Raw genomic sequence first — 288,358 nt, forward strand, 5'->3', positions numbered from 1 at the left:
CTGAAGTAATCGGGGGTGTTACAACTCCCCCCCCTTATGTGCAACACCGTCCTCGGTGTTCTCCCAGTACTGAAGCAAAGTCGGATAAGCTTGTCGCATAAAGCCTTCATCTTCCCAAGTAGCTTCATCTGGGCCAAAGTGCTTCCATTGCACTTTAACTTGGATGATATCTCGCTTCCGGAGCATTATTTCTCTCCGTTCTAGAATACGCAGGGGTTTGACCAGGAATTCTCCGTCTGGTTCTACCTGCATTCATCATACAATTTTTTTAATCAATCATTTAACTGCAATGATTGGAGAAGTAAAAGAAAATAATAATAACAATAAGACAAAGAGAGGAAAAGGAAAGAATAAATACTATCATTTCTTCCTTTACATGTACATCTTGCCATTTAATGACATGCCTGGGGTCATATATATATATATATATATATATATATATATATATATATAGAACACATTATGAATTCGTAGGTGACCTGGCAGAGCGAGTTGATATGCTACAGGCCCAACTCTTTCCAAAATTTGAAAAGGTCCACAGTAACGGGGAGCTAACTTCATACATCCCCCCCATTTTAAAGAGCTTTTCCTAGGCTTTATTCTTACGTATACATGATCCCCCACTCCAAACTCCCTATAGGTTCTTTTTTTATCAGTGTAAGCTTTCTGCCTATCTTGGGAAACTTTTAAATTTTGGCGCACCTTCTTTACTGTTTGTTCCATTTCTATCAGCATGTCAAGTCCTAAAATTAATTTATCTTCGAGATTACTCCAATTTGTCAGAGTTCGGCATTTCTTCCCATACAGTACTTCGAAGGGACTCATTTTGAGGGATTCATGGTAGCTATTATTATAGGAAAATTCTACTAAGTGGAGGTATTCCTCCCATTTAGCAGGTTGTTGCATTGCATACATTCAAAGCATGTCTTCTAATACTTGGTTCACTCGGGACCATTGGAAAGAAATCGAAAACGCTCTGATGCGAATTCCTGAACACTGCAGCCAAACCCTAACTAGCCGCCGCCTCTGACTGGTTACCCTGCTACTGTCGCCGCTCCCCTGCTGGTCGATAGCAATGGACATGGCGGGAGGAGGGGAGAGCTCTGCTCCCCCTCCAAAACACTCTGCGAGTTCTGACAACACCCAGCACTCTCAGCCTTTGCAACCTTCTGACGCTGACCCAGACACAGGACAAGGCGAAAATCGGAAAGCTGAGGCAAGGATTCATACGGCCCCGACAGATGAAGATAAAGCTGACAAAGAGACCCATGTGAAAGCCAAGGCGACTCAACCCAAAGCATCCTCAGCCACTTGTATCCCAAAAGCTGCTGAACCCATCAAGGTGGACCTGCCCAGCCACCACATCAATGGTGAAATCCAGTACATGCAAGATCATGCACTCATAGGAAAATTTTTAGGCTTCTGGCCCACGGAAAAAGCCTTACAAGGCTGGATAGCCTCAAAGTGGAAGCCCAAAGGACAAATAACTCTGCAACTAGGACCAAAGGGCTTCTTTACAGCTATATTTCACTGTGTAGAGGACAGAGTAAGGATATTCGAAGGAGGGCCGTACTTCTTCAACTCTTCAGGCCTCTATCTCACCGAATGGAAGCCCAGATTCAATCCCGACAAGGAGGACTTCAGTTGGGCACCCGTCTGGATCAGGATGTACTCCCTCCCTGCAGAATACTGGAAAGAAGAAACACTGGCGGACATAGGCAACAAACTGGGCACCTTCATCCGAGTTGCAGCGGAGACAAAAACTCGCAAGTACACCTCATATGCTAGGATCTGCGTCCAGATGCATCTGACCAAAGCCCTCGCGGATACGGTAAAGCTCTATCACGATGATTATGAATGGACTCAACCTTTAGATTATGAACATATTCCCTTCCGCTGTCGTAAGTGTCATGAACACGGACACCTATTCCGTGACTGTCCGTTAAATTCCCAGTCCAAAGTAACTGCTATTGTCTCTGATATAGACTCTGAAGGATTCATCAAAATCCCCAACTGCCGCAGGCATGCCAAAAAGAGTCAGCCAGTTATTGACAACACTCTCAAAGCGGACCACCAGAACAAATTCTCTGTTCTTGCAACGCATGAAAAAAATGATCCTCCCAGTTATGAATCCCCTCACATACCCTCTGCGCCATCTTCCTCCCTCCCTTACACAGATCCCTTGCCGTCCTTCGACCCTGATCCAATGAAACCCACTCCCAGCCCTTCTTTAGAGAAAGGTAAATCCATATCAAGATTCAGTCCCCTCTCGTTCTCTAAAGAGAAAACCTCAGTGGATAATGAGCAGCAGGACGCCGATATGGAAACCGATACTACTCTGGCACTCAGGCTTCAGCAAGAAGAGGATGAGGAAGTTCTAGGTGAAACTACTGTTATGGAAGAAGATCAAGCGGATGTCACTATAGATGGATTAGATATCTTTACACTTGAGGCAGCATGCAAGCAAAAAGAATACAATTCCATCCAACCTTGGCAAATCGACAAGCTGGAAGGAGTCCTAGCCAAGGCGCAGCATAATAAAAGCCTGGGCATCCAGGGAGGCAGTCCATGGGATGGAAAAAAGTTACTCAAGGATATCAAGAAAAGGGGACGAAAGACAGACCTCCAGCGCACCATAGCAATAGGTGAAATACTTATGGAATCAGGGCGATTCCCTAAGTTGACAAAGTTTTACAAACCCAAATCACAGTTTACATGAAGTTAATATCATGGAATGTGAGAGGACTCAACAGTCCCTCAAAACACAGAATGATCAAACATTTTATTCAGCAAGAAAAGCCAACCATAGTTTTTTTGCAAGAAACCAAAAGCAACACTGATGCTATTGAACGAATCCGAGGCAAAGTTTGGGTAGGAAGCAAGGCCATCTCTGTTGATGCCTCAGGAGCCTCAGGTGGTTTAGCTATCCTATGGAACCCTCAGATCATCACATTATATGACTTCCACGCCACACTCCATCTCATTCAGGCCTCATTCCACCTCGTAGGCACCGGCATACACGGTCATCTCACAAATGTTTATTTTCCTCAATTAGTTCAGCAAAAAATAGAACTTCTGGAAGCGCTTGCTCTTCTCAATGAAAACAGACAATTCCCGCTATGGATCGGGGGCGGCGACTTCAATATAATAACATCCATGGCAGAGAAACAGGGAGGCCGAATTGGGCTCGACAGTGACAGTGAAAGCCTCAAAGATTTCATTCAAACCAATCACCTCATGGACATTCCTACCTCTAATGGAATCTTCACATGGACAAACAAACGACGAGGCATTCAACACATAGCCTCCCGCCTTGACAGATTCTTTCTTTCTGACAATGCAATCCATCTAGGAGGGGATTTCAATGCTTCCATCCTTCCCCATGGCGGGTCTGATCACTGGCCAATTTTGCTTCAATGGTCCAGACCGGGCAATCAATGCAACAGACCCTTCAGATTTGAAGCGTTCTGGCTCACAAATGCCACCTTCAGAAAGGTAGTCAGCGACGCCTGGGCAGCCTACATTCCGCCGCAGGGGGCCAAAATGTATCAATTCCAACAAAAACTAAAAAATCTGAAACATGTCCTCAAAGTCTGGAATCGCACAAGTTTTGGCAACATTCAGGAGAAGCGTTCCCAATTAGAGCAGCAAATGAGCAAACTCCAACAAAATCTCATTCTCCAAGGCAGAACAGAAGAACAAGCACAATAGGAACAGGAACTTTGGAACCAAATCGAAGAACGCAGGAAGCAAGAAGAAATACTCTGGCGGCAAAAGTCAAGAATCAACTGGCTCAAAGAAGGGGAGAAGAATACAAAATTCCTCCATAAGACCACCATTCAAAGGCGAATGTATAATAATATAGCGTTCATCAACAACCAACAAGGCGAAAGAATTGAAAAGCATGAGGACATGGAAAAGGAATTCACAGGGTCTTTCAAGGAAATCTTAACGGAGCCCATTGAGAACAAGGAAGCAGCAATACGGGCCATCACGCAGCACATTCCAAGCATCATAACTGAGGATCACAACAACAGATTACTCCAGCCCACGACTCTGCAAGAAGTTGAAGAAGCCATGGCTCAACTTAAGGATGGAAAAGCGCCTGGTCCCGATGGCTTCACGGCCAATTTTTTCCACGAATTCTGGGACCTCATCAAGATTGAAGTATGGAATCTGGTTGAAGAATCCAGAAGTATGCATTGGATCCTTCCGTCCCTCAATACCACCTTTCTAGCTCTGGTTCCCAAGGGTGATGAACCCAATAAGCCGGAAAACTTTAGACCTATCGCACTCTGCAATGTCATATACAAGCTAATCTCAAAGGTTATTGCAAACAGGCTCAAACCTCTCCTACCCCTGCTCATATCTCTGGAACAGACAGGATATGTGGAAGGTCGGAAAATTATGGATGGAATCATACTATCAAATGAGGTTATACACTCTCTAAAGATCATCAAGAAACCAGGTATGATTCTAAAACTCAACCTCTCCAAAGCTTTTGACAAGCTTAGTTGGAATTTCATTCAAAAAATGCTTCTAGCCTTTGGATTCAATGCAACATGGACCAGATGGATCATGAATCTTATTACCTCCCCTAGCTTTTCAGTTCTTCTGAATGGATCTCCCTCCTCTCCCTTTAGGCCCTCCCGTGGCATAAGACAAGGGGATCCTCTCTCTCCTTTTCTCTTTGTTTTAATGGCTGAGGGTCTCAGCAGACTACTCAAAGCAACTATAGCCTCCCACAAGCTCAAAGGTATTTCAATACATGGCCTCAATCCGCTGTCCCATCAACAATTCGTGGACGACACCATGTTATTCGGCCATCCATCCTCAAAAGAAGCCTCTATGTTCAAATCGCTCCTCTCCCTCTACTCAGATGCTTCTGGTACCTCCATCAATGCCTCCAAGTCTCAGCTATTCTTCTTCAATACCCCTCCCTCCACACAAAGGAATATAGCCAGAATCTTGGGATTCACCATTTCCCATCTGCCTTCTAAATATCTTGGAGCACCCCTCTCAGCTTCAGCTATTAAAAACGCTTCATGGAGATCCCTCCTTGACAGGCTGGAATCAAAACTCTCTTCGTGGACCTTTCGTGCTCTCAACATGGCAGGTAGATTGGTCTTGATCAAGTCTGTCCTTCAAGCTATGCCGCTGTACCTATTCTCCACCCTGGCAGCTCCAAAATGGGTCCTCAAAGCCATTCGCAACTTACAGCGCAACTTCCTCTGGGGTTCCACGGGCAGAAATCGAAAATGGGCCCTTGTGAATTGGAAAGATGTATGCAAACTCAAAACAGAGGGCGGACTGGGGCTGCGAGATCCACTGCAAAGTAACAACACTATGGGAGCCCGACTGTGGTGGAACTGGCTCTCCAAGCCTCATTCACCTTGGGCTCGCTTATGGCAAGCAAAGTATGCTATGGGAAGTCAATGGCACGATCTAATCAGAATCAACTCCAGCGCCCAAGGCTCTCCAATATGGAATGCAGCTAAGATACACAGCTGTTTCATACAGGAACATAGTTTTTGGGAAATACACTCTGGCACGTTAGCTAAGTTCTGGGAGGATTCGTGGCAGCAGCTTCCCAAGCTGGCAAATCTCTTCCAGATGCCACTCTGGCAATCGTATATGCAGCAAGAAAACCTGATTCAAGTGCAACAATTCTGGTAGCAAATGCAGCATCAAGACTACCAAACATGGAGACCCACAAACAGCTGGCAAAGGGACTGGGAAGGTGAAACATACTCAGACTTGGACCAGGAACTCTCACAACGCAGAATACGCTACTCCAACCAGCAGGACAAGCTCAGATGGGGTCACAAACACAAAGGCACATTCACCACTAAAGAAGCACATTAGCTACGCTACTCAAACAACCAAGAGAATCAAGACCAAATCTGGGCACGAGTCTGGCTTCCAAGGCTTTGGCCCAAAATTTCAACCTTCCTATGGTTGCTCAGTAAAAGGCGTATACTTACTTGGGATAATTTGATAAAAAGAGGATTCATTGGGCCCTCTCGATGCCAAACTGCAATCTTCACGCTGAGACAATCAGCCATCTAATGGAGTCCTGTCCACTAGCAAAGAAGCTCTGGGAAAGGGTAGAGTACTGCAATAAAAGAGCAGCACCAAGAAGCGAGGATGTAACAGACAATATTAGAAACTGGGGCAAGAACCCATTCCGAAGCCAACTCCTCAACACCTTATGGGATCTTATTCCAGGTTTTCTGTACTGGCTCCTCTGGAAAGAGCGTAACTCACGCATCTTCAACAGTACCTCCCGGACAATAGACGCTCTATGGCTTATCTACAAAAGAAATATCCAGGAAACCTTAGCCATAAGAACCTGGTTTGACACGGATATGCCAGAAGTGCAACAAGAAAGGGATATTTTTAAGGAATGGAATCTTGACCTTTCAACCTTTGCAAAGGTCATCACTCGTCCCCCTCGCAGCCCCACCTCCCCATCGTCATGGTCCCCACCAGCTCTTAACTCTTTCAAGCTCAACTTTGATGGAGCTGCAAAGGGTAATCCTGGTCCAGCTGGCTTCGGAGGAATCATAAGAAGTCATACAGGCGCACCCATGCACATCTATTATGGCTCTCTCGGCAAAGATACGAATAATGTAGCGGAAATGGAAGGACTTTGGCAAGGGATCTGTCTCGCAGAGCAACTTCAATTCTTTCCACTTGAGGTTGAAGGCGATTCGCTCATCCTAATCAATGCAGCCAAGAAAATCCAAGCAGGAACAACAGCGGACAAAGTAGCAACCAGCTGGAAACTTTTGAGCAGGTTGGAATCCTTGGAAGCAAAGCTTACAAATCCACATAGCCTCACCTTTCAGCATGTGCGAAGAACAGCAAATCAGGTAGCCGATAGATTGGCTAACCAGGGAGTCTCTCAGACATCAACATATTTTTCAGGTCCCCTGGACATAGTTGAAGATGAACAACTTAAAAAAGACTACATCACTTTGGTGCAAAAGGATCTTTCCTCCCCGGATGCGGGTGGTTGTTAGACATATAAGGCTCATGGCTTGTCCACAGGGCATGTGTCCGCCCGGACAAGCCACGTATACCAGGAGGACGCGCCTTAACAACTCCGGCATGCAGCATTTAAGGAGAACAGTTATGGTATTCTGCAGAGATGTCCCTTCGACATTCACTGCTCGCCTTGAGAAACGTATCATGGCGCTTCATAGCCGGGAGTTCTCAGACATTCTCCCGTATTTCTCGTCTGCTCCTGTTCTTGTCTTGAGGAAAGTGGCGGAGGCCCATTGTCTCGGCTCTCATTCAGGCTCTGAGAGCGACTGTGTTGGTCTAGAGGCCCTCGATTTGGGCAATTGGAGAGCTTACGGGCAGTTTGGTTGCGAACCTGGGAGATTGGCGGTGCTGCAAACCTGTCATCCGCATTCTGGTTGGGGGATTGGGCGTCCAGTTCAGAGGAACAATCTGTGTGTGCATACTCGCCACCCGCTCACATTCAGTATGCAGCATGAACGCCTAAAGGGAACAAGTCGGCGTGGCAGCTACAGTGGAAGAGCCCCTTCGCCCTCTTCCTCAATTGAAGAATCCTCTGAACGCAGAAGACCGAGGGGAAGGCCCCCGGGCAGAGGAAGAATGGCGGAACCTCCAGAAAGAATGGATTGTGGGCACACTGAGCACCCAATGGTAAGATACCGCCTTCCATGCACTTTGTCCAATTCCACTTTCTTCATAACTGTTTCAGTCGAGCATTGCAGCAATCCGTGGGATGAAGAGGAAGCTCCTCATGCCAACCCTCCGCGTATTCCTGGGCTTGTTCCAACAGTGGAAATGGAATTCCCTGCCATAGATATGCTGAGGCCTGTACATGACCCTGGAGCAGGCCCGAGTGAACCTGTATAGCGCTATGCAGGTAAGGCTATACTCCAGCCTCCCGGCTGCAAGATGGAGGATGGACCGCAGACTACGGAAGAAGACTAGCATGCCCAGCTCGCGCTCCAGGTTTCACTGCACGAATTTTTCTCTATGTCAGCTCCCTTCGCGATCATATATGTGTCTGCTCCTTGTCACTATGTATCTCTGTCCATCTCTGTTATGGTGTCGGTTATCTGTTATCTCTGTCATGATGTCAATGTCCTACATGTGTCTCTGTTGTTTCAGTCTCCTACTGCTACAGTCTTTGTACCGGTTACATGAGTGTCGCTCTGGTTTCCATTTTTTGTAACCCTGGAATGCTTACTCCCGAGTTTTCTGTCTGTCCCAGGACAAATTTTACAGGGCCTCGACCCTGTTGTAATACTGTTGATGTAATTTTTCTCTTGCTGTAATATAATAGTTCAGTCTTATGTAGAAAAAAAAAAAAATTACTTGGTTCACTCGTTCAGTTTTCCCATATGTTTGCAGGTGATAAGCAATGTTGAACTGAATCTAAGTTCCCAAACCTGTGAATAAAGCTTTCCAGAAAGCAGAGGTGAACTTAACATCTCTATCAGATATTACTACTTTGGATAACCCATGTAATTTAAAAAATTCCTTCATGAATATATCAGCAATTTCCACAGATTTATAAGTAGACTTAACAGGGATAAAATGAGTTGTTTTTCTTAATTTTTCCACTACTACCATAATGGAATCGTTTTTCCTTCTAGATATAGGTAGTCCAGTTATGAAATCCAATGCAATTGTGTCCCATTTCCATTCAGGAATACAGAGTGGGTGCAATAGACCAGTCGGGTGTTGGTGTTCTTCTTTAACCTGCTGACACTCTAAACATTTATCCAAATAGTCTACAATATCTTTTCGCATCCCAGGCCAAAAATAATACTTTTTGATTACTGAAAACAACTTTTGATAACCTGGATGTGCCATATATAGGCTTCTGTGAAATTTTTCCAGCAGGTATTGTTTTATAGCTTTTTGATTTGGCACAAAGATTCTCCCTCTAAAAGTCAACATCTGATCACAGTTTATACCATAGTCACTCTGCTTACCCAAATTTACTGTTTGCTTAGCTTGCTGCCAAAGAAAATCATATTCAGGATCCTTCATAGCTGCTTCTTTAATTTGACTTAAAATCTTACTTTCCACCTTACTGAATGAGATCTCATAGATGTGATGCACCTTCTGGCTTAAAGCATCCACCACACGGTTCTCCTTCCCCTTTAAGTGCTTAATATCAAAATCAAATTCGCTTAGGAAGGCTATCCATCTTGCCTACCGAGCATTTAAGTTTGGTTGTTTGAAGAAATAGGTCAAACTACTGTGATCTGTCATTAGAAGGAATTTCTTCCCCAATAGGTAGTGCCACCACATTTTCAAGGCATGGACCACAACTGTTAATTCTAGGTCGTAAGCTGAATATATTTGCTCATGATCTTTAAGCTTTCGAGATTCATAGGCTATCACTCTCCCATCCTGCATCAACACACCTCCAACCCCTTCTTGACAGGCATTTGTGCATACCGTGAATTCCTTCTCTGGGTCTGCTATTCCTAATACAGGGGTCGTGGTTAATAATTGTTTTAGCAGTTCAAAGTTGCGCTGACATTCCTCTATCCAGCAAAAGGCTTTTCCCTTTTTTTGTAGAGAAGTGATAGGATATGAAATTTTTGAAAACCCTTTTATAAATCGTCGGTAATAACCAGCCAAGCCCATGAAAGATCTGATATCGGTTACATTTTTGGGAACTATCCAATTCATGATGGTTCTGATCTTCTCCAGATCTACTGCTATACCCTCAGAGGATATAATGTGGCCTAAATACTGAATCTGATTTTTATAAAAATCACATTTACTGTATTTGGCGTACAATTGATTTTCCCTTAGGACTTGAAGTACTATTTGGAGGTGTTCTTGGTGTTCTTTCAAGTTTTTAGAGTAAATCAATATATCATCAATGAATATTAGAACAAATTTATCCAAATAAGGATGAAAAATGCCATTCATCAGACTCATAAAAGTTGTTGGTGCATTGGTGAGTCCGAAAGGCAATACAATGAATTCGTAATGCCCGTAACGCGTTCTAAATGTTGTCTTGCAGACATATTCTTATTTTACTCTGATCTGATGATAACTTGACTGTAGGTCTATTTTGGAGAAGATAGTGGCTCCCTTCACTTGGTCAAACAAATCATCTATTCTTGGCAGCGGGTACTTATTTTTTATAGTCAACTTATTAAGTTGTCTATAATCAATACACAGTCGTAGGGTGTCGTCCTTTTTCCTTACAAATAACACAGGCACCCCCCAGGGTGACACACTTGGGCGAATGTACCCTTTATCCAACAGTTCTTGCAATTGCATCTTGAGTTCAGTTAACTCAGGTATGCTCATTCGATAAGGATCTTTCGATACCAGAGCAGCTCCTGGTATCAATTCTATGGTAAATTCGATATCTCTTTTTGGTGGTAATCCTGGTATCTCCTCAGGAAAAATGTCTACAAATTCTTGAATAACAGGTATATCTCTCAAAGTGGTTGTTTTGTCTTTGGAATTGGTGTAACCAACTTGTACAGCATACACTTGACAACCTTTTCAAATACATTTACTTAACTGGTTGGTAGTAATAGGACGTAATTTAACAGTTTTTCAAATTCCCTGAATTTCTTGTCTAACCCCTCCCTATGAGAGGTAAAATATCAACTTATCCTTACAGTTAAAAATTGACCAATGTTTTTATAACCATTCCATTCCTACCAGTACATCATATGACCCTAAGGGTAATATATTTAAATTTTCCCTTAATGGCTTCCCAGCTATTTCTAACAAATCATTTTCTACTTTAACGGAAACCCTATGCTTAGCCTAGTGGCTAGCTGGACCAACCAAGGGGTTTTAAACTTGGCAGAGTTTAAGTGACATAATTCAACTATCTTAGGACTAATATAACTCAAACTTTCTCCTGGGTCAATTAGAATGGATACAGGATGATTAGCAATTTTACCTTCAAACTCCACCATAGAAGGCTGATACTCAGCTTGGTTATCCTCCAAGGCTGTGTTTATTCGAGGAATGCTTCGGGCCAAATCTCCAACTGTAGAAGCTTCCTGAACGTTTTCCACTTGTCCCGCTCTAGTATGGTGGGGGCAGTTTTTGTAATAATGGGGTTCCCCACAACCCCAGCATTGCAGCAATGGCCTCTGTTGTTGGTTGCCCTCAAGTTTGCTGGAGGCTTTTGTAGCTCGACTCTCAACCGGTTGTCTTGGTTTCACTTGATTTTTCCCCGGCATTCCATTCTGAGGTTTTCTAAACATATTTTTGGGATTTCCAGGTTTTGCATTTTTAGGATTGAATGCATTCTTCTATCCCTTTTTTTCCATCCAACCTTTGTTACCTTCTCCTTTTTGCTTCATTTGCTGATAGCAGATTCTAGCCTTTTGTATAGCTTCGTCCATGGTTTTTGGACTGTCAAACTCTATTCTCTCCTTCATAAAAGCTAGCAAACTGCTAACAAATCGCTGCACTTTAGCTTTTTCCTCATAAACTCATCCATAGTTTGTTGCACCAATCTAAGATCATGGAATTCTTTGGATTTTTCATCATAAAAACGTTTGGTAAGGTATTTCTCCTTAAAATAATTTTGAAACTGCTCCCATGTGACTTCTTGTTCATCCACCCCCCATACCATTTTGACTTCCTCCCACCACAAGGTAGCTTTTCCTTGCAGCTGGAAAATGGTGAGTTTGGCTTTTAGATTATCTTTGTATTCATAGATTTGAAAGTACTTGTTCATGTTAATTAGCCAGGCTTCAATAGTTTCTTCCTTTTCTTCGTCATACAGCGGGGGTTTGATCTTTTTAAATTCTCCCAATAATTCAGTCTTTTGTCTCTTATTACCTTTACCACCTGATACATTTTCTGACCCTTCTTCATTCTCTAACCGAAAATATTTTGCTCGTTGTTGGTGTTCTTCATTTCTATTCTCCTCCTCCCGACTAGGAGTTGGATTCCTTTGGTTCTATTTGTTAGAAAGACTCTTCAATATTCTTTCTTGTTTGAGTCTTAATCTTTCATTATCTTCCCTCAGATTTTCCATTTTAGCTCGAAGTTGTTTCACAGTTTCTAGTAGCATTGCATCTGTATTACTGCGGGTGCCTTCTCCTAACTACACCCATACCTCCGGATTAGTTCCCATATGTGATGTAAATTTTGTTCCAGTGGCCACTCTTCGTGATGGTGTAGATGACACTCCTCTGTGCATGCTCTTCTCACCTCTGTGAAACACAAATGTTTTGTTAACGGTATTTTCCTTAAGGCCACAGAGTTGAAACTTGGGCTCTTATACCACTTGTAACACATCTACCCACATTAACACAGTAAAAAAAAATATTATGAATATCATTTATTCAATTCAATGAGTCTTCAATTATTAAAAGGTACGTGAGCACCTAATCTTACCTCCTCGTCTCACTTAACGTTAATGATCTTTATAAATAGATCTTTCCTCGAAATTTGGTTACCACTTGATGGTTGCGTTCATAATTCCATTGGTTATAGTTTTATTAACCCATGGCTCTAACCCACACTATAATTTTGAATGGTTCTCGATCCCGAGATACCAACCTCCAGTTGTTCACGATCTCAACGGTCCGCATGGAAGTCCTGCCACCGTCGATCTGGGGAAGAGGTTCTCAACGGCTTGGATTTGTTTGCTCTGTATAAGTGTACCTACCCACTAAGTATTTGAGTTTTGTTCTCATTTGTTCCATTGCTTTTGTAGAAAGGCTAGCTCTTCTCACCCCTCCGTTGCAGTTCTTACTAGACCATTATTACGGTCATGCTCAGGTAAAATGGAGTATTTTAGCTATCATAGATTGCACAGGTCGAATTTGTTGCTGCAGACGATGATGGTCACCACTTATTCTCTTTATTATGCTCAGAGGCATCTCACATCGTCAACCAGATACATCTTCCGCCATTTGGATGGTTCTCCGAGTCTGGGCTTTGTTCCTACTATAGGTTCTTCCCCTCGAGAAGTTCTACCCAACGAAAGGACCCTCCATCGCAGGCAGCTGGTTCAGGTAAGTTCTTCCTAAAGTATTCTTAGCTTGGGTTAACATTTATTTATCTGTTATGAATATATATAAACATGTCTAAGAATAAATACCTTTGATGCAAGGGAGGATTCGGATTCCCATGTGGCTCTCCGAAGGAAAACCTTCAGGGTATCAACCTTCGTCTCTGCCCCACTACACAGGTTGGTCGAACCTCTTTTTAATTTCTGGGAAGTTTGGTAGTTTGCTGTCTAAAACCCTTAAGGGTTTACTCCTATCCATTCGGATATTTTTCCCTAGATAGGGTTGTTGTATAAACTATTGTTTTTTACTTAATTGTTGGATATGATGACCCTCAGGGTTGATGTTAGATATATATGTGTATCGGCACTGTATTGTTTTGTTACTCTATCTATTGCTTTTGGTTCTGGTCACTTAGAGACCGATGTTAAATTAATTTATGTATCTATGTATATATACCTGGGTGACGGTTGTTTACACTCCAGGGTTTGATAATGGTGGTCTTGCTTCCCAATTACTGTGTTTATGTTGCTCAACCCTTAATGGCTTGCCGAAGATGGATTTAAATGTTTTAATCATTGAATTTATAATTTTCCCCAAATTGGGTAGTAAATTAAAATGTAACCATGTGATATGGCTTCCTATCACCTAGGGATTTGCATACTGTCTACACTTCTTTTTAAAATCGTAGGCATTTGCTTTATTTTCTTCATGAGATCTGGAACAATTTGTTTCAATGTAATTTCCTTGTTTCTGTATTTTTAATAGTGAAGCAGCACATCCGTAATTCAGCGAGACGGCCCTATGGCTACCCTGTTTCCATTTTATAGACTGATTATTCAATGTATGACAGCGTTAATATTAATATTTCTCTCTTAAGGTTTGCTATGTCTGTTTTTAATTGATTCGTTCCATCGAGGATGCATTATCATGTTTTCTAACACAATATCACTACCCTGAGTAGCCAATGCTTACTGTTTATCGCTTTTGCTTAGCATTTTACCGTTACTAAAGTTCTGTTATATTTCCTTTTGTAAGAAATCATTATTACATTTATAATATACTGTTGTATAATGTCTGTGTTGGTACCAGTAACTCTTTATTCATTGGTATAAAGAATGTGTTTTCTAAAACCCATTAGTCTTGTTTAAAGCATTTCATAATTACAATGTTATGGAAAAAAACTGTCAGGGTTTAGTTTACTTGTTTCTAGTACTGGCCACGACTTCAAGGAAATAGATTCAATCTTGTCATATTAAATAAATTATCACAACAGAGAGATGATATTGCATAATCATTGATCTTCACATAAAAGGATTAACATTGTACAAATAGTAGAAAGATAGGTTCTATTTTATTATAAGGAGTTCTCATACACTATTCCCAGATAGTTATCTCCCTATACCATAACCTGGTAAATCTAAAAACTACTTAATCTCTTAACTCTTCAGAACTCTTTTTCAATGCTTTCTATAGTAGCGATTTTTCCTTTTCTCAGATTCCATTATTCTAAAATTATCAATTAACAAAATTGTAATATGTGCTTAGAATACTTATCTACATTTTATTGAAGAAAAATCTTGGGCTACGACCACACCTCCTTGCCAACGAGAATGGTTTGTTCACCGTTCTCCCCCCGAGCTCTCCCAACTCCCAAAACAGTGGTTACAGTCAAGAGCTTCCTTTCAAGATTAATCTAGGCACTCAGAGTCTTCCTAGACTCAGCCTGAATGTTCTTATAGAGTATGATATTTTCCACTGGTCTTTACCAGATCAAGAACTGAACTCTTGGGCAACACACAGCCTCAACCCAATTCTCCATTCTTAACTTTCTGTAAAGAAAAACACCAACCCCCTCCTCTTCCTTGGATCATTTCTTTAAAGAAAGTCCCTTGGAGTATGGGGTAACTGTTTCCTCCAACTGTTTCTTGGGAGTTAGGCACTCTTGTGGTCCCCCTCAGCTTTCCTCAGATAGCACATATTCTGGTAAATTCTTAATCACTTCTTTTAAATAAGAATTAAAAGTAATTTCTAACTCACTTAGGTTCTTAACTAACAAAATAACTAGTTAACCTTCATAAGAGGTATTTATTTAACAATTAAAATGTTTGTAAAAGAGAAATTAAAACTGAAGTAACTAGGGGTGTTACACTTATCTTTGGCAATGTGATGGTTGAATAACACCTACAGGTTTTGGTCTAACGACAATTGTGATTCCCAATAAGTGGTATCAAAGTGTATGTCACGAGTTCGATACACACCTAGCTCGCGTTGGGGGGATTGTTGGACATTGGATAAACCAACGCTCCCCATGTGTTTCGCAACATGGACTAAGCGCCTCTCATGGATCCTTATCTTCAGCGATGTGATAGTTAACTAACATCGGCACGTTCTGGTCTGCAATCGTGATACCCAACAATATAAATATTTTATAGAGATTCAATTTACTTAACATAAAATTATTCAAAACAAATATTTAAATTATGAATATTTATTTAAGTAAAATTGTTAAAACAAATTTTATTGATAATTGGTTTAATAAAAATAAAAGTTAAAGAACTCAATCATACAAATTAAATGGTTCATTAATATAAATAGAATTAGAACACCTATATAAACAAGAAAAAACGATGTATTAGAAAATATAAGATTTCAAATATTAAGGCTGAAAGTTTGTTGTTTATAAAATTCTTTTAATACTCCAAATAATCACAAATCCACATTTACAAAAATGGGGATAATCTATTAAATTTAATCACAATCTTTCTTGATAAAAGATATTATGTTTATAAAAATACCTATTGTACTCTTCCTTCCATATAAACATTTTAATTAACATGATTAAAAATTACATAAAAATAAATTACCCAAAAATTAAATAACAAAGAGAAAATAAATTATGTTTTTGGGATTAGATATATTAGATCAATATCTTAAACTATCATTAATCAATGCTTTACTGCCTTAGCTGTTTCAATTTCAATTTTTTCCATTAATATAGGAATTACATTAAAATAAATTGCCCAATTTTCTTAAAAACAAAATTAGTTTTTTAAAATGTTTAAGACTTAATAAAATAGATATTTAAACTATAAATTTTACTACCTACCTAGTTCAATTTCAATTACAATTTATAAAGTAATAAAATAGAACTAATATAACAGTGTTATGTTTCATGAGAATTAATATAAAAATAAAAAGTAAATAACTCAACCATGCAAATTAAATGGTTGATAATTATGATTTTATTATATTTTTAATTAAATAGTATATAATTTTAAATATATTTTAAGAAAAATATGTAATAACTAATATCTTATGAATATAATTTTAAATATATTTTAAGAAAAATATGTAATGACTAATATCTTATGAATAAGATGACAATGTATTGTATTTTTTATTTTTTATTATAAATAAATTGATTACAATTTCCCGTATTTTTAGTTAGTTAATTATTTATTTTATTATGATTTATTTTTATTATTTAATTTTTCAATTGAAATATACATAGTTTCAATTTTCATTAAAATTTTAATTTTTAATTATTTATGTCATTATGATTCATTTCTTTTTATTATTAAAATTAATTTCAACTTTCATTATGTTTAATTTGCATTATAGTTTTTTATTTATTAGGTAACTGGTTTCAATTTTCATTACAGTTTTACAACTTTTTATTATTTTAAAATTGATTTATTTTTTAATTATAACTGAGTTTTTAATCAAGATTTTACATTTTTTAGTTTCAATTTTTTTTTACTACTTTGTATCTTTTTAGTTGGTTATCTATTTCAATAAATTTACAATTTTTTTTATTATAACTGGTTTCAATTCTCATTTCAATTTTTGTATTATTCTAAGCTTGTTTTATTTTTTAATTATAACTGTCTTTTACATTACAGATTGGTTTCAAACTCTAAGTAGATCTCTCTATACCTCTATCTATCTTGAACTCTACCCTACCTATACTCGATCCTCTACCTCTCTCTACTTTAAACTTGACACAGCTTGATAGAAAGGGGCCCACCCCAGAAAAGCCTGGATATTGAGGGAGTGGTTCCTACATCGTTGGGAGAAAGGCAAGCCTGATAGAAAAGTTTGTTGGAGAACCATTATGTAGGATAGAAAGGGGCCCACCCCAAAAAATCTGTATGGAAAGATGCCTTGATATTTAGGTGACTCTAGTTAATATGTTTGTTTTTTGGATTAAATATAAATAATAGATTTTATAAGGTAATCCAAGTTTTTTTACACCATGGTATTTTTTTTTTTACTTTACATCTTTTAAGTTGAATATTTAAGGGTGTAACTTTATATTTTTTTTTATTTTTTTATTCTATTAATTTTCTTTAAAAAATATTTATTTAATTATTACATATTTTTTTATTCTATTAATCTTCTTTAAAAAAATTGTTTAATTAATTATTATATATTTTTTATTGAACTTTAAAAAACCCAAAACCACATATGGTTTAATAAACCATTATATATTATAAATTAGTTGACCTTGTTAATCTTGTTAATCTTCATATTGTTTAATTAATCATTATATATTATAAAATAGTCGACTTTGTTAATCTTGTTGATCTTTGGTTAAATGTAATTTATTCTTATTAGTTTAAATTTCATACAAATTTCTATGTTTAATTAAATAATTGAATTTTTTTTTAATTAAATCATTGTCTCCATATTTTTTAAGTTATCTATTGAATTTGAACCAATAAACTTCCCTCCAAAAAATAAAAAAATAAGTATTTTTAACTATCCATTGAATTTGAATCAATAAACTTTGAATTTAAACCAATAAACTTCCCACGAAAAATAAAAATATTATATAATTAATTGTTATCTATTTTTTATTTTCGTTAAATTGATTAAAATTTGTATTATAATTGATTTCAACTTTCATTACAATTTTAATTTTTTAATTAAATAATTGTATATTTGTACATTATTTTAATAAAATAAGTATGTATTTCCATAATTGCCAAGGTAAGAGCAAGACCAGGTGCATATATAGGTGCAGATTCAATTCCTCCAGTTATAGCGGAAGCACCCGCAAAAGCAAAGTGAATAGCGTAGAAGGTAGCAGAGTGAATTTGAATCAATAACAATTTCACCCCCAAAAAAACATATTATTTAGTTAATAATAATATTTTATTTACTTTACATTTGTTTTTCATTTTTTTCTATTAATCTTTTTAAAAAATTGTTTAATTAATTATTATATATTTTTTATTAACTTTTAAAAAAAGCCAAAATTGTTTAATTAATTATTATATATTTTCTATTAACCTTTAAAAAAATCACAACCACATATAATTTAATTAATCATTATATACTATAAATTAGTTGACGATGGTAATCTTCATTTAAATGTAATTTATTCTCCATGGTTTAAATTTCATTACAAATTTCCGTTTTCAATTAAATAATTATGTATTTTTACATTCTTTAATTATATATTTTTACATTCTTTTAATCTAATAAACTTTATATTTGAACCAATGAACTTATTTTCATTTAATTTATTTTAAATTAATTAAAATTTGTATTATATTGATTTCAACTTCCATTACAATTTTAATTTTTTGATTAAATGATTGTATATATTTACATTATTTTAATAAAATGAGTGTGTATTTCCATAATCTGTAAACTATCTATTGAATTTGAACCAATAACAACAACAAAAAAAAATTGTTATCTATTTTTAAATGTATAATGATATTTTATTTTATAAATTAAATTAAATCATAAAAGTGGTAAGTGTGGAGTTCACTAATACAATTAAAAATACATATTATTTAATTAATTATTATCTATTTTTTAATATCTAATGATATTTTATTAATTGTTATCTATTTTTTGATATATATAATGATATTTTATTTTATTTTATAAACTAAATGATAGAATGTGGTATGTTTGGAGTTTCTAAATACAATTAGAATACTTTATGAGTTTAGGTATAGCTTCTAACAACTATAATACTTATGCAGCTTATGTTCTCTTAAGCATACTTATGCAGCTTAGGCATAACCTCTAATACTTATGCACTTTAGGCATAACCTCTAACAACTATAATACTTATGCAACTTATATTCTCTTCCAAGGCATAAGGCATAATACTTATGCAACTTATGTTCTCTTCCAAGGCATAAGGCATAATACTTATGTAGCTTATGTTTTCTTCCTAGCTCAATTTTTAGCAATTAGATTTAAGGCCAAATAAAATTATAATAATCATGAAATGTAGGCATAGCCTCTGACAACTAAGCAAAAATAGATGCTCCCTTTCAAAGCATCATCCTAGGTGGACTATGCCATCTTTACATATAAACCAAAATAGATATTGTTAGACAGCTAATCCTCGGGGTTACAAATTGCGTTAGTTTGTATTATGGTGAGTGGTTAATAGAGTCCAAAAAGACCCAGAAATTGGATCAATAGTTTCTTATGTATTTATATGTACATTGTGTACATCATTCTTTGAGATCAATAATTAATATATGTTTGAGTTTGGTTTCCAATTTGTTGTGTGTCTTACAGTGGTATCAAAGCGGAGGTTTATTCGTTTTGTTGATTTTGTTGAGCTATTTGTTTTGTGGCCTTCGTGGGCGTTCCTCTTTTCACATACATTGAACTCCTTTGGAGTAGTCCTTCTATCATTGTGAGAAAGATAGATGACTGACAATGTATGTTTTATAGGAATCAATATCTTTGTGTGGAAGTAGGCAGAACTAGAAAGGTGGTGAAAATGAATACAAAAAGAGGCAGAGCCAAAATATTGAAAGTGAACAAAGAAAGGAGAGCCAAAAAAGTGAAAGCGAACAAAGAAAGAAACAAATAAACGTGAAAGTTAATAGGAGAAAAAGCTAGTGAGTATCAAGTGAATGGAAACTATATAGAAATTATGATTAAAGAAAATATTTCTCATTTCTTTTATTATATTTAAGAAAAAAATGGACCTTTTATTATATTTAAGAAAAAGAAAATGGTTAAAGAAAGGTGAAATGAGAAAGTAAAAGTAAAAGTGGCTAATTCTAAAATTAATTACCTTAGAGTTAAAAGTGGTAAAAATATTTCAAGACAAGTTTGTTTTGATTTGAAGTAAGTTTTAAAACTGAAGAGAAAAAGAAAAAGGGAAATAGTGAGATTTGAACCTAGTTCTCTATTGGATTATTTTTTAAGCCCACCATCAAATCACTAAGCCAATTTTTATTTAAAACAAAAGGAGAAAGAGATTTATATTTTCTTTTAGAGTACTTCACAAATTTGAAAATTTGAAAAAAGACTGTGAAGAATCTTTTGATTGCTTGGTAAATGAAAGAATTGACTATGCGAGTTCATGTCTAAGTCAAGTGAAGTTTAAATTATAAATAAAAATAGTATAAAATCAAGGAAAGAAAAGGCATTGTGGTTAGAAGAGCTCATTTGGTATCTTAAAGATCACAAGGTCACAAGTTCAAATCTTTGTGAAGACAATTTTGGAAGATATTTTTCTAGAAGTTGTCATAAGAAGAGGACATTTTGTCTACAACAATTTCACTTTTATTTGAGCATGTCATTATTTGTTATCTAATAATTTTTGTTGAAATTACTTTGTAAAACGAGTGCATTTTCAGTTGAACGCAACACCCATGGCTCAAATTAAAAATGTATTGAAAATCTTAAACAATCTCATTAGTTCTACAATGGATGGAAGTGTAAATTTCAACAAAGTCAATCTTGTTGATATTAGAGTTCATTTACATGATGCATTGGAGATAGTTGATTTTCTCCAAATCAACTCTCAAGTACAATGAGACGATCCTAATTCCAAACAGCAGTTGAAGAGTAATGAAGTCAATCAGGAGCAAGTTTGGATGCAGCCGAAAGTCATGTTCACACAAGTGTATGCAAAAGCCATTTACATACAGATGTACATCCTATCATTCCCAAAAAAATTATAAGACTGTGGGAAGAAATTAAACATAACAAACACAGAACTAGTTTGGGTTATAACAAAGATGTCATGGATATGTCTTTTCATCTTCCTTGTTTTTCTAAACCTATACAATTTCTAAGTGTTGTATATCTGGATGGTGTTGTTCCCGAACAAATTGATCGATGTCAACAGTGTAATAGAATTGGACAAGTGAAAGATTGGTGTTTTGATCTTCACCTGTGTGAGCATTGTGGAAAGTGTCATCACCATTCAAGCAAATGTTCCAAAAATAAGACTATTGCAACACAAAAACTAAATTTTGAATGGATTGCTTCTTGGGATTAGCCGAAAACAACCAAGTTTTACAGGTCATACAACAAGATATGTTCGAGAGTGTATCTTCTCACCTTGTATCTCACAAGGGGGGAATTGTTGATGGTCTACTACAAGTTCGAAAATTTGTTAATCGAGCCTGAGTCAAAGATCCACAAGTGAGCCTGAGCCACACCCAGTATCAGTTAGAGTCAAATTTGTAGCTAGAGAGACTTCAATTCAGTTTTTGTTGAATGATTTGTTTGTGAACCAAGACTTCCAAATTTGGAATTGTTCGAGGAACTACATTGATAGTTCCAAAGTTAATGGTCACCTTAAAACCACATTTTTTTGTTGTTCTGAGAACTGCTATGAAAGTTCCAAAGTTGGTGTTGGTTAAGACCTTGAGTTCTCCCACATTAGTTTGTGGTCATCCTTAAAACCCATTTTTAAGATGCATTTATTCTTTGATGAGACGCATTTATGCATTTTGAGCTCTCATACTTGGACTTGGTAGATCCCTTCAGATTAAGGGGGGGTGTTAGACAACTAATCCTAGGGTTAAAGATTGGGTTAGTTTCTCATTTTTGTTGTTCTGAGAACTGCTATGAAGGTTTCAAAGTTGGTGTTGGTTAAGACCTTGAATTCTCTCACATTAATTTGTGGTCATCCTTAAAAACCATTTCTGAGAGACATTTAGTTCTTAGCTGAGATGCATTTATGCATTTTGAGCTCTTATTCTTCGACTTTGGTAGATCCTTTCAAATTAAGGGGGGTGTTATGCATTTATGCATTTTGAGCTCTTATTCTTCGACTTTGGTAGATCCTTTCAAATTAAGGGGGGTGTTAAACAGCTAATCCTCAAGGTTAAAGATTTGAGTTAGTTTGCATTATGGTGAGTGGTTATTAGAGTCCAAGAAGACCCGAAAACTGAATCAACTGTTTCTTATGTATTTATATGTGTACATCATTCTTTGAGATCAATAATTAATATATGTTTGAGTTTGGTTTCCAATTTTTTTTGTATCATACAGATGCTATGTTTCAAAGCATCATCATAGCTTAATCTGTACCAATTAGATTCCTAATTATAATAAATCATTCTAAACTCCAAACCCTTTCTTTTAAACTCCACACTGCTCCATCTTTACATAATAATTTCGAGATCATTCCTTGGAAAACATGTTAGAAAGTCAATCTTTATTGCTCCCTCCTAGAACTTTGAGAGTAAACGAAACCCTAAAGAAAACAATACTACCTTAAGAATACAATGATAATCTTAATTATACGATTATTCGCATGCCTTAAACATTGCACTTCAGGGTACAAAGAATATGGAATTTGTTATAATAATCTCTCTACACAATGTGTATGATGCAAAATATTAATACTAGCATGCAGCTTATTCTCAAGTGCAAAGAGCTCTAGATGGTGCAACAAAAAGACACTCAAAACAATGAACAAAAAGATCGAGATACATCCAATCTAACCATTCTCGTGTATTCTCAAAACTATATTTCCTCTCAAAAAATTATGAATGTAACTCATCCATGTTTCCACAGATTTTTGGCTAATATAATCCATGTTTCAAAAAAGAGTTACTTCATTTTTCATTACAAGTTTACATAAATTATGATGAGTTGCATTTTTATTATAAATGGTTTATGCTCATTGATTACAATTTTATATCTTCTTAATTAATTGATTGCCCATTTAATTACAGCATTGTAACTCATCCATGTTTTAAAAAAATTACTTCATTTTTCATTACAAGTTTAAATAAATTATGATGAGTTGCATTTTTTATTATAAATGGTTTATGCTCGTTGATTACAATTTTATATCTTTTTAATTAATTGATTGCCTGTTTAATTACAACATTACATTTTTCTACATCTTTCTAACCCATGTGGGCTTTAGAAAAAGTGACATTATTTTATAAATAATAAAATCAACTTATATGTATATGCAATTTTACATCTTTTTAATTAGTTAGTTGTTTGGCTTTTATATATATATATATATATAAGCGAAACAGCTAACTAATTAAAAAGATGTTTAACTAAAGATGTTTATATATAGTTAAAGTATATTGCTCAACCAAAAAAATATTTTTATTAAATTTTCTATCCCATCATCAGTTTCAACTATGAAGAAGATATTTGTTCTGATGTTGAATTTTTTGAAAATAAATTGTTGAATTTTGATGCTCCAGTTGAACGTTAGACAATAAACACTGCCAAAAATATTTAATAAAAATATTTTTATTAAATTTTCTATCCCATCAGCAGTTTCAACTATGAAGAAGATATTTGCTCTGATGTTGAACTTTCTGAAAATAAATTGTTGAATTTTTTTAAAATAGATTGTGTAACTGGATGCTCCAGTTGAACGTTAGACAATAAACACTGCAAAAAAAAATCAAAATATTTATAGTTCATAAATTAAATTACTAAATTGTTAATTGAGTTAATAAAATTAAACCATTATAAAATTCAACTTCAAAAAATTTAATCACACTAAACAATTACAAAAGTTCTATTATTCTTTTCTTTCCTTTCCTTTCCTCTAATTGAATTAATAAAATTAATTCAACATCAAAAATAAAATAAAATAAATCACCAATCAAAATATTAAAAATATTATTCAAACAAAACAAAATAAATCACCAATCAAAATATTAAAAATATTATTCAAACAAAACAATTAAAAAAAAGTTATCTTTATTTCCTGTTTCTTTTAAATCTTTTCAAAATGATATCTTTCTTTCCTTTTTCTTTTATATCTTTTCAAAATGATAACATATTTTCTTTTGAAGATTGTATTTTCAAAATGATTAGTAGTCTTAAAACAAGATGTCAATATATTCAAAAAGTATATATACCATTTCTCTTTTGGGTGTTTCTTGATCCACTTCTCCAAAATGGTAAGTGGATTCTAGCAAAAGGTATTCTCTCCTTACCGAAATGATAACTGCAATCTAGAAAAAATGTATTGTGAAATATTAGTTAAAATGTTTTTATTTACGGCAGGGACTAATGTAAACCTTAAAAAAAATCGATTACTAATAAATGTATTCACCTTTCAGATTTTTCGTCGCCTTGGGATCTCTTGATCCACTTCCTTGCTCAAAATTACAAGTAGAGTCTTGAAATAAGGACAATGGCAATGCAGAGAAGGAAACAGAAAAAAGCGTAGGTACTTCAAAAGAAATTTTGACAGCGTAAATCCTTGCTCAGAATTACAAGTAGTCTTGAAATAAGGACAATGGCAATGCAGAGAAGGAAACAGAAAAAAGCGTAGGTACTTAAAAAAAAATTGGCAGCGTAAAATTAAATCTCCCGTTCAAAGATCCCTTTTAATAAACTCTTCACCTTTTCAATGTGTAAAAGAGATGTTTAGGATTAGGGTTTTATAATGTAAAACAAACCTTATAGGATTATGGTTCTGCATGGAGCATCTGTCCCTCCATTAAGCAAACACCCTCTCGTGGTTCCACTTGCCCTCCTGCCCGCCCAAGTTAATTCCCAGCACCTTGCAGGGTCAAATATAATCTCTGCTCTAAAGACAAAAGGACATCACTCTCTTTGGCACTGAAGGGGGATTAAGTTCCTTTCAAGACAGAGACCTGAAGCCTACCTGAAGCCTTCCCAAAGAGGTAAGAAATCCCTTCTTTCCATTGCTCAGATGTAAGGCACCTTTCAAGTTCAAACCAGGAAACAACGATCTCTTATCAACTTATCAACTCTTGGAGAAAATGTACCAGTGAAGACACCTCATGATCATTCTCTCCCTAATTTGTAGTGGACTAGCCAATCCCAAAAAAAATTGGTCATCTCATCAAAAGATTAATGGACAATCATAATCTGTAAATCATGCTTTCGCAAGAAACAAAGTTGGAAGGAGACATAGCCATAAAAACCCTCTCATCCTCTTTGGCAAGTTGGGAGCCTTTCGCCACTGACAAATAGTGATGTCAAGGATCTTATCAAGGAGCGGAAAAGGAACTGTGTCTCTGACAAAATCTTGGGCCATTCCAACTGGCCTTGGTACCTTCCCACTTTCTCGTGACCTAGAGACGGAGTTCCTTTACATCAATATATACGAGCCTTAAACAAACAACGGTTTTGGAGATCACTCTCCAAAATTCTCTTTTGCAGAACGGCCTCCTTGTTCTGGTAGGCGGTATATGAATTTCTCGTTGGAAGCATGTGAAATGTAGGGGCAGCCTCCTTGTTCTGGTAGGGGGAACATAAATTTCTTGTTGGAAGATGTGAAATCTAGGGGCAAGCAACGCACTTCGACCCTCTAGAAGAATTCGTCATTTCAAAACTGGAGGTAGCAGTGCTGCTAGTCATAAAACCAGTCAAACTCTCCCACCTAAGAGAACATGCGTACTAGCAAAGCAAGGGTGGTAAAGCATCTTGACAAATTCCTTTACTCGGAATCCCTTCTAGAAGAGAATTTATAGCTAAGGCAATGGGTTTCCTCGAGAGGGGACTCGGACCATAGTCCTATTACACTGGAAATTACTCCCCTCCTAGGGAGACCTCCGAAGTTCCTTCAAGCTCAACTCAGCCTTAGTCCTATTACACTGGAAATTACTCCCCTCCTAGGGAGACCTCCGAAGTCCCTTCAAGCTCAACTCAGCCTTTTACTGGAAGAGAACTTTTTTCAAGACTCGAGTCAAGAGTGATAGGGAATCTTTGATCCTTCCTCCTAGGAATCCCCTCTACAATTTCAATCAAACCTTAAAAGAGCAAAGTCAACTGCTATCTCTGGGTACAAAGAGAAAAGAAAAGCGATAACAAATTGCTAGAGAATTTGAAGACAAAGCTGAAATATTGTTATCAAGGTATGGGGCAAGGATTTTCATCTGAATAGTACAAGGAAGAAATAAAATCCCTGGAGGAAAATAGGAGGAAGATTTTTTTAGATGGGGAAAGGAAGTGAAGGACGACAAGTTGAGCCATTTGGCTCCAAGTGGAAGAGAAAACACAGTTCTTCCACGAATATGCAAACAAGAGGGAGTCTCTTCCACACAGTTCTTCCACCAAAATGCAATATATGCAGCATTAATCCTAACAGGGAGTCAATGAATACCATATGGGGCATTCATCCTAACAAGGAGTCAATAAACATTACATGGGGCATTAATAGAGTGGATGGGACTAGAGTTACTCATTTTTTAAGGTTGTTGAAGATTGATAGGATGAATGGAACTCGAGTTACCCTTTCTTAAGGTAGCTGAAGATGGGATACACCACTTTTGTATTGATGGTTGAGACTGCATTTGTGTTTATTTTCAGTATTTATATGGTTAAATAACTTTTTAAGAAATAAACAAGTAGGTCTCTCATAAAATGCAAAGTGTGTTTGAAGCCTTATATCAGAATTTTTAAGCATTCTCTGAAAGGTCATCGTGTATCACCTTGCACCTAAAACCCTAGAATATCTATTATAGGTGATCATTATATTATCAAGACCCCTCCCAATGGTGAAATTCTATAAAGAGCAGGGGACCTTAGCTATAGTGACAGTGGGCCATTGTCCCATTGTTAGCACTTAGTCTAGCTCTCCAAGGCCTACTAGGTTTAGTAGTAACAAAATTAACCTTTAACAGCCCCTACCTAAGGAGCAAACACCATTGCGAGATCAAGGTCCTGATTTTGAAAAGGAATCCTTGTTTGAAGTTGTCAGGCCAGGGTAACTCCAGAATGGGCAGAAGAAATTGATTGCATATTTCATTAGACAGATATTGTTTATATACATAAAATGGACGGATCAGTTCATCTTCTTGATGACTGTTCACGTTCCAGGTTACCCAACCGTTGAAGATTAGGTGTGAACATTCCCCCCCTTAATCTGAAGGGATGTTGGTGAATCCAAGCATCGTTCTGAATCTTTCAAGCTTTTCTCTTCCAAGCGCTTTGGTGAAGATGTCTGCAATTTGCTCATTTGTGGAACAATGACGGAGATGGATTGTTTTGGCCTCAACATGATGTCGGATCAGATGATATTTAGTATTGATGTGCTTAGTACGATCATGGAACTTTGGGTTCTTGGCCAACTTTATTGCAGAGGTGTTATCAATCATGAGTGGAGTTGATTGTACTTGTTTTACCTGCAAATCTTCAATAATTTTCCTGAGCCACACAATTTCTTTCGTTGCTTCAGCTGCTGCCACGTATTCTGCTTCTGTTGTGGAATCTGCTGGAACTGATTGTTTGCGTGATCTCCAGGAGACAGCTCCTGATCCAAGACTCATAGCATATCCTGAAGTAGATACCCCAGTTTCTTTGTCTCCATCGAAGTCTGAATCAGAGTATCCAATCAAGCTGAAGTCGTCCACCTGTGTATACTTGAGTTCCCTTCAAGTACCTTAGAACTCTTTTTGCAGCAGACCAGTGTCCCTCACAAGGCCTTTGCATAAACCTGGAGAGGATTCCAACAGCAAATGAAATGTCTAGTCTGGTAGTAGTGAGGTAGATGAGACTTCCTACAAGCTGTCTATACTTTGTTGCATCCTCAAATTCCTTTCCTTCAATAGATGTGAGCTTCAAGTTTTGTTCCATTGGAGTAGAAAGAGGATTGCACTCTGTCATGCCAAATCTGTTTAACAAATCTCCAATGTATTTCTTTTGAGAAAGAAATATGGATTTTGGATGTTGGGTTACTTCAATGCCAAGATAGTAATGAACATAGCCCAAATCAGTCATTTCAAAACTTTTTCCTAATTCTTTCTTTATGGATGCAATATAGCTTTCATTGTTCCCTGTCATTAAAAGATCATCTACATATACCACAAGATATACAACTGTTTTGCCAACTTTCTTGACAAATAAAGTTGCATCATCAAGATCAAAATGTTTGAAGTTGAGTTTCAGAAGATGCTCAGTTAGTTTTTCATACCAGGCTCGTGGTGCTTGTTTGAGGCCATACAAGGACTTCACAAGTTTGCATACTTTGTGTTCATGTCCTTTCACAGCAAATCCTTTAGGCTGGGACATAAAAACATTCTCTTTTAGATCTCCATTCAAGAATGCAGTTTTTACATCCATTTGATGGACTTTCCAACCATTCTGAGCAGCTAGTGCAAAGAGTGTCCGGATGGTGGCCCATTTTGTTGTGGGGGCAAAAGTTTCCTCATAATCGACCCCTTCCTTCTGTGCAAAACCTTTTGCCACAAGCCTAGCTTTGTGCTTGTCAAGTGAGCCATCAGCTTTGTACTTGTTCTTGTAGACCCACTTGCAGCCAATTGGTTTGGTTCCAAATGGAGGATCAACCAGCTTTCAAGTGCCATTCTTTATGAGGGCATCATACTCCTTCTGCATCGCTTCTTTCCATTCATCATAAGAAGCAGCTTCTTTGAAGGAAGTTGGTTCAAAATCTGTAGACAAGTTCAATTCACAATCAGAAGTAACATCCATATCAACAGGTGAATTAGAGTTATCTACATCACCTCCATCTTGTCGGTTTGTATTTCTGGTTCCTGTTTTTCCAATTTCATCAGGATGAACACTTTCAAGTGTCTTTGTCAGCCACTTTGGGGGACCTTTCTGAGATGGTCCAGGCTGCTCTAATGATTGAGTTGGGACTGAATCTAGATTGAGTCTCCCAATTCTATCAATTACATCACTTAAAGCATCATCCGTTGTTGGAGTTTCATGCAGGGGAGATTGTTCTTCAGAAGAATATTCCACATGTTGTTCTAGTATAGGAATCCCCCCTTCAAGATGTGGAATCTGATTATCAAATTCTTGAAATGATTTCGTTTTTGCGAATCTATCAAAGCGATCAAGTTGCCGCTCAACAACACTGTCAGATTCGCATGATTCAAGAAAAATGACATCTCTAGATACAACAAACTTTTTATTTACTTCATCATAGAGACGGTATGCTTTAGAGGTGTTTGAATACCCCAGGAAGATACACTTACGACTTCTAGCACCAAGTTTGTTTCTATGTACCTTTGGTATTAAAGCATAACAGGTGGAACCAAAAATCCTGAGATGTTTTACCGAAGGAACATGTCCATACCACAATTCATAAGGAGTCTTGTTTCTTATAGCACTAGATGGACATCTATTCTTTATATATGCAGCACATAGAACAGCATCAGCCCAAAACATTATCTGTACATTTTTGAAGAAAAGCATGGATCGTACCATATTCAAGATTGTTCTATTCATTCTTTCTGCTACACCATTCTGTTGGGGATTATAAGGTACAGTTGTTTGATGTTTGATCCCATGTTGGCGAAGATAGTTTTCAAATTCATTTGATGTATATTCTTTTCCATTATCAGTGCGAATAGACCCAATATGAGATTGTGCATCATTTTCAATCCACTTATGAAAATTCTTGAATGTTTGAAAAGCATCAGATTTGTTCTTCAATAAATAAACCCAACACATTCTGGTGTAATCATCAATAAATGTCATGATATATTTATTTCCATTTGCAGAAAGAACAGGCATTGGACCACATAAATCTGAATGAATGAGTTCAAGCTTCCTATGTGCTCTTGAATGTGAATCATGAAAACACTGTTTGCTATGCTTTCCTAGAATGCAAGCATCACATTGCTTATGTTTTCTAGGAATTGTAGGCCAACCAGCAACACCATTTTTCTTTAATAAGCGGAGACTGTCATAGTTTAAATGTCCAAATCTAGCATGCCATAATAAACTTGATGGAAGTGTACCTTCTTCATGATGAGAAATATATGAGAAATGTTGTGCATGAGCAGAGTTTCCTTGCAGTTTAAGAAGTCTTTCTTCTTCTATTCCCCTCATGACAAGTGAGTGGTCAGATGCCTTTCTTACCTCAAGCTTTCCATCAAACATATGAATGGAGTGACCTTGCTGGCGGATGTGGACCAAGGACAGCAAGTTTCTCTTGAGCTGTGGGAGATATAGAACATGATCCAGAAGAAAGTCTGAAAGACCAGGCAGTTTAAGCCTGATTGTGCCAAGCCCTGATGGCTTGATTTTTGACTGATCTGCAAAGTATACTGCTCCATCAACATTGTCAGTGAAATCTTCAAAAAAATCTTTCCTATGAGTCATATGACAGGTTGCTCCTGAATCAAGCAACCAATCATTTTTCGAAGAAGCAAGTGAAGCATTAAACAAATCTTCATTTACTCCAATGTTACATTGTGCCTCAATATAGTGAGCGGATTCAGGTGCTTTACCTTTGTCTATGTCATCAGTTTTAACTTTCTGCTGATTTCTTCTCTGCTCAATTTTGTCCCATGGTAGCTTGCATGTAGAAGCATCATGTGATCCATTTCGTTTGCAGCGAATGCAATGCAGATCTGCCTTTTCTGCTTGAGAATGTCTGCCCCCCCTGCCTCTGAAGTATCTTCCTCTTCCTCTTCATCCACCTCTTCCTCTTGTAGAATCTTGAGCAGGATGCTTTTCTTTATGAGCAAGGCAAACAGTCTCTTCAGAAGATTCAGGGACTGTCTTCTTTCCAAAGGCTTTCTCTCTTTCTGCAAACTTTTTCACAAGAGAGTCAAAGGTTATATCTTTAAGATTTCCATTTGCTTGTAATGACTCAAGATAATTGGAGTAGGTAGGATAGAGTGCTTTGAGAAAGGCAATAAGAGAGATATCCAGCTCAACCTTAGTGGATTTAATATCATGCATTATAGACTTTATTTCAGATGCAAGAGCAAGAGGATCATTATTTTTCAGTTCAAGAGTGAAGAGTTTAATCATGAGCTGAACAACTTCAAGTGCAGAATGTGAATCATAGAGTTCTTTCAGCTTTTGTAAAGCTTCAAAGGCAGTGGAATAGGATGAAATATGACGACTTACTTCTTCATTTACAGACGCTGCGATCAATGCATAGGCTTTGCTGTTCTTGTTTTCCCAAATGACAAGTTCTTTATCTGATGTAGGTTGCACAGGGTCTTTGTCTTCTTCTCCGACACACACTCCTTTCCACAACTCATTGTAGATGACGGTGTGTTTTACCATTCGAGACCATTCAGAATAGTTCTCCTTGCCAATGAGAACTATTCCTACCATAGAAATGATTGAATGCATTCTGTAAAAAAATACTTCTGCTAAAAAAACTTCTGCTGATAAGAAATTTCTGCTGATAAAAAAAAACTTTTACTGATGTACAGTGAAATTGTACTCAAAAAAGGGCAAATACTTTACTGTTTCTTCAAAGCCCTCCAAAGATCCTCACCATATTACATATGTATAGACTACGCATTCAAAACTCAAACGCTGGTTGATATATATATGCTGTTCAAAACGCTGGCTGGTTAATATATATATGTCAAGGTACTTTCACAAATAATGCTTTTAGCCGCTAGCACTTTTTTTGTTACATGGCAATCAACTCAAATTTTCACAACTCTGTATATTGACCAGACTTTTAAAAGAGGCAAAATATTATTCAGTCCAGCGCAACAAAATAACGATAAATTAAAATGGTGTATAAAATGTCAATGTCGCTTGTTCAAGTCTCACCCCAACCATTATTGTCTCGAGCATCCAAGAGTTGAAAGTTCATGAATGCTTTTCAGATTTACAGGAAAGCAACCACCTGGTAAGCGAGCTCCACAGCTAACGTAACCATGTGTCCACCAGCACATTTACCAGCGCATCCGTTGAAGATTAGGTGTGAACAGAAGTATTAAATTGCCCTTAACATTCAAGTTTGGTTCACTTAGATGCATTAATGATCTTGGTCCTTGATGACTAGTTGCTTTCACTAAAATCCAAGTTTTTTTTGTCAGGTGGTCCAGCAGCCAAGGTCTTGGGCACCTATTCCACAGGTACCCAAGCCCTCCAGAAAAATATATTGGCACAAACAAATGAAGTGTTGAGACTTTGGGGCCTCCTAGCGACATCATTGGATGACGCATCCCAGAGCACCTCTAGCACCCAAGAGGTTGGTTGATCTTGACCCACATTTGAGGATTCTTCAGGATTGACATAGTTGGACCCCGCACACCCCCAGGCTGGCCTTGACACAACTTGATGGGCAGCAATTGATTCAGAGCTCAGATGAGCATGGTCTCACCATGAGAGACTAGGGAGGCCTTGTTGCACCTAAGACGCCCTTAATGTTGGAACAGAGGAGGCCACTTTTTGCAATTGGAGACCCACGGAGAGTGTTAAGATGGGGTTCCCTGGGTTAGTTTTGGGGCAAAAGCCCAAGTTTTGATGTAAATAAATCCAAAGTCTTCGTGAATTGTGGACGCGGAGCGCGTAGCTAGTCAAGAGTCAAAAAGGCTTTTTACCGTCGTTTATGTAAACTTGAGTCGGTTTTTGCGATCTAACCATAGTCCACGGACCATGGGATTGTATAAATAGGTGTGTCTTAGAGAGTCTAAGGAGATCTATGGTTTTGTCTATGGGTACGACGAGAGGAGTCTAGAGAGTTAGCGCAGAGAAGTAAGTCTTAGAGGGGGAAAAGGCTCTGCAGCTGAGTGCGCAAAGGCCTAGAGTAGTGTCCGTAGCTGAGTGCGCGGGGAAGTGTTGAGTCTGTAAACCTATGCTGAAGATCAATAAAGAAGACTGTTGCTGAAATTCCTGTGTTTTATCTCTTTACTTCTGTTATTTATGATTGCAATATATGTTGTGATGGATGTTGTCTTTATGGAATAATGATGAATTGATGCGTGACTTTACTAGATCTGTCTTATTAACTGAACGCAATTAATATTAAGTAATCACGCGAAGATCATAGTATACTTTGTTATGTTTATCGAATAGTTAGGTAGATCTAAGTAGTTTCTTATCTAACAATAACTCATGATGCACGTAAGTAGATAATTCACTTTTTCAGGGTCCGCAAAAGCCGGTCGCAGACCTTTGCAGAGATCTAGGGGCCGTTTGAAGAGATTTTTCAGTCTCAAGCCTTAAGGGCTTATAGATCTGTGCGGAGGCAGATCTAGGGCATAGAAGGATATCACACTGATCTCTGAGTGCGGAAACTTGGTTCCAGCACCCCCCATACTGCTTCGAGTGAGACTTCAGTTCGCGCTACGCGGGTTGATGTTGAAAGGGCCAGTAGTGTAGGGTTTTGTTTGGCGCAACTAACTCTGAACCTGGGTCAGGACCCACTAAGCCAACAGAGAGCACTTTATGGTGCCCCAGTTGGATCTTGGGACTCCACAAGAGGCAATGAGGTGGATTTGAGGGCCAACCCTCAAATCATGGACTTGAAATGCTTCTACACCACCTTGGACACCTCATCACCCTTGGACATGACATTTGGAGCAGTTACATTGGATGAGGTCAACCCTAGAGAGCATACGGCTCACACTTGTGGGCAAATTAGGCTTATTTTGTAATTAGCTAATCTGTTGGCTTGTAACCCAAGTACATTTAACCAGTGTTATAAGGATCAAACCGAACTGGCCAGTTCAGACCAGTCCGACCGTTTTGAGGCAAAAATTGGTTCGATCTGGTGACTTTAACCATTTTTGTCTAGTTCGGTATGGTAAAATGACGTAGAACATAGCTAATGGGGCCCGTTTTACTTTTTTCTTTTAATGTTTGTTTTACTTGGGCACTAGCCCATAATAGGTGCCTAATATTCAAGCATATTGGCCTATTATTACTATGCATTTCATCCTTTTACTCGAACTTTTAACATTACCATGAAATGACTTAGGATGTTTGAGAGTGGTTTTGACCTCATTGGGTTTCATATGGAGAATGAGACTGTTAGATCTCACTCAAAATCCAGTAGACTTAACAGTTTTCCAAGATTTCAGGATTCGAGGATTGCAACGCTACATTAGATGTTGATTTTTCTGAATCTAACAAATCAAAAAGTCCTACTGCATTATCTAGTTTATTTCGCCTACTTGTTTATTCCTTGACAAGTTATTTAACCATATAAATATTGAAAATAAACACAAATGCAGTCTCAACCATTTACAGATCATCAACTAAAATAATAGATAAACACACAAGGGACACCGTTATTTTTGTACAATTGTCCCCAGAAAAACCCAACTTGGGAAAATGGTGCAACAGTTCTGAGGGTTTTATTATTAAGCAGCGTTTTTGAGTACAACTAGGGTGCCAAACTGGTTCACCCAACAGAGATATCTATCTGACAGTAATACCTCTCTTCAGAAGCAGATATTTAGCAAGTCTGCTCTACGAAAATCTCTCCAACACTTCTCTGAGGCTCTACGTCAGCCCTCCTGGCCTCTGCATCAAGCTGAAGCCCCCTGCGTTAGCCTTCTGCTGCTCCGTGTTGGATCTTTGGCCTTCTGCGTCACTCACACAGGCCTTGCTAGCCTCTGTGCAGTCACTCTGCCCCTCAGCGTGGCTCCTGTTGGCTCTGCGTAGCCTCCTCTGCCCCAGCACTAGTCCTTCGGCACTATCTTTGCCTCTCTGCTATGGACTCACTGTCCCTCAATACAACTCTAATCACTTGTTCAAATTTTCTCAACAAACCCCGCTCCAGAAAATCGAACTAACTGATCAATCTTGGTGTATCTCCAACTAACCCTTAAGCCTCCTCTTATACTTTTTTTGTTGAGTCTTCAACGGCCGAGATTAAATCTCTAATCAACGGCTAAGATTAGATTTGGCTTGATCCATGTCATGTAAAACATTCTCACCTAGTTTTATATTAGTACCCATTAATATTTAGACTTAGGAATTCCATTAAAAATATTAATTATTTTAATATATCTCTAACCGGGTGGAATTTCCCCAAACCATTTCTAGGTCTTGGAGATCTTATGTGCTTTAGCCTCTCCACCAAATTTCATGGCTAGAGCACATCCGATGCTACCCCAAATCAACACTCCCTCTTAGCGAGGAATGTGCTCTAGTAATGCTCCACCACTGAACATCACCCTGATCATCCAGCACTGATACCTGTGTTGATGCTTGGTCTGTTGCCCAACATCGTCTGCATTGTTGCCTCCTATATCGTTGCCCATGGCTCTACCACTGCCACTGCTACATCTGTAGTGCATCTCCCTCTGCATTCATGTTGTTGCTAGTCCTTCCTCCCAACACTACATCTGCACTGCAGTTCTCTCTCATCATGTTGCATCGTGCTACCCATAGCACTACCACTGCTAATTGTTGCACTACAACTCAGTTACTGAGAAGTAAGTAATTGATCTACCTAACTACTAACATCCTTGTCAGGGTAGAAGCCCCCCTGATGCTGAAGCTACCTCTGCTACTATCCTGTGCTCCCTTTGCTGCCTCTGCGCTGCTGCAACACCTTTGTGCCTCTCGCACTACTGCAACCACCTTTGTGCCTTTCTGCACTGCTGCAACCACCTTTGTGCCTCTCACACTGTTGCAACCCTCACTGCACTGCCAGAGACCACTACACTCTAGCACTGCCTTGTCGCTCCATCTGCATCTTGCTTCTACTGACATCCGTCATCCTGCTACTGTCTCTCGAGGCTCCCGTAGCCGGATATGATCCAAGAGTTTGGGTACCTCAAGGATCCTGCCCCTCATCTTCTATAGTCCTCCTGACTACAGCTCGATGTCACCCCACCTCTTCTCTAGAGGTGCATGAGCACTCATGGCACAGTCGTCATCTGTCTCGACTTCTTTCTCCGCCTTAGCCGGAGCTGCCTTGGAGTCAGAAGCCTCTCCCTTATTCTTCTTCTTGGGACATTGGGTTGCATAATGACCCAGCTCCCCACAATGGAAGCATTTCACCTTGGAGATGCCCTTCTTCTTCCTCTTCCCTTGTTGTCCCGTAGATGTCAAGGTTGCATCATCGTCCTCCTCTTTCTTGATTCAACCTCCTTTGTTGCTACTTCCTGCCTTGGTCAGTCGTCTGATCTCTTCTTAGCGAAGATCTATCCATATCTCTTCCCATCTTGGAAGATTAGCTCTGCCCAAAATGCTTTGGACAAATGTTTCCCAATCCTCGAAGACTGCATTCAAGGCGGTCCTCACCATGAACTCCTGATCCGACGTGGCCCCTATGGAAGTAAGTTGGTCTCGAATCTCCTGCAACCTGCTGAGATATAGATCTATCTGCTCCCCCTTCTGCATCTAAAATGACCGCAGTTGATTCTCCAGTAACATCTTCCTCTACATGGAAGTGCCCTGATACAATGTCATCAAGGTATCCCACATCTCCTTTTGTCGTGTTCTTCTCGGCAATATGTTGTACTACATGATCCTTGACCCCATCAAGGATTATGCACTTTGCCTTGGCCATTACATCCTCATACCTTTCATTATCAGTTGGGTCGACTGGAATAGCCACGATTCTCAAGGCGAATCCCTTGATGCGATGTTTATCCAGAACAGACATGATCCTGGTCTTCTAGATGACAAAGTTAGACGCCCCGTCTAACCTGTCCTGGTCCCTCAGTGCGTTCATTGCCATAGCTGCTCTTCTCGTGGACTCACTCTGAGTCTCAATTTCCCTACTGGAAATCCTCCTGGCAACTGTCGAACTGCTCCTCTCTGCAACTGCAAAACTACAATCTGGATTTCTTAGCTAGAAATCCCTCAAGGCAGCAGCTCCCTCTACCTTGGTTTTGTCCCATTAGGTATTGTTCTGCTTCAACAGCGATAGCACCCCACCAACTTCCAAATCCACAATCTGCCCACAGCTTCCTAGGCCCCAGTAGCTGAAGAAACTGAGTCTCTTAGCTCTATGCAAACCCAGCGAGGCTAAATCGCTCCTCTGGCCAACTACATCAAGCCTACCTGACTGAGTAAGATGACGTGGCTCTTTGTGAGCCTCTTTTGCCTTCCTCTGCCTCTGCGCTAGCCCTCTCTCTGGCTCGAAATGATGACGCAGGCCCTCTGCGTCACTCTGCTGCTTTCTGCTTAGGAACAGCTTTTGTCTCTCAGGACAACTGTTTCTGCTGCAAATTTTCTGATTTCAACTGGTGCCTTCAGTTCTCCTATGATCTGCAATGCTCTGATACCATGTTGATTTTTCTGAATCTAACACATCAGAAATTCCTACTGCATTATCTGGTTTATTTCACCTACTTGTTTATTCCTTAACAAGTTATTTAACCATATAAATACTAAAAATAAACACAAATGCAGTCTCAACCATCTACAGATCATCAACTGAAATAACAGACAAACACACAAGGGACACCGTTATTTTTGGACAATTGTCTCCGAAAAACCCAACTTGGGAAAACCGGTACAGCAATTCTGAGGGTTTTAATATTAAGCAGCTTTCTTGAGTACAACTAGGGTGCCAAACTGGTTCACCCAACAGAGATATCTATCTGACAGTAATACGTCTCTTCGGAAGTAGATATTCAGCAAGTCTACTCCACGAAAATCTTTCCAATGCTTCTCTGAGGCTCTGCGTCAGCCCTCCTGGACTTTGCATCACTCTAAAGCCCTCGGCGTCAGCCTTCTGTTGCTCTGTGCCGGCTCTTTGCCCTTTTGCGTCACTCACGCAGGCCCTGCTAGCCTCTGCGCAGTTTCTCTAGCCCTCTGCGTAGCTCCTGTTGGCTCTGCGTAGCCTCCTCTACCCCAGCGTTGGTCCTTCGACACTATCTCTACCTCTCTGTTATGCACTCACTGCCCCTCACTGCAACTCTAATCACTTGTTCGAATTTTCTCAGTAAACCCCGCTCCAGAAAATCAAACTAAATGATCAATCTTGGTGAGTCTCCAACTAACCCTCAAGCCTCCTCTTATACTTTTTATGTTGAGTCTTCAACGGCCAAGATTAAATCTCTAATCAACGGTTAAGATTAGATTTGGCTTGATCCATGTCATTTAGAACATTCTCACCTAGTTTTATCTTAATACCTGTTAATATTTTAATTTTCCTAAATTTAGACTTAGGAATTCCATTAAAATATTAATTATTTTAATATCTCTCTAACCGGATGGAATTTCCCCAAACCATTTATGGGTCTTGGAGATCTCAAGTACTTTAGCCTCTCCACCAATTTCCATGTCTCCACCAATTTTCATGGCTAGAGCACATTTGATGCTACCCCAAATCAACATTGGATTTTCTCATGTACGAGGGTATGGAACTAGTATTTAATCAAGAGCACCAAGCCCTTTATGTACCTTGATGTTAGTGGCATTGGTTGTTGAACTCCTCTATCATGAGCCTACTAAAAAAATACCCATCACTCAAACAAAATCTTGACTTGACAGACTAGGATTTTTCTATCTTATTTTAATGCTTAGAGGGTGACAAAATCTTGACTTGACAGAGTATGATTTTTCTATCTTATTTTAATGCTTAGAGGGTGATACTGATAACAAAGATCCCAATATAGAAAATATGTAGGTATTTGTTGTAGCATAAATGTGTTTTGGATGCTAGAGGCCATGTGGAGCTTGTTTGCTAATGTATTTTCAGTTTAGAGATGGATTGCACTCAATGTTATTTTGGTTATGTGCACCCTTGAATGCTATATAGATGAGAACTTTTGCTTATTTGTGTATAAATGGTTTGGATTCATATGGGTGCACATGAATATATATGTTTTTTTTCTTAAATTTGAATATTTATGCATTTTTGGTTGACCGATTTTTTGGTCCGATGTTTTTACCGTTTTCGTACGGTTCTGACCGGTTCCTAGTCCGGGGGATCGACCGGTTCAATCACCGGTCTGATTTTGATAACTATGCATTTAACAATCAAGCTTGTTTTTAGGGCTTTCTAGGCATAATTGGGAGACCCAATCCCCATATAAATAGGGCTCATTTCATTTCTCGCCATCACCCATTTGTGACTATTTCAGCGCTCTTGGAGAATTTCGACCTTCTTGACTTCTTGTGGAGATGTGATGGCCTTCTTGAATTCTTGTGGAGATGTGACCCTATGGTGTACTTTGTCATTTGGAGCTATGTCTTTGGTCTTGTAGATGTTACTTTGGAGCAGTAAAGAATTGTGCATGCATTCTGCCTTGTAAGTGTGCCTTGGATTTGATCAAAACAAAATCTTGTGTCTAATGTATGGAATGATTTATTATCCAGGGTTTATATTGTGCTAGTTATTGTTGAAAATCGATGTATGGAATATAGATGATATCATTGTATGCATTACTCATCCCAAGGACTAGGCACTGGCGTTGTCACTTTGTTGATCACATACAAAATTTACCATAAAACTCATTTTCTATCTCCTAATCTCATTTTCAGCCCCTAACTAGGGCTAGGGCACGCAATTAGCTAGTGTTGTGTGGAGGGATTCAACATTGAGAGGGTTGTTGGTTGCCTCAAAATCAGCCCCTTTTAATGGCTAATCCATCCATTTCAAAACAAAATTATTTTTCCCTAAGTTAATCTTGCCTTAAGAAACCCTAGTTTGCCCTAGGCTTCAACTTGGGGCTTGTTGAAGGCTTCTTGCTCCTTTGATTGTTTGGAAACCTTTTGTAGTTGATATTCATTGTTTAGAAACCTTTTGTGGGCCTCTTGATTCTAGGTTAATCCATTTGGCTTGCTATACCTCAAGCCCTAGATCATGTGCCTTAAATAGGCCTTATTAGAGGATGTGAATTGCCTTTTTCTTCTTGCCGAACCTTGTTCTTAGAAAGACTTTTCCTCTATAAGCCTTCCTTGCCTTCCTTGTCACCTTGAAATTGATATATCCTTAGGTGCCTTCCTTGTCACCTTGAAATTGATATATCCTTAGGTGACCTATCTAAAAGGAAGCCTCCCTAGCGGTGAAAAGAGGTCCTCTATAAGCCTTCCTTGTCAACTTGACCCTTGAACTTGATATATCCTTAGGTGACCTATCTAAAGGGAAGCCTCAATAGTGGTGAAAGTCCACAAAAGAGCTAGGTGAAAGTCCACAAAAGAGCTAGGTGAAAGTCCTCTATAAGCCTTCCTTGCCTTCCTTGTCACCTTGAAATTGATATATCCTTAGGTGCCTTTCTTGTCACCTTGAAATTGATATATCCTTAGGTGCCTTCCTTGTCACCTTGAAATTGATATATCCTTAGGTGACCTATCTAAAAGGAAGCCTCCCTAGTGGTGAAAAGAGGTCCTCTATAAGCCTTCCTTGTCAACTTGACCCTTGAACTTGATATATCCTTAGGTGACCTATCTAAAGGGAAGCCTCAATAGTGGTGAAAGTCCACAAAAGAGCTAGAGGTAGTGGTTGTGGTGGGCCACACCTCATTGTTGTCTCTTAGTCTAGCTTTTACCTTGTAAGTTCCCTTACAAGATCTACTAGACCTGCTAGATTTTGAGGCAAAAAGCAATATAATAGTTTGTTTGCTTCTTTAAAAAAAGGCAAAAAGACTCACATAATCGAAGTAAAATGGCTAAGTCTGACCTATCTAAAAGGAAGCCTCCCTAGTGGTGAAAAGAGGTCCTCTATAAGCCTTCCTTGTCAACTTGACCCTTGAACTTGATATATCCTTAGGTGACCTATCTAAAGGGAAGCCTCAATAGTGGTGAAAGTCCACAAAAGAGCTAGAGGTAGTGGTTGTGGTGGGCCACACCTCATTGTTGTCTCTTAGTCTAGCTTTTACCTTGTAAGTTCCCTTACAAGATCTACTAGACCTGCTAGATTTTGAGGCAAAAAGCAATATAATAGTTTGTTTGCTTCTTTAAAAAAAAGGCAAAAAGACTCACATAATCGAAGTAAAATGGCTAAGTCTGTCCATTGGGAATTTGTTTACTTCCTAAAAGAAAGGGAAAAAGACTCACATAATCGAAGTACAAAGTCTGTCCATCATTGGGAAGGTAGGACTAAGTCGCATGAGAAAATATTAATTTTTTTATTTTTTCGCAAACAGCCTGGTGAGCAACCACCGAACCTATCAGTTTAGAGCCATTGGCACGGTTTGTAATATAATGCATTCAAACTCACCTTTCGAGATCTCACTAGAAGGCCGTAAGTCCAAAGCCATGTGGAGAATAGCGGTAGTGTAGCACAACTCTTCGAGATCTCACTAGAAGGTCGTAAGTCCAAAGCCATGTGGAGAAGAGCGACAGTGTAACACAATTTTTATAAGACCCGCGAGTACCTGCAGACCTTGACGGGTTTTATAGCGAGTGACATACCTGCGGACCCTGACGGGTTTTATAGCGAGATGGGTCACTCGCATAGAACCCGTGGTTTCTACCAATACCCTCCAAAACTCGTATAAAACTCAGCTACCCGCATTGAACCCGTGGAGACTTGCATATGACCGGCATAAACCCGTAGAGACTTGCATATGACCGGCATAAGACCCATGCAGACCTTTAAAATTCAATTTATTTATTTTTGTAATTTATTTATTTTTGTCTGTTTTTTTGGAGATCACGTGGAGGGAAAGGGAAAATGGAGGGAAGAAAATGGAGGCTGAGCCTTATACGAGTCATTCCCGAGTCCGGGAAAATGGAGGCTGAGTCTTATACGAGTCATTCCCAAGTCTTATACGGGCCGCTGAGTCAATAGCTAGAGTCAATGGAAAATGGAGGCTAAGCCTTATACGAGTCATTCCCGAGTCCGGGAAAATGGAGGCTGAGTCTTATACGAGTCATTCCCAAGTCTTATACGGGCCGCTGAGTCAATAGCTAGAGTCATTCCCGAGTCCGGGAAAATGGGGGCTGAGTCTTATACGAGTCATTCCCAAGTCTTATACGGGCCGCTGAGTCAATATCTAGCCGAGTCGAGTCTTATATGAGTCTGAGTTGTGCAACATTGGAAGAGCCCATATCAATTTTGTAATAGGCAATATCAGTTGTATACTTAGAAAGTCGTAGTACACGTAAATTAAAACTTTCATACCAATAACTTTTCTCTGCTACTTAGAAAGTCGTAGTACACGTAAATTAAAACTTTCATACCAATAACTTTTCTCTGCTACTTTTTTTCCTGATTCAAAAGTTTTCCCCGGTTCCAACTCAACACCAACTCTAACTTTCTGACCTATACAAGTCACCTGCATCGAGTATGGTGACTTTGCTCTAAGCCAATCGTGACTCTTCACTTATACAAGTCACCTGCATCGAGTATGGTGACTTTGCTCTAAGCCAATCGTGACTCTTCACTCAGACAAACGCTCGTTGCTCAACAGGAAAGAGCCATATCAGCAGCCCAATCTGTAACCCTCACCTTACAGATTGGTTGGACAGATTTGGAGGAAATTGGCAGCCCTCACCTTACAGGTTGGTTGGGTTGGTTGGACAGATTTGGAGGAAATTGGAAGGATGCTCCATCCAGCACATTTTCAGATCACAAAATCAGCAAGCAGATATCTTTTCAGATCACAAAATCAGCAAGCAGATATCTTATCAAAGGAAGGTCTCCTTTTGGATCAAGGTATATGGTACATGAAGGTAAAATCTGGCGAGGAAATTTTCTCTATCCAGGACTTTTCCTTGCCAGGCTCTTAATTTCAAATCTCTTTGTTTTTAGTTGGTTGGTTGGACAGATTTGGAGGAAATTGGAAGGATGCTCCATCCAGCACATTTTCAGATCACAAAATCAGCAAGCAGATATCTTATCAAAGGAAGGTCTCCTTTTGGATCAAGGTATATGGTACATGAAGGTAAAATCTGGCGAGGAAATTTTCTCTATCCAGGACTTTTCCTTGCCAGGCTCTTAATTTCAAATCTCTTTGTTTTTAGTTTTGCATCTGCCTTTAGTATTTTGGTCTTTTCTTCCCTCCAGCTCTGATTATGGCTGGAGCAAATTTGGAATCTCTTCCCTCCAGCTCTGATTATGGCCGAAGCAAATTTGGAATCTCTTGAACAAGTTTCTGAATACTGTTCCTCTGTGGAGAGATAAACAGAGATCTTTATGGTCCTATTTTAGCAATGTATCTGGTTATCATGCTTTTTTGACAGCAACTTGTGTCAGCTCAATGGGCCGGCCAAATTTTGGAAATCCTAATTCGGCTAAAATAGCCCCTATGAAGATCTATCTAGATCTATCTGTCAAATGTATCTGTTCATTATATATATTATATAATACATCATGCTTTTGCTTTCTGAAAAAAAACTCAAAATGCATAAAGATTAATATCACAACCTCCATTTCCCCACATGCAAGTCAACACCAGCTCTAACTCTCTGACCTACTCAAGTCACCTGCATCGAGTATGGTAACTTTGCTAGAAGCCAACGCTGACAACTTAAAATGCATAAAGATCTATATCACAACCTCCAAAAAACAAGTTTTAAGATCAACAATCCGTTATTATGACCACCTTATTCTTTCTATTCTATCTCATCCAGACATGATTTTAGGTAGTAAGTTACTTCGCCTGCTCCGCGTATGTAGACTGGTTTAGCTGCCATTCCAATTTAGGTGAGGCCCTAGATCCAAAATTGAAGTCTCAGCTCTACTCGCCTTTTTATTACCTCTTCAAGTAATGAATTATATTGCAGATTATTTCTTACAGCCATTTAAATGCTTGATTTAAGGGGAAGTAACATATTCTAACAAAATAATATGCTTCAATTTGTATCCAATTGCTAAATTCTCAAACAAACAAAAATTAAGCCTCCTGTCAATGTATGTATTGTAAAAAAGGATTAATAAATTATGTAAAAAAAAAGATATTAATTAAGCCTCCTGTCAACGTATGTATTGTAAAAAAGGATTAATAAACTATGTATTGGAATAAAAAAAAGATATTACTGGGTACTTGAAGGAACCACATAAATCTTATAAAACCTCTGCCAACGTTACTCCCCATCAAAGCACAAACGAAATATCGTGTAATTAACTTGGCCCAGGGATGAATATAAAATCCACAAACAGGCTCTTCATCCATAAATTCAACACTTGTGCATTCCTTTTAAAGTTCCCGCTATACATCTCCAGTTAAGTGCATGGCTTCAAGGAAAGGAGATAACTGGGTGGAGGGAAACAGAAATGAAGAGGATTTGAATTAAAAAATCGAGAGGGATTTAAGAGAAGATTATTTTTATGTGCAAAGGAGTATTGGAAAATCCAAAAGCCACCTTAATTACATGCTAACAAGAATGAGAGAGATCTGCAGTTAATGAAAACAAGACTTTAATAGTTATTAACATTGCAGCCGATCTATGCAACTGCTGTTGCTTGTTCCTCTTCATGACCCCATTCACTAGGCCACCATTTTGGCCTTATGACCTTAACATTAACATTCTCCAAGCCTTTGACATTTAACTGAGAAGTATTTTTAAACGCTGCTTCTAATCTCAAGAGAGCAAGACCCCTAGATCCAAGAGCTGTTGTAGCTGTACCAACCTTTTTGCCTGAATTAACTTCAATTATCTCAGATTTAGGTGCAACTGCTTGATGAACCTCTGCGCAAGAAAGAGATCTTCCATTAACACTAATCCAAAAAAATGAATATGCAAAAATGTCATAAGAAATGAAAACCCAAAATACATGCATATATGCAAAAAGGTTACAAGAAATGAAAACACCAGAAAATATTTATAACCAAAACTAAACCCCAAAAAACAGGCATAAACATGCATATGCAAGAATGTCATAGAAATAAAATCACCAAAAAAAGGCACCAAAGTTTAAGGAAAAAAGCATATTGGGAAAACGGCCGTAAACAAAGCTCCTTCAGTAACTTTCTTTAACACGAGAACATAGACTTGTTCTGGCTCTTTCAGTGCAATCAGTTTACCTTCTCCACTATCATGTATGAAGTTGACTGGTAATAAACGCTTGCGAATTACACCGCGGTGGTGCGTTCGAGCCACAGATTCTTGGCCAACATAGCATCCCTTTTCAAAGCTGATAGCATTTAAGCCAGCTAAATTGTACTCGAGTGGAATTGCTTCACCTACACATAATAAAGCCAACGGCTGAAAAAATTAGTTAATGTCAATGCCATGAAAATATCAAATACTTGTATAGAAAATAGAAAAGGAATCTCGCCTAAATGATAATCATCAATTCAAAATAATGCGCCGGCATTGATCCATCATTGATCCATCTTTACCCTCGGATCTATTAAACACCAATAAATATAAAAAAATTGAGGTACAAACCTCAATGTTTATGCACCCTTATCATCTTTACCCAAACCTCAATGTTTATGCACCCTTGATCATCTTTACCCAAACCTCAATGTTTCTGCACCCTTGATCATCTTTACCCTCAGATCTATTAAACACTAATAAACAATTCAAAATAAAATGCCGGCATATGCACCCTTGATCATCTTTACCCAAACCTCAATGTTTATGCACCCTTGATCATCTTTACCCTCGGATCTATTAAACAGTAATAAACAATTCAAACTAAAGTGCCGGCATAGATCCATCTTTACCCTCAGATCTATTACACACGAATAGATATCCAAAATTTTGAGGCACAAACCTCAATGTTTATGCACCCTTGATTATCTTTACCCGCAGATCTTTTAAACACTAATAAACAATTCAAAATAAAGTGCCCGCATAGATGATAGATCCTTTACCCTCAGATCTATTAAATAGCAATAAATATAAATTGCCGGCATAGATCCATCTTTACCTTCAGATCTATTAAACACCAATAAGGCACAAACCTCAATGTTTATGCACCCTTGATTATCTTTACCCGCAGATCTTTTAAACACTAATAAACAATTCAAAATAAAGTGATTATCTTTACCCGCAGATCTTTTAAACACTAATAAACAATTCAAAATAAAGTGCCCGCATAGATGATAGATCCTTTACCCTCAGATCTATTAAATACCAATAAATATAAATTGCTTGCCCGCATAGATCCATCTTTACCCTCAGATCTATTAAACACCAATTAAACACCAATAAATATCCAAAATTTTTCCATCTTTACCCTCAGATCTATTAAACACCAATAAATATCCAAAATTTTGAGGTACAAACCTCAATGTTTATGCACCCTTGATCCATCTTTATTGTCAGATCTTTATTGTCAGATCTATTATACACTAAGAAACAATTCAAAATAAAGTGCTCGCATAGATCCATCTTTACCCTCAGATCTATTAAACACCAATAAATAGCAAAAACTTGAGTTACAAAACTCAATGTTTATGCACTCTTGGATATAATTTAATACACTGGCTCTGCGCTCTGCCTTCATAACGATAATAGTACTTTCACAGAGCCATCCTAACCTCATATCTATTACTCAATATGTCACGCCCCTACACCTGTGGTAGTCTTCCAACCGCTTGTAGCGAGGTGCGGCACCACCGAACGCTTTCTTTTTAACAATACTAACATTCGTGGACTACGCCTACTCCAACATTAACATACTTAGTTTGTGTTTCGCAACCAAGTAAAAGCATTATCCTTTATACTTTAATGAAGCCCATACTCATTCATTATCCATATGCAATTAACCGAGAACAACAATTGCAAACAAGTATAAAGGGAGGGGCAACTCCCGAAAAGTCTGCCCAACAATATATTATAACAGTTTCTTCAATAATACATCATCAAGTATACTTGGCAAAACTCCAAGTCTATACTTAGAATAATTACAACACAGGCTTAAACTGCCTTTACAACATCCATGCCAACCTTACACGATAGGAGGGTGCTCACCCGAGACACCTGGAACTCCCCCTTAAGTCTTGCACGATTCTGCACTTATACTGCACCTTGAACACACCTTGTCCACCCTACGACTGACTCACGGTAATCTGGAGCACACCTCACAAGTGGAGCGCATGAGATATGCGCACTCCTCTTTATTTCTGCGCACTTCCTTTACCCCTGTGTCCTTTGCGTAGAAGATGATGCGAAGTTCGTTGATTAAATGAGCCTTGCGTCCTCAAATATATACACAAGGTAATGGTAATAATTATGGGTGCGTACAGCCTTAAGGCCGACCCCCAAACTATGGTAACATGCCCATTGAACAACCCTTGCAAGTCGGCTTGCAAGTCCTTGTCACAACGCATATATATATCGGATCGTATTCCAAGTGTTGTCGCATATGTTTATCCTTCGTCGCATTACTCACGGTAATCTGGAGCACACCTCACAAGTGGAGCGCATGAGATATGTGCACTCCTCTTTATTTCTGTGCATTTCCTTTACCCCTGTGTCCTTTGCGTAGAAGATGATGCGAAGTTCGTTGATTAAATGAGCCTTGCGTCCTCAAATATATACACAAGGTAATGGTAATAATTATGGGTGCGTACAGCCTTAAGGCCGACCCCCAAACTATGGTAACATGCCCATTGAACAACCCTTGCAAGTCGGCTTGCAAGTCCTTGTCACAACGCATATATATATCGGATCGTATTCCAAGTGTTGTCGCATATGTTTATCCTTCGTCGCATTTTTTCGCACTTGTGGCGCCCACCCGTTGCACTTCCGCACGCCCGTCGCACCCGCGCGCCCGTTGCACCCGGCGCCCAACCACACCATGTTTGCGAAGGCCTTACATCCTCCTCCACCTGAAATCATTGTCGTCCTCGACAACATATCATCCCGGTAGCTCTCCACCAAGATCATCATCATCCAGGATGTCGACCCTTCTACACAAGGCAAACATCCTTGCAACATATGTAGAGACTCTTTCTCCACTATGTTTCGGCCTAGTGACCACTGCCACCAAGCTCACCATACCAAAGTATGTATCTCCATAATCCATGCTCAGGTCCATGGAAACTCCATCCATCTCATCTGCAACATGTTGTCCATGTGTGTGTCTCCTCCATATGAAGAGATCATCTCATCAACCCACTCTCGATGTGCCCCATTCAGGTCCATGAAGTCTCTTCATCATCTGCAATGTGCCATCCCTCAAGTCTGCCATAGAAACAAGTATGCACTTGTCTCACCTATCCATGTGTTGTCCATGATCCTTGATCGAATCAGCTCCCATGTGTAGGAAGTAGTTGAGTCTCGACTCAACTCATGCCCAAGTCAAGGCATCATCATCACCATCGTTGTAACTCCATCACTCCAAAGTGCCTCATCGATCCTCCACATCAAGTCACTCTTCCAAGCCATGCCCATATATGTACTTTGGAAATATGCATCCCATACTGCATCAAAGTCACCTGACCTCAGTTCCTCAATGCATCAAATCCTCTAAGTTCACCATGTATGAAGTCCCTAAAAGTCACAACAATCTCATGTCATCGTGAGCTCCATGAGTCATCTCCAACCAACATCTCCATGTAGTAGGAATGCTCCATAATCAGCTCACAAATCCATCCAAGTCCATGGTCTTGTTGCACAAGAGTGTACAACCTCTCCATCAACTCATAAGTAACAAGTCTCCATGTCACACTAGCAAATCCATCTGCACAACATCCTTGTCTTGGCACTCCTCATTGGATGTCCATGACACCTCTACAAGTGCTCCCACATAATGTCCCTGCATAAGACTGCCATGCTCCATGCCTCCAACCTGATGTCCATGACTATGTTGTCCATGTAGTCCAACCAAGTAGACTCATCACAACCATCAGCCATCCTCATCCAAGCTGCTACAATCTTCGGTTTAGTGAACTCGGTCACCCAACCATATCATCATCATCACGAGTCCCTTCCATCATAGCTCCTCCACCAAAGTGTCCACCAAGACTATCTCTTGGTCTCGGCCATGAGAAGTCCACCCAAGCATCACAAGTGTGTGCCCTCCAATCTGTCCATGAGTCATGTCGGGCACTTAGCCATGTGGCTAAAGCATGACCCAATCCTTCACAACGATCATCAAGTTCCACCCTTGTCAAGGGCCTTTGTACCTTCTACCATAAGGTCACAAGCAACCCCAACAAGTCCTGCAACAATCGACAATCCTTGCTTCTCCATACAAGGTTCCATCCTAGCCATCCATGGTAAGATCCTCCATAGCATAGGCAAACTGGCTTTGCCTCTCCCTGCATACGGTCCATCTACCAAATGCCCAAATGAAACACAAGTATCAATACTTACTTCATCATCATGAGGCTCCTCCATGTGAGTATCCTCATCCATCCATGTCCACAAACTGCACGATCCTGGTTCAACTTGATCAGCCTCAAGTTCATCCTCCATCGTAATCATGTCTGCAACATCTTCATCTACCACGGCTTCCTCTTCCTTGTTAGCACAATCTGCAACTTCATCTTGCTCTATTGTCCAACCAAGTTGAAGAAGTTCTTCCTCAGCTTCAGCCTTCCTCTTCAAGGCTAGGAGATGCCTCACTTCAAGAGCTAGGCAATCCCACTTCTTTTGGTTCAATTTCTGTCTTATCTTGAGCTCCTTGAGTTCTGCTTCAATCAAGTCTGCTTCCTCTGCAAGTCGAAGAGCTTCCTCTCTATTCTCATCAGAAATCCCTTCCTTAACCAAGGCACGAAGAGCATCCCTTGTTTCAAACAACCTTTTGCCACATTCTACAAATCCTTGTTTTACTCTTTCTGACTCTTCAAGTAGACTCCCTTCGAATTCTTCGAAGGATGCATAACCCAATTTCTGCAAGATAGACATCTTTACCAAGTCACCTGCAACCTGAACCAGCCCTTGTTCCACTTCGTGTGAAACGGTTTCCTTCACCTGCAAGTACCCTTGTTACTGTCACGAGCAACCTTTGCTCACCAGCTCCGACCGAGCTCTGATACCAACTGTCACGCCCCTACACTTGCGGTAGTCTTCCAACCGCTTGTAGCGAGGTGCGGCACCACCGAACGCTTTCTTTTTAACAATACTAACATTCGTGGACTACGCCTACTCCAACATTAACATACTTAGTTTGTGTTTCGCAACCAAGTAAAAGCATTATCCTTTATACTTTAATGAAGCCCATACTCATTCATTATCCATATGCAATTAACCGAGAACAACAATTGCAAACAAGTATAAAGGAAGGGGCAACTCCCGAAAAGTCTGCCCAACAATATATTATAACAGTTTCTTCAATAATACATCATCAAGTATACTTGGCAAAACTCCAAGTCTATACTTAGAATAATTACAACACAGGCTTAAACTACCTTTACAACATCCATGCCAACCTTACACGGTAGGAGGGTGCTCACCCGAGACACCTAGAACTCCCCCTTAAGTCTTGCACGATTCTGCACTTATATCGCACCTTGAACACACCTTGTCCACCCTACGACTGACTCACGGTAATCTGGAGCACACCTCACAAGTGGAGCGCATGAGATATGCGCACTCCTCTTTATTTCTGCGCACTTCCTTTACCCCTGCGTCCTTTGCGTAGAAGATGATGCGAAGTTCGTTGATTAAATGAGCCTTGCGTCCTCAAATATATACACAAGGTAATGGTAATAATTATGGGTGCGTACAGCCTTAAGGCCGACCCCCAAACTATGGTAACATGCCCAAAAACCCTTGCAAGTCGGCTTGCAAGTCCTTGTCACAACACATATATATATCGGATCGTATTCCAAGTGTTGTCGCATATGTTTATCCTTCGTCGCATTTTGTCGCACTTGTGGCGCCCGCCCGTCGCACTTCCGCAGGCCCGTCGCACCCGCGCGCCCGTCGCACCATGTTTGCGACGGCGGAAGTGCGACGGGTCTGCGACGTTTGTGCAACGGAAGCTGCGACATTATGTGACAATATATGCGACGTTAGGGGAAAACTCTTAAACGACTAAGTGTTGGAACGACACACATATATGCGATGTCAAATGTATGCAGCCGACTTATAAAATGGAGACACATGGGCATGTATTATGGGCGTATGTGCATATTTGTGGGGTCGGCCATGGGGCTGTACACCCCCTTAAACATACCTATGATGCATATAAGTAAAGAGCATGAGGCTCATTTGTAATCAACGAACATTCGCTCTCATACACCTTCGCAAGAGATAAGAGGAGTGCGCAGTTAGGGAAGAGAGATGCGCATATCTCATGCGCTCTACTCTTGGAGGATTGCACGCTTGGATTAAAGTCTTGAATTGAGTCGAAGGTTGGGCAAGTGTGCCCGGAGTGGATTTTTGTGTACGGTTTTGTGTAGGACTTGGCTAAGGGATCTTGGGTGGCTCGGGGGAGCACCTCCCTTCGTGCAAGGGTGCACAACATGTTGTAAAAGGCAGGTGGCCTATCTATTGTAATATTTGGTGAAGTGTGAGACTTGGTTCGGCCAAGACACGCTTGTATTGTAATCTGATATACTTAATAAAATTGTCGGGCAGACTCACATTACGGGGAGTTGCCCCTCCCCTTTATACTTGTTGCAATTGTTGTTCTCGGTTTAATTGCATATGGATAATGAATGAGTATGGGCTTCATTAAAGTATAAAGGATAATGTTTTTACTTGGTTGCGAAACACAAACTAAGTATGTTAATGTTGGAATAGGCGTAGTCCACGAATGTTAGTATTGTTAAAAAGAAAGCGTTTGTGGTGCCGCACCTCGCTACAAGCGGTTGGAAGACTACCGCAGGTGTAGGGGCGTGACAAATGGTATCAGAGCAAAGTTTGCTCGTGAAGGTTTAAAGCTGATACACAACTTGACAGTTGGTATCAGAGCTCGGTTGGAGCTGGTGTTAGAGCAGGGTTGCTCGTGACAAGGTACAAGTTTGGGTACACTTGGAAACTTGACAGTTGATTACAGTGGAAGCAGGTTTAGCAGGGGTAAAGCTCGGTGCTTGGACCAAGCTGAACGATAAGGCATGGCAAGTTTGGGAGAAGGTGGAAGGAAGCTCTTGCTTACCTTGGACAGGTTGAAAAGGTTGAAGGAAGAGAAGCCCCGTATCCGTGAAGAACTTGAAGCCTTGGAAAAGAATGTTGAAGGAGAGCTTCTTCGACTTGGTTGGACAATGGAGCAAGGTGAAGTTGCAGATTGTGCTAACAAGGAAGAGGAAGCCGTGATAGTTGAAGATGTTGCAGACATGACCATGATGGAGGATGAACTTGAGGATGATCAAGTTGGACCAGGATCGTGCAGTTTGCAGACATGGATGAATGAGGATACTCACATGGAGGAGCCTCATGTTGATGATGTAAGTACCGTTGATACTTGTGTTTCATTTGGGCATTTGGTAGATGGACCGTATGCAGGGAAGGGCAAAGCCAGTTTGCCTATGCTATGGAGGATCTTACCATGGATGACTATGATGGAACCTTGTATGGAGAAGCAAGGATTGTTGATTGTTGCAGGACTTGTTGGGGTTGTTTGTGACCTTATGGTAGAAGGTGCAAAGGCCCTTGACAAGGGAGGAACATGATGATCGTTGTGGATGATTGGGTCATGCTTTAGCCACATGGCTAAGTGCCCGGCATGACTCATGGACAGATTGAAGGGCACACTCCTGGGTGGACTTCTCATGGCCGAGACCAAGAGATAGTCTTGGTAGACACTTTGGTGGAGGAGCTATGATGGAAGGGACTCATGATATGACATGATGATATGGTTGGGTGACCGAGTTCACTAAACCGAAGATTGTAAACTTGGATGAGGATGACCGATTGTTGTGATGAGTCTACTTGGTTGGACTACATGGGCAACTTAGTCATGGACATCAGGTTGGAGGCATGGAGCATGGCAGTCTTATGCAGGGACATTGTGTGGGAGCACTTGTAGAGGTGTCATGGACATCCAATGAGGAGTGCCAAGGCAGGAATGTTGTGCAGATGGATTTGCTAGTGTGACATGGAGACTTATTACTTATGAGCCGATGGAGAGGTTGTACACTCTTGTGTAACAAGGCCATGGACTTGGATGGGTTTGTGAGCTGATTATGGAGCATTCCTACTACATGGAGATGTTGGTTGGAGATGACTCATGGAGCTCATGATGACATGAGATTGTTGTGACTTTTAGGGACTTCATACATGGTGGACTTAGAGGATTTGATGCATTGAGGAGCTGAGGTCAAGAGACTTTGATGCAGTATGGGATGCATACTTTCAAAGTACATGTATGGACATGGCTTGGAAGAGTGACTTGATGTGGAGGATCGTTATGAGGCACTTTGGGGTGATGGAGTTACAACGATGATGATGATGCTTTGGTGATACACTTGAGCATGGGTTGAGCCGAGACTCAACTACTTTTTACACATGGATAGATGAGACAAGTGCATACTTGTTTCTATGGAGACTTGGGGATGGCACATTGCAGGTGATGAAGAGGCTTCATGGACCTGAATGGGGCACATCGAGAGTGGGTTGATGAGATGATCTCTTCATATGGAGGAGACACACACATGGACAACATGTTGCAGATGAGATGGATGGAGTTTCCATGGACCTGAGCATGGATTATGGAGATACATACTTTGGTATGGTGAGCTTGGTGGCAGTGATCACTAGGCCGAGACATAGTGGAGAAAGAGTCTCTACATATGTTGCAAGGATGTTTACTTTGTGTAGAAAGGTCGACTTCGTGGATGGATGATGATCTTGGTGGAGAGCTACCGGGATGGTATGTTGTCGAGGACGACAACAATTTCAGGTGGAGGAGGATGTAAGGCCTCCGAGCTGCGGTGCGACGGGCACCAGGCGAGCTCGTGCACACGGGCGCGGGCAGGCGCGCGGGCGCGCTGAACGGCGGAAGTGCGACGGGTCTGCGATGTTTGTGCGACGGAAGCTGCGACATTATGTGACGATATATGCGACGTTAGGGGAAAACACTTAAACGACTAAGTGTTGGAACGACACATATATGCGATGTCAAATGTATGCAGCCGACTTATAAAATGGAGACACATGGGCATGTATTATGGGCGTATGTGCATATTTGTGGGGTCGGCCATGGGGCTGCACACCCCCTTAAACATACCTATGATGCATATAAGTAAAGAGCATGAGGCTTGTAATCAACGAACATTCGCTCTCATACACCTTCGTAAGAGATAAGAGGAGTGCGCAGTTAGGGAAGAGAGATGCGCATATCTCATGCGCTCTACTCTTGGAGGATTGCACGCTTGGATTAAAGTCTTGAATTGAGTCGAAGGTTGGGCAAGTGTGCCCAGAGTGGATTTTTGTGTACGGTTTTGTGTAGGACTTGGCTAAGGGATCTTGGGTGGCTCGGGTGAGCACCTCCCTTCGTGCAAGGGTGCACAACATGTTGTAAAAGGCAGGTGGCCTATCTATTGTAATATTTGGTGAAGTGTGAGACTTGGTTCGGCCAAGACACGCTTGTATTGTAATCTGATATACTTAATAAAATTGTCGGGCAGACTCACATTACGGGGAGTTGCCCCTCCCCTTTATACTTGTTGCAATTGTTGTTCTCGGTTTAATAGCATATGGATAATGAATGAGTATGGGCTTCATTAAAGTATAAAGGATAATGTTTTTACTTGGTTGCGAAACACAAACTAAGAATGTTAATGTTGGAATAGGCGTAGTCCACGAATGTTAGTATTGTTAAAAAGAAAGCGTTCGGTGGTGCCGCACCTCGCTACAAGCGGTTGGAAGACTACCGCAGGTTTAGGGGCATGACAGACCGAAAAAACTCGTTCAAACCCAAGAGTTTTTGTACCATGCACCGAGGCGGCTCAAAATACTAGGTCAAACCCCAAAGTTTTCCAAAGTTTTTCATCTATTGGATAGCATTGAATAACATTAAGGTCTGACTCCACCCTTTTCAATACCTCTCCGGGTATAATAGATTCTAAGATGGAACTATGTCATTTTGTTATAGTTATTTCAATATAATAATTAAAATAAATAGCAGTTTCCCATGTTATATAAAAAGTAAGTTTCTGTTTTCATTTAATTTTATTGGCATAGACACTCACAGAGAAGGATATGGATCCCTAGCCCACATTGAGACAAGTGTATCCAAAGTCAGTTTTAGGACATCTCATCCAAACTTCACCTCATCGAGGTAATTATTAAACCGCCACAATTCTTTATGGCTCTTAAGTATGGGGGTCGATCTTATTGCAGACATATAAAGCCAGCTTAGAGAGAGTCCAAACCCTGCTTCTCGGAGGCATCATCCACTGTAAGCAAACAGTTCCAAAGCCCATTATTCAAACAGAGTTTGATGTCCAAGCATTTCACCTTGAGGTCATTTTCTATTTGGTTTCTTTCTTTCATAGAGTCAAATCTCTCAAAAACTCTAACATCAAGAGAGAGAGGTACCCTTATCTTGTTCTGTGCTCCTCTCGCCTCAAATCCTCTCCCAAGAATGTGCTCGAGGTTGGTTCTCATAGGCATCTCGGCTTCTCTAGTGGTTGATTATCTCCCTAGAGCACCTTCCCCCATTCAAATATTTTATTCCCATCTCTTACCAACTCCACAGGGACTGAAGCAAGCCATCAAAGAGGATATCTATAGATTGTAGATTCAAGTCACTTGACCTCACCTCTGACAAGCCTGGGCTCAAAGATGTCCTTCTACCTGGAGCACTTTTTAAAAGATGGCACCATAGTCTAACCCCCTTACACAAGCAGACATTGAATGCACTCACTCAAGATCCCATTGGGGCAGTTTCGAGTTGGTTCTCATAGACTCGAGATAGAGACAAACCACCATATACCACAATCGAATAGGATCTGCGAAATGTGCCACCTACAAGAGCCAGATACAAAGACACCCTCATTTTTAAGTGCCCTTTTATACTATGAGTATCAGAGAACACCATCACTACCTATATCTAGATTCGAGAGGTTTCCTCTCCACCTCCTTTAGGTACCATGACCTAGTGATGCTTATCCCTCTTCATGAAGGAGGACTTTAGCCATAGATCTCAATTTCTGCACACCATGCCCTGCCTTGGGATGACTAGGACAATCACCTCATACTTTCAGGTGGATCTGTCATATCAAACCATAAGTGACGATCTGTCATATCAAACCATAAGTGACGAACAGAAGTTCAGGATGTGCCAAACGATAGAAGGGTGATATTTTGAGTATCTTCTTGGCCTCCCACTGTAGGGGATTGACTAGTACCTTTGAGCCCTGTTACCACACAATCTAGCAGAGCCCTAAGGAGGGAAACCTATGGGACAACTACTAGACAAAGTGACAGCACACTGTCACCGCAAGTCAAGGTTCCCCTGCTCTTCATGGACCAATGGGAGGAGTCCCGGTGGAGGGGAATCACTTAAAGTGGATAAATCAATGATTTTACACATAAAGTGATTCCACCAAGCCCATTCAAGGAGAAACACAACAATGGCTCAATGCTTCAACGAAGCTAACATGCTCTCGAAGAAAATCTTTGAGATGAAGAGACCAAGATTTAGGGTTTGAGATATGTGATGATAATAGGTATGCCTAAGATCAAGACTCTAGGAGATGAGGTATGAGGTATGACCTCTCAAAGAAGCTCAATGTCATGTTATAACACTTCCAACCAAAAGGATTTTCACTCCCTTTAAGAGACCTAAGAAAGACTTGCGCTAAACCTAGGGTTTTATAAATAATAGTGGGAAGAAATACTTCCCAAGCACTCTCAAGGTCAAGGCAAAGACAGGAAGGGGCTTTTTGAGATTAATTTCACTGAATACTATGCTCATACAACCCTCAAGGAAGTCCCAAAGTGAGAGAGAAAGACCTACATTTTCCCTTTTGGGGTAGCACCTAGGGCAAAATATTATATGGATGAAATTCGAGCGAATGCCCACCAAACTTGGCGCATAGGTAGCCTAGACCCTGAGCTTGATGTTTGGACCCTTGGATTCCCGAAAAAATCACCTCCCTAAAATTTCGTTGCAAGCCCTAGATTTCCGCCCTACATTTAGGGAACCAAAATTTAGGAGAAGAAAAAGCCCTAGATTTCCGCCCTACGGCTAGGGGACCGAAAAATTAGGAGGAGAAAATATGGAGAAAAAAGAGTTCGATCACCAAAATCCTTGGACTAGTGACTAGTCCTTTGGGCAATGGAGTCTTGAGATGCTTAAGATAAGATTAGATGTCTTCTAAGGAGGCTCGAAATCGATGCCCTAGGTACCAACTTCGAACATTTACCCTCTTCAAGATTTAATTGAGTTTCATGAAGAATCAAAGACATTCATTCACTAGGAACATTCATCACATGCCTTGCATTAGATAACATATGCAATACTCTACTAGAAAAGCTTTCCAAACTTAATTTCAACAATTTGGGCACAAATTCGCATATTGTATAACAACAATTCTATACATTAAACAATTTTGAAAGAAAAATTCCATCAACAAGAAGCACTTACAACAAGAAGCACTTACAAAGAGACATGCAATATATCCGTACATCATTCAAGAAGAACCTCCAAAGAAGAAAAGAGAATCATCTTCCACACATCAAAATGCATTAAGAGAGTCTCCAACAGCTCCAAAGAAAAGTGCGAGTTCTTTACAAGAGAACTAATCCAAGTGTGATGATGATGAGTTCTCACAAATGAGACTCTCTATTTATATGAATCTCTCCTAAATTGATTTAGCCTAACGAACCCCCAAAATTATTAATAGATGTTCTAAGAACTAGTCTTGGTCACAACCCAACCAAGTAGCTATCACAAGTTATGAAAAAGTCATCCATAAGTAAGCTAAATTGATGACCTCAAAATGAAGGACGAATGTTGGAGGGCCTCATTGAGTCCTCTAAGTGCCATGATGAGAGAGGGCTCCAATAAAGATGAATTAGGAGAGGGCCCCTAACTGTCCATGCAAGTCATCATGTGGTGCCCCATAGTGGGTTTGGGGCACAAATGTTGGTCTGATGGGTCTCCTGGTGAAAGATAACTAGTAGACTACTCCTAATGAGGGCTCCAATGATGGTGCCTACCCTCCCATGTATCAAGGGTAAGACAAACCTCCTCTAGGCCTTGGATCAGTTGCCCTGATCATGCTAAGCCAACTAGGTCATGTTGGTCCAAGTGCATCAACTCGTGAATAATTTGGGGTAATGAACAAACTGTTGAAGGTGTTGAGGGTGCCCATGGCATGAAATGATGCTCAAACACATGATGGAGTCCCATGGCTCTCAATGCATCCTCTACAAATGTCATTATGATCTCTGGTGGGCTTGTGCCCCAATTAAGTTGCCTAACTCATGATGAAACCATCTGCCAATTACATATAAGATCCAATGCGCTTCCTCGCCATGAGGTCCAATATTCATTAGTGCATCTAGGTGAATCAAGCTTGTTGGTCAAGGGCACAAATGAGACTCCATAATGGGCTTACCTGCCAAATTTGGGGGCTTTAAGCATGTAATAATGTTACCTCCCTAGGTAGGAGTGGCTAATAAACAACCATATTCGATTTTTCCAACCCCTAAAGAGAAGGACAAGTCCAAGGTACATCCTTAAAGTCATAGGGGTTATGTGAATAATGATGAGGTGGGTAGGGACACAGAAGTCTCAAGGCCAAATGCCATGGGTTCAACGATGGTAATGCTGAGGGATGTCCACATATTTAGGTGTATAAATGTAGGAGGGAGCAATCGTGGATACATGAGTTATCCCGACCTTCGTTTTTCCACCCTTCTTCATTTTTCTTTTGTCTTTTCTTGATTTTTCTTTGTATCACTGCTCGGGGCTCCAGAAGATGTGAGCATGTGGTGTATGATATAAGCAGGTTATTACCCCCTTAAGGTGGGGCCATTCATTACCCACCAAGGGTTGGGACGTGCATGGGTTCCTTAATGATGCAAGGGCACTCATGGGGCCCTAAGAACCAAAGTGATCACCATAATGAAGGGGTAGAGCTCATGTTTGGCTTTTTCCCATGTGCTAATATGATATCGTGGTCATCTTTTGCATTTTATAATATTATTTTCTTTTGTTTCTTGCTTGTGGCCATGAATGCTTTTAATATTTTTTTAGTTGCATCACATCCGAGGCAACATTTCCAGGCCCAACCCAAACATGTGGACAAGGAGAGGGTAGTACTAGAGCCTTGTGGACCCAAAGAGGGAAGATGATGAAATAGGGCTTGCAATGTTCGAAGGGGAGTGAAAAATGTGAAATAGGAAAACGAGACCGCACTACCAAAATCGAGGTTTCCCAAGTAGTGCCCTTCCTTCAGCTATAGGCGAATAGGGGAGATCCCACAAGACTAAGGTTGAGGATTAACCCCCATTTAAGGTGAGGGAACAAAACTACAGTCAAAACTCATCCTTCTTCCAAGTCACCCAATAATCCATGCCCAAAGTGCCCAAGGAAAACCAAGCATAAGCACCCAATTGGACAATGAAAAACATACATTTAGGATTGGAGTGCCCACCTTCAAACATATGCTTTCGGCAGATGGGCGAGGGGGCATATGATTGACTCATGGAGCGAAGATCAAAGACACTATAAGCTACACTGTGCCTGTCAAGGGTTGTTGGTTGTCGGTTGAAGAAAAATCTAGGAGAAAAATCCCCTTATGGAGTCACCCAAGTGGGTAGCAAGACCAATTAGGTAATGCCAAATCATACATTAGTCCACATGTCCTTATAGCACCAAAGCACCATCTCTAGACAGTTCTAGAAGAAGGCATCCACAACCCCTCCAATTACTTCCTCGTGCCATAAGAGCTGCCAGAGATCTATTTTCAAAGTTTCTTTCTTTTGACCTCAAATGCTAGGAGTGTGCCTCGCTCCTACATACCCCCAAGGATCATACAATGAGACCCACCACTAGTTTCAAGGGACTTTGACTAGCAACCAATACCTAATTCGCCTCCCTCACCATCAACCACCAAATTCAAGAGCCCTTGACATCTTTAACTACATTGCCAAATCTTCCTCACTCATTCTTTATTGGCAGGCCATTGATTATTTTGTATCATGTTATGGTCTTCTATATGCGTGTTGCGACAATACTATTATTTCTTTCTTTCTTTTCTTATGTTATTTTCAACATTTTCTAGGAGTTGCGCTTGCACTCCCACATTGGATTCATATTGAATGTACTCTTCTTCAGGTCCATTAACCTACTTTCGTATCTTACCTTATCAACCAAAAGTCCCAGTGACTTACTTTCATAATCATTTGTTGGACATTATTAAATTTATCTCAACTTATCTCACTTTGTTCAAATACTTTGTTACCCTTTATTATCTCTCAAAATAGTTTCATCACAGCCTCAATAGCTATTTATTTATTTATTATTGTTATTATTATTATTGATGAAAAGAATTAATATACAAGTTTTAAAAGCCACAAGATTCTTAAAAATGGAGATTCACCTTCACTTTATCATAGAGATTTTTAAACATGGAAAATCACCCGACTTTATCATAGAAATTCTTAATCTATAATAAGTTTTGTTACAACACCATGGACCAATACCATGGCTTATCAATACCACATTCCCAAAAAACAACTCATTCATATGACACTTGACATTTATTTTAATCAATGATAAAAGGCATAACTACTTTTGAAAATTAATTTCAGTCTTTGATTTGTGTATACTATTAAGAATATTCTAAAATATTTTATGGAGATTAAATCCCTACTGTTGACTACAACGTGTCAACGACCCATAGCAGTACACCCCCTTTTTTCGCAAAAGGGATAGCACTTGATTGATGTATCTGTGTCGTCCAGTTATCGTCATCAGCCTGACTTCCAAGATATTATGTAAACCCTTTCTGCATGTGTATAATGTAAATAATCTCAGCAGATCCGTGTCATGTATGTAACAACCTAAGTAAACCTACTTTTCTAGTGACAATCTCCATTCTGGGAGGTTTTTTGTTTTACCGATTTATTCTTGAATGGTCAGCGAAGTTTTCCTACAGTCTTACCCCAAAAAGCTGGAATGGACTTTGTCACTAGGATCTTAAGCGAGTCCTAGTGTTCTAGATCGAGTCTATGTAAAAGTAATTTGGGAATAATCCTGACTATTTGATTAGGTTATTTTATTACAAATTGTTTGGTCTGCTAGATTATATTTGTGTCGCAGAAAAAGGTGGTCCGTGAGGGTCTATTACAAATGGGTTTTCCCCTTTATGATGTAAAAAATATGAAAATCATGATGTAAAGTGGCTTAAGGGTTGGAAATATAATTTATCCCCTCGTAGGTTAATTAATTAAATTTTTTGGCAAAAAATTAATTAAAATCTTAAGCCAGAAATTTAATTAATTCTAAGTCCTAAGTAAATTTAAATTCTCCAAAGGCAAAATTCGACGGTCCTTAAAAATTAAATTTTAAAAGGTCCGGGGATTAAGGTAAATTAATTATTTCGCTAAATTTTAAACCTTTGATTCCTGGAGGTTAAGTCAAAGTCAAATTTTTGGGGAAATTAACTCAAAAAAATTATTTTTGAGTTATTTAAAATGAATTTAATTAAAAATTTCGAATTTCCCCAAATATTTAAATGTTTCGACAAATGAGATTAAAAGAAATATTAATATTCATCAATGGTCGAGATTGTTTTGACAAAGATCACCCGAACTAGCCGTTGGAGGATTTATCTTTAAATAGGAAGTCATTTGCCAGTTGATATATCTGATCTTTGAGTTGTGTGCTTTGCAAGAAGCTCTGGTGTAATCTTTTTTCTGGATATAAAAAAAGACTTTGGGGTTAATTTTTTATGGTGTTACTCTTCAAGGGAATGATATAAGATGTTTTTTATTTCATTCATAGCTTTTTCTAAAGCCATTAATAATAGCTTCTAAAGAATGATTTGAGTACGTGTATCTTGCTCAGTTGTTGGGGTTTGAATAATGATTTAAATTTTGAACATGATAGCATGTATCTCTATTTGTCTAAAAGTTTTAGTATTATTTTCTCGCTCTATTTTTAATGGTTGGATCGAGTTTTGCAGGGAAATCTTGAGTTAGATCCTCGGGCATTAGGGGAAGTTTTCAATTGGACCAACCAACTCTTTGTCCGTGTTTTCTGAAGAGCCCAGCGAAATTAATCTCGGGGTTATCATAAGATTTTTTGTTTTATTGATGCATGAGGGTTTCGAGTTAGTACATTTAAAATTTAAAAATCTTTTAATTTATATGCAACATAATGACAGATCTCACTGATTATAGCCTGCAGTTTGTAAATTTTGTAATTATTTTTCTAATGTGGGTTTTTCTGGGTTTTAGTTTTTATCATTGTATATATCGTTTGGGTGTTTTCTTGTTGTCGTGCGGCTATAGATCTGAGGAAGAAATTTGTGTAGAGTCCACATCTAGCCCATGCAGGGTAAGATTTGGATCTCTAGGGTTTATGAATATAATTTTCCAGGGATATTATTCAAATTTTTTGCAATCTAATGGTTTAAAATTTCTTTGATCTGGAAATTTTTAGAAAGGGTTTTGAGTTAGCACCTCTTTTAAAATTTAAAAATTTAATTTTTTGTGTGGAAAATTGATAGATCTTGTTATTGAGAGCCTTAGATTATCAGATCTAGGAACGGAGTTGGACTCATACTCCTCAGATCTGATAGATCTACCATTTTTGTGCATAGATCTATATTATTTTTGGTTTTATCAAATCTGGGAACGGAGTTGGACTCATACTCCTCAGATCTGATAGATCTACCATTTTTGTGCAGAGATCTATACATTTTTTGGTTTTCTGATTTGGGATTCTAGGGTTTTATTTATTTCTGTATATCTGGGTTCTGGGTTTTTTTTTTTCATTTTTACGACTTTGTGTTTTGATTTTTTATTGTCATTTTTTATTTCATTCTAAAAGTATTTAAAAAACATAAAAATCTAAAAAATTGAAAAAAAATTCAATTTTTTTGGTGACTTTGATTGCTAACGAAATAAATCGAAAGCAAAGCTTAAGCCCTCACATTTAATTTTTTTTTATGTGGCCTATGGCCCCTAAAAATTTAAATTTAATCAAGTACTTTTGATTTTTTTATTTGTTTGGTCACATTAAAAAATTTAATTGCCACATTAGACTTTGCTCCATAATCTTAGCGCATTAAACTTACTTAAGGGATAATTAAATTCTAATTTAAAGTTCCTTGGTGTCTTTTGTGTTTAGTGAAATTTTAAATTTTGTGATAGTGATTTCTCTATTGTCAAGTGCAATTAATGTTTTAAAATCATTGACTCTAGGAGAAAGATAAATTCTAGATCTGGGTTATTGAAGAAAATCATTTTTAATCTAGAATCATTGCTTAGCAGTTAATTTTCATAATTCTTCATGGGATTTAATTGATAGAATATATTGCAGTTTTGGGCGTTCACATTTAATCATCATGATCGTCACTTTCACCACATTTATAAATTGCTTTGGGTAACTTGTTTTTATCTAGTTTATGGTTAATTGAATATAAAGCACTCGTCTAAAACCATTTTTATCTTGTGGTTATGTCTTATTTTATTAGATATATCCATCTCAGTTAACCAGGACTCATTTACATTCGCCAAGTTGTCCATCTTTAAGTCTCCTAGAGCGTGTGTTTCACAGGCTATCCTCATTCATTCACCCCAGGGACTACCCCCCTTGACTTGTCTAGGAGAGAGTCTAAACGGAGTAAGGATTAGAATGACAGCCCTTATGATGAGCATTGTCACGATCACTAGACACTTTGTGCGACAACACCTACCATCCACCTATTAATTATAGATAATTATATTAAAATTCCAAAAGCTCTAATCCAAAATAGACATGCCTGTCTGCATAATTATAATTTTAAAAAGGAGGCTCTAATGTCCCAAAAAGACATTGGTATATCATAAGGCTTTTTCAAATGGTCCCTTCTCCATATCAAAGAGGCATATTTCATTCCCTAAATTTTTAATATGCTATGCTACTTATTAAGTGACAAACGGCACATTACAATTCATATTGTATAAATTCCACATTGTGATTTGTGAAAATTCCTACACTCTGAAGGAACCCCTGCTATAGCAAATCTGAATCTACTTCACCTACTTGATTTTTAGATTACAATCATCAAGTTATTCTTCTGAATACTGAAGCAAATTACTTCTGCAACCTACACTTAATTAATTATTTGATCTCTTGAAACAAAAAATAGAGCAAAGAACAAGATACATAGGACACACTTATTTTTGGACACAATAGTCCCCAAAAGAACCCAATGCAGGAAAACCAGTGCAGCAATTCTGAGGGTTTATTATTATGCAAGAGAAATATCTGAATACAAATCTAGGATGCTCATCTAGCAATCCTTTACAAAGAAAATACTAGCGGAAAATCTTGTTGAAGGAAATGTAACTAGGTTCAGTCTTCATAAATGTACTTTCGATATTTGTACTTATTCAAGAAAAGAAATATTATTTTTATAATATATGACAATGAGTTTCTTGTTCATTGAAATAGGTCTAGCACATGTTAAGTGCTATAGGTGAGTCAAATAGTCAAAAGGAAATGTTGAAGGCTTTAAGGGCATGTTACACCATGTATGATTATGTATTAAAGTCAAGAGAATACCTCCAAGCAAATTCAAGTCTCCTCCTATGCAAAGGCACCATCAAAGAAGCTCCTTCAAGCATGTTACACCACCATAGAAACCATCTGAAGTCAAGTCGGCCTACAAACAGTTAACATGTCGGCCTAAAAGGAGGGACAATCCTCTATAAATAGAGGTTGTCCACTCCATTACAATGCAATCAAGAGCTCTGAAATCCGAGGGAAGAAGAGGCTAAGAAAAAGGACGAAAAGGAGGTCTTCTAGGGCAGTGAAGGAAGAGAGAAAGAAGTCGAAGATTAAGGACTGTCTCTAGGGTGAACACACAGCCAAAATGGGAAGGGTATGCCTGCAGCCATAGCAGCAGAAACTCATTGTTGGCATATCTATCTAATTGGACTAGGAAACTAGACCTATAAGGTCTCCCAATCAAGCGAAGGAGACACTCTAGCGAAGGAAGAAAAGAGCTTACCATATAAAGGAAGTCACTACACATGCATAAATCTAGGGCTGTAGGACAGTCATATCAAGTTTCCACCTACACCTTGAAGAAAGAGCTCATTTGGCCAAGCAGAAGGAAGGGATCATCATAAGAAAAGGAACTTATCAAAAGTTGTCTCTTCTAGAGCAAGTGCAACAAGGTCTTTCAACAATTGAGAGAAGAACGAAGTGCTGGAAGGAGGAGGTCGAAGTGCCAGAAGGAGAAGTGTCGAGGAAACAAAGTGCCAAAAGGACTTGACTTGTGCTTGGAGGATATTCTTGTCAGGGGTTGGCATTGATCAGTAGGAAGCTTCAATAAGAGAAACATACTAAAGGGTTTTCCTCTTAGCTTCAATAAGAGAAACATACTAAAGGGTTTTCCTCTCAAGAGGAGAGAGGTTTTGGCCCTGGCAGAGAGCCAACATCTTGTGTTCTTGTTCTTATGTTTTGGTAGCAATTTGATGAAGTACACACACATGCATTAATAAGAAGAAGAAGAAGATTAAGCTAACCAGAAAAAGTAAAAAGACTCCACAAATTGTTATCAACTAACGAAGAATCACACTCCACTTATTTGCCCTAGATTCTTCAACAAATCTGAGTGAGTTTTACCTCACTTCACCGGGCAGAATTCTGACTGATCCACCGCAACACTGGCTAACCCCGGTTATCTCTGCACAGGCTCTACGTTAGCCTTGTGTCACCTTCTCTGCCCTCTGCGTCAACTCCCCGGTTGTTTCGACAATTCCCAGCAGTTTCGACAGTTCCCGACAGTTCCGGCAGTTACTATTGTTCTGATAGTTCTGGATTCTAGTGACAGACAACTTTTCTACGTCAGCTCTCCCGACTACTGCGCTGCCTCTCTGCAACCTCTCTCTGCCTCTCTATTCTGTATTTTCTGGAAAGTCCTCCTCCCGGATTCTCTCTGCCCCTCAACTGCAAGATCTCCCCAATCAATTTTCCTTCTGAGAACTTCTCACCTCAGAAAATCGATTTCCTCAATATCTTTGTGTGTATTTCCAAATGAAGCCCAAGCCTCCATTTTATACTTTTCCTGTTGAGTCTTCAATGGCTAAGATTAAGTCTCTAATCAATGGCTAAGATTGAAACATGACTTGATCCGCCTTCTAGATCATTCTCACCCATATTTTGATTAATACCGATTAATATTTTAATTTCCCTAGGTTTAGACTTAGAAACTCCATTAAAAATATTAATTATTTTAATAAAATACAATCAGGGTGGATATTCAGCAAACAGTTTCTGGGTTTTTTATAACTCATGTGCCTTAGCCTCTCAACCAATTTTCAAGGCTAGAGCACTTCCGATGCTACCAAAAACTAACAATCGCTCTTAGCGAGGAAAGTGCTCTAACAACAATGTCCACCTGCGCGCTGCTTTGTTTCTGAAACACCTCTTTTCTGCACTATTGTTGCCACCAACACTGTATTGTTGTTGCCACTGTACTACTGCCCATGACACTACCACTGCTGCATCTGTACTACAACTCTCTCAAACGCTGCATCTACTATGCTGCTAGCACTGCCACTACTAACACTGCATTCGTATTGCAACTCAGTTGTTGAAAGAAGCAACTGAAAAACATCCAAAATTAGCTGAACTTAAGCGTGTTCAACATAATACAATGAATGTTGGAATCTGACTGCTGCTGACCCTCTGAATCTTCTACGTTGTTGTTGACCTCTGCATTGTGCCATCTGCACTGATGTCAACCTTGCTCTGCACTAATCAGTTTCTGGTTCCAAGCCACTACATCTGTCCTCCAAACACTCCATTGCATCATCTGATACTAAGTCCATCTCACTACTGCTGAATCTTGGGCTCCCCTAGCAAGGAATTGATCCAAGAGGTAGACTCCTCAAGGATCCTGCCCAGATGTAGTCCTCCCAACTACAACTCAATATCGCCCCATCCCCCTCCTAGAGATACATGGGCACTCATGGCAAACTCATCCTCATCAATCTTTGCTGAAGCAGCGTTGGGATCATGTTTCTCATGCTTATCCTTTTCCTTCAAAGGACACTGGGATGCATAGTGGCCTAACTCACCACAACTGAAACATTTCACCTTCGAAATGTCCTTGTTTTTATTCGACTTTTGCTGTCCCTTCGATGCTTGAGTTGCATTCTCCTCCTCCTTCGTCTTTGTGCCACTCCCACTGCTGCCAATGAGGATGACCTTTACTAGGTCCCTCCTTCACTCCTCCTATTGAAGAGCCGCCCAGATCTCCTCCCATGAAGGTATTTCTCTGCCCAATATGCTTTGGACAAAAACTTGCCATTCATCTGAGATTCCATTCAGCGCTATCTTCACCATCTCGGTTGGCTGCGAAGTGGACCCCACTACAGCGAGTTGGTCTCTAGTGTCTTGAAAACGCTGAAGATAGAGGTTCACCCCTTCTCCTTTCTGCATCAAGGTCCGCTGCAACTTCTGCTCTAGGTACATCTTTTGTTGTTCGGAAGCGCCTTCATACAGAGAAGACAAGGCTTCCCACATCTCTCGGGATGTATCCTTGCAAGTGTGAGACCACATGATCTCGAACTCCATCGAGAATGAGCCTCTTTGTCTTCCCCTGCTTGGCCTTGTACTTCTTCTTTTGATTGTTGTCAACAAGAACAGCTACAACATTTTTGACGTAGGCCTCGAGAACATATTCCTCTAAAACAGCTAAGATTTTGGTCTTCCATATGACATAGTTGGAAGCACCTTCCAACCTATCCTGATCTCTGAGCCCATGCGATGCCATCTCACCCAACTGTCGAACTAACTCCTCTAGTCACTGCTCAGCAAGTGAGAAATTCGAACTTTCTGGCGAAAAGTTCTTTAAGAAGAAAATTCCCCTTCTATGTGCTTTCGTTCTTTTCCAGCGGATTCTTGCCTCGGCAGAAACTGTGCCCTTCAAGCACTGTGTTGAGGCTCTGCGTCACTCCCTCTACCTCTGCAAACTCATGAACTGGAAATCGTACCTCTTTGTCGTCTCACTCGGAGAGAGATTACCTCAGATCTGCTTCCCGGCAAGGATTGCGCAATCCCTTCAAGGGGATTCGAATTGCTACCAAGTGCAGCTTTCGGCCTCACTGCACAGCACTGGATCTGCTCTCCCTATTTCAAAATCAATGCTCTGATACCATGTGAAAATTCCTACACTCTGAAGGAACCCCTACAGTAGCAAATCTGAATCTACTTCACCTACTTGATTTTTAGATTACATTCATCAAGTTATTCTTCTAAATACTGAAGCAAATTACTTCTGCAACCAAAACTTAATTATTTGATCTCATGAAACAGAGAATAGAGCAAAAAACAATATATATAGGACACACTTATTTTTGGACACAATAGTCCCCAGAAAAACCCAATGCGGGAAAACCGGTGCAGCAGTTCTGAGGTTTTATTATTATGCAGGAGAAATATCTGAATACAAATCTAGGATGCTCATCTAACAATCCTTTACAGAGAAAACACTGGCGGAAAATCTGACTGAGTTTTAACTTTTACCTCACTTCACCCAACAGAATTTCAACTAATCCGGCACAAGATTGGCTAACCCTGGCTATTTTTGTGTTGGCTTTGCGTCATCCCTACCTCACCTTCTCTGCCCTCTGCATCAGCGCTCCCGGTTGTTCCAGTTGTTCCGGAAGTTCTGGATTCTGCGTGACAAGCAGCTTTTCTACGTCAGCTCTCCTGGCTACTGTGTTGCCTCTTTGCAAGCTCTCTCCGCCTCTTTGCTCTGTATTTTCTGGAAAGTCCTTCTCCTGGCTACTGCGTTGCCTCTCTACAAGCTCTCTCCGCCTCTCTATTCTGTATTTTCAGGAAAGTCCTCCTAGATTCTCTTTGCCCCTCAGCTGCAACATCTCCCCAATCGATTTTCCTCCTGAAAACTTCTCACCTCAGAAAATCGATTTCCTCAATCTCTCTATGCGTATTTCCAAATGAACCCCAAGCCTCCATTTTATACTTTTCCTGTTAAGTCCTCAATGGCCGAGATTAAGTCTCTAATCAACGGCTAAAGATTAAAACATGACTTGAAAACTTCTCACCTCAGAAAATCGATTTCCTCAATCTCTCTATGCGTATTTCCAAATGAACCCCAAGCCTCCATTTTATACTTTTCCTGTTAAGTCTTAAATGGCCGAGATTAGGTCTCTAATCAACGGCTAAAGATTAAAACATGACTTGACCCACCTTCTAGATCATTCTCACGAATGTTTTGATTAATACCCATTAATATTTTAAATTCCTTAAGTTTAGACTTAGGAACTCCATTAAAAAAATTAATTATTTTAATAAACTAGAATCCGAGTGGAAAGTCAACAAATGGTTGGTTTCTGGGTTCTTTAGAACTCATGTGGCTTAGCCTCTCCACCAATTTTCAAGGCTAGAGCACTTCCGATGCTACCAAAAACTAACATGATTTTCATCACATTTGAAGATTTTCTGTTGATTATTCCTTGCAGCTTTTGGATTTACCTCGTGGATATACACCTTCCTTGAGCTTTTTCACCCTACCATATGGAGTCTCTAGCTTGAGGGAGTCTCACTGCTCCTTAGTTAAATGATTGTGCTTGCTCCTTATTGGTCTTCTTCTCACATGTGCTCGCCTTGATGATCACGCATGGTTGCATATTTGATGGTTATGGAGCATGCCATCTCATTATGGTGTGGTATTTAGTGTACTTGATTATCTTGGATATGCTACATAATACATACTGTTATGGAGGATGAGTGTAGCCCCCCCAAGTGTTAGATGATGACGGTGTAGGAAATATATGTTTCATGATATTGCTGGAGACCCAAAGTGACTTTTGCATATTGATGTGGTATTATATGTGTCACTAAGAGTGGTTTTCTACATGGTTCTTTGGGTTCTCGTGTTGATGTAAGGTGTGCATGATGTAATCTCATTTACCATTAAGAGTGGTGTTCTACATGGTTCTTTGGGTTCTCGTGTTGATGTAAGGTGTGCATGATGTAATCTCATTTTGTTCTTTGGGTTCTCGTGTTGATGTAAGGTGTGCATGATGTAATCTCATTTACCATTAAGAGTGGTGTTCTACATGGTTCTTTGGGTTCTCGTGTTGATGTAAGGTGTGCATGATGTAATCTCATTTACCATCAATTGACTATACTTTGTTTGTTGAAAATGTAGCTAGTGTTGGTTTTTCATAATAGTGTTGGTTTTTCATAATGTAATATAATTATTTGTTTGTTGAAAATGTAACTAGGGTTGGTTTTTCATAATGTAATATAATTATTGATTTTATTCTTGGTGGCTTTTCATAATGTAATATAATTATTGATTTTATTCTTGGTTAAGCATGTTCTTCATGCTCAATAAGTCAAAAAGAGAAGGGATTTTGTAATTGAGCCATGTCATATTTGACATTTGAATGAAAAAGAAATACGATTTTTATTTTAGTCAAAAAGTGTCAGGCACAAGTCCAAGTCGGCCCTCTCTGTCAAGTCGGCCTGTGTGGCAGTGTTACACCCTCCTGGACAGGAGGGTAAAAGAAGCTACTCGACCTCTTTGGAGGAAAGAAGAACAACTTATAATAATTCGATCTCTGCACCTAAGAAGACAGAAAACAGGTCGAATTTGGAGGAGATAACAAAGTCAAAGAAGAAGAGAAGACCGAGCCTTTTTCTCCTCTCTTCCTATCACACATGCAAATTTCTGGGATTTTTCTGAGTTAGTCAGAGGACCAAAACTCAGCCTCTGCAGCAGAGCCAAAGATTTGACCAGTTTGCAAAAGATTTTACCAATTTGCAGAAGATTTGACCACCTTTGACTTCTGTTGACTTTGACCTGTTGACTTCTGTTGACTTTGACCTGTTGAAGAAGACTAAGAGGAGGGCTGACTTAGAATTTTTTACAGTTTTGTTCTTGGATTGGATATCTAATTTTGACTTGATTCTATAAGAGGATTGTTGGGTTTTCCCTTTGTGGGCAATTGAGGTATTGCCCTGGCTTGGAGAATTGCTTGACGAAGAAGGCATTCTAATTTAATAAGAAGGCAGAATAACATTCACAAGTAATTATCAAAAAGGAAAACCACGTATCATCTTCATTGCATTTGATTTTCCAACATGTTATCGGAGCTAAGGTAAATAAAGAAATATCAATATTTGGAGACATTCTTACAAGGCAGAAAGAAGAAGATCATCAATATTTGAAGACATCTTTGAAAGAACATTTTGGTAGCAGCTCCGTTTCCAAATTAGCACTCTTCCAAATCTATATGTCTAATCCAATGGCATTTATGTGCAAGGAAAGCAATAAGCTTGAGGCAGCATCTAACTTTAAAGCCTGGAAAAAGAGAATTGACTTAGTCCTTAAAGAAAATGATGTCATGAAATTCATTCAAGGAAAAGTTCCAGCACCAGATGAGGATAATGCTCAAGAGGTGGACAAACATGAAAAAGAAGAAATTAGGGCTCAAGGATTATCTTTGAGTCCATCAAAGACCATCTTATCACTTTTGTATCAGAATTATCTACAGCTAAAAAAGTTTATGATACCCTGGTGAAATTGTACTCCGTCAACACAACAGGTCACAAGATAGCCTTACGAACTCAACTATATCAATCAAAGATGACGAAAGAAGACACTATAGCTTCATATTTCATGAAGATATCAAAGATTAAAGATCAACTTCAAGAAGTTGGTGAGCAAATATCTGATTCAGAAATGATTACTGTTGTAATCAATGCTTTACCTAAAGAATGGGATGGTTTTGCAAGTAGTATCTATGCTAGAAAAGAAACACCATCATTTGAAGAATTATGGGCTCAATGTACACTAGAAGAAACCAGAATAAAGGCTAAAAACAATACTCAACCTGTCAATGAGGATTCTCAAGCCTATGCATCTAGATCCCAAGTATCTCTACTGTTGAAAAATCATGAGAATTATGACTGTTGCAACATGCACCAGGTTTGAAGTTTTAAGTTTACTTTTCTTAGGAAATAGACATCACTATCATGAAGGCCAGTATATGTGGATAAAAGTCTGTTTAGAAGAACATGTCTAGAAGCAAATTCCATTAGCAACACCATTAGAAAGGAGCCTAGCAGAAGTAGATATCAGTTGCATAATAAAGAGAAGTCGGTTGATGACAAAGACCATTTAGATCTTGACAAGAGATATAGGAGTAGGAGAATCTGAAATGAAGGAGGAGCAGACAATATGAATAGGCCAAGTTCACCATCCAACAAGAGCATCTTTCTCAAGCGGATACAGAACTAAAGGAGTCCTAGCATACCTCAGGCAGCCGAGTCAGTTAAGGAGCAAGAACAAGTGCATTTGTTTGTCCTTTTGTTCATGTTCTGTTACAGATTCAAGGAGGAGGACTGGCCGAGATTATGGAGGTGTTCTAAGGTGGATTCTCTGTGCATCTGATCTGAGTTTGACCACCAGAGAGGAGGATCTAAACTCACTGCCGAAGTCTGAAATATAGGGCCGAGGTTCTTCAGTTAGAAGAGCAGATCCGAAACCTGGTTTTGCTGGAACAGGAGGGGCCGAGGGGCCTGTTCAAGTGCAGACTAGGAGGCTGAGTTGGCGAGTCTTCTTGTCTTTTTGGGCAGGTGCTGGATAAGTGATAAGGATGAATTCTGAGCAGTATGTGCTAGATTTATGGGCTATTTCTCTGTGCTAAATAGATCGTAGGTCCTGTGCACTTTGGGAAGAAGGCCGAGCTCCTGTAGCTCTAATCTGGGAAGGTCACAAGGCCTAAAAGAGAGCTAGAACAGGGTCCGAGCAGTCACAAAGAGGCAGCGCAAGAGGGAAGTCTGCTAGGAGAGAAGGAGCGAAGTTCTTGGAGAAAATTAAGGCCGAGTTACAGTTGTCCTGTAGTGCCACAGTCAGCCCTAACCAGGGACCGAAAATTGCAGTCCTTGTAGCAGCACAGGTCCAGAAAATTCTAGGACAGAAGTGGCGTCCTTAAGGTATATATTTGCAAGGTAGTGTAGGGTTGTTCTACAGATATATATTTGCAAGGTAGTGTAGGGTTGTTCTACAGGTATATATTTGCAAGGTAGTGTAGGGTTGTTCTACAGGTGGTTTGAGCAGCAGTTGTTGGGCATAGAGTTGTTAGAAGATGTTTATAAAAACCTAAGTGCAGGACTTGTGAAGGAAAGCAAGGCTGCTAGGAGTGGTAGAAGTATTTGGATGCGCTGAGGATTGGTCTTTGAAGGAGTCAAAAGATCAGTTGAAGGAGTCAAAAGATCAGTCAAGAGGGTCGATGTTACAAACTCTAGTATAATGATGATTGAGGAGGCAACATACGTAAGCCTCAGATCATGTTACAAACTCTAGTATAATGAGGATTGAGGAGGCAACATACGTAAGCCTCAGATCAGTCAGTCGATGGACTGTACGAGGACAGATCCAGGAACAAAATTCTGGAGCAGCTAGTACGTTGACTAGAGGATGACTAGAAGACCTCATGTACAGTGATTCATTGAAGGTGTCAATGGGCTGTTAGGAAGCAGTGTATTGTGCCCTCGTTTAGTGGGTTGCAGTAAGGAAGCAGTGTATTGCGCCCTAGTTTAGTGGGTTGCAGTAGGACAAACTCGAAGCAGTGTATTTTGCCCTAGTTTAGTGGGTTGCAGTAGGACAAACTCAATGAAAAGAGGGTTGCTTGAGGAAGCCAGATATAAAGCTACAACAGATCTCCACGGTAAAACAGGTAGCTGATGTAAGGGAAGTATGAGTACTCTGACACAAGCTTACGCTTGTAGATATACACTCCCCGTTTAAGGAGTAAGTATGGACTTCTCTCAGATTGAGAGGGAGTAAGGTTGGACACATGGTTCTCCTTGTGTCCTGTACTATGATGGATTAGGATTAACACCCTATGTCAAGTACATGGACATGGATAAGTTGAATGGTGGATTGGATAAGCATCTTCGAAAGACATTCTTTAGTCATGTACTGTGACGGATTAGGATTGACATCCTAAGTCAAGTATATGGACTTGGATAAAGATGGTCCAATGGACAGACATTTCCTTGAGGGAAATGGTTCGGTTGAAGACATACTCCCGTAATCCTAGGTGGAGTATGTGCCTCGAAGAGGTGGTATGGTGTCCTATGGAATGTCTCCCAACATTGTGCTCTGATCTTGTGGAGAGATAGAGCATACCTAGTGTGAAAATTTGGAAGACCCAAATTTCTACTGCAACAACTGATTAAGTATCTTCTATTTGTTAAATTACTGAACAAATTATTTATTGCATCCTCCTGCAAATACCAAAACTAATAAACTGCAGCCTTCACCAAATTAAATTAAATGCGGAAACAAGAACCTAAGCAAGAAAGAAATACACAACACATGACATCATTATTTTTGGACAAATGCCCCCATAAAAACCCAATGCGGGAAAACCGATGCAGCAGCTGAGGGTTTGTAATATTAAGCAATAGTTTTCTAAATACAATCTTTGGATGCCTTGTTAGCTATCCAATACAGAGAATTTGACTGGCAGAAGATTAGTGAGAAATACCTCACACTATCACTGGTGATCCGACACTGATCCAGGCCCTGGATGGTCGGCTCCACGCTGGCTCTGTGCAGTAAAAATTAGCAGTAGCACGATGCAGAATGATGAGGAGTTTGCAGTGTAGATGCAGTGTTGGGAAGAAGGATCAGCAGCAGCACAGATGCAGAGGGAGTTGCAGTGCAAATGCAATGTTGGGAAGATGGACCAGCAGCGACACAGATGCAAAGGGAGCTGCAGTACAGATGTAGCAGCAGCAGTGATAGATCCATAGGCAGCAGTATAGGATGCAGCAGTGCGGAGGATGTTGGGCAGGGAGGCTTAGCATCAACACAAGTACCGATGTCGTATGATCAGAGTAATGCTCAGTGTGGAGTATTATTAGAGCACAGTCCTCGCTAAGAAGGAGTGTTGATTTGGGATAGTATCGAATGTTTTCTAGCCATGAAAATTAGTGGAGAGGCTAAAGCACATGAGATCTCCAAGACCCAGAAATGGTTTGGGCAGATTCTAACTGGTTTCGGAGATATTAAAATAATAAATATTTTTAATGGAGTTCCTAAGTCTAAACTTAGGAAAAATAAATTATTAATGGGTATTAATATGAAACTGGGTAGAAAGTTCCAAAAGTCATGGATCAAGCCAAATCTAATCTTAGTCGTTGATTAGAGATTTAATCTCGATTGTTGAAGGACCAACTGGAAAAGTATAAGAAGAGGCTTGAGGGTCAGTTGGAACACACACTAAGGGAGACCAGTCAGTTAAATTTCTGGAGCGGGGTTCGCTGAGAAATTCGAACTAGTGGTCTAGAGAGCAGCAGGAGACAGTGGGTACAGAACAGAGAGTCGAAACAGCACCAGAAGACCAACGCAGAGGTTGGAGAGGTAGAGGCAGAGCCTCTCAGGCAGACGCAGAACCATCAGACTGTGCAATCACTGGAAGGCCTACGTGGGTGACGCAGAGAGGTCCAGTGCTGACGCAGAGAGGCAGGAGCTGACGCAGAGGGTCTAGGAGCTGCGTAGAGGCCAGTAAGCCCGATGCTAAGACCGGGAGAAGTGATGGAGAATTTGTTCTCTGTTGGGTAAGCCAATTTGGCACCCAGTTGTACTAAAGAATTGCTGAATAATAAAATCCTCCTCTACTGCACCAGTTTTCCCGCATTGGGTTTTTCTAGGGACATTTGTCCAAAATATCTGTGTTGATTCTTGTGCATGTGTTTGTTTTCGTATTATGGTGTGATATCTGCAGCGGAATTTATTTTAATGTTTATTGAAGGGCTTTTGGTAAATAAATTATTGGGAAATAAGTAGGAAAAATAAATTTGTTGTTGCAGTGATAGAATTTTCACAAACTACACAATGAAATGCCATACCTTCGGGGTTGGAAGGCCCACCTTCAAACATACAATCATGATAGATGGGCGAGGGAGCATATGGCTGGCTTAGGTGGCGGGGATAATGGCCCATTGAGCTATCTGGTGGTTGCAAGGGGATGCTAGTTGCCACCTGAGGACCATCTAGGAGAAAAATTGTCTCCTATGCATACTACCCACAGGTGGTGGGTAACAGGTGGGATATCTCATTTTGACTTGATTCTATAAGAAGAGGATTGTTGGGTTTTCCCCTCTGTGGGGTATTGCCCTAGCTTGGAGCCTAAATTTGTGTCTCTTACTTCTTTGTGATCTTGGAAGACTACATATTTGTATAATTACTCGATGAAGAAGACATTCTAAATTAATAAGAAGCAGAATAACATTCACAAATAATTATCAAGAAGGAGAATCAAGTATCATCTTCATTGCATTTGATTTTCCAACAGTGTTGATGTAAGGTGCATTGGAACAAATATTAGTTACCAACCTAGACTCATCTTAACTCCGGATCTACCAAGCGCCAAGAGGGATCAAATCTCTTTTCACTCTAAAAGAGTTTGCACCTCAAAAGATTTGATCACTCTGAGCTCTTGGTAAATCTAGAATTCAAATGGATCTAGAGCAATTTAATTATTAATAATTGATAACTCTTGTAGATCTAGAATTAATATGGATCTAGAGCAATTTAATTATTAATAATTGATAATTATTATTATTATTTTTATTTTTATTTTTATTTGTACTTTATGTAATTTGGTAGATCTAGAATTCAGATGGATCTAGAGCAATTTAATTATTAATAATTGATAACTCTTAGATCTAGAATTAAGATGGATCTAGAGCAATTTAATTATTAATAATTGATAATTATAATTATTATTTTCATTTTTATTTGTACTTTATGTAATTTGACCCAGTGAAAATATTTAATTAATAATTATAATTATTAATTTTATTTTTATATTTTATTAATTAATTATTAATTTTATTTTTATATTTTATTTATATATTTAAATTGTATTTTATTTTCATTTTCATTGTTATGTAATTTGACCGAGTCAAAATGTTTACACAACCTTACAACATCTCTTCCATACTAGCGCAATTATTCATTGACTATCAAATTTCAAAGGGGATAAGGCAAAGAGTTTGCTATTGAATATCAAAGGGAATAAGGCATAGAGTTTACATCATAGAGATTGGGAATATGAGATAACTTATATCATAGTGAGTGGGAGTATGGGCAAAGGCTGATTTGTGGCATGCATAGCAGCACCTACTGCCTTACATCTTCATGCACTTTCCCTCTTTGATCTACACTTCCTTTACTCCATTTGCCCAATGTGTGATTAGGCACTTGCTTACTCCATTTGCCCAAGGTGTGATCAGGCACTTGATCTTGGGGTTTCCACCTCCATTTTAGGTCTCACACTATTCATTCTTACTCTACTTTTCACTAAATAACCTTGTGCCTCCACTCTATAGGCTTAGCAATCCTACCTTCTAGGGAAACCCTCCCTTGAGTTAGAGAGGAGCCAAACTAAAAGTGAAAAGAAGAGCTATTGTAGCGACAGTAGGTAGCCATCCTGAGCTGCAAAAGATTGGCCCCTTGATGCTCAGGACCTTACATCATTTGGGGGTGCAAGATTTTGTTGTAACAAAGCTCATCTATAAGAGATATTTCAGGTAATCAAATATACGCTTGGTATTTTATGCATGTAGGCCATCTACTATGAACCCAGATGAAATTATTGATATTGCTTTGAATATCAATGATCTAAACCGATATGAGAAAATAATACAAGGGCATACTATATATACCACATTATAACCTAAGAACACCTAGTAAAGAAAAGCCTTCCTAGTTTCAAAATGGTGGCAATATATGCTATACATGATGTGGACAAGTATCAGCTGCACATAGGCCTCTCAATTAGCTCTGGAACTAAAAGTATAAACCACTCCCTCTTCGTAGATGACACTCTTCTAATGGGAAGACCTTCTTGTATAGCGGCACGAAGATTCAAAAAAGTGTTTGACATGTTTATGGAAGTATCAGGCTGTTTACTCAATAACAAAAAGAGCAGAATATATGGATGGAATGCACCCTCCAGAGAATTTCACAAATCCTTGAGATCCCCCTCCAAGCATAGTGGAACACTTTCCTATATTTGGGATTGCTAGTGTCAAAAGAAAATCTGAGAGTAGAGCTGTGGATAAGCCATATAGAGAAAATAAAAAAAAATTACAAACTTGGGGAATGATCTAGCTTAATCTAGCGAGTAGAGTTACACTAATCAAGTCAATCGTGACAACTCTTCCCTTCTACCAATTTGCAACAATTCTAGCTCCGCCAAGTGTGCACAAGCAAATTGAATTAAAACAATACTTTAAAGAGAAGGCATAAATTCAACCTTTAGGAATTTCTGTTGAACCTTCCGGTACTCCTTCCTCTAACCTCCATAAAAGGTAATATTGCTCGTCAACTTCTTTATCAGCTTCTACTAGCGGTGCTGGAAAAACATTACATCAAAAAAATCAAATAAAACAATACATTAAAGAAATCAAAAGAAAGATTAAAATTTCAGAATCCAGGTGAGTAGTAGTATAATTTTCTGTAATACCTCTTTCCCATATCAACCAAAATTAACCAAAAGAAATCATATGAACCTTTACAAGACATTAAAAGCCCCATTACACCAGAATTTTTTGAGGAAATGCATCAAACAATGTTTTCGTCATTTTGGGATACATGGTCTAGAAAGATCCTTACGAACAGTATCTGACGGGAAAAGCCCCCTTAATCCCATAGATGCCAATCTTGGATCCCTGAACCACCGCCATCCTTGACCATTGCTTTGTGCAGCAGCACGGCCAGCAAAATCAGCACCTCCACCCCAACCAATGCTTTTGGCTCCAGGATCTTTATCTACATCAGAATCATCCACCAAGGAACGACCAAAACGTTGCCAGGCCGCCATGTCTTTTGAAACATCCTGGATTTCCACCTTTGCTCGCAGACGATATCTGTGAGAAGCACAAGAGTTGAATTTTGTTCAGTTATTCATTTGACACACCAACCAAAAATTTAAGCGCAAATGAATGTCATGAAAAAAGTATTGAACAAAAACGAATACATAAGAGATGAGTACAAGCTTGTCAACTCCATCCTACGTCTTATAAGTCATCACTTAAAAGTTGAGAGAGGGTCACCACCTGCATTTACAATGACATTTAAAGGAAAGACATGCTATGCTTGTTCTATCTTATGTTAATTCTTAGAGGGTGATATTAATGACAAAGATCCCTATACAGATACAGAGGTAATGACAAAGATACCTCTGGATATTAATGCTTAGAGGGTGATATTAATGACAAAGATCCTGATTTTCCAACAAGACTAAAAAATAGGAGATTTCTCGTGGTAGCAAGAGGCCCAAGCATAAGAAATAGATAATAGATTTACTTCTCTTTTCTAATTTCTAGTAGCTTTTATAACTATTGACTCTTTCATATTTATTATGATATTTTTTTAAACAATATATGACAATTTAAGTTTGAAGTTGGCAATTATAACTCATTAGTAATGAATTATGAATATGATGTTTCATGAAAGTTGAAAGTTGTTTCATTTCATTTCATTTTATAACATTTCATTTCATGTTAGATATTATTTGTTGCAATGGTTACACTTAGCTTACAAGTACAACTTTGGTGATCAATGATGATAAATCAATGTTCCACCAAGGTTCCGGGACGAGGGGACGAGGGAGTGAGGGGGCGCGGGAGCGGCCTATGCAAAAGCTCCCTACCATTTTTTAGGAAACGTGGGGGAGCGTCAGGGTCTTAAAAATTTATAAATATAAAATATAATTTATTAATTGAGTCCACTATGACAATTTGGTTTGAATTGAAAAGCTGCAAAGCATGATCATTGATATGAATATCATTTGACATTATCCAAATTTATAATATCATATAAAATAATAAATTTAAAATTCTAATTCAGCTTGGTCAAATTCTAATTTAGATTTTGGTCAGACAGAGGGAGAGCTTCAGCTTTATAAGGTAGCCACTGAATTCTGTGAAAAGGTAAATGAACAGATCAGGAACACTGCATTGGCAGTAGAAGGGGCAACTACAATGGGTTGTCCAGCTGTATTGAATCCAACAGCTAGAAAGTTTGTTATATTATATATAATATAGATAGTACACCATATGCTGAAAGAAGAGTCGTAGTTCTAGGAGAGATGAGATATCACATGAAAGAGTTTCTGACAGTTTACTATCAAATGACATTCACTGCAGGATGACCATCTGCGAACCAACTTGGGTGACCAACGATGGCATGGATAATTTGTCTACCTTATTAGAGTAATGCCATGCAGTTCAAACTTCAAACTACCAGTGTATTTCAGGGGTGAAAATAATTTTCAGACCTGAGAATTCAAGCTGAGCCACTGTGCTCTGTGTAAATTTTGTAACTGTATAAATTCATATATAAAGACAGTTCCTGAGATTTCTTGTTGCCCATAGTATTTTGTCATGCTTGCAGTAAACGCATGTTAGTCTATAGTCCACCCAATTATTTCCCACATGACATAGGTGCTGCTTCCATAGTTTGTATGTCAAATGTCATGCAAATTAAAAACACAAACTGAATGTCTCATATTCTTTGCCTGTCACTCCAGTTATCTCCCCACTGTAATCCAGCCATCACTTGAGGAAAAAATGAGAAGTTTTAAAAGGGAAAATTCATGTACGTGCTATATGGTCCAGCAAATTTCCATGATACAGACCCTCTAAAATAACGCTTGTTGAAACCAAAAGACAGCACAAGACGTTATCCCCATACAGAACATGAGTAGCTTTGTACCACTTTAGGTCTATTAAATCATAAACTATAAGCAAGGCCATTTTTTTGGGAGCGTGGGGAAACATCCCCTCAGGGAAGGGAAACGTTTCCCTAGCATGTCCCCCCAAGTTTCCTCCATTTTGGGAGCGTGGGGAAACGTCCCCTACTCGTCCCCAAGTCCCCGGAGCGCGGGGGAGCGAGGAAACTAGACCCCTTAGGGGGGGGGGGGTGTTATAGCTCCAAATCTCACTCTTATGGTTTGTGATGCTGCACTTATGGCCTAGGGCAACCCCTCCTTCCAGACCTGGTCCAAAAATTTAAAAAACAGTGTTTTATTCCCTGTACGCGACTTTGCCCTGTGTTAAACGCGTGTACACGCGGGTCTGTCATACCCAACCCGCGTGTATCTATTAAAACACTTAAAAAAATATAATTTCCTCTTTTTCGGGCGGTGATCGCGGGTTTACCTGCTGGATCACCTGTTAGTGCCCGTGGCCCAACTGTTCCCAACCAACTCCTAACTAAAAAACTACTTTGGAGAGGGTATAAAAAGACATCAAAGGGAAGGCCAAGGGGAGAGAGAAAGGAGAGCAAGATTATTATGCTGAGATTTTTCCCTTAGACCAGGTCTGAAGTCCTTGGTGCATCCTGCACTTCCCCCATTTTGCATAGGAAACCCTTGTTTCCATGTGTATTGGTGATCATTCATCCTTGACATCATCATTGAGTAAGACTTGGAAGGAGCTCTTGTTGAAGGCTGGAGGCTGGAACGAATCCGGGAGGAAGCTTGCTTGGAGCCTGCTGAAGGTGTTCAGGTGATATCTTTCCGATATATGTACTTTATTTGCCTTTATATATAAAGAAACACGTCTTTGTTCCCGAATAATCTTTCTTTATGCTTATGAGATTCTTGTGTTGAATTCTTATGAAAGTAGTTACTTAAAGATTATTTATAACTAACTTTATAGCATAAAGATGATTTATACATAAACTTCTATACATGTACTGTTGATTTCTTTGATTTGTTTGTCTTGCAGATCAGAGAAAGAAGAAGGGAACTCCAAGAAGGGTTTGCACCCTAACGGTCTTCTCAGACGTAGGACCTTAGGTATGTACCCTAAAACATTAGGATTTGCTTAAAAGTAAAAAAGATGGCTGTGTGTGAGTGTTTCTTTGTATAAGCAATTTTCAGTCTGGTAGAGTCTCAGCCCAAAGGACTCTAGGGGTACTTTCCCTTCAACCAGAATTGGCGACTCCGCTGGGGACAACACTCTTGTTGTTCCTAGTTTGGGTAGTCCTCAAGCCAATCAAGGCTCAGTCCCTCTGTTTGTTGGTTCTGACTGTTTGATATTTTCTTGAACTCCAAGCTTTTCCAGTTTTTCAGTTTGTGTTTTTTATTTTTCTTGAAACACTTCATATACGCACTTTTTCTGGATTACAGAGGCGTATATACGCAAGTTGCACTAAGTAAACCCGCGTATACGCAGGTTTCCTTAGTTACAGTCGCGTGTACACGCATTCTGCAAATAATTGCAGGCGCGTATATCACATAATTTTCAAGATTTATAATTTTTCTTTTGGCTGAATGTCTGTCTGGTGGTTTGGGTCAGTTTAAAGCAGTCAATTCCCAGTGACAGTTCTCTGTTTAACAGGGGGCATCTTGTTTCGAACTCTCTCTAGGAGTGCCAGTCTTGTTTTTCGTTGATTGCAAGCGTCATTGATTTTTGACACACAAGGTTTCTGTTTAAGAATCTTGATTGCTCTGTTTCGGCAGAGTGGGAAGATTGTCTTAAAATCTTTGTGTCCATTTTGTTTTCATGACATTTGTGTTTGCTTAACGAAATCATTTTTATGACCATTTGCTCCTTCGTTTCGGGAAAGTTGTTTGTTACCATTTCCTTGAAACTTGTCTTTTGATTTCTTGGACTTTCATTGCTGCTTTTGATTGTCAAAAGCGAATTCGAACACATTTTATTTTTGTTGAGTTCTCATCATTTCATTGGTGTCAATTCACAAAAGTGTTTGGTTGCTTGTTTATCAATCATTGGTGTCAGTATTTTTGAGAGTTTTTCCTTTGAAAAAGACTTTTTGGTTTGATTGAAAGAAAATCTTTTGAAAGTTTTTGAGTTTCGCTTTCTTAAACTTGCTTCTCATCTGATTTCCTTTTTTGCGAAGTGAAAGTGCTTTGTTTTTTATCTTAAAACTTGTTTTTATTGTTTGGACGAAATGATTAGTAACAAATCATCTTCTATCTAAGCATTTTAGTGGCAAGACAAAATTTGGTAAAGCAGCAACTTTCCTTCTTTGAATTTAGAGTAGTCTTTGAATTGTGCATCCACATTTAGTTCTTGCATTAGCATAGCTTTGCATCCTCTTTTAGGCATGCATAGTTTTGTTAGCTTTTGTGAGTGTGGAGTTTGAAAAGAAAGCAAAAAACTTTGTTTAATTTAAAGTACATCTGAACCTCATAGAAATTGGTCTTCATTGAAACGAAAAAGTGCATGTGCATGTAGTTAGGATAGTTTCTTTTTGCGTCCTAAAAACACCACAAGTTTCACTTCCGTTACCTTTGACTTAAAGAACAGCCTAATAAAATCAAGCGCTTAATTAAAATCCACTAGAACTTTTGTTTTAGTTATTACACCAACAAGTTTAGGATTTTAGGGCCTTGGATTAGGCGAGTGGAGAGTTAACTCTCCAAGGCCACACAAAACGTCAAACATAAAAGTCTGATTAAAGAGAGTAAATCCAACAGCGTTAGGAAGACCAGGAAAGCTCCGGATCTGGGAGTTAAGCACGAGGGTCTGTGAAGACAGGGAAGAGAGATACCCCCTCTCCTACTTGTCCGAACTTACCTCACGACTGTTCCGCCTGGCTTCTGCGACGAGTTGGTACCCATAGTTGCTCTTCCTAGGGAACTACACAGGTGGCTGCGGAGGGGAATCCCGTGGCACCTGAGGTCGACGTTGTATCACTCTCGACAGTACTTCTGGAGGGCACCCTTGCGAAGCTTGGGGGCTTGCACCGGCGCAGGCTGTTGTTAGGAGGTCAGCGTAACTTCCTCTGATACCTTCGCTGATAGGACTGGGCCGTCATTATCCCAGACTATCTTCGGAAGGCCCCTGACTCCGCTTTCTTGTATTTTGGTGTCCGGTCCTCAACACCCGGAGCGGAAATACTTGAAAGTTGTTTGACTGGCTGTTTCTTTAGGGACTTTATAGTGAGTGCTCTTTGCTCCTTGTATATAGTTGGCTTTAGGTATTTTTGTCTAGTCACGTTTGGACTTTGTGTTCTGAGTGACTGGCTTGCCACTCTACCGATCTTGAAAGGCTTTTGGTTGTTCTTTCAGAAGTTGTGGAGTTGCCTCCTCAAGGGCAAAGGTTTTGATTGCTTATCCATATTCTTTGAAGAGTTATTTCTATATTCCCGCAAGGGAAAGGGTCTTTGGATTACTTAGATATGGCTAATATTCCTGTGGAAACCAACCAAGGTACCCTTCCAAAAGGGGATCCTTGTGCTTTTCCTTTCTTTGGAAACGTTGGTACTCCCTTGATGGCCACTTTGAATATTCCTGGGTTGAATGTTGGACTACCCGTTTGGCTGTGGTCCACTCCGAATATTCCGAATGCTCTTGAAGCTTCTCAGTTGAATGCTTTATTTCAGGGGCATCTTATGGGTGCTAATTGTTCATCTTCTCTCAAAGAGAAATCTGGGATTCCTTCTTCCCCTCCTTCTTGTAACAAGAAATCTAAAAAGAGGAAAAAGAGGAAGTCAAAGAAGAAGAATAATTCTATCCTTTCATCTTCAACCTCTGCGAGTCATGTTGGAGATGAGTCTTCAGCCGCTGCTAGTCATGCTGGGGGCATGAGTCTAGTCAATGCGAGTCATACTAGCACTTCATCTTCAACCTCTGCGAGTCATGTTGGAGATGAGTCTTCAGCCGCTGCGAGTCATGCTGGGGGCATGAGTCTAGTCAATGCGAGTCATACTAGCACTTCATCTTCAACCTCTGCAAGTCATGTTGGAGATGAGTCTTCAGCCGCTGCGAGTCATGCTGGGGGCATGAGTCTAGTCAATGCGAGTCATACTAGCAAAGAGTCACCGACCTCTGCAAGTCATGTTCAGAACTCTCCGCAAACCACTGCTAGTCATGTTGGCGGAATGGAGGTTGATAAGAAACCTGGACGTAGAAGTTTTAAACCTAAGTTCCCTTGTAAGATATGCAAGGGAGACCATCTTACTCATTTATGCCCTGGTATTCCAGAGGTTCAAAGGATATGGTCCGAGTCTGAAAGTACTTCTACTCCTAGATCTGATATGGTTTCTCATCAATCCCATCAACCATCGGTTGAAAATGGGGTAAAGCCAGTGCAATCGCTGGCCGATTACACTCCTCTTTTGGGGGGTGAAGTGCCTAACAAAAGAGTCTGTTTGATCTCTAGTACAGAGTCTTCTAGTATAGGGGGCATTCCGGTTTCTTCGAATGTTCCCCCTCCAAGTTCTAAGAGTGTTTCCTTTGATTGGGATAGTCTTGTTGAGCCTCGTCTTCCTTCCGCTGTACCTTTTCAAATAAAGGTCAGAGTTAATTCCACAAATGTCTATCGATGTATGGTGGATGAAGGATCCTCTACAAGTATTATATCCTCTTTGACTTGGAAAGCTTTGGGTTCCCCAAAGTTGTTGACAGCTCAGAGTCAGTTGTTAGCCTATGATAGAAGGCCTGGTGAATCTATGGGTGTTCTTCCTCAATTGCCTATCACTTTAGGTGGGAAGACTGTCTTAATCGATATGATGGTGGTTGATAGCCCTTTAGACTTTAATATGCTACTTGGGCGTGATTATGTCTATGCTATGAATGCTGTGGTGTCTTCACTCTTTCGAGTAATGTGCTTTCCTCATAATGGGAATATTGTCACTGTTGATCAGCTTGCATCTGATAATCACCACCCTAATTCGACTTTACTGCAGAATGCCCCTTGGTTTGTTCCAAGTGTTCAAGTAGACTCTACCCCGCCACGGGTCAATTATGTGGCATTGAAGCCTCAATGTTCAATTGCTTCTAAGAAGGATCCTTTGACTTATTATTCTCCTTCTTGGGACTTGGTCCCGAGAGTTGACCGAGAGATTCTTCCTATAGGGACATGGGACCCTCTAATTCCCTCTTTTGATCCTTGTAGTTCTCATGATTTCTTAGAACTTGTTTTGCCTTCACAGGAGGAACTCTTTGAAGCCATGAGTTATGACTACCAAAGGAGCCCTTGGCCTGAGCCCTGCAAGGGGTTTGTTCAGCAGAACTATTATGCGTAAGCCGCAAGGCTGCGTGGTTCCCTGTACCATATTGTATATATGAGGTACGCATTTTCAAGTTTTGTATTCTATAACACAAAGATCTTATATGAAGTTTATATGTGGGATGTATTAACTTCGTGTCTAGTGTTCCTATTTATGTCTACAGAACTTGGAAGATTTCTCCTTTGGAAGTTTATGGTTGGTCCGTTCTGACAGGTATTGGTTCTCGAACTTGGCATATAGGTTAGGTTTTTTCCGCCTGCATTGTGCATTTATCAGTTTCCTTTTCCATTTTGGCCTTAGGATCGACCCCACCAAGTTATGATGCGGAACCTTCTCATTGCTTAGAAGTATCATGACTTGTGTGGTAGAGCCTACCTTATCATGGGTGCCCTAGTTAGTACCTGATTGTCACTTGGCACTCATGCTGATTTTTTGTCACTAGGCTCGGGAGTCCTCTGTAGTCCCGCCATGACTTGTGTGTTGAAGACTCATTCCTCTTTGCTTCCTCGCCTCGTTCTGGCCTTATACCCTAGAGGCTCCTATGTGTGTTGAGTTGTACTTCTACATTGCATGTTGACCATTTGCACCTTTTGGCCTATAGCCGGCTTCACTTGGACTCGTGTTTAAGCCCACTTTTGACCATGGCGTCTGCAAAAATCAACCTTGCATCCCCTTGACCTCTGCAGCTTGACATACCCAGATCCGTGGAAGGAACATACCTCTGAGTGTCACTGACCAGTTTTTCACCTCCCTGCATTGAGCATAGGAACGTTCCTTTCCCAGGAACTAGAGCATCTGTTTCACCGACACTCGTTCTTTCCACTGTACCATAGCATTCTTTTATTCTTTTTCCGGCTTATCAGAAAAAGACAAAAAAATTAAATATTCCAAAAAGAGCGGGAACAGGGACATTATTTCCATTTATAGTTGGCAGCTAGAGTCAGTCGTGTCGCCCTTGAACAAAGCACTCAAAACAAAGTCTCCTCCGCATGGGTGGGATCTAGTTGGACTTAGGTAAGCCATAACCTTGTTATCGAGTCAGTTCTCCCCCGATTGGTTATCTCTTCCAATCATATGGAGGGTTCGTTCGTGCCTCCTGCATGACGAACTTATACAGATTCATTATATGCTGCCACATAGTCACATTGAGTCGTGCTTTTGTTCAAGGGAAGTTAGCCTGAGTCGGCCTTTCTGCGGTGTCTCTTGACTCATTTTTCAGTCGGCCATCCCTGGTTGTCAGTGTCATGTCTATTATCACATCAGTTATATTGGTCCTTCACTCGTGCCGGTTTGAGAAGGTCCCCATTGACTTCTTGCTGGCGGGTCTTGTCCTTATCGACGACGACACATTGCTCTGAGGGCAGACCTAGAGACCGCACCCTGGCCCTATTTTTATTATTGATAGGTCACCTTGTGCTCAGCATCGATCAGTATCATGGGTCTTTGACTGAGTGGTTTCCCTTGTGTTCGACATCAGCATACATTATCACACATTGGGATTCGTGCAGTACCTTGGTTTCCATTTGACCCTATTGGTGGATACCTCGCCTCTGTGTCAGCTTTCATTATTGGTTGGTTCAGAGGGTTTCTGCCGTGCGCTAGCCACATCTTGTGTACGCCGGAAACGTACTTTCGGTTGGGTTACTACATCTTTTTCGTCCGATTCCTTCCACATTATTGGCCTACGGGTTACACTCGCGCTAGATTGATGGAGGATGCCTTAATGCCTTCCTTCTAGCGGATCTTTCCCTATCGACTACGACTCATTGCTCTGGGGCAAAGATCTAGAGTCCATTTGGCAGTACCTTGGGGTTTGCAGTCATTAGTGGCAGATTCCTCGCTATCGACAGTGGGAAACCATCATTGTCTCCTGATTGATAGATTCTTACAGGTGTTCGACTTCAGCTCATCTATTCACACTTGTTAGATTGTACTGGGTACCTTGACGCTCATTATCATTATCGGTGGGTAGTCTCGCGTTTGTTAACGGTATACATCAATGACCGGTAATCAAACGATTTCTCACATGGTCGACTTCAGATCATTTATTCCCATGGTGTAGAAATGTACCACGGCGGTCGGTGAAGACCTCAGGTTGTATCAGCATTCATTGGTTCACTTGACAGTTGCTCCTGTTGCTGCTAGTTGATACCATTCCACCTTATATGTTGCAGTCAGTCATGGCGACATTCTATATGCTGGCACCTGAGTTTGCAGTGTAGTACCATCCTATTCCATCATGTTCAGTTGGTACCTTATGGGATCAGTCTTTGATTTCAGTGATCCGTTGCATCTTTCAGCATCATTGACAGTTTTATATGTGATATTCAGACATGTACTTACTCATTATGATCAGATGATCCATTATGTATTTTTACAGTCATTTATACTTGTATACTTAGTGGATCCGCTTGTACTTGATATGCGGACATGCTTTACTTTTCCTGAGCATGGGTATGCCCGCCTCAGACAGTGTTTCTTTCTGATCTCCTTTCGGTGGCTTGGCAGGCTGAATTCCGGTGAAGTCCTCCTCGGTTTTTTGGCGGAGTTCCTTTCCTTGTACTTACTTAATGTATTTCGGCCATCATGTTCCCCTTCTGACCTCATACATTAGGGGGCATCTGTTATAGCTCCAAATCTCACTCTTATGGTTTGTGATGCTGCACTTATGGCCTAGGGCAACCCCTCCTTCCAGACCTGGTCCAAAAATTTAAAAAACAGTGTTTTATTCCCTGTACGCGACTTTGCCCTGTGTTAAACGCGTGTACACGCGGGTCTGTCATACCCAACCCGCGTGTATCTATTAAAACACTTAAAAAAATATAATTTCCTCTTTTTCGGGCGGTGATCGCGGGTTTACCTGCTGGATCACCTGTTAGTGCCCGTGGCCCAACTGTTCCCAACCAACTCCTAACTAAAAAACTACTTTGGAGAGGGTATAAAAAGACATCAAAGGGAAGGCCAAGGGGAGAGAGAAAGGAGAGCAAGATTATTATGCTGAGATTTTTCCCTTAGACCAGGTCTGAAGTCCTTGGTGCATCCTGCACTTCCCCCATTTTGCATAGGAAACCCTTGTTTCCATGTGTATTGGTGATCATTCATCCTTGACATCATCATTGAGTAAGACTTGGAAGGAGCTCTTGTTGAAGGCTGGAGGCTGGAACGAATCCGGGAGGAAGCTTGCTTGGAGCCTGCTGAAGGTGTTCAGGTGATATCTTTCCGATATATGTACTTTATTTGCCTTTATATATAAAGAAACACGTCTTTGTTCCCGAATAATCTTTCTTTATGCTTATGAGATTCTTGTGTTGAATTCTTATGAAAGTAGTTACTTAAAGATTATTTATAACTAACTTTATAGCATAAAGATGATTTATACATAAACTTCTATACATGTACTGTTGATTTCTTTGATTTGTTTGTCTTGCAGATCAGAGAAAGAAGAAGGGAACTCCAAGAAGGGTTTGCACCCTAACGGTCTTCTCAGACGTAGGACCTTAGGTATGTACCCTAAAACATTAGGATTTGCTTAAAAGTAAAAAAGATGGCTGTGTGTGAGTGTTTCTTTGTATAAGCAATTTTCAGTCTGGTAGAGTCTCAGCCCAAAGGACTCTAGGGGTACTTTCCCTTCAACCAGGGGGGGGGGGCGAGTCCCCGTGGAACACTGTGATAAATCTTATATATTGAATTTTGAAAGCTTGAAACTTTAAGATTGATGAATCATGAGACTCAATATGTTGTATGTTACTAACTTGTGGATGTGGTTGATGAAGATTATAACTTCTAGATGATTGTTGTTGTATGGTTCAATCTATGTTCTTTTATGTTTTTTATATCTAATTCATTATTCTACATGTTTTTGTTGACATATATGTATCAAAATATAAAAAATATATAAAAAACGCTCTGAGATTCGCTCCCAAACCAGGAGCTTCTGAGAATGTCGTTTTCACTCCCGCTCCCCGCTTTCGCTCCCGCTCCCAAGTAACACTAGTCCTCGACCAAAAATAGTAAATGAAACTGAGTTAGAGAAGGCAAATATAAAAATGGTTAATTAATAAAGTACCTCCAACCTTGTCTAGGCCTCACGCTAAGCGAAATACTAATGGAATAATATAGTGAAAAACACCCTGAGTTAGAGAAGGCAAATATAAAGGAGGTTAATTAATAAAGTACCTCCAACCTTGTCTAGGCCTCACGCTAAGAGAAATACTAATGGAATAATATAGTGAAAAACACCCCAAGTGATACAGCTATTAACAAATGGTAGGTCTAGTTCCAATCTCCACTTACCGTTAAAGTCACCCAATATCTTGTCCATTCAAAGTGTGTCATCTAAAGGCATGAAGGATTTTTTGTTCGGCCTTGGACATTAGCCTTGTATCTCATGCAGAAGTCGAGACAATAGAGGCAAATAAAGTTTCTCCTATCCTTTGAGGCCAAACTGTATTAGTGACACATCAGAACAAAATCTAACACTTGTTTCCAACATGAAAAGGCACTCGAATAATTATGCCTGGCATTTATTTCTCATCATAAAAATTATCTACATTTGATAAATAATTCACCTTACATCAAATATTGGCTCAAGATATAGAACAATCCTCAAGAACAAGTAGTAAAGGCAATCCTCTGCAACGCAGAAAAATAAAGGAACTAAATAATGCCAAATATTGACAGTGAGGTGTTTTAGGATTGCATGCATCCATTATCTGTGGTCGCCACCATTACCCCTAGTCCTAACAACTTAGTTATCCTCTTGTAGCGCTGAGACGTCATTCTTCCTTGCCAAAAGGACATCGAGTGCCTTTCAGTGGCAGGGATCCTCTTGGCCCAAGGGCAGGTTATTTGATCCAGCAAAGTTTGTCACCCATCTCTGCCTCTACCCACTGTGAGCATTGTTCCACTTAAGGAACTATGAAATTTTCTATTGAAGGTCTTCCACTGGGCAATGAAACTTTCACTTGATGAAATCCTTGTGTATATTATGACAATCAATATTCTTATGTCTGTGACAAACTCAAAAAGCATACACTTCTCTCGAGTGTTTCGTTGACCGTATTCTGCTTCAGTCCATCATTAGAACCGGAAAGTTTTGGAGCCACATGGTTGGCATTAGCCCAACACTTGAAAACTGACAAAAGCCTTTTTACTATTTCTATTTCAGTAAGAATTGCACTACACTTTCATTATCTCACATGGTCCCTCGCTTTGTCAGAACCCCTTAATGGTGTTGTCCCTGTCTGTTGAGATTTCTCAGTTGGACCAATTTCCCAACTGTGTTGTATGGGTAGAATTCCTCATCCTATTTATGCAATTTTTAAAGTTTTTAGATCACATCTTTGCACCGATTGAGGGATTTATTTGTCATGAACCTCATTAGTGTTGAGAAATCTAGGGCATAAGGATTAGGAGATTTCTTTTTAATGATAACTGCTTGTGAATGCTTTTTACTTCTTTAGATAAGATATTCTCTTTGCTTATAGATTATTATAGTGTTGTTTTTCATCAAACAGTTACCAAAGCATAAACAATAAAGAGGCGCAAGACACAGAATGTAGGCAATCAGCTAGGCCAAAACCTCTCCAATTTGAGAGGAAAACCCAAACGAATTCTTCTTCCTATAGAGACTTCAATCGATGAATACCAACACCATGACCAAGACCCTTGACACAACAACCTCTCCAAGACCAAGTCACAAGCCTTTTAACTCTTCCTTTCATGAGTCAACGATGGTCAAACTTCTTGCTTCTCCCTCCTTCTCGGCAATTCTTTGGATTTCGGGTTCCTGCAACCCTCAATGTCTTCAAAAACCCTAATTGCAGCACTTGTAATGGATGTTGCCCAATTTTTGTTTTCCCTTCGCTTGGATGGAGAGATTTCCTTCTCTAACTCGGCTTGATAAATGCTATGTCTTCTCCCTTGATTCGGCTTCTAGGATGACCTAGCTAGCCTCAGCGCTTCTCTGCAGCAGATGTACTCTATTTCCTTCACATGTGTGAGGTATATTAGCCCAAAACAGATAGGAAATCATTCGGATAAGATTATCTCTCTTCCTTGTTGATTGACTTCCTTTCTTGTGATCTTCGCACTTCTAATTCTCCTTTTCTTGCTTGATCGAATGGTGTCTTCAAAAGGAGGTCGAGCTGCCCTATATATAGTGTTTTGTCCATCAAAATAAGCCGACTTCAACTGGTGCCTAGGCCAACATGCTCTTCTGGAATCATCTTATTCCCTTTTGTAGACCGACTTCGAGGAGAGCTTGTGACATGGCCTTGGAGGGTTAATGACTCAAACAATTTCTCTTTTTACCATGTACAATATGCCCAAATGGGTCTTCAATCTTTCACATTGACTCATTAGACTTTATGACATGTTGACCAAACCTAAAGGCTCACAATGGGAGCCTTAGCTATAAAATAAAATTCCTCGATCATGAAACCCATGAATCAAACATTACAAAAATAATTTTATTTTCTTCTTTACATCAATTACATAAAATCATAATTACATGTCATTATGAAGACCAAACCTAGTTAGACTTTTCAACACTCCCTCTTAACTAGAGAGGTATCCATAATCCACACAAGGCACACAAGGTATTTGGACATTCTCAATCTAAAGAATTCTCATAAGAAGAGTCAGATTGGTAACGCATTTGTATAGCATCATATCATCCAACATTATCACATAGCAAGGCCTTGACTAACCGCTCATAAAATCATAATTACACGTCATTATGAAGACCGAACCTAGTTACACTTTTCAATGCTCCCTCTTAACTAGAGAGGTATTCATAATCCATACAAGGTACTTGGACATTCTCAATTTGAAGAATTCTCGTAAGAAGAGTTGGATTGGTAACCCATCTGTATAGCGTCATATCATCCAACATTGTCACATAGCAAGGCCTTGACTAACCGCTCTATCTCTCCACAAGATTAGAGCTCAATGCTGGCGAGACCAATGATGTATAGACACCCTTTTCATTGTCTCTCTTGGAATATACCTTACCTGAGTTCTCAGAGTGTGTTCCACCAGGAATATTCTTATCTTGGATTCCCAATCCTCAAAGAATATCGGCACTCTACGACTACTCTTATCTTAGATTCCCTAACTCATCCTCAAAGAGTATCAGATGTCAGATGTTTACCCAATCCTTCATTTTGCCTTCCCAAGTGAAAACAAGAATGATGTGTTTATCTCTTCCTCTCTCAACATAGGGAGGACATACCCATCCCTATAAAAGGAATGTACCCAAGCTCCCTCTTAACCACAAACTTGACCAAGCTCCTTCTTGACTAGGGACTTGCTTCTAGCAACTCTTCAAGTGGAAATCATGGGATAACCAGTTGCCTGTAGAACTCCTTCCTTTGATGTCACAAATTTCTTCTTTGTCATAGAGTCTACATCTTTCGGGACTTTTTAGTAGGGCATAGACCATCCATCACTTTCATCCATGAGTCAGTCATGTCATCATTCCTTTCATTGGAAAGTGATCCATTAGTCCATATTTGGTCTTCCTTCATGCCATGTTGCCTTCTTCATGCCATGCTTCCTTAAGGATCCTTCCTCCTGCTTCATAGTCAACCATGGTGGAAGACATCCACAGCTCTTCATAGTCAACCGTGGTGTCCACAGCTCTTCCTAGTGTAGCACGACTCTTATAAGACCCGCGAGTACCCACGGGTCTTGACAGGTTTTATAGCGAGACAGGTCACTCACATAGAACCGTGGTTTTTACCCCTACATGCCAAAACCCATACTTGGTTACCAGTATTGAACCCGTGAAGACTCGCATATGACCCGCATAGGACCCCTGGAGACACTCAAAGGCAATAGCAGAGCCCACACCTCACAACAATGAAAAAATAACCAAATAGAGCAGAACCTGATAGCAACAACCATGAAATGAATAATGATTCCAGTGAGAAGTAAGGAGGGAAAAACCTTATCCTATCTCTTCTTATTGGAGCAAGAGTGCCCTTCTTCAAAGTTTACACCATGAGGTTTTAAGAGTCATTCCAGCCATCAAATCCACCCATGAAAAAGAGAAAAAAGAGGCAAAATCTCAATTTGAACTTGTCGTTCTTCCAATCCTCCCAAAGATATTTGACTAACCCAAAGATATTCGACTAAGTGCTTGAAGGTGAATTCCCTAGCTTCCAACCATACCTTTAACAAATGAGAATGGTTTCCTTTTCTAGTGTTCACCTTCAACAACTAAACTCTCCCATAAGATCTTGTCTTTATAAGGCCCTAGAAGACTTGTCAGGCGGAGGGCTCCCTCACTATTTGTTTTTTTATTGGAACCACATGTCACTTCTCATCTTTCTATTTCATGAGAGCGGGTTTGACCATGTCAATAATGCCACATGGCATCTCATGCAAAGAACTTTCTTGCAGATATGTAGAAAATGCCTGAACAAAGTGTTATCACCCCAATGCCCGGAGAAACATGTTGATAAATAAGTAGAAGTGCATCAAATAATGTGTGCTAGGGATCGTGAAATATGCCTCCAAATATGTGAAACATGCCCTGAACAATGGGTCTTTACCCCACCGGTGAAATACAGCTTGAAAGAAGGCTCTAAGTGTACAAGTTATTGGGGGTATAGATTGACTAGATCGGGGATCAAAGCAATTGGGCATGGATCAATTTATATGCTTATATTTAAACAACAAGGTTTAATCTCTTTCATCTGCTGGACCAATGGGTGAAGTGAGATGTTATCGCTTACCTAGTGGCATATATTCGTTTGTGTTACCTCATTGTGTCACCAACCTCATCGTAGCACATATTTGTTCCCCTTCCCATGGTTGCAAATATTCGTTCAGTGCATTGTGTTATTTGTGTAGCACCTTGCCTCACGTCGTGATATCCAACTCTGCTCTAGCCACAAAGACGTCTATCCAAGCGAGCGCAAGCCCCGGCAATTATATCACCTCGATTCTGATCTTTACTATGATTATGCTTGTAATTATGCCTTTTATTATAGAGTGAGACTTAATTGAGTTACTACGTTTCCCACCCACTTATAGTCAATTAGTAGACTTATCATTTCCTCAATTTACTATCAACAAGCTACTCTGTACTAGAATGATACATAGTCAAGTTGTTTATAACAATGTCGTTGTCTGAGCGTAAGCGAGTCCATTAGTCGAGTTATAGGTGAGTGATTAAGAGTGCCTGTTGATTTCCTTTAGTTTAGTTAGGCGATTTTAGAAAAGATTATCAAAATGAATGGTTATTGCCTTCGGTGAAAACCAGTAGACATAGTGGTGTATTCACGTAAGTAATAGTATTTCATGTATACCACTCTTCGAGGGAAGTTAAAGGGAGAGAAGAAGGTATTGGGGAATAAGGCATCCTTAGAGAAGTATCTAGTCAGGTTGTTATAGTCCCATCCTTTTTATCAACTCTCATAGTCCCTTTATACCTGGGTAAGCAGTTCTATTAGTCCTTTTATTCCTGCGGTAATCCCAGTAACAACACTTACTCCGTAACCATTATGTGAGTCTTCTAGCAAAAGACTGACATTCCTTCTTACTCTGTCTTCGTGTAAAAACACGAGCAATGCCCTAACCAAGAAAACTTTGAATAAGGCTATGCCCATTGGAAAGCCCTATAACCGTTCGTCGGTAGACAACCAAGGTCATATCACCATTATATATGATCATGGTGGAAATCGATGAGAGGCGAAAAGCCGAACCTACCCTTACCAACCAGATAATAGGGTAAAAGCTAGTACGGGACATACCCTTAACTTACTAACTCTGATATGCCTATACCTATACTCACCCTATCTAGCTAGTGGGCTATAGGGGGAAAACACACACGAACTCTTCCTATTCGCTTCCCTCACCTCACCTACTACACTAGAGGGAGTAGAGCTAGTACGGGACATACCCTTCCCTTATGATCATCCCCATCCTAACCATACCAAGATGATCTCTCCCATCCTACCTTTACCAATAGAACGGAAGAGGATAGCACCGGTCACCATACCAAGATGATCGTCCCCATCGTACCCTTACCAGTATAATGGTTATCTTAATCTTATTTAAGGCAGGAAGGAGATGAACGAACTATATACTTTCCCATAAATGATTTGTTCCGTGAAATTCAAGGGGGGTGCTATACACACGGGTGCTCTATAAATAGAATAAGCGAAAGCACCCTTCCTTGCATTACTAGGAGGGGAAAGAAAATACAGATATTCAGAGAGACTCTACTAATAAACAACCTTAGTTCAGAGGTGCCCATCCTTCATCAAAAGATGATACCTCTCCTTCAGGGGATAAGCTTTTTTTACATGTTTACCTGGAAGGCCTAACCTTTTTATGTATGGGTTTATGTTTGGGTGCCTCCCTCCCCTTCCTATCGCTTTGAAATATGGTTAATAGGGAACATATAAGTAAGTCCAACAACTAATTGGTAAAGCGACCAGAACTTACTAATATGAGGAGCAGAGCCCTTATCGTTCATAGGTAAAAGATAGGGAAAGAAAAGGGAGGTCCAGAGCGACAGACTATAGCCCGCTCTTATTCTTTAGCTTTAGCAATGGGGTTGCAATTCTTTAGTAAGTAATTATCGATACCTCTTAATTGGCTTTCCGCTTGCGCTCAATTGGCTAAATTGAGTTAGTAATAGGAACCTCCCCTTCTTTCCTATCGCCCCCTTTCAAAAAGTCAAAAAGTCAATAGCTTTATAGCCCTAAGTAATTAATGAAAGTGGTATAGAGGAAGTAAGTTCTAGGTATTCAAGTGGGTAGCAGGCATCAACTGAAAGGAAGGTATATATATATAGCAATAGAGTGAGTTCTAATTCATCAATTGTATCTTGACGCTTGGTCAGAATAGTTTGGTACCAAACAAGCCAAGCATATTTCAGTAAGTGTGATTCCAGGGCTATGAATGTTGTTTGGAAGGCGGTGCAACAGCTATGAAGCTAGTGAAGGCTATTTGGGGCCTGAAAAGGTAAGTGATAAGGTTAAGCAGGTGGGTAAGTTGGTAAGAGTATAGGTAAAGGTTCTTCGGTAGGCTAGTTAATAGCAAGACCAACTAAGATAAATTAAGCAAGTGTAAGCCTATCTGGAAGGCGGTGCAACAACTCTATTGGAAGCCGGTGCAATGCTAATGGGGGGATTAAGTAAGTAGAGTAAGTGAGTTAGTTAAAGGTTGGTAAAGAAGGTTTGGAGGTAACAGTGGCGAGTAGGCATAAGGTAAGGTCTCAATAGTCATAGTGCCTACTCATTAAGATTCATCAAGCAAGTGTTTCAAAAGCCTGTGCAATGCTTTGTCGAACGCTCGGCTGATAAGGTAAGTGAATTGAGCCAGCCAGTATCTAAAGGTGAGTTAATACGTAAGACTAGTGGTGAGTTGGTAGCAGTGGGTCAGTCGCACGCTAAGTAAAGGGATTTTTGTCAGTTTTCTAAGTGCTTGCAAGTAGTCCGTCCAGTAACAAAGGTTGGAGGTGATGCAGTCTTGGATCGTTGGAACTAACCGCCTTATTGAATTGAGCTACTACTGCCAGAACCTTTAGCAGATATCCTGGGAACTTCAGCATAGATTGTTGAACTTCCGGATTCATTTTATACTGCCATACTTAATAAACCATTGTTGGATGGTCAATGAGCTAACTGTAGGACATTTGATATAGCGTTGTACCAACGTTCAAAAACACTTGATTCACTAATATTACTTGATACAGCACTTAGACCAGTTGTATTCACTTTATTAGCCTATTTCCCTTTACTTACGTGCATGCTACCAACCACGTGTTATACCATACTTTACTTACCGATTCACCTTGATCGAAGGAGTGTTGCCTGCCCTTACCTGCAAATAGCTACGAGGGAGTTAGAAGCTTAGGACAGTGCCGGGATAACCTTGAACTGGTAATCGTGACAGTGGGAAGGAAGGTTGCGTATAAAGATGGTCATTATGATAGTTCAAACGCTTGTCCAAGTGGTAAATGCAATACTGAAAGGTGGCCTCTCACTGGTAGGGGCCAGTAGAAGGATCCACCCGGGTTGACAACTCGCAATTTGATTTAGGCAAATTGATGTGCGAAAGCAGTTAAGGTTATTCCTTCTAATCAGGCAGGGGGGGGGCAAGATTCGGACCTGGGTGCCTGAATCGCTTCACATTAATAGGAATAGCTTTCAGACTACTACCACAAAAAACTAATCTTGAATTTCTCAAACGTGCGTGCATTTGAAAGCGCTTTTGATATTGACGAGAAGAGACCCGACCAGGTGCCTACTAAAGATGGGAATCTTGCTCCATTCCTCAACTGTTAATATTAGGTGGGCCTTTTTATACATATTTATTGATACCACCATTTAGATACTCCATCTCAGGTCAGGCTTGACAGACCTTTTTTATATTCTTTAAGTGCCATAAGGCCACTCGACCAAGGGGAGTGGAAGAAAACCTTTTTCTTATTACGTATATAATGAAGTTATGACACAGTTCTTATGAGCTTTCGTTTTCACCATCTACCTCTTTGCACAACCCAGCCGAGCAAGGAGAAGTGCTTCCTTAATAAACTAACTTCAACACTCTGTCCCTAATGCTGGATGGTCAATTCGCCAAAGACTTTTAGTAGCTTCCTTTGCTCCCCCGATTCTGGATAGCAAGACACTGGATTATCATTCCCCCATCCCCTTTGCATAGTTGACAGCTCTGTTGGTGTGGTGAAATCATCGGATCGGAACTCCCTATGGATGAATTACAGCCAGAAGACTTCATAAATTTTATGAGCAAGCTTGAATTGGGTGGGCACTTCAGTGGTATTGACTTTTGAAGCGCTTAGTTACTAGCATTGGATGGAAGTTGATCGCACAAGAACAACCGTGGGTAGGTAGGTGGGATCCTCAAAACTTCTTGAATTTAGTCACTACTCCCAGAACTTATGATATGATATTTTATGGGGGTTGGTAGACCTGTAGTATGAACTTTAGACGATCTACACTTGCCTTTACTTAATGTGCATACTATCAATCAACCTGGGTGAGCGTATTAACGAACCTTTAGAAAATAGAACCGATCCATTACCTAAACTTAGAACATTGCACGGGGGGCTTCGACGCAGCATTACCAGCGTGGAATTACACTTACTTAATCCATCTATTGGGTACCAGCTTCGGCACAGCATTACCAGCATGGAATTACACTTACTTAATCCATCTATTGGGTACCAATATGAATATTGTCCCGGTCGGAGAGAGGGATTAGAAACTACTCCATTCCTAGTAAGAGCCCTAATAGTATTGACTTTCAGGAACTCGTACTTCTCAGGTCAGGCGAGTTATGGAATTCATTACCTTCCTAAACTGCTTTAATGAATCGATTTACCTAAAGCCAAATGCGAATTATCAAACCCGACAGAGCAATATGCCTCTGAACCCTCGAAACACTAGGTTTTTATTTATCAAATCGCGGTTTAAGAAGGCTTTTTCATTGACCAGAACAACTCCAAAATGACCCGCAAAATTGTTCGAGGAATTTACTTTAACAAATAGGGTTTGACCTCTCCTTTTAGTCTGTGCTAATGCACCCTCACCCGCCTAAGCTTATAAGTTGAGGTGAATGCCGGGATAAAAACAAATTCTATGGCATTTTTTCGCACTTAGACACCACTTGAATCCTTAAAAGGGGTTGGGCACCGATAAAGGCATCGAGAAAGGAAGGTCATCCCTACCGTACCTATATTGGCTATGCTACTGGCAGTACTAGCTCTGCTATTGGTGGTTCAGGATCAACGGATGCTTAAGCTATTGATGGCACGAGATCTGTATATCCATACTAGCTGAATGGTAAGAAAATGAGTTAAACCTTTCCTTACTATAGTCCCATTCATAAAAAAACTCTGCCTTTAAGTAAGAGCACTTTACTCCGCTAACACATAAATCAAAATCTCTTTATACTGTTGTTGCAACTCTTATTTCTTGCCTGCTTATCTACATGAAAGCTTGTAAAAGTGGGAATTGAAATAGTGAAACATGGGCTACAAAGTGATCCATCCTACGAGAACCTGGCCTTGAAGTGGTAAATTCACTAGCGAAAGGGTGGAGCCTATCAAGTTATCCTATGTGAACGCCTAGCCTTCCTATAAGTGGAAAATGAAGTAATAGAAGGTGGCGTGGTCACTGAAATAAAGGTGGTGGCTCAAGAGATGGGAAATTATGGAAGCAAAGGTGGAATATAAAGAGGGTAGATTCTACTTTGTTAACCTAGCCTATCGCTATCAAAAGGGGTGGGGGAGCCACCCTATACGCTCCTCTATCTGCCCTTAGAAGAAGAAATCGTGGAAAGGTAAGCTATGTTAAGTGACTCGACATGGTAAGAAACCAAAAAAGGCAAAATTTAGTATGTCATTTATGAGACATATCTATGAAGGGAAATATACCAATCTCATAACCCAAGTCGTTGATCCATCCAATGAATCTAATTGTATCATACGAGGAACTAAAGTCTCTACTAGGGCTACTCACTCCTGCTTTTGAGAATCAGACCATTTCCAACTTGAAATTGCCATAATTCTAACAACACTCAAAGGGCAGTAGGGCAAGATGAGAATCGTATTTATATATGTCATTATGCCATCTTAGATTTGATTATTCACTATTCCCCAACTTCTTTCTCTTCTGATTTTTGTTCTCCTTAAGTCCGGGCCTAAACTCTGAAATGAAAAGTGAAATTGAAAAGTTTGTTACTTTGGTTACTCATAAATGTGCTTTATCGGGCCCAACCCTTGTATCTCTGTTCAGTTGTAATGATTATAACCCTATTCTTTGGAGTCTAATTGAAAACCTTAAGGCCTGAACTCTGAAAGTTACCATATATTGTCAACACACTCTCTATTATATTGATACGCCACCCTTGCTTCTTTCATTTCCCGCTTTGACAAAGCCAAGTTAATAGAGATAAATTGACTAGCTCAATCCTGAGAAATTTCCAGTTGGTAAGGCAGTGTGCTTGCCCTTCCTTCTCTTTGGGTTCTCAATTTCCCTTTCTGTTCTCGTCTAAGCTTTTAAGAAAGGCAATTTGAGAAGGCAAAAATGCTACTTTTCTTATATTGATGACCCCGAAGATCTTAAAGGTCATAAAGATTGGTTATCTGCCTTTAAACATGGTTGTAAAATGCGTTTTGAAAACCTATTCTTAGTAGGTGAGTTACACCTTCTCCTTTCTTCCTTAATGATTAGGTAAGTTTCCCTTACTTACCTTCCTTTCTTAATCAGTAGTTTAGTCTTACTTCTTCTCTTCTTTTCTACCTTCTTTTCTAAGCTTAATGAGTAGTTGAATCAATGAGGGTAGATAGATGAGTTCCCCTACTACCTTCTAGATAAGCTAAATGAGAAGGTCAAGCTTCTACCTTACCCTTCTTAATGAGTATGAGTACGGGTAGAGCTTCTCCTTTCTAATCCTGCCTATAACCTTTCTATTACAGTAATAAGTCTTAACATTTTTATGTGAGTGAGTCTTAGAGTCACCTATTACCCTTTCTTATATTCTTTCTAAGATTAGCTTCCTTAATGAGTCCATGTAAGGCTTATTCACTACCCTTAATAAGCCTTCCTTCTTATATAAGCTTCTTTATCTCAATTCTTTCTTAGATGATGAGTCCAGGTAGGTTCCCCTTTGGGGCTGAATAAATGAGGGATTCCAGGCTTCTACCTCCTTCTTCCATACCCTCTAAGCTGAATCATCTTCATTTTTTATCTGAAGAAATGAGTATGAGTACAGATAGGGGTCTCCCCCTAGCTTCCTTAGATAAGTAGTTTAGCTGCATAAGTGTACGGGTAAGGGTATTCCAAGCTTCTTATCTCCTCTTTATCTCCTCTTCATCTCCTCTTCTCAATTTTTTTCATGAGGGTAGATAAATGAGGGTATGACTTACTCACTACGAGACTAATAGGAGGAAGTTGTCACCTAATCCTCAACTAACTAATGGAAGTCACAATTATAAGCTAAGGGTCAACCCTCTTGGCTAATATATCATCTCGCAGGAGCATGCTATTAAAACAAGTTAGCCCATCCATCCGGTGCTTCTAAGAAAAGTTCTGAGCAATCCCTCCTTCCTAAGCGATTAATTAAGGAAATGTCTATAGGAGGCAGGTCTATCAAGGATTTGTTCTAATACTTAATTAGGGAATCGGTCTAATACTTCCTTAATGATTAGGGAGTATCAGGTACTTACCTTACCGATTAGGGAGTATCAAGAAGAACTGACCAACCGAGATATTCTATATGTTGCTCTCCCCTTCAAATTATATAAGTGGCTCTCCTCCAATCCAAGAGGGCTTCTCGGTGGGCTCGCTACACTCAACAAACATCCCCACCTCGAATGACTTAGCCTAGATGGATTGGGTAGGTAAAAGGAGGAGTAATCTCCATTATTATAGGGAGTCGCTCTAATACTTACCTAATCCGCCAAGGAGTCATTCTAGCACTTACCTTAGAAATCGAGTAAGAAAGACTAATTGCCCAAGATATTCTATATGATCTGCCATCAAGAAAGAGATGAAAGTCATTGTAACCTCCTAATTTTCATTTACACCTACCAATAGTAAATTAATATGGTCACTCAGTTAAGGGCAATTACGGTCAGTTAAGGGCAGTTGGGACAAGTTAGTTCCTCAATGATCCAATTGGGCTAGTTTCACAAGACAGTTGGAACTCTATACGAGTAAGCAATTCCTCATCAAGTAAGTAACTCCTCATCCACAAGTAAGCAACCAAAGCAGCAGGGCAATAGATAGATTGATTTAATTGCCGGCGTAGCACCACACAAAGCACCACACCCTCAGAGGTGTACTTTCAACTGGAAAAGGAAAGAATAGATGGATTAAAAAGAAAAGAGCAAGTGCACAAGGCAACAGTCTACAGAGGTCATTAGTTCAAACTCTTGTCAGACCTAGAAAGATTCCCTATGGATGTTCTAGTCATGATGGCTCTATCTTTTGGAGTTCTATTCAATGTATGAAGTTCTACTCGATGCAACTAGATATTTGTTGGCAGTGCATAATTATGCTCCTGTCAGTGCAGCATGATGAAGCGCTTGGTGCAGCTATAAGTTTGTTTGGTCCCAAGTAGTCATCCAAGAATCATACAGGAGTTATGCCAGGACTCAATGCTGCTAATGTGTTGTAGACTTCTTCTTCGAACTAGGTTTTTGACACTTCTTTGTAGATCTTGACCTTGCTTTGATGTCCTTCGAGATTTAATCATTGAGTGCTTGTGTGTCCCTTCATGAGATGCCCTTCCCTTGATTTGTCACCTTAGCTCTGTGATCCCATGTTGAGAAATCTAGGGCATAAGGATTAGAAGATTTCTCTTTAATGATAATTGCGTGTGAATGCTTTTTACTTCTAAAGGATCTTCTCTTTGTTTATAGATTATTATACTGTTGTTCTTCATCAAACAGTTACCAAAGCATAAACAATAAAGAGACAAGAGACACAAAATGTAGGCAATCAGCCTCCAACTTGAGAGGAAAACCCAAACGAATTCTTCTCCTTATAGAGACTTCGATTCACAAATACTAAGACCATGACCAAGACCCTTAACACAACAACCCCTCCAAGACCAAGTCATAAGCCTTTTAACTCTTCCTTTCATGAGTCAACAATGGTCAAACTTCTTGCTTCTCCCTCCTTCTTGGCTATGCTTTGGATTTTGTCTTCCTACAACCCTCAACCTCTTTAGGGCCTAGTTGCAGCACTTGTAATGGATGTTGCCCAATTTTTGTTTCTTGTTTTCCCTTCGCTTGGATGGAGAGACTTCCTTCTCTAACTCGGCTTGATAAATGCTTTGTCTTCTCCCTTGATTAAGCTTTTAGGATGACATAGCTAGCCTCCGCCCTTCTCTGTAGCAGATGTACTCTATTTCCTTCGCAAGTGTGAGGTATATTAGCCCAAAATAAATAAGAAATAATTCAGATAAGATTCTCCTTCTCTTGCTTATTGATTGGCTTCCTTTCTTGTGATATTTGCACTTCTAATTCTCCTTTTCTTGCTTGATCGAATGGTGTCTTCAAATGGAGGCAGAGTTGCCCCATATATAGTGTTTTGCCCATCAAAATAAGCTTGACTTCAACTTGTGCCTAGGCTGACATGCTCTTCTAGAATAATTTTATTCCCTTTTGTAGGCCAACTTCAAGGAGAGCTTGTGACATGGTCTTGGAGGGTTAATGATTCAAACAATTTCTCTTTTTATAATGTAAATGCCCAAATGGGTCTTTAATCTTTGACATTGACTCATTAGACTTTATGACATGATGACCAAACCTAAAGGCTCACAATGGAAGCCTTAATTATAAAATAAAACTCCTTGATCATGAAACCCATGAATCAAGCATTACAAAAATAATTTTATTTTCTTCTTTACATCAATTACATAAAATCATAATTACACATCATTATGAAGACCGAACCTAGTTACACTTTTCAACAATTAGCTCTTTAATCCCAGGCCCTAGAGGAGAGTCTACCCAACAATGAATTTGTCAAAAGAGCTTAAGGAATTTGTCTCCATTCAAATGGAGACAAAGTGATTAGACAACACTTGAGGTCTATCAAACCCGGACCCTAGAGAGTCTACCCAATAGTGAATTTGTCTAATATCTGAAGGAATTTGCCTCCATTAAAATAGAGACAAAGTGATTAAACCAGCCATGAGATCTATCAATCCTCGACGCTTAAGGTACAACAAAGGCCAAATCATATGATTCAAGATTTTTCCCCCTCAATGGTTAGTCTTGATATTTCAACTGCTTCAGTTAATTCTATACCTCAAACTTAATATGCTTCCTAGACTAATAATGAAGAAGGATGGGTACAAGTGGTCAGAAAGAAGTCTCAGAGCAACAAAGTGGTAACGGCCCAAAAGGCCTAGTCAACCAGGTTAGTCGTTTCAATTATGTCAACCCCAAATAAGCCCATGACATTGATGGCTAGGAAGGAGATCAGGCACCCTTCCCAAGCTTCTTCCTTAAGGGGCATTGGAAAGGAATTCTCTCTGCCCCCTTGTTGAACACTCAAGGAGCCTTGAGGGCAAGGAATATTTGAAGTGACCCAAGGTTTGTACCTTATATGGCTGGAGACAAGATTCGTGGCTCAAAAGCATGGTCTCATCAAACTTGTATGGGGCATTGACTGGGTTGGTTATGAAGGCGTTAAAGAGGATATGAACTACTTTACAAAGGATCTACAATGAAGGTAGTTTCATGGAATATAAGGGGGCTTACAAAGCATTGTACAAAATCTATGGTTCAAATGGAATATAATGGGGCTTACAAAGCATGGTACAAAATCTATGGTTCAAAGGACTAGTAATTTGATCCTCGGTCTAGATATTTTGTTTCCAAAATTTGGGGGGGTCACGTTTCATACCCATGCCTGTTTTGGAAACTTGTACCCGTTTCCCCATTTCGTGCAACTTAGGTTCTACCCCTACTTCCATAAACACTTCATCAAAAAGACAAAATAATAATTGTTCATCCTTCATCTGATCAAATGCATCTATAGATTTGAGAAACACGGTATCTTTTGGGCAAGCAATTAAGAATTCAAAATGGTGCAACAAGTACCATCAAACATAATTGTGCACCCTGTTTTGGTCCATGATTGCTTGAAATCTAAATCTACGAGGTACTTAGCTATTCTTTGGACCTCATTTTGTAAGAATGGCCCCGTGATATCATGAAAACTAGAGCCACTAAAGTCCAATCCACATGAAACTATTACATCAATCATAGGCTAATAATATGTAGAATTAGTGGCATTAAAAGGTATGTCTGCATCATATCACCATCTAGCTATGCATTCCCATGCAGTCTCTTTCTCTATCTTCTTCCATTTAGAATCAATGGTGAATTGAGCACCAAGGGTGGTGTACGGTATAAAGAAAGAGTCCATCCCTTTACATGTGCCCTCTTCAACTAAATGAACTAGGGGCCAGAAGCATGTTCATCACTAATTCTAATAGACACACTCGAGGATTCTTCAAAACTGGGCATATGTAGATTTGAGTCACTAAAAAGAGCATCATCCTTTTACCTTTTGTCGGTGACTCTTTTATCCTTCTTGGTCTTACCCTTCTCTGCTAGGTAAGCTTCAATCAGACCTAGCATCTGCTCTTTTAGCAGATAGAGACTCGCCAATGTGCGAAGTGTTGTTTAATTCTATGGATCACCCCCACCTAACTTTATTCCCACAACAGTTGCATACTTTTATCTCCTCCTCATCCAAATGGTAACGAAAGCATGCTAGATCATTCTTCCTTTTAGAGGCCATGGCATATTTTACAACAACAAATAAAAATATGCATACAAAGCCCTAGGATTAGAAAAATAGAAAAATAATACGCCTTTACATACCTTGAGAAGCCTTCCAACTGTTTAGAAGAAGAGCAACTCCAAACAGCGAAAAAAACCAGCTCCCTAATAGCCCTCGAGAATCTGAAAATGGCTCCTTCAATCACCTCCAAAAACAGCCCAATTCTTTGAAAAAAAAACTTGAAAGTTTGAAACAGTGCCAAATCCCCTACGAAACTTAGCCCTTCAACCAGCTCTCCAAATCTACCTTGACATACATTGAGAAGCCTTCCAACTGTTTAGAAGAAGAGCAACTCCAAAGGGCGAAAAAAAACCAGCTCCTAATAGCCCTCGAGAACCTGAAAATGGCCCCCTTCAATCACGTCCAAAAACAGACCAATTCTTTGAAAAAAAAAATGAAACAGTGCCATATCCCCTATGAAACTTAGCCCTTCTACCAGCTCTCCAAATCTACCCCAAAACTCCCTCAAAATAGCGGTGGGTCATACCAGGAAAAATAATTATATATAAAAAAAATAATAATATTTTTTTAAGGTGCAAAGTCGCATCATATGGCATTGTATGAAACCGGCCAATTCAGTGTCGAATCAGCTGGTTTCATACAAGAACTAGCCTAACCGGCATTTTCAAGTTATATGTTGTTTAATTCTATGGACCCTCCCCCCACCTAACTAGACAGTTCAACCAATTCCAATTGGATTTCCATAACATTGATCTAAATGCTAGGGTTGCCCTAAAGGACCTCAAATAAGCTACCCAAACAAAACAACTCCAAAAAAACTCAACGTTGCAATAAATTAGGGTTTTGAACCAGCAAATTGCAGCAAAACAATAGTTTATAATAGCAGCAAATATAGTCGTGAAAATAGTGACTAAACTATAAGAAGTAAAGGCTAAATTAGAGAGTAAACTAGGGACAAAATTACAACAAATTTAGCAATTAGTAAAGCAAATAGTTATTTAAAAAAAAACAACTTAACATCAGTCCTAGAAAATGGCTGAAAATGACTTGAAAAACTCCAAATTAGTTTATCTAATGCACTTTTAAACAATATCTAATTCTATAGCATGCATCAACAAATCATTAAATGAGAGGAAGAACAGGTCCATTTTGGAAGCAGCCAAAGCCATGATTCATGATTCAAAGCTTCCCATGTTTCTATGGGGGTGAAGCAACAAACATTGTTGTATATGTCCAAAATAGGAGTCCTCATCAAGCCTTGGGAGACAAGACTCCTAAAGAAGTCTTTACAGGTGTGAAACCGGAAGTTGGACACTTGAGAATATTTGGCTGCCTTGTCTACTTTCATGTACCGAAGGAGAAGAGATCAAAGCTAGAGGCTTCATGAAAGAAAGATACATTTGTTTGTTATTGTGAAAATTCAAAAGCTTATATAGGATATATGTGCCCGGTCATAGGAACATTGTGTTTGGTCGGGATGTGACCTTTGATGAAGATGTTGCCCTTAGGAAAGCTAGGGACTCTCTTGTTCCTGCCATCACTGAGGGAAGTGATGATACTATGGATGTTCATGCAGAGCCATCCATACCCGAGCATGACCTTGCAGATGAGACTATGGCACCCATGGATCTTTTGGGTCCTCTTCCTTGTGATCCTCCCAAAAGGAAGAAATATTTGTGGCTTTGTGATACTTTACTGGATACATAGAGATATTCTGCCCTAGAGGCACCTTCAGAGAAAGCAAGCAACCTCGCAGATATTGTGAAAATTCTATCGCTGAAACATCTGATTTATTTTGCCTACTTATTTCCAATAAGTTATTTATGAAATTCCTTCAATAAACATTAAAATAAATTATGTTGCGAATATCACAACATAATACAGAAACAAACAAATGCACAAGAATCAACACATCGACACAGGTATTTTGGACAACAGTGCCCGGAAAAACCCAATGTGGGAAAACCGGTGCAGCAAGGGAGGATTTTATTATTCAGCAATTCATAAGTACGACAAGGTGCCAAACAAGCTTACCCAACATAGAGAAAAATTCTCCAAGACTTCTCCCAGCCCCAACGTCAGCTTGGCTAACCTCTACGTAGCTCCCAAACGCTCTGCGTCAGCCCTGGGCCTCTCTACGTCACCCACACAGACCCTCTAGTGACTGCGCAATCTGTTGCTGGCGCTGCATCTGCCTCTCCTGCCTCTGCGCTAGTCTTCTAGTGTTGATCCCAACTCTCAGTTCCGTATTTGCTACCTCCTGGTGCTCTCCAGACCTTCTTAACCAACTCCACTCCAAAAATCGAACTGACTGATCTCCCTCAGTGTATCTTCCGACTGACCCTCAAGCCTCTTCTCATACTTTTCTCATTGGTCCATCAACGGCCGAAATTAAATCTCTAATCAACAGCTAAAATTAGATTTGGCTTGATCCATTACTTTTGGACCATTCTAACCCATTTTTATATTAATACTCATTAATATTTTATTTTTCCTAAGTTTAGACTTAGGAACTCCATTAAAAATATTAATTATTTTAATATCTCTCAAACCGTTTAGAATCTGCCCAAACCATTTTTGGGTCTTGGAGATCTCATGTGCTTTAGCCTTTCAACCAACTTTCATGGCTAAAGCACATTCGATGCTACCCCAAATCAACACTCCCTCTTAGCGAGGATTGTGCTCTAACAATACTCCTCACTGAGTATCACCCTGATCATCTAACATCGGTCCCTGTGTTGATGCTAAGCCTCCCTACCTAACATCCTCTGCACTGCTGCATCCTGTACTGCTGCCCATGGCTCTACTACTACCACTGTTGCATCTGTACGACAGTTCCCTCTGCATTCGTGCTTCTCCTGGTCCTTTCTCCCAACACTGTATATGCACTGCAACTCCCTCTGCATCTGTGTTGCTATCACCCCCATTTCTGCTACTGAAACGAGTTCTTTATCATCCCCATCTTTTCCCTGAAGTAATCAAACTTTGTCCTTCCAAGGGCCTTGGTGAGGATGTCTGCCACCTGTTCTCCTATAGGAGTGTAGCTCAACTGTACAGCTCCTCGTTGGACACAGTCTCTGACAAAGTGACACTGGATATCAATATGCTTTGACCGATCATACAACACTAGATTATCAAAGAGCTTGATGCAACTCTGATTATCGCTCATGATCTTGGTCGCCTCCATTTTTCTTCTGAATAGGTTCAGAAACAGTTTTCTAAGCCATATGGCCTCACACAAAGTTGTGCTCACTGCCATATATTCTGCCTCAGATGAGCTCAGAGCCACTGAGTTCTATTTCCGACTACACCAGGAAGTGATTCTTGATCCAATGTTGAAACAGTACCTAGAGGTGCTTTTCCAATCCATTGAACTTCCTTCCCAATCTACATCAGTAAATCCATTCAATCTGATATCCTTACCCCTAGTGTACAAGAGTCCATAATCCACTGTTCCTTGTAAATACCTGAGAACTTGTTTGGTTGTTGCCCAGTGCGCCCTCTTCGGTCCCACCATGAACTGACTAAGAGTGTTGACAACATAGCAAATGTCTGGCCTGGTATTGACCAAATACATCGAGGACCCTATGAGCTGCCTGTATAAGGTGGGATCAACATCCTTATCTTCTGATGCATCAATCTTCTTCCAGTGGGTGATCATTGGAGTAGCCATGGGTCTACAGTCCTCCATCCTAAATTTTTTCAGGATTTCTGTACCATACCTCCCTTTGCCCAAGGAAGATCTCTCCCTTCTGCTGCCAAACTTCCAACCCTAGGAAATAATGCATTCGTCCCAAATCCTTCATATCGAATTTTGTGGCTAGATTCTTCTTGCAGTCCCCAATGAGCCTGGATGATCCTGTCAGAAAGAGATCATCCACATACAATACTAAGATTAGCGGCTCATTCTCTACAACCAGATAGTAGAGATTTGGATCCGCGTCACTCTTGACAAATCCCATCTTCTGCAAGTAGCCATCGATTCAACCATTGTTGGCTTATAGGGGCCTGACCCAGGTTCAGAAGTGTTTAGCCAAACAAATCCCGAAACTACCAGCCCTTTCGACAACAATCCGCGGATTGCGAACTGAGGTCTCACCCGAGGTAGTATGGGAGGGTGTTGGAACCAGGTTTCCGCACCCTAGGGATGTCTTGATGAGGTTTGGAAAGCTCGCGAATCGATCCTACGCGCTGCGCTACTTCCGCGCAGCCGTCTATTCAGTGCAACTACCTTCGCGCAGCTTGGATGACAAATGTTCTTTACCCTTCCTGTGCTTGGTATTATTATAGATCTTGAATTAAATTAAGTAGGCCCAATAATTTCAGTTACCATTTAACATAAATAGACATGTGCGCAATCATAAACCGTAAACAGATGCATAAACCGGAATATAGAAATAGATACGCAATATTCCAAAACCAACTTATCTTTATTAATGCCTTTTCCCGTTACAATCCACTTCCTACCCTGCGCACATAGCTGCAAGGGTCCGCGCACACAACTGCGGACTCAACTAGGCCTCTGCGCACACCACTGCAGAGCCTCTTCTACTACTACAACCCTCGACTCCGAGTTACAGACTCAGAGCAAATATCGTCGTTAACAACCCATAACTTTTTAACATCAGAGAAGCTACCTTCTACACTTAGAGCCTCGCTCTATTTATACCTTCCCATGGTCCGCGGATCATGGGTAGGCCGACACATGACCCATTACAATTCGCGCTCTACGCACTTCGCGGAGCCTTTATAATACCAATACCCAAAATTGTGGGCTTTAAGCCCTAGAACCGTTACGCAGGGGATCTGTTGCCCAATAGGCCCCCAAAACAATCATCGTGACTCGTCCCGAGTGACTCGTCAGTGTGGCAAGATGCTCTGCCAAGGCTTCGCAGTCCACCATCCCTGTGAGTGACACACTACAATCTGTTGCTCCATCCTTGCATCCTGCAACGCTTCTTCAAGCTCCTGCTCCATTGCCCCTACTAATTCGCTTAACTGATGATGCTCATTCTGCTCTGCTAGGTTAACACAAAGCAACCCCTCATAGGATTTTAGCTCTAGCTGAGATCTCAAATGCGTGAACTTTTTGTGCAAGAGCAGCAATCTTGCGATCTCTGGTCCAGTATACTCAATGTCTGCTGAAGCTTGTGTTGCATTTTTGCAAGAGAGATGTTGTTGTCCGCGAGGTCCCAATCTTCAAGTTTTGTCGAGGGCACGCGGCCCAGGGACGCACTTTCCAATGGAATTCTATCTTTTATCCCAAGATTCACCATCTTGCCCTTATCTTTCATAGATCGCTTACCAGACCACAGGTTTCATGACGACATCCGGACCGGTCCTACTATCTGTCTGGGAATTTGCGGTACATCTCCCACCGCTGGCGTTGGGCTCGACACAACGGCCTTGGCTGTCAACATTATGTTGTCCCAAAGGTCCTGCGTCTATTTTGGCAATGTCGCAGCCACTGGCCTTATTCTCCAAGCATCGAAGTTGGACGGGTCCATATCTATCGGATAGCACAATAACTTAAGTCTCAAGATGCCATGGTTTGTTCGGTGGATGACCAGCTGTGATTTATAGGCTCACTGATATTCAAATTCAACCGTTCCCTCCTTTTCTGGCTCATTAATATGATACTAGCGGGAAATCGTTTCAATTCTGGTTCTGACTTCGTGTCTTAAATGCCCGTGGTCCACTCCTCGTTGTCTCAGATTGACCATCTTGTCATGAACAATGACCTCAACGGTCACTTTCCCGCCTGTCTACGCAGCAGCGCAACCCCTTATGCGCGACTGCGATTCCTGCGATAGACCCGCCCTACGCGGAACCCTATTTCCGCGCAGCTTTCCTGCAGCCTCGTTTATAGTCCCACGCCTTCTTTCAACTGCTTGGGGCGCTGAGACTGTGCTTCGGTCGGTTAGTCAAACAACCAGCCCACTTGTGTAGGGCTTCAGGCGGCTACCATTTACTCTTCCTGGGAAGGGCTCTCCATTAAGCTTTGTCAAGTTGGACCACGCCTCCGTCTGTGACTTCTTTGACCACATATGGTGCCAACCAATTCATTCAGAGTTTTCCAGGGAATTTTTCGAACTTGCTGTCATACAGCAATACTAAATCGTTTACTTTGAACGTGCGCAACTTGATATGGCGATCGTGCCAAGCTTTCTCGCATTGTTTCTGTACCTGCTGATGGAATCCCACCAAAAACTGTTCTTCCTCAAGTTTTTCCAGTTGCGCAAGCCTCTCTTCCAAGGCTTTGCGCTCTGCCATGTCTGTCATCGCTACTATCCACAAACTGGGTACAATGTATTCCATTGGCATGACGGCTTCCGTGCAGTAGACTAACCTGAAAGGTGTCTGACCCGTCAATTTCTTGCATGTGGTTTTGTATGCCCATAGCACGGCAGGGATGCGCAAATCCCAATCGACGTTACATATTTTGGTCAACGCAATCTACAGAATCTTGTTGAATGCTTCTACGGTCCCATTCGCTTGCGGATGGTACGGCGTACTTTGCTGATGATACACTTGGAATTCCTCAATGAGTGCGCTGATAGTTTCATTTAGGAAGTGTGTTTCGCGGTCACTCATTAGAATTTTCGGGCATCCAAACTGTGTCAACACGTTGTCAAATAAAAATTTCACAACTGTAGTGGCCGTGCAGTCCTTAACCGGCTGTGCTTCCGCCCATCGAGTCAAGTACTCTGTCACAGTGATGATATAGCGCGCACCCGTCTTCCCTTGAGGTGTGATGGGCCCCACAAAGTCTATCGCCCATTTTTCGAATGGCTGCAGCGTCATCTGTGGATTGAGTGGCATCTCATCCCTTCGCGATGGTTTCCCAGTCCGTTGACATACGTCACAGGCCCACCACCATAGTTTGGCGCGAAGAATCTTCTGTGTTGTCACCCGTCCCGCATAATGTCCTCCTACAGCCCCCCCCCATTGCTTCTGCGAGGATCTATCCTCGTTCAAATTCAGGTACATATCTTCGTAATATTTCGTCGTTCCCATTTTGTCGAGGTGCCCCGCAAAAACAGAAAAATCCGTCACGCGTACCACCAATTCTTTCTTCCGCTAGACTGAATATCCCTGTGGCGCGATCCCTGTGGTTAAGAAATGGACTATATCTTCGTAGTGGCCGTCCGCGACGCGCACTGCATAGAGCTGTGCATCAGGTAGTCCATCCGTTCTCAATTCGTGATAGGTGATCTGGGCCTGCATTTAAGCGTCCCAGCTTTACGATGACCTCGAAGTCATATTCTTGAAACAGTAACAACCATCTACATATGCGCCCCCCCAACACAGGCTTGTTCACCAAGTATTTCAACGCGGAATGATCGGTATACATCTTGAAGTGCCCACCAAGTAGATAGTGGCGGTATTTTTGGAGCGCGTATACCATCACCAATCCCTCGTGCTCAGTAGTAGAGTAGTTCTTTTCGGCTTTGGACAACCGTCGACTTGCAAACACGATCGGGTGATCAATGCCTTCCGCTCCTTCCTGCGTGAGTACAGCGCCCAGTGCGATACACGACGCATCAACATGTACATGAAATTCGATGTCCCATTTTGGGAAAACCAAAATGGGAGCGAATGCCATTTTTCCTTGAGGATCACTTTTCTTACAATCATCATTCCAACAATATGTAGCGTCCTTTTTCAACAACTATTCCATTGGTGCCGTGATTTGTGCATAGCTCTTAATAAACTTTCGATAGTAGCCAGTGTGCCCCAATGTGGTGCGGAGTTGTTTGACACTTCGTGGCGCTTCCAGATTGAGAATGACAGCAATCTTCGCAGGGTCCACCATCAAGCCTTGTCTACAGACCACATGGCCGAGCAAATTTCCAAAGCGAACGAGCAAGATGCACTTTTTAGTATTCAGCGCAATCTGGTGTCGTTGGCAAGTATCCAGCATCAACCGTAGGCTCGCAATATGTTTCTTAACTAGCCCAAATACAGTCCAATCATTGAAATAAACCTCCAAAAACTTGTGGATGAATTCCTTGAATGCGGCCACCACTACACGCGAAAATATCGCTAGCGCGTTCTTCAACCCAAAGGGCATAACAGTGTACTGAAAACAACCCCATTCGGTCGCGAAGGTTGTCTTGCTCCTATCTTCCGGCGCGATCTTGATCTGATGGTACCCTGAGAACCCATCTGTGAATGAGTAAGCTTCTTGTCCGCCAACGTTCTCCAAGACTTCATATGTAAACAGTGTCGGGAATGGATCGTGAACACAGGCGTCATTAAGATTTCTGAGGTCCACGCAAATTCGAATTTCGTCCTTCTGTTTTTTCTCTTACACTATCATAGGACTCACCTAGTCGGACTCTTCCACTGGTTCAATAATTCCTGCTGCAAGCATTTTGTCCAATTCTTCGCGGACCTTTTCCTTATACTTCGGATTCAAACGGTAAGGATGCTGCTTAACTGGCTTCGCGTCTGGTTTCAGAGTAATCTTCATCATCCCTAGGTCGCCAAGGATCCCTTTTAACTCCGTGATTTTGGTCGGGAACAAGTCTTGATATTTGCGAAGTAACTCGACGACCTTATCCACCGTGGCATCATCCCAATAGTCCCCAAGCATTGCGTACTTCGGCTCCACATCTGTACCAATGTTTACCTGTTTCGTTTTCAGTGGCGCAATGATGTCGGGGTCCTCGATTGACGGTCCTCGAACTTCGCGACTCCCTTCTGTTTCTAGAATATTAATATTTTAGGGGTCATCATCATCATCCTCCACTTGTACGTTGTAACATTCTAGGGCATGGCTTAACTGAGGTGACCATACTGGTTGAACTATTTCCCGTGGTTCCTGTGGTATTTTGAAAATGGCAGCTCTCACAGCTTGTAGCGCATCGTCAACAGTATCCACCCATGGGTCTTCAAATGAGAATGTTAACAAAAACCCCATTCGCCCATACCATGTCAGAGTTCTGTCTCGGTATACCAGTTTCTTGGAATGACATCCAGGGTATGATAAAATAAGTGTACCCATTCTCACTGGAGTTCTTCTCCATAGGCTTTGGTCCAGTTTGTGAGGTGCATGCACGAGTCATCACGTCCATCATATTTCCCGGTTATGCGTAGTTCCGGCTTCCCAAACCTTAGCCACATCATCCTCCTGCAGCCGCGCCAATTGTCAAAGCTTCCTTGATGTGTTCCCCACCATTGCGCAGGTGTCGCGCGCAGCGCCCACTTTAATGCATCGAACCTCTGGTGCTCTGGTACTGCACTCTCAAACTTGTTCAAGAATTCATCCACCGCTATCAATCCATCATATGTTGGTAGATCTCGAGCCTGGGCTATTACGCAACGCAATGATTTAGTCATCATATTACAATTTAGCGTCGTTACTTCACTCAACCGATTGTGCCAGCATTCATCTTCTTCGTCTGAATCCGAAGGGCAGGAAACTGCGCGCTCCCACGAGACCCTTCCACCTGCAGTCGGATTTAGCCAATCTTGGTTTCGCGTGGTTATCTTGTAGATACAATCTAGCTCCTCGTCGCCTCCATCATCGCACACAGGTTCAGTGTAGCACTCTCCTTCAGCTGGATCCAGCAGAACTACTACGCGTAGGGAATTTTTCTCGAATATCATCTTCCATTTTTTTAGGTTGATGACTCCATTCATATCCGTGGCCCAGTCTATTCCTAGCAACGCGGGGTAAGGGTTACTGTCATCTACAATCTCTATTACCTCGAAGTCCGTCTGCGTGCTCGCACCTTCGATATCCACTGTTACCCCTTGCAATCTCCCCATGGGCAAGATCTTTTGTTGGTTCACCATCCGTAATTGAATAGGAGACCATTGTAACACGGGCCTGCCCATGCGTTCCCAAGTCTACTTTGGTAACACATTCGCGTCCGAACCCAAGTCTAAGATTACCTGATCCATCTCATATTCACCAATTTGCACTGTCAACCGCATTTCCCTCCCGGTGCGCAAAGCATGCTTCCCCATCTTTCGAACTACGCGCGGTTCCCCTGACCCTGCGCACCTAGCGATCAGCTCTTGTAGTCCTTTGACTGCCTTATTGTCACGTAGCAGCTTCATGCATGTCTCTAAAAAGGTAGTTAGCATAGAAGGATCCAGTCCTGTCTCTGTGTGATCCTTACTACCTGAAGTAGAGGCCTCCACAAAGCTCTTCTTAGCTTCCATAAAAGTTTCCTTGGCGCATTCCAAGTCAAACTAAGGTTCCTTTGTAGGAGCCTTGCATACCCAGGTATCTTCCTTAGGTTGCTTCCCCTTATCTTCCTCTGTGGTCGTGCCACTTCTGAGCATCATGTTCACGTTAGGGTCTTCTTCGTGCAGTTTGGACCTCAACATTTGGATATTTTGCGTCGGAGTACGCTGTAGTACCCCTTTTTCACGCATTTGTAAAATCAGCGTCGAACAATCTACCATTTCATGATCAAACTGCTCACAATACAAACAAGATATTCTCGTTGGATTGGTACAATCACAAGCGTAGTGCCTAGGTCCTCCGCAATTGTAACAAATTAGCTGTCTGCGGCCCCTTCCAGGCCCCATTCCTCCTCGTCCTCGACCTCGCCCTTGAAAGCCACCGCGCTATTGCTGCGGCTGGATCAAAGCCTCGCGTTTCTGTCTGCATTCGATACGCTGGGGTCCTATCCATCATTAGCTCATAGCTCCGACATGTCCGCTCATCGTGGCCCACTGATCGACAAAAATTACAATACAATTGTTGCAGAGTCTGTGTGTACTTCTACAACAGGTGACAGTTGTCCGTCGTGTGCTTTCCTCCCACTTGACAAATAGCCCACCAGAGCGCAGGTGCCACACTTGGGCCCACCTGTGCCTCTGGTCTCAACGGCATTGGTCCCCTCCAGCCAAATAGTTCGCGCATACTAGACAGTGATCATTATCGTGGCCCTAGCCTTTACATTTTATGCACCACACTTCTTTGCGCGCTCCTGGCCGAGGCGCCCTATCCTGCTTCAAACTCTGCATCTCCAAGCATAGGTTTTGTAGTTGCGTGTGGATTTGTTGGACTCCCAACCTCAGATCTTGTATCGGTGTTTCATGCAACCTCATCGCCATTTCCAATGCTTCTGCCTGGGTTGAGAGCTTTTGTTGTGACAATGTCGTCCTCAGGTGTGGTGTCAAAGACGCCACAAACCACGCGCGGTGCTGCGCATCTGTCAGTGTCATATTAGCCTCGCGGATCGTACTTTTCAGCCTCTGATCTAGATCCCAGGGGGTTTCGCCTGGAAGCATCGTGATCTCCTTAAATTCGATGATCGACTGTGTCTCTGATTTCGGCCGGCTAAACTCTTTGTTCAACGCAATCTGGATTTCCGCTATTCCGGCGTTCAGGTGATCATTCGAGTGCTTGATATACCATGTCAGCGTGCGATCCTGCAGCGCACTTACCAACGTGGCTTTCTTAATGTTGTCATCCGTAACCCCGTGTGCTTCCCACATTGCTCTTACTACGAACCAAAACTGATCTGGATCTTCATTCCCTACTCCTCTAAATACAAGCAGCTTGATCGTGCTTGCCATGCTAAACTGTTGGTTCGGTGGAGGTGGTGTGGGTGAAGATGGAGGTGAAGGAGGTGACGCGAGTGGTGGCGTTAGCGGGGATGATAACTGCGGAATGCGTTGCCTTATCAAACTGACCGCACTCCTCGGAGAAACCCAAGTGCGCTCTTCCTCGTTCGCTCGCGGAGGTGAAATTAAAGGACTGTTTCCTAACCCTTCGATACCTTTGTAGACTTTTCCGCTCTACGTCGTTCCACTCATTAATGTATTCGCATCACCCGTTTTTCACATAACAGCATCTTAATCCAGGTATTCAAAGATTGATGTACTTACCTCGTGGTCCCTTGAGAAAACATCTTTCTGCTTCGTTGTAGCTTACAATCGTGTCTATCGCAAATTCAGTGATAAACCCTCCTATTATCCGATCAAGCCAATGGTCTACAGCCCACACGATCTTATCTTCAGATGCTTCTAGCCTGCGCACCAACTATGGAGTCGACACTATCGGTTGATCAAGCTTGTACCTCCCCTGGATGTCTGCTAAATTCGCAATCCAATCATACAGCTCTGAAGAGAAGGTCGCGAAGAAGATCTCGTGGATTTCCGCATATATGAAGCGATCCAACCACCTCTTCTCGGATATCTGCAGGGTTTTGTTTTCCTTACGAACTCGTGAAGCTTCTGATCCAACCAATCTTCAATTTCTTTCTTCGTAGGGTTCTAGTGTTCCGACATCAGGCATCCCTTAGGCAGATCCCAGTACCGGCAACGGAACCATTTGTTGGCTTATAGGGGCTTGACCCACGTTCAGAAGTGTTTTAGCCAAACAAATCCCGAAACTACCGGCCCTTTCTGCATCAGTCCGCGGAGCGCGGACTAAGGTCTCACCCGAGGCAGTATGGGAGGGTGCTAGAACCAGGGTTCCGCACCCTAAGGATGTCTTGGTGAGGTCTGGAAAGCTCGCGAACCGATCCTATGCGCTGCGCTACTTCCGCGCAGTCGTCTGTTCAGTGCAACTACCTTCACGCGGTTTGGATGACAGCACGAATGTTCTTTACCCTTTCTGTGCTTAGTATTATTATAGATCTTGAATTAAATTAAGTAGGCCCAATACTTTCAGTTACCATTTAACATAAACAGACATGCGCGCAATCATAAACTGGAATATAGAAACAGATACGCATTATTCCAAAACCAACTTATCTTTATTAATGCCTTTTCCCGTTATAATCCACTTCCTACCATGTGCACACAGCTGCAGGGGTCCGCGCACACAGCTGCGGACTCAACTAGGCCTCTACGCACACATCTGTAGAGCCTCTTCTACTACTACAACCCTCGACTCCGACTTACAAACTCTGAGCGAATATCGCCGTTAACAACCCATAACTTTTTAACATCAGAAAAGCTACCTTCTATGCTTAGAGCCTCGTTCTATTTATACCTTCCCATCGTCCGCAGACCATGGGTAGGTCGACACCTTCTAGATTAAATTACAATATTATAGAGCGGACTACCCTTAGACTTGACCCATTACAATTCGCACTCTGCGCACTTCATGGAGCCTTTATAATACCAATACCCAAAATTGTGGGCTTTAAGCTGCAAAATCGTTACAGGGGGGATCCGCTGCCCAACAACCATACCATGCTCTAGGTGCATGTTTCAACCCATACAAGACTTTCTTCAACCTGCATACATGAGACTTCTTCTCATGTGTCTCAAAGCCCTCTGATTGTTCAATGTATACCTCTTCTTCTATTATCTCGTTCAGAAAAACCGTTTTGACATCCATCTAATGAATCTCCCACCCCATCTGTGTTGCAAGAGATATCACGGTCCTAATAGATGTATACCTGGCTACCAGGGCGAAGGGCTCCTCGTAGTCAATTCCTTCCTTTTGAGCATACCCCTTAGCCACAAACTTGGCCTTATATTTCTCAAAACTGTCGTTTACAGCGTATTTGATCTTGTAGATCCATCTCAAACCTACCGCTGATCGATCTTGAGGCATTGCACTACCTCCCAGACATCGTTCACCATTATGGAGTTGTACTCCTCTACCATCGCAACTAGCCAAACCTGATGTTGTGCTGCCTCCTAGAAACTAGTAGGCTCCCCATCCTGAGCTACTAATGCCTAATATCTATCTGGCTGTTTTCGCTCTCTCTTATTGTTTCTTGGTGCACCGATGAAGTCCTCTGCATCTCGCAGAATTTGATGAAGTTCCCTGCTAATTCTTCCTCTGCGAGCAGGTGCTTCTGTTAGCCCCTCATCCTATAAATCTCCCTGATCCGTGGAAGAATTCTTTACTTCCATTGGTTGAAGAGGTTTAACCAACAGCTCCTCTTTTGACTGCTCCTCAGAAGGCATCTCACGAGAATTTCTGAAAGCTCTGTCCTCCGTGAACTTCACATCTCGTCGAACCACTACCTTCTTGCTCCCTAGAAGATAGATTTTGTATGCCTTAGCGTTCTCGCTATATCCCACTAGATATCCCGTTTCCGCAGTTTGATCCAGCTTTTTCCTCTTTTCCTCGGGTACGTTACAATATGCTAAACTCCCAAATATCCTGAAATGACTAACTTCAGGCATCTTCCATGTGAAAACTTTCTCTGGAGTAATCTTGCCCAACGTCCGATCAAGAATCATGTTCTGAACATAGACTGTTGTGTTGCATGCTTCTGCGCACAGGAATTTTGGCATATCCTAATCATACATCATGGACCTAGCTGCTTCTACAATAGTCCTGTTTTTCCTTTCTACTACTCCATTCTACTCCGGATTGTAAGGATTTGTCCACTCTCTTCTGATACCCTCCTTAGCGCAAAAATCAGTGAAGTCCTTATCGACATTCTCTCCACCATTATCTGAGCGCAAAACTTTTATTTTCTTCCCAGTCAGATTCTCCACCAGAACCTTGAACTCTTTGAATCGACAGAAAACCTCGTCCTTGATATTCAGAAAATAAATCCAAGTTTTCCTTGAGTGGTCATCAATGAAGGTAAGGAAGTACTCGGCACCACTAAGAGCTTTAGTCAACATAGGTCCGCAGGTATCTGAGTGTATCAACCCTAGTACACTCTTGGCCTTGTTTTTACTTCTAGGAAATGTTGCCTTGGCATACTTTCCCAGAGCACATCCTCTGCAAACATCATCCCGTTCCGTACTAAGATCTGGAACTCCTGTTACAGTGCTCCTGAGAATTCTCAAAGCCCCATGGTGCAAATGTCCCATTCCTCTGTGCCATAGTTCGTTCAAGTCCTTGTCTCCATGACTGCCTATTAGTTCCATTGGTGATTCTATTTGTAATCTATACAACCTGTTACTTTTGATCCCGACCTACACCTTCTTTTTCTAGCTTGGGTGTTTGACATATACTTTCTCCTTGATGAAGAAGACGGCATAGCCCTTGCCTTGAAGTTATGACACGGAAAGTAGGTTCATCCCCAACCCTGGTACATGCAACACATTGGTAGCACGGAACCATTCTCCCAATTCTGTTTGAAAAATTATGGTACCCCTCCCTATTAGAGTACACTTTGCCTTGTTCCCCGTGGTGATTTGAAAGTTCATCTTCTCTTCTCGATAATTTGAGAAACATTCCTTGATTCTCGTCATATGCCAAGAGGCCCCATTGTCTATATACCTTACCTCTGATGATGTAGAACTAGTCATACAAGCCACTTCTTCTTCCAGCCTGGAAGCCGGCATAGAGAAATTGAAATCACTTTCTCTTGTGCAATTTTCTGAAAATTTGTGTGAGTCTCCTAACGTGGATGCCTCCGCATCATGGTCTCGACCCATAACTAGTTTTCCCTTCGTGGATGCCTCCGCATCATGGTCTCGACCCATCACTGATTTTCCCTTCCTGTCTCTAATTACTTCCTCTGGTACCATGTGAAAATTTTATCACTACAACATCTGATTTATTTTGCCTACTTATTTTCAATAAGTTATTTATGAAATTCTTTCAATAAACATTAAAATAAATTATGTTGCAGATATCACACCATAATACAGAAACAAACACATGCACAAGAATCAACACATCAACACAGATATTTTGGACAACAGTATCACACCATAATATAGAAACAAACACATGCACAAGAATTAACACATCGATATAGATATTTGGACAACAGTTCCCGTAAAACCCCAATGTGGGAAAACCGATGCAACAAGGGAGGATTTTATTATTCAGCAATTCTTCAGTACAACAAGGTGCCAAACTGGCTTACCCAACAGAGAGAAAAATTCTCCAGCACTTCTCCTAGTCCCAGTGTCAGCCTGGCTGACCTCTACGTAACTCCCAGACACTCTGCGTCAGCGCCTACTTCTCTGCGTCAACCCTGGGCCTCTCTGCGTCACCCACGCAGGCCCTCTAGTGGCAGCGCAGTCTGTTGTTGGCTCTGCGTCTGCCTCTCCTGCCTCTGCGCTGGTCTTCTGGTTTTGATCCAGACTCTCAGTTCCGTACTTGTTGCCTCCTACTACTCTCCAGACCACTAGTTCAAATTTCTCAACTAACCCCGTTCCAGAAATCGAACTGAGTGGTCTCCCTCAGTGTATCTTCCAACTGACCCTCAAGCCTCTTCTTATACTTTTCTCGTTGGTCCATCAACAGCCGAAATTTAATCTCTAATCAACGCCTAAGATTAGATTTGGCTTGATCCATGACTTTTGGACCATTCTAACCCAGTTTTATATTAATACCCGTTAATATTTTATTTTTCCTAAGTTTAAACTTAGGAACTCCATTAAAAATATTAATTATTTTAATATCTCCCAAATCGGTTAGAATCTGCCCAAACCATTTCTGGATCTTGGAGATCTCATGTGCTTTAGCCTCTCCACCAATTTTCATCGCTAGAGCACATCATATGCTACACCAAATCAACAGATATCAGGGATATGTTGCTTTGATGAGTGATATGAACCTTGTAGCTATGAAGAAGCAATGAAGGAACAAATTTTGAGAGACGCCATAGCCGAAGAATATCGGTCTATCACGAGAAATGACGTATGGGGAGGTTGTTCTAAGACCTGAAAGGAAGACTGTTGTGACTTCCAAATGGATATACAAAATCAAACATGCAACTGATGGTAGCATTGAGAAGTTCAATGCGAGGTTCGTGGCTAGAGGATTCTCCTAGAAAAGGGAGAAGATTATGATGAGATATTTACATGATACACTACCATCTAGTCCATCATTGCTCTTGTTGCTAATCAGGATTAGAGTCTTCATTAGATGGATGTGAAGATAGCCTTTCTTCATGGCATTCTTAAGAAGAGGCGTACGTGGAACAATTGCAAGGCTTGGAGGAACATGACAGGGAAGCCCATGTTTGCAGATTGAAGAAAGCCCTCTATGGTTTTAAGCAAGCCCCCAGGGATTGGTATGCTCAGATCAATAGATACCTAATGAAGCTAGGATTCACCAAAAGCAGTGTTCATCTGAACCTCTACTTCAAGGTTGTCCAAGGTATGCCTTTGATTTTGGTTATATATATTGACGACTTATTTTTTACAAGAACGAAGCCTCTAATCATCCAGTGTAAGAGGGAGTTTGTCTCTGAATTTGAGATGAAAGATCTTGGGTTAATGCACTATTTCCTGGGCTTAGAGGTGTGGCAAAGACTTAGAGAGATTTTCCTTAGCCAAGGAAAATATGTTGTCAAACTCTTAGAGAGATTTGGGATGGTGGATTGCAAATCCATGGCCACACCGATGGAGGCAAACTTCAAGAAGTTATGTGGTGAAGTTGTAGGACCAGATCTAGCGGATCCTTCTATGTATCAGCAGTTGATTGGGGCTCTGATGTTTCTAGTCAACACAAGACCAGATATATGTTTTGCTATTAACACCTTGAGCCAGTTCATGGTGGAACCTTTGCATGCTCACTGGGTGGCCGCAAAACATGTGTTGAGATATCTACATGGGACGATCAACTATGGACTGAGATATACCTTCGGCGATGAGTTGAGACTGCATGGATATACAGATGCAAATTGGGCTAGGAGCGTTACTGACAGGAAGAGCACATCAAGGTGTTGTTTTAGCTTGGGATTTGCCATGATTTCCTGGATGAGCAAGAAGCAGAAATTTGTCGCTCTCAGTACAATCAAGGCAGAGTATATTGCAGCTAGTATGGCTAGTTGTGAGGCAATGTGGTTGTGGAAGCTCTTTGCAGAGTTGTTTGATCAGGTGTTTGATACGATCATGATATACTGTGACAATCAAAGTGGGATTAGACTTTTAAAAATCCAGTATTCCATGACAGGTCGAAGCACATCGAGATCAAGTACCACTATATCAAAGATATGGTACAAAGAGGAGCAATGAGGCTCCAACACATCTCAACTGATGAGCAAGTTGCAGATATTCTCACCAAGCCTTTGCCGAAAGCGAAGTTCTTATTCTTTGGGAAGTGGCTTGGAGTGCAGGATAATGTATCCCTATGCCAAAGGGAACACTATTGATTAAGATCACAAAGCATGCGCTCCCCCAATCTTTCGACTAGCCCTAGACTTGGTGAGGGGGCGGGTTGAGCAACAAGGCTCTTGGGTGTGACGGTACTCCTTAAAGCCATGGACTTCGCTGAGCACATGCCCCAGTTTGCATTCTACCCACAAGTCACCTTTGTGAATTTATTGACACAAGAGACATGGACTTGGTTAAGGGTGTGTAATCTTTACCAAGGTCATTTATGACTACTATGGACTTGGTTGTGGTAAATTGATCTCTCCTATTGTCATGTGGATCATTCTTCTTCTATGGATTGAGTCATCATTGTTCCACTGAGATGAGATGAGACGAGATGAGCTTCTCTTGTGTTGAGACATGTACATCCAAGATGAGACATCTATGGTGCAGCTAGAAATTCCTCCCTAGCTGAGGAGTGTTGAAAATTGGGCCACTGTCCAAATTTCATCATCAAAATCATTTACAAACCACGGAGAAAAGTCGCATTTGCACATTTGACTAAGTCAGCCTCAATGGGTACAAGTCGGCCCCACCAAAGGAATTGACCCTCCTAAACCTCATATAAATATCCAATCGTTGGATCTCATTTGGCATCACCTCAACCAAGCAATTCGATCTAAAATTGTAGGAGAAAAGTTCACATGTGCGAAGCAGCTAGGAGGCATTTTTCGTTCTGCGTTCACTTTCTATTTTGCGTTGTAGGCATTTTATGTTCTGCGTTGACTTTCTATTTCGCATTGTAGGCATTTTATGTTCTGTGTTGACATTCTATTTTGCGTTGTAAGCATTTTCTGTTCTACGTTGACTTTCTATTTTTCGTTTTTTTGACCTACATTGACTCTCTTTGACTTGGGCTATTTCTCTACTCCTTACCGAATTCTTGACTATCTTGGAAGGCCGAATTGAAGGAAAATTTGACAACACTTTTTTGAGCACTTTGATTGAGGTTGACCACAGGCTGGACTAGGGTTTGACTATAGAATTTGACCGAAAATTGCAAGAGAAATTCACCTTGTTTGACCAAATTCCGACTGAGGAAAGAACGTTGAATATTTTGTTGGTTTGACCGAACTTTTCTAGGCAGGTTTGGCTGTTGACATTGACCAAAACATTGCAAGTTGTTGACTATGGCTGACCAAACCTCCACAAGCCAAATTTCGACCCTCTGTCGAAGTCTAGTATCTTTGACCATATTTCACTATCTCTCTCTCATTGGATTGGTTTTGACTTGGTTGACTTGGGAAAGTCATGTTTGATAGTGGTTATTGGATATACAATTGGACTATGTATCTCATGTTGAACATTGATTAACTAATAGAAAAGGAAGAATTGATTTTGGGTTTTTCCCCCTTAAGGGGATGTTTCCCCTGACCATTGACCAAAATCTCTATGTCTCATTGTGCTTGACTATCTTCTATTGTGCATTTACCTTTTATTGTTCTATCTATAATTGCTTAAATCTCTGTCTCATTGTGCTTGACTATCTTCTATTGTGCATTTATTGTTTATTGTTCTATCTATAATTGATTATCTATCATTGGGTTGATTGAAATTGGAAGAAATCTTTTAAGTGATTATAACAGCATAAAACACCGTGAAAAAAATTAACAAAGGCACAAAAATCAAGGTCTAGGGGTTAGCCCCTAGACTTCCATGCAAATCATCCATGCAAATCATCCTGTGGACCCTAATTTTGGGTTTGGGGCACAAAAGTTGGTCTCATGGGTCTCCTAGTGGTGAAATAGCCTAGTTCTGCTCCAACGTTGAGGGATGTAAGGATGGTGCTAGTCCTCCCATATCTTGAAGGGTGAGACAAACCTCATATGGGCCTCGGACTAGCTATCAAACCATGTGATCATTGTTAAGCCAGTTGGGGCATGTTGGTCCAAGTGCATAATCTCATGAACAATGTGGGGCAAAGTGCAAACTTGTTGAGGCGTTGTAAGTGCCCATGGATATGAATGATGCTCTGCACGTGAGAGGAATCCCACTGCTCTCAACACTTCACCTGTAGGGTTTCATATGCTCCTCTAGTGGGCTTGGGTCCCAGTTAAGTTGCCCAGCCCATGATGAAAACCACCTACTAATTACACACAACATCCAGTGCTACATCTTCACCATTAGGTACAATAATCATTAGTGCATCGGACCAAGCTTGTTAATCAACGGCAAAATAACACTTCATACAAGGCTTCCCTTCCAAATTTGAGGTTTGATCACATAATAGTGTTACCTCCCTAGATAGGAACGGCTAATGGACGACCCTATTAGGTGTTCCCGAATCCCAACCCCTAAGGGGAAAGACAAGTCCTTGGTACATCCTTTAATCAATAGGTGTTATTGAATAATGATGGAATGGAGGAGAAAAGGGATCTTAGCGCCAAATGCCATGGTCAAAGGGGTAGCAATGATGAGAAATTTCACATTCTGGGTGTATAGATGTGAAGAGGGAACAATCGTGGATGCATGAGTTACCCCATCCTTTTTTCTTCCATCCCTCTTGTTGCCTTTTGTTTCTTGATTTTTCTTTGTATTATTGCCTGAAGCTCTAGAAAATGAGAGCATGCTTTGCATGATGTGTAGCAATGGTTACGCTAGTGGGGCATTTCAACGCCCACCAAGGGTTGGGACACGCAAGAGTTCCTTTCCATGATGTGATTGTTGGTTTTTGTGGCATCGGATAGGTGTTCTAATCTCGATTTGTGTCAAAGAGGCTACGAACACAAGACCTTCAAAAGGTTTCGCGAAATAAGCTTGTGAAATGCCTTAATTAAATTAATTAACCATCATTTAAATCCTTTCCTCAGTCTAACTTAGGAAACTTGGTTAATTAATAGTAATTAATTAAAAATAGGTGAAAAAGATCTAAAAACTCACACAAATTGAATTTGAGATGATTTTAATTATTGATGAGGATCTAATCATGGTGACCCAACAAGAGATTATAAGAGCAAGACAATGGAGATGGAGCTATCTAGCCACAAAGGTCGAGCAGGGAAAAAGAGTTCGAGCCAAAAGGAAAGAAAAAGTGAGAGGGAGCAGCAACAGTGATTTCCAGTGCAAGAGAGACAGCAAGAAGAGAAGGTGGAACCACATGATAGGTCGAACCACATAGGTGGAAGGTTCAACAAGTTGTGCCACTAATGCTTGGTACTTCTCTGGTTGTCTGCGTTCTCTCCAGTTCGTCCTAGGAGCTCTAATGAAATCCTCTGCATATCTCAATGATAGGTCGAACCACATGATAGGTCGAACCACATAGACATTCGATATCACTTCATCAGAGATTATGTGTAGTGTGGCGCAATTCAGCGATAGCATGTTCCCACAGAAGCGCAAATTGTAGATATACTCACGAAAGCTCCAGGGAGAGCTAAGTTCGTCTATTTTAGAGAACATATGGGTATAGTGGTGAACCCTTTTCAGTAGCAAGTGGACTTAGTGTTAGATGGTGCAATCAAATCTTGAAAGACAAATTGCAAATACTAGTTGCAATTAGTTATTGAGGGGCGCAGATCCAATCAAGGCGCAGTCAGTTACTCAGTAGACAATGCAGATACTAGTTGTGGTCAAAGACTCGAGAGACAATTGCAAAACTAGTATGGGGACACAGTGGATCCGTAGATCAGTTCTCAGTTGCAGTAATTGCAACAACAACAGCATGAGATCAGATGCAGTGCAGAACAAAGTTGGCAACAGCACAGGAGGCACAGTGCAGTGTCAGCAGCAACACAGGAGGCACAATGGTTCAGCTATAGGGTTAGTAGATAAATCAGAGTATGCACAATGGCTTGATGGACAATGACAGGTTGTTACAGGTGTCAAACATCAGTAGCCTGAGGGAAGATGTTATGGGAGAAGACAATAAAACACCTTCCTCACTAAGAGGGAGTGTTAGTTTTTGTAGCATTAGACAGGTGTTCTAGTCTCTATTTGTGTCAAAGCAGCTAAGAACACGAGATCTTCAAAACCTAGAAAAGGTTTTGCGGGATAAGCTTGTGAAACGCCTTAATTAAATTAATTAACCATCATTTAAATTTTTTCCTAAGTCTAACTTAGGAAAACTAGTAAATTAATAGTAATTAAATAAGGAAGGTCAGAAAGCTCTAGAAACTCACATAGATTGAGTTTGAGATGATCTTAGTCATTGATGAGGATCTAATCATGGGTCATTGGTGACCCAAAGAGAAATTATAAGAGTGGGACGATGGGCTTGGAGATAGGCACATCAAAGGAGAGAAAATTCCTTGGCAGATCGAGCTATCCAGCTACAAAGGTCGACCAGGGAAGAAGAGTTCGAGCCAAAAGGAAAGCAAAAGTGAGAGGGAGCAGCAGCAGTGATTTCCGGTGGCTTTCCAGTGTCTGAGAGTCAGCAGCAAGAGGGTCGCATTATTCCTCAATGAGGTTGCGCATGGCCTGCGCAGAAGGCTTCAGAGGGCAGTTCGACTTAGTTGGAGCGAAGGTCCATTCAAGTGCTAGATGCTAAAAGAGGTTCCAAGAGGCCAACCTAGTCATCTCCCGTGGCTGAGTTGGGCAAAACCAGCATAGAGACTGACGCAAGGGTTTCAAGTAACCAAGACATTCAGTGTTAGAGTTGAGATCAATGGTCGGGTGATACAAATTGTCTTACTAATATTTTGGCCAAATTATTTTGTTGGGGATTGCCAATTTGGGCATCCAGATATTGTACTCGGAGAATGTTGTTGCATATAATAAAATAAACCGTCATTTGTTGCACTGGTTTTCCCAGTTGAGTTTTTCCAAGAACTATTGTCCAAAAATATTGGTGTCATTTTTATTGTGTGCGCACATCTATTTTCTCAATTTCCAATTTATTTTCCACAATGTTTTTATTGTGAAGAAAATGCAATTTGATTATTTCGTTACTTGTTGTAACAAATAAACTACATAATTAATCAGTTATAAGAATAAATTTCAGTTGCTACATTTCAAGGAAATTTCACAGTGATAGGGCAACATTAGCCCCAGGAACCGAGTGATAACCATAATGATAAGGGGTAGAGCTCATGCTTGGTTTTCGTCCACATGTTAATGTTAACGTCCCGGCCATATTTTGCATTTTATAATTTTCTTTCTTTTGTTTCTCACTTGTCGCCATTATATCCTCTTTCTTTTTCTTTTAGCTGCATCAACCTCCCAAGGCAAAATTTCCAGACCCGACTCAGATATGCGAGGGGTGTGCTAAATCCTAGTGTACCCACAGTCAAGTGGACCTAGGGATGGGAGATGGAGTATATGGCTCGTAATGTACGAAGGGAAGTGATAAGTATGGAATGGGGAAAATGGGACCACGCTATCTCAATCAAGGTTTCCCAAGTAGTGCCCTTCCTAAAGCCATGGGCCATTAGGGGAGGTCCCACTAGACTAGGATTGAAGATTAACCCCCCATTTAAGGTGAGGGAACAAAACCACAGTCAAAACCCTTCCTTCTTCCAAGTCACCCCATAATCCATGCCAAATTCCCAAATGAAAAACAAGCATAAGCACCCGATTGCATAATGAATAAAGTACCTTTTGGGTCAAATTGCCCACCTTCCAACATGTGCTCTTAACAAATGGGCAAGGAAACATACAACTGATGCAAGTTGCAAAGATAAGAATGGCACATCATGCTAGCTACTTAGTCGCTATCAGGGGCTATTAGTTGTCTTCTGGAAGATATAAATAGGAGAAAAGTTTCTCCTAGGGGTCACCCACTTTGGGTGGGTAACAGCTATAATAGGGTTTAGAGCTCAAGCTATAATCGGCTTTTGATTATTTTACATCTCATGCCATTCTTTTACATTTTGATATTTGCCTCATGCTTTTTCTTTTCTTACAACTTCACCAACCTTGAGCATGTAATATCCCTTTTGGGAAAATTAACCTTAGGCCACAATTCTGATCTAGGGTTTTCAACGAATACAAGAAAGAATGGTATTTCATAACAATGTTACAACACATTAAGCTATGAAACAACAGTGCTCATAATTGGATACATAGTAATATAATGAAGAATTTAGGCAATCAACTAATTCCACAAACTAGGGTTGATTCAATAAGCAATTACAAACTTACAAGTCCCACGAGAACATTACAAGCTTAGCTTACTACACTGTAACTTACCCTCCCAAATTTAGAGTCCAACTCAACTATGCTATCACAAGTCACGCCAAAAGTCCTCGTGTTAATTTTCCATTGTTCTATGCTATTACAATCACTTAGCCCAATCTTTTCTTCAATTAGCAATCAAATTTAATCTTCCAATGATAAATAGCAATTGTAGATAGAACAATAAATGCAATGTACAATAGAAGACAATCAAGAGCAATAAAAAGAGACAAGATTTGGTCAAAGACTAGGGAAAAACCCCACAAGGGGGAAAACCCTTTCAAATTCTTCTTCTATTAGATTGTCATCAAATGTTCAGTAGAGAGATACAATGATTCAATTCATCAACAAAAGAGTCAAAGTCAATTCTTTGACTATCCAAGAGATCAACCAACCAATATCCAATAGATGAGCCTCAAAGTCAAATCTGTCAACAAGTCAAATTCTACAATTCTACCACAGTCAACAACAGTCAAAGATGCCCTAACCAATCCACAAGTCAATGGTCAAACTGTCTCAAGGGAGCTTGGTCAGCAACCAAAATAATCGACCTTCCTTACTGGTCAAACTTCAATCAAAACAATCCCAAACAACTGAGTCAAAGGAGAGAGAACTCTACAGTCAACTTTAGATTTCAAAGGTCAAAGTCAACAATCAGGTGTAATCAAAGTAGCCCAAAAAATCTCGGTTTCTCCACAGAAAAACCCAGCCTCCAAAGATCAAACTTTTGCAAGTCAAAGAGTCAAAATACAAAGTCAAACTTGGTCAATAGTTGCCCAACCAAAAGTCACCGCAAAAATTTCAAAATCAACCCTTGAACCTTCGCGTGTGAACTTGACTGCCTTGCTTCCGACCTATACAAACCAATCACAAGAGGAGAGAGAAGATGTGTGTTGATGTGATGTCCAAATGAGGTTGCCTTGACTTGTATTTATATGTGATTTTGGAGACCCAATTTGTCCTTTAGGTCGACCTATACTTTTGTGCACATGTGGGTTTTCACATTAAAAATATATTTTTCCTTGACCAAATTAAATTCTTCCAAAGGCAAAGAGGGTCTTCTCTAGATGAGGAAGGTTCTCCAAAGGAGGGAATTTGTCCCTGAGCTGCCAAATTAACACTCCCTCTCAGCTAGGGAGAAATTTCTGACTACATCATAAGTCCCATCTCAAATGTCTCATCATCATCAAGTCAAATGTCATCTTTGCTCATCTCTGCTTGTCTCTACTCATCTGTTGAACACTCTCGAATCTAAAAGAAGAAGAATTTGACATCATAGGGGAGCTCAAGCTACCACCCTCTATCCAATGACAATAGGCAAGATACAACTTACCAAGCAAGAATCAAAACCATCATGTTGTCTAATGACAACAGGCGAGATACAACTTGTTATGAGGTGAGGATCACATCCATCCTATCATCTTGTGACAATAGGTGAGATACAAATTCCCTGACAAGGATCACAACCATCATGTTGAGTAACAGGCGAGATATTGCTTGCCATAAAAAGAAAGGATCACATCCATCCCATCGTCTATCGATCTTCCCACATTGACCCTCAAGAGTCAAGTGGTAGAACACTTGCATCCCATCACTTGAGCAAGATACAACTCGCAAGGTTACTTGGGAGCGGGAGCGAAAATGGGGAGCAAGAGTGGGAGCGACATTTTCAAAAGTTGTCGGTTCGGGAGCAAATCGAGGAGCGAATTTTTATATGATATATAAACTTTTATATTTTGATGCATATATGTCAAAAAAAAGCATGTAGAATAATGAATTATATATAAAAAGCATAAAAGCATAGATTGAACCATATAACATCAATCATCTAGAAGTTATAATCTTCACCAACCACGTCCACAAGTTAGTAACATACAACATATTGAGTCTCATGATTCATCAATCTTAAAGTTTCAAGCTTTCAAAATTCAATATATAACATCTATCATCATTGATCACCAAAGTTGTACTTGTAAGCTAAGCGTAACCATTACAACAAAGAATATCTAACATGAAATGAAATGTTATAAAATGAAATGAAACAACTTTCACGGAGCATCATATTCATAATTCACTATTAATGAGTTATAATTGCCAACTTCAAACTTCAAACTTAAATTGTCATATATTGTTTACAAAAAATATCATAATAAATATGAAAGAGTCGACAGTTGTAAAAGCTACTAGAAACTAGAAAAGACAAGTAAATCTATTATCTATTGCTAATGCTTGGGCCTCTTGCTGCCACGAGACATGTCTAATTTTTTAGTCTTGTTAAAAAATCAAGATGTTTGTCATTAATATCACCCTCTAAGCATTAACATAAAATAGAAAAAACATAGCATGTCAAGTCAAGATTTTGTTTGAGTGATGGGTACATCTTTAGTAGGGTCATGATCGAGGAGTTCGACAACCAATGTCACTAACATCAAAGGTATATAGAGGGATTGGTGCTCTTGATTAAATACGAGTTCCATACCCTAATACATGACAAAATCCAATGGAAACATTGCAATCCCCCCAATCCTTGAATTCTGATAAGTCTGTTGGATTTTGAATGAGATCTAAAATTCTACTTTCTCCATATGAAATCCAATGAGGTCGGAAGCACTCTCAAACATCCCGAGTCATTTCATGGTAATGTTAAAAATTTAAGTAAAAGAATGAAGTGACATTCTCCTTAATCTTCACTTTCATTCTTTTACTTTAAGAATTTAACATTACCATAAATCGCATATCAATACTAGGGCCATAAGCTTGATCATTAGGTTGCCCCACCCAAAAATATTATTTCTTTGAAAAAAAATTGCATTTGGAATGTTACTGCAAAAAAATTGCAAAAAAGGCTAGGGAGCGAAAATTTCGCTCTCGAAATTCCCTCCTTGCAAAAGCGATTTCGGGAGCGGGTTCAGGTGGGGAATCGCTCCCCCGCAACCCTGACCACTTGCCATGAGAGGCAAGGATCACAACCATCTCAAGTCATCTCAACCCATTGGCCAGATGGGAAGGAACAATCCCAACAGGGCCAGCTTGTGGGTAGGATGCATACTGGGGTATACTCTATCTAGCCCAATCATGATACGGGGAGATACCCAACTTGTCATAAAACAAGGAACACACACACCCTATAGTGACAATAGGTGAGATACTACTTATCGCAAAAGGGTAAGGATCACAACCATCTTATTGTCTAGAGATCTCTCAACCCCAGGAGCTCTATGACTCAATTCCTCACCCCATGAGCTTAGACAAGAGGGAAGAGCATAGCTCAGTGTCCTCGATCAACCGATACCCTTACCCAGGAGAGTTACATCCAGCAGTCCAAGCTGCTCTCTGAAGACCAAGAACTTCTCTTTCAGCAAAGCCTTGGTGAGTATGTTTGTTATCTACTCGTCAGTCGATATATGATGGAGTCTCACGACTCCTCTCTGCACCATGTCTCGTATACAGTGATTCATGATCTCAATATGCCTGGACTTGTCATGAAATATGGGATACTCTACCAATCGGATCCCACTCTTGCTAGTTCAATATATCATTGTCGTATCCAAGACCTGCTCAAATAGCTCTCCAAAGAACTCCCTCAACCAAACTGCCTCGCATCTAGCCATGCCAGCAGCAATATAGGATGCCTCAGTTGTACTCAAAGTCATAGACTTTTGATTCCTGCTCATCCAAGATATCATGGCAAACCCCAAACTAAAGTAGCACCCTCAAGTGCTCTTCCTATCAGTAACATTTTTGGCTCAATCACCATCAATGTATCCATGTAGCCTCACATCTCCGGTAGTATATCTGAGACCTAGATTAATTATCCCATGCAAATATCTCAGCACGTGCTTGGCAGCAACCCAGTGTGCATGAAGAGGCTCTTTCACGAATTGGCTCAAAGTGTTAACTGCAAAACATATGTCTGGATGGGCGTTCACAAGGAACATCAAAGCCCCAATTACCTGTTGATATTCAAAAGGATTCGCCAAATCAGATCTTGTAGCATCTCCACATATTTTTTTTTTTAATTCATCTCCATTGGAGTAGCCAGGGACTTGCATTCTACCATTCCAAATATTTCCAATAATTTCACAACATATTTTCCTTGATAAAGAAAAATCTCTATAGGGTTTTGCCACACTTCTAATCCTAGGAAGTAATGCATCAAACCAATATCCTTCATTTCAAACTTAGAGGCCAGCTCCCTCTTACACTTGAGCATCAAAGGCTCACTACCAGGCTCTGGGGGCTTGCTTCAAACCATATAGTGTTTTCTTTAGCTTACAAACATGAGTCTTCTTGCCTTGAACTTCGAAGCCCTATGGTTGCTCAACATATACCTCTTCTTCTAGCACGCCATGAAGAAACACAGTCTTCACATCCATCTGGTGAAGTGTCCATCATAGTCTTCTCCCTCTTTCTAGGAGAAACCCCCAGCCACACACCTTGCCTTATATCTCTTAATACTCCCATCAGCTCCATGCTTGATCTTGTATAGCCACTTCAAGGTCACGATAGACTTTACTTTGGGTCTCGGAACAACATCCCACACATCATTCTTCATAATGCATTCATACTCTTCGGCCATAGCATCCTTCCAAACTTTCTCTTTCATTACTTCTATATTCATGGAGGTTCAGCTTGTAGGATGGAGCTCATAGCTACAACATATCCCTGGTATTGGCATGTCTTCTCGCTTTCTCTAAAGGTTCCTCTAGCAGCGACGTGTCTTTCAGCAACCTGTAAAATATCACCAAACCAAAGGCATCTCTTCCTAGTATGAGGATCCAAGGCATCCATTGGCTCCATGGGATCATCAATAATATCCTTGTCAGATTCTGATGGACCTTCTAGTAGGTCCATGTCATCGTCCTATGTCATCATCCTTCTTCTCAATAGGAGGAGGTGGAGGAAGGTCCCTTGCTTTTCCAAGGGTAGCATCTTCATCAAAAGTCACATCCCTCCTAAACTCGATAGCTTCTAGTAGGTCCATGTCATCATCCTTCTTCTCAATAGGAGGTGAAGGAAGGTCCCTTGCTTTTCCAAGGGTAGCATCTTCATCAAAAGTCACATCCCTACTAAACTCGATTTTCCTTTGACCAGATATATATATATATATATATATATATATATATATTCTAAAGGCTTTAGAATTTTCACAATATCCAACAAACGTACCTTTCTTTTCAGTGGCTTCCAACTTGTTCCTCTTATCCTTTGGCACATGAAAGTACATGGGGCAGCCAAATATCCTTAGATGTCCAACATCGGGCTTTACACCTGTAAACACTTCTTCAAGAGTCTTGTTACCCAGGGCTTGATGAGGAACCCTGTTTTGAACATAGACCATTGTATTTGTGGCTTCTCCCCAAAGGAACTTTGGCAGTTTTTGATCATGCAACATGGCTCAAGCAACATCCATGATAGACCTATTCTTTCTTTCCGCCAAACCATTCGGCTTGGATATAATAGTCTCTTTCTTGATTCCAGCCTCCTTGCAAAAGTCAACAAACTCATATCTAAGGTATATTCTCCACCATTGTTGGCCCTAAAAACTTTGATTCTATTTTTTTTTTGATTCTCTATCAACACCTTGAAGTCCTTGAACATGTCAAATGTTTCATCCTTATGTTTCAAATAGAATATCCATGTTTTCCTCGATAGGTCATCAATAAAGATTATATAATAAAGGTAGCCACCAAGGGGGTGCAAAGGCATGGGTCCACATAAGTCAAAGTGGATGAGTTGTAGAATATCATTAGTCTTGCTTTTGTTTTTGTTGGAGGGGAATGGCCCCCTTGTCTTGTTTCCATTGCCACATCCCGGGCATACTCCACCATGACCAACTTAAACATCAGGCATCCCATAAACCAACTTTCTTACTTTAGGCAAGGCTTCATAATGTAGATGTGTCAACCTTCGGTGTCATAGCTCACTTTAATGATTGATATTGTAGACCATAGCTTGCAATGGTCTTCCATTGACTCTACAGAGTCCTTTAATTCTAGATCCCAAGGCGAAAGCATCACTCATGCAAGATTCCATAGGCCAGGTGAGGATCTTTCCTCTTATGAATGTTATTCTCATCCCTTTGTCTTCCAAAGAAAATATAGATACTAGATTCTTCTTTAGTCCCGAAACATACATCACATCATGAAGAAGAATGGATTCCTTAGAGTCCAAATGAAATTTAATAGAACAAAAACCTTTGATAGGATGGGTAGAGTTGTCTCGAAGAATGACCCTTCAGATTGGTCTCCCTCTCAACCAAATTTGAGAGGACTTCCTTGTACCCAGAGAAACGTCTAGAAGCCCCACTATCTATCAACCAGCGATCACATGAATCTAGAGGAGAGGAACTAGAAAGGGAAAAAATTAAGTATATATTCAAATTGAGCAACAGCAACATTATTTTCATACCCAGAGTTCTTTGATCTCTTTTGAGGATAATGGCCTTCTTCATGATCATCAGGAGTATCTCTTCTTCTTCTATCATCTCTTCTTCTTTTATCATCTCCTCTTCTTCTATCATCTCTTCTTCTTTTATCATCTCCTCTTCTTCTATCATTGAACCTATTGTTGTTGAAGCCACGATTGTTGTCGGCGTTGGACCTTGGAGTATTCCTCTTTTCTAGACAATCTTTAGAATAATGACCATACCTACGATAATTATAGCATTCAGTCTTTGACATATCCCTGTCCCTTCTTGATCTTCTATTAGAGTCCCTAGATGCTGGAGTGGGTTTTCTTGAATTAGATGGTCCTCCTCTTCCTTTCCTTTTCTTGTCTCGAGCAACAAATGCAGAGGGATCTCCTCCTTCATGCTTTTGAATCCTCCCTTTGGAGATCTAACTAATGCAGAGGACTCTCCTCCTTCATGCTTTTGAATCCTCCCTTTGGAGATCTAACTAGATTCTTCTTGAGTACATTTGCCAACCAACTCATCAAATGTCGAAAATGTCATTATTGCTTGTAGTAGTAATAAAGGTTTCCCAAATATGAGGAAGACCTTGAAGAGTGACCAACACTAGCTCTCTATCAGAAATGGGCTCACCAACAGTTTGCAATTGATCCCTTAATTGGGATATCCTCATGACATAGGATTGAACAAATTCCCCTTTATTCATTTTCATATCCTTTAGTTGATTCTTCGAGGAAAGGATGTGATTCAAATTGTTGACCTCCCAACCAGCTTATCAAAGATATCCTTAAGACTTCTTCAATTTTCCAACATAAGTAAGCAAATGATCTTTCAAAGACTCAATAAGAATTTTCTTGGCTTTGAGCTCACCTTTCTTATACTTGGCCTTGGTAGCAACAGGGGCATTTTCCAAAGGCTCGGGTACCTTTTGCTTCCACATATTCCAAAACATCATTGTCATCCAGTATGACTTCCAACATGATCTTCCACGCAGTAAAGTTTGATGAGTCACCTAGATTCTCTATGTCTTTTAAGTAAGAGGTAGACATCATGACCAAGTCAAATAGCCTCCTTTAGCTTCTTCCAAAGATGATTTCTCTTGTCTCCTTTAAGTTTGTGTTCACCTCAGCTTTGATACCATGTTGATTTTCCATTGTTCTATGTTATTACAATCACTTAGCCCAATCTTTTCTTCTATTAGCAAGCAAATTTAATCTTCAAATGATAAATAGCAATTGTAGATAAAACAGTAAATGCAATGTACAATAGAAAACAATCAAGAGGAATAAGAGCAATAACAAGAGACACAAGATTTGGTCAAAGACCATGGAAAACCCCCAAAGGGGGCAAACCCTTTCAAATTCTTCTTCTATTAAATTGTCATCAAATGTTCAGCAGAAAGATACAATGATTCATGTTAAACGGACACACATAATGAACAAGATATGAAAGATAATCGTGAGATGCAATCTATTAACAAGATTTACATATAAATACATTTTTTTGGTTTTCACATTCCAAGTGGTCTCTTGGACACTAGTGACTGTTCAACTTCCACACCATAACCCTTAGCGGATTAGGTGTTCAACATCCCCCCCCTTTTAATCCGAAGGGGTATATATGAGTCCAAGAAGAGAGCTATAATAAAAATGCAAAGATGCATGGCAGCAACAAGCTAAATGTGCTCTTTCAAATGAAGGTAGAAGGTGGGAGAACTTGAGGTTTCAACCGGCGGTGGTTTAAGGATGACCACCAACACTGGAACGTTTAGCGCAGTTCCTGGAACTCTTCCAAATTTGGAAGGAAGTTGAAGTCTTTTGCTAGAGGAAGCGTTCACTTTGTTTTGAAAAGGGAGACCATTGGGGTTGAGGGTCTCAACCTGCATAAAAAGGGAAAACCTCAACCTGAAAAGGGGACGTCTCAACCTGCATAAAAAGGGAGAACCTCAATCTGACAAGGGAGCTCTCAACCTGCGGTGGTTTAAGAAAGGCCACCAACTGAAGACATGCTCATGGGCTTCTCTATATCTGGCTACAACTCTAAATCTGGATATGGTTGTCTCTCGTTGTAGGCTCAGGCAGCAGGTTCAGCTTGTGGCTTAGGCTCGCTTAATGTATCTTTGAAGCTTGTAGATGTCCATCAATTCCCCCTTGGCAGATACAAGGTGAGAAGATGAAGAGATTTCAACTGCAAGACATTTCAATACTAGAGAACAAATTATGTGATACGATCAAAATATCTTCTTGGTTGTTGAAGCCCATTGCTAAGAAGTGATCCATCCAAGGTGAATCTTCATTCTTGTAGGAGGCTTGTTTCTAAAGCATCTATTTGGATGATGAGTGTGTTGACCACAATGATCACACAGATGAAGATCAAAACATTTATCTTTCACATGGCCAAGTCGATTACAGTGTTGGCATTTAACAATTTGTGGTTGAGGAGGAGCAGAAACTGGCGGAGATGAGCCATCTTGAAGGAATCCAACACTTTGAAACTTGATGGGTTTGGAGTAGTCTGGAGTGTGAAATGAGACCTCCTTGTCATATCAAAGACTGGTTTTGTGCTTGTTGCTGACAAGCTCTTCCCAAGATCTAATGGGCTTGGGAAGTGCAGATTGAACATTTTCATCTTCATGCAAATTTACTCCTACATTGGGCACTGAATGTGAATCAACCTCAATTTTACTGATCTGATTTGTTTCTCGCTGCTGATGGGAGTCTGAACAAAGAATTGTTCTGAACAAAAACAAGTTCAAAATGATGACTACGTTGTTGTATCTCATCTTGCTATCACTGTGACTCGAGCTGCAAAAACTTGATTTTGCCTTGTGCATCTTGTAAACAAATTTGAATATTAGAAAGAGTACCATTGCTGATTTGTATTATGCTTTCAGCAATAGACATGATTAGAGTTCTTAACAAGTTTAATGAATTGTCAATTTTAGCCATTTAAAAACTTCAAAAAAAAGGTTGCAACTCCACCTTATGAGACAATACTAGTTAATCCACTCTTCTCTAAGCACAAATCGAGGGCAGAATTTGATGCAAGCAGATCTATTTACACCATGAAGTGAGATTATAACCCTTTGAAAAACGACTAGATGATCAACATTCGGTAACTTATAGATGTCAAGCTTGTGAATGATATTCTGGGCTTGAGAACGCCGCTAAAGGGACGCACTGTTTTCAAATTAAATTATCAGTCTCATTGCATTTTACACCATGAAGTGAGGTTATAACCCTTTGAACAACGACTAGATGATCAACATTCGGTAACTTATAAATGTCAAGCTTGTGAATGATATTCTGGGCTTGAGAACGCCACTAAAGGGATAGACTGTTTTCAAATTACATTATCGGTCTCATTGCATGACTGCTTGGCCTCGATGTTGGAATGACCTCTTTCCTTTCGCAAATTATTGGGAAAATAATTATTTTGAAATAAACTTTGATCGTACAATAATCAGAGGCTTTGACTCCCTTGTCGTCGAACAACATAGAGGGAGCTTGCAGTATCGATCCTTCATCACTTACTTTCACTACTTACACTCCTGCCTTCGTCCCTACCATGCTTGCCTACTTTCCTAGCTCGTTATTCCTTCTGAGGGAGCTGTCTGGTTGACTTGATCAATACGTATACGCGAATGAAATTGAGGGCAAATAATTTAGGTAGATGGCACAAAAGTTGTCATTTATGTCTACAAATGTGAATTCCAATTCGTAGACCTAAGAGTCGATCTCTATTATATCATATTCACAATACCACCATCAACATCGAGCAAAGGCAACGTTGAATCCACACTATCTTATCCATGGAGAGGAAAATTCATATCCAAAGTAGCTCGCAATAACCAATAAATCATCTGCAAAGACAAATAAATGGTTGCACACAAATGTTGAGCAAGCAAAGGTTGAAGCATAGCAAATAACTACATTTATTATCTTACCGCCATTGTAAAACAATTAGATGGGCCGTTAGCATGGGTAGCTTGACTAGAACCATAGGACTAGATGACAACGCTGACATGTGCAGAGAGTGTCATTAACGATAGAGCAACAAGGTTGAGGAATGACTGAGAATCTTTATATATAGTGTGGCACGATCAACAAATAAAGGATACGATGACTTTGACAAGAAATGGTACATGTTCAGCAATGAAGCATTATATATTATGTCCAAACCCAACTAGATACCAGACCGACATTCTCAGGTCTGTTAGAGGAGCGCCCAAGTCAAACAAACACATGGGCAGAACAGTCAAGTGTGTTAGGTCTACAATCTGACAAACAGATCGATGGGTTTGCACAATTGCAGAGAAATTCCCAAAAATAGGTGGACCACGAAACTAGTGGTGAGGGAAGGAGTATTTATGTGTCACAGGGGCAGCAATGAAATAGGCAACTACAACAGAACCAATAGGCAAGAAAGGCCACAACACATTTGGCTCAAATTGGAGCAGGGCCAGAATTCGCCCGCTCTGATACCATGTTAAACTGACACACAAATAATGAACAAGATATGAAAGATAATTGTGAGATACATTATATTAACAAGATTTACATATAAATACAATTTCTTATAACCCTTGGTTTTCACATTCCAAGTGGTCTCTTAGACTCTAGTGATTGTTCAACTTCCACACAATAACCCTTAGCGGATAAGGTGTCCAACAATGCAATTCATCAACCAATATCCAATATATGAGCCTCAGATTCAAATCTGGTCAACAAGTCAAAGTCTGCAATTTTGCCACAGTCAATTGCAGTCAAAGATGCCCTAACCAGTCCACAAGTCAACAATCACACTGCCTAAAGGGAGCTCAGTCAACAGTCAAAATACTTGGCCTTCTTTCCTGGTCAAACTTTAGCGAAAACAATCCCAAACAACTCAATCAAACGGGAGGGAATAACCTAGCGATCAACTTCAAATTTTATAGGTCAAAGTCAACGGTCAACAGTGGCCAAAGTAGCCCAGAAAATCTTGTTTCCTCCACGAAAAAACTTGGCCTCCAAATATCGAAATTTTGCAAGTCAAAGAGAGTCCAAATACCAAGTCAAACTTGGTCAATGGTTTCCCAACCAAAAGTCAACACAAAAATTTCAAAATCAGCCCCCGAACCTTCACACATGTGAACTCGAATGCCATGCTTTAGACCTGTATGAACCAATCACAAGAGCAAAGAGAAGACGTGTGTTGATGTGATGTCCAAATGAAGTTGCCTTGACTTGTATTTATATGTGACTTTGGAGACCCAATCTGTCCCTTAGGCCAACCTGTACTTTTGTGCACGTAGGTTTTCACATTAAAAATATATTTTTCCTTGACCAAGTTAAATTCTTCCAAGAGAAAATAGGGTCTTCTTTCGACGAGGAAGGTTGTCGAATGGAGGGAATTTGTCCCTGAGTTGCCAAATTAACACCCCGCTAGTTGCTCTGCATTATTGATTGCCCTAGCTTCCTTAGACCTCAATCAGTTGACACCCTTTCAAATTCTTGCAACCTTATTTTCGTCCCCTTTCTGTAGTCTGCGTCCTCAATTAGCCCTACCTCAAACAAGTTTGTAGGGTTCTAGCCCTAGATACACCTTCCACTATCTCAGAAAGGGGGTTCCCAACCTCACTGCCACAGAGAATGGGTCCCTTGCCTTCTTGTTGCCTCAAAGCACCACTTTGCTACCCCACAAGGTTAATTCAAGCCCCACTGCCATAATCAACTCAACACCAATCATGTTAGAAACCATTCGTAGCCACAAACCAAGCCTCGAAGATGCCTCAAAGATGATTAGTTGTCATAGTCAGTATCTCAAAGATGATCTGATGCCACAAACAGTACCTCAAAGATGATCTGCTACTGCAGATAGTACCTCAAGGATGATCGGCTGCCACAGATAGTACCTCAGAGATGATCCACTGCCACAGATAGTAGCTCAAGGATAATCCATTGCCACAGATAGTACCTCAAAGATGATCCACTACCATAGATAGCACCTTAAAGATGATCCGTTGCCACAAATAGTGCCTCAGAGATGATTCACTACCACAAAATGATCTACTCAACCCTCACTACCTTCGAAAAGGAGATTCCAACCTTAGTTTGCCTCAAAAAGATGATCCTCCAATCAAAATATTGCCTTGTGACTAGAAAGGTAGAAGGATTGGCTAAGGTGGAAACTTTCACCACCAAAACCAATTAGGAAAAAAGCGGTCTTAAAACCCTCCAGGCTCCAAGAGCCTCAACTCAAAAATCAAAAAGAACAACAATCTATGATGCTTATCATGGTCATCATGGGGGTTAGTTACCCTAATCCAGTAGTTTTAATAGCTATATATATATTCTCTCAATTATTAATCCTTTCTAGATATTTTAAACTAAGACATACACCAATTTTGATTTTAAGTGTCACAATTTCATACTAAGACAGAACAATTTTGATTTTAAGACTTCAAGAAACTTACTTGTAAAAGGCAAAACTAAGACATACACCAATTTTAATTTTAAGTGTCACAATTTCATACTAAGACAGAACAATTTTGATTTTAAGACTCCAAGAAACTTACTTGTAAAAGGAAACTTTGTGGCTCACCTTTTTTGTATAAAATCTCTTACATGTATATATTTTGGTCTTCTTAATAGTTCAAGGTGTTGATTTGGGTAGCATCGGATGTGCTCTAGCCATGAAAATTGGTGGAGAGGCTATGAGATCTCCAAGACCCAAAAATGGTTTGGGGAAATTCTACCCGGTGAGAGAGATATTAAAATAATTAATATTTTTATTGGGTTCCTAAGTCTAAACTTAGGAAAATAAAAATATTAATGGGTATTAATATAAAATTGTGTTAATAATTAATATTTTTATTGGGTTCCTAAGTCTAAACTTAGGAAAATAAAAATATTAATGGGTATTAATATAAAATTGTGTTAGGAAGGACTTCGGGACGGAGCTCTGAGAACCCTAGCGCGCGCGCAGGCCTGCCGCCATTAGCCTTCTGGTTCGCGCTCCTCTCCATTCAGATGGCCCCTCCGGAGGTTCCACCGGAGGAGGTCGCTCAGCAGCTGGCTTTTTCAGCTCTTGTTAACTCCTTGCCGCCTCAACGAACTCGACCTGCCATTTCCAAATTCGTAAAAAAAATAGAAGGATTACAAGAGGTTTCCCTTCCTCCTGCTCTGCCTAGAATGGCTGCTCTTGCTTTGGCCGAAAAGGGTTTGATAGGGCAATTCACTGGTCTTTGGCCCTCACCTAAAACTGTTCAGAGGTGGGTGGAAAGAAACTGGGCGGACAAAATTCAGGGGAAAATTGCTATTAGATTCTGTGGGAAGGGTTACTTCACCTTCCACTTCGAGACGAAGAATGACAAGGATCTGATTTTTCGCAATGGGCCATATTTTATGGACTCCAGAGGTCTGTACTTAAATAAGTGGACGCCAGACTTTGATCCAGAGCTTGATATCCCTAATGCAGTCCCTGTTTGGGTGCGTCTCCCCCATCTCCCATTACACTGCTGGGGAGATGAATCTGTGCGAGCCATAGGAAATGCAATCGGAAAATATATTGACAGAAGCGAGCCAAGAGACAACATGCAGGCATGTGCCCGTATCTGCGTCGAGGTCGACCTGGGCAGAGGACTTCCAGAAGCCATCAAGATCAAAGTTGATGAATGGTCGCACATACAACAGCTTGATTACGAGCAGATCCCCTTCAAATGCAAGGTATGTCACGAGTATGGTCACTTTGCTAATCGTTGTACTAAGATCATTAATGTGGATAATAATTCTCAAGAACAACAATGGGAAGTAGTTAAAAGGAAAAAATCAGCCCCCAGCTCCTCTTTACCTAATGAACCCAGCCCCTCCTCTCTTAAAACCTCTGCCCCAATCCCATCTCCTCCGCCTTCCCCTCCCCATCATTCGCCTTCCCCTCCTCATCAATCTCAATCCCCTGGTGGAAAATCTCTTCAATCTCCTCCATCCTCCAACCCCTTCCATGTTCTGTCCCTCCCTGAAGATGACCCTTCTCCTTCAAACCCTCCTGAACAACCCTCTTCCCCTCACTCTATGACAGCCCTTCCTCCCCTCTTAATTGAACCCATTCCCCCTAGAATCACCCGAAGTAACTCCAAAGATCAGGGATCTTCCCTTGATGGCCAAAAGAAGCCGGGGAGAAAGACATCAAAACAGCATAGGGATGAAAACGCCCAGAAAGACATAGCCCTTGGTCTGCAGAATCCAATAGAGTCTTATATTCAGGGCATAAAAGATCAAGAAGTAGCAAGCAGAGACAAGGGAGGCAGAGCACCTCCTCGAACCACAGGTCTGAAATGATTAAAATTCTTTCTTGGAACAGCAGGGGACTTGGGCACCCCTCCAAAATCAATGCTCTAAAAGATCTCATAGCGCAAGAGAAACCATCCATCGTTCTACTTCAGGAAACAAAACAAAGAGAATCAGAAATCAACAAGATCATTGGAAAGTATAAAGATTACAAAGGAAGCATATGCGAAGCTAGAGGAGCTTCGGGAGGAATTACCACCATCTGGAATCAAAATGATTGGCGCAGTGAAGCTGAGACAATCGACCAGCATTGGATAAAAACTGTTCTGCAAAATAATATTAGCAACCAGCAGATAATCATCTTCAATGTATATGTACCCAACCATTACAGGGATAAAGAAACCTGCTGGGAAACTCTTAGCAACCACATTTTGGAAGAAGAGAATAGCAACATCATAGTAGGTGGCGACTTCAACTTAATTTTGCATGCTAATGAAAAGCGTGGAGGGAATTTTCAGCCAGATCCTTTCAGGAGCCAAATGGAAAACATAATGCACACTGGTGATTTAATAGATATAGCTCCAAAAAATCGCAAGTTTACATGGAGCAATCGAAGGCTGGGCGGCCATAATATCATGGAGAGATTGGATCGATTCTTGGTCAATATCTCCTTCCTATCAACCTTCTCATCAGTAAACTCTGTTGTTTTACCCTTTGCTGTATCAGACCACTATCCGATCACTCTCGCATTGGATAATCACTGCGCCCTTGGTCCGCTTCCTTTTAAATTCAATCATATATGGAGCGATCAGCAAGATGCCCGAAATATCATCCAGCAAACCTGGAGACAGCATATTGAAGGTTCCCCAGGCTACATATGGGAGAACAAATTAAAGAATGTGCAAAAAGCGCTTAGACATTGGGCCAAATCGTACTATAAGGAGCCTGAAAAAGAAAAGCATGAGCTAAAACTACAAATTGCTGAACTTCAATGTACAATAGAGCAAAAGGAATACTGTCAGAACGAAAAAATCCAAGAAGAAGAGTTGTACAATAAATTGAGCAAAATTAAAAGGCAGGAGGAAGAAAAGTGGCGCATCAAATCAAGGCAAATATGGCTAGAAAGTGGAGACAAGAACACCTCCTTCTTCCACAAACAAGCCACTGCAAGACAAGTCAGAAACACAATAACTACCATCATGGACAGCGCAGGGAATCAACATGTGGAGCAAACAGATATCAAAGAAGCAGCCACAGAACATTTTAAGGATCTTTTAACTGAAGTACAGGAGGAAGAATCCTATGATGACTTGCTACAGCATTTGCATCCCAAAGTCACAGAGGATCTGAACAAAAACCTGACAGCAGAAATAAAAGAGGAAGAAATAGTTGAAGCAATCTGGAGTCTCCAGCCCAACAAGGCACCTGGGCCGGATGGATTCCCAATCTGTTTTTACAGGGACTACTGGGAATTGATAAAGAAGGACCTCATCAAATACATCAAGTGGATCCAAAAAAAAGGCAAAATTGGTGGATACACAAATTCTACCCATTTGGCTCTTATTCCCAAGGAGAATCGCCCATCCAATTTCTCTCGTTTCAGACCTATATCTTTGTGCAATTCATCTTACAAAATTTTCACTAAAATCATAGCCTCTCGGCTCAAACCCCTTCTCCCGATGCTTATCTCAGAAAACCAAGGAGGTTTTATGGCTAATAGACAAATTGCAGATTCTATTCTTTTAGTTCAAGAGGCCATACACTCAAGCCATGCAAGGAACGAGAAAGGCTTCATCCTAAAACTAGATTTGGCCAATGCCTTTGACAGGGTAAGGCATTCTTTTTTATTTGTTGTTCTTCAAAAGATGGGCTTCTCACCTCTCCTCATCAATGTCATAAGAGCCTGCATCTCTGGACCTTGGATCGCTCCCCTCATCAACGGAAGACCCGGTCCCTCCTTCCAGTCTTCAAGAGGATTAAGACAAGGCTGCCCCTTATCCCCTTATCTCTTTATCCTTATGGCAGAATCATTCAGCAGTGCCCTTGATCAAAAGAGGCAATCAGGACTCATTACGGGCATCAAGTTTGAAGAAGGCATCAAAAATATAAACCACTCCCAATTTGCCGATGACACGGGCGACCACCATTATTGCAAGAAGATTCAAGTCCCTGCTCGACAAATTTATGAGATACTCCGGAGGCCAAATAAATCATCTTAAAAGTTGTATTTATGGATGGAATGCTTCATCCCAAACAATACATAGTATTGCCAACATTTTTGGTGTCCCCTGCAAGTTAAATTGGGACTGTTTCAGCTACCTGGGAATGCCAGTAACCATAGGGAAAGCAAAGACTGAAGTCTGGGATTTAACACTTGACAAAATGAAAAGGAAAGTACAAAGATGGGGAACCTTGTGGCTCAACCCAGCTGGACAACAGGTTCTTTTAAAATCAGGTCTCTCCTCCCTTCCCTTATATCAATTCTCTTTGGGCCAAGCTCCAGCATCATTCCACCGAAAAATGGACAGCATCCTCAGATTCTTTCTATGGCAAGGGGGCAAGAATGAAAAGAAAAAGTACAATCTAGTAAATTGGAAACAGGTCATCCAAAGTCCAGAGAATGGAGGTCTCGGCATTAGGTCCCCATCTCTTATGAACTTAGCATTTGGTGGGAAACTGATTTGGAGACTTATGGACAGTCAAACTGCATGGTGGAAAAAAGTCCTAGAAACAAAATATCTAAATCAGTCAAGACTGCATATTCTTACATCAGAGATACCCAACAGACACTGTACAAAGATATGGAAACTGTGTAAAAAAGCCATTGCATTCATGGCGCCAAATGTTTCTAAAGTGCCAAAAGGAGGTGAAACGGTGAACCTTGGCTCGGACAAAATCATGGGGAACCCTTCCATAAGCAGTCTTCCAGGTATGGGACCTATTATTCATTATCTGCAAAGTAAAGGCATATATAACCTGAGTCAAATCTCACAATGGAATGTATCATCTAATACCTGGGTTCGATGGGAATTTCCTCCTATACCCCACCATCTCAAAGAAAGCTTTGATTCCCTTTGCAATTATCTGCACAGTATTGCACCCACCATTAAAGGTGAAAAAGATGAGTTTCGTTGGGACCCTTCGGGAGCAAAATATTCCATCAAAGCAGGATACAGCTATCTGAATAACATGGAACACCCCACTGCTGTCTGGGCTCACTGGAAGATCTTAAAAAGAGCTGAAGTAATCCCAAAAATCAAATTTTTCATGTGGACACTTCTGCATGGTAAGCTTCTAACTGCAGAGAACCTCAGGAAAAGAGGCATCGCCGGACCTTCTAGGTGTCCCAACTGTCAAACTGCGGAGGAATCCATACAACACTTATTTATTTCTTGTCCCTTCGCAGCCTCATGCTGGAATAGCATCGTTCCCTCTGCTCCCCCAATTTGGAATCCCCAGCACTCTATTGATGAAGCCTTAAATAACTGGAGGAGAAATTATCCTTGGCAACCAACGAAGCAAAACCCAGCTAAAAGAGTCTGGAACGCCACTCCTTTTGCTCTTCTGTGGTGCATATGGATCGCTCGAAATAATAGGATCTTCCGAGACAAAACAACAACCATCAGGCACATTCTCATCAAAATCTCAAGCCTTGCTTCGGAAACTATAGCCTCTAAAATAACAAAGAAAATCGATCCAGTCAGCCTATGGGCAGAGGAGCGAAATTTTATTGGGAACCTTATAGACAGAACCAGCAGCATGTCAACAACAAAGATCAGTAAGTTCAGAAGCAAAGTCGACAATCCTGAATGGAAAATCCGCCTCACAAAAGATGAATTTAGCAAATGGCTCCTTTCAAAGAAATCTCATTCTTTATTCTTTGACGGAGCATCTAAATCTAACCCGGGGGCAGCCGGCGCAGGGGGCATTATATTCGATCCTACAGGAGCACCTGTGTCTTCCTTTGAATGGGGTTTGGGTAATCTAACCAACAACAGAGTTGAAGCTCTGGGACTTTACCAAGGACTTTTACAGCTTCAGAAACACGGGATTAGCAAAGCCCTCATTTTTGGTGACTCGGCCATAATAATCAGCTTAATGAACAGCAAAAGACAAGCTTCCAATATTTTTCTCCATCAAATCATCGGTCGGTGCAAAAATCTGCTGTCACAGGATTGGGAGTACCACTTCTTCCATGTCCTGCGCTCCAACAACCAAGAAGCGAATAAGAGAGCTAGTCAGGCATGCTCTCGGGAAAAAGGGAACCTCCGATGCAATCGCGCAAGTCTGCACCAATTCATCCCCTGATTCTCATGATTGACCCAAATCCCCTGACTCACATGTTTGCCCCATTTCACCTTCCTCCAATGAACTGCGCCTCTGCCACCAAGGACTCTAATCAAATCCATCACATATTCGATTCCTCCTGCAGCAAATCTCTGTCTACGCAGTCGAATCTCACTCATGACGACTTTGAAACAGCAAATCGGATTTCAAATAGCAGATCACGTGATTGCCCCTGCCCCCTCCTTGTGATTCGGTCCTCTGTGCGGGTCTGTTTTTCCGCTATTTATTTCAGCGTTCTCCCCCCACATTTTCACAGTGCGCCTCCCCTCCGCTCTCATGCCCTTGCCTCCTTCTTTGTGGATCAGCCGAGCCCCGATTTTTCTCTCAGGCTTCCCTTGGTCTGCTTCCCTCTCTCCGATTCAGCTTTCCAAGCTCCTTGTCCCTTTTATCCTCCTGTTATTCACTGCTGCGGATTTTTCGTTTCAGTTTTAGCGCCTGATCCTCAGGCTGTTAGCCCTCTCTGTGCTGTCTTCATCCATCTTACAGCTGTAAGAGCGTGCCTCCTTCCCAAGCCGCTTCAAGCGAGAGTTGAAGCTTTCCACATGGACCGAAGCGAAGACTGCTTACATTGCAGGGACCTCCAAGCCGAGCTCGAGCAAGTCAGAACTCACCAACGCCTGTTAGATGAAAAAATCGATGCTGCCACAAGGATACTCACAGCTAAATACGAAGCTGATCTTAATCTGTTTCTTCATCGTGTTTCTTCTCTGCAGGAGCAATTCAACGCCCTCTCCAACACCTGTGCTCATATTCAAGAGTCAGTTGAGATCCTCAGGTTCATGGTGGACAAGATCAACAGCGCAAATGGACCAAGCACCAGCTCCTCCAGCGCCAGAGCTGCAGCAGTAGACAGCCATCCTGAGGCCTCCAACGCCCGTCATATCAGCCATATCACCATTGACTAGATGTACTGTAAAACCAGCTTGTTGCTGTCTCAGTTCATAAGAATCTATACCTGCTCTAGGAACTTACAAGCGAACAGTAAAGGCATTTATGTGTATTGCCACAATGAAATACAGTCACAAGCTTCTACTGTGACTTCATCTTTTGTAAACTCGGAGCTAAGTCTCCTCCAACTTTTTTGAATATATAAAGCAACCGATTTCGTAAATATATATATATATATATATAAAATTGTGTTAGAAGGTTCTAAATAACAAGGATCAAGCCAAATCTAATCTTAGTCGTTGATTAGAGATTTAATCTCGGTCGTTGAAGACTCAACAAGAAAAGTATAAGAGGAGGCTTGAGGGTCAGTTGGAGACACACCAAGTTGATTAGTCAGTTCGATTTTCTAGAGCGGGGTTTGCTGAGAGAAATCGAACCAGTGATCAAAGTTGCAGTGAGGGGCATTGAGTGCATAGCAGAGAGACAGAGATAGTGTCGGAAGACCAGCGTAGAGGCAGAGAAGGCTACGCAAAGCCAACAGGAGCCACGCAGAGGGCCAGAGAGCCACCGCAGAGCATCTGTAGGCTGACGCAGAGGCCAAGAGGGCTGACGCGAAGCCTCAAAGAGGCATTGGGAGAGATTTTCGTGCAACAGACTTGCGAAATATCTGCTTCCAAAGAGAGGTATTACTGCCAGATTGATTTCTCTATCGGGTGAGCCAGTTTGGCACCCAATTGTACTCAAGAAAAGTTGCTTAATAATAAAACCCTCAAAACCGTTGCACCAGTTTTCCCAAGTTGGGTTTTTCCGGGGACGATTGTCCAAAAATACGGTGTCCCTTGTGTGTTGTCTATTTCTTTCAGTTGATGATCTGTAGATGGTTGAGAATGCATTGTGTTTATTTCATTATTTATATGGTTAAATAACTTGTTCAGTAATTAAACAAGTAGGTGAAATAAACCAGATAGTGCAGGAAAATTTCTAACAGGTTAGACTTAGAAATTTCAACACAAGGAAGCATTTTATTCAAAGAATTAATGCCAAATAACAACATTATCTATGAACTCTATCAATGCTTAGGGTATGTTGTAGCCATAAGTATTTATAAATCGTTATTTCAAGTCCATAGAAAGCATCCCTAGTTGATATAAAAAAGTGCAATAAATGAAGTATGTTATTTTGGGTCCATAGTAAGCATCCCTAGTTGATATAGAAAAATGCTATAAATGAAGTATATGTACTTCACTTTCCTTCACTGACCATATTTGTATTTGTTGTTTTACTCTTTACCTCAAAAGCGCCATTCATAAAACACTATAATTATTACTAAAGGACTTCCTAATTTTAGAGTTTGAAATATTGTTTCTCAATGTACAACAGTATATCTAATATTTCTATAATATAATAGGAGTGCCACAGACCATTATTCAGGAAAAGATTGTGGCCTCCCCCTTTAGGATTGAAACTATTTTTAGATTGGTTTACCTTTTGCAATGAGTTCACCGCTTTATAAGCACTATAGCCAATAGGGACCACTACCCTTACCTTGCCCATTGTTCCTCAAAGGCCACTACCATTACCTGTACCCCTAGTCGAGCTCATGGTTGATTTGTGGAGGGAACCTATCATTTTCAATTGATTGGTAACTCAATCAGTACCCCGCATCCCACCCTGTCATTCAAATATTCTCTTGACATCCCAAGTCGACTCTTGCTAAACAAGCAGGACTTGAATAAGGATCATCAAAAGAGGGCATCATCAGACAATTTATTCATGTGACTTGGGCCCACACCAACCTAGTGAACTTATCACCAATATGGTCTTTTATGCAGAGAACTTCCTGGAGCTAATAGATAGCCTTATTGTCTAACCCCACTATACACTCTCATATTGGATGCATGCTCTCTAGATCCTTAAGGAGTTTCGAGTTGGCTCTCATCGTCTTCACATTGAAAACGACCACCATATCAATCGATGGGGATAGAATCTACCAGCTTTGCCATTTTTCTAAGACTAAGATGGATGAGTACTTCATTTTCAAGTACCCCATCTATTACGAGATTAGAGGACAATTTTACTATCTTTTCAAAATGTCTCAAAACTCTCTATCGACATTCTTTCATTTCATAGACCAAAAATGCTTGGCCTCATACATGAGAGAGGCCCTTGGACTTGGATCTTGTTCTCTCCATCCATCCTAGCCAAGACCAAACCCCATTCGACCAATCCTATCTTCCTTTCCAATGATTCTAGTGAGCAAAGGTGCCACGAGTGACGAGGCAAGGGGCTAGCAACACTACACCAATCATCAGGTCAATGAGACCTCAACAGACCTTCTATGCTTAACCAACAAGATCCTTATGGACATGTCACCTCAAATCTCAGGACAAGTCGCACCACACTAGCAATACGGATACCTCCTCCAAGACTCGACCATGGGTAATAGTTGTTGAGAAATCTAGGGCAGACAGTTAGGGTATTTATTTGAATTGATCTCTCTTTAATCCTTGACATTTCTTATGATTTATATTAGGACATTATCATCATTATTTAGTTTTGTTCATCATCAAGACAAATGCCAATAAGAAGATCACAATGCAAACACAACACTAGATGTAGGTTGCTCGCTAAGGCCAAAAACTCACTTAGAGAGGAAAACCCACAAAAATCTCTTCTTATAGAATTTCAATGAAGACTTCCAAGACCTTGACCCTGACCCAAGATGAAACCCCAAGTGATGAGCCAGCCAAACCCCCAAAGATGTCTACAAAAACAAGGCTAAGAAAACCCTAGTTCCTCCTTCAAACTTGCACGTGTGAGCAACAAAGACAAAAATTCGCTTTCTTCCACAGATTCGCTGCTCTACCAAGACTTCGCTCCTCTTCCCATACAATTTCGCTAGGTCGGACTTCTCTCTTCTTCGTTAGGATCAGAGATAAATTTTTGTTGGACCTGTATTTCAAATGAGGTGAGGATCCTCTTTTTATGGGCCTCCATGAGAGCGAAGAGGTGAGGATCCTCTTTTTATAGGCCTCCATGAGAGCGAATTAGGCTCTTTAGGCTGACTTGAAGAGGGTTCGCCAACTCATTACTTTGAGGATTCTAGACTCCATACATTACAATAAATTTTTTTCTTTTTCATCATATGAGCCCTCCAAGGGCTAGTACATCATGGCTTTGACCCTTTGACTTGACAACAAGACCCCTAGAGCACTCAATGGGTGCTTTGACCTAGGACCATAACATGATGGACAAGAAACCCATTTCAATAAAATAATTTTTCTTTTCTTTTCTTTTGACAAGTACATCAATAATTACATCAAGTCATGACTTTAGTACAATTATGAAGACCGACACCAATTACATTTCAACAATAGCATCTCAACAACAAGATATAACTCAAACCAAATCTTCCTGCTCTTTTAGATCCTCCAACCAAACATCTATCAAGAGTTTATTTTCAATGACCTCATATGTTAGGAGAAATAGCATCATGGGTGGTGGCTTACCCCCTTACACAACTTTTCTGTATCTAAGGGTTGTAGTGTTTTGGTTTCTTTAGCCTTCAACTCTCCACAATACTTACACACATCTACGTTTTCATTGTGTTTCTCTGCTCCATGATACTAGGTTCAAGACTTTAGATCTCCACTGCATAGGCTAGATTTGATTATATCATGCTTTTCTAGAGACCACCTTTGTTGAGAAATGAAGGATATTGCAGATTAGGGTTTGATTCCTTTTCCTTAATAATTACTTGTGAGATTTGTTGACATTTAATTATTTTGTTATATCTTCATCAAGCAATTACCAAAATCATAAAGTACATGAAGATCACAAGAACAAAAAGGAACACAAAATATAGGCTCCAAGCTAGGGCAAAAGCCCCTCCAAAGGGGAAAAACCCAATGTGGGAAAACCGGTGCAGCAGATGAGGGTTTCTTTTATTATTCTTCAACAAAATCTCATGTACAATCTACAGATAGCAGAATAGAAGAAGAGTCACTGAGAGAAATTTTACAAACAAATTTCTCCACTCCATAATGAATTAACACAGTTATTTTTGGACAATTATCCCCGGAAAAACCCAATGTGGGAAAATTGGTGCAGCAGATGAGGGTTTCTTTTATTATTCTTCAACAAAATCTCATGTACAATCTACGAATAGCAGAATAGAAGAAGAGTCACTGAGAGAAATTTTACAAACAAATTTCTCCACTCCATAGTGAATTTCTGACACCTTAGAGGGCCTGTTTCCCTCACGCTAGCCACACTGCGTCACCCTATGCGCAATGACTGCGTTGTCCCTGCATCACTGCCTCTGCACGGGTGATTTGCATCCCGCTTTGCGTTGCCTCTTCCTGTCGTTTCCTGCATTCTCAACTATTGTTGATACCCTCTCTCTTTCACCTACAACTCACCCTCTGATTCGATTTACTCTTGCCAAACTTCAGCCAATGCGAAAATCAATCTACTTGGGCTACTGAGTATTTGCCTGGTGTATCTTCCAAATGCCCATCTAAGTCCTTATAATCTTCTCATTGAATAATCAACGGCCCAGATTAAATTCTAATCAATGGCTCAGATCATATTGACTCGATCTCCGTCTTTTTCTAAAAGATTCACACCCAGTTTTATTAATACCCTTTAATTATTTTAATTTCCTAAGTTTAAACTTAGGCATCCATTAAAAATAATTAATTATTTTAATAAAACTGTCTCCGGGTGGAATTTCCCAAAACGATTTATGGGTATCCTAGAATACATGTGTCCTAGCCTCCCTGCAAATTTTGAGGCTTAGAGCACATTCTATCACCTCGTTCAAGAATGTTGTCTTGACATCCATCTAGTGAATCTCCCATCCCATTTGAGCTACTAGGGATATAACGGATCTAATAAAGGTATATCTAGCTATTGGGGGGAAGGTCTCATAGTCTATTCCAATTTCCTTCCTTTTGTGCGTACCCCTTTGCCACAAACCTAACCTTATACTTCTCTATACTGCCATCTGCAGTGTACTTGATCTTGTAGATCCACCTTGATCCTGTTGAAGGAAATGTAACTAGGTTCGGTTTTCATAAATGTACTTTTGATATTTGTACTTATTCAAGAAAGAAATATTATTTTTATAATATATGTCAATGAGTTTCTTGCTCATTAAAATAGGTCTAGCACTAGTTAAAGTGCTATAGGTGAGTCAAATAGTCAAAAGGAAATGTTGAAGGCCTTAAGGGCATGTTACACCTTGTATGTGTATGTATTATGGTCAAGAGAATACCTCCAAGCAAAGTCACAAACATCCTCCAAGCAACAACATCCTAAAAAAGAAGAAATTTGAAGCATAAAAGTCAAGTCGGACTAAAAAGCGCAGAAACCTATATATTAGGGTCATTACACCACTCAAATAGAACGCATTCATAGCTCTGAAATTAGCGCAGAAAATGAGGAAGAAAAAGGGTGATCAAGTGACAAGAAAGGGAGCCTCTAGTGCAGTGTACAAGGAGGAGTCTAGGCCGAAGTTGAGAGGATTGTTTTCTAGGGTAGAAAACAATCACACGTGCGAGAAACAAAGCCTCTTCCTGCGGTCATTGCAACACTATCATCACAGTCACATAACATCATTGGTTGGGCAATCTAAGCAGGCCTATAAGGCCCCTCACTCAAGCGTAGAAGGAGCCCTCTCAAGCAAAGAAGGAAGAGGTCTAAATCACAAAGAAAACAGTCACACGTGCGAAGGTAAAGAGGTTGTCCCTGCTGTCATAACAGCCCTTCCATTACAGTCATACAAGTTCATTGATTGGTGAAGACAAGAAAGGAATCATCATAGGAAAAGGGTCTCATCAAAGGTATCTCCTCTAGAGCAAGTGCAACAAGGTTTACTAACAAGTTGAAAGGAACAAAGTGTCAGAAGGAGGAGGACGAAGTGTCGGAAGAAGGAAGCCTATGTGCCGGGAACAAAGTGCAAAAAGGGCTTGACTTGTGCTTGAAGGATATTCTAGTCAAGGGTCTAGGGTTTGGCATTGATCAACAGAAGCTTCAATAAGAGAAATTCACTAAAGGGTTTTCCTCTCAAGAGAAGAGAGGTTTTGGCCCTGGCAAAGAGCCAACATCTTGTGTTCTTGTTTTTATGTTTTGGTAGCAGTTTGATGAAGTACACACATATGCACTAATAAGAAGAAGAAGAAGAAGAAGATGATAAGGAAAAGTAAAATACTCCACAAATTGTTATCAAGTAACAAAGAATCACACTACACTACTTTGCCCTAGATTCTTCAACAAATCCTACAACTGATCTATCCTCTGATCTAGGTACCACTTCCCAGACATCATTCGTCATGATAGAACTATACTCTTCGACCATGGCATCCACCCAAACTTGGTGTTGTACAGCTTCCTGAAAACTAGAGGGTTCTTCAACCTATGCTACCAAGGCTTGGTACCTATCAAGTTGTCTCCGCTACCTATTGTCGGTTCTAGGAGATCCGACAAACTCCTTTGCGTCCCTCAGCATCTGCCGTACTTCCCTGCTAGTTCTACCACTGGTGGTGGAAGGCCCAATCAAATCCTCCCCTTGTTCCTGCTGAGAACTACTTGGATCTCCTACTCCTGAGGAAATACTAGTGCTGGTTACGGTACTCAATCGTGATATATGTCCTCTTGCTTGTCCTTCTTGATGCGCCTGTTGCTATTGGACTAATGGAACATTTGCTGACTAATCTTCTGTTGGCATCTCTCAAGATTTTCTGAAAGCTCTATCTTCCATGAACTTTGCATCTCCTCTTACTACAATTTTCTTACTGCTTGGAATGTAGATTCTATATGCTTTTGAGGTCTCACTATACCCTACAAGATACCCCTTTTCTACAGTTTGATCCATCTTACTACGCTTCTCGTCCAGAATGTGACAATATGCCACACTTCCGAATATCCTGAGATGACTTACCTCCGACTTTTTCCCTGTGAAGACTCCTTCAGGCGTTTTCTTCCGCAATGCTCTGTGAGGAGTTCTATTATGGATATACATCGCTGCATTGCATGCCTCTGCCCATAAGAATCTAGGCAAGTCCTGGTCATATAACATAGTCTTTACTGCCCCGACAATTGTTCTATTCTTCCGCTCCACTACTCCATTCTGTTGTGGATTGTATGGAGTTGTCCACTCTCCTTTGATGCCCTCCTTTGCGCAGAAACCTGTGAAGTTTTTATCCATATATTCTCCACCATTATCTGAACACAATACCTTTATCTTTTTCCCTATCATGTTTTCTACGAGAGCCTTAAACTCTCTAAACTGATCAAAGACCTCATCCTTGGTCTTTAAGAAATACATCCAAGTTTTCCTAGAGTGATCATCAATGAAGGTGACAAAGTAATCGCCACCGCTAAGGGCTTTCGTGGACATCAGGGCACAAATATCTGTGTATCAATCCCAAAACGCCTCTTGCTCTATTGTCACTTCTGGGAAAAGTTGCCTTAGCATATTTCCCTAGTATGCATCCTCTACATACATCATCATGCTCAATACTGAGGACTGGGACTCTTGTAACAGAGTCTCTAAGCATCCTCAATGCTCCATGGTGCAAGTGTCCCATTCACCTGTGCCATAGTTCATTCAGTTCCTTTTCACCATTATGATTACTACCTATCAGTGCCATTGGAGATTCGAGCTGCAATCTATACAATCTGTTGCTTCGAGCTCCAATTTGTCTCTTCTTCTTCCAGTTGGGATGTTTGACATACACCTTCCTTCTAATGAAGTATAAATCGTACTCCTTGTCCTGTAATTGGGACACTGAAATCATATTCATTCCCAACCCCGGCATATGCAACACATTGGTGGCTCTTATGCTGGTTCTTGCTTCCATCTAAGACGCTATGGTGCCTCTCCCTACTGGAGTACACTTCGTTTTGTTTCCCATAGTGATCTGGAAGTCCATCTGCTCTTCTTGATAGCTAGAGAAGTACTCTCGTACTCCAGTCATGTGAGCTGAAGCCCCACTATCAATATACCAAACACCTGCTAATGCTGAACTTGACAAACATGTGAATTCTTCTTCCAATCTGGAAGATAATACATCTTGACTATCCATGTTATTCCATGCTATTCTCCTTCTCAGCATTGTACTTACTACTGCAAGACACTGCATTTTCGCTGGAGATCTGCTCTACAAAAGAACCATAGTTGCTCCCTCTGCATCTGACAACCCTTCGATTTGGAGATTGATTCTCTGCGACTCACTCAAAGAATTAACTCTCCCTCGAAATCTTACCTGCCTGGCCCAAAGACTGCGTAGCCTTCTGGGGGCTTCGAACAGTTGCTTACGCAATGCTACGTTGTTCCCTTTTCTTCTACACTAGATCTCTCCTGCCTCCAGTCTATGCTCTGGTACCATGTGAAAATCTGGAAATTCCAAATTCTATTGCATCCTACTTGTTAATTTACTTAAACAAATTATTTGTAGTTGTCTATGGAAAATATCGAAATACATGCACTACAGTCTTCACAAATTAATTACAATGGAAAATAAATGTAAGTAAAATACAAGCACAACAATAACACATTAACACAGTTAGTTTTGGACAATTATCCCCGAAAAAACCCAATGTGGGAAACCGGTGCAACGAATGAGGTTTACTTTTATTATTCTTCAGCAAAATCTCATGTACAATCTACGGATAGCAAAATAGAAGAAAAATCGCTAAGAGAAATTTTACAAACAAATTTCTCCACTCCACAATGAATTTTTGACACCTGAGAGGAACTGTTGCCCTCACGCTAGCCACACTGCGTCACCCTCTGTGCAGTGATTGCGCTGTCCCTGCGTCACTGCCTCTGCATGGATGATATGCATACCTCTTCTGCACTGCCTCTTCTTGTCGTTTCCTGCATTCTCGACTATCGCTGATACCCTCTCTCTCTCACCTGCAACTCACCCTCTGATTCGATTTCCTCTTGCTGAACTTCAGTCAGTGAAAAAATCGATCTACTTGGGCAACTGAGTATCTGTCTGGTGTATCTTCCAAATGCCCATCGAAGTCCTCCTTATAATCTTCTCATTGAATAATCAACAGCCCGGATTAAATTGTAATCAATGGCTCTGATCATATTGACTCGATCTCCATCTTTTTCTAGAAGATTCACACCCAGTTTTATTAATACCCTTTAATTATTTTAATTCCCTAAGTTTAGACTTTGGCATCCATTAAAAATAATTAATTATTTTAATAAAACTGTCTCCGGGTGAAATTTCCCAAAACGATTTATGGGTATTCTGAAATACATGTGTCCTGGTCTCCCTTGTAAATTTTGAGGCTTAGAACACACCAATGCTACCAAAAATCAACACTAAAGATGTCAAAAACATAAATCCTTCTTCTTGCTTGCCCTTCTCTTCTTCTTGACCTTCGCACTTGATTTTGCTTTTCTAGCTTAAAGATCAAAATTGTGAGTGAATGTCTCACAATGAGGTCGAAGTCTCTTCCTTTTATAGCCTTTCACGTGGTCGAATTAGGCCTCCTTTAGGCCGACTTCCCTTTGGTAGATTCGACTTGGCCTTGGATCAAATAGACCCTTCTAGACTCAAAAATAATATTTTCTTTTGATTACAAATTGCTCAAAAGGGACTTTGACTCGTGACAAAAATTCTTATTGACTTAAGAAACCCTAGAAGCATAAGAACATGCTTATCTAGAAATATAATAATAATATTTTCTCTTTTCTCTTTTCTTTTCTTTTTTATAAAATTTACGTTGATACAAGTACAAATACAATTATGATGACTGAACCTAGTTACATTTTCTAACAACCTTTGCGCTCCCACTTTATACCTTGCACTATTATACTTAGTGTAACATTGACCTATTTGTGATCAATTGTCGAACATCAATAAAATTATCTTATTATATATAAGCACCAATTGGATGGTTTCTTGATTTTATGTATTTCGTATCACTTGCAAATCTTTGTGCTACATGAAAAAAACTTAAATGACTTGAAACCTTAGGTAAGTTTCAAATTCTATGTGACGGATTAATAAATTATGTACATATGCACACACCACCCATGAAAGTGTTAAAAAGGTGATGTGTGTGAATGTTACATATATTAGTTGGGTTCTTGGTAGGGACCAATCTACCTATTTAAAATGGAATTTTATAGTAGCGATTAATATTAGCACAACTCCAACAATAAACAAACATGAAAGAGAAAAGTATGCACAAGTAAAAAGAGAAGTGACACAACCATATACATACGATGTACACTTATTTGTATTACTATATGCAGAGAACAAAACTGTGGGGAGAGTGATCAAAGCTAACCAAGTCCCCAACACTGTGGGGAGAGTGAAAAAAGCTAACCAAGAGATATAGATAAAGTACGAAAGTGTAATGAAATACAAATTAAATAAAGTAAGTTTATGATAAATGTTCAATACACTAGGCCTCAAAAAACCATCTACAAGTGTAGCTCAAACACTACAACCATGAGTTGTACAATCGCAGAATATTGAATTGTGATACAACACTCAATATTTATAATTTCTTGAAGCACTTGCCACTTGAAGGTGCTAAGAACTCAAGATCCAAGTCAATCAATCAAGAGAAAAGAAGTTGCTTGATGAAAGATATGGGAGCCTTAAGCAACTTAGCATTTAACATTAGTTGCATGTTGAGATAGCGCATCATATCAAGAACAAAGGCATTATCACATGATACTCTAATAACAACATATGGACCATATCAGAGATGCATGAGCTTCCTATGAGGATGTTATGACACCTTTTGCACATAAAGCAAGACCTTACAATTGGCTTTAAATAAATAAGGAACACAATGAGCATTGTGTCATTGCTTATACATCTATTACAAAAGTAAGGATATGTTGGACCTAATTGTAGATCATTTGGATTAGCTAGATAAAATATCCAACTATATTGTTTGTAATCCTATTAAGGCATTGCCAAAGTTAATGGTACTTGCAAAGTAATATCAAGTAGCACAAGAAGGAACCAAGAAAAGTGTGGAAGGGCTATAAGTTGTAAAGTTGAGGATGGCTCAATTGTAAGCATGTTGAATAAAGGGTGGGTTGTCATTCCAAGTAAATCAACAAGCTTGGTTATACATACAAAGGTGGACAAGAGTACAATTGTCAACTTTCATTTGTACATCAAACTAAGAATGGAAAGTTTTAGACCTATCCCAGTGGAGTATCTAACATAGAATAGAGTACTTTTCAATAGTGAATAATGTATCAAGGATCAAGGTCAAACACTACGGATGTTGGTGACCCAAAGTGTTGAAAGGGTTCGAAGAAAAGAAACTAGCTACCTCGAGAACAAGGGACCATGACAACCATCTTAAAAAAATCAACAATGATAGAGATGCGTAGACACTCCATTTTGATTGTAATGTCCCCTGTGGATTAATTGCCCAAGGGAGGACAGAATAGCCTATCCAACCTCATTGGCTATAGTCTTTCATAAAGGGGGAAACCCAATTATCCAATGTTTGGGGCAACATTGTGTAAATTTGAGGGTAACTAGGGCAAAAAAATCCAAACTAGGGGTTGTACATGAGCCCCTCACATTTGATTAAGGAAGAGAAAAACCCATAAGGAAATCTATAAATAAAGGAAGTTGGAATCACTTTTGGTCATCAATTTGGATTGGAATATCTATGATTGTTTTTAGCCTGAGGCTTTAAGGGTTTTAAGGCACCTTCTTTTGATTAGTTCTAGTGGAGGTGATCCCACCCTAACTAATCCTGTCTAGTTTCGGTGGAGTTGATCCCACCCTACCTAGACACTTCTTTTCTTTGTTCAAGTACAGCGTATCTACTCAAAGCAACTCTGATATGTCTAGCTAAGTAAGGAAGCAATTCCCTATGATCTTTTATCAGTCAATGAATTATACTTAGGAGCAGCAAAGGTCTCCTATGATACGTGTGGTCACCTAAGCTTGAAAGTAAGGGCTTTGAGACAGTGAAACTTCCTGTGACTTTCCATAGTATATCCCAACTCAGAATTGCTAACTAAAGGAAAAACAAGGCTGCGAGTATCCTTCTCCAAGGCATCGAGACCTTTCCACATTCAGACAGTAAGTTCATTGAAGTAATTAGGGCAACTCGATAGTAGTGGCTCTCCTGGTTGCAACCAGGAAATTGGTCCAGACTGGGTACACTTTTGAGCATGGAATGCATTAATCCAAGCACAATCAGCTCCTAGCATACAAAGGCCAAGTTGATATATTAGTTTGTAAGTTGATCAAAGTAATTTAGGAATATTTATCGTTGATCTTAGTGAATATTTTATTAGAAAACAGGCACAAGTGAATACTTAGAACTCTCGTATACCAACCTTAGAGGCAAATTCGCATATTGATCTACTGCAAGGTTTACGTTTGTGATATCTCTACTTAGAATTGAAAGAATATTGTGGGAAATTGCTTGGGCTAATCATATTGGTGGAACATTGATTGAATAAATTTGTTGTTCACTCCTAACCCATTATAATTGACCATATTGTTGTTGGAAATCTTCTATATTACTCATGCATTTCTTAAGAAAGATACCCATTGTTATATATGAATGAATGAATGTGTTTTGTTAGATGATTCGTTGGGAACCCTAAATAAGTAGAACCCTAAGGGCCAATTTTTTCTTAAAATATTATAGTGGTATCAGAGTTGGCTCTCCTACTAGCCTAGAGGGTTTGTTTAAAAAATGGAGCAGCAGGAATCAATTTTTGGGAAGGAGTATTCAAAGTATTGGCCATATCGTCCAAAAAGGGATACAATAGATCAATCTCTTAAATTTGATGGTTCTGGTGGCGTATTTATGCCAATTTTGGGGCAAAACACCCTTGGGCAACCCACTCAAAGGAACACAATGGTCACTACACCACAGCCTGTAGCACAGCCCATAATAATAATAATAATAATAATAAATAAATAAATATAATAATACTACATAAATAAATAATAATAATAATAATAAAGTAAATAAATTAATATAAATATAAATAGAATAACAAGTAACGAAGAAAAGATAAAATAACAAACAACGAAGAAAATATAATAAATAAATAAAATAAAAGTTGGCATGGACACATGGATGGTGTACATGCAGATCCCTTTCCAACCCCTTGTGATTTTTAGAGCCATTTGTTCTATTTAATCGTGGAGAAGGGGGAAGAAGTGGCAGGCATACATTCACTCATTCTTGAGGAAGGAAATGCTAGAAGAACAAGATCATTAGCAGTAGTAAGTTGGTTGAGGACTCGAGGGTGGCCAGTTGTAGAAAGATTATGTGTAGCTAAGCCTAAAGTTGGGTGGAGAGTCGTCCCCAAATCCTTGTTGCAAGTAGCAGTTCTCAATCAGAGCAAGCATGTCACAACACCGTAAACCTCAGTACGAAATCTTCACTCAGCAAGCTATCTTGGAGAAAATCAATTATTACAAAGAAATCACATTTCTAGTACATTAATGCAATGGTTTGAGGGTTATCATTGTTGGTGCACAACTTAAAACTAAGCTCTAGTATATTTAGAGGTTTTGTTAATTTGATCACAAACTTGTGCATCATCTCCTTTTATCTAGTGGTTAACAATTTTTTTTATCCTCTGATAGATTAGTAATCCATTTATTTCCTTAGCACTCGATCTTTTATCAGTGATTGCATTTCGATGTCGAAGTCCAAAGGGGTCGTAACGACTTCGATGCCGAAGTCCAAAGGGGTCGTAACGACTTCGATGCCGAATTCTAGAGGGGGCATAACGACTTCGATGCCTGGGGTTGTGCACCTTAGTGAGTTGTGGAGGGAGTTGGGCCAACCTGGCGAGATGCCTGGAGTCATGGAGTACTAGGACCGGATGCCTTCCTTGGGGCAGATGAGGTCTAAGCCCTAGGAAGAGACTTGGGGCTATGGTATAGACCGAGGAGGCTATATGCCTAGTTCCGAAAGTTGGGAAAGAGGCTTGGGATTCCTCAGGATTTCCCTATTGTTGTGGAACTTTCGATGCCTGTTGTTATACTAATTCGGCAAAGGGTGTTTGGAAACCATGGGGTAAAAATAATAATAAATAAACTTAACTTCAAGACAAAGTTCCTTAAAGAGGGGAGTATGTAATATCCCATAATAATAGTAATAATAATAAATAAATATAATAAAATAATAATAATAATATATAAATAAATATAATAATAATAATAATAAAGTAAATAAAATAATATTAATATAAATAGAATAACAAGTAACTAAGAAAAGATAAAATAACAAACAACGAAGAAATATAATAAATAAATCAAATAAAAGTTGGCATGGACACATGGATGGTGTACATGCAAATCCATTTCCAACCCCTTATGATTTTTAGAGCCATTTGTTCTATTTAATCATGGAGAAGGGAGAAGAGGCAAGCATTCATTCACTCATTCTTAAGGAAGGAGATGCTGGAAGAAGAAGATTATTGACAGTAGTAAGTTGGTTGAGGGCTCAAGGGTGGCCAGCTGTAGAAAGGTTATGTGTAGCTGAGCCTAAGGTTGGGTGGAGAGTCGTCCCCAAATCCTTGTTGCAGGTAGCAGTTTTGGATTAGCGCAAGCATGTCACAACACCGTAAATCTCAGTAGTAAATCTTCACTCCTCAAGTACGCATCATTGTTTAAATTTTTATTGCGTATGTTAATAACTTGGTTGTTGTAATTTGCTTTATGCTTAATTTCTGGGATGTTACACATTTGGCAACTTTTAGGCCATACCTCCAATGTTTGTTGGCCATAGATGGGAATTCTGTCCTTTTGATCAAGACAAAATATCTAATCTTCCTTTTAATGAATTTTACTCCAAGGGTGCAGGAACTTATGACATTACCCAAAACACTTCATCAAGCAGCAAGGTCAATTACTGCCCCATATAAAACTCTTAAGGTGAGGGATAATGTCCATTTACTTGAACACAATGATAATCAGCCAGCATGTGAAGTGTTGGATATTATAGGAGACACAGATTATGAGACCAAGCGTGCAAGGATAAAAGAAATTACAGCACAACATACAAAACAACTGCAAAAAGAAGAGGAAGAGAGAACAAAAGAGCAACAAGCAAAAGCTTTTGCAAAATTAGAAGAGTTAACAAAAGGGTTGCAACATCTCAAGAGGAGGAAAATCCTAAAGAGCCAATAGTGTCTAAAGCTATGCAGCATCTCATTGTTAGCCAAAATAAAAATTCAAAATTAATGCATATTGTTCCTGACAAGATAGAAAATATTCAGCCTCTTCGAAGGGGCAACCTCCTTTACATTACACAAATGAAAAAAAATTTGATGATACAAATTACAAAACCTCCTTTTCATATATAGGAGTCTAAGGGGTCATAATATAAACAGAGTCGACATAACAGTAATAATGTAAGGCCACAATAATAACAATAGTGGGCTTCTATGGGGCACAATAATAACAATATGGGGACTACATGGGCACAACAATATAATAAGGGGGTTGCACTAATACCAATAAGGGGTTACACTAGTAGTATAGGGACCTAACATGCCCCTCTTTTTCAAAAAGAGTTGTCCTCAACGCTTGAGTAGTTTTGGATGCTTCTGTATAAAATTATCATCCTTCCATGTGGAAACTTCAGTAGGTAAGTTCTTCCACTTGATGAGAGGGGCATGTTAAGTCCCTATACTACTAGTGTAACCCCTTATTATTATTAGTGCAACCCCCTTATTATATTGTTGTGCCCACGTAGTACCCATATTGTTATTATTATGCCCCATAGAAGCCCACTATTGTTATTGTTGTGCCCTTACATTATTATTGTTATATCGGCTCTGATTATATTATGACCCCTTAGACTCCTATTTATAGAAGGAGGTCTTGTTATTTGTATCATCCAAGAATTGTTCATTTGTGTAATGTAAAAGAGGTTTCCCCCTCAAAGAGGCTTATTTTGAAGGCGTTTATCTATCTTTTTGTGAGATGGTTTCATAACAGGGTAATTGTATTACCAATAAAGATGAATGAAGTCGACCAAATCTCGGAGGGCAGAATGGTCTTCTCAAAAAAGGGGGCACCCTTTCTATTAGTTTTTGTAGCGTCGAATGTGTTATAGCCACAAAATTTTGTGGAGAGGGTAGAGTACATGAGATCTCCTGAACCCAAAAATCATTTCTGGAAATTCGGCCTAAAAATTACTTAATTAGATTATTAACCAATTTTTTAACGTTTCCTAAGTCTAAACTTAGGATAGCAGGTTAATTAATCAGTATTAATTAAGTCAATGCGAGAATCATCTAGAAATTCACACGGATCGATCCAAAAATGATCCTAGCCATCGATTTGTTTTAATCTTGGTTGTTGGTGCTCCAAGAGTGGATTATAAGAGGAGGTCGATGTGGTGATGGAGAATACACTTGAGTAGTTCGATTTCTTGACAGATCGATTTCCGGAGTAGCAGCAGTCAATTGCCGAAGAGAGCCAGAGATTGAAGCAATGTGTGAGGGGCAGAGACAGTGAGGCCGGAGGAAGTATTCCAAATCTAGTGAGTGCATTTGCAGAGAAGGGAAGAGCCATAGAGAAGCTAACGTAGGGACTGCGCAATAGTGTCTAGAGGCATGTTCGATTTGCTGAGAGGGGAAGATGTCTTCAGCTCCAGAGGCCGGGATGGGAATCCTAGAGTGCCAGAGAAGCATTTTCCCAGCCAAAAGAAGGCAAAACAACTTCATCAGAGACCAGTCAAAGGCTTGACATCAAGCAGACTATGCAGTCTAGCACAGAGGCTGCCGCAAAGGGTTAGAGGGCCAATTTTTTTGAAGGCACGTTGTGTTGGGGTTTCCCTGTGGGGCGAGGAAATTCCTCACTAGATTTTTGCCAGTATTTTTCTCTGTATGATTTCCATATTTCGATTGTCGAAGACAGCCAAAGATCGAAGCAGTGTGTGAGGGGTAGAGATAGTGAGGTTGGAGGAAGTATTCCAGATCCAGTGAGTGCATTTGCAGATAGGCAGAAGAGCCACAAAGAAGCTGACGCAGGCACTGCGCAGTAGCTTCTATAAGCACATTTGATTTGCTGAGAGGAAGGCAAGACAACTTCATTAGAGACCAATCAGAGGTTGACGCAAAGGGTCAGAGGACCGAGTTTTCTGAAGGCAGGTTGTGCCGAGGTTTGCCTGTGGGGTGAGGAAAATCATCACTAGATTTTTGCCAGTATTTTTCTCTGTGTGATTGCCAAATTTCGACATCCAGTTGTACTCAGAATTTCTCACTACTGCATAATAATAAAAACCCTCACTGTTGCAACGGTTTTCCCAAGTTGGGTTTCTTAGGGGACTTTTGTCCAAAAATAATTGTGTTATATTTTATGTGTGTGTGCTACCATTTCCCAGCTTCCAACATTTTATTTATCTGCAAAATTTTATTTGTGAAGCTTGCAGTGTGTTTATTTCGATATTTGTTGTAGCAAATAAATTGTTAAATTAATTAACAATTAGGAGAAAAAATACCAGTCGCTGCAATAGGATTCCAGTGTAGGAATTATCACACTTTTTTATAGCAATGCCATTCAAATTTCAGATGTGGTTGGGTTTTCCTAAGTTGGGTTTTTCCGGGGACTTTTGTCCAAAAAAAATTGTGTTATATTTTATGGGTGTGTGCTACCATTTCCCAGCTTCCAACGTTTTATTTATCTGCAGAATTTTATTTGTGAAGGCTGCAGTGTGTTTATTTCGATATTTGTTGTAGCAAATAAATTGTTAAATTAATTAACAATTAGGAGAAATAATACCAGTTGCTGCAATAGGATTCCAGTGTAGGAATTATTACATTTTTTGATAGCAATGCCATTCAAATTTCAGAAGTGGTTGCACTTGAAGGGAACTTTGGGAATAATGATGTTTGCGGTAGCCCAATGAACGTTGTGAAACATGACAAAGGAAAACGAGGAAGATTGTTAATGGAGAATCACGATATTCAAGGGAGAGTACCTCAGTCTAAGCCTAAGATGTTGGAGGATAAATAGAAAAATAGTATTTGTACACATGTAACAAAAGTCAAGCAAGATATTAAGAAGAAAAAAAAAAGGTGTCAAAGGGTCGACTAATGACAAGAACATTTGTCGAGATGGTGGTAAAACAGTGCCTGTTTGTACAAATAATGGCAATCAAGATGTTTTGAGGACAAAAGAGCATGCAAAATGCAAAATTTTGCTGGTTCCAAAATATTCAACAAGAAAGACAAAGATTTCAAAAAAGTGCATAGAGTCCCATAAGTTGGTTTCTAAAGTATCTTCAAAACCATCTAATATTTCAAAAGAGAAGGCAAGGAATGATGTAGAAGCAGATATAAAGTCTGATATGTTAAATTGCATAGCTATGATCAGTCTTCATAGTTTATATTTTAGCCCTTGTAATGTATAATGAATTTGTAAGACAAGTTCTTCATGTCATTTTCATTGATTAGCCCTCGAAAGAATTATTAATAGACATGTTCTTCAAGTCATATTTAAAAGAGAATTTTGAATTTTGGGCTCCAAACTAATCAAGTTGACCCTCCCTCAAGTCAAGTCGGCCCCAATGAAGAGACACACCCATTTGCAAAGGCAAAACACTATATAAAGAGCATTTGACCACACACAAGACAAGGCAGTTTCTAGGCATCCAAACGAAGGAGAACAAGGACGAATTCATCTCTAGCATCTATCTCTCTCTCTCTTGAACTCGCACGTGTGAATTTATGAGCAACATATTTTGGACAGGCCAAAATGCTGGGCAAGCGGAGTTTCTAAGCATATTCTGGGAGGGCTAACTTTGGCTTAGGCAGATCAGAGAGGGTCGAAATAGAAGGGCAAAAGTTTGGCTTGACTTGACTTGACTAGAGGGATGCTTGACAAAGTTTGACCATAGCTTGTTGGTCTGTTTGATCTCATAGTTGACTAGCAACATTAGATGTATCTCTTGTTGAACTGAAGAATTTCTCTAAGGAAAAGGTTGTTGGGTTCACCCCCCCACCTCCCCCCGCAGTGGGTTTTCCCAAGGTAAATTTTGTGTGCTCTTTGTGCATTGTGATCTTTATCATTCTTATGTTTTTAAGGTTGAATTTCTAAAGTGTAATTGCTTAATGATAAACTGGAATTGTTAAAAGAAAATTTGCATCATTAGAAGTAATTATAAATATTTCAAAAATTAGTACTTGTATCTATTGCACTTGAAAAATCAACATGATATGCATGGGGATCAAGGAACTCTCTGGCAATGTGGAAAAAGTCAACCTTGGGAATAAATCGGCAAGAGTCTGAAAATTGAAAAAGTCGTTAAAGTCGAGAGAAAATTGAAAAAATTGACAGAAACTCGACAAAATTTAAAAAGTACAAAAATATTCATTTCTTTTTAGCAACTAAAGTATCCACAACATCAGATAAATGCATTGCCACATACATATGAAAAGAAAGCTAATGTATAAGATGTATAAGAAGTCTAGTGCTACATCACATATCAACAGTGAATCAAGTCCTGAATCCCAAGCCCTGACTTAGTCTCAAGAGTCAAAATATCAACAAAAAATATAATAAATGTATATCATCATCATGAGTCATCTACATTTCATAAACTAATGAGTCACTGAGTTCCTTTGCCCCTTTTACAAGAGTAGGGAATGGCTTTGCTTTTTCCTATAGAAGAAGAAGGCCCTGCCCCTGAGGCTACAAATGCGCTACAACACTAGTAAATCTCTTCCTCTTGGGCAATGACAAACACCTCCTCTCTCCACAGGCACGAATCGCAAAGGTTAGAGTGCAAAATGAGTGGAAAAATCAGCCTTTTCCTAAGTTATATGCGACCTGACACCTCACTCACGTGTTTTACGATTAAATCCAGCTTTCCATTTTAGAAAAAATCATGAAAATCTCAGTTGATAACATTGGCCAGTTGAAAAAATCACAAGTTCCCGATGTTATCATGATTTGACGTTTTCCACAAAGATTTGGGGCATATGATTACGCAAGATAGAGATTTGAGCATGTACAACCCTACTGCATCTAGCACAAGCAAACACTTACCTTGCACCAACAACATACATGCATTACACCATAGTTGCAAAACGACAGGACGAGTATGTTCCTATATTGTTGAGTATTCCTCTGACAACACATCGATTTCTAGATCATTGGTGGAGGATGTCTTATACTTGGCCTCTAGAAGCAAGCTTGCATCAACAGACACGAGTGGTAATTGGTTGTGGCAGAATAAAAAGTGGTGGCTTTTTAAATGTGTTGGAAAATCAACGATATTATTAGAGTTTGATTCTCCTTTCTTGATAATTACTTGTGAGTGTGTTGGCTTCTTTTACTTCTTTATTATCTTATCTTTGATCTAGCAATTATACATATATGAAGATCACAAAAACAAGAGACACAAGATATAGGCACATGCCAAGGAAAAACCCCCCTCAAGGGGAAAACCCAATCAAGATAATTCTTCCTTTCATTAGCATTCTTCGAGACTCTTTACCCTAGACCAAGACCAGACTTTCCCTCCACACCATGTCAGCTTCCAAGATCTTCGACCCCTTCCAGCAACTTCGACTAGGCAGCAGCTTCTGGCAACAACGAAATCTTAGGAGACTTCGATCTCCCAACCGAGACCACGAAACAGAGAGAGAGAGGCAACAAAAGTTCGATTTTCTTCTTCTCTAAAGACTTCCCCAAACTCGCACTTCTTTTGTCCTCCGGGCAAAAGACTTCGCAGTTTTCCAGCTCTTCTTAGGATATTGAACTTGATTTGATTGAGAGAGAGTGATCCAAATGACTTCGACCTCCTTCAATATATAGGCTTCTTGTAGGTTGAATGGGGGTGCCGACATGATGTGGAGGGTACATAATTGATAATTCATATTTGACTTGATACAAAACCTTTTTACATGATTTGAAAGCCCAAGAAGGGTCTCTTTGAATATACAATGACTCTATAAACTCAATATTAATCCTAGGAGTCCACAATGGAGACTTTGACTAATATAATGATGACCCAAGCATGAAACCCATGCTTTAATAAGTCATTGTTACAATAATAAAATATTATTTTCTTTATTCTTTTGACAAGTACATTACATAATGATTCAAGTACATTATTGAAGACCGAACATAGATACATTTTCTAACAAAATGGTGGGGCTCTAAATGGTCTTCTTGGTTTAGGACTTTCTGATATTTCAGTTCCAAGTTTGCTTGCAAAAGTGGGATTGGTGCAAAATACATTATTGAAAACTGAACATAGATACATTTTCTAACAGAATGGTGGGGCTCTAAACGGTCTTCTTGGTTTAGGACTTTCTGATATTTCAGTTCCAAGTTGTCTTGGAAAATGGGATTGGTGCAAAATTCATTTTCAATGTGTTTTCAATCTGATGATTCTGGAAGGAATTTTTTGGGGATAAAGGGGCATCAGGACAAAAGACTACACCTTTCCTAGCCTTTAACAGGACACATCAAACATACTGTTGGAGTTGAAGATATTCATCTTGGCTCAGCAGCGGTAAAAGACATAGGTTTTAAAGTCTTGATTGATATAGAAGTTTAGAAGTTCATTCGCGTATCTTCCTAGTAATACAATTAAACGCCTTACCCAAAAGCTTAGTATAATGGTCTTCCTTGGGATCATTGTTATGAAGTAAGTGGGGGATCTAAGTCATCAAATTCTCTTATTGTCCCTGTGTATCACTTATTTTCAGAGGGGGCAAATTTTGTATCTTCGGTCCCATAATAAGGTTGTTTACTGATAATGGGACATTGGAAGGTTTTTGCTTAGCAGCAAAAGAGGACACCAGTGTTAAGACAGGTGTTCAAGAGGATGGGAGTATAATGAACATGCTTGTTGTCCATTAGCAAACTGATGATATTGGCAAAGCAGCTGTGAAGATGGATTTGGGTACCAACAGATTGGTTTGTAAAGCAAGCTTCAAACCAAATGCATACATCAATTATTATGTTCTAGGCGATATTGTTGCATCTGCAGCTGCTAATCTAGCATCCATCTCAATTGAAGACTGTCAGGATGTAGAGGAAGAAATATTAAGAAACTGGGAAAACAATGAACAAGAAAATCTGTATGCCCAGGTTCTGACTTTTCTTTCAAAGTGGTATCAAACATTTTACAAATTGCTAGTTTTGCAAATGCTGAAAGCAAAGACCTTGAGGCTTCAAACAAAGTTGAGAATGGTGGAGTCTGTAGAGAAACACAGGAAGGAAAATTACACTCTTAACAAGTCTGCTGCAGGAGGAAACAAAGGACTCACAACAGAAGAATCCACTGGCTTGGGCATTGCAAAACAAGATCAAGAGGCTCGTAATGATAGAGTGGAAGGTAGGCATCCTTCACACCGTCACAGTATTCCTCCAGTGATAATGCCTCTGAAGCTGACCCTGTGGAAAAGGTCACAGATTTATCTGCACAAGCTCTTGAAAAAGTTGAAATTTCAAATTTTAGTGCTAAGTTGGATGGTAGACAAAAAGAAGCATTCCATGTCCAAGTCTGTATATCTCATCAAAGAATTCAAGATTATGATGTTCATCCTGAAGTATGCTCAAATACATCCTGCTTTGTTGAAGTTCTAGTTCTCCAATGTAAAAAAAATATGTCATAGCAATTCAAAAGCATGGAACTTCAGATGATGATAGAAAAACTATTGAGAGTAATGATGGGAAACTAGATGTTTTTAATGAAAATTCATCGAGCAGAAGCAATTTTGTTCCAATGCTCTATGCCAAGGAAGAGACAAACGTGCAGAATCAAACTTCTGAGAAGCAGATACCACCAACTGCAGACAGTTCACAATATTGACCATCTGGAATCAAATACGATGGCTATTACGGAATCCTTGAGATTGGGAATGTGGGGAGAAGGCTTGGTGTGAAGGAGGACAGTGACTATTGTACGATGACATCCCCTGCCAGCATTATGGCTATTGGGTTGCAAGAAAAAAAAGGGTGCTGCTATGGCAGATGTGAGAATTGAAGGAAGTTTCATTCTTGGAGGATAAAAGAAAAATTATGCAGCACCCAGACATGCCATTGCTTGAGGGCAAGCAATGTCGGGAAGGGGGAAGGGGAACTGTAATGTCCACTGTGGATTAATTGCCCACGGGAAGACGGAATAGCCTATCCAACCCCATAGGCTATAGTCGTTGATAAAGGGAGAAACCCAATTATCCATTGTTTGGGTCAACATTGGGTAAATTTTGGGGTAGCTGGGGCAAAAAGCCCAAACTGGGGGTTGCACATGAGCCCCTCACATTTGATTAAGGAGGAGAAACCCCCATAAGGAAATCTATAAATAAAGGAGAGTTGGAATCAATTTTGATCACCCATTTGAATTGGAATATCTCTGATTTTCTTGAGCCTGAGGCTCTGAAAGTTTTAAGACCCCTTCTTTTGATTAGTTTCGGTGGAGGTGATCTCACCCTAGATAATCCCGTCTAGTTTTGGTGGAGCTGATCCCACCCTACCTAGACACCTCCTTTCTCTGTTTGGGTACAGCATATCTACTGAGAGCAACTCTGATCTGTCTGGCTAAGTAAGAAAGCAATTCCCTGTGATCTTTTATTGGTCATTGAATTCTACTCAGGAGCTGCGGAGGTCTTCTGTGAGCCGTCTGGTCATCAAAGCTTGAGAGAAAGGGCTCTGAGATGGTGAAACTTTCTGTGATTTTCCACAGTATTTCCCAGCTCGGAATTGCTACTTAAGGCAAAAACAAGGCTGCAGGTATCCTTCTCTGACAGAAAGTTCACTGAAGTAATTAGGGCAACTCAGCAGCAGTGGATCTCTTGACTGCAGAGCCACAACCGCAGGGGCCAAAAACTGGCCAAGACTAGGCACACTTCTGAGCACGGAATGCATTAAACTGGCAGCGAATGACTGACTGTTTTGTGTAGTAGACAATCAGTCCAGGCACAATCAGCTCCTAGCATACATATGACAAGCTAATACATTAGTCAGTAAGTTGATCAAAGTAATTTAGGAATTGTTATTGTTGATCTCAATGAATATTGTATTGGAAAACAGTCACAAGTGAATACTCAGAATTCTGGTATATCAGCCCTAGTGACAGATTGGCATATTGATCTACTGCAACGGTTACCTTTGTGATATCTCTGCTTAGAATTGAAAGAATACAGTGGGAAATTGTTTGGGCTAATCATAATGGTGGAACATTGATTGAATAAATATGTTGTTCAGTCCTAACCCATTGTGATTGACCATATTGCTGTTGGAAATCTTCTATATTACTTGTTCAATTCTTACAAACGATACCCACTGTTATATATGAATGAATGAATATGTTCTGTTGCTCATTCGTTGGAAACCCTAGACAAGTAGAACCCTAAGGGCCAAAATTTCCTTAGGATATTACATTGATAAACTACCAAGGTTCAAAAGAAACAAGTAGGAGTATAGAACCCCTCTTTCTTGTTCATCTCAGTTATGTTGCAATTTTTTCAAAATTAAATGTGATCTTTGGCATCCTATCACATATCAGGGTCGTTGCAGTGTGACAAGAGTGCAACGAGATTCTTGTTGACACCAAGGGACCCACTACATTCAAATAGTGAGCTTCTTGTATGAGGCATTGTCGAGGTGTTTCATAAGGAACACAAAGATGCACAACTCGAAACATATTGTCAACCAGAGCGTAGTCTTCACCATGTTAGAGGTGAGTACAGATAAATGCAAAGAAGGCGTCTATTGATACAGTGTAAAAAACTCACCAAGTTGTGTCCTCAATTGTCAAAAATAGTCCAAAGCAATAGAAAGTGCCGATGGCGAAAGATTGACCAAGGCAACTTTCTACTTTGTTCTCTCGGAAACTTTTATGCTTAACGGAACTATTGAAGGAAAGCCATCCATTCCATGTGTCAAACATTCTCTAGCGTACTCTATGCATGCAATCGTTGTAACGTCTTATGGTTAGAGTGTATACCAATACCCTTACCGAGAAAGTACTATCAAAATCATCAAACAAATTGAACAATAGTGTACAAATCCCTCTTATAGATTGAATATCATTGCGTTACATTAAAAGCCTCAAAATTGAAGGAAATGAGTCGTAACGCAATATTTCGAAACAACTCTCAATGCATACGCATCAATCTTGATCTCAAATTGCTTAGCTAAGATAGGGGATAACAAGAACAATTGCTGAGGAAGTCAGCTCTTCCACTCTCAATAGCCTCCCGTTGTAGGTTTTGTACAAAGGAGAACAATTACATGGTTGCATCTCAAGATCTAGTTGAGGGGCTACGGGAGAAGAGATAATATGGTACATACACACCTTTTCCAATACAGCAAAAACAAAGACAACGAATTTGATGCAATTCATTTATTCAATTGCATTTTCTGTGTTATAATAATCGACTTCAAAACACTCCATTTTCTCTCTGAGTAAGATTAATATTTTAATGCAATTCAGTATTCACAAGCACACCCCTTATCTGTTATTCAAACAAAAAGCTCGAGGTACCGCATTACGAATGAGAACAAAAACAAGGACTGAGAATTTGATGCAATTCATTTATTCAGTTGCATTTTCTGTGTTCTAATAATCGACTTCAAAACCCTCCAGTTTCTCTCTGAGTAGGATCAATATTCTAATGCAATTCAGTATTCAGTAGCACGCCCCTTATCTGTTATGCATGAGATATATCAAACAAAAAACTCGACTTACCGCATTACAAACCAGAAATCTCTACAGAATAAAAATCAATAAATGCTTACTTCTTCAAGTGGTCAAGAAGCTCATCTAGGAAATGAATGTCGACGTCAGCGAGCAGGGCAGGCTGATGTGGATCTCCGCCCGAGCCAGAGCCGGTCCCGTCGAGCTTTTCCTCGGTCCGGATGGGGCGATAAACGAACAAGTCATACAGAAATCTTCCCTGGGGAGTGAGAAACGCCGTATAGATTGGGCTGCTGAAGACTACAGGCTGGTTCGGCGTTGGCACAGAGACCCCGACGTCTGAAGGGGTCTCCTCGAACCGTCGGAGATCATTAGTGACGAGGCCCTGGAGATACTTTACAGCGTCCGGACCGTCGAAGCGAAGCACCCCGCGGCTCTTGAGGCGGGAAACGAAGGGCCCCCGCTCGCTCAGAGGAGTCGAACCCGCCGAAGATTCATGGTACTCTGAGCCTGGGGACGAATGGAAACTGCAAGCTGCCCTGGTTTTCCCTGCAAACCGCGTTGTAAACCCTTGCTTGGGCGAATTTAAAGCTTTGGCCAAAATCAACCTCCACGGAAGCATGCTATGCAGTCTGGATTTAAACTGGTAATATTAGGCGTCTGGAATTCTGTGGGTCGAATGCTTATGTATGTTTGTGATGTTTGTATTCATGATTCTGTGCATTTTAAGCTGGGCGCTTTACTCGACAGATCGGCGTAGTGGCGTTTACCAGGAACCAGGTTATGTAACGTGCCGCTGGCATGCCACGTGTTGTAGACGTGTCGTTTTTCTCTGTCTTTCTCGGTGAATGGTATTCAGGAAAATATGATGCCTGTTGGCGGCTCTAATGATTTTCTTAATGCTTTTTATTTCAATAGTTGGCTAAAGTCCTTGCTTTCCTACATCTAGGTGGGTTAACTAAGTACTAAGTTTTGAATACATGTTTGTTTTTATTATTGGTAAGTAAATGTTTTTTTTTTTTCCATACTCCAAATCAAAGCTAGATGGGGTTCCATTATCGATGGGTTCTGGCTTCTATTATTGATTAGTAAATGTTTTCAAGGGCTAGTAATTAAAGGATTTGGTTGAATTTTAAGTAGAATATATAAAGTGGAAATATTCAATAATGTTATTTGGTAAGGATTTTTAAGAAATTGGATAACTAGTCTAGGAATACTTCTTTTTAAAAGTGGAGACATTAATAATTTGCTCATTCAACTTGTCATGACGATGAACCACACTGGCTGGTTCGAAACGCGTCAACAAAAGTTTTTCTATGTGAGTTTCGTCGAAGATTCCTCAACAAATTGATATGGATCACAGAAGTCTCAATTCAATTAATAATCCTTCCAACTATAGAACCATCATGATCAATCATTTGTTTGCAAAGTTTTTCAGTGGCATGGTAGAAAATAGAATCAATAAGTGGGCAGAAGTAAAAGAAAAGAGGGCAAAAGGGCAAGCAGGTTTCAGGGCGAAACATTCTACGGTAGACCATGGTACCATGTTAAGACTCATTATTGAAAAGGTTTAGCGGGGCAAAGAAGAAGTATTTCGTTGTTTTGTTGACTTCAAAAAGGCATTTGACATAGTCCCTAGAGATAAGTTGTGGCGTAGAATGGACGAACTTGAAATTCCTTTGCAATATAGAGTTGTTGTACATAGGCTTTATGAAGAGGTGAAAGTCAAAATTGGAACTCTAACGGGCATTTCAGAAAGTTTTAGAAGTGACATCGAAGTCAAGCAAGGTTGTCTGTTATCCCCCACCCTTTTTTGTTTATATATTTCTAAATTGGAAGACTGGCTAAATATGCAAGGTGGGGGTGGTGTTCGATTGGGGCAGTTTGTGATAAAGCTTATTTTATATGCTAATGATCTTGTATTGATTGCTAAATTGGCCCATGGATTGCAGGTGTATCTATATGCCATTTTACATTTTTGTAAAGCAGTGGGGATGCAAGTCAATACCAGTAAGACCAAAATAATGATTTTCTCTAATAAAAGGAAGCAAAGCCAACATACGTTTTTCTTTGAAGGCAACATTTTTGAAGAAGTAAATGAATACAAGTACCTCGGGATCGATTTCAATAGCAAGCTTAATTGGGACGACTGCGTAAAGAAGAGAATTTTAGGAGGGTGGAAAGCATTATATGCACTTCAAAACAGATGTAGAGAGGCAAATTTATACGATTCGAAAATGATTAAAGTGCTTTTTGGGCTCCTATTTTGTCCAGTGATATTATATGGGTGTGAATTGTAGACTAGCAGCATCCCTGTTTCAAAATGGAAACAAATTGAGAAAATCCAAAAACACTTGATCATGAGCAAGTTCAAAATAAAAAGTTTGGTTCCTTATGAGATCATGTTGAGTGAAGCAGGGCCAGCTCCCATCGAAGCAATTGCTATGGTGTGTCTTATAAGGTATCTAAAAAGAATTGAGCATATGTGAGTAGGTAGATGGCTGAAATTTATCTTCAATGAAGGCATGAGTGAAAGAAAGAAATCATGGATGAGACAAAACAACAAATGGATGCAAAAATGGAATATTTACCTCAATGCATGTCCCACAAATAGCAAGGAGTTAAAAAAAAAAAAAATGTTATGGAGAAGTTTCATAAGCGTATATGGGGAAAATATTGGTTAGAAAGAAGAAGTACTATGTTCAAGAATTCAACCCCACTTGTGATCTCCAACAAAAGGAGTACATCGGATTCAACATTCTGTGGAGAGCAAAGATTCTTATTGCTCAATTAAGAACTAACTCACATCAACTTCGGTGTGAAACGGGACAGTGGAAGAGACCTAAAGAAGCTTGGGAAGAATGAGTGTGTACTTTTTGCACTTTTGGGGCAGTGGAATCGGAAAAGCATTTCATTTTGGAATGTGATGCTTTCAGAGACATCAAGGACAGTTATGGCAGTATGTTAGCATCAATTCCTTGGCATTGTCTTTTCAATTAAGGGACTATTAGAAAGTTGGGTCCGCTCATCATCAGTTTGAGTAAGAAAATGATTAAATTGCAAAAGGCAAAAAGCAGGGAGGTTGGTAGTCTCATGGACTAATTTTAGTCTTGTGGATGTTGAAATAACATTCATTCATTCATTCTGCCCTTGGCCTAGCCCAATGGACTAGATACAATGGACTTTAATCGATCATTAAATGTGTCTTTTATTGTCAAAAATAATAATATATTATATGACTTTAAGATGTGGATACATTGTTGATCTTGAGTTCTTCACTTATATTCAAGCTTTTTGTGACATGTGACTTAAAATGACAAGGTTAAAGAGATATGTTATTTGATTGATAGAGATATTGTCGAAATGTTTTGAAATGTTTACCCTGTAAGCTAAGTTATGAATTTCCGAGATATCTGATTTGTACGTTGTTGTATATTTCATATGAATAATTGTTCTTAATCTCATATTTTTTGTCCCAAAAATAAATTATTTATTTTTATAGATGGTGGTCCTTGCAATTTTAGTTAATTTTTCAAACTTATCTTTTATTAGAATTTCAAAACTACAATTCCAATACACCAAAGTTGTGTTTTCATCTATTCATAACCACACTCTAAGGGGTTCAGGGTTTATAAATTGACCCAAATCATCAAGAATGCAATTCGAACAAGGGTTCTATCTAAAATTGCAGAGTTTAGAATCAACAAACTCCAACAAGAATCAGGTGGGGTGAATTAGTTAGCATTTAGAGAGTACCACCTTAATGGCATGAATTTGTTAGCATTTAAAGATTACCACTTTGATAATGTTAATTCGATATTCATATGAACATCTCATAACATTGATGGAAATGTGTGAATAAGTTATTGGTCATTCATGTGGACATCTCATAATGTAAATAAGAAAGAGGATCCATCAAGTGATCGACTATGCAAATCCAAAGAACAATGAAATAAATTAGTCTTATAGTTATAAACCTTAATTTGTTTCATGTCTTCTAACCTCATATATTAAACCTTAATTTGTTTCGTGTCTTTTAACCTCATATATTAATTAGCTGAATTGAAGTTCCTATTTGGAATTAAATTTATATACAAAACTATAAAAGATAATCCAAAAATTTTAAATAACCTAGAGGAATGTGAATGGCATGGGAGTCTTTCTATCTTTGTATCTATGACCATTGTACATATTTAAAGAATCTAATTATCATCACAGATTAAGGTTGTGAATCGCAGTAGAGTTTTCGTATCCCCGCAACGTGTTCCTTGACCTATAATGGGTGTGAGCTTTGATATCATTGGAGTTTTAGAGGCTACTTATTTTAGGATAAGAGATAGGTTAAGTTAAAAAATAAAGTGAAAATGAAAAATCAGTGAAATGAAATGATATTTTAAGGTCCAGGAGACTAAAAATAGTCTATGAGACCATTAGTTACATGTTTTTAATTTTTTGCAATTCAATCCTTTCCCGATTCAAATTGATGATGAGCTGGCCCAACCTTCCAACAATTCCCTCGCTAAAAAGACAATGCCAAGAAACTGATGCTAAGATGTTCTCATAACTTTTTATGATGTCTTTGAATGCATCACATTCCAAAATGAAATGTTTTTCCAATTCCACAACCCTAGACGTGCAAACTGTACACACCCATTCTTCCCAAGCTTCTTTAAGACTTTTCCATTGTATAATAATACACCATAGGTAACGCTTCATATTAGATATAAAAATTTGAAATATAAATTCAAAAAGAGGGTGAGCTAAACTAAGACGTAAATTATGGTCATCTCAACCTCCCACTGGGAATGGTCTTCATTGGAATTGATGTAGTGTGGGCCTCTAGTGGTAACTCAAAAACGATTATACTTGAATTTGAATTCTTAACTAAACTTGTGTTTTCGTTTTTAACTAAACAACCAAACGGAGGTCTTCTACAATGTCTCAATTATCATCATTCCAAACATACTAAGTCTGACCGAATTTAAATAGACAATAATCATTCAATCTCTTGCTCATTCCCCGAAAAAGAAAATGCAAAACAAGGATATTTGGTGGTGAAAAGTGGACCAAGCCAAACACAACTGAATGATGAATCAATTTTAGTCCACATTTTACTATTTTTTCGGGCATGCAGGGGCTCAGAGCATTTCATGGGATTCTATTAATATCATCTAATGGTGCAATTATCCCATAGCTATATCATTTTGTGTATACATGGTCTGTGAATAATGGCGTTGGAGAGCTTTTGTCTCTGAGGAGACCATTGCAGGTGGTCCATTTCTATGGCTTGCCTGTTTTGCAGTCCTGTCTATATTAGTTTTTTATAACCCAAATCTTTTTTCTGTGCATACACATAAATTTTGAAGAAAATATTTTAATATTTAATAAAAGTACGCCAAGATTAGCCTACAAACTATACATGAAGCTTAATATGGAGTGCATGCATCACATAAGCACATCTTCTAAAAGTTATATCTATAAACAAAAAAAGGAACTATCCAAAACGATAGTTAACAGAAGCTCAGAGAAACTATTCAAGAATACTCTAAGAAGACCAAAAAATCCAGTAAAAGTATGAAGTGGCCAATCCAAAACCCTTGCCTATAGATCACACCCATTTTTAGCTTATTGATTAGCGATTGAATTGTTTTCACTTTAAGTGTAGGTAAATGTGATGTTGTTGAACTTCTTGATAGTTATAAATTATTATTAACTACAGCCATCAAACTGATATTCCTACATTTTAGTAGACCTTCTAGTTCTAACTAGCCACAAACAACAAGATGGGAATCTCCAAACACGTTGAGATCTTAAATGCTCATTTTCTTTGCGAGCCGAAGAAGGATGTAGGTTGCCCTTATTTATGCATGGTTGTTTGTCACACTCTGGAACCATACTAAAATGTGATAGAGTGAACGTGTTGAGAGTTAATATATCCCTTGTGCTTCTCTTCCAAATGGACCAAGCTACCATCAAAGCACATATATCGCCCCATTGTAGCTAAGGGTCCATGGGAAGAAGAGTACCCAAGGAGTAGGTTGGGAGGTTAACTTGTGGGTCACCAACTTTGGTTCCGAATGCATTATCCTTTACACGAGGATGCGAACAGTAGCAAGAGAGCACAAGCAGCAGAAAAACCGAGAAATGACAATTCACTCCTTGGTAATTATAATTTATGTTATATGATTATTGATGTATTTATAATGACCAAATGTAAATATGAATGTCATGATGGTTGAATTGCAATGTATGACTATTAATGTATGCATCTCAATTCATGTTTTTTCAATAATGATGTAAATTATAAGTAGTGTGGGAACTTGATTGCCAATCTAAATTGAAAATTGAAAAAAAAAAAATGACGTCATATGAAGGTTCCTCCACTTGCTCCTATCAAAGCCAAGTTCAACTCCTAGGACCTATGGAGCCACTAAGGTTAATGCCTGACATGTTATGTTATGAATTATATATAGAATTGATTACATTGTAAAAGCAAAGTAGACTAAGATCTCTTAATATGCCTTTCCCTGTGTGGTTTGAAAAATTTAATTGAAAAAAAATTTAGAGTTCAATCATGTCCCACATGCCTCGTCTAAGCTAAGTGGCATATTGAATAGGAGCTGATATTTCCATTCTGAATCATTTCTATTCCGTTATGAGCTCAGTTTATAGGTGTCTAGCCACTAGATATTGAGTAAACTCCACTAATACTCTATCTCTAACTGTGAAATACTTCCCAATAGTGGAGAGAAGCACCATTACTATAAGGTTTGTGCCGAACGCATATGACTGCAAGGTTTATATATAGCCATCCATTCAGTGATTAAATTATGGCTGGTATATATATATAACATTGTGTTTTTAAATTCCATAAGTATAACCACAATCTCATATTGAAACTATTGTTATAATGGCATTTGAAGAAAAGCTACAATGATTATACACAATGTAATCCTTCACACAATTAAAATTATAAGTAAAAGTTTAGCTTTTTGGCGGCCCGAAATGGAGTCCTCTTACATAGTCGAGAACTGCACTGCAAGATTTTTCTTTGTGTCTTGTAATTTCCTTTTTCTTCCATTGACGACTTACCTTTTCTCTTGGAAATTCCAGAGACTTCATTCGCTTTCTGCATGATTTGAACTGCCATACTTATGGAAGAAAAAGATGAATGCCCCATTGAACCATAGTGGAAAATGTTTGGCCATCTTCTGTATCATTGTAGAATATATATAATAATTTCCTTATCATTATCGAATTCATATAGTAGAATTAACCAAAAAAGCTGATTATTGTGGTGATGGTTTTAACATTCCAACCTTTGTAAATTAATCGTTCTCAACTTCAAGATTCATCTCTTTGCTTTTAACGAAGCTTCCTTGTTTGTATTCCAATTTCATTTTCCTTTTTTATTCCACGTCCCTTAACATTCTTTGTGAAGAGGAAGAACTAAGGATATTCCTTGGTATAAAGGATAGCTTAGGTGTGAAGAGGAGGTTGAATAATATGTTTTTGCCATTTTCATTAGAGATGAGTACATCTGGAATTCGAAAGAAAACCATATGGAAGAAGTCCTTATACTATTTAGTATTATTAACCAATTTGTATTAGCATAACAAATGGATGTATCCCCAGATGCGGGTGCTAAATGAGATGGGACAGGCGTGGGTGGATGGCCACATGCCGGCCACTGGCCATCACGTGGCAGCCGTGGAAAATGCAAGTAAGGGACGCAGCTGGTATAAGGTGAAGCTGCAGGGGATAGTTAATGCCGGCGAGGTAATTCGGCTCAGGCGACGGCAGCAGTTATGGCGGGTGAGCTCCAAAGCAGGGCAGGTGAGGTCATAAGGGATATTACAGTGTATGATTAGAGAATGTTGGTGGTAACGCAGTTGCCTGGCCTCTCCGTCTCCGTCGGGATATCTTCTTCGTCTGTCTGGCTCATCCCTCGGTCGGCTCTGGTAGCAGGGGGTTTGGATTACCCCGTGGTCTGTTGGAATTTCTTCCCCTTGCCCCCTGTGAGAATGGTGAGACCTCAACAGCGTCTGCTTAGCCGTCGAGGCACTTCCAGAGGGGGAATCTCTCGCAGTCACGAAGTGGACAATGTTGTCCATTGCTGCCACTGCAATATTGCTCGCTCCACTGGAGCTAATCCCCTCCATTCCAGTCAATTCATGGATGCAGGGGCTTCGAGCTCAACTGCCTTGCCTGCCTTCGGCTCTGCTATCTTCAATTTTAGCAGTTCCATGAATAATCCGCGGATTAGTGCGCATGTCTCAGTCCTGTTCATTGAAAATGCCCGGGAAGATGATGATTCCCTGGATGAACATGGGCAGAGGAAGACTGATAACCAGATGCACGAAGCACAGGATCCTGAAGCTGATACGGAGCAGGAGGTTAAAGGTTCGGCCTCAGACCCGGAAAACACAAAGCAAAGCAAGCACGATCAGAGGACGGGGACTGGCGAAGAGGAAGATACTTTTCCCACTGCTGCTGAAAGGGAAGCCTATGGTTGGTGCCGGGTAAAGGAAGTGCAAATGGACGATTGATGACGCCCGAGCACAAGGTTCCTATAGCTTTTTGTCTGATCTTCTGGTCTCTTTTGCTGTTTGTTTTGGCTTAGTTATAGCATCAATGCTTCTGGTCTCTTTCGCTTTCTGTTTTGTTGTCTCTGTTTCTGAAATTTTGTTAATGGAATGGGTAAGGTCAGTCTCCCCTGCATGGGATGAAATGGTTGGTGCCCCTGCGTGGCTTGCTCTTGTGGACAGTCTCGCTTATGTGTCTGGCGCCCCTGCGTGGGCTAGTTTCCTGGTTGCCTCAACTGCTCTCGGGTGACATACCTAATTTTTTACTCCTGTACATAATATAATAGTCTAGTTTTTTACCGAAAAAAAAAAAAAAAAAAAAAAAACAAAAACAAAAACAAAAACAAAAAAAAACAACAACAACAACAAAACAACAACAACAACAAAAAAAAAAACGAAAAAAAACAAAAACAAATGGATGTATCAAGAGAAGCTTTCTAGTAATTCACATTCCAATTTTTATGAGTCGACGCATTTCGAATCACTAAGTGTGCTTCATCACCAAGATTTACAGGAATGTTCTGATCGAGTTATGTAATTATATATTGTAGAGATGCAAAAAGGCTAGAATGGTCGTTAAAGGTAAAATAATAAAATATCCAATATGTACATTAAATAACTAATAAAATATATAATTTATTTTTACTAAATTTACCATTAAATTTAATAAAATAATATGTTATTATTATGTGAGATCTAAGACTTTTGTGATCCATAATGTAGAAATATGCTTTTCGGATTAATCACATTATTTTGAATACTTATATATATATATATATATATATAATAGTTTCTAGGGATTATTTTTCATATTTAATTTAATTACAATAGATAATAAAGTAATAAAATATTATTATTCATATTTTTTATTAATAGTAATTCAAAGCCCCAAGGGATAGCTCAATTGGTCGAGTTCTCGTTGCTAAGTACCTTGCCAATTGGGAGGTCACGAGGTCAAATCAATTCAACGCCCTTGGGGTTAGGCTCGACCAGATACGTCGGCGAGTACATCCCTTCGAGTAGATTTGCCTAGATTATTACCTGAAAAAATAATAGTAACTCAAAATAATATTATTTATTAAAAAATAAATAAAATAAAAAATAAAGAAAAAAGAGAGATACCCACGTAAAGATAAGAAAGTAGAAACTTAACTTTAAGAAGAGAAAATAAAATAAATAACAATAAAAAATATTATTATTATTATTATTATTATATAAATAAGGAAATAAAAATAAATCGAAAGAAGAAGGAACAACTAGATTAAGAAAATTAGATTGCATATTATAAAGATTGCATATAATTATGTTGATAGTTTTAAGTCTAGATTAATCAAATGCAAATCATGTGATGCTCGGTTTTTTCATTTTTTATTTCTTTCTCATAGTCCTTGCCTTCATATCACTAATATGTTACATCTCCATCATGCAAATCAATTTTGGACTATGATGAGGGTGGTTATTTGGGTGTGATCTATATACTCTAATATACTTCTAATTCATCAAACTTGGGAAGATTTACATCACATTGTCCACTTTTTAAAAGCAATAAAACAATTCTATATCAAACCTTACACATATTTGGTTCAAAATTCCTCAAATCCAAGTTCATTTAAAGTTGTTATCAATGCCATTTAATTGGATCAAGGCACATCACATTTGGCACTGGTATCAAGATACAGAACTCTTCAAAGAAATTTCCTTAATCTTAAATAATAAGACAACTCTACTTCAAGCCCCAAGGGTTAGCTCAATTGGTCATGTTCCAGTCGCTAATGCACCTCGCTAATGGGAGGTCGCGAGGTCAATTCTCCTCGACGACGTCGGGGTTAGGCTCTGCTAATAAGCCAGCAAGATGTGATCCCTTTCGGTGGATCCGCTCGGATATTTCCTCAAAAAAAAAAGACAGGCAACTCTACTATAAACTTTACTGCATATTTGGTTCATAATTCCTCAAATCCAAGCTCATTTAAGTTGTTATCAATGCCCTTTAATCAGAGTTAAGGCACATCACATTTGGCATTGGTATCGAGAAATATATATCTTCAAAACAATTTCGTTAATATTAAATATGAGAAAACAAAAAAGCTTCTTGAAATGGAAGATGAAATACACATACATTGTCAAGCCAATGGCTAAAAATCAACATAAACAAGGTAGGTCAATCCCAAAATGTCTTCGCAAAAACTATAACTTCATGCATATTAAAGAAGATTAAAAGTGAAAATAACAAATCTCAGGCATGTCAACAAATACGATATGAAGTAAGAATAGCCCTCAAGTAGGACATTGCAACACCTAAGTGTAAGGCATAACCTCAAATTGGCAAGAAAGACCAACAATCCTTTTTAAGAAATCACTTTAAAGCAATTTAATGGCAGACTATGGCCATATGGATGTTTTAGGAGATTAATTGCAACAAATAATTCATTCACTAAGTGTAAGCATCACATCTCGATCATGCAAGGTTACCTATCCATGTTGCAATCAATCAACTGAATAGTCCAATCCACATGAAAAATATTCTATATTTTTTGTTACACCAATTTGGATGACATTGTGTAATTTTCCATTCCCCAATGATTTTTGTTTTACATATTATGACATGGTGGATATTTCGCTATACACAATATGGCACCAACTTCTATAATGTTTTAAGCACCATTAACATATTATACTATGTGGAAATCCAAAATTTGTAGAAAAAAAGGCACCCTTTAACTACCCTACATGTTAAATCTAATGTTTCCATTTGTTTCACAATAAACATAATATCTTCCTAGCTCTCCCTTTACTAATGGGCATACTCATGAAAATCCCATAAACAAGGTGTAACACCCCCCCTCCCAGGTCTACCCAAAGTAACCATGCTAGCCTAGGTAAACATCAGAAGGGAGATGCTATTATGATCATATTCGACCTCTTATTTCACCTTGTGGAAATGGAATCGACGGAACATAACATACGACAATCCACCATCATCAACAGAACCCTCAGAAGACAAGTCAGCCACTCAGATAGCATGTCCTTGGGTCCCACTACTATTCTGCAACTCCTAGGCCATAGTCGCTCTCATGCTATGGGCAAGGGAGTGACCAAAAACCCAAAGTCACTCTCACAAGCCTACCTACTAGCAACTATGGACCAAAATTGCTTGTTCTGTGCCAACGACCCTGAGATTTAAGCCACTTTTCTAGCCCAGAATCTTGGCCTCTACCCAAAACTTGTTGTAACTTCCAGAATTAATTAAAAACATGATAACAATGTTGATCAATCAAAAATCACCCTTAGGACTAGGCTTGAGCATCCCCAACCAGGACTGACATTCTGTCAAACACTTGGCATCAATGAAACCTACAGGTCTAGGTTACAAGACTGAGCATAAATGATTGAAACAAATTATGAAACATAACCAGAAGGATCACCTCCTTCTCCATTGAACTACTACATCATTAATTAGGTCTTGCATCCATCCATTTAACAGTTACAAGTAAATGGATGAAATAACTATGACATAAAACAACCATTCAACCATGGTTATGACCAGCATAAAACCATATAAATATCATACATATGATAGCCATTAAATCCACATATAAATTAGTGCAAAAGTAAGAGAACTTAGCTTTTATTAATCATAGGCAAATCCGACCAGGTTCGGGACTTCCACATACCAGCCGACCATAAACATGGTTGAACCAAATCTCTCTTTCAGCCAGTCACACCCATGCCATATTCTAAGCATGAATGTGGGATCTCATAGAACAACCAATCCAAGAACAGCCAAGGGAATCTAGACGTTAAACCACCTCCACCCTCATCAAACCGTGACCACACCAAAAACAATGCTCTGATCACAACCGAACACAACATGGAATGCCATCGGGAATCTGTTGTAGTAGCTACAACCACCCTCCAAAATTTTGGCCTGCACCCAATTTCAGAGCCTCCCTTGAGAGTTTCACTTGATGGCTGCCCACACTTAGGTTCACTTCATGAGCTCGTGTGAGTCTTCACACCCATCTTGCTTGATCATTTCACCCAGGTTTTAAATGTTGATGTCAATGTCATGCTTGCGACCATGTTCTAGTTATACTCAGGGTCTTCGCTCCGTGTGTACTTGTTGTGTTCGCTATGTAAACATCTATCGCACTCACACACAGAGTCACATACACTGTCGTGCAAGCGTCGCCACGGTCGATCAACGATCAATCACAGGTGTCGTGCTTGTCACTTACATCATCGGTCAGTCATGTTGAGCATGTGTGTGTGGATGGTTTGAGTCATCTTGTCGTCAAGGCATGAAAGTATGTGTTTGCAAGAATACGTATACATATTTTGCTCGTTCACACACTTAGTCACTTTGTTGGAGTTCTGACGACCGGATTCCCCTCTGACTGTCGGAACATCACCTCGCCATTGATTTGATCAACTGTCACCCAGAACAACACAAAAGCCCCAAGCAAGCCATTTCAATATGCGTTGTCTGCAAGCAAATCAATCAACCTTCATGCTAGTCAACCTGAGAGTTTGACACGACAACCACCTCGGGATTGACTCTCCTAAAAAAATTCGCGGAGGCTACAGACCTTGCCCGCTTTGCTGACTGAGAAAGTTGCGTAGACAAGATGGACAAACACTAAGTGTCGTCCCTGTCTCCCTTAGAAAGTTGCACAGTTTTTCCAGCTAACCCTCCCGACAGTCGACCAGCTACTTACCAAGAAATTGCGTAGTTTTCATGAGCAAGTCCTCTACTGCCCAACAATCCACTCAACTGAGAAACTGCACAGAGGTGACCAGCAGGCCAGCCTCCCAACATCAGCGCAGTTTTTCCCACCAGCATCTCCTGGCAGCCGACTGATAGTTCCCCTAAGGAATTGCGCAGTTTTTGCTGCCAAGCTCCAACAGTTGACTGCCAGTTCCCTCCAGGAATTGCACAGTTTTTGCTGCCAAGCTCCCGATAGCGAACTACTAGTTCCCATCAGGAATTGCGCAATTTTTGCTGCTAGTGACCCAGCAACTAACTACCAGTTCCCCTCAGGAATTGCGCAGTTTTTGCTGCCAAGCTCCGGCTACCCGCTTGTTCCAGAAATTGCACATATCTTGCTTACCTAACCTTTCCACGACCCAGACTATTCCTCTCAAAAAATGCACAGTTTTGTCCTCCAGTTGAGCCAGACCCCGCAGACAGTCACTGTGGATCCAAATTGCCCATCTTCATCACCCAGTGACTCCTGCGCAGTTTTCATCAGCAGTTCCCGGAGCCTCCATCCCAACTCACAACCTTGTCTCCTCTCCCAGTCACCTGCATTTGAAACGATCATGTATCATGGTAGACTAGGAGTTTTTTGGATTTGATGTCGTCTCGTCATGAGTGACTGCAGATACAGGTATACAAACAAACATGGCACGATGATGGATGGGATGAATGAAGGGAGGACATGCAGAAGGACAAGTTCGCCAATGGACGAAGAAACAATGCATGCAAAGTGATGTGCTCACGAACAGATGATCATGCAAAGATGTGTTCGCGAACGGATGAACGAGCAAACAATGCATGAAAATAGATGTGCTCGCAAACGGATGATCATGCGAAGATGTGTTCGTGGTTGGACGGACGAGCAAACATGCAAAATGTGTTCTTGGATGGGCGGATGGACGAACATGCACTTTTAGCGAAGCAAATGCAACATCAAGTGAACCCAACGATCATCGAAGACTCCATGCATGTTGCGATGTCGAGGTGAAGCTGTGACACACGATGAGGACATCCATCACCAGCAACATTGCAGTTCAACATGCACACTAGCAACAACACAAATGTACTAGCACGGTCATGTCGAGTCATGTCATCCACATCTCTACTGTGGGCCATACTATCAATCAATGTATTGTAATGTGGAAGTCCAAGAGACCCACTTGTTGTATGAAGAGTCATGTAAAGTCAAAAAATCATGGAAGTCAAACAGTCATAAGGGTAGTCGAACAGCCACAAGGGTCAGTTTCACCCTTGGCTATAAACACCCCCTCATTTGTACATGGAAAGGACTTTCTCACCTCAGCTCCTCCCGCATAGCCTTAAGAGTCTATAATCTTTTCTTTGAGGAGTAAGTAGTGGCTCCAACACCTTTCACATGGGGTTAATGATGTATGGTATAACGATGTGTCTTGGAACTTTTGCTTAATACAGAAGCCTGCTAATAGGCCAACACGTTTTCACACATGTATTGTAATTGTTGCAACACTAATCTTCAACACTTGTAATGCATGTTGCTTTAACCTGTGTTTAACACTTGAACTCATTTACTTGTTGTAATACATGTATGTTAATGAAAATGTGTTGTATATGCTGTTAAAGTTGTCTCGCTTGCGTTGGCTACCCTCCTGGACATCAGACAGACCTTTCACATAAACTTGCTATAATGATCGTCGCACTTGCACGGACTCATCAGCTGTGTGTTGTACATGTTATCTTTCCTTGTGTGTTGTGATTGTTGCATCCGTGTGGATTGCTCCTCCGAAAGTTGTGCACATCATGTTGTGTTGTGTGTTCCTAATAGAGTTGGGACTTCCTCCCATCCAACTTGGGACTCGCTCTCACCCTCTCCCTTTGCAGCGAAAGAACCATTAACACAAGTAGCACTAACAATCACTAGGCACGTGAACCTCGCTACTCGAAGACAAAGCAAACCACTCTCCTGGGCTGACAAGCAAGAGCTGAGGAAAACATTTAAGATAATGGCAACCGGGCCATCGTACCAGATGGGAATCCTACACCAAACAGTGTGAGGTCTAGTTGGGACTTCATACTGGGGAGATCCCCTGATGTTGGCAGGTCCAACACCATCAACATTTTGGCATCACTATCGTTGAGGAATTTTTTGTCTCCTTGTCTCTCATGCTTTACCACAATCCAAACCTAAATCGGCCCTAAACCAAGACTTCTCCGTCCGGATTTATTGTGTACCCCGCCAAAACCGGTCAAGGGATTCCTAGGCCTTTGGAATGAAACTTGAGACCACCTCCGCCCCAAATTCCGAAATCCATCCGGCAATTCCAAAGCTCAAAAACTGAAATAACATTCCAGAATACCATGGCATCAAGAAAAAGGCTTGGCTAGGCTGAAATCCATTATCACAACCCAGAAAAACCATGCAATCGACAACAAGAGAACCATACACTAACATGCAAAGCCATGCATGTCCAAACTAGCTAGGAAATCACACATGAAAAAGGTTACCTGCAAGTATTCCTACTGAAGTTGCTTGAGTCCTGCTTTCCTTTCCTTGATCCTTGTTTGCTTTTCCTTTTCTTTGCTTGCTTTCCTTTCCTTGCTACAAACTAGAGTGCTCCAAGAAAACTTTAAGTGACCAAAAGTGAGAGAGAGAGAGAGAGAGAGAGAGAATAATGACAGAGCTCCAAAATTGAATTGACCAAGAGCCTCACACTGACTAAGCTTCACTAACCAAGCCTTCCAACTGATCCTCAAAAGCCTTTTTATGAATGAGGCCTCTAATTTCTTCATTTTCCATTATTTTCCTTCAATTTCCTCCTCACATTCAACCTTTGAATTTTTACCTTCCTTTTCTCCTAATTTCCTTTATTTTCATAAATAAATGTGCCAAAAATGCCTTTTTTCCTTTTAATGACTTTACCTTAGCCTTTGCAAATTTTCCTTAGCCAAAAAACACATCCATTGATGCCTATTAAGATATCATTGCCCACCCTTCAGCTTGGAATACATGTCCCTTACTTGTGGTCTTATTTTGCCTCTATTAACTTTATTACATTAAATTTTCATCAAGGATTTTACAGAACGCTCCCCCTTGGGGAACACCATCCTTAGTATTAAACCACACCAAGTCCTCAGCAAAAATTGCTGAAAAGCAAACATACTATGCATGGAGCTTTAGAACTTAGCTCGTTGCAGTATTTACAATGAAATACCTACTCAAAAGCAAAACATCATGACTACATGACAACATACTCCATATTGGAGCTTTATAACATAGCTCATTAAGTTATTTACAATAACCACATATACACATATGCACATTTGCTAAACCAACAAATAAAAGGATATGATGGTTGTATCAATCAACAAGGGAGTCCATAGGCTCACGCCTCCACCCTCAAAGTAATACCAGTATTCACCTCCTTCCTAGGAAGTCTAGAATCCACTGCCACAGTTAAAGTTGCATCCAATCTCCAGCGCTATAATCCTGTGCCACTTGTTCCCTCAGCGAACAGTTATCGGGACATCGTTACAGGGCACACTCCCAATGTGCATCTGATTGCATCTAGGAATGTTAAGGACCAAAACCAATATATCTGTGACCTTCCCTTCTCTACTACACAGTCCCTCAGGAAATCTGGTCACCCCCTTCCGTGTAGTCACTTACCTTACAAGTTCCCTGGAATCCCCTATCCCGGGTGATCCATCCCTTGGAAAGGCTTCCTCACAGAGGAAGATACAAAACCAAGGAATAAACCTACCTCAAAACCATCATACCGGTCATAGCATGCTCATGGAAATCAATGGACGTCGTTGGGTACTAGTGTCCCATAATGGCCCTCCTCCTAAAGTACTCTACGAACATATTGTTGAATGTTCCAATTTCTTTTGCTGCTATTGCCCATTCTTTCAGTCGATTTCAATCACCCAACCGGGCATGTTCATGCATTCCTATTGCAAGCACATAATTTCCATTAGATTCAAATAAATTGAATTAACCTCAAATCATACCTCATTGGTAGTTCGTCAATAAGGTACACTTGCAACCATGTTCACTTCCTGTCACAACAAGTCAAACTTACTATTTGATCAAAACATCATGTATAAACATATCCCATTAGGTTAGCTCAAAACACAACCATCATAGATCAAAATCATAAATCACATGTAACCATTATAAACCAGAATCATAGATAACATGTAATCATCATAGACCATAATCATAAATCACATGCATAATAAAACTGAAAAGAAAATATTGATACTTATCCTTTAATCAACCCTAGCTTCTACCTTTGTCTTTATTCTGTATGCACTACGGATCGGTTGTCACACCAGAAAAACACCCAATGCCTTCTCCTTAGCCATGTTCACATACACGTCATGTGCATCACCCACATACAACTATACACGTCAAACAACACCATGCAATACATGCATCTACACCAATGCCATGTGTACCACATGTACACAGTACCAACTATACATTGCAACCACCCACACAACATGTGCACAACATCACATGTACATGACACAACATGTACACAATGCCACATGTACATTGCACCATTGTACAACGTGTACACAATACCACATGTACATAGTACCACTCGCACAACATGTACACCACACCACATGCACACAACACCGCATGTATAACATGTACACGACACCACATGCTCACAACACCACTTGTACAAGCATACACACAACATCATATGTACATAGCACCATATGTACAACATGAATAGAACACCATATGTGCATAACACTGCATATCCAACATGTACATAGCATCATCTATACACAACACTACATATCCAACATGTGCACAACACCATATGCAATATTTGCACAACACTATATGTACCATCCTGTACATAACATTGCATAAACAACATGTACGCATGTTATGTATACACAACACCATATGCACACAACATCATATATGTAACATGTACAACATATACAACATATGCACAAAAATGGTACCTCACATCCAAAAGCACACTGTCTATACCTAGAAACCTTGCTCCCAGTGTCTTATCTATGCTTGTACCAGCATGTCGCAAACCACACTGCTTTCATTTCGTTGATGTATCCTTCCGCATTACATGTCATAACATAGCATAGGCATAATATAATCACACAATATCAACTCATAAACATATGATATTGACCTTGTATATTTTTCATGACTACTCTTCTCAATTGATTCCTCGTAAGACCATAAATTTCTTCATGCCATTCGCCTATGTAAGCAATCATTCCTCCACAAGAATGATCCTTGCCAACCCTGTCAAATAGTGACATAGATACATATATACATATATAATCATTAGCATAAAACAATCATCATCCTGTCAGACAACGATATACATGCATACATATATAAACATAAACATAATTGTGATCATGACATAATTACCATATAACATAAGGTATAGGTTAAAAGAACTTCCTTTATCCGTGTACAACATGTACAACATTGAGAACAATCGTTCCCAACATAGCCAAGGCATCTGACACCTCATATCCATTTAATTTACCTTTTCTAGTTACCTTTCACATGTTTGTACCGCCACCATCCATTTAACACTATGGACCAACAAGCCCAACCGACTGCCTCAGTCTTACCTTCCACTACGCTTACTCATGCACAGAGCTTCATTTGAGTCTTGCCTTACATGTTGGGTACCATACAACTCTCCTTGAGTTCCACTAACTTTCCTCTTTCCCAACCAATTCGAAAGACTCAAAACATAAAAGGAAACCCAAGAAACAAACAAGAAGAAGATCATGAAAAGCCATAACAACAATACGGCATCGCAACAAAGTGGCATAGCTATGCACGAGACACACAAAAAATCGCAAATGAAGCACAACAATCACAAAAGGCCAAAAGCACAAGACTAACAATAGACACCATCACTCTATCCCCACGGTTCCCAGTGATTCCAAAGGAAAGCTCAACCCGAGCCTTCTTCAAGATTCATGGCAATCTCTCTTGCCATGCAACTCCTTGCATTATACTGCCATAAACACATAATTTCAGTGGATAAATAAACATAAAAATACATCATTTACCTTATCTTGTCATGCCAAGATTGTTGCCTTGTAAATGTACACATCCATGCCATCTCTTAAGGGAGTCCAATTATCTTAACACATCCATATGTAACTAGAGACTAGTTAATATACTTGTCAAGTACATGTTCATGAATCTAGCACATATCCACATAATGTCAACAAAATCAAGGTTAAGAAGACTCCTTGTATGCAAAGCACTCATTTGTTTGGAATTAGGGTTTCCAAACCTAGCCAAAGAAATTCTTGCCCAATTCCTTTCTTTTACCTTTTTCCTTGCTGCAATCGAGGCTTACTATGTATTGTCACATCACCCAACTGTTAGTTATATAAACACATCAACTATTACCTTTCCACGTTAATACCAAGCATGTTTCCTGAAACTAATCACACATGTCAACCACATGTTCCACATATCAAGACAATCATATCTATCAATTTGAAATCAACCTTTACCTGGTCTAACAATCATGTCATAATCCATAATCAACTCATAGTCATTAGTCATAATACATAATGCTACAACTATCACCTACCATACTCAAGTACATGTTAGCTATCTCAACTCATATGTATTAGCACAATCATCTTAAAACAAGATCATTTGAACACATACTAATATTATGAAATTCATCAAAGATTCAACGAACTTGCAACATACCATGTTAAATAAATCAACTAGATGACATAATCAAACAGTCAAGCACCAAATATACGACGTAAGAGAACTCGTACCTTACTGTGTCTCAGGGGAGGTTATCTTGTTTGCACAATCAATCTGGTTAACATGATATAACTTCACAACATATCAATTTAAACATAAATAAGATCATGATATCCATAATAGTCACTAGATAACATGTTTACATCATAACTCATACACAATTATCATTCACACATATGCAAAGTCAATCTAGATTAGTACAACACCATATCACAAATATGTCGGCTCATACCTGAATATCGTAACCATAACCATCTGCATAGGCCAATCCAATTTAGCATGATACATATAACATCACTGTATAGATGTTATAACCATAATCATTAGGCTAACTATCATTATCATCAACAACATATAACCTAATCGTCAAGCTAACTGTCATATAACAACAACAAGTTAACTTATAACATACTCATCAACAACATATAACATAATCATCAAGTTATCTAATATAAAACAACAATAGCAATGCATAAAACTACAAGTTACTATCATTCTTGACTATCCGACACATGTGCATATAACTACACTAATCAACTAACATCTATCATGAATGTAACCATAACATCAAAAGACATGTACATAACCCTAATGTATATAAACCTAATGCATATAACAATCATTGACTTACATACCTGCATGCCAAACATACAATACATGTATGACGATCTTCTCTTACCCCAAAGTCCAATGTTGCAACCTCATTATGATGCTCTGCATCTCCTGCTCTATCTCAACCAACACATTAGCATCATAACATATTAATATCACCCTGATGACCTAAATTGCATACCATGAGTTCACAAGACATTTTTGACCTACTATTCATGCATAACTATAAACAAGACCATACATGCATGACCACAATCATTACTCCATTGTACACATTGCCTATTGCAACTATTAACCTGCATAAGCAATGCTTAATGAACTACACATACGCATAACCGCATGTAGTCGAGCATAAGTGATCAATTCTTGTAATCAATCTACAAGAGTCATACATGTAATCAAACATACAAGAATGCAACCTAACATACAAGGATGTAATCAAGCTACATATAATCATGTAACCAGTCATATACTCCTGACTATGAATTCCTTAAAATCAACATCAAGCTCCTCATGACAACCTTACTACAACCATGATCAACATTATGCAATGAAACAATCACATGGAATGCAAGTGTAAGAGACACACATGCAACTAACATTCATGAATGACCAAGCGCCTTCACCCAAGGAGAGCGCAACCATGTCCTGATACCACTCTGTAACACCCCACCTCCCAAGTTTGCCCAAAGTAACCATGCCAATTGGGGTAAACATGAGAAAGAGATGCTACTGTGATTAGATTAAAACTCCTATGTCACCTTAAGTAAGTGGAATCGATGGAACATCACATATAGCCATCCACCATCATCAGCAAAACCCTTAGGAGACTAGTCAACCACTTAAACAGCTTGCCCCTGGGTCCCACTATTATTCTGCAGCTCTCAGGCCATAGTCACTCTCATGCTATGGGCAAGGGAGTGACTAGAAAACCAAATTCGCTCTCACAGGCCTGCCTGCCAATGACTGTGGACAAAAATTGCTAGTTCTATGCCAGTGACCCCAATATTTAAGCCAATTTTCTAGCACATAATCCTAGCCTCTACCTAGAACTTGTTGTAACTTCTAGAATTCATTAAAAACATGACAACAATGTTGATTAATCTAAGATCACCCTCAGGACTAGGCCTAAGCATGACATTCTGTCAAACACTTGGCATCAATGCAACGTACAAGTCTAGGATACAAGACATAGCATAAATGAATGAAACAACTTATGAAACATAACCAGAAGGATCACCTCCTTCTCCATTGAACTACTACATCATCAATTAGGTCTTGCATCCATTGATTTAATAGTTACAATTAAATATATGAAATAACCATGACATAAACCAACCATTTAACCATGCTTATGACCAGCATAAAACCATATAAATATCATAGATATGACACCCATTAAATCCACATATAAATCAGTTCAAAAGTAAGAGAACTTAGCTTTTATTAATCATAGGTAAATTTGACCAGGTTCGAGACTTCCACGTACCATCCAACCATAGACATGGTTGAACCAAATATCTCTTTCAGCCAGTCACCCCCATGCCATATTCCAAGAATGAATGTGGGATCTCATAGAACAACCAATCCAAGAACAACTAAGGGAATCTAGAGGTTAAACCACCTCCACCCTCATCAAACCGTGATCACACCAAAACCGATGCTCCGATCACAACCGAACAAAACATGGAATGCCATCTGAAATCCATTAATATCCTTAGGAATTTTTCGTCTCCTTGTCTCTCAAGCTTTACCGCAATCCAAACCTGGATCAATAGGCACTAAATCAAGATTTATCCCTTAAGCTTTACTGTGTATCCTGCCAAACCAGTCAAGGGATTCCTAGGCTTTTGGGAATGAACCTTGAGACCACCTCTACCTCGGATTCTGAAATCCATCTGAAAATTCCAAAGTTCAAAAACCGAAATAACATCCCAACATACCTTGACATCCAGAAAAAGGCTAGGCTAGGTTGAAAATCCACTATTGTAACCTGACAAAACCATGCCACCGACAACAAGAGAACAATACACTAACATGCAAAGCCATGCATGTCCAAACTAGATAGGAAATCACACACACGAAAGGTTACTTGCAAGTATTCCTACTGAAGTTGCTTGAGTCTTGCTTTCCTTTCCTTGATCCTTGCTTGATTTTCCTTTTCTTTGCTTTCTTTCCTTTCCTTGCTCCAAACTAAAGTGCTCCAAGAAAATTTTAAGTGACCAGGAGTGAGAGAGAGAGAGAATAATGAGAGAGATCCAAACTTGAACTAACCAAGAGCCTCATACTTACTAAGCTTCACTAACCAAGCCTACCAATTGATTCTCAAAAGCATTTTTATGAATGAAGCCTCTAATTTCATCATTTTGCATTATTTTCCTTCAATTTCCTCCTGACATGCAACATGTGACCTTTTACATTCTTTTTCTCCCAATTTCCTTTTTCTTCATAAATAAATGTGCCAAAAATGCATTTTTGCCTTTTAAAGTGTTTGCCTCACCCTTTGCCATTTTTCCTTAGCCAAAACACACATCTAGTGATGCCCACTAAGATATCTTTTCCCAACATTCAACTTGGAATACGTGTCCCTTACTCGTGGTCTTATTTTGCCTCTATTAACTTTATTACATGAAATTTTCACTAAGGCTATTACAGAATCCTCCCGCTTGGGGAACACTGCCCTTGGTGTTAAACCACACCAAGACCTTAGTAAAAATCGTTGAAAAGAAAACATACTACCCATGGAGCTTTATAACTTAGCTCGTTGCAATATTTACAATAAAATACCTTCTCAAAAGCAAAACATCATGACAACATTGTTGGGTGTGGAGCCTGATTATCTTCTGTATTCAAAGGTATCGCCGCATTGGACCCTAGTTCGTAATGGCGCGGCAATGCCACTGTAAAATATTCGCTGCAGGGGGGGAGACTGCGACCTTTGGGAGCCCCCCCTGGCAGGGGGATCGAGGGCAATGCCCCTAAAACTAAAAATAGATGTAAACTTGCCTTGTAAAATGTTGTAACTTCGTAGTCAATCTGGGCCGTTCATTAGATGGAGATTTGACGGTAGAAGTTATGTTTAATTTAGGGTTTTTTTGCCCTAGAAGGCAACCCTTCGCTATATATGAGGGAATTCTATTTCGTCTATGTAGATCTGTATTATGATTGAGGAAGAGAGAGGAGATTGAGAGTGAAGAGGGAATTACATCGGATTTGCTGTAGGTTGTATCTCTTCAGTTTGCTGGATAATATAAAAAAAGGACTAGCTGCTTATCCGTGGACGTAGCCCAAACTGGGTGAACCACATATATTTGTGTCTCTCTTGTTTTATGCATTTTTTGTCTTTATATTTCTGCAATATTTTATGTGTTCCATTGCTCTGTAATATATAATTTTCTAACAAACATGACAACATAACACATACTGGATCTTTATAACATAACTCATTACGGTATTTACAATAACCACATATACACATATGCACATTTGCTAAACTAGTAAATAAAAGGATAAGATGCCTGTATCAATCAATAATGGAGTCAAGATGCTCACACTTCCACCCTCAAAGTAATACCGGGATTCACCTCCTTCCCAGTAAATCCAGAATCCACTGCCACAATCAAAGATGCATCCAATGTCCATCGCTATAATCTTGTGCCACTTGTCCCCTCAACGAACTAATACTTGCTCATCATTCCACGATGAACTCCCAATGTGCATCTGATTCCATCTCGCAATGATAATGACCAAAACCAATATATCTGTGACATTCCCTTCTATGCTACACAGTCCCTCGGGAAATACGGTCACCCCCTTTCGTGCAGTCACTCACCTTCCAAGTTACCAGGAATCCCCTATCCCTGGCGATCCATCCCTTGGGAAGGCTTCCTCGCATCAAAAGATACAAAACCAAGGCATATACCTGCCTCAAAACCATCATACATGTCATAGCATGCTCATGGAAATCAATGGACACTATTCGGTACTAGTGTCCAACAATGGCCCTGCTCCTAAAGTACTCTTCCAACATACTGTTGAATGTTCCAATTTTTTTCCCTGCTACTACCCATTCTTGCAGTTGATTTCAACAACCCAACCAGGCATGTTCATGCATTCCTGTTCCAAGCACATGATTTCTATTAGATTCAAATAAATTGAATTAACCTCAAATTATACCTCATTGGTAGTTCTTCAATAAGGTACACTTGCAATCATGTTTGCTTCCTGTCACAACAAGTCAAACTAACTATTTGATCGAAACATCATGTATAAACATATCACATCAATTTAGCTCAAAACGAAACCATCAGATATCAAAATCATAAATCACATGTAACCATCATAAACAAGAATCATAGATAACATGTAATCATCATAGGCCATAATCATAAATCACATGCATAATAAAACTGAAAAGAAAATACTGATACTTATCCTTTAATCAATAGTTAGCTTCTACCTTTGTCTTTATTCTGTACGCACTCTGAACCGGTTGCCACACCAGACAAACACCCAGTGCCTTCTCCTCAGCCATGTGCACATACATGTAGTGTGCATCACACACATACAACTACACACGTCATACAACACCATGCAATACATGCATCTACACTAGTGCCATATGTACAACATGTACATGGTACCACCTATACACTGCAACCACTTGCAAAACGTGTGCACAACATCACATGTACATGGCACCACTTGCACGACATGTACACAACACCATATGTACATTGCACCACTGTACAAAGTGTATACAATACCACATGTACATAGTACCACACGCATGACATGTACATGACACCACATGTACACAACACCACATGCATGACATGCACACAACACCACATGTACAACATGTACATGACACCACATGCTCACAACACCACTTGTACAATCATGCACACAACACCATATGTACATAGCACCATATGTACAACATGCATAGAACACCATATGTACATAACACTACATATTCAACATGTACATAACATCATCTGTACACAACACTACATATCCAACATGTGAACAACACCATATGCAATATTCACACAACACTATATGTACCATCATGTACATAGCATTGCATAAACAAGATGTACACACGCTATGTATACACAACACCGCATGCACACAACATCATAGATGCCACATGTACAACATATACAACATATGCACAAAAATATTACCTCACATCCAAATGCACACTATCTCTACCAAAAAATATTGCTCCCAGCGTCTTATCTATGCTTGTACCAGCATGTCGCAGACCACACTGCATTCATTTCGCTGATGTATCCTTCCACATTTCCTATCATAACATGAACATAGGCATAATATAATCACAAAATATCAACTCATAAACATATGATATTGACCTTGTATATTTGTCAAGACTACTCTTCTCAATTGATTCCTCATAAGACTAGAAACTTCTTCGTGACATTCGCCTGTGTAAGCAATCATTCCTCCACAAGAATGATCCTTTCCATCCCTATCAAACAACGACATAGATACACACATACATATATAATCATTAGCATAAAACAATCATTATCTTGTTAGACAATGACATACATACATACATGCATGCATATATAAACATCAGCGTAATCATGATGATGACATAATTACCAGATAACATAAGGTATAGGTTAAGAGAACTTCCTTTATCTATGTACAATATGTACAACATTGAGAATAATTGTTCCCAACATAGCCAAGGCAGATGACACCTCAAATCCATTTAATTTACCTTTTTTAGTTACCTTTCACATGTTTGTACCACCACCATCCATTTACCACTATGGACTAACCAATCCAATCGATCGTCTTAGTCTTCCCTTCCACCATGCTTACTCATGCACAAAGCTTCATCTAAGTCTTACCTTACCTGTTTGTTACGATACGACTCTCCCCGAGCTCCACTCACTTTCCTCTTTCCCAACCAATTCCCAAGACTCAAAACATAAAAGGCAACCCAAGAAACAAACAAGAAGAAGACCATGAAAACCCATAACAACAATACGACACCACAACGAAGTGGTATAGCTATGCACCAGACACACGAAAAATCGCAAATGGAGTGAAACAATCACAAAAGACCAAAAGAACAAGACTAATAACACACACCATCATTCAATCCCCATGGTTCCCTGTGCTTCGAAAGGAAAGCTCAACTTGAGTCTTCTTCAAGATTCATGGCAACCTCTCTTGCCATGTAATTCCCTGCATTATACTATTATAAACACATAATGTCAATGCATAAACATAAAAATACATCAATCACCTTACCTTTTCGTGCCAAGCTTGCTGCCTTGTAACTGAACACATCCATTCCATCTCTCAAGGGACTCCAATTATCTTGACATATCCACCTGTAACTAGAGACTAGCTGATATACTTGTCAAGTACATGTTCATGAATCTAGCACATATCCACATAATGTCAACAAGATCAAGGTTAAGAAGACTCCCTATATGCAAAACACTCATTTGTTTGGAATTAGGGTTTCCAAGCCTAGCTAAATAAATTCTTGTCCAATTCCTTCCTTTTACCTTTTTCCTTGCTGCAATCAAGGCTTACTATGCACTGTTACATCACCCAACTATTAGTTATAAAAACACATCAACTATTACCTTGTCATGTTAATACCAAGCATGTTTCATGCAACTTCTCACACATGTCAACAACATGTTCCACATATCAAGATAGTCATATCTATCAATTTGAAATCAACCCTTACCAGGACTAACAATCATGTCATAATCCATAATCAACTCGTAGTCATTAGTCGTAATACATAATGATACAACTATCACCTATCATACTCAAATACATGTTAGCTATCTCAACTCATATGTATTAGCACAATCATCTTAAAACGAGATCATTTGAACACATACTCATATGATGCAATTCAACAAACATTCAACAAAATTGCAACATACCATGTTAAATAAATCAACTAGATGACATAATCAAATAGTTAAGCACCAAATATACGACAAAAGCAAACTCGTACCTTACTGTGTCTCAGGGGAGGCTATCTTGTCTGCACAATCAATCTAGTTAGCACAGTATAACTTCACAACATATCAACTCAAACATAAATAAGATCATGATATCCAGAATAGTAACTAGCTAACATGTTTACATCATAACTCATACACAATTATCATTCACACATATGCAAAGTCAATCTAGATTAGTACAACACCATATCACAAATATGTCGGTTCATACCTGAATATCGTAACCATAACCATTTGCATAGGCCAATCCAATTTAGCATGATACATATAACATCAAGGTATAAATGCTATAACCCTAATCATCAAGCTAACTATCATTCTCATCAACAACATATAACCTAATCATCAAGCTAACTGTCATATAACAACAACAAGTTAACCTATAACATACTCATCAACAACATATAACATAATCATCAGGTTATCTAATATAAAACAACAATAACAATGCATACAACTATAGGTTACTATCATTCTTCACTATCCGACACATGTGCATATAACTACACTAATCAATTAACATCTATCATGAATGTAACCATAACATCAAAAGACATGTACATAACCCTAATGTATATAACAATCATTGACTTACATACCTGCATGCCAAACATACAATACCTGTATGACGATCTTCTCTTACCCCAAAGTCCAATGTTGCAACCTCATTATGATGCTCTGCATCTCCTGCTCTATCTCAGCCAACACATTAGCATCATAACATACCAATATCACCCTGATGACCTAAATTGCATACCATGACTTCACAAGGCATGTTTGACCTACTATTCATGCATAATTATAACCAAGACCATACATGCATGACCACAACCATTACTCCATTGTACATATTGCCTCTTGCAACTACCAACCTGCATAAGAAATGCTTAATCAACTACACATGTGTATAACAACATGTAGTCGAGCATAAGCGATCAATTCTTGTAATCAACCTACAAGACACATACATGTAATCAAACATACAAGAATGCAACCTAAAATACAAGGATGTAATCAAGCTGCATATAATCATGTAACCAATCATATACTCCTGACGATGCATTCCATAAAATCAACATCAAATTCCTCATGACAACCTTACTACAACCATAATCAACATTATTCAATGCAACAAGCACATGGAATGCAAGTGGAAGAGACACACATGCAACTAACATGCATGAATAACCAAGCACCTTCACCCAAGGAGAGCACAACCATGTTCTAATACCACTCCATAACACTCCCCCCCCCCCCCAAGGTCTACCCAAAGTAGCCATGCCAACCGGGGTAAACATGAGAAGAGAGATGCTACTATGATCAGATTTGACCTCCTATGTCACCTTAAGGAAGTGGAATCCATGGAATATCACATATAGTCATCGACCATCATCAACAGAACCCTTAGGAGACAAGTCATCCATTCAAACAGCTTGTCCCTTGGTCCCACTGCTATTTTGTAGCTATTAGGCGATAGTCGCTCTCATGCTATGGGCAAGGGAGCAACCAGAAACCCAATGTCGCTCTCACAGGCCTACCTGCCAGCGACCCTAGGATTTAAGCCACTTTTCTAGCCTAAAATCCTCGCCTCTTCCCATAACTTGTTGTAACTTCCAGAATTCATTAAAAACATGATAACAATGTTGATAAATAAAAAATAATCCTTAGGACTAGGCCTAAGCATCCCCAACCAGGACTGACATTCTGTCAAACACTTGGCATCAATTGAACCTACAGGTCTAGGATACAAGGTAGAGCATAAACGACTGAAATAACTTATGAAACATAACCAGAAGTATCACCTCCTTGTCCATTGAAGTTCTACATCATCAATTAGGTCTTGCATCCATCGATTTAACAATTACATGTAAATATATGAAATTACCATGACATAAACCAACCATTCAACCATGCTTATTACCAACGTAAAACCATATAATTATCAGAGATATGATATCCATTAAATCCACATATAAATCAGTGCAAAAGTAAGAGAACCTAGCTTTTATTAATCATAGGCAAATCCGACTAGGTTCGAGACTTCCACGTACCATCTGACCATAGACATGGCTGAACCAAATCTCTCTTTAAGCCATTCACCACCATGCCATATTCCAAGCATGATGTGGGATCTCATAGAACAACCAATCCAAGAACAACTAAGGGAATCTAGAGGTTAAACCACCTCCACCCTCATCAAACCATGATCACACCAAAATTGGTGCTCCGATCACAACCGAACAGAACTTGGAATGCCATCTGAAATCCATCACTATCCTTAGAAATTTTCCATCTCCTTGTCTCTCAGGATTTATTGCAATCCAAACCTGGATCAATAAGCCCTAAATCGAGATTTCTCCCTCAGGATTTACCGTGTATCCCGCCAAACCGGTAAGGTATTCCTAGGACTCTGGGAATGAACCTTGAGACCAACTCCGCCTTGGATTCTGAAATCCATCCCACAATTCCAAAGCTTAAAAATAGAAATAACATCCCAACATACCATGGCATCCAGAAAAAGGCTAGGCTAGGCTGAAATCCATTGTCATAACTCGACAAAACCATGCCACCGATAGCAATAGAACCATACACTAACATGAAAAGCCATGCATGTCCAAACTAGCTAGGAAATCACACATGCAAAAGGTTACCTGCAAATATTCTTACTGAAGCTGCTTAATTCATGCTTTCCTTTCCTTGACCCTTGCTTGCTTTTCCTTTTTTCTTGTTTTCCCTTCCTTGCTCCAAACTAGAGTGCTCCAAGAAAACTTTAAGTGACCAAGAGTGAGAGAGAGAGAGAGAGAGAATAATGAGAGAGCTCCAAACTTGAACTAACCAAGATCCTCACACTGACTAAGCTTCACTAACCAAGCCTGCCAATTGATCCTCATAAGCCTTTTTATGAACGAGGCCTCTAATTTCTTCATTTTACATTCTTTTCCTTCAATTTCCTCCTCACATGCAACCTGTGACCTTTTACCTTCTTTTTCTCCTAATTTCCTTTATTTTCATAAATAAATGTTCCAAAAATGACTTTTTGCCTTACCCTTTGCCAATTTTCCTTAGCCAAAACACACATCCAGTGATGCCCACTAGGATATCTTTGCCCAACATTCAACTTGGAATGCATGTCCCTTACCCATGGTCTTATTTTGCCTCTATTAACTTTATTACATGGAATTTTCACCAAGGCTGTTACAGAATCCTCCTCCTTGGGGAATATCGTCCTTGGTGTTAAACCACACCAAGACCTCAACAAAAACCACTGAAAAGAAAACATACTGCACATGGAACTTTATTACTTAGTGTGTTGCAATATTTACAATGAAATTCCTGCTCAAAAGCAAAACATCATGACAACATACCGCATATTGGAGATTTATAACATAACTCATTACGGTATTTACAATAACCACATATGCACATTTGATAAACTAATCAATAAAAGGATAAGATCCATGTATCAATCAACAAAGGATTCTAGAGGCTCACACCTCCACCCTCAAAGTAATACCAAGATTCACCTCCTTCCCAAGAAGTTCAGAATCCACTACCACAGTCAAAGCTAGATCCAATGTCTAGCGTTGTAATCTTTCGCCACTTGTCCCCTTAGCGAACAGATATAGGCTTATCATTCCATGGCGCACTCCCAATGTACATCTAATTCCATCTGACAATGCTAATCACCAAAACAAATATATCCGTGACCTTCCCTTCTTTGCTACATAGTCCCTCGGAAAATCTGGTCACCCCCTTCCATGTAGTCATTCAGCTTCCAAGTTCCCCATAATCCCCTATCCCAAGCAATCCATCCCTTGGCAAGGCTTCCTGCATCAAAATATACAAAACCAAAGCATATACCTGCCTCAAAACCATCATACCGGTTATAACATGCTCATGGAAATCAATGGACACTATTGAGTACCAGTGTCCCACAATGGCCGTGCTCCTAAAGTACTCTACCAACATACTGTTGAATGTTCCAATTTCTTTCGTTGTTGTTGCCCATTCTTGCAGTCAATTTCAAGCACCCAACCGGGCATGTTCATGCACTCCTATTCCAAGCACATAATTTCCATTAGATTCAAATAAATTGAATTAACCTCAAATCATACCTCATTGGTAGTTCGTCAATAAGGTACACTTGCAATCATCTTCGCTTCCTGTCACAACAAGTCAAACTAACTGTTCGATCAAAACATAATGTATAAACATATCACATTAGGTTAGCTCAAAACACAACCATCATAGATCAAAATCATAAATCACATGTAACCATCATAAACTAGAATCAAAGATAACATATAAACATCATATACCATAATCATAAATCACATGCATAATAAAACTAAAAAGAAAATACTGAAACATATCCTTTAATCAACCCTTAGCTTCAACCATTCTCTTTATTTTGTACGCACTCTAGACCGGTTTCCACACCAAACAAACACCCAGTGCCTTCTCCTCCGCCATGTGCACATACACATAGTGTGCATCACACGCATACACCTACACACGTCATACAACACCATGCAATACATGCATCTACACCAGTGCCATATGTACCACATGTACACAATATCACCTTTACATTGCAACCACCTGCACAACGTGTTCACAACATCACATGTACATGGCACCACCTGCACAGCATGTACACAACGCCACATGTACAGTGCACCACTGTACAAAGTGTACATAATACCACATGTACATAGTACCACATGCACGACATGTACGCGACACCACATGTACAAAGCGCCACATGCACGACATGTACACAACACCACATTTACAACATGTACATGGTACCACATGATCACAACACCACTTGTACAATAATGCACACAACACCATATGTACAACATGCATAGAACACCATATGTACATAGCACCATATGTACAACCTGCATAGAACACCATATGTACATAGCACTGCATATCCAACATGTACATAGCATCATCTATACACAACACTACATATCCAACATGTGCACAACACCATATGCAATATTCGCACAACACTATATGTACCATCCTGTACATAACATTGCGTAAACGACATGTACACACGCTATGTATACACAACACTACATACACACAACATCATAGATGCAACATGTACAACATATACAACATATGCACAAAAATAGTACCTCACATCCAAAAGTGCATTGTCTCTACCAAGAAACCTTGCTCCTAGTGCCTTATCTATGCTTGTACTAGCATGTCACAGACCACACTGCTTTGATTTCACTGATGTACCCTTGCACATTACCTATCATAACATAAGCATAGGCATAGGCATAATATAATCACACAATGTCAACTCATAAACATATGATATTGACCTTGTATATTTGTCATGACTACTCTTCTCAATTTATTCCTCGTAAGATCATAAACTTCTTCATGCCATTCGCCTGTGTAAGTAGTCATTCCTCCACAAGAATGATCCTTACCAACCCTGTCTTATAGTGACATAGATACATACATACATATATAATCATTATCATAAAAAAATCATCACCCTATCAGACAACGACATACATACATACATGCATACATGCATACATGTATAAGCATCGAGATAATCATGATCATGACATAATTACTCGATAACATAAGGCCTAGGTTAAGATAACTTTCTTTATTTGTGTACAACATGTACAACATTGATAACAATCGTTCCCAACATAGCTAAGGCATCTGATACCTCATATCCATTTAATTTACCTTTTCTAGTTACCTTTCACATGTTTGTACCACTACCATCCATTTACCACTATGGACCAACCAGTCCAACCGAATGTATTAGTCTTACCTTCCATTGCGCTTACTCATGCACAGAGCTTCATCTGAGTCTTACCTTACCTATTGGCTACCATACGAATAGCTCCACTAATATTCCTGTTTCCCAATCAACTCCCAAGACTCAAAACATAAAAGACAACCCAAGAAACAAACAAGAAGAAGATCATGAAAATCCATAACAACAATACGATACCGGAATAAAGTGGCATAGATATGCACTAGACACAAATTTTTTGTTGCAAATGAAGTGCAACAATCACAAAAGACCAAAAGCACAAGACTAACAACATACACCATCACTCAATCCCCATGGTTCCTAGTGCTTCCAAAGGAAAGCTCAACTTGAGCCTTCTTCAAGATTCATGGCAATCTCTCTTGCAATGCAACTCCCTGCATTATATTGCCATAAACACATATTGTCAGTGCATAAATAAACATAAAAAATACATTAGTTACCTTATCTTGTCATGTCAAGCTTGTTGCCTTGCAATTGAACATATCCATTCCATCTCTCAAGGGACTCCAATTATCTTGACATATCCACTTGTAACTAGAGACTAACTAATATACATGTTAAGTAAATGTTCATGAATATAGCACATATCCACATCATGTCAACAAAATGAAGGTTAAGAAGACTCCTTGTATGCAAAGCACTCATTTGTTTGGAATTAGGGTTTCCAAACCTAGCCAAATAAATTATTGTCCAGTTCCTTCCTTTTACCTTTTTCCTTGCTGCAATCGAGGCTTACTATGTACTGCGACATCACTCACTTGTTAGTTATATAAACACATCAACTATTACCTTTTCACGCTAATACCAAGCATGTTTCCTGCAACTACTCACACATGTCAACCACATGTTCCACATATCAAGACAATCATATCTATCAATTCAAAATCAACCTTTACTAGGACTAACAATCATGTCATAATCCATAGTCAAATCATAGTCATCAGTCATAATACATAATGCTACAACTATCACCTATCATACTCAAGTACATGTCAACTATCTCAACTCATATTTATTAGCACAATAATCTTAAAACAAGATCATTTGAACACATAATCATATTGTGCAATTCATCAAGCATTCAACCAATTTGCAACATACCATGTTAAATCAATCAACTAGACGACATAATCAAACAGTCAAGCACCAAATATACGACATAAGCAAACTCATACCTTACTGTGTCTCAGGGGAGGCTATCTTCTCTGCACAATCAATCTAGTTAGCACGATATAAATTCACAACATATCAACTCAAACATAAATAAGATCATGATATCCAGAATAGTCACTAGCTAACATGTTTACATCATAACTCATACACAATTATCATTCACACATATGGAAAGTCAATCTATATTAGTACAACACCATATCTCAAATATGTCGGCTCATACCTGAATATCGTAACCATAACCATCTGCATAGGCCAATCCAATTTAGCATGATACATATAACATCAAGGTATAAATTCTATAACCCTAATCATCAAGCTAACTATCATTCTCATCAACAACATATAACCTAATCGTCAAGCTAACTATCATATAACATCAACAAATTAACCTATAACATACTCATCAGCAACATATAACATAATCATCAGGTTATTTAATATAAAACAACAATAGCAATGCATACAACTACAAGTTACGATCATTCTTGACTATCCGACACATGTGCATATAACTACACTAATCAACTAATATCTATCATGAATGTAACCACAACATCAAAAAACATGTACATAACCCTAATGTATATAAACCTAATGTATATGACAATCATTGACTTACATACCTGCATGCCAAAGATACAATACCTGTATGATGATCTACTCTTACCCCAAAGTCCAATGCTACAACCTCATTATCATGCTCTGCATCCCCTGCTCTATGTCAGCAAACACATTAGCATCATAACATACCAATATCACCGTGATGACCTAAATTTCATACCATGACTTCACAAGGAATGTTTGACCTACTAATCATGCATATCTATAACCAGGAGCATACATGCATGACTGAAACCATTACTCCATAGTACACATTGCCTCATGCAACTATCAACTTGCATAAGCAATGCTTAATCAACTATACAAACACATAATTGCTTGTAGTCGAGAATAAGCGATCAATTCTTGTAATCGACCTACAAGACTGATACATGTAATCAAACATACAAGAATGCAACCTAAAATACAAGGATGTAATCAAGCTGCACATAATCATGTAACTAGTCATATACTCCTGACAATGCATTCCATAAAATCAACATCAAGTTCCTCATGACAACCTTACTACAACCATGATCAACATTATGCAATGCAACAAGCACATGGAATGAGAGTGTAAGAGACACACTAGCAACTGACATGCATGAATGACTGAGCACCTTCACCCAAGGAGAGCACAACCATGTTCTGATACCACTTTGTAACATCCCCCCTCCCAGGTCTACCCAAAGTAACCATGCCAATCGGGGTAAACATGAGAAGAGAGATGCTACTATGATCAGATATGACCTCCTATGTCACCTTAAGGAAGTGGAATTGACGGAACATCACATACAGTCATCCACCATCATCAAAACTCTTAGGAGACAAGTCAGCCACTCAGACAGCTTGTCCCTGGGTCCCATTGCTATTCGACAACTCTTAGGCCATGGTTTCTCTCATGCTATGGACAAGGAAGCGAAAAGAAACCCAAAGTCGCTCTCACAGGCCTACTTGCTAGTGACTGTGGACCAAAATTGCTAGTTCTGTGCCAGCGACCCTAGGATTTAAGCCACTTTTCTAGCCCAGAATCCTGGTCTCTACCCATAACTTATTGTAACTTCCAAAATTCATTGAAAATAGGATAAGAATTCTGATTGATCAAAAATTACCCTTAGGACTAGGCCCCAGCATGACATTTTTTCAAACACTTGGCATCAATGCAACCTACAGGTCTAGGATACCAGACATAACTTAAAGGACCGAAATAACTTATGAAACTTAACCAGAAGGATCACCTCCTTCTCCATTGAACTACTACATCATCAATTAGGTCTTGCATCCATCGATTTAATAGTTACAAGTAAATATATGAAATAACCATGACATAAACCAACTATTCAACCATGCTTATGACCAACATAAAACCATATAAATATCAGAGATATGACAGCCATTTAATCCACATACAAATCATTGCAAAAGTAAGAGAACTTAGCTTTTATTAATCATAGTAAATCTGACCAGTTTCAGGACTTCCATGTACCACCTGACCATAGACATGGCTGAACCAAATCTCTCTTTCAACTAGTCACCTCCGTGCCATATTCCAAGCATGAATGTGGGATCTCATAGAACAACCAAACGAAGAACAACAAAGGGAATCCATAGGTTAAACCACCTCCACCCTCATCAAACCCGATCACACCAAAACCAATGCTCTGATCACAACCAAACAGAACTTGGAATGCCATCCAGAATCCATCACTATTCTTGAGGAATTTTCCATCTCCTTGTCTCTTAGGATTTACCGCAATTCAAATCCGGATCACTAGGCCCTAAACCAAGATTTCTCCCTCATGATTTTCCATGCATCCTACCAAAACCAGTCAAGGGATTCCTAGGCCTTCAGGAATGAACCTTGAGATCACCTCTGCCCTAGATTCCGAAATCCATTTGGCAATTCCAAAGCTCAAAAACCTAAATAAAAATCCCAACATACCATGGCATTCGGAAAAAGCCTAGGCTAGGCTGAAATCCACTGTCATAACCCGGCAAAACCATGCCATCGATAGCAAGAGAACCATACACCAACATGCAAAGCCATGCATGTCCATTAGCTAGCAAAATCACACATGCAAAAGGTTACTTGCAAGTATTCCTCCGGAAGTTGCTTGATTCTTGCGTCCTTTCCTTGATCCTTGCTTGCTTTTCCTTTTCTTTGCTTTGTTTCCTTTCCCATCTCCAAATTAGAGTGTTGCAAGAAAAAATTAAGTGACCAAGAGTGAGAGAGAGAGAGAGAATAATGAGAGAGCTCCAAAATTGAATTGATCAAGAGCCTCACACTGACTAAGCTTCACTAACCAAGCCTACCAACTGATCCTCAAAAGCCTCTTTATGAATGAGGCCTCTAATTTCTTCATTTTCCATTATTTTCCTTCAATTTCCTCCTCACATGCAACCTGTGAACTTTTACCTCCTTTTCTCCTAATTTCCTTTATTTTCATAAATAAATGTGCCAAAAATGATTTTTGCCTGTTAATGTCGTTGCCTTAGCCTTTGCTAATTTTCCTTAGCCAAAACACACATCCAGTGATGCCCACTAGGATATATTTTCCCAATATTAAGCTTGGAATACATGTCCCTTAACCGTGTTTTTATTTTGCCTCTATTAAATTTATTACATGGAATTTTCACCAGGGTTGTTACACAAGGTTAATCCATGAAACTTAGTGAAAATTGATGCTTAGGAGGTTCTCACTCAAAATGTAATATTCTATTTAAGAATGATAAAGGAAATTTAATATTCTATTTAAAAATCATCATGGAAATGGTATTCCAAATCTCTAAGTGAGGACAAAGGTCGTCTTGTCTTTATTTAATCAAACAAAGTAACTTGGTTGTGTTGTAATAAGTAAATGCCCAAGCAATGAAGACATTTGGGAATAAATATGGTTTTGCGTATACACTCTATTGAGGTTAATGTTAGTACACTTGAAGAATCCTTAAATACACTATTTTATCAATTGGAAAGAGAAATTTACATAATAAATGAAAGCCATAGTGTATATATAGTATTTGTAGATGAATTACTTTTTGTTGCTTCTTAATATCTAGTTGAGGGGTAGAGGGACAGGAAGAGAGACAAGAAAAAATACTAGTACAATTTTTCTATTAAAAATACAAAGAAAAACTATGAAGGAAAATTTTTGATGACCTAATTTTTTTATAGGATATACACACCTTTTTCAGTATAACAAAAACAAACAATGGATTTTCTTCATGTCAAACAAACATTCCAAGGTGATCTTGCAGTATTTTTCGTTTAAGAGTCTATGAGACCTCTCTAAGATTATCAAGGTGTTTTTCCAAGTGAAATGATATAAAATGATGTTTTTAAGGTACACCACAAAACATGTAATTATAAATAGGAAAAGGATATTCATTACATGCATAAGTCTAGTGAGGGAGCAAGTTAAGCCAAGAGGAATAATAAGCCAATGTGGAGTAGGAAGATTCTCTTTGTGGACAGAGACAATCCCTCTAGCCCAGGGGAGAGGGTCTAGCCACAAACAAGACAATCTAATATAAGTTCCCTTAGATTGAGAATGGATAAGATCCTACCTCTTGTATTGCTAATCCTTGTTTGATGAAGTCCTTGTGCCTTTGCTCCAGTGATCAGCTCCTTAGTGTCAATCAAGCACCTGAAACAATGAGACAAGAAACCAAAGCACACATGATAGCATACAAAATATTCAACCTACTTAAGAGGCTAAGGAGTCTTAAGCTACCAAATAACATATGCAATTGATATAGGAAACAAAATATCAGTTGTATTATTATGACAAAAAGGAAAGTACAACCTTCGCCTTAGCGTTGCAAGTTTCCTTTGACGTGTCCGAGTTCCAGCACCACTGTTAGCATCTCATGATTCACCCTCAAAACAATGGAAGTTCAAGGCTTCTTCCTCTTTGCTCCAAACCAAACAAACTATTATATTATTCTCCCTTTAAAAACACAAACTAGAAGGCTAAGACTCTCAAGATGGCTTTCAAGATTTTGCATATTATTCCAGCCCTTTAATTAGCTGGATAAGGTTGGAAAAGGAGGAGTTTATATAGTTTGAGAGAGGGTAAATGGATCCTCTTATGATGGGAGAGGCCTTATCCATTTTAATAGGGAAAAAGAAGCCCAAACAGTATCTCTCAGCCCTATCTCGCTTAACCATTTACCAGACTTCCGTTCACAAAGCTTCTAGACCTGGAAGCTTCGACTCCATTTTTAAAAACTTTCCAAAAGAGGGTCAGCGCGAGTCATGAATGGATTACTAGCACCATTCGGCGCTAGGCCCAGTGTTAGACTCTGCAAATCGGTGCAAGGAAGAAACTAAGTGATAGTGCCGATCTTGAAAACTGAGTTTGAAGGAATATTCTTGGGAAATGATGTAAGAGGGAAATGTTCTGCAGATGAAGAGGGATGTAAGGACATGTTCTTCATGATAGGAAAACACATGAGGGTCACTATAGAGGTCCTCCAGGATCAAGGAACGGGGAGTACAAGGACAATGACAAAATGTTGTGTAACAGATGCCCCCTAAAGCATGAAGGCCAAACAAGAGTGAGGGGTGAAATTCTTTACGAGTAGATGCATGGAACTAGAACTGTCGTCGAAAAACCTGCAAGCAAGCATAGATACATATACATCACTAAAATCTTTGATACATGAATCGTGGTATGGATGCAACCATCCAGAAGAAGATCATGTAAATGGATCTAAGGTATGGGCGCAACCATCTAGTAAGAAGGATCATATCAAACCCAAGGTATGGTCACAACCATCCAATAATGAGAAGGATCACATATAACAGACTCATGGTATGGTCGCAACCATCCATCTAAAAGAGACATGTATATAATCATGATCATGTCACATCACCCTGCAACCTGGAATTTTGTAATCTAAGCCCAGGATCTTGCACTTCAACACGACCTGATCAAAGTACAAATTCTAGCATGTGAATAGATGTGTTGAAGTCAAGCATGCTAGAAAATCACTTGATTACCAACCAATGATGTGAATCGTTAACAAGTGTGAGAGAAACCACCAATAATAACAATGGCTCTTAAGGTACCAGTAGCACAATTCACAGAGTGTGAATAAAAACTGAAGTCGAACACTCGTGAAGTCACTCGATCAAAATCCAATGATGAGAACTTGTCGTCTAGTGTGAAGAACATACAATTAGGGAATGCAAGCTCTAAGGTATTGGAAGGGAGTCTCTCGGCCAACTTCCTGGATAATGAGATGAAGTTAATAGGAAGTGAACTTGTCGAAGGAGGGCCATGATGTATCCCACATCATCGACGCAAGACAAGGGAATGCAATGATTATGGATGATAAAAAGAATCAAGAATGAGTGTAAACTGTAGAAGGATTACCTCTTGAACATATCAGTGACACAACTCCAGAGTTTGGCTGCTTTTGGATCCATAAGATCAAAGGTCATGATGACGTGCCAAAGATTAGATGGAAAGGAAAAAAGTGGTGACCCAAATCCAGGAAAGTCAATGATGAAGTGAGGATATCCCAACCCGACACGAAGCAGAAGAGTGTCATGTTCAAGAGTGACAAGCTGCCGACACAACTGGTAAAAATTTTCCATTTTCCCCCACCATTTCTGGCAGGTACCCCAATTATTTTTTATCACAAGCTTGAAGGGGATAGCATATGCTTGTAATATAAGTTCATCCTTCAGACGAATCCGACCTAGTAAGATTAACGAGCCCTAGGAAGGAGAAGCTCATGTCCATCATGGTGACGAATCCGATGTTGTTTAATTTTAACGAGTTCGACAAAGGAAGAAACTTGGTATCTTTTTCATGTTTAGAGAGTTTGAAAAAGACACGGAAAATAAAACTCCAAAATGTCCCTTTTCATAAAGTTGTCTCTCGAGTTCGAAAAGGTAGAAAACAATACTCGAAAGAACCTCTTGACCATGTCAGCCAAGGAGTACCTTTTTCGTAAATAGTTTATCCCAGCCCGAAAAAGGGGTAAATGTATACTGGGTAAACGACATTTTGAAACCATTTACGAGGTCAAAATGACAAGAACTCGGTAATCTTTTCGTGTTTTGAGAGTCGGAAAAGAGCTTAAAGCAGACTCCCCATTTTTATTTTCTTTAATGAGTCAAAAAGGGAAAAATACTTGGCAATATTTTCATTTCATTTTTTACGAGTCGGGAAAAGAGCTTAAATACGACTCCAGTTTTGCATCATCACTGGCAAACCATCACCTGTCGTTGCACAAGAAGCAAATGCATTATCCATTTCTAAGGAAAAAAGGGCAAAAAATACTTTTTAAAACCCTAAAACATAGCGAAAAGCTTATAAAAAGGGGAAAAAGTAAAACATTTTTACCATTTACCTCATTTACCTCATTTGGAGCAATTTTTACACACTTATGCCCTAAATCTTTAGGAGTATATTTTTGCAGATCCAAGAGATTGATCGTCGAACCGTCTGTTGCAGGTAAGAGTCGAAGCCCTACTCTTTGCATTGATACCTGTTTTTCAAGCATTTAACCGTTTTCAGGGTTTTTGGGGGATTTTTGGCAAAACAAATTCGCCCTCGGTCGACACGAGATCTAGGCACGAGACCATGCAGATCCTGGGTTTTTAACATGGGGACTCGCACCGTCGGTGTACCTGTTTTAAAAACAGTCGCGTCGGCCTAGAGAACCAGATTTTTGTGAATTTTGCCTAAATTTATTGATTTAGATCAGAAAATTCCTCCTCAAAAACTAATGTTAAGTTAAATGTGGGATGTTTGTAGGCAAACCAAGGCACGGAAATATGGCGATTGAATGGAAAGAACGTGAGCATGAAAGAATAGATTCAATGTCCTTAGAGGATCCAAATTGTCTTGATGCATTAAGGAACTGTGGGCTCCTCAAGTTCTTTCTTACAGCGGGCCTACGGGCTCAACTTGAGATACTACAATACCTGATCAGTCTATGGGACATTGGATGGGAGGTATTTGTGATCCATGACCAAGAGTTAGAGTTGGAGACTTTAGACATTTACTTTTTTACTGGATTGTCTCGCAGAGGGGAACCAGTGCAATTGTATGGAGGCAGGCCCATTGGGGCAAGTGTAAATCGACATCATGACCATAAACGATCTTGTTTTGAAGGTAATGCTCTTGATCATTAGCTGAGTAGCTGGGGCTCAAGCACTACATGAGTCCACTGTATTCAATTGGGCGGAAGCCATGAAGGTGAACATGAAATGACAATTATCCAAATGCAAAGATGGAAATCTGACGTAGTTTGGATATGGCTCCATCTTGGTAACTTTCTTCTTGGAACGAATCCCACTGTTCCACTATCAGTTGGCGGAGGTGAACCCCCCGATACCACGAGATCCACGGATGGTTTGTTGGAGCAAGATGATGCCAAGATCTGGAGGGGATAACACATGTCGTACAAACCCGCCTTCTTTGTGTGGCTCATACGACAACTGGTTGTTTAGGAGGATTGGCCATACAATGGGACTGACTTCCATGGTGATCCTGACATACCACTCCCAGAGGGAGAAGACTTTGATGATGACGGTGAGCAAAACAATTTTGTTTTTTTGTTTTTTTATTATTATTGTTTTTTGCATATATGTATTCGTGACATCTTGATTTTGAAACTGCAGATGTTGGATCAGAAAGATCAGCAGGGATGTCCACTATAACTAGACGTGTGGCTTGACAGTTTGAGGTTGCTCCTTATCAGGAAGGAGTGGACAATGAAGAGGAGATTGCCCGTAATCTAGAGGGCCTGACGAGAGGGATCCTAGAGTACACACGGATCGAGGACATTCCTTGCCATTACCAACGACACACAGTGGGAGTGTTGGATCTAATCTAAAAATTACTGACTCATGTAGTATGAGCAGTAACATGTTATCATGATCACCACGCAGAGTAGTCCATAGTTTAGAGGCATGTGAGCCACGGATGTGGTTAGAACACATATATTATTTTTTGGATTTTGATGTAGTACACTCAAACATTATCAACATATATATATATGCTATATTTCTTGTTTACCATGTTACAATGTTTTTCCACATATTGTGTAAATGTCTATCTAAAACATAATTAGCCAATGCATATGTTAATGTATTCATATGCCTAGGAATGTGATGATATGCGATATAATCAAAATGCCTTTCTAATAGACGAATGCGCAAATACATTCTCAATAACTGAGGTTTTTTGACATAATATTGCCCATTGATCTGAAGAACAACAAGTTGTGAATCAAGGTTAACAACCATTTCTCGAATGTCAATAGCAATGGCTTCTGACAAGAGTTCACGAACTGCGCTATATTCAACGATGTTATTGGTTGTTTTACCTAAACAAATACCTTGAATATCGATCAACTCACCATGAGGGTCATAAATAGCCCATGCCGCAGATGATAGATTCTATGTACTACGGCAAGCACCATTAGCAAAACTGACATAAGGAGTCATAGACATCTGCAAAGCAGGTGAAGACATAATAAGCAGGAAAGTTGCTTGAAAAAAACACACCAAACCAAACTGCACAAAAATGAATAACACACTTATGTACACAAGTAATCATGCGAGATGACTCACACATAATAATTTTTGAGGTACAACCCATTGCGAGGCTTGCTCAAAGGGTTACCTTCATAATCAATTAGCTCATAGGCCCCTTTTTATAATACATGTTTAACAATATAGGGCCCATGCCACATGGGTTCGAATTTTCCTACCCCTAGATTATCGTTAGCTTGGTTATATAGCAAGACCAAATCTCTCTCAAAAAAAGCGCGAGGAGAGATCGACTAATCAAAATGGGATTTAACTCTCTTTTTCTGTGCTTTAATGCCTAAAGTAGTGAGACGACAAGTTTCATCCAGTGGTTCCAAATATAGGAGACACTCCTCTTGAGGCGAGGTTTTGGGGAGTAATTCGACAACCAATTTGAGTGAGGGAATTTCACATTCAATCGGTAGGGTAGCTTCCAGACCATAGACTAGCTGAAAAGGTGTGAATCCAGTTGCATCTTTAGTCGAGGTTTGGTAGGCCCACAGAGTTGAAAAAATCATGAGATTCCAATTGGATTTGTGCATCCCAATGGTGCGCTGAAGCATAGTAACTAAAAATTTGTTTACCGCTTCAACTTGGCCATTGGCTTGAGGGTAATACAGAGTTGAGTTGTTGTGATGCAAGCCCAATTTAGAAGTCAACTCAACCATCATATAATCGTGAAAATGGGAGCCATGGTTAGTGACAATGGCTTGAGGCACTCCAAACCTGGAAATCACATGATTGAAGAGAAATTGCGTCGTTGTTTTACCGTCAACTGAATATGTAGGCATCGCTTCAGCCCATTTGGTGAAGTAATCCATGACAACGATAATATAACCATGCCCCCCAGCCGAATGAGGGTTACATGTCATAAAATCAATGCCCCATTTGGCAAAGGGACCAACGGTAATAACGGGGTGAAGGAGAATGTGTGGGCACACATTTTCCACTGATAAATATGGCACTGGTGGCATTTGCGGACAACAAGAATGCAATCCTTAAAGATGGAGGGCCAGAAGTAACCAGCCAGAGGATCTTTTGAGCAGTGGCATAGCTAGAGAAATGACCACCAGAATGGCAATCATTTAAGACTCTTTTAGCCTCATCAAGAGTTAAGCTAAACATCGGTGAAGAATTGAATCAATACCAACGCAGTATAAATTATCTCCAATGATGTGGTAAGGTTGGGATTGATGCTAAATGTGTTGACGATCATCCTTGGACAATGCAGACCGGAAGGTAGAAGTTTGGAGATACATGATGATATCACCATACCAAGGATCGAGAGTGCTAATCAGAAAGAGAGTCTCATCGGGTAACTGCTCATCAACACTAGTAGGAAGAGAAGCAGAGGGAAAAGAGCAAATCAACTCAGCAAATACAAGTGATTTCTTCGATTTGGCAGTAGTGAACACCAAATCGAATTCCTGGAGGATGAAAATCCACTTGGAATATTTTCCCCCAAGTAACTGACGAGTCAGAATATAAGTCATGGGGTTGCAATTGGAAATCATGGTTGTAGTGCGGAGGAGAATATAATGCCGAAAGCGTTGAACAACCTGAACAGTAGCCAAAGCCAATTTCTTGACATGATCATAATGGGTCTCAACATCGAGGAGATTGCGACTAAGGTAATAAATGACATGTTCATGACCTTCGTCATCGTCTTGCACTAGTACCATAGCAATAGTGCTAGAAGCTGCAGCTAGATAGAGGAAATAATCACGATGATAGTTTGGAGGGTGCAATAAAGGAGCATTAATGAGGAAAAATTTCAAGTCATCAAAAGACTTTTGGGCAGTCTCATCCCAACGAAATGGAATTCCTTGCTTAAGAAGTCGGGTGAACACTAAAGCTAGCTCAACATAGTTAGGCACAAAGTGACGAAGGAAGTTCGCTTTCCCTTGCAGACTCTGCAATTGATGCAACGAAGAGGGAAGGGGTAGATTAGCAATAGCCTAGACTTTAAGAGGATCAAGATGGATACCATCCTTCGAAACAATAAAATCAAGAAGTTGTGCGGACTCAATGCAGAAGACACACTTATGTGGATTAAGTCGAATGCTGTAGTGTCTGCAACGAAGAAATATTTGTCGAAGGTGATTGGGATGGTCATGGCGCTTACATGAATGAGCAGGAAGATCATCCAAATAAGGCTGAATGATGTTTCTAATGTCATGAAAAAGACATCGCTTGCTGAAAAGTTTCCCCAACATTCTTAAGGCCAAAAGGGAGTTTTTTTTATACACAAAAGTCTCCCACGAACAGATGAAGGTGGTCTCATGTTAATCAGTGGGTGCAATGTTGATCTAGTTATAACCAAAAAAAACATCCATAAAGGAAAAGATCTCACTCCCACCACATTCATCGATAATCTGGTCTATAAAAGGAGTGGGATAATTGTCCTTCGGACATGCACGATTAATGTCACGATAATCAACACAAACCTAAATGGTGCCTTGTTTCTCAACCACTGGTACGATATTGGACACCCAATCTATCAGAGGTATAGGGTAAATAAATCCAGGTTTCAGAAGTTTTTCAGCCTCTCCCTTGATGGAGGCCGCTTTTCTAAGTTGCATAGGACAAAGCCGTTAGCGAACGGGCTTCGTGTTAGGATAAGTCGGAATTTTGTGCATGACTATACTTGGGTCAATGCCGAGCATTTATTCATACGACCATGCAAAAACATCTCGAAACTCTGGAAAAATATGAGTATAAAGCTTGATCTCATCAGGAGAACAATTTACCCCAATATGAATGTTTTCAACAATACCAGGCTTAACAGAAATGTCAATAGGCATTGTTTGGGTAATATTACCCATGTTCCCTTCCGACCAGACTTCATGGGTCATGATAGGCGTTTGAAGTGGTTGGGTCGGGAAACAAGAAGAGAACTTCTCAAGACAGGTAGATATGACTTCCTGGCCAAGTAAGAATGAGGAATGATGATGAGTATCATTCCAAGGTGCTTCCTCAAGAGACATAATTTCCATGATACTTTCATCAGTAGGAAATGTCTCGATTAAGGGATCAAAAGAATCCGAAGAACCAAGCCAAGGAGATTGAGAATACGTGTCAAGAGATGTACCCAAAGTAGTGTGATCAGTAGATACCAAAGCCGAAACAATCTCCACATAATTAATCTCGGCGGGGCTTAACAGCATGACATCACCCCATGAATCAACTTGATCAGGAGGAATGACCCAAGGATCAGACTTAACTGAGATCATGTTGACTGAGGCAACATGCGGAGGTGGGAGAGGAAAAATACCCATTAAGGCGGGATCTTTGAAAAGTCCAACCCCCACACTCTCATATGGAGCACCGATATGCTTCACGTAAGGAACATTTCAATCCAAGGAGGAAGAGGCAAAGAAAGATAATTGGTCGATCATGATGATTTTCCCTTTATGAGGAAAACGCAGCACACATAAAGGAGAGGAGGCTAGAACATGCATAGCATAGGTCCAACTCTGTCCGAGTAGAATATTATAGTTAAGATTTGCATCAACAATTTCTACTTCGACATTAACTGTCTTACCCTCCAAGGTAATGGCAAGATTAGGAAGGACATCGAATGGTCAAGAATCACATCCATCAAAGGCTTCCAATGTGTTAGGTGATTGTTTCAGAGTAGGAGAACCGAATGTCTTCCAACAAGACCCAGACATGATGCAGGTAGAAGTACCTTGATCAATGACGGTCCTGTGAATTGTCTTTTCATTAATAATCACTTGAATGAGAAAGGAAATTTGATGAGGTAAACACGAAACATGGTTTTCCATATCAAAGCAAATGAGACTAGAATCAGATGGATCAACACCTCTAATGGCCGATAGTAATGATTTATGATGAGAGGGACAACTTTGAAGGACCTCGAGAGTAGACATAGATGGTGGTACTTGAGCCAAATCCTCAACAATATTGTAGTGTTGAGCGGCTCAAGCATTTGGATTATATGAGGACTTTTGCAGCACACCTTGAGATGGTGGTCGGATAGCGGAATCAGGATTAGGTCACTCTATATGGAGGGGACCGGAGGTCGATGGGACAGAGGAGGAAAGGATAGCTTCACTTTCTTTCCTTGCCGTTGGGGTTTGATAATCTTTAGATCTGGTAGCCACATTTATAGGCGTATTCATCATGAAAAATTAGGAACCTGCGGAAGCAGAAGACTAAGGTTGGTCTACCATTTGGGTTTGTTGGGATGGAAAGGGTCCTTTTAAGATAGTAAGGGTCAGTTTTAGCAAGCGACTGACTTTAGATTGTCGGGGACAATCTTTAGTGTAATTATCCTCCTCACAAATGAGGCACGGATACTTCGGCTTTCTTTGAGAAGCATCGTGATCCGGATTTAAGCAGGAACGCAATAGATTACAGAGATAACCATAAAAATAGAGATGCGATAACCATAAAAATAGAGATGCAGTGGAAATAATACTTCATTTCATTAATGGAGAATATTGAAATATGCTTACAAATAGAAATAAACCAGCTAGGGCGATGGTAGCTTATCTCTGAGAAGAGATGTGTCGGCTACATGCCTCTGAACTGTTTCCAACTGTGTTACAATGAGGCTCGAGGGCCTATTTATTATTGAGAAACAATGGAAAACCCTTCACATTCCAAAACCTAACCCTAGAAGATGAAACGCCAAATTGTGGGCCCCGTTTTTGGGTAAGTTGGTACATCAACTTCCCGGGGTCGCGAATTGGTCGTACTATCTCCGTTTGACGCGCATGATAGCCCGTTGGAAAGATCTCTCCGAGGACTACGACAGAAAAGACGATTTTTATCAGAAAAATCGCTGGCGGTGGATTTCCCAAAAAACGTCGTTTAGGGCCTCAAAGGGCCTCAAAACGGCTCCGGAAGTTTAGGACCCGAAAAACTGCTAAAAATAGTAAACTATGCTATAATTAAGGAAACTAAAAAACTAAAAGAGACAGTTGTGGGGGTCCAAATGGGATAGGTGGGTGGCCACCAACATCCACCTGGATCATTCCTCCCCCCTTAGGAAGCAATGGTCCCCATTGCGTTGAGTTCCTCCCTGAGATGAGGAAGCTTCTGCTGAGCTGGGTCTCTGGTGAGCTATTCTGCAATCTCTGATGTGTCCAGAAATGGTGGGGAGCATGGTCGGCGACGGTCCACATTGAACACTCGGTGCAAGCGAAGGAATGGAGGAACGCTGTGCTTCAAAGCATTGTTTCCTGTAGCCTTGTTACTGGTGTAAGGACCATGTCGAAGTGGTCTGAGTTTCTGATGGGTTCTGGTAAGGCGCTCCCTCTGCAAATGTAACCAAACTTTGTCGTCCACCTGAAACTTGTGTGGTACCCCTCCAGGTAAGGAGAAGTTGTTCCTTTGTTCTGTCACGACTATATCCCTCTGTTGCTGCTGCTGTGTGGAGGAACCCTTCGCGGGGGTCATGGATGTAGCAACGATCTTCCCCTTACTTTGGGAGCGAACCAGATAGAAAATAAATTTCCTAGTCTGTGAGATGAGCTTGCTGCGTTTCTTAGCAGTAATCAAAGAGGTGGCGGTAGGTGGGGCTACCTCCGGTATCCTGTATAATGAATTATCCAAAGAAATGATGACAGCGCGAGGCCTTGACTCATACACAGCATGTCGCCTCCACAAGTATGGCTGGCCTAATAGTACATCACAAACATCCAGAGGTGTAACATCACACAATACCTCGTCTATGAAGGGCTTGATGCTATAGGGAAGGCGGCACTGCTGGCGAACTTTGAGATCTCATCCTTCGTGAAGCCAACCGATACTGTACGGCTGTGGGTGTGGTGTAGTTGGTAGGCCCAACCGCTTCACAACCTCTGCTGAAATGAGGTTCTTTTGGCTGCCACTATCGACAATGAATTGCAGCAGCGAACCCTTCACCCACATCTGTGAGTGGAAAAGACGTTCCCCCTCCTCTGGATCTTCGGACTCATTTTTCTGGATCTTAGCAGTAGCAACAGTGGCGCTGGGATCCGCATCAATGATCTGCTTCCCTTTGTCATTCCCCTTGTCGGGTTCTGACTCATAGTCGGAACATGCATCTGATTCGGAAGCCTTCAGCTCGGCCACCAGCGACTGCTTGGTCCGACACTCACTTGTGTTATGAGTGGGACGCTTGTGGAACTCACACCACTTTCCTGTGTCCTTCTTCGGCTTCGTGGTGTTGTTCTTTTCTGACGGGTTATCTTGGGTCACCCTGCCTTGGCTTTGTCCTTAGGGCTTTGGATTTGTAGATCCAAAGTCTCGCTTCTTCTGTTTGAACTTTTGCTCGATTTTGACAGCGTATCGATATGCTGTGCCGAGTGAGGAGATGTTCAAGAACTCCATCTCTTCCTGGATGTATCTGTGTAGGCAGCCGCAGTATTTGAGTACCAGATGCAGCTCAGAATATTTGATACCCAATTGTGTGCGAAGGGTATGAAAAATGTTTGTGAACTCTGGCACATCTTGGTCTCGTCCCTGTCGTAGGGTGGTCCATTTGATGTATTTGTCCTCATAGCTTTTGACAGGGTAGTACTGCTCCTTGATGGCATCCCGGAAGTCATTCCAAGTGGGTGTGGCTGAAAACAGTGAGCTTGTACTTTCATCCTTCTGTTCGCAGTAGGTTTCCCACCAGTCCTTGACGTGGGGGGCTGCTTTGAGAAGAGCGAAAACAATCTTTTCCCGACTTGAAAATTCATGAACAGAAAAATACCCATCGAGCAGATTTAACCATTTATCTACGGCACCTGCATCTATTTGACCCTCGAAGATGGGGATTTCAAAATTTACTTGTACCTTAAATGGTGTGGCATTTCCAGAGTAACTGTTGGAAACCGATGCGTCGCCTCAAGGTAGCCGCTGAAGGATTTGGGCAAAGCTGTCCATCATCGAGTTCCTTTGTCGCTCGAGGGCTTCTTCGAGCAATATTCTGATAGGATCTCCTGCCCCCTCGTCTTTCTTCTCATCCGCCATGGGAGGTCGTCGAGATTTGCGAGGCTGGTCTTGCAAAGGTTCGACCAATTCAAGCCCTAACTCCTTATATCCCGACCTCGTTGGGGACATGCAAAGAAAAACAGAGAAAAAGCAGACCGCTCTGATACCAATGATCCGGATTTAAGCAGGAACATAATAGATTACAGAGATAACCATAAAAATAGAGATGCGATAACCATAAAAATAGAGATGCAGCGAAAATAATACTTCATTTCATTAATGGAGAATATTGAAATATGCTTAGAAATAGAAATAAACCAGCTAGGGCGATGGTAGCTTATCTCTGAGAAGAGATGTGTCGGCTACATGCCTCTGAACTGTTTCCAACTGTGTTACAATGAGGTTCGAGGGCCTATTTATTGTTGAGAAACAATAGAAAACCCTTCACATTCCAAAACCTAACCCTAGAAGATGAAACGCCAAATTGTGGGCCCCGTTTTTGGGTAAGTTGGTACATCAACTTCCCGAGGTCGCGAATTGGTCGTACTATCTCCGTTTGACGCGCATGATAGCCCGTTGGAAAGATCTCTCCGAGGACTACGACGGAAAAGACGATTTTTATCATAAAAATCGCTGGCGATGGATTTCCCAAAAAACGTCGTGTAGGGCCTCAAAGGGCCTCAAAACGACTCCAGAAGTTTAGGACCCGAAAAACTGCTAAAAATAGTAAACTATGCTATAATTAAGGAAACTGAAAAACTAAAAGAGACAGTTGTGGGGGTCCAAATGGGATAGGTGGGTGGCCACCAACATCCACCTGGATCATTCCTCCCCCCTTAGGAAGCAATGGTCCCCATTGCGTTGAGTTCCTCCCTGAGATGAGGAAGCTTCTGCTGAGCTGGGTCTCTGGTGAGCTATTCTGCAATCTCTGATGTGTCAAGAAATGGTGGGGAGCATGGTCGGCGACAGTCCACATTGAACACTCGGTGCAAGCGAAGGAATGGAGGAACGTTGTGCTTCAAAGCATTGTTTCCTGTAGCCTTGTTACTGGTGTAAGGACCATGTCGAAGTGGTCTGAGTTTCTGATGGGTTCTGGTAAGGCGCTCCCTCTGCAAATGTAACCAAACTTTGTCGTCCACCTGAAACTTGTGTGGTAGCCCTCCAGGTAAGGAGAAGTTGTTCCTATGTTCTGTCACGACTGTATCCCTCTATTGCTGCTGCTGTGTGGAGGAACCCTTCGCGGGGGTCATGGATGTAGCAACGATCTTCCCCTTACTTTGGGAGCGAACCAGATAGAAAATAAATTTCCTAGTCTGTTAGATGAGCTTGCTGCCTTTCTTAGCAGTAATCAAAGAGGTGGCGGTAGGTGGGGCTACCTCCGGTATCCTGTATAATGAATTATCTAAAGAAATGATGACAGCGCGAGGCCTTGACTCATACACAGCATGTCGCCTCCACAAGTATGGCTGGCCTAATAGTACATCACAAACATCCAGAGGTGTAGCATCACACAATACCTCGTTTGTGAAGGGCTTGATGCTATAGTGAAGGCGGCACTGCTGGCGAACTTTGAGACCTCGTCCTTCGTGAAGTCAACCGATACTGTACGACTGTGGGTGTGGTGTAGTTGGTAGGCCCAACGACTTCACGACCTCTGCTGAAATGAGGTCCTTTTGGCTGCCACTGTCGACAATGAATTGCAGCGGCGAACCCTTCACCCACATCTGTGAGTGGAAAAGACGTTCCCCCTCCTCTGGATCTTCGGGCTCATTTTTCTGGATCTTGGCAGTAACAATAGTGGCGCTGGGATCCGCATCAATAATTTGCTTCCCTTTGTCATTCCCCTTGTCGGGTTCTGACTCAGAGTCTGAACATGCATCTGATTCGGAAGCCTTCAGCTCGGCCACCAGGGACTGCTTGGTCCGACACTCACTTGTGTTATGAGTGGGACTCTTGTGGAACTCACATAACTTTCCTGTGTCCTTCTTCGGCTTCGTGGTGTTGTTCTTTTCTGACGGGTTGTCTTGGGTCACCCTGCCTTGGCTTTGTCCTTTGGGCTTTGGATTTGTAGATCCAAAGTCTCGCTTATTCTGTTTGAACTTTTGCTCGATTTTGACAGCGTATCGGTATGCTGTGCCGAGTGAGGAGATGTTCAAGAACTCCATCTCTTCCTGGATGTATCTGTGTAGGCAGCCGCGGTATTTGAGTACCAGATGCAGCTCAGAATCTTTGATACCCAATTGTGTGCGAAGGGTATGAAAAATGTTTGTGAACTCTGGCACATCTTGGTCTCGTCCTTGCCGTAGGGTGGTCCAGTTGATGTATTTGTCCTCATAGCTTTTGACAGGGTAGTACTGCTCCTTGATGGCATCCCGGAAGTCATTCCAAGTGGGTGCGGCTGAAAACAGTGAGCCTGTACTTTCATCCTTCTGTTCGCAGTAGGTTTCCCACCAGTCCTTGACGTGGGGGGCTGCTTTGAGAAGAGCGAAAACAATCTTTTCCCGACTTGAAAATTCATGAACAGAAAAATACCCATCAAACAGATTTAACCATTTATCTACGACATCTGCATCTATTTGACCCTCGAAGATGGGGATTTCAAAATTTACTTGTACCTTAAATGGTGTGGCATTTCCAGAGTAACTGTTGGAAGCCTATGCGTCGCCTCTAGGTAGCCGCTGAAGGATTTGGGCAAAGCTATCCATCATCGCGTTCCTTTGTCGCTCGAGGGCTTCTTCGAGCAATATTCTGATAGGATCTCCTGCCCCCTCGTCTTTCTTCTCATCCACCATGGGAGTTCGTCGAGATTTGCGAGGCTGGTCTTGCAAAGGTTCGACCAATTCAAGCCCTAACTCCTTATATCCCGACCTCGTTGGGGACATGCAAAGAAAAACAGAGAAAAAGCAGACCGCTCTGATACCACTGATCCGGATTTAAGCAGGAACGCAATAGATTACAGAGATAACCATAAATATAGAGATGCGATAACCATAAAAATAGAGATGCAGCGGAAATAATACTTCATTTCATTAATGGAGAATATTGAAATATGCTTACAAATAGAAATAAACCAGCTAGGGCGATGGTAGCTTATCTCTGAGAAGAGATGTGTCGGCTACATGCCTCTGAACTGTTTCCAACTGTGTTACAATGAGGCTCGAGGGCCTATTTATTGTTGAGAAACAATGGAAAACCCTTCACATTCCAAAACCTAACCCTAGAAGATGAAACGCCAAATTGTGGGCCCCGTTTTTGGGTAAGTTGGTACATCAACTTCCCGGGGTCGCGAATTGGTCGTACTATCTCCGTTTGACGCGCATGATAGCCCATTGGAAAGATCTCGCCGAGGACTACGACGAAAAAGAGGAATTTTATCAAAAAGATCGCTGGCGGTGGATTTCCCAAAAAACGTCGTTTAGGGCCTCAAAACGGCTCCAGAAGTTTAGGACCCGAAAAACTGCTAAAAATAGTAAACTATGCTATAATTAAGGAAACTGAAAAACTAAAAGAGACAGTTGTGGGGGTCCAAATGGGATAGGTGGGTGGCCACCAACATCCACCTGGATCATTCCTCCCCCCTTAGGAAGCAATGGTCCCCATTGCGTTGAGTTCCTCCCTGAGATGAGGAAGCTTCTGCTGAGCTATTCTGCAATCTCTGATGTGTCCAGAAATGGTGGGGAGCATGGTCGGCGATGGTCCACATTGAACACTCGGTGCAAGCGAAGGAATGGAGGAACACTGTGCTTCAAAGCATTGTTTCCTGTAGCCTTGTTACTGGTGTAAGGACAATGTCGAAGTGGTTCTAGTTTCTGATGGGTTCTGGTAAGGTGCTCCCTCTGCAAATGTAACCAAACTTTGTCGTCCACCTGAAACTTGTGTGGTACCCCTCCAGGTAAGGAGAAGTTGTTCCTGTGTTCTGTCACGACTGTATCCCTCTGTTGCTGCTGCTGTGTGGAGGAACCCTTAGCGGGGGTCATGGATGTAGCAACGATCTTCCCCTTACTTTGGGAGCGAACCAGATAGAAAATAAATTTCCTAGTCTGTGAGATGAGCTTGCTGCCTTTCTTAGCAGTAATCAAAGAGGTGGCGGTAGGTGGGGCTACCTCCGGTATCCTATATAATGAATTATCCAAAGAAATGATGACAGCGCGAGGCCTTGACTCATACACAGCATGTCGCCTCCATAAGTATGGCTGGCCTAATAGTACATCACAAACATCCAGAGGTGTAACATCACACAATACCTTGTTTGTGAAGGGCTTGATGCTATAGGGAAGGCGGCACTGCTGGCGAACTTTGAGATCTCGTCCTTCGTGAAGCCAATCGATACTGTACGGCTGTGGGTGTGGTGTAGTTGGTAGGCCCAACCGCTTCACGACCTCTGCTGAAATGAGGTTCTTTTGGCTGCCACTATCGACAATGAATTGCAGCGGCGAACCCTTCACCCACATCTGTGAGTGGAAAAGACGTTCCCCCTCCTCTGGATCTTCGGGCTCATTTTTCTGGATCTTGGCAGTAGCAACAGTGGCGCTGGGATCCGCATCAATGATCTGCTTCCCTTTGTCATTCCCCTTGTCGGGTTCTGACTCAGAGTCGGAACATGCATCTGATTTGGAAGCCTTCAGCTCGGCCACCAGCGACTGCTTGGTCAGACACTCACTTGTGTTATGAGTGGGACTCTTGTGGAACTCACACCACTTTCCTGTGTCCTTCTTCGGCTTCGTGGTGTTGTTCTTTTCTGACGGGTTGTCTTGGGTCACCCTGCCTTGGTTTTGTCCTTTGGGCTTTGGATTTGTAGATCCAAAGTCTCGCTTCTTCTGTTTGAACTTTTGCTCTATTTTGACAGCGTATCGGTATGCTGTGCCAAGTGAGGAGATGTTCAAGAACTCCATCTCTTCCTGGATGTATCTGTGTAGGCAGCCGCGGTATTTGAGTACCAGATGCAGCTCAGAATCTTTGATACCCAATTGTGTGCGAAGGGTATGAAAAATGTTTGTGAACTCTGGCACATCTCGGTCTCTTCCCTGCCATAGGGTGGTCCATTTGATGTATTTGTCCTCATAGCTTTTGACAGGGTAGTACTGCTCCTTGATGGCATCCCGGAAGTCATTCCAAGTGGGTGCGGCTGAAAACAATGAGCCTGTACTTTCATCCTTCTGTTCGCAGTAGGTTTCCCACCAGTCCTTGACGTGGGGGGCTGCTTTGAGAAGAGCGAAAACAATCTTTTCCCGACTTGAAAATTCATGAACAGAAAAATACCCATCGAGCAGATTTAACCATTTATCTACGGCATCTGCATCTATTTGACCCTCGAAGATGGGGATTTGAAAATTTACTTGTACCTTAAATGGTGTGGCATTTCCAGAGTAACTGTTGGAAGCCGATGCGTCGCCTCTAGGTAGCCGCTGAAGGATTTGGGCAAAGCTGTCCATCATCGCGTTCCTTTGTCGCTCGAGGGCTTCTTCGAGCAATATTCTGATAGGATCTCCTGCCCCCTCGTCTTTCTTCTCATCTGCCATGGGAGGTCGTCGAGATTTGCGAGGCTGGTCTTGCAAAGGTTCGACCAATTCAAGCCCTAACTCCTTATATCCCGACCTCGTTGGGGACATGCAAATAAAAATAGAGAAAAAGCAGACCGCTCTGATACCACTGATCCGGATTTAAGCAGGAACGCAATAGATTACAGAGATAACCATAAAAATAGAGATGCGATAACCATAAAAATAGAGATGCAGCGGAAATAATACTTCATTTCATTAATGGAGAATATTGAAATATGCTTAGAAATAGAAATAAACAAGCTAGGGCGATGGTAGCTTATCTCTGAGAAGAGATGTGTCGGCTACATGCCTCTGAACTGTTTCCAACTGTGTTACAATGAGGCTCGAGGGCCTATTTATTGTTGAGAAACAATGGAAAACCCTTCACATTCCAAAACCTAACCCTAGAAGATGAAACGCCAAATTGTGGGCCCCGTTTTTGGGTAAGTTGGTACATCAACTTCCCGGGGTCGCGAATTGGTCTTACTATCTCCGTTTGACGCGCATGACAGACCGTTGGAAAGATCTCTCCGAGGACTACGACGAAAAAGACGATTTTTATCAGAAAAATCGCTGGCGGTGGATTTCCCAAAAAACGTCGTTTAGGGCCTCAAAGTGCCTCAAAACTGCTCCGGAAGTTTAGGACCCGAAAAACTGCTAAAAATAGTAAACTATGCTATAATTAAGGAAACTGAAAAACTAAAAGAGACAGTTGTGGGCGTCCAAATGGGATAGGTGGGTGGCCACCAACATCCACCTGGATCATTCCTCCCCCCTTAGGAAGCAATGGTCCCCATTGCGTTGAGTTCCTCCCTGAGATGAGGAAGCTTCTGCTGAGCTGGGTCTCTGGTGAGCTATTCTGCAATCTCTGATGTGTCCAGAAATGGTGGGGAGCATGGTCGGCGACGGTCCACATTGAACACTCGGTGCAAGCGAAGGAATGGAGGAACGCTGTGCTTCAAAGCATTGTTTCCTGTAGCCTTGTTACTGGTGTAAGGACCATGTCGAAGTGGTTTGAGTTTCTGATGGGTTCTGGTAAGGCGCTCCCTCTGCAAATGTAACCAAACTTTGTCGTCCACCTGAAACTTGTGTGGTAGCCCTCCAGGTAAGGAGAAGTTGTTCCTGTGTTCTGTCACGACTGTATCCCTCTGTTGCTGCTGTTGTGTGGAGGAACCCCTCGCGGGGGTCATGGATGTAGCAACGATCTTCCCCTTACTTTGGGAGCGAACCAGATAGAAAATAAATTTCCTAGTCTGTGAGATGAGCTTGCTGCCTTTCTTAGCAGTAATCAAAGAGGTGGCGGTAGGTGGGGCTACCTCCGGTATCCTGTATAATGAATTATCCAAAGAAAGGATGACAGCGCGAGGCCTTGACTCATACACAGCATGTCGCCTCCACAAGTATGGCTGGCCTAATAGTACATCACAAACATCCAGAGGTGTAACATCACACAATACCTCGTTTGTGAAGGGCTTGATGCTATAGGGAAGGCGGCACTGCTGGCGAACTTTGAGATCTCGTCCTTCGTGAAGCCAACCGATACTGTACGGCTATGGGTGTGGTGTAGTTGGTAGGCCCAACGGCTTCACGACCTCTGCTGAAATGAGGTTCTTTTGGCTGCCACTGTCGACAATGAATTGCAGCGGCGAACCCTTTACCCACATCTGTGAGTGGAAAAGACGTTCCCCCTCCTCCGGATCTTCGGGCTCATTTTTCTGGATCTTGGTAGTAGCAACAGTGGCGCTGGGATCCGCATCAATGATCTGCTTCCCTTTGTCATTCCCCTTGTCGGGTTCTGACTCAGAGTCGGAACATGCATCTGATTCGGAAGCCTTCAGCTCGGCCACCAGCGACTGCTTGGTCCGACACTCACTTGTGATATGAGTGGGACCCTTGTGGAACTCACACCAGTTTCCTGTGTCCTTCTTCGGCTTCGTGGTGTTGTTATTTTCTGACGGGTTGTCTTGGGTCACCCTTCCTTGGCTTTGTCCTTTGGGCTTTGGATTTGTAGATCCAAAGTCTCGCTTCTTCTGTTTGAACTTTTGCTCGATTTTGACAGCGTATCGGTATGCTGTGCCGAGTGAGGAGATGTTCAAGAACTCCATCTCTTCTTGGATGTATCTGTGTAGGCAGCCGCGGTATTTGAGTACCAGATGCAGCTCAAAATCTTTGATACCCAATTGTGTGCGAAGGGTATGAAAAATGTTTGTGAACTCTGGCACATCTTGGTCTCGTCCCTACCGTAGGGTAGTCCATTTGATGTATTTGTCCTCATAGCTTTTGACAGGGTAGTACTGCTCCTTGATGGCATCCCGGAAGTCATTCCAAGTGGGTGCGGCTGAAAACAGTGAGCCTGTACTTTCATCCTTCTGTTCGCAGTAGGTTTCCCACCAGTCCTTGACGTGGGGGGCTGCTTTGAGAAGAGCGAAAACAATCTTTTCCCGACTTGAAAATTCATGAACAGAAAAATACCCATCGAGCAGATTTAACCATTTATCTACGGCATCTGCATCTATTTGACCCTCGAAGATGGGGATTTGAAAATTTACTTGTACCTTAAATGGTGTGGCATTTCCAGAGTAACTGTTGGAAGCCGATGCGTCGCCTCTAGGTAGCCGCTGAAGGATTTGGGCAAAGCTGTCCATCATCGCGTTCCTTTGTCGCTCGAGGGCTTCTTCGAGCAATATTCTGATAGGATCTCCTGCCCCCTCGTCTTTCTTCTCATCCGCCATGGGAGTTCGTCGAGATTTGCGAGGCTGGTCTTGCAAAGGTTCGACCAATTCAAGCCCTAACTCCTTATATCCCGACCTCGTTGGGGACATGCAAAGAAAAACAGAGAAAAAGCAGACCGCTCTGATACCACTGATCCGGATTTAAGCAGGAACGCAATAGATTACAGAGATAACCATAAAAATAGAGATGCGATAACCATAAAAATAGAGATGTAGCGGAAATAATACTACATTTCATCAATGGAGAATATTGAAATATGCTTACAAATAGAAATAAACCAGCTAGGGCGATGGTAGCTTATCTCTGAGAAGAGATGTGTCGGCTACATGCCTTTGAACTGTTTCCAACTGTGTTACAATGAGGCTCGAGGGCCTATTTATTGTTGAGAAACAATGGAAAACCCTTCACATTCCAAAACCTAACCCTAGAAGATGAAACACCAAATTTTGGGCCCCGTTTTTGGGTAAGTTGGTACATCAACTTCCCAGGGTCGCGAATTGGTCGTACTATCTCCGTTTGACGCGCATGATAGCCCGTTGGAAAGATCTCTCCGAGGACTACGACGGAAAAGATGATTTTTATTAGCAAAATCGCTGGCGGTGGATTTCCCAAAAAACGTCGTTTAGGGCCTCAAAGGGCCTCAAAACGGCTCCGTAAGTTTAGGACCCGAAAAATTGCTAAAAATAGTAAACTATGCTATAATTAAGGAAACTGAAAAACTAAAAGAGACAGTTGTGGGGGTCCAAATGGGAAAGGTGGGTGGCCACCAACATCCACCTGGATCATTCCTCCCCCCTTAGGAAGCAATGGTCCCCATTGCGCTGAGTTCCTCCCTGAGATGAGGAAGCTTTTGCTGAGCTGGGTCTCTGGTGAGCTATTCTGCAATCTCTGATGTGTCTAGAAATGGTGGGGAGCATGGTCGGCGACGGTCCACATTGAACACTCGGTGCAAGTGAAGGAATGGAGGAACGCTGTGCTTCAAAGCATTGTTTCCTGTAGCCTTGTTACTGGTGTAAGGACCATGTCAAAGTGGTCTGAGTTTCTGATGGGTTCTGGTAAGGCTCTCCCTCTGCAAATGTAACCAAACTTTGTCGTCCACTTGAAACTTGTGTGGTACCCCTCCAGGTAAGGAGAAGTTGTTCCTGTGTTCTGTCACGACTGTATCCCTCTTTTGCTGCTGCTGTGTGGAGGAACCCTTCGCGGGGGTCATGGATGTAGCAACGATCTTCCCCTTACTTTGGGAGCGAACCAGATAGAAAATAAATTTCCTAGTCTGTGAGATGAGCTTGCTGCCTTTCTTAGCAGTAATCAAAGAGGTGGCGGTAGGTGGGGCTACCTCCGGTATCCTGTATAATGAATTATCCAAAGAAATGATGACAACGCGAGGCCTTGACTCATACACAGCATGTCGCCTCCACAAGTATGGCTGGCCTAATAGTACATCACAAACATCCAGAGGTGTAACATCACACAATACCTCGTCTGTGAAGGGCTTGATGCTATAGGGAAGGCGGCACTGCTGGCGAACTTTGAGATCTCGTCCTTCGTGAAGCCAACCGATACTGTACGGCTGTGGGTGTGGTGTAGTTGGTAGGCCCAACTGCTTCACGACCTCTGCTGAAATGAGGTTCTTTTGGCTGCCACTGTCGACAATGAATTGCAGCGGCGAACCCTTCACCCACATCTGTGAGTGGAAAAGACGTTCCCCCTCCTCTGGATCTTCGGGCTCATTTTTCTGGATCTTGGCAGTAGCAACAGTGGCGCTGGGATCCGCATCAATGATCTGCTTCCCTTTGTCATTCCCCTTGTCGGGTTCTGACTCAGAGTCGGAATATGCATCTGATTCGGAAGCCTTCAGCTCGGCCACCAGCGACTGCTTGGTCCGACATTCACTTGTGTTATGAGTGGGACTCTTGTGGGACTCTTGTGAAAATTCATGAACAGAAAAATACCCATCGAGCAGATTTAACCATTTATCTACGGCATCTGCATCTATTTGACCCTCGAAGATGGGGATTTCAAAATTTACTTGTACCTTAAATGGTGTGGCATTTCCAGAGTAACTGTTGGAAGCCGATGCGTCGCCTCTAGGTAGCCGCTGAAGGATTTGGGCAAAGCTGTCCATCATCGCGTTCCTTTGTCGCTCGAGGGCTTCTTCGAGCAATATTCTGATAGGATCTCCTGCCCCCTCGTCTTTCTTCTCATCTGCCATGGGAGGTCGTCGAGATTTGCGAGGCTGGTCTTGCAAAGGTTCGACCAATTCAAGCCCTAACTCCTTATATCCCGACCTCGTTGGGGACATGCAAATAAAAATAGAGAAAAAGCAGACCGCTCTGATACCACTGATCCAGATTTAAGCAGGAACGCAATAGATTACAGAGATAACCATAAAAATAGAGATGCGATAACCATAAAAATAGAGATGCAGCGGAAATAATACTTCATTTCATTAATGGAGAATATTGAAATATGCTTAGAAATAGAAATAAACCAGCTAGGGCGATGGTAGCTTGTCTCTGAGAAGAGATGTGTCGGCTACATGCCTCTGAACTGTTTCCAACTGTGTTACAATGAGGCTCGAGGGCCTATTTATTGTTGAGAAACAATGGAAAACCCTTCACATTCCAAAACCTAACCCTAGAAGATGAAACGCCAAATTGTGGGCCCCGTTTTTGGGTAAGTTGGTACATCAACTTCCCGGGGTCGCGAATTGGTCGTACTATCTCCGTTTGACGCGCATGATAGCCCGTTGGAAAGATCTCTCCGAGGAATACGACGAAAAAGACGATTTTTATCAGAAAAATTGCTGGCGGTGGATTTCCCAAAAAACGTCGTTTAGGGCCTCAAAGGGCCTCAAAACGGCTCCGGAAGTTTAGGACCCGAAAAATTGCTAAAACTAGTAAACTATGCTATAATTAAGGAAACTGAAAAACTAAAAGAGAAAGTTGTGGGGGTCCAAATGGGATAGGTGGGTGGCCACCAACATCCACCTGGATCATTCCTCCCCCCTTAGGAAGCAATGGTCCCCATTGCGTTGAGTTCCTCCCTGAGATGAGGAAGCTTCTGCTGAGCTGGGTCTCTGGTGAGCTATTCTGCAATCTCTGATGTGTCCAGAAATGGTGGGGAGCATGGTCGGCGACGGTCCACATTGAACACTCGGTGCAAGCGAAGGAATGGAGGAACGCTGTGCTTCAAAGCATTATTTCCTGTAGCCTTGTTACTGGTGTAAGGACCATGTCGAAGTGGTTTGAGTTTCTGATGGGTTCTGGTAAGGCGCTCCCTCTGCAAATGTAACCAAACTTTGTCGTCCACCTGAAACTTGTGTGGTAGCCCTCTAGGTAAGGAGAAGTCGTTCCTGTGTTCTGTCACGACTATATCCCTCTGTTGCTGCTGCTGTGTGGAGGAACCCTTCGCGGGGGTCATGGATGTAGCAACGATCTTCCCCTTACTTTGGGAGCGAACCAGATAGAAAATAAATTTCCTAGTCTGTGAGATGAGCTTGCTGCCTTTCTTAGCAGTAATCAAAGAGGTGGCGGTAGGTGGGGCTACCTCCGGTATCCTGTATAATGAATTATCCAAAGAAATGATGACAGCGCGAGGCCTTGACTCATACACAGCATGTCGCCTCCACAAGTATGGCTGGCCTAATAGTACATCACAAACATCCAGAGGTGTAACATCACACAATACCTCGTCTGTGAAGGGCTTGATGCTATAGGGAAGGCGGCACTGCTGGCGAACTTTGAGATCTCGTCCTTCGTGAAGCCAACCGATACTATACGGCTGTGGGTGTGGTGTAGTTGGTAGGCCCAATGGCTTCACGACCTCTGCTGAAATGAGGTTCTTTTGGCTGCCACTGTCGACAATGAATTGCAGCGGTGAACCCTTCACCCACATCTGTGAGTGGAAAAGACGTTCCCCCTCCTCTGGATCTTCGGGCTCATTTTTCTGGATCTTGGCAGTAGCAACAGTGGCGCTGGGATCCGCATCAATGATCTGCTTCCCTTTGTCATTCCCCTTGTCGGGTTCTGACTCAGAGTCGGAACATGCATCAGATTCGGAAGCCTTCAGCTCGGCCAACAGCCACTGCTTGGTCCGACACTCACTTGTGTTATGAGTGGGACTCTTGTGGAACTCACACCACTTTCCTGTGTCCTTCTTCGGCTTCGTGGTGTTGTTCTTTTCTGACGGGTTGTCTTGGGTCACCCTGCCTTGGCTTTGTCCTTTGGGCTTTGGATTTGTAGATCCAAAGTCTCGCTTCTTCTGTTTGAACTTTTGCTCGATTTTGACAGCGTATCGGTATGCTGTGCCGAGTGAGGAGATGTTCAAGAACTCCATCTCTTCCTGGATGTATCTGTGTAGGCAGCCGCGGTATTTGAGTACCAGATGCAGCTCAGAATCTTTGATACCCAATTGTGTGCGAAGGGTATGAAAAATGTTTGTGAACTCTGGCACATCTTGGTCTCGTCCTTGCCGTAGGGTGGTCCAGTTGATGTATTTGTCCTCATAGCTTTTGACAGGGTAGTACTGCTCCTTGATGGCATCCCGGATGTCATTCCAAGTGGGTGCGGCTGAAAACAGTGAGCCTGTACTTTCATCATTCTGTTCGCAGTAGGTTTCCCACCAGTCCTTGACGTGGGGGGCTGCTTTGAGAAGAGCGAAAACAATCTTTTCCCGACTTGAAAATTCATGAACAGAAAAATACCCATCGAGCAGATTTAACCATTTATCTACGGCATCTGCATCTATTTGACCCTCGAAGATGGGGATTTCAAAATTTACTTGTACCTTAAATGGTGTGGCATTTCCAGAGTAACTGTTGGAAGCCGATGCGTCGCCTCTAGGTAGCCGCTGAAGGATTTGGGCAAAGCTGTCCATCATCGCGTTCCTTTGTCGCTCGAGGGCTTCTTCGAGCAATATTCTGATAGGATCTCCTGCCCCCTCGTCTTTCTTCTCATCCGCCATGGGAGGTCGTCGAGATTTGCGAGGCTGGTCTTGCAAAGGTTCGACCAATTCAAGCCCTAACTCCTTATATCCCGACCTCGTTGGGGACATGCAAATAAAAATAGAGAAAAAGCAGACCGCTCTGATACCACTGATCCGGATTTAAGCAGGAACGCAATAGATTACAGAGATAACCATAAATATAGAGATGCGATAACCATAAAAATAGAGATGCAGCGGAAATAATACTTCATTTCATTAATGGAGAATATTGAAATATGCTTACAAATAGAAATAAACCAGCTAGGGCGATGATAGCTTGTCTCTGAGAAGAGATGTGTCGGCTACATGCCTCTGAACTGTTTCCAACTGTGTTACAATGAGGCTCGAGGGCCTATTTATTGTTGAGAAACAATGGAAAACCCTTCACATTCCAAAACCTAACCCTAGAAGATGAAACGCCAAATTGTGGGCCCCGTTTTTGGGTAAGTTGGTACATCAACTTCCCGGGGTCGCGAATTGGTCGTACTATCTCCGTTTGACGCGCATGATAGCCCGTTGGAAAGATCTCTCCGAGGACTACGACGGAAAAGACGATTTTTATCAGAAAAATCGTTGGCGGTGGATTTCCCAAAAAACGTCGTTTAGGGCCTCAAAGGGCCTCAAAACGGCTCCGGAAGTTTAGGACCCGAAAAACTGCTAAAAATAGTAAACTATGCTATAATTAAGGAAACTGAAAAACTAAAAGAGACAGTTGTGGGGGTCCAAATGGGATAGGTGGGTGGCCACCAACATCCACCTGGATCATTCCTCCCCCCTTAGGAAGCAATGGTCCCCATTGCGTTGAGTTCCTCCCTGAGATGAGGAAGCTTCTGCTGAGCTGGGTCTCTGGTGAGCTATTCTGCAATCTCTGATGTGTCCAGAAATGGTGGGGAGCATGGTCGGCGACGGTCCACATTGAACACTCGGTGCAAGCGAAGGAATGGAGGAACGCTGTGCTTCAAAGCATTGTTTCCTGTAGCCTTGTTACTGGTGTAAGGACCATGTCGAAGTGGTTTGAGTTTCTGATGGGTTCTGGTAAGGCGCTCCCTCTGCAAATGTAACCAAACTTTGTCGTCCACCTGAAACTTGTGTGGTACCCCTCCAGGTAAGGAGAAGTTGTTCCTGTGTTCTGTCACGACTGTATCCCTCTGTTGCTGCTGTTGTGTGGAGGAACCCTTCGCGGGGGTCATGGATGTAGCAACGATCTTCCCCTTACTTTGGGAGCGAACCAGATAGAAAATAAATTTCCTAGTCTGTGAGATGAGCTTGCTGCCTTTCTTAGCAGTAATCAAAGAGGTGGCGGTAGGTGGGGCTACCTCCGGTATCCTGTATAATGAATTATCCAAAGAAATGATGACAACGCGAGGCCTTGACTCATACACAGCATGTCGCCTCCACAAGTATGGCTGGCCTAATAGTACATCACAAACATCCAGAGGTGTAACATCACACAATACCTCGTCTGTGAAGGGCTTGATGCTATAGGGAAGGCGACACTGCTGGCGAACTTTGAGATCTCGTCCTTCGTGAAGCCAACCGATACTGTACGGCTGTGGGTGTGGTGTAGTTGGTAGGCCCAACGGCTTCACGACCTCTGCTGAAATGAGGTTCTTTTGGCTGCCACTGTCAACAATGAATTGCAGCGGTGAACCCTTCACCAACATCTGTGAGTGGAAAAGACGTTCCCCCTCCTCTGGATCTTCGGGCTCATTTTTCTGGATTTTGGCAGTAGCAACAGTGGCGCTGGGATCCGCATCAATGATCTGCTTCCCTTTGTCATTCCCCTTGTCGGGTTCTTACTCAGAGTCGGAACATGCATCTGATTCGGAAGCCTTCAGCTCGGCCACCAGCGACTGCTTGGTCCGACACTCACTTGTGTTATGAGTGGGACCCTTGTGGAACTCACACCACTTTCCTGTGTCCTTCTTCGGCTTCGTGGTGTTGTTCTTTTCTGACGGGTTGTCTTGGGTCACCCTGCCTTGGCTTTGTCCTTTGGGCTTTGGATTTGTAGATCCAAAGTCTCGCTTCTTCTGTTTGAACTTTTGCTCGATTTTGACAGCGTATCGGTATGCTATGCCGAGTGAGGAGATGTTCAAGAACTCCATCTCTTCCTAGATGTATCTGTGTAGGCAGCCACGGTATTTGAATACCAGATGTAGCTCAGAATCTTTGATACCCAATTGTGTGCGAAGGGTATGAAAAATGTTTGTGAACTCTGGCACATCTTGGTCTCGTCCCTGCCGTAGGGTGGTCCATTTGATGTATTTGTCCTCATAGCTTTTGATAGGGTAGTACTGCTCCTTGATGGCATCCCGGAAGTCATTCCAAGTGGGTGCGGCTGAAAACAGTGAGCCTGTACTTTCATCCTTCTGTTCGCAGTAGGTTTCCCACCAGTCCTTGACGTGGGGGGCTGCTTTGAGAAGAGCGAAAACAATCTTTTCCCGACTTGAAAATTCATGAACAGAAAAATACCCATCGAGCAGATTTAACCATTTATCTACGACATCTGCATCTATTTGACCCTCGAAGATGGGGATTTCAAAATTTACTTGTACCTTAAATGGTGTGGCATTTCCAGAGTAACTGTTGGAAGCCGATGCGTCGCCTCTAGGTAGCCGCTGAAGGATTTGGGCAAAGCTGTCCATCATCGCGTTCCTTTGTCGCTCGAGGGCTTCTTCGAGCAATATTCTGATAGGATCTCCTGCCCCCTCGTCTTTCTTCTCATCCACCATGGGAGGTCGTCGAGATTTGCGAGGCTGGTCTTGCAAAGGTTCAACCAATTCAAGCCCTAGCTCCTTATATCCCGACCTCGTTGGGGACATGCAAAGAAAAAAACAGAGAAAAAGCAGACCGCTCTGATACCACTGATCCGTATTTAAGCAGGAACGCAATAGATTACAGAGATAACCATAAAAATAGAGATGCGATAAACATAAAAATAGAGATGCAGCGGAAATAATACTTCATTTCATTAATGGAGAATATTGAAATATGCTTACAAATAGAAATAAACTAGCTAGGGCGATGGTAGCTTATCTTTGAAAAGAGATGTGTCGGCTACATGCCTCTGAACTGTTTCCAACTGTGTTACAATGAGGCTCGAGGGCCTATTTATTGTTGAGAAACAATGGAAAACCCTTCACATTCCAAAACCTAACCCTAGAAGATGAAACGCCAAATTGTGGGCCCCGTTTTTGGGTAAGTTGGTACATCAACTTCCCGGGGTCGCGAATTGGTCGTACTATCTCTGTTTGACGCACATGATAGCCCGTTGGAAAGATCTCTCCGAGGACTACGACGGAAAAGACGATTTTTATCAGAAAAATCACTGGCGGTGGATTTCCCAAAAAAACGTCGTTTAGGGCCTCAAAACGGCTCCGGAAGTTTAGGACCCGAAAAACTGCTAAAAATAGTAAACTATGCTATAATTAAGGAAACTGAAAAACTAAAAGAGACAATTGTGGGGGTCCAAATGGGATAGGTGGGTGGCCATTAACATCCACCTGGATCATTCCTCCCCCCTTAGGAAGCAATGGTCCCCATTGCGTTGAGTTCCTCCCTGAGATGAGGAAGCTTCTGCTGAGCTGGGTCTCTGGTGAGCTATTCTGCAATCTCTGATGTGTTCAGAAATGGTGGGGAGCATGGTCGGCGACAGTCCACATTGAACACTCGGTGCAAGCGAAGGAATGGAGGAACGCTGTGCTTCAAAGCATTGTTTCCTGTAGCCTTGTTACTGGTGTAAAGACCATGTCGAAGTGGTTTGAGTTTCTGATGGGTTCTGGTAAGGCGCTCCCTCTGCAAATGTAACCAAACTTTGTCGTCCACCTGAAACTTGTGTGGTAGCCCTCCAGGTAAGGAGAAGTTGTTCCTGTGTTCTGTCACGACTGTATCCCTCTATTGCTACTGCTGTGTGGAGGAACCCTTCGCGGGGGTCATGGATGTAGCAACGATCTTCCCCTTACTTTGGGAGCGAACCAGATAGAAAATAAATTTCCTAGTCTGTGAGATGAGCTTGCTGCCTTTCTTAGTAGTAATCAAAGAGGTGGCGGTAGGTGGGGCTACCTCCGGTATCCTGTATAATGAATTATCCAAAGAAATGATGACAGCGCGAGGCCTTGACTCATACACAACATGTCGCCTCCACAAGTATGGCTGGCCTAATAGTACATCACAAACATCCAGAGGTGTAACATCACACAATACCTCGTCTGTGAAGGGCTTGATGCTATAGGGAAGGCGGCACTGCTGGCGAACTTTGAGATCTCGTCCTTCGTGAAGCCAACCGATACTGTACGGCTGTGGGTGTGGTGTAGTTGGTAGGCCCAACCGCTTCACGACCTTTGCTGAAATGAGGTTCTTTTGGCTGCCACTGTCGACAATGAATTGCAGCGGCAAACCCTTCACCCACATCTGTGAGTGGAAACGACGTTCCCCCTCCTCTGGATCTTCGGGCTCATTTTTCTGGATCTTGGTAGTAGCAACAGTGGCACTGGGATCCGCATCAATGATCTGCTTCCCTTTGTCATTCCCCTTGTCGGGTTCTGACTCAGAGTCGGAACATGCATCTGATTCGGAAGCCTTCAGCTCGGCCGCCAGCGACTGCTTGGTCCGACACTCACTTGTGTTATGAGTGGGACTCTTGTGGAACTCACACCACTTTCCTGTGTCCTTCTTCGGCTTCGTGGTGTTGTTCTTTTCTGACGGGTTGTCTTGGGTCACCCTTCCTTGGCTTTGTCCTTTGGGCTTTGGATTTGTAGATCCAAAGTCTCGCTTCTTCTGTTTGAACTTTTGCTCGATTTTGACAGCGTATCGGTATGCTGTGCCGAGTGAGGAGATGTTCAAGAACTCCATCTCTTCCTGGATGTATCTGTGTAGGCAGCCGCGGTATTTGAGTACCAGATGCAGCTCAGAATCTTTGATACCCAATTGTGTGCGAAGGGTATGAAAAATGTTTGTGAACTCTGGCACATCTTGGTCTCGTCCCTGCCGTAGGGTGGTCCATTTGATGTATTTGTCCTCATAGCTTTTGACAGGGTAGTACTGCTCCTTGATGGCATCCCGGAAGTCATTCCAAGTGGGTGCGGCTGAAAGCAGTGAGACTGTACTTTCATCCTTCTGTTCGCAGTAGGTTTCCCACCAGTCCTTGACGTGGGGGGCTGCTTTGAGAAGAGCGAAAACAATCTTTTCCCGACTTGAAAATTCATGAACAGAAAAATACCCATCGAGCAGATTTAACCATTTATCTACGGCATCTGCATCTATTTGACCCTCGAAGATGGGGATTTCAAAATTTACTTGTACCTTAAATGGTGTGGCATTTCCAGAGTAACTGTTGGAAGCCGATGCGTCGCCTCTAGGTAGCCGCTGAAGGATTTGGGCAAAGCTGTCCATCATCGCGTTCCTTTGTCGCTCGAGGGCTTCTTCGAGCAATATTCTGATAGGATCTCCTGCCCCCTCGTCTTTCTTCTCATCCGCCATGGGAGGTCGTCGAGATTTGCGAGGCTGGTCTTGCAAAGGTTCGACCAATTCAAGCCTTAACTCCTTATATCCCGACCTCGTTGGGGACATGCAAAGAAAAACAGAGAAAAAGCAGACCGCTCTGATACCACTGATCCGGATTTAAGCAGGAACGCAATAGATTACAGAGATAACCATAAAAACAGAGATGCGATAACCATACAAATAGAGATGCAGCGGAAATAATACTTCATTTCATTAATGGAGAATATTGAAATATGCTTACAAATAGAAATAAACCAGCTAGGGCGATGGTAGCTTATCTGTGAGAAGAGATGTGTCGGCTACATGCCTCTGAACTGTTTCCAACTGTGTTACAATGAGGCTTGAGGGCCTATTTATTGTTGAGAAACAATGGAAAACCCTTCACATTCCAAAACCTAACCCTAGAAGATGAAACGCCAAATTGTGGGCCCCGTTTTTGGGTAAGTTGGTACATCAACTTCCCGGGGTCGCGAATTGGTCGTACTATCTCCGTTTGACGCGCATGATAGCCCGTTGGAAAGATCTCTCCGAGGACTACGACGGAAAAGACGATTTCTATCAGAAAAATCGCTGACGGTGGATTTCCCAAAAAACGTCGTTTAGGGCCTCAAAGGGCCTCAAAACGGCTCCGGAAGTTTAGGACCCGAAAAACTGCTAAAAATAGTAAACTATGCTATAATTAAGGAAACTGAAAAACTAAAAGAGACAGTTGTGGGGGTGCAAATGGGATAGGTGGGTGGCCACCAACGTCCACCTGGATCACATCGCCAACAGACGACTTAGGAGGGCCTTGTTTCGGGGCATCGATATTGGCCTTGCCTTTGCCCTTCTTTTTACCGTTAGAGGTTTTGTCTGCTACGATAGACTAGACAACGTGAACTTCAGAGGTTTTGGCAGGACCAGGTGAATTTCGAGAGGGATCATTGGAACCAGTGTTTGAGACCGATTTCAACTTGGAAGTAGATTTCGCGAGGGTCTAAGACATGGAACCAATCACTCCATCAACAGGTGTTGTAGTCAGATACTTCGATGCTGTTAGATTGGATGATGGTCTTGAATCATCGGGTAACATCTCATGCAATGTGTCAGATTGCGAGTAGATGAGATCTAAATACTCGGCACGAGCGATGGCTTGCTCCTTAATAACAAACCCACCCATAGCTATGTCCTTAGCAATTGGGACAACGAATGATTTGGTAAACCATTCTGTCAACAACTAATCAACAATTTCAAATTTGATCAGGTGACACTGACATCTCTATTCGTGGATGTGATCGGAGATATGGGTCATTGTGTCTTTCATAAGTGACATAAGTAGATAGTTGCCAGTTTCATAGTGAACTAGAAGCTAGAAATGAGTAAGGAAAGCCATAGTGAGAGAGTTGAAGTCACTGTAGGTACCTCGAGGAAATTCAATGTACCATTTCGCTGCAGCCCCTGTGAGAGTTCTTTGAAAAAGTCGAAGACGGATAGAATCATCAACGTAAGAATTGGAGGAGCACCAGAGGTGATATGTCATCACATGGGCTTGTGGATCCTCCTTCAATTTTCCCTCAAATTTTTGGGCAATCACTCAGAACTTTTTTTGGAACTGGAGGCCAATAAAGAAAATGAAGGATAGGATCATTAGTAAGCCTTGAAACATCTAGCAGTTCCAATGTGGCCAAGAATGGAAATTGCATATTAAAAGGCATTTGGGGCCTTTGAGTAGACCCGAACTGTGGAATCCATCCTTGTTGATAAGGATTTTTCCCCCACAGTGGAGGATTTTTTCCATATGGAATTTGATTTTGCCCCCATTGTAGGTTACCTTGCCCGTAGGGAGGATTCTGTCCTGGGTAGACTTGATATTGTCCTGCCATAGGCCGTTGATAGGCATATGGGTTAAAAGGCTATTGAGCCTGTTGACCTTGGACATAAGGATTTTGAAACTGTTGACCCTAGACGTAAGGATTTTGCACCTGCTGCCCCTGGACATAAGGATTTTGAACCTGTTGCTGCAGGGGTTGACCTTGACCTTGCAAAGGTTGACCTTGGCCCTGAACGGGCTGACCTTGCTGATATGCATATATGACCTGCTGCTACAAAGGTTGGCTCTACTACTATAAAGGCTGACCTTGTGGCTACTGCAAAGGTTGGGTTTGCTGCTGCACAGGTTGACCTTGGAGCTGCTGCAAAAGCTGGCCTTGCAAGGACGAAGGTTGGGAGGATTGCTGAACAAACTATGCCTATTGCTGCAAAGGTTTCCCTTGTGGTTGTAGTAGTTGTCCTTACTACTACAATGCTTTCCCTTAGTACTGTGAGGGTTGCCCTTGTTGCTGCAAAGGTAGCTGGACAGTTCTTGGATAGTTCCCAAATTAACTTTGGTCATACCCACCAGGCACAGTGGATTGGCCAGGCTGAACATAAGGTCGAGCTTGAGGAACGGAATGCGGGGTAACCAAGGCTTGCAAACCATATGTAACATAAGCCAGTTGGAACAGAACCTAAGCCATGTATGGCTGCTGGTATGGGACATTACCTGACCCGGATGGATCAATAGGGTTAGGAATAGCGTCGTAAAAACGTTGATTCATCCCAACCATGTGAGTTTATGATCCACCCACATTGGTTTGGCCTAACATCATGGAGATATTTAGATCTTTCCCCCCAGGCAATGGCACAGTCTATCCACTCACTAGAAGGGTAGAAGAACTTACCGAGCCCTTACTTACAGAGACCATCAGTTAAACTGGAAGAGTTGGTTAAAGTGACGAAACAAGTTGAGACATAATGGTAGGTTGAACCGGAATTGAAGTGATTGCAGTTCCTACCATTGGTTGAGAGGTCATTTTCTGCACGAACAGACCTAATGTAGGCATGGTGCTTGAAGACCATATATGATTCTGATAGAACGACGTGGCACTAGGAGAGCTCGAAACCAACTGAGCTAGAGAGGTATAACCATGCGACAATAAGGGCTCACTAAACTCAGGATAAACACTAGACAGGATGGCTCCCGTATAAGGGAAACCTTCCAGAGGGAACTCATATGCCTGCTCATCACCCACTTGAGGAGTGTGAGTAGCAGAAACTTCCGACTGACTCAGAGAGGAGACTGGAATTTTTGCCTTTTGACTCCATAGAAAACAACCGGCGATGAGCTGAAGATGAACGAGGAGACAACTCCAACAGAACACCAGGATGATTGTACGGACTATAAGGATTTTGTGGAGATACCACAAAAGGGTTTGTAACCAGTCCTTGTGGACTATCAAAAGTCTGTGGACTCTTGGGAGTCTAGATAGGATTATCAAGGGATTTTGGGCCAGATTCGTAAGGTGACCCAGTATCTAACGGAGGCAGACGAGAAGACAAAGGTTGAATACTCAGAACAATTCCAAGTTCAACAACTTGATCCTCAATCGAATATAGAAGTTCAGGGAAAGCTTCTCCGGATGACCTTCCAGATGGACGAGAGGAAGGGGAACGAGGCAAACCGATGGTTCAGCCACAATGAATTTGTCTCAAACAAAAGAGAAGAGATAGTAATTTCAAGGCTTTTAAAATATATTTAGGGATATACTCACGATGTGGTCCAGAATAAGGCTATTAGGTTGATTTGAACGAGCTCGAAAGGACAAGTGATCAATGATAATTTAAATTTAAAGAGTCAAAAAGACCAAAATGACTGCTCAGGATAATCTAGGCAAAAAGGATTACCAGGTAACTGTGAACTGCAAAATACCCCCCGACGAACCGAGAAGTAAGGGCAAATAATCTCCCTGAATGCTGTGTTCGGTGTATCACGTTTACAAGGCAACAGACTTGGCTTCCTGTGGATAAAGGATTGCAAACCTAGTGGGGTCTCCCTTTATATACACGATGGTACGGGGAGCACAAGTCCGTACTAGCGCTGTCTAATGCCGAAGCAAACGACAGTTGCTAGGTTTAAAGACGTTGGAACACGTCTCTAGCCTAGACCTCTAAATGTGAGCATTTAGTTTCAAATGCACCTTAGGTTAATTGAATATATTTTAAAGGTTTATCTTGAAATTAAGTCTCATTTTTTAGGCCCTATCAATGTCACCTGAAAAACTCTTATGTGCAGCTATATGAGACAAAACCCTTTCAATTCGATGAATTCTTACACTAATTGAGAGAAGAGAAAACAATCAATGCAACAAACAAGCAATTGAAAGTAAGATGACTCTTCACTACTTCGCTTTTCAAAACAAAATAATGAAAATTCTTTCCACTTCCTACTCTTCCTATCAGATGCACTTCAACTAGTCCTTTTAACAGTAAAAGAAGTTCATTTCATTTCACATGCTCATGAGGATGCAATTCTAACTTTCAATGATACTACTCAAAGCAACATATTAATTAATCAAACTAGAATGATGTATTTTCCTCAATGGGATGTTAAAATGAATCTTTCACATAAACATTTCAATGAACATTTTCAAACACCCAAACATCAATCAAATGCAAAGCACGACAAAAAGAAATCCTTTCAAACCAAATGAAAATACTCAACCGAAACAAACCAAGCAATGTGATCTATGCTAAAAAAAGATACGTTCAACAAGAGAAAAGCAAACGAAACTTTTTCAAGTGTTCAATTGAAACCAAAGCAAGATAGATGCGAGGACTAAAAAACAAAATGCGCAAAGCAACTAATCAACAACTAGACTAGATGAGTAGACAAGAAAATGAATGGACAATGACCTAGATGCCCTAGGAACGCAAACCATCCAAAAACTCAAAAAATCAAGTAATGTAATCTCAAACCAATCAAGCAAACAAATCAAGCTAACAAAGCATTCTAGCCAGGGAGAATAAAGGCAAACAAACCAAGAATTAGGATCTATGAGGACAAGAAACACTAGTAATGATTTAAGAGAAACCCTGATTTTAACCTACAGACATTGACGCAATTGTCTAACTAGCAACAAGTGCCATAAGGGGTTGTGGCGTGACTGTTCAAGAGGAACTCGCGCTGGTCAGCGCTACTGTTAGAAAATTAACAACGTTGATCAAGGGATTCAAAGAAAAAAGAAAAATTTCCACAAACCAAAACCAGACCTGTCACTCTAAATTCAAGAATCAAAGCAATAGATGACTTGAAGTACATATTACAAAAGAGAAAGAGTGAAACAAGAAAAGTTGTCACAAATCATGAAATGAAAAACAATCCAAAGAGAGGGATGGTTCCCTAGTGGAGTCGCCAATTTGTGGAGTAGGAAGATTCTCTCTACGGACATAGACAATCCCTCTAGCCCAGGGGAGAGGGTCTAGCCACAAACAAGAAAATCTAATATAAGTTCCCTTAGATTGAGAATGGATAAGATCCTACCTCTTGTATTGCTAATCCTTGTTTGATGAAGTCCTTGTGCCTTTTCTCGAACGATCAACTCCTTAGTGTCAATCAAGCACCTGAAACAATGAGACAAGAAAATAAAGCACACATGATATCTTCAACCTACTTAAGAGGCTAAGGAGTCTGAAGCTACCAAATATCATATTCAATTGATATAGGAAACAAAATATTAGTTGTATTATTATGACAAAAAGGAAAGTACAACCTTCGCCTTAGCATTGTAGGTTTCCTTCAGCGTGTCCGGGTTCTAGCACCACTATTAGCATCTCGTGATTCACCCTCAAAACAATGGAAGTTCAAGGCTTCTTCCCATTTTCTCCAAACCAAACAAACTACAATCTTATTCTCCCTTTACAAACAAAAACTAGAAGGCTAAGACTCTCAAGATGGCTATCAAGATTTTGTAGATTATTCGAGCCCTTTCATTAGCTAGTTGAGGTTGGAAAAGGAGGACTTTATATAGTTTGAGAGAGGGGAAATGGATCCTCTTATCCCTTTTGTTTTGTTCCATTTTAATAGGGAAAAGAAGCCCAAACAATCTCTCTCGGCCCTATGTCACCTAATCATTTACCAGACTTCCATCCACGAAGCTTCTAGACTTGGAAGCTTTGACTCCATTTTTAAAAACTTTCCAAAAGAGGGTTGGCGCGGGTCATGAATGGATTACCAGTGTTGTTCAGCACTAGGCCCAGTGTTAGACTCTGCAAATCGGCACATGGAAGAAACTGAGTGCTAGCGTCGGTCTTGAAAACTGAGTTTGAAGGAATATTCTTGGGAAATGATGTAAGAGGGAAATGTTTTGAAGATGAAGAGGGATATAAGGACATGTTCTTCATGATGGGAAAACACATGAGGGTCGCTGTAGACATCCTCCAAGATCAAGGAACGGGGAGTACATGGACAATGACAAAATGTTTTGTAACAACCAATCATACAATCCATTCCCAAGCTTAAAAGTTGTGGGGGTTAATAATAGGTAAATGATGGAAATCTAACTTGGATGAATCTTCATATATTGTTTTTTTCCATAAATATGGTCAAGGAGGTTGTCTATTTTTAGGAGAAGATTTTACTATGAGCTTATGAAGGTTATATTGTAGTTGTAAAGTCACCACTGCAAGTACAACAAGACTACTACAATATTATAAACTATCTGATGCAAAATTTGTCAATCAGGTCTTAAATCTAGTGTTGGGCATTAATGTTCTTATAAATAGAGTGTGCATAAAGAGAATCATTTAACAAAGACAACCTTGGCTTGAGTTTAATGCCATGATGAATTAGAATAATTGTGTTACAATGCCCATGGACACTTCAAACCAACCATCATCAATCTTCTAAAAGAGTGTGTTAAGTTGCTTTCAACAAAAAGGCATATCGACATGTGACCATTGTGATGCATTTATCATACATGCATCATTCAACATAAATTAGACTAGGGAGTAATTTGCATAAGAAAAATAAGGTTTTGAGAATGCATGTTGGTATTATTTGTAAGAGTCAATACATGTGTAATTGTTTGTCTTTATAGAAGTCATCATAGGACTTTTGTGATGAATCTATCATTTATTTGTCCTTCAAATGAATTAGGGACTAAATTATGGAAGTGAAAAATAAGCGTTTGATAAAGGCTTGACAGACACAGGTGTAATTGCTTCTCTTTGTAAGACGGTTTGGGATGTATTTATCATTTTCAACTTTAATACTACCACCCAACACTCTAATTTAATTTGTAGACACCATACTTATCATATGTTCATGGTAAATATGTACGAAACCTATGCCTCTCATAGGTTACTTCCAAATTTGCAAAAAGTGTTAGCCACCACATGTGTAATTATTCATATGACGTGTTGCCTCCCTTAATGCTTAAAAAAGATGAAAGAAAACCCTTAGATATTCTCTATGAGCCATCTTTAAAGGTTAACAAATATTTCACAAAGTAAACTAGACTCTATGTTGCACTTTGAGCAAGGGAATAGGGTGTCAGTATGCCCATGGGATGGGTGCACCTTATTGAGTTCCTCTACTTAGATAAACCACAAATTCATTTTTTGTGTTCTAATAATTGACTTCTAATGCTCAATTTTCTCTATGATTAGGACTATAATATTGATTAAATTTAGTTATTCAATAGCATAGCCTATATTTATGATGTGTCAATAGGTGTCCAAAAACCTCGAGGTGCTAAGTTTTATATAAACAACATTCCCAATCAAAAATTTATTGAGAATATAAATCACTAAATGTTTACTTCTTCAAATGGTCCAGAAGTTCATTGAGTGAATGAACATTGTTAGTGAATATGACTAGCTGATATGGATCTTCATTGGGGCTAGAGTTGGTCTCATCAAAATTTTCCTCAACCTAGATAAGGGGATGAATAAAGAAGTACAAAAATCTTCCTTACGAGATGAGAAACACTACATAGATCAAGTTGTTAAAGGTCGGTAACTAGTTTGATGTTGGTAAAGGGAACCTAGTATCAAAAGGGAATTCCTCGAGCCACTTGATATCATTAATGACTAACCCTCCCAATTAGTTTATGACACTTGGGTTGTTGGAATGAAGTAGCCCATGACAATTAAAGTGGGAAACAAAGGGCTCCCACATGCTCTAAGGAGTCGAAATTGTCAAAGAATCATTATACTCTAAGCTTGGGGATGAATAGAAGTTATAGGTTTCCCTAGTTGTCCCTACAAGCCACCCCATAAACCATTGCTTGGAAAAATTTGAAGCTTTAGCCAAAATCAGGCTCCAAGGAAGCATACTTTGTAGTTTGAATTTAAATGGGGTTTTTGAAAGTTTGGAGTTTTTAGGCTTGAATGCTTTTCTATTGTGTTTGAATTCATGGATGCCATTTCTCGTGTCTTTGTGTTTGTAATATTTATGCTTTACTTAATGAATCAATATAGTGGGGATTAAGGGAAATGAGGATGTAGAATGTGGTAGTTAGTATGCCACATGCTATAGAAAATGTTTCTTTTTAATTTTTTATTTTAGAGTATATGGCTTTTCAGAAAGTATGAGGCTAACTTTGGTACTCGATTGATTTTCTTAATGTTGCATCGAAAACTTTGGCCAAAGTTCTTATTTTCCAAGGAGAATTTACCCCTGAGATTTATGGCCTCCCCAAGATTCACAAGGAGGGAGTCCCTCTTAGGCAAATAGTCAATACTATTGTCTCCACAACGTATGAGATAGAAAATTATGTTGCCAAGATTCTGAATCCCCTTGTTGGAAACACTAACTCTTTTATAAAATATTCCGATGATTTTGTCAAACTTATAAAAAATGAAAGAGTGGAATCGAATGACACCCTTGTAAGTTTTGATGTGATTTCATTTTTTACCAAAATTCTTTGAATGAAGCCATACAAATTGTCAAGGAGGTTGTTGATCCTAAAATAACCAAGCTAGCCGATATCTATTTTTGCCCTACATTTTTCAATTTCCAAGGAAACTATTATGAGAAGATGTTTGGAGTTGTAATTGGGTCACCACTCTCACCATTTGTTTCAAACTTATTTACAAAGAACTTTGTGAAGAAGGCCCTAGATTCCTATCCTTTAAATCTAACCTGGTGGAAAAGGTTTGTTGATGACACAAATGTCAAATGGACCCATGGTAAAGAAGAACTTGATAATTTTTTCAATCACCTTAATTCTATCTCTAATGACATTAAGTTTACTATGGAAATGGAAGAGAACAAGAGCATATGATTCCTCAATGTTATTATTTCCAAAAAGGAAGATGGTACATTAAGGCATCAAGTTTTTAGAAACAAAAATCATAAGGAAAGTTACCTCCATGTTGATTCCTATCATCATCTTGCCCAAAAATTTGGTGTGCTTAATACACTTGTTGTTAGGGCCCTTATAATGTATGATGCTAATCACCTCAATGAAGAGCATAAACACTTGACTACAATGTTTAAAAATATGGGATTTAAGGATAGGGACATCAGGAAGGTCATGAAAAGGGGTTAAAGAAAACTTAACTCCCAGGGATCTCAAGCACATAGTGATAAGGCCTACCTTCCTTACATCCATGGGTCAACTAACAGGATTGAAAATATCCTAAGTAAGAAATATATAACCACAGAGTTCGCAAAGTAGGAACAATCAAGCAAAGAATGAAATATGTGAAAGACAATATTGACCATCATCAACTTAAAGGAGTCTACAAAATAGATTGCTTGTGTGGTAAAAGTTATATTGGAGAAACATGAAACTCCTTGCAAAGAATATTGAAAGAGCATGGATCTAACATTAAGAATGAGAGGTCACACACTTTAGCCCTTGCTAAATACTTCTTGAAAAATAGGCATCATATTTTCCTAAAGAATGCTAGGATCATTGCTAGGGAAGAACAATAATAGAGAATATAAATCAAGGAAGCCCTTAAGATAATAAAACATCCCTATAATATTAACAAGGATGGTGGTATCAATATTAGTGGTAATTGGTCCCTTTGATACCACAGACTAGTTCAACTCCTTCTCAGGTATGACCCTCTCAAGTTTAGGGTTTTTTTAGCTGACCATTCTCCATATTTCGCCTCTTTTTGTACTTATACATAATATTTGCCTCCTCTTTATTTTGACCATTGTCCTGAAGATGGATCCTCTTATGAATACAAAACATAAAAAACTTTCAAACATCACTGTGGAAAATCCAAAATCTTTATCTACAAAAACATACCATAGAAATCTAAAATCTACCAACAACATAGTATCATGCTAATTATCCATATGGCCATGGGTTTGAAGCTTGTACGTATGGTGATCCTTAGAGGATGTGGGTATTCAATGCTAATTATATTGCCCCCACTTTTTAAACCAAAACTAAAAATAATTTGTATTAGAAATAGGCAGATGAAACGCAACATAGATTCAGTTTGCAAAATTGTTGTGTTTTGGATTTCTAACACTATATGACTTTCCATTATAATTTCCCTCTTCAAAAATATAAGTATATCTCATATTGTATGACTATTCCCCCGACATATCTGCTAAAATATCCCCAAATACTAACAAAATTTGTAGCCCATTGCAACAATGCAAATTAAGAAAGAGTCTCCTCCATCAACCAAACTTTTGGCTCCAAGCGAGGAGCAGCTACGTTCAAATGTAACATAGGGTGATCACAAATGGAGTTATCCAAAACCTAATAAGGTTGGATATTTGGAGCATTTTTGAGTTGAATATTCTCAATTTGCTGACACAAATGGACTATCTCATCCTCTTTCCTTCTCGACTGAGTCTTATGCTCCATAAAAATTTCCATAGCACTAGATAAGTTGGAGGCCAACTAGTTACACCTTAGTTGGGGTTGAAGAATTTCTTCCTGGAGAGTCTACAAATCTTCTTTAACCTGATGATGATGATTTCTCCTATACATCATAACCTTTATCTACCTACTAGTTTTGTCTCTATGTCATGAAGCTAAGTATCCCACCAAACTAGACAATTTGCACCACAATCTCCCACCATATCCCAAACCACATTAGAATCCATGCCACTTAATCTTTCTCCAAAATTTCCCAATATGGAAACTGCATAGGAAAGAAATATCTTCTCCTTAAACATTGTTGATATCCCATGCTTTGTTTGATATGTGCACCCATATTAATTCTAACCTTGCTTCCTATCATGATAGCCAAATACACACCAAAATCGACACCCATAACATTAATAAGATAATACCATAGAATTTCACCTCCCCACTTATGACTAAGATCATTCTTGCAGATATTCCTCGTCATCCATGCTTTACTTCATATTGCTCCATGAGAGATGAGAGAATAATCTTCCATGAAATGTGAGTGCAATGATGGAAAGACACAAGGAGAGGGAGGGTATTGACCATGTTCATGCTATAATCAAGAGGATCCATCACATATGTTATCCATCCACTTGCTTTGCTACAAATGGAGTTAACAACCACCTTCCACTAGCATGCCATAACAACAAACCTACTCCATGTCCTTATTATTTGTTGAATATATTGAGCTATGCACCCCATTGCTCATTTTCACATTTGTGCATCTCTTTTAATCATACAAAATATACTCAATTTATCTTTATCGAATTGATAAATACTCCCTCAATAGTTGTTTAAGGCTCAGGAGTGTTCCTACATTAGCCAAATTATCTACCTCTTAATTATTCTGACAGAGGACATGATAAATTGAATATATTACCGCTGGCTTAGATAAGGCATAGACTCTTTCAAAGAGATTTTTTAATTTGAGTTATGTCGGGAGGGATCTAAGAACTAAATGTTGGGTTGATATTCTTAAGTCATCCACAATGATGATCTTCAAGAGGTTGAGAGTATTGGATTGGAGAAGCCTCTGAAGGAGGGCATACACTCTCACTTGGTTCTTAGTAGCTTAAATAAGTCCCCATGAATAAGAAAGTTCCACTTATTCTTCAAGGTGAATCATCACCCCGTCCCCCAAACCCTACTCCACACCTATCACCCCTGGATTATTATTGGAAGAACTATCAAAACATAATATGGATTTTGATTGTGAAGAGACCCACTATTTAAATTTTGTCAGAGAGAAGTGAAGCTTCCATTTGACTGTGTTGGGGGAGGATTGGTGAAGAAGTAGTTCAAGATTGAGAGTGAACTACCATCATTATTCCAAAGCATCTAGTTGTTGAAGGAAGAAAAGCTTTAATGATTTAGAATTAAGAGGCTCAATCATGAGATTAATTTCCTTTCCTGCTACCTCTTCATGTTGGGGCTTCTCGTCTTGAAATATGCCATTATTTCTAGCAAGCCAAAGTTTCACGTAGATATGTCTTGGCAATGCTACCCAATTTATTTTAAATAATGGCTTCCCAAAAAGTTTCCCTTGATAATTTCTTGCCCATAATTCAAATAACTTTGAAATATTTTGTGGCCAAGTCAATCTAAAATATAGTCCTTGCAAAGTACTTTCCCAAACTACTTTTGAGAAGAAAAACTCCAAAAAAATATGAGGGATGGACTCACCTTATTGTTGGCATAAAACACATCTTGGAGGACCTTGTATTGCTCTCTTTAATAAGTTTTCTGCAGTGAGATTTTTTTTGTGAGCCAAGGTCCAACAAAAAATATTCATCTTCAAAAGTTTGTTTGAATGCAAAATTTTTGCCCAAATGCCAACTTTATGAGGCTATCCATCTAGAAATTGAAGAGTACCATAACACTATTTCACATTATAGTATGAACTACCCCAACCTTGGGTTCTTCATCATACCAATGGTTGGGAGCACAACCCAAAAGAAGAGACTCCAACCTCCTTGTCAACAACTGTAGAACAGTCGAAACTTTTCCAAAGTCCCAACCATACCATTGTCCATCCAATGTGAACATATAGATATCTTAGAGCATAAAAATCCTTTGACCAACAAGCCATTCATGCAATGGGAGAAGACCAAGATAATTCTTAGCATGTCACTGTCCAATAATTCCCTTAGTCCAAATATTGATTTCTCTCCTATTACCTAGGGCCCAAGTTAATTAAGAGTTGATCAAAGGACTTAAAAATAAGAGGAGCTTCCAAATATGGGTGCAACCATGATTCAAAGGAGGATTTGCAGTGCATGATTTTCTTTCTTTGAAAAAATACTTCTAATGTATTACATGCTTCTACCATTCATTATGGCTAGAAATCAACATATAAAAACTTCACTCTCAAAGAAAAATTCATCAGAGACATGTATCTAATTCCCAACCCTTCATGACATTTTGGAGTTCTAATTATAGCTCAATTAACAAGGTGAAACCATTTGGAGTTGTTTTTCCCCTTGCCATAAAAATCTCCTTATTTTCCAAGCCATTATCAACCAAACTCTCGTAGGAGCCAAGAGAGTTGAGAATTGAAAAAAAGAAAGTGTTGAGAGGATTGAATTTACCAAAATCATCCAACAGAGCTTATCGAATGAGTGCTCCACTATCAAAATTTGAATGTAAATTTATAGACAAGAGGAATGTTGAGAAATCTAGGGCATTCAAAGTTAACAATTTCTCTCCTTGATAATTGCTTGTGATGCACTTTTAATTCTTTATCTTATATTCTTTTCTTTGTTAGCTTATTAATGTGTTCTTTCATCAAGATAATTACCAAAAATCATAATCAAAAGACAAGTGACACAGTATGTAGGCTTCTCCATCTAGGGCCAAAACCTCTCATCTCTTGAGAGGAAAACTCGATTAAAATTCTTCGTCTAGATCTTCAATTGATAAGTGCCAAGACCTTGACATAGAACCTGGATTCTAGTATATTCTCAAGAACCTTGTCACTAACCTTGATTCCCTGCCTCTTCATTTCCTCACCTTCCTTCTTGAACTGCTTTCCTTGGCTTCTACTTGAGAAACTCGATGTCTATTCTTCTTACCACTCTTTCCTAGCTTCCCTAGAGAATTTTGGTGTCTAGGTCTTCTCTAGAGAGACTCGATCTCTATCCTTTTCAACTTCCCCTAGAGAATCTCAGTCTCCGGGTCTTCTACTTTGACCTTCCCAGAAGAATCCTTTCTTCTCCAGAAGAATCCCTTCTTCGCTTGCCCAGAAGATACTTTTTTGCCCTAGAAGAAACTTCCTAGCCCCAGAAGAAGCTTTGCTATCCTAACTTTGCACTGCCCATAAGAGACTTCGCTTCCCTAGAAGAAAGTCCTTTTCATTGGCATAGAAGAAAGTCTACCAGAAGATACTTTCACACTTCTCTTTGCTGCTCCTTCTTCGCACTTCTTTCTAGACTGAATTCAAGTTGAGTTGCTTGTCTAGAATGGAGGTCAAGTTCTTCTATTTATACCCTTCTTCACATGACCTTTAGGCCGACTTGACAGCTGGAGTTAGGCCGACTTCATCTAGCAGATTCCTCATCGTTTGTAGGCTGACTTGAAGAGGTTAGGTGAAAAGTTCTTGGAGGATACTTTTACATAGACCAAATGACTTTTTACAAAGTGTAACATGAATTCATTACATGACAATGTCTCTTACATTTTATGACTAGATGATAAATAAATCCGAAATACTCTCAATGGGAGTCTTGACTCAAAAAAACATTCCTTGCTCATGAAACCCATTAATCAAGTCAATAAAATAATTTCATTTTTCTTATTTACATTTCATTACATAAAATCATATTTACATGTCATTATGAAGACTAAACCTAGTTACGTTTTTCAACACTCCCTCTTAACTAGGGAGGTATTCATAATGGTATCTTGGACTTTCTCAATTTGAAGAATCTCTCATAAGAAGAATTCAGATTTGTAACTCATTTGTATAGCATCATACCAACCAACATTTTTATATATAGCAAGGCCTTGACTAACAACTCTATTTATCCACAAGATCAAAGCACAATGTTGGCGAGGCCAATAATTTATAGACATACTCATCATTGTCTCTCTAGGAACATACCCCACCCGGGTTCACTCAGTATAGGCTCCATAAGGACTATTATTTTCTTGGACTCCCTAGTGCCAAAATAATATCGGTCCTCCATGACTACTCTTTCATGGGTTACCCTATCTCATCCCCTAAGAGTATTGGATGCCAAATGATTACACAATCCTCTATTTTGTCTTCCCAAGTGAAGATCATAACAACATGTATATCACTCCTTTTTATACCAGGAGGTTTTATTCCATTAAAGGAATGTACCTAAGCTTCCAGCTTAGGAATATCTAAGTTTCTTCCAAGTAAGAAACTTCTTCTTAGGCTCCCTCTTAACTAGGGACTCGCAGCTCTTCATGTGGAGATCCTAAAACAAACAACTGCTTGAAGAGCTTCTTCCTTTGATGCCATGAATTTATTCTTCACTAAGGAGTCTTCATCCTTTGGGAACTTCTTTATATAAGGCATAGGTCATACATCACTTTTATTCATGAGTAACTCATGTCCTCAAAGCATTAGAAAGTGATCCATCAGATTCTCCATCTGGCTTTGCCTCATGTATGTAGTACCCCACTCTAGTTGACTGATAATGATGTGACATTGACATTATTTAGCCCTAAGGCCTGCACTTTATTCTTAGAGGACATTAGGTCGAGGATCCATACACATGACTATATTATTAGTGGATGTGATGGTTATATATGTTCTCTATTGATATTATGATGATGATAATATTAATGGTTATGTATGCTATCTATTGATATTATGATGATTGTAGCATTAATGGTTATGCATGTTCTCTATTGATATTATGATGATTGTACCATTAATGGTTATGTATGTTATCTATTGATATTATGGTGATGATAACTGTTATCACCCTAAAATTTTTGTTTCTAAGCTTTGGAAAGTTTGCCTTGTTTCTAGTCATAGTCTTATAGGTTTTGAGTCATCTCATCTCAATAAGTGTCATTCTCTTTTCCAAAAAAAAAGTTTCACAGCCTCATTCCATGTCCTAGAAGCCTCACCATGTGTTTTGACATCAGTTTGATTCCAAAGGATTGATGTTAGTCTTGGTCTAGTCTTTCCATGGTTGTTTTAGAGTCTAAGATCTAAAAGAGAGTCTTGTTGGTATGGTCAAATAGGTTCAATACTCTGTTCTTGCCTATCACTGGTCCCACATCACACATAAGTTCCATGTGTCAAACTTGTGTCAAGGTTTCCGTAGTGAAAAAATCACTCTAGGAGTTTTCATAGGGCAAAACCCAGAATTTTCACTGGCTACACTACAAAATCAGGGATTCTGAACTAGAATTTTTCGTAGCACGCTACGAAACCCCTGAAGCAGCCTATTTCAGCATAAAAGACTACGTTTTTTGCTTTTACTAGTCAACTTCCAGAAGGGTTCTTGAGCAGCTGAGAACCCAATTTTTAAAATTGAAAGAGGTTTTTCTTCCTAAAATACTTAAATACAAAAACCTCTTTCAATTTCTTCAAATTCGTTCTGAGGTGGGAGGAATTTATGGTTAAAATTACACTATGAAACTGCTGAAAGTCAAGCTTTGTCTTCTGGTTTGAGCAGTCTTTTTCAAGATCTGTTTCTGGTCACAGGAAAAGGTATTTTAGAATTTTGAAGAAGGTTTATATTAATCAACTCTCCAACTACAATAACCTATCTCACTTTCTTCATAAGTGTTTTCAGTTGGGAGGTAGTAATCCTTCTTTGCCTAATTTCAGAGAACAAATTTTTCCTGTTTTACTCGTGTTTTTCAAGGACAGATTCTGGACAGCTGGAGAAGTTTTTTAAAAAACAAAGAGAGGTTTTTGTTCTAGAAAGAATGGAATACAAAAAAATCCTTCAGTTTCATAAAATATGTCATGGATGAGAAGATAAAGGCTCTGTCCCACGTGCCAATTTTCAAGGATCTTAAACCTAAAAACAGGGAAACATGTTCCCTAATTTCTAGGATTTATCATCAACAGTAAGGTGAAAACGTGGGAGGATTCATCAAATTAGACCTCATGAGGTTGCAGCTATCAAAGAATGCTTTCAATGTTTAGATAAGGTTGTTGTAATCATAATAAGGAGTTACACTCCTAGTTGTATTAGGTCACTAGCACTGCTAGTTAACAACTAGTTCTAATTAATGGTTTGTTTTATGGTTAAAATAGGTGTCACTCATAGAAAATTCAAATTCTCTTGATGTGGGATGAATGAATACATGTTGTAAATGCTATATATAAAGCAAGAGGTCGAATTAGAAAAGGGTTGGAGACTTTTTGGGCCAGCTGCTGCTTTATGTGAAGGAATACAATCAATAATGCAGAGAGGTTTTCTTGAACAAAACTGAGTTTAGATAGAGTTTAATCCTTTCTTGATCTATATGTTATTTTAATTACTTGCAGTATATATTAATGCTAATACCCAGAATTCATAATCTAATTCTCTGACTTCCTTTAACAATAAGATGACTGTGTTTTATATTTGAACCACCAGCACTAGATTACATTGCTATTATTCAAAATTCATTACCATGTGCTCTGATTTCTTTTAGTAATGGAGTGATTGTGTTGAGCAGTAGATCTCATTGCTATTACTCAGAATTCATAATCTTATGCTCTGACTTCCTTTAGTAATGAGATGACTGTGTTTTTTCAGAATCTTGTGAGTAAACCACCTTTGAACCATCAACAATAGATTTCATTACTATTACTCAGAATTCATAACCCTATGCTCTGACTTCCTTTAGTAATGGAATGACTCTTTTGACCTATGTTATTGAGTGAATTGTCTTTGTTTAAGAACCTTATTTGTCTCAGCTTTCATGTCAAGAAACCTTGCCACTAAATTTATTGACTTGTTGACTCCATAGCCCAATGGTAGCAAGCCTTCATCTTTTCAACCTACAAACACACAAAACCAAGATAGAGTTAGCCATCTATATTATCATTAATCAATATCATTAACCCTTGAGAGAGCCCTCTCAGGCTGAGGAGGCTAAGCCTTAGCTAAAATATTGGTTTGAAATAGTTACACTGAGATAGTCTGATCAACAGCCTATCAGGGTTCTATTCTGATGATAACATTTTGGTGCGTCTACCGGGAGCCTAAAGATTATTCATTCCCGAAATCAAGAGACTGAACTTTTGAAGGTAGCAGGAGCTCAGAAAAATTTTCGAGGCTGCAATCTACCTTGGTGACTCCACACATTGAATAACAAATTGGAAGGTGACTCCACTGCTAGAAGATCAATAGCTTGATGAAGTTTCAAGATGAGTTCCATTGCAAGAATGAATGTCAGGTATGCCCCTATGAATCGGTCTCATATCCCTAGTTTTCCAAATCCTTTGCCAAAGGTTGATTGGTTAGATGATCTTCCAATGTTCAAAGATGAAAATAAAGACAATGCTGCTCTTCATTTGGTTAGGTTCCATATGCATGTACGCAGTATTAAGGTTCAGTTCCCTGAATATTGTCTCATGAAGATGTTTATGAACACTTTAGAAGGAAAAGCATGGTCTTGGTATAAAAGATTGGAAAATGGTTCATTATATTCTCTTGCTGATTTCCATGAAGTATTCTATGACATGTATAAAGAGTGTCATCCCTCCTTATTGCTAGTCAAAGATTGTTGTAAACATTTTGCGAATTTTATTCAATATTTGGAGGATTGTTATGATGATGATGAATTTATGGATGAAGAAATTTTAGAGGCTCTTCATAACAATACATTTCAACAACTGGAAGAAAGGATAACATCCCATGAAATGCAGCATGAAAATCAGCACGGGTTTACTTATGAAAACCATGTTACATCCTCTGAGATTAATGTGAAGATGCAGCAAACTTGCCAGTCTTTTGATCATAAAGAGTATGAAAATGATTACAAACACCAAGAAGAAATACTGGAAGAATTTTTTTATAACCCTCAAGCAGAGGAAAAGGTTGTTCATTTTTGTAATTCCTTGCAGCAACTTACATTAAAGAATGATCACAATAATGAGGAAAATTACATTGTTTGTGGGAATCATTTAGAAAAGCAGTTGGATAGCATATAAAATAAATGTTCTGTGACTGAGGATCAGTGGTTTGAAGATATAGAATGTTATGAGAATCATCAAACTAACCATGTGTTTTTTGACCCTATAGCTGACTACATGGAAAAGATTTACTGTTCAGGCTTCCAGTTATATTTTCATCTTGAAGAACAGTTACACCTCATGCTGCCTTGGTTATTTCAGTATCTTGTTTATTTTTGCTTCAAGCACAGTCAAGAGATTCAAGTGTCAGATCAGATCGACGACTGGCTTCATTGGAAGTTTCATGTTCCTTGAGCTACAAGTGGAGATTGCATCTGATAGGGTAGGTAGGAATGTCCAAATAAGCTCAGGGTAGGCTGACTCAGCATCTGTTTCAGTAGGTGCACTTTGAATTCTTCTTTCAGAAATCATTAAAGGCTTGAGGAGTAGATTGGGCAGAAGTTCAGAGTTTTATTCTTGAGGATGGATAGCGGCACCGGAGCTACAAGTTCTTAGTATACCACAAGGGCACACTATCCCCAGTGGAGCCACTGTTATCACCCTAAAATTTTTGTTTCTAAACTTTGGAAAGTTGGCCTTATTTCTAGTCATAGTCTTACAGGTTTTGAGTCATCTCATCTAAATAAGTGTCATTCTCTTTTCCAAAAAAAAAGTTTCACAGCCTCATTCCATGTCCTAAAAGCCTCACCATTTGTTTTGACATCCGTTTGATTCCAAAGGATTGATGTTAGTCTTGGTCTAGTCTTTCCATGGTTGTTTTAGAGTCTAAGATCTAAAAGAGAGTCTTGTTGGTATGGTCAAATAGGTTCAATACTCTGTTCTTGCCTATCACTGGTCCCACATCACACATAAGTTCCATGTGTCAAACTTGTATCAAGGTTTCCGTAGTGCAAAAATCACTCTAGGAGTTTTCGTAGTGTAAAACCCAGAATTTGCACTAGCTGCACTATGAAATCGGGGATTCTGAACTAGGAGTTTTCGTAGCGCGCTATGAAACCCCTGAAGCAGCCTGTTTCAGCATAAAAGACTACGTTTTTTGCTTTTACTAGTCAAATTCTGGAAGGGTTCCTGAGCAGCTGAGAACTAAATTTTAAAAATTGAAAGAGGTTTTTCTTCCTAAAATACCTAAATACAAAAACCTCTTTCAGTTTCTTCAAATTCATTCTGAGGTGGGAGGAATTTATGGTTAAACTTGCGCTATGAAACTGCTGAAAGTCAAGCTTTGTCTTTTGGTTTGAGTAGTCTTTTTCAAGATCCGTTTCTGGTTACAGGAAAAGGTATTTTGGAATTTTGAAGGAGTTTTCTATTAATAAACTCTCTAGCTAAAATAACCTATCTCACTTTATTCATAAGTGTTTTCAGTTGGGAGATACTAAGCTTTCTTTGAAACCCTAATTTCAGAGAACAAATTTTTCCTATTCTACATGTGTTTTTCAAGGACAGATTCTGGACAGCTGGAGAAGTTTTTTTAAAAAAAAGAGAGTTTTTTGTTCTAGAAAACATGGAATACAAAAACCTCCTTCAGTTTCATAAAATATGTCATGGATGAGAAGATAAAGGCTCTGTCCCACGTGCCAATTTTCAAGGATCTTAAACCTAAAAACAGGGAAACATGTTCCCTAATTTCTAGGGTTTATCATCAGCAGTAAGGTGACAACGTGGGAGGCTTCATCAAATTAGACCTCATGAGGTTGCAACTATCAAAGAATGATTTCAATGTTTAGATAAGGTTGTTGTAATCATAATAAGGAGTTACACTCCTAGTTGTATTAGGTCACTAGCACTGCTAGTTAACAGCTAGTTCTAATTAATGGTTTGTTTTATGGTTAGAATAGGTGTCACTCATAGCAAATTCGAATTCTCTTGATGAGGGATGAAGGAATACATGTTGTAAATTCTATATATAAAGCAAGATGTCGAATTAGAAAAGGGTTGGAGACTTTTTGGCCCAGCTGCTGCTTTATGTGAAGGAATACAATCAGTAATGCAGAGAGGTTTTCTTGAACAAAACTGAGTTTAGATAGAGTTTAATCCTTTCTTGATCTATATGTTATTTTAATTACTTGCAGTAGATCTTATTGTTAATACTCAGAATTCATAATCTAATGCTCTGACTTCCTTTAACAATAAGATGATTGTGTTTTATATTTGAACCACCAGCACTAGATTACATTGCTATTATTCAAAATTCACTACCATGTGCTCTGATTTCTTTTAGTAATGGAGTGATTGTGTTGAGCAATAGATCTCATTTCTATTACTTAGAATTCATAATCTTATGCTCTGACTTCCTTTAGTAATAAGATGGTTGTGTTTTTTCAGAATCTTGTGAGTAAACCACCTTTAAACCATCAACAATAGATTTCATTACTATTACTCAGAATTCATAACCCTATGCTCTGACTTCCTTTAGTAATGGAATGAATCTTTTGACCTATGTTATTGAGTGAATTTTCTTTGTTTAAGAACCTTATTTGTCTCAACTTTCATGTCAAGGAACCTTGCCACTAAATTTATTGACTTTTTGACTCCATAGCCCAATGGTAGCAAGCCTTCATCTTTTCAACCTACAAACACACAAAACCAAGATAGAGTTAGCCATCTATATTATCATTAATCAATATCATTAACCCTTGAGAGAGCCCTCTCAGGCTGAGGAGGCTAAGCCTTAGCTAAAAGATTGGTTTGAAATAGTTACACTGAGATAGTCTGATCAACAGCCTATCAGGGTTCTATTTTGGTGATAACAATAACCATAAAGAGTATGTATGCTCTTTATTGATATCATGATGATGGTAGCTTTGATGGATATGTATGTTTTATATTTATGTTATGATGATGATATCTTTGATGGATATGTATGTTTCCCTTTGATGTTATGATGGTGAAAGCCATGATGAATGTGTCCATTATGTTAGCTACTTATATTAGTTCTGGTTCACAATAAAAAATGATGTGAATGACTAGGTAATGTTGATGATGATACTATGAAAATGAATAACACTAGGAAACTTTTTTACTGATGAATATTGAGTATGACAAGAAACCACCAAAGGCACTTGCATATGATGAGTTGACGAAACCTAGTGTGATGGAAATTAATATTTTTTCTTTGAAATTCTAAGTCCAGTTTGAAACCTGCTATATATATATATATTCCAATGATATGTTAGTGGTTGCAGGCACATGTTATTTTTTTTGCCGAATGACTCACATATTTGTGACGGGGTTGTACAATTGGATGGAACTGCATGGGACGGGTGGGACAGTCTCCCTGATCTCACCTGATAACACTCCCATTGTGACTTGGGCTGGAAAGGTCCAAACACCTTTGCCTTGAAGATCGTGATGTCGTTGGGGCATGTCCCAAATTTGGGTCGCTCAAGAGGATTTTATTGGGGGCGCACATCAAGGCGAATTCCTTGATCCCTGACACCATTAGTCTCACTATAGAAGGAAACATAAGAGATGATAGTGGTCTCCATCATTGCACCTTTACTTTCCCCTTGTAGCCACTGGATGCTTGAAGGGCAAGTGGCGTGGCACGCTTGTAACTTCAAGGGAAGTTATTGAAGGGAATGACCAACTTGGCACCCTTGGCATCACAAATAAACTATTAGGCGTGACACCCTTGGAACTTCAAGGGAATTTCTTGAAGGGCACAACCAACTTGGCACCCTTGGAATCATTAAAAAGAATAAAAAATAAAAGATATGATTAAGATATGAAAACCTTGTAAATTCACATAAAGTGGTAAATGACGTTAGAACAAAGGTAATTAATCCAATAGTCATGTACTCTTCATTTGTCATGGATCCCATCTTTAGCTCATATAATTCTTTGGCCTTACTGTCGTAGTACCTTTCTAACAAGTACTTCTTCCTGAAAATCCTCTTGAAATCCCACCAACTCAAATCATATGTCATGATGTCTATGAATCGCTTAACATCTTCCCACCCAATGTTTGCTTTACCTTTCAAGATGAAGATCACTACTCTGGCCTTCAAGTTATCTGTGTAATCATGCAACTCAAAGAATTTGCTCATCCCAAGTATCCAAGATTATGCATCTTCTGGCTTATGCACATCTCCATCAAAAGTAGGTGGCTTCGCTTTCTTAAACTCATCTAGCAAGTATCCCATTTCATTCCTCCTGTAAGGATGATAACGATGACGATCATGGTGTCTATCAGAACCAAAACTAAAATAGTACATGTTCTCATCACCCCTCCTATTCGGAGTGTCCAACAACCTGCCATCTCTCACCATGTCATATCTATCTGACTTGTGTCTACCAGGAGACCTACTACCATATGCCCCATTATTTCTATCCTCATGTCCATGGCTGATCCGAAGTGGCCCTTGTTGCTACAAGTCTGATAAGATGTGAAGAAGTGTTGCATTAACATCTACTTGTTTCTCTTTTTCCTGTATGATCCAGCCATTATCTGCCTTACAACTCCTTAACTCTTCCTTCAAGCTTCTCAATGTGTCTTCCATATTAGAAGGTTACCCCACAGCACACTGCCCATCTGATTCATAGGGAGATTCTATGTAGTCTACCACCTTGCTAGCCATTTGGTATCTTTCTTGTAATGCATAAGATGTCATATAAACCAAAGCACAATAAATCAACATACCTTAGTATAATTTAGGGAGGATACCTTATCTGCAAGATCAACAAATCAACGTGATACATGTATAACATAAACATAATAACATATAGACATATAACAAATAAGTGCATCAACACATAAACATCATTCTAGCTAGGGTCCAGTAATCAATGCAAGGCCATTTCAACAATGCAGTCTATGAACTCATGCATGACAACAACCATTACTCCATTATACATTTCCACATGCAACCATCAACATGCATACGCAATGCCTAATCAACTACACATACACATAAATGCATGTAGTCGAGAATAAGCGATCGATTCTTGTTATCAACGTACAAGATTGATACATGTAATCAAACCTACAATAATGTGTCCTAACATACAAGGATGTAAGTAGGCGACATAAAATCAACATGTAACCAACATATAACCATATGCAACCAGTCATATACTCATGACGACGCATTCAACAAAATCAACATCAAGATCCTCATGATAACCTTACTACAACCATGATCAACATGGTGCAATACAACAAGCACCTAGAATGCAAGTGTAAGAGACACACATGAAACTGACATGCACGCATGACCAACACACACTGCCCATCCAGTCCGAGGGGTAACCATGCTATGTACCACTCTGTAACATGCTCCTCACATATCTACCCAAGTAACCAACCAACTGGGGTAAAAATGCAATGAGAGGCTACTATGTTTGGATTCGACCTTGTATGTGACCTTAAGGAAGTGGAATTGGCGGAACACATCAACCAACTTATCCACATCAACAAAAAAACCCTTACGAGACATGTCAGCCACTCAGACATCCTGCCCCTGTGTCCCACTGATGTTCTGGACACCTTAAGCCTCAGTTTCTCTCATGCTATAGCCATGAGAGTGTCCAGAAACTGAAAGTCACTCTCACAAGCTTGCTTGCCAGTGTCTAAAGACCCAATTTTCTAGTTCTGTGCCAGCGGCCTTGGGATTTGAGCCACTTTTTTAGGCCCAGAACCTAGGTCATTCCCCAGAATGGAATTATAGCTTAAGATCATTTAAAGAACATGGAAGCAATGATGTAAAAGCAATACGTTAAACAAGTCCTTAATCATACCCCTACTAGCCATGCCAAACATTCTGTCAAACATGTGGCAAGCATATAATCTATAGTTGTAACCAATAGAATTAAACATAGGGATCTTGTACTTATCTGAGAATCGCTAAGAACCATTGTTCCCTCAAGTAATTTGTTGCATTACCATCTATTGGGCCATATATACATTATCCATTGATTTACAAGTAAAATTATGCTGAAAGCCATAATAGTTGCTGTCATAAAACACACATATAACTAGTATAATAACAACAAAATATTCATGAAAGTACAACCATATACACCACGTATGATCCATCAAAATAATCATAGTAATATAAGGAGAAATAACCTTTCATTAATGATGCAAAAACAAAACCCGGGATTTGACTTCTACATTCCACTTGACCATAGAATGGCTTAACCAAATCTCTCTTCAACTATTCACTCCTGTGCTATATTCGAAGCATGAATGTGGGACTCAAACCAAAAGAACCAACCAGGGCATACTGAGTCTAAACCACCTTACCCTCATCAATAGAAAATGATATTTTCCGTAATCCATCTTAGATCACTAGGCCAACATAATAAACATATCATAATAGGCTTTACCGTGATATCCACCCAATCACTAGGCCAAACAAGAATGGATTCCACCGGAGTTCTCCACCTACACCGTGAGGAATTTTCCTGCCTTCTAGTCTCTCAGGCTTTACCGCAATCCAAACCTGGATCACTAGGCCCTAAATCAAGACCCACTCTCCAAGCTTTATCGCATATCCCAAACCTGGGATTACTAGACCCAACAGGGAGCAAACCACCTCTTGGATTTACCATATATACTTCCATTCACCAGCAAGGATTCCTAGGCCCACCGAGGCAACACAATCCCGACTTTATCGCAACCCACAGTCTAGCTCAGGGCTCACTAGGCCAGTGGCTTTATGGTGATCCACAGTTTGGTTTAGGGACCGCTAGGCCATGTTCTCTATCATTCAGAGATCCACCCCACTCAACTTCGAATCCATCTGGAAATCCATCTCAACCAAAACATGAGAACCCCATCACACCATGTCTATCCGGAAATGGCAAGGCTAGGTTGAAAACACTGTTACACCTGGAAAAACCCATTCCATGATAGAAAAGAACCACATGCAATAGCATGCATTCCAAATCTAGCAAGGAAAATAAACATGCAAATTGATACTTGCGAATAATCCTGCTGTCACTGCTTGATCCTGACTTTCCCTACTTGATCTTTGCTTCCTCTTGCCTTCATTTCCTTTCTTTCTCCAATGCCAAAATTCTCCAAGAAAAATCCAAGTGTCCAAGAGTGAAAGAGAGAGAGAATAATGAGAGAGCTCTAAACTCAACTGAGAAAAGGTTACCAACTGGTCCTCAAAATCCTTTTTATGAATGTGTCCTCTATTTTCTTCATTTTCCATTATTTTCCTTCATTTTCCTCCTCACATGCAACTTGTAACCTTTCACCTCCCTTTTCTCCTACTTTCCATTATTTTCATAAATAAATGTGCCAAAAATGCCATTTTTCCTTTCCAAAGCCTTAGCCATTGCCTTTGCCAATTCCCTTAGTCATAAACAACCAAATGAACACCAACTAGGATGTCTTGCCCAACATTTAACTTGGAATAAGTGTCCCATCAACCGTGGTTATTATTTTTTCCTTTATTTACTTTTATTACATGGAATTTTCACCAGGGCTATTACAGGGACTTCCATGTACCACCCGACCATAGATTAGTTGAACCAAATATTTCTTTTAGCCAATCACCCCCGTGCCATATTCCAAGCATGAATGTGGGACTCATAATCAAAACTCAACCAGGGCTTCCTGAGGCTACACAACCTCACCCTCATCAATAGAACCAAGATTTACCGCAATCCTCACCGGATCACTAGGCCATAAACAAGCATGGATGCCACTGGATTTCTCCACCTACACTGTGAGGAATTTTCTTGTCTCCTAGTCTCTAGGCTTTATCGCAATCCACATTCTCATCCAGGGATCACTAAGCCATAATCAAGACACCACCCTCTAGGATTTACTATATATCCCGCCATTCACTGGCAAGGATTCACAGGCCTGATCAAGGGCAACCACCTCTTGGCTTTACCGTATATCCCGCCATTCACCGGTCGAGGATTCTTAGGCCCACGGAGGCACACAATACCTAAATTTACTGCAACCCACAGTCTAGCTCAAGGGTCACTAGGCTAGTGGCTTTATTGTAAACCATAGTCCGGTTCAGGGATCACAAGGCCATGTGTTCTTTCATTCAGAGATCCACCTCTCTAACCTTCGAATCCATCCAAAAATCCACCTCAACCAAAACATGAGAACCCCATCACACCTTGGCTATTCGGAAATGGCAAGGCTAGGTTGAAAAACAATATCACACCCGGAAAAACCCATGCCAATGTCAACAAGAGAGAAAATAATACACATGCAAAACCATGCATGCCAAATCTGGCAAGGAAATCACACATGCAAATTGATACCTACAAATAATCCTGTTGTAGCTGTCAGATCCTACTCTTCCTTGCTTGATGGTTGCTTTCCTTTTCCTTCTTTGCTCTTCTTGATCTAATGCTGAAGTGATTCAAGAAAACTCTAAGTGTCAAAGAGTGAGAGAGAGAGAGAATAGAGAGAGATCTTCAAAAATGAACTCACCAAAAGCCATGAACTGATCCTCAGAAGCCTTTTTTTATCAATGAGGCCTCTATTTTCTTCATTTTCCATTATTTTCCTCCTAACATGCAACCTGTGAAATTTCACCTTTCGTTTCTCCTAATTTCCATTATTTTCATAAATAAATGCCAATTTAATGCCTCATGCGTTTCCAAAGCCTTTGCATTTCCATTTCCATTTCCTTTAGCCATAATAACCGAAATAAACACCCACTAGGATGTTTTGCCCACCGTTAAACTTGGAATATGTGTCTCATGACGTTGGTCTTATTTTTGCCTTTATTATCTTTTACATGGACTTTTGACCAGGGCTGTTATAGAACCCCCCCTGGGGGAACACCGTCTTCGATGTTTAATGAAAGCTATAACTAGAAAGACTGTTAAAAACAAAATATAATTCCCATGGAGTTTTATAACACAACTCGTTGCAGTATTTATAATGACCACTTCTGAAAACATGATAATCATACCGCTTATTAGAGCTTTATAACACATCTCATTACGATATTTACAAAAAAAACCACATATACAACCATACTGTCTATGGCACTTTATAAATAGAGCTTGATAAAATATTTACAATAATATACACATATATGCACATGCACATTTTTTCAACCAAAAAATAAAAGGATACGATGCCTATAACCGCAACAAGGGAATCTATAGGATTACATCTCCACCCTCAAAAGGAGTACCAGGATTCACCTCCTTCCCAGGAAGTCCAGAATTCACTGCCAAATTCAAAGTTGCATCCAATGTCCAATGCTACAATCCTGCGATGTTGTACTCTCAGTGAACAATTAACAGCTCATTGTTCGAGGTCCCACTCCCAATGTGCATCTGATTCCATCTAGTAATGATAATGACCAAAAAAAAATCCATTCCTCAGCCTTCCCTTCTCTGCTACATAGTCCCTTAGGAAATCCGGTGACCCCCTTTCGTGTAGTCACTCACCTTCCAAGTTCCCCGACATCCCCTATCTCAGGCGATCCATCCCTTGGCAAGGCTTCCTCACATCGAAAGGTCAAACAATCAAGGGATATACCTGCCTCAAAACCAACATACCGGTCATAACATGCTCATGGAAATAAATGTACATTATTGGGTACTAGTGTTCCACAATTGCCTTGCTCCTAAAGTGCTTTACCATCATACTTCTTGTAACAACCCTCATCAAAAATACATGTAATAAAAGTTAATAAAGTCAAAATAATGAATAAGGTCACGAGACACATATTCCAAGCTATATGTTGGGAAAAACATCCTAGTGTGGGTGTTCATTTGGTTTATTATGACTATGGAAATCGGCGAAGGCAATGGCTAAGGCTTTGGAAAGGCAAAGTGGAATTTGTTGGCATTTATTTATGAAAATAATGGAAATTAGGAGAAACAGAAGGTGGAAGGTCACAGGTTGCATGTGAGGAGGAAAATGAAGGAAAATAATGGGATGAAGAAAATACAGGTCTCATCAATAAAAAGGCTTCTGAGGATTAGTTCATGGCTTTTGTTAGTTCAGTTTTGTAGCTGTAATTCTACTCTCTCTCTCTCATACTCTTAGATACTTAGAGTATTCTTGGAGAAATCTTGGAAGAGTGTGGAATAATTGGGATTTGGAGCAAGAAGGAGAAGGAAGAGCAGGAAAGTGTAAGAGGACATTAGGATCAACAACTACAACAGGTTTTGCTTGTAGGTATCGAGTTGCATATATGATTTCCTTACTTGTTTTGGCATGCATGGAATATGCATGTGGTTTCTTGGTCATGATCCGTCATTGGCATGGAGTATTTCCTAGATTGACAATGGTTTTGTGTAGCCTTGCCATTTCCTGGATAGCCATGGTGTTGTGGGAGTCTTTCCCTTTTGTTTTCTAGTTGGTTCTCATGTTCCTTTGGTTGTGGGTTGAGTTATTAGTTCCTGAAGCCTTGGTTGGACAAATGCTCTGGAGCCCTGTAATAACTTGGGTTGAGTTATTAGTCCCAGAGCCTTGGTTGGAAAAACACTCTAGAGCCCTTGGTGAGTTGATTTACTAGTCATGGAGCCTTGGTTGGACAAATGCTCTGGAGCCTGACAACAACTGTGGATTGACTTACTAGTCCTAGAGCCTTGGTTGGAACAAACACTTTGGAGCCCTAGACAACTTGGGTAAAGACCAATCTGGTGATGGTTATGATGTCTGACCGTGAGGTAGAATCACTAATTGAGGGTTGAGGTGGTTTGGCCTCTTAAAACCCTAGTTTGATTTTGATGGATTTGTTATATGAGATCCCACATTCATGCTTGGAATATGGCACGAGGGTGATTGGCTGAAGAGATATTTGGTTCAACCAATCTATGGTTGGGTGGAATGTGGAAGTCCCGAACCTAGTTGGCCTTTTCATTCATTAATAAGACCTCTCTTTCTCACTGGTATTTTATGGGTAAATATACGTTTTTATATGTGGCTTATATGTCTATTATATCCTTCATATTTCTGTTGGTTATATGCTGGGTATGAATGAGTTTTATGACAGTGAAAATATATGGCTCTCATCATGTTTTGGTTAGTCACTAAATGTATAATGAATATATGGCTTAATAAATGGTAATGTAGTTATTGTGATGGGGCATCAATGCTTCTTATTGATTCTTAGGTAAGTATGAGACCCCTATGCTCAGATATGTTATTTAAACCAGTAGAATGCATATTTGTGACATGTTTGAAGAAATGCCTGTCATGGCTAATAAGGTTCTAGTCAAGTCCTTGTTAACGTATTTGCATTTGTATCATTGTTTTTATGTTACTTTTCATTTCTGGAAGTTTCATGGAGTTTTGGGTAGTGGCCTGTGTCCTGAGCTTGAAAAAGTGGTACATAATCCAGAGTCGTTGACACATAACTACCTAGAAAAGTTCCCAATCGCATGCATGCCTTGCTGTGGGAGTGATTGGAGGGTCCCAGTTGCATGCATGCCCATGTCAAGGGAGCCACTAATCCTTTAAGCTTGCAAAATGTTAGTTTGTCTAAGGGCCTAGTCACTTGGATTGGTTGGATGGCTCCCGGGGTTCTGTTGCATGTGTAGAAGGTTATGTGGGCTATGTTCCATCGATTACACTTCCTTAAATCTTACATAGGGAGTTGAATCATATCATAGTAACTTTTTGTCACATGTTTACCATGGTTGGTTGGTTACTTGGGTAGATATGGGAGGAGGGGGGTTACATAATAGTATGAGAGCATGGTTCTGCTCTCTTTGGGTGATGTCTGGTTTCCATTCCCCTTGAATGAATGTGTTGTCATATGTACATGTCGGTTTCAAAGTCCTTGTGCTTGTGGTGTATGCATGGCATTGATCATGATTGCAGTGGTGTTGAGATATGAAAATTGATGGTGTTGTGGTTGTATGTGGTCGTCATGAGTATATTTCAATTATGCATTGGTTATGTATGTCAGTGGTTATATATTGTTATGCATACATTAATGTTGTTGTATTTGTCATGCATGAGGTCATAACATGTGGTGGGTATGGTCATGCATTGATGATTGGATAATGATTGAAACGATGAATAAATGATGATATGATTATGTTTGTATATATATATCTATATCTATCTATATATATATATGATGCTAATCTGGTTGGTCTTGCAGACAAGATATCCTCCTTGAAATATACTAAGGTACGTTGGTTTGTTTATGATTTGGTTTAGATGACATAATCTACATTACATGAAGAAGAGATCAAAGATGATTAGCAAGATGGTAGATTACAAAGATTCTCCCTATGGATCAAATGAGAAACGTGGTGTTGGGAACTCTTCTGACTTAGTAGACACATTAAGGAGCTTGATGGAAGAAATTAGGATTTGTAAAGCAGATAATGACATAATCATGCAGACACACGAGAAACAAGCATAAGTCAATGCAATAATTCTTCAGAGTTTGTCAGAAGAGGGACCACTTCGGATCAACTATAGAAAGGAGGATAGGAGTAATGGGCATATGGTAGGAGATCTCATAGTGGGCACATGTTAGATAGAGATGACACGATCAGGGATGGTAGGTTCTTGGATACCCCAGAAAGGAGGGGTGATGGACACATGTACTATTCTAGTTCTGGTTCTGACAGGTATCATGGCCATCATCGTTATCATCATTATAGGAAGATTGATAGAGGATAATTTCTAGATGAGTTCAAGAGAGAAAATCCACCTACATTTGACGGGGAAATGAAGAAATCACAAGATGCAAAAGCATGCCATGCTTGGAATGAAGATGTTCTTCAAGATACATGATTACTCAGAGAACATCAAGGACAGAAGAGCTACATTAAGTCTTTAAGGTAAAGCAAATATTTGGTGGTAAGATGTGAATAACGTCATAGATATTTATGAGGAGGAGTTGACTTGGAGTGAATTTGAGAGACTACTCAGGAAGAAGTATCTATCAGAGAGTTACTATGACGATATGGAAAAAGAGTTTTATGAGATAAATATGGGATCTATGATTGATGAGGAGTACACTAGCATATTTATGGAGTTGTTGAGGTATGTGCCTTACCTCAAGGAGGAGAAGGCCAAGATTTAGAGATTCATCAGTGGGTTGTTGATAACATTTAAGGATAGGATTGAGTTTGATGAGCCTAGATCATTGGAGGAGGCCATCCAGAAGCTAAAGCATTGTTATGAGAAATCAAAGTGCAAATCTGAGACTAAACCAGACTGGAAAGGTAATAATAAGAATAAATGGAAATGGGACAAGAAATGGGAAAGGCCTCAGGACACAAGTAACAAAGAGAATGCAACGTTGCACAAGAAGTTCAATGCATCTAATAGAGGACATGAATTTCGGTCTGAGCAGAACAAGGGTGATGATAGGAAGCTCATACAGTGTTGGACTTGTGGCAAAGATCATTGTCAGAGATATTGTCCACAACATCAAGGTGGTAGATCACATATTTACAGTGCCCAGGAGGCGCATATGGTTGGGGATGTTGGACAGAGTGTTCCTAGGATCTATGCAGCATTGGATAACATGTAGGAAGATCAATAGGCATCTATTATTGAGATGGACAGTAATCTAAGAGAGCACCAATTGTATACTAAGCTTAGAAAATGTAGTTTCTTTAAGAAAAAGGTACATTACTTCAGACATGCGGTTTCAAAGGAAGGCATAGTAATAGATCTAAAGAAGATAAGGGCAATCATGGAGTGGGAAGATCCTAAGAATGTGGATGAGGTAAGATCATTTATGGGATTGGCAGGTTATTATAGGAGGTTCATCATGAACTTATCACAGATTACATATTCCATCACATCATTGCAAAGGAAAGGTAAGAAGTTTGAATGGATAGAGGAATGTGCAACAAGTTTTGAGAAAATGAAACAATTTTTGACACATGCTCCAGTGCTAAAGATTGTAGATCCGGACAGAGAATTTGTGGTATGCACAAATGCTTGTAAAAGAGGACTTAGTGGATTTCTTATGCGAGAGGGACAAGTAGTATGCTATGAGTCACGAAAACTGAATGATCACGAGTAGAATTATCCAAAACATGATCTTGAGTTGGTAGCGATCATCCATGCATTAAGGATGTGGAGGCACTATCTTCTTTGCAGGAGGTTTGTATTGATGAGTGATCACAATGGATTGAGGTACCTATTTGACCAACCGAATCAGAATGCTAGGCAACTAAGATGGTTGGCCATGATTAGTGAGTTCGACTTTGAGATAAGGTAGATTAAAGGTAAAGAGAATAGGGTTGTGGATTATCTTAGCAGGTGGATACAAGTTAACCACATAACAACTATGAGTTCTTATGGAACAAATTTACAAGATCAGATCTTACAGGCAGGTTAGTAGGATAACAAGTACATGGAGCTCAGGCATAGGTTACAACAGAGGAAAGGTACAGGTATAGGTGCAAGTAGATGTGCACAGGATGTGGACTATCGTATCACAACAAATGACTTGATCATATTTAGGGACGGGATATATGTGCTAGATGACAACGAGATCAAAAATCTTATCTTGAGAGGTTTACAGTGAAAATGTATTCAGGTCACCCGGGATATCAGAAAACATTGGCAATGGTGAAGAATTTCTATTACTAGCTGAACTTGAAGAAAGAAGTGGCAGAGTTTGTGGCAAGATGCTTGGATTGTCAACAGGTAAAGGCAGAGTGTAAGCATCCAAGTGGGTTACTATAGCCGATCTTGATTCCAGAGTGGAAATGGGAGGTCATTTCCATGGACTTCATCACAGATTTTCCGAGAACATCTAGACATCATGATTCCATCATGGTTGTGGTGGACATGTTGATTGAGGTAACACACTTCATTTTGGTGAAATCTACCTATTCAAATTATGATGTGGCACATGTTTTCATCAACAATGTGGTCAGATTTCATGGTGTTCCGAAGAAGATTGTGACAGACAGGGATGCAAAATTTACTTCCATGTTTTGGAAGGATTTGTCTGTAGGTTTAGGTACAAATTTGGCCTTTAGTACAACCTATCATCCGTAGACAGATGGACAAATAGAGAGGGTCAACAAGATATTGGAGGACATGTTGAGGATGTATGTGATGCATCAATAGAGGAGATGGGAGGATTACCTTCCATTAGTAGAGTTTTCTTATAATAATGGTTACCAAGAATCATTGAGGATGAGTCCATTTGAGTCATTGTGCGGGTAGAGTTGTAATACTCCTATTAGTTGGAGTGATCCAGTTAACAAGGTATTGATAGGGCTAGATATGTTGGTAGAGATGGAATAGGAAATGTAGGTAATCAAGAAGAATCTAAAGGAAACATAGGATAGGAAAAAAAATTATGCATACTAGAACAAGTTATTTAAGGAGTTTGAGGTTGGGGAATAGGTGTACTTGCATATCAAGCCAAAGAAGAGATCCTTACAGATTGGATCATGTGCCAAGCTAGCACCTAGATTTTGTGGAACTTTCAAGGTTCTTGAAAGGATTGGACCAATAGCCTATCGACTTGCACTACCTTCAACAGTGAAAATCCATGATGTTTTCCATGTGTCATTTCTTAAAAAGTATGTTAAGTATGTTGATCCTGTGATTGTCTGGTGTGTATTGTAGGTGGATCCAGAAGGAGAATTCTAGCTAGAACCGTAGTGTATATTGTAGAGAAATATGCTCCTACTTTGGAACTGAGCAATCAAGTAGGTTAAAATGCAGTGGAAGCACTTTGGGCCCGATGAAGCTACATGGTAGATGGAAGATCAGATGCATGCTATGTATCCTTCTCTATTCGCTAGTTGAGTGAATGTTTGACATATTTTTTGGTATATGTTGTGGTGTATGTATATATGTATATGGATTTAAATACTGCCATGAGTTGTGTTATAAAGCTCTAATAAGAGGTATGGGTGTGATGTCATTATGGTTGCCATGTCGTTATGTTGTCATGTCAGTTTTCTTCTCAACAGGTTGATTATTGTAAATACTGCAACAAGCTAAGTTATAAATCTCCATGGGCAATATGTTTTGATTTCAACAGTCTTGTTGGTTGTAGGTGTCATTGAACACTGAGGATGGTGTTCTCCCAAGGGGGAGGGATCTGTAATAACCCTGGTCAAAAATCCATGTAATAAAATTTAATAAAGGAAAAATAATGACCAAGGTCATGGGACACGTATTCCAAGCTGAATGTTGGGAAAACATCGTAGTGTGGGTGTTAATTTGGTTTATTATGGCTATGGAAATTAACAAAGGAAATGTCTAAGGATTTGGAAAGGCAAAGTGGCATTTATTGATGAAAATAATGAAAATTAGGAGAAAAGGAAGGTGAAAGGTCATAGGTTGCATGTGAGGAGGAAAATGAAGGAAAATAATGGAAAATGAAGAAAATAGAGGCCTCATTAATAAAAACGTTTTTGAGGATCAGTTCATGGCTTTTGTCAGTTTAGAATTTTGTAAGTTCAGTTTTGGAGCTCTCACTATACTCTCTCTCTCTCTCATACTCTTGGATAGTTAGAGTTTTCTTGGAGCACTCTTGGAGGAGTATGTCATACTTGGTATTTGGAGCAAGAAGGTGAAGGAAAAGCAAGAAAGCACAAGAAGACATCGGGATCAACAACTACATCGATTTTTTCTTGCAGTTACCGAGTTTCATCTATGATTTCCTTACTAGTTTTAGCATGGGTGGCATATGCATGTGGTTTCTTGGTCATGATTTGTCATTGGCATGGAATATTTCATGGATTGACAGTGGTTTTTCCTAGCCTTGCTATTTACTAGGAAAACCACATTGCACATCCAAAACCACACTGTCTCTACCAAGCAACCTTGCTTCTAGTGTCTCTATGTCATCCATGATTATCCTAGCATGTCGCGGATCACGCTGCTTTCATTTTGTTGATGTATCTCTCATCATTACCTATCCATAACGTAAACATAGGCATAGTATAAACACATAATATCAACTCATATCCACATGATACTGACCTTGTAATTTTTCGAGGCTACTCTTCCCACTTTATTCCCCATAAGACCAGGAACCTCTTTCATGCGCTTCACATGCATAAGAACTCATTCCTCCACAAAATGATCCCTGAAAATCCTATGAGACAGTGCCATAGATACATACATACATACATATATATAAACATCATCATAAAACAATCATGATCCTATTAGAAAATGACATATATACATACGTATATACATATAAACATTATCATAAAAACAATCATGATCACAACATAATTACCAAATACCATAAGGTCAAGGTTAAGAGAACTACCTTTATTCATGCACAACATGCATAACATTGAGAACCACAGTTCCCAATATAGCCAATACATTTGACGCCTCAAATCCATTTACTTTTTTTCTGGTTACCTTTCTCATGTTTGTACTACCATAGTCCATGTACCACAATGGACCCAACCAATTCAATCCACTGTCATATTCTTACCTTCAACTTCCCTTACTCATGCACCGAGATTCATCCGGTCCTTACATCACCTATTGGGTTTCATTTAGCTCTTCCTGAGTTCCATTAACTTTCCTCTTTCCCAACCAATTCCCATGGCTCTCAAAACATAAAAGATAAGACCAAGAAACAAACACGATAAAACCATGAAAACCAATAGCAATACAACATCAAGACAAAGTGGCAAGGCCTTGCACCAGACGTAAACGAAACTACCAATCAATCACAAACAAATCACAAAATACCGAAAACACAAAACTAGCAACAAACACCATGAATCAATCCCCATGGGTTCCCAATGCTTCCAAGGGAAAGATCAACCCAATCCTTCTTCACGATTTCATGCGAGTCTCTTTGCCATGTAATTCCTTGTATCATGCTGCCATAAACACATAACTGTCAGTGCATAAAAAAATATAACAATATACTAGTTATCTTACCTTGTTATGCCAAGCACGCTGACCTGTAACTAAACACATCCATACCATCTCTCAAGGGAATCCAATTCCCTTGATGGACCTAGATATAACTAGAAACTAGCTAATATCATTGTCAAATACATGTTCATGAATATAACATATATCCACATAATGTCAGACAAAATCAAGGTTAAGAATATTTCTTGTATGCAAAGTAATCATTCATTTGGAATTAGGGTTTCCAAACATAGCCAAAGGAATTCTTACCCAATTCCTTTCTTTTACCATTTACCTTGCTGCAATTGAATCTTTATTATGTGCTATCACATCACCCAACTGTTAGTTATATAAGAAAATCAAATATTATCTTGTTGAGCTAATACGAAGCATGTTGCCTTGCAACTGTTCACACATGTTAGTCCATGTTCCAAAAATCAAGGCATCTTGTGTATGAATTTGAAATCAACCTTTACCAAGTCTAAAAACCATGTCATACTCAACAATCAACTCACATTCATCAGTCATAATACATAATGCTACAAATATCACCTACTTACACTCAAGTACATATCAGTTGTCTTAACACATATGTATTAGTACAACCATATTAAAACAAAATCATTTATCCCTAACATCCTATAGACACATACTCATGTCATGCAATTAATCAAACATTCAAACAACATAATCAAACATTAAAATACCAAATATATGATATAAGCAAACTCATACCTTAATATATCTCAGGGGAGGCTATCTTGTCTGTGCAATCAATCTAGATTAGCACGATATAACTTCACAACATATCAACTCAAACATAAATAATATCATGATATCCATAATAGTAACTAGCTAACATGTTCACATCGTAAACTCATAAAAATCTTTTGTTCATGCATAACAATCACATATGGAAAGTCAGTCTAGATTAGTACAATATAATATCACAAATAAGTCGATTCATACCTGGATGTCATAACCATAACCATCTGCATAGGCCAATCTAAATTAACACAATACATATAACATCAAGATCTTAATGCAATAACCCTAACCATCAAGTTAAATAACATATAAAAACAAGAAGTTAACATATAACATACTCATCAACAACATATAACATAATCATCAAGTTAACTATCATAAAACAACAATAAAAATGCATATAACAACAAGTTACTATCAGTCATGACTATCGGACACATGTGCATATGACGACACTAATCAACTAGCATATATCATACATGTAACCATAATAATAATAGAATGACAAGCATATCGGCAACCCTAATGCTTATAGTAACCATTAACCACATACCTGCTTGCCAAACATACAAACCTATATGACGATATTCTCTTAACTCGAATTGTAGTGCTACAACCTCATTTTGATGATCTGCATATCATGCTCTATCTCAATCAACACATCAACATCATAACATACCAACAACATCATTGATTTGAATTGGATCCATAAAGAATAATCAAAAGAACCATGGCTGTACCAGGTCAGGAGAGACTTCAAAGAATAGAGAGCAGCGATAAAAAACACCTCTAAACTAGTGGTTGTTGGCAGCCAATGTGGAATGATGAGGACCTCGGTCAAAGCGCGCTGACCAAGGCCCATGGAGACTACGCAGGAGGCGAAATTAGCCCCTGGGAATCCTGGATCGGGAAACGGAGGGGCCCTGAGCGCTCGGTCGCATGGGAGCTGGGAAAACTGTGGGGAAAAAGGCTAAAGGCTAAGGCGGGACCCGTGCTCTAAAAACTGGCGGTATTCATCGGGGGCATCCTTGGGCGGTAAGCAGATTTGGTGAAAATGGAGTGATTCCACTCAGCGCCCGACGCGTGGTAAGCGGAGGAGAGAGAAAACCACCGCTCATTGCGCGCTAATGGTCAAGCAAGTCAACCGCACAAAATGAATGGATGGCATTGGATCTGGGGGACTCAGATCTAACAGTTGATATCATGCCCGATGGAAAGACTAGATGTAACGAGGGATTAAGTCGCGATTTAAAAGAATTTGAGGTCCGCTTTGACCGCCAAGGTGGCAGATGACTCATTCCACGACGTAACTGAAGAACCGAACTGACGAAGCAAGCTGGCACAGTTCGCAGGAGGACAAGTGGCCACTCCCTATGAGTCTGATGATGACACCTAGATAGGGAACTCCAAGTGAAGCTGTAGCAGGCGATCCGATGGAGTTGGAAGAGGAATTGAACAACCATGAGCTCGAGTGGCTTTAAAGCCATGCACAGACCAACAGAAGGATACAACAGAAGAACAGAGAAAGTAGATAGAGAGAGCAAAAAGCAGTGAGAAGACAGAGGGCCGAGCTGACCAAAGGCAGCGTTGAGCACCAGAGGGCTTGAGAAATTCGAGCCATCCCTGAGAGGGATCTGTTAGGACCGAGCACCACATTGGGCTCCTTCCATTGTAGACCCGAGAGGTCGAAAAGCTGGTAAGGACAAGAGTCTGTGTACTCTAGTGGCTTGGGGAATCCAAGAACCACCCTGCCAAGCTGTCCTGTGATAGGAGACTCATATTGAGCTCCTTCTTTGTAATTCTCTGCTTTAAGACACAATAAATAAGGCCACCACTGAAAGCTGGACCGGAGATGTAGCCCTGGAGGATAGGGTGAACTCCTTATTAATTTCTCAGGTTCTTATATTTTCTTACTATGTTTCTCTGCTGTCTTCCATTTTCAAGTGTCTATGTATTTGCAATCTGATCGATCCGTTGCTTAAATAACCTAGACACACACCAACACATGAGTCTGTAATACCTCCATTTAATAATTCTTAACTAAGATCACTTAGAGGGTGATTATCGGAGACCTAAAATTCATACATGATCTCATGGACAACAACCTTAACTATGACAACGCATGCATAACAACATATAGACGCTGACATGCATAACAAATGCATTTACATCCGACATACACTCATGACGACCACATCCAACAACACACCATCCAATTCCACACGATGACACCACTGAAAATATGAAGACCACCATGCATACACATGAAGCACATATACAACCTACATGCATGCATGACAAACACATTCCTCCCATCCAGTCCAAGTGTTGAAGCATGCTTTGATACCACTCTATAACACCCTCCTCCCACATTTACCAAAGCTAACTGGTCCACCGAGGTAAAGATGTGATGAAGAGTTACTATGACATGATTAAACTCCCTAAGTGCAATTAAGGAAGTGGAACTAACGAACCAACACCTTACAAACCTCCCTCAGGTGCTACAAGACCCCTAAGAGCTAATCTACCACTCCAGGTGCCCAACCCCTGAGTTAACCTAGCCTTTCAATGAATTAAACCCCTAGTTTCTCCCATGACATGGGAATGCATGCAATTGGGACCCTCTAGTCACTCCCACAATGTCTGCAAGGGAGAGACTACAGTCTTTTTCAGCCAATTCTGTGCCAGAGACTGTGAGATTTAAGCCACTTTTTCAGGGCTAGTCTCCAAACCACTGCCCAAAACTTGATGAGACTTTCCAAGACAATAAATGACACCAAGACAAAGTCTCTAATACAAAACTTTATCAAGGAATTAATCTAACCGAGCCTAACCATAACAGAAATTTAGTCGAACACATTGTGCAAATGTAATCTATAGGTCATAACAACATATCTAAACATAAGAGTTTCATACATATTTGATATTCATAAGGAAGCATTGATACCTTATCACATTAGCTGAATTATCATCTATTAGGTCATATATTCATTGTTCATTCATTTATCAACCAAAACATGATGAGATCCATACATCATAACTGTCATAAAACATGCTCATAACCAACATATAACCAATAGAAATAACAAGGATACAACAACCATAAATACCACATATGAACCAATACATTTACACATGAAATACCAAGGAGAAGGAACTCTTATTAATGAATGCATAAGCCAACCAAGTTTGAGACTTCCACGTACCACCCAACCATAGATTGGCTAAACCAAATCTTTCTTTCAACTAATCACCCCTGTGCCATATTCCAAGCATGAATGTGGGACTCATAACCAAAACTCAACCAAGGCTTCCTGAGGCTACACCACCTCACCTTCATCAATAGAACCAGGCTTTACCGCAGTCCTCATTGGATCACTATGCCATAAACAAGCATGGATGCCACCAGATTTCTCGACCTACACTGTGAGGAATTTTACTGTCTCATACTCTCTAGGCTTTACCATAATCCAAAGTTTGATCCAGGGATCACTAGGCCATAATCATGACACTACCCTCCAGGCTTTACAGTATATCCTGCCATTCATCAACAAGGATTCCTAGGCTTGATCAAGGGAAACCATCTCCAGGATTTGTCGTATATCCTGCCATTCACCGATTGAGGATTCCTAGGACCACCGAGGCACAAAATACATAGATTTACCGCAACCCACAGTCTGGTTCAACGATCACTAGGCCAATGGATTTACCATAATCCATAGTCTAGTTCAGGGATCACTAGGCCATGCTTTCTTTCATTCAGATATCCACCTCACTCAACTTCGAATCCATCCAATAATCCAACTCAACCAAAACATGAGAACCCCATCACACCATGGCTATCCAGAAATGGAAAGGCTAGGCTAAAAAACACTAAAACACCTGGAAAAACCCATTCCAATGATAACAAGAGAGACAAGGACATACATGAAAAGCCATGTGTGCCAAATCTAGCAAGGAAATCACACATGCAAATAAATACCTGCAAATAGCCTCGTTGTAGTTGCCAAATCCTACTCTTCCTTGCTTGATCCTTGCTTTCCTTTGCCTTCTTTTCTCTTCTTGATCTAATGCTGAAGTGCTCCAAGAAAAATCTAAATGTTCAAGAGTGTAAGAGAGAGATAATAGAGAGAGATCTCCAAAACTAAACTTACCAAAAGCAATGAACTGATCCTTAGAAGCCTTTTTTTATCAATGAGGCCTCCATTTTCTTCATTTTCCATTATTTTCCTTCATTTTCCTCCTCACATGACCCCTGTGACCTTTCACCTTCCTTTTCTCCTAATTTCCATTATTTTCATAAATAAAATGCCAATTTAATGCTTCATGCCCTTCCAAAGCCTTTTCCATTGCCTTTGACATTTTCTTTTAACCATAATAACCGAAATGAACAACCACTAGGATTTTTTCCCCATCATTCAACTTGGAATACATGTCCCATGAACTTGGTCTTATTTTTTCCGTTATTAAATTTTATATGGAATTTTGATGAGTGTTGTTACATGTGGTGGGGTGGTGAGAGGGGGGTTGTGGAGTCTACAAGATCTCAAAGAGAATTCTATAATCCTATACATGTGGGTGTTGGGAAACCTCACCAATAAATTGGTCGAGGCTTATTCTCTCTAGTGTGTCTTATCCATTGCAAATGAGACAAACATAAGGGCATTATTAGTCTGAGGGGGAATTATGCTCATATTTAAGGAAATGAGATGGAAATCCTTTCTTGAAGGTGTCAAACTAAAGACCATCATCTCGAGAATAAAAAATGTGCTCAACTCCTTTGCTAAAGTTTACTTCTGTCACATGAAAGGGGAACTAAATGAAGAAGCATAATATTGAGCATCGAAACTTAGCCTAAGAGTATTAATAAAATATGGGGTACAAGATCATAAGGCTATTCCCTAAGCATGGTATCAATGGTATAAATTATTTTAGTTACACTCACGATCCAATATTTAATAATACAATAGAATAACTCTTTCAGATATTGGATTATATATGCAACACCTTTTGTTTCTAATGCTATGATACCTAAATCTAATGACAATATTACGAATAAAGTAACCCAAAGGTCCCACTAGTACTTCTTGCAAGTTTCTTTTAGAGAGACATGTAATATGGATAGAGGAAATTTTCATGATATTTAGCGAGTAATGCATTTTCATAAGGAATGATCTAAGGAAATAGAGATGCTATATTAGATGTATCTACTAAATTGGCAGATATAGAACAAGTCTACTTCAACCTTTTAAACAATGCCATGAATATCATTGAATGTTAGAAGCAGAGGATAGATTTACTAGAGGTAGAATGTGCTAGACTATGTAATTTTACCATAAAACAATGTGTGGTGACTTCATATATGGTCTCCAACAATATGAGAGTGGAGGACTCCTATCGAGCTATTCTTAGGGAAGGAGAATCAATTTATCAACTATAGATATTGAAGAACAAATTTCCCCTCACTCAAATGAGGGGAAAGAAGAAGAGGGAAGTGTCCCTACTTATCGGTAATATGATGTGATGTATCTTAGAATTAT

General features: G+C 40.1%; 1 protein-coding gene across 1 annotated transcript; it reads right to left on the minus strand.

The window, feature by feature from the left end:
- Positions 1-43,871: 43,871 nt before the first annotated feature.
- On the minus strand, positions 43,872-176,619 carry LOC149184174 (Glycine cleavage T-protein family). Its single transcript, XM_089417413.1, has 5 exons — positions 175,944-176,619; positions 78,476-78,729; positions 78,117-78,215; positions 44,801-44,959; positions 43,872-44,465 (listed from the first exon to the last, which is right to left on the minus strand). Exons 1-5 carry the CDS (start codon positions 176,462-176,464, stop codon positions 44,221-44,223), a joined length of 1,278 nt encoding a protein of 425 aa, XP_089273539.1. The 5' UTR covers positions 176,465-176,619; the 3' UTR covers positions 43,872-44,220.
- Between the last annotated feature and the right edge of the window lie 111,739 nt (positions 176,620-288,358).

The sequence above is a fragment of the Pinus tabuliformis genome, chromosome 3_2 (genome assembly GCF_031772625.1).
Source record: "Pinus tabuliformis cultivar Carrire ecotype Pingquan chromosome 3_2, CPIR1, whole genome shotgun sequence".
In the NCBI taxonomy this organism is placed as follows: domain Eukaryota; kingdom Viridiplantae; phylum Streptophyta; class Pinopsida; order Pinales; family Pinaceae; genus Pinus; species Pinus tabuliformis.

Bases quoted from the DNA above. Each gene is read 5' to 3' on its own strand.
- LOC149184174 (XM_089417413.1), bottom strand. From the start codon at position 176,464: ATGCTTCCGTGGAGGTTGATTTTGGCCAAAGCTTTAAATTCGCCCAAG. The intron at 78,216-78,475 runs GTAAGGATCTTT...ATGTTTTTCCAG, and splicing joins TTTCCCGTCAGATACTGTTC to CACCGCTAGTAGAAGCTGAT. The intron at 44,466-44,800 runs GTAAACTGATTG...TTTCTTGCGCAG, and splicing joins CATACATGATAGTGGAGAAG to AGGTTCATCAAGCAGTTGCA.